Below are 243,793 nucleotides of genomic sequence, written 5' to 3' on the forward strand. Positions count from 1 at the left end.
ACAGCTTCATTGATTTTAATGGGTCCATTATGCTGATGGATAGTCAGTGAGCTTGCTGTGAACTGCAGGCCTCAAACAGTCGCATGTACACTATGTTATGTGATGTAAACTCACATTGTGGTATTGCCGTATTATTCACTTTCTGTGTATAATGTATTTAAATTTTGTTTTTCGTGCTGCTAAGAGAGCCAATGTGAAGTGGGGACTTTCATGATTTTACTGATGTGTAAATCAGCATTCAAATAATTCAAAAAGTACTTGTTTTGAAGGCTACATAAAGAATATACATGCAAAACCTAATGTGCGTGTGTGTGTGTGTGTGTGTGTGTTGGCACATATACGGGCAGCTACCGTTCATTATCACCTGCTTTAAGCAGCATGAGTATATGTGTGTGTGATGTTAGGTAATTTGAGAGTATGTGGAGTGTCTGTGATTTGTCTCTGAGCTCAGTTTACTCTGCGCTAATCGATACCATTGTGCCCCCGCTCTCTGCATAACAATACAGTCCCGTTCCCTAATCATGAAACACTTCCACATCTCCTCCTACCAGTGTAAAAATATAAGCCATCATCACGCTCAAGATGTTTGCCATTTTCCCGTCCGCTCGCCGTTCCTGCAAATTCCGCGTTCAACCTCCCCGACTGCGCGAGGGCTTCCAATCACCGGCCTCACACTTCTATTCAAACCACACCTGCATAATTGCCACATCTGACCTTTTCCAACCTGTCTCACAATTGAGCCGCGGTATAAATAGCAGCTCATTTCATGCTGCTGAGGGATAAAACAAAGCTTGATTTTCATACCCACTTCATCTCACCAACTACGCGAGCCGAGCCGCCAGGGCCGTTTCCTGTAATAATGCCGAGATCGCAGCGATTGCTTTACCGATAAAGAGTCACTGGATGCCTACTTCGCATGTAAATACAACCTTGTTGTCGTTTTGTTGTCAAACTGCTTCTTTGCAGTTGCCGAATCAATTCAATTGGTATAATTCGATTCTCACCAACCCCTGTGAATTGGTAATGGCTCTCTGGATGACTAACTTCGATTACTGGTAGCCTTTCGCTAAGTAGGGCATAGGGAAAAAAAGTTTGATATTAAAAGCGGCTCATAAAGGCTTAATCCGTAATTATCCCTAAAGCTTTTCTCTGTCTAGGAGTCGCTGTGCCTTGTATTGATTCGCCTGAGGTGTGTGCAAGCATTAGAAGAGAGCAAACAAACAATGCACACGTGCATAAGAACATGCAAAGCGCACGAGTCGCATTCAAGAGAGATCTTCTTCTTGACACATACAAAAAACATGACCTCAATGTGTTGCGGATTACGATTTTGTGTTCTTGAGGTACGATTACGGGTGCTTGCGCTCTTGATCTCATTACAACAGATTTACGGGCTGTTTTTATAAGCTTAATAATTCATCACATCAGATTTGATCATTCCGAGGAAGATCGTTCCTTTGAGAAGGGCTTTTCACACGTGTGACGGCATGATATAAATCTGCTCGACTTTTTCTGCCATGGGGAGACAAAGGACAGACATACAGACACGAGAGGGTCGTTTTTAACACTCCACAGACAGCCGTAAAAAGAAAATCAACACAAAGAAAGTGTCTTTTCATCCGAGGCTGAATATGTGATGAAATTAATCTCACACGATCACCGAGAAGAGCAAATATGAGTATTCTTGAAAGTCTCTTCTAAAGTAAAAGACTGTGGGTGGTTGGATGGATGGTGGAGGGTGTTAATAGAGAATTAATGAGAGAAGAACATACAGTATTATAGGATGAACATAGAGGTACACTGAGGAAAGTGTCTGGATTAGATGAAAGTTGGGGAGGGTAAGTGTAGGAGGGATTCTCCTGTTAGTACAGTAATGGGATGGGGATCCCCATGGAAACTCGAGCCCGCACACAGATAACCACACACATACACACAACATCTTAGATGATGCAGTTAATGGACCAACTGGAGCTCAGAGGTCATCAAACCATTTTATAAGGCAAATATTAATACGTAAACAGTAATACATATGAGCATGTGTGGGTTCTGTATAAACATATTGTAGGCTATAAAAAGTTTAAGGTCCAGTTGGAAGTTAAGTCCAGGTGAACAGGAAGTAACAGTCGACTTCCGTGTTGTGACCACAGATCTATGTAAATACTGGATTGCTCATGACGCCACAAATTGTGAAGCCACCGCGTCGCCACCCTGCTGAAAAAAAACAATAAAGCCATTAAAGAAATTTCTCATGGTTTCCACTAAATATTGGTATGCCCAAACATTCTATTAAATCAATGGACGTTGTCAGATTTTAATGATAAAACATTCCCTTCACTAGTCTCCGTTTTTATATCTGAAGTCGCCCTGTACATTATTACAACGCAAACGTCCTAAGCATGTAAGTAGTTACTGAAAGTTGTACATTTTGCTTTTTAAACAGTAAGTTACTATACATTCATCTTCATTACAGTATCAGATCAGCGGACGGACCACAGCATATTTAGTATTAATGACAAACGTGCTCATTCTGAAATCTAAATAAATGTGCAGGCAATAATTTGCTCGTTTTGTAATTATGTTATCTTTACAAGTTACTTAAACTTATTAGCTGTGTCCCAATTCAAGGGCTGTGACCTATAAGCATGCGATCTTAAAAGGTGAGCACTCGGAAGCCTCAGAAGTTCGCGAAGAGAACTGAAATGAGACGGTCTATTAATTTAAAAATATTAATTTATTTTAGAAAATATTCCAAGTTGATATAGATTAAACTATTCAACATTGTTTATTTTAGAATATCCAGCTGTTATATTCAGCCGTTACAGGTGTACAATGAATCTTGGGATTGCCTCGGCTGTTAAGGATACATTCGTTCTATTGTGGAGAAATAAGGACGCATTTTGAGGCTTAATTTTAAGCATCTTTTCAATTGGGATGGCCTTACTAGTCTCAAGTCGGGCTGCTGTGACGCAATCGGTCTTAAAATACGTCCTTAGAAGGTTGCAGCCTTTAAATTGTATGGAGGACCACAAGAGTCATGCAAAATGTAATAAAGAACTTCAATATTTAATAACTACCTGGACAATAAAAATAGCAATTAATACATTTGTTTAAAAATTCATTAATTAATCTATAAATAAATAGACAAAGTTACAAAAAATCATATGTAACATTTTGTTAGGCAATAAAAAGTGAGATTATAAAAATAATGTAGAAATGAAATATTAATCCATTAATAAATAGTTCAAATTAATATAACAATTTACAAAAACAACATAAAAGACTCAATAAGTTCATCATTTTAAATTGCATTTATAAATTCTTAATTAAATAATGAAATTTCAAAATGTATTTTAAAAAGCGATTTAAAAAGAGAAATAAATAACTGGATTTATAAATTGAACTACAAATACTGGTTTAAATTAGGCATTTAAAAGGGCATTTCCGTTTAACATTTCTGTTTTCATTTCCCGATAGTTCTCCTTATTCTTTTCGCTATTCGATTTGCTTTTCGATTTAGCTTCTCTATTTAGCTTTTCCATGACTCTTTGGGTCCTCATCCGAGATCTATAAATCTGCACATGATGTACAATCAGAGCCAATCAGCGAGCTTGTTACATCCACCTGGCCATAGCTAATTTGCATTTCTCATTTGACCATTTGCAAGGACCCAAAGAACTCACCTAGCAATGCCCTAGCAACCACATGGCAACACACTAACAACCACTATAGCTATGTCCCAATTTGAAGGCTTAAAAAACACATTATTTCCCACATACGGTACATTTTTGTAGCTCCAGATTTCCCTCTGTTCCTGAAACGCACGGATTTGAAAAGCTCTGTGTCCCTGATTGGCCAGCTAATCTGTAAGTTGTGATTGGCCTGAATACCTCTGACATCAGCTGGAAATGTGACGCTTCTTGAAAGATTAACTCACAATGCAACGCTAACAGAAGTTAACTTACAGGCTGTGAGTCCGAAGCGGGAGGAATTATGATAATGTCGGTCTTGTCCACATCACCAATCCCAGGAAGTAAACTGTTGCCTATAATCTGTGTGTTTGTTGTAGTCCAAGAAAAGAGATTTACGTTGGAAAGGATAACTCTCGTCGTCCTTCACTTTGGGGTTTGTACCTTTTGCATATGGTTAACATGTAACATGTGAATTGAACAATGTGTGCTCTTTAATAGCCTACAAAACATAACTTATAGAACATTAACTGCTAAAAACATTATTCTGCTAAATACACAGTGTTATTTAATAAATGTTTATTTTAAAATATCCAACCGTTATATTCAGCTGTTACAGGCGTGCAATGAATCTCAGGATGGCCTAGCTGTGAAGGATCCATTTGTTTATACGTTTTATAATAAGGTCGTATTTTTAGGCTTCATTTTAGGAGTTGCCATCCACCGAAGGTCACAGCCTTCGATTTGGGACAAAGCTTATGAATACCAGCTGTACAGTACGTCAACCCTTTGGCCACCATTCACAGCCCTCCAACATCTCAAATTTTCTTCCAAAAACAATGTTGCATTTGTTATGGAATATTTATGTGATTATGCAAGCACACAAAGCATTAAGGCAAAATATGTGACTTCCGGGCTAAAAGTCTTAAAATCTAATAATGAGATCAGGAGCATCAAAGTTTGATTTTTAATCACTGGTTTCAATCTTTGACATGATCTCACTCAGTCAATATTAAAGATATCAAAATTATATTTTCACAGAATGTGCTTTTCATTATGTAGGATGATGTTATTTAGAATATATATATATATATATATATATATATATATATATATATATATATATATATATATATATATATATATATATATATATATATATATATATATATAGATAGATAGATAGATAGATAGATAGATTGTTTCAGATAAAAACTACTGTATATACTTTTACCAACATAGCTATAAATTAATAGTATGTACATTATTTCCATCTTAAACTCTTCAAGGTCTCGGATTATGCACTGAAGCGTTGCATAATGCTGATGCCGATAGATTTGAATAAGAAATACTTGTTGGTACTTATTTTCATGTCAGAGCAGTTCAACTGCATAGTTTAATAACACGCTGCATCTCACTGAAAATAGTTTTGTCATAAGAGGTTACATTAACATAAGCTGAGTTAACGTCTCAAACATACATGCATCTATTTATCAATTTCTGAGGTTTGTTACCACCACATTAGTATAAGAACAATGTCGGTGCTCTCGAATTGTGTTGGCCAATCATTACATGTTCATGTTTATTTAACTGAATTACCTTTCTGACCTCAACTCTGTAAAATGAAGCTCGGCACAGCCGGCAGTATGAGGAAACCCAACACTTATCACAGCAACAAGTTCTCACCGCAAGACTTTTCGAGACTGTCGCGTTTTCCAGGTGTCTCCTCTGGGCAGATGGGCTGTACTGCTGCCAGTTATAGATAAGTAATTACTCAACATCTGCCACTGTGATAGAGCCTCAAATTATACCGTGGTACCCAGCGGGTGGCTGTAGGTACGAGCTGTGGGTGTTCAACGCGGCAGGGCGGACAGGGACCGTGCTTCCAGGTGTTCTCTATGCTGAATGTCTCAAGGAGAAGATGAAGAAAATTTGGGGAGATCAACAGTTTAGCAACAATGCAAGAAACCCAGCATGGCCGGTGCAGTTTGGGACGATAAATATGATAAATGATCACAAAAATGATAAATATGGTACATTGGTTTAGTTGGCGAGAGTTTCGAGTTTTGTTTTTAAAGACTCCTAAATATAGAATAGTCATATAGCTCTTATAGTCTGCCTCTCCCTCGGTCGCTCTTGCTCTCGCTCTCTCTCATCTATATTCATGTTTTTCATATCGGAAAGGTCTGTGCATCTCGAGCAACACTGTGAAAAGCTCTCTTGCTGCAATTACTGATTAATTACAGGGAATTAAAGCAATTAAAGCTTTTGAAATATACAATTAACCATCACATTTCCTCTTACAAGCCTGAGATTAAAATGCATTCATATCTCGCTCTACTATAGCATTAGTTTCAGGTTCGGCTGACTTGGGCTGGTCAAAGAACTTTAAGCGGCTCTTGTGAAACAATAGAAATGATGGTAACACTTTGTAATATTATCATAAAGTGTTATTGAAATGGAAATACAGATATGCAGTTTATGAGACATGCATGAAAAAATCAAGTACAAAAAGGGTACCGCTGGGATGTTACCATTTGAAGTGGTGCTAATATGCACCCTTTAGGTGTACTTTTCAAAATGGTACACCCCATTAAAACCTTTATTTCTTGAAGTGTATGCTTTGCTGAAATACACCGAATAATTCAGATCTGATTTACTGGTTGGCACAGGTTGCAAAAAGAAACTTAAAGAAAAAAGTTAAATCAATTTAAGTTTTTCCCGCAAAATGCGAATATGCTAACGCTCTCCTTTCACAAGTAAACAAATAAACATAACAATAGTTTGTGTTGTCAAATCACGATTCAGCTTGTCCTCAAACCTCAACATAAGACAGCCATACTTTTGACAGATGAGATACAAAGACTGTAAGATTGTGGCTGCTCTCCCAGGTACAACGGCGATGGTGTGACTGAATCAAAAACAAAGAAAGGAATTTTAAGATTTGAGAAAGTGAGGTCTTATGGGGCGCCGTCTCCGCAAACCTCTCCAACGCTGAGCCAAGCGGGGCACGTTGCCTAGAGTCTTGCCTACGGACATCAGCATGGGCATGCAGACATACGCACACGCTGCTGTTTTTTGCTTTTCTTCAATCTGTTTTATTTACTAGCATGGTGCATATTTGCATAACAACAACAACAACAAGGTGTCTCGAAAGATTTCCTTTAAACTTTGAATGTGTCTCTGCACGCTCGGCTGCACTTAACTTTTGGTGCCAAGTCATTTGGAAGTGAATTCTTCGTGTCAGGGGTGGAGAAATGGTTTAAAAAGTGTTTGGGAGTGGAAATAACTTTTCATAAATTATAATGGGTGCTGTGCCACATAATAGGTTGTACAGTACTGTGCAAAAGTCTTAGGCCACCACCACATTTGTTTTATTTCTTCTTTATGCTTTCCACCAGACATGCAAAAACACTCGTTTATAACCATAATATTTAATAAAAAAGAAATGCAATGCACAATGTACTCTCAATATAACAATAAATCTTAGACAAGACGTCCGACTAAGAAAATAGTCTGTTTGATGCCAGACTTTTGACCTCTTTTTTGCATTTATGTATCATCCTGCGAGTTCCCCTCGATTAATGACTGTAGTTTCTGCTTTCTCATTCTGAATGGTAATATTTCTTGAATTTGTTTTGTGATGGTCCTCTAAAATATGATGATATGCTGCTTGGAATCCTTTTCATTTATTATTTGTCTGTTTTCGTGATAGTTGGTAACATTTGGAAAATCCGGGCATGGATTAAAAAAAGATCATGAAACAACCTAGACACGCTGTCACCTATTGTCACAGGAGGAGGCACTGACAGTAATACTCCTTTCCTGATTTAACTGTTGTTTGCATTATTGCGTGGCAGCAATTTTACTTAAATTATCTTTATTTTAGGCTGTTTATATTGCCGTTTGATGATCATTAATCATGGGGGGGGATACATTTAATTCAATACAAAAGAATTCACCAGAGGCAGAAGTATAAAGACCAGAGGTGGGATAATCCCCACCATCCCCTTAAATGGCACCCTGATAATAATACATTTTGGGGGGGGGCATTTTTTTTAAAATTCAAACAGAACAAAACAGGAAATATGTACACAAAATTAAAAAATCAGGACAAAATGTCTTCTTCAGGTAAAAGATTGTATTTAATGTGAATCTAAAGACATCTTGAGCTTTTTGAGGAGACTGAAGTCCTGAATTTATTTGATTAAAATTAGAAATTAGGATTTAACTTTATTAAGTTTTAAGAGATCCTGCAGGTTCCTGCTATTGCTGAAGTGTAATGTGAGCTCACACCAAATGACCATTTAGCTTATATTTATACTATGTTTTTAATACTGCATATACATTTCCTGTATTTTCTGGTTATAAAATAAACATAAAAACTTATCTTGTGGTGGCATAATGCTGGCTTAAGAGTTTTGCACATTTAACAAGTTTATATCATAATGTAGTGCATAAAAGAGATCAATGTAAGCATATTTCATTGCTGTTTGTGAAGGTGGGCTTTATTCCGGTCTGTTTTGATGAGGTTGGAAATAATAGTGGATTTGGGGAGTGGATGAACGGCAGAAGTACTGACACAGCATTGAGGTAAGCAGATGATTATATACCCTTTCACTGTGATTGACAGGCTCAGATGAAAACTGCTCGCAAACTTTTCATTACTAAGGCTTCATTATATAGAACGTATATGATGGAAAGTGACATGACATGTCAAGCAGTGACAGCAATGTGTGATGTTTTCCAAAACTACTATAAACTATATTTAAATACACTCTTAAAAATAGGTGCCACAGAAGAACCATTAAATGGTTCCATAAGGTACATTTAATATAAAAAATGTATTATATATACAGATACCACCTTTAGTTTTAAAGTTACTATGATATTGAAATTAAAAACTTAAATTTTTTATGGAATATTTTTTTGTAAACGACTTATCTGTGCATTTCATTATTATTTTTTATTCATGTGCACTCATAATCTTTAATCAAAAAAGTTAACCTCCTCCCTTATTTAAACTACCGTATAGCTGCATCTGAAACAGCATACTTTACTACAACATAAAGCAGGCAAGAAACAGTATGTGACAAAAGAAATATGTCCAAATCTACAGTTCTCATAAAAGAACAGGCAAAAAGTACCCGGATGACCTTCAACTTCCGGCTGGATTCCCATATTTTTAAATACAATTTTAAATATTTCAAAATATACAAAAAATGTATTTGTTCCGCCTGAGTTCAGTTTAGCCACTAGCCAGACCATTAAACAAACAGAGACCAGAAGTTTAGTTCCTCCTAGACAACACGTGTGTGTCTGATGAAACCGTCTATATAGAACGTACTTATTATAAGCTCATTAAGTACTTGAAGAGTTTCGTTGCAAAACGAGATAACTCCGTTTTTTTAATTGTTCAGAAATCTTGTTTTTTGGTTGTGCATTCCAATTAATTTCAATTGGACTGCAGTTGGTTTGTTTTGATTTAAACCTTCATAACTTAAAAAATACAGCTAAGTAGCACCATAAAACAAAATAATAACATGATAACATAATAATAAACATGTTTTGACAAAAATGTTAAAAAATGGATTTATCTCGTTTTGCAACGAAACTCTACATTTACTGATTAAAATACCTACTTAAAGGCACACAGCAGAACATTTTGGCCAGTACGGGGCGCCAGACATGTATTTTTCATGTCTAGCACCCCTAGAGGCCACAAGCGCCGCAGCACTGTCGCAAAGGAAAAGAAGACAACTCTTTAGGTTTTTGATTCAAGAAGTTAGATGAAATATACAATCACCTTCAAGAGAACGAACATTAAGAAATAAAAGAAGATAGAAGTCAAAGAGAGAGAGAGAGGAAAAAATAAAACACACAAAGTCCGCCTGTGCCTTCCAGCATGTCATATGAATATAATTTCATGGGCTTTATTTTTTCAAACGCCAAAAGATTACATAGCTCACTTTTACAAACCAGTTGTAACGGTGGTTGCTTGGTTAAAGTTTATATATAAAAAAAAGAGGAATCGAACCCAGGTCGCTGTGTCGTAGGTTTGTGACATTACTTACTAGTCCAAAACCATGACAGCCAAGTCAGCATCGGTCAGGAACCCCTCCTCCTCCTTTAGTTCACGCAAGCGAGCAAATGGTTGCCCAATATTGATCCTCATCCTTCCTTTTATTCTGTCACTCTCCCGTTTGCTCTTTCTGGTCTCCTCCAACAAAACCTTAGCTTTCGTTTTCTTAGTTGCTGCTTCGGCCATGACAAAAACATCAGGAAAATAAATAGTTGGGCTCTCACGTCCGAATTTGAGGAAGTGGAGGAAGTGACGTATGCCGTAAAGCAGATTTTTGTAGTTCTTTTAATGTGCTCGGGTTACTACCCGAAACCCCAAGTTTAAAAGTACGAGTAAAAGCGATACAGACCATGTCAGGCTATGTAATTCAACCTATTTTAAGTCGATGTACCATCACAAGAGTCTTGAAAATATATTATGAAGGTTGAAAAACTACAAAGTGTCACTTTAAGACAGTACACTGTAAAAAAATGCTTTTTGGTTTTGCATGTGAATTCAGCCTACTATTTTATGTTTTCACAACCCAGTCTCACCCCATGGCGTCAATATTTGACGACACTTGACCATGCGTCAATATGTTTTGACGAACTGGGGACTTCAATACTATTAAGTCCGTTGCATTCTCTTTCCTATTTTCTTACCATTTTCGCGTCGGTTTAGGGTTAGATTTACATAATGACATCCCTACCCAAACCTAACTCTAACCCCAACGCCAGGTGACAACTGTTTAATTTCGCGTACGTAATAGTATTGAAGTCCCCAGTTCGTCAAAAAATGACGCGAAAGGTATACCCTCCGCGTCAACATATTGACGCATGGTCAAGTGTCGTCAAATATTGACGCCATGGGGTGAGACTGTGTTGGTTTTCATCTGTGATAAGTTGCGTAACCTATAAAACAAGCTGTTTGTAATTTCAGATGCAGCCTACATCTCTTTACTTCCTGACACGAGGAGTGCAGTGAGGGCGAGGCTATCGGAGACTTGTTTCTGGCCGGGAAAAGATTATGGCAATTAGCAACTTGGCCCAACTTCCAAAGGTCCAATCAGTTCTCGATGGACAAAAACAAGTCCCACCCTACATTTTTTTTCTTATTTCAGAAGCCGTTTCACTCGTATATACATCACAATACGGAAAAGACAATTCAGTTTCATTGTGACTTTAAGAGTGTAATTTGTGCAGAAACTGTCGAGTATACTATAAAAGTCGAAGTGATTAAAACGGATTAAAGCACAACAAATGGTTACCTGTAACTGCATTAAAAAGAACTTAAAATTTAAACATACTGTATTTATTTATTTATAAAATGTACCTTAAATGCCTTAAAATTTAAATCACTGAAACAATTTCCCAGTTGTAAATGTATTGTGCTGTGAAATGTGTTGCTTCTGCTTCTGTCAGTGTAGCTGTTGTTTCTCTTGTGTTGTCGAACAAATTCTGCCTCTTTCCCATTCTGGAGCCTCGGGAGCGAATCCCTGCAAGAGAAGCTTACGCTGTGTTACCAGTGTCATGAATCTTTCATAAAACTGTCACAGGAAAGATGGAGCGCTCGATGTAGCCATAATTCCCAGCGCCGACACGGTCCCAGCAGAAACTCTGTTATTGAAGCAGGTGAATGCTCACAGTCTGTTGTGTTAATTGAGATTGGCTGTAATAACATTTTACATCAAGTCACTATAAGAGCGTTGACAATTTTAGTGTCAGGTTAATATTGAAAAACTACTTGCTATATCCTTTTTATTTTTTGCTGCTTTTCCTTCTCCCACCATTTTTGAGTCTTTCTCTGTATTTTCCTTAAATGTGATGAATTATCCATCCCTCTTTTTAGGAAGTTCAGTCTGCCTCGCTGAAATGAGAGAGATTGCCTGCTTTTGCTTGCTTAGATGAATGATCAAATATTCATATCCATGCAAAGTTAGCTTATGCTGTTCTATATTTTTACTCTGGAACATTTCTCTGCACTTTATTGTTTTTCTTATTCATGAAGAGAACAGCAAGTGTCCTTATATCAGCATTATGAGTCAATTTAAAGGCCCTGCTTGGGATTTAACTCGACAAAGCTTAACATTTTCCCCTCACACACACACAAACACACACATGATCTCTCTCTGCAATCAATACAAGGACAATCCAGGGACCTTTTACGACGTACGGTTGCGGTTCATCCGGCTTTGTAAATGTCAAAACTGAAGGGTCTTAAGTGAATGTGTATTTTACACTAAATAAAGAATGAAACGCAGACTGACTCGTATGTAAATATTTTTAAATATGTGGTATAATCAGTCACATGATTTTAAAAGTTAATGTTATCAAAGCTCCATAGAAAGGAAAGTATCAAATTTTATATTTTTAATCCAAAATTCAGGATGCAATTACAATAGAAAGTCAATAAAGCCTCACCTGTTGGTAGAGAAACTTGTTTCTCATTTTAATATTGTGTTTTTCAATACTGTACTATTGGCTCTCCCCAAGGCTCCCCTTTTGTTTATTATGTACACAAATGATTATCGGAGAATGTATAAAAATATACAAACTACTCTGTGATTGTAAGTCTTCTCAATGAACAAGATCATGGGCATTGCCCATTTGTGGAGGACCGCCTTAAATGAGCGTTGCACCTAATGATTTGGCACCTTAACACATGTAACATGTCAAACATTCTGATGCTGTTCACCGCAGGGACTATTTTTTCTAGTGGAAGGAAGGCTTTTAGTCATTTTAATTCATGAAAGTTGCATTTTTCCGCGTGGTAACCGCTTTATAAAAACAATAAGGTACTCGAGGCTAGTGCTGTATTGTTAATAAGCCACAGCTGAAGGGGTTGCAGGCACAGTTATTTCACGAAACTGCACACCCTCTCGTATCTTATCGTACCTTATTGCATAGACAGACATCCTCTTTCAGGCAGATTCATAACATCTTCTGAATGATGGTAAAAATTTGGAAGTTGTTACAGTCACTTTTTTATTTTGTGAAGCTCGACAATCTTTTGCTCCACATCAGAACTTTATTCTTTTGCAGTGGCGGCTCGTGACTTCTCTTCGGAGGAAACTTGTGAAAACAATCGTCATGGGTGTGGATCAATATGTGTTTCATGTAAACCTTTGTGCATCACGTGTCCTGTCAAAACAAGTGCCTGCTACAGATACTTTGTAAGGGTTTATGATAAAAGAGACGCTCGTGTTTGCTAGATACTTGCTTAATCTCACGTGTAATCAGACTTTAGTGCTAAGTACAGTAAGTGTCTTGCGAGATGTGAGCATCTCTTTTATCAAGAGCCTTTTTGACGCGTATGCAGCAAGCACGTATTGCACGCGATGCACATAGGTTCCCAATGACGCACCAAACAGATATTTTGACATGACGAGCAACACACATGACACCTCAAACACATATTTCCAGCCGCCACTGTTATTTTAGCTCTTTAGTAATAAAAATAAAGTTTAGTAATGGATGATTAAGAGAATTTAGCCTTTGTTTTACTTCATATTTATACTCCTGCATTCTTAGAATGGATGTGTTAAAAACAACGCAATCAGTGTTAGTTTAGGGACAACAAACTAAATGCGTTGTCCCAGAATACACCCTTCTCTGTGTTATTATTGGAACAACACATTTTGTGTTACTTTTTGTGTGTTAATTTAACACAAAGGACTCTATCGTACACCCGGCGCAATGCACGACGCAAGTGTCTTTTGCTGGTTTCAACCCCGGCGCATTTATCATTTTCACATTTAGCGGCACGTTGTTTAAATGGCAAATGCATTTGCCCCAATTTTGCGCCCATGGGCATTTTGGTCTGAAAACGATGTGTGTTCATGCGCATTGTTGTGCGTTGCTATTTTGAGGCAACAAAAATAGACTACGCCATTGACCAACAAAAACCTGGTCTATATGCTGGTGCAATATTGTTTTTGTTATTTAATGAGCGCATTAGTAAAATGCGGCTGTAAACGGGACGACAACGTGCGTTTGCTTATCACATGGATGCGCAGCAGCACATAAACGTTTTAAAATATCAACAATTAAAGGATTAAAATGTAAAAGATTATTATTGAGTCTCTTGGACATAAATGAGGACCGATGATGAGACATTAGAAGGCATAGAGCAGCTTCACCTGTAGCCTGTTAAATAATATAATTTTTTGCTTTAAACAAATGCAAATATTGCATATGGTACATGGACTGCATTTATATAGCGCTTTCACAGACCAATCCAAAGCACTTTATAAGTTTTGCCTCACATTTACATACCGACGTTTGTAAATTCTTTATCTCCTGTTACAAATAAAGTATTTTTAGAGTACCTTTTCTTGCATATTTGTAAATTATTTTTTGAGATAACACTGGTCATGTAGGCTATCCATTCATTTACAGAAAAAATAAAAGCCTGCTAATTTTACTTCCATTACTGAAAGAAACGACTTACAAAGGTTGTAAAACCAAAAAAAGAACAATTTCAATACAAATGAAAACAACGAATTTTTTTATATCAATCTTAAACTTTTTTTTACAAATTCCACCAGCTAAATAGGAAACCAGCATGGTGCGAGCTTTTAAAGGGGATGAGAGTCGAGACTCTCATTGGTTTATTGCACGTTACGCCCAAAACACACCCATTACTCATTACGAGAATAGGAACAAACCTTTCCGGCCATGCGCTTGCCGCACAAACCATTTTTCCCATTGTTAAATTAGCAAAAGTGGCATCGAACACGCCCGTTTAGACTGTGCCCCGTGCACTTTAGACAATGCGCTTAGATCATTAAAATAGGGCCCTCTATCAACAAAAAATTATGCATAATGTGTTAAAAGCATAACACTAAAAATGTAAAATTAACACATCCTTTAGTACAGGGGTTTTCAAACCTGTCCTGGAGGACCACTAGTACTGCACAATTTGCATGTCTCTCTCATTAGACACACCTGGTTTAAATCTTCAGCTCATTAGTAGAGACTGCAAGACCTGAACTGGGTGTGTAAGGTAACTGAATGAGGTGTGCCACAAAAGGGAAACATGCAAAATGTGCAGTAGTAGTGGTCCTCCAGGACAGGTTTGAAAATCCCTGCTTTAGTAGAGTGTGTAAAACAAAAAAACATGGCTGGACAATTACATGTTTAGAAGCAAACTGGTGTGCTCTGCTTTGCTACATTATTAAGAAAAATATACATTTATTCAATACATTTAGATCTACATTGCATCAAAAATTTTGTTTTCCTTATATTTAATTTTTTCTTTAACACCATACAGATACAATGTAAGAGATGTGTTGTGCAGTGTAGTCAGACTCATTCATTATATTGGGATGTTGTGCAAGATTAAACTGACCTTGTGTGTTCCAGTGACAGGGAATGTTCTTTGCTTACTTTCTTTATACAGTCTATTCCCATTATGGATAACCATTTAGTTTATATGCTAAGTGAACCAGTGTAAAGTCTTCATTTACTAATGCGTAAAAGCATTTATAAATAAAAAAAATGCAATACTTGTGATAAGTTGGCATAACTCAACAACAAGTTGAAATTGTTTAACTTAATTTGTTAAGTAACATAAAAATATATGTTGATTTGAAAAAAATGCTTTACTTTTTACAGTGTATGGTCGGAAACCATATATAAATGGTTTCATTAATACCATTAAAAGCAATAAAACATTCATAGCTGTTTCTCGATAAGTGTGTTTATCTGAACTACAGAGAGCAAGAAAAGAAAAACAGCATGGCATTGGAGATAAACGGATAACTTTAAATTCTTTGTAGATATTTGGTTTAGGATCAGCATGTCACAGTCAGTAGCCTTTTTTTGCCCGCCCCTATAAAACTTTCTGGCTATACCCCTGCAGAGTAAAACATTTCATAAAGAGATTTTCCTCACACTTTTAATTGTTCAACGTCAGTGAAATGTTATATATGAAGAGTTTGTTTCCAAAACTTGATAAACGCCTTTTTTAATGAGTTACTGCCAAAATCAGTATTGTATTAGGTCAGTATTTAAAAGTAAATTCTTAATTTTATGCAAAATCCGATATCCGCCGTGTTATTCTGTCATCTTTTCTCCGTTTTTTCCAAACCGCGACAAACGCCACTCTTCATTTTACAAAAAGTGCAATAAATCCACTCAACAAATCACAGCGCACTATTCCACGCATTGTAAACAACAATGGCGGCACATTGAATACAGACATAATCCTAGTTTTCCTCATCTACTTTGAAATTGTGATCAACAAACAAACAAAAACACAATAATACTTTTGATGGCATTGATAAACCTGTGGTGGGTTTTCTGTGGTGGGGAAGAAATGTAAGCCATCAAAATCGAATAATTTATGCGAGAGGCACTCGGGCAAAGAAAACATTTTGGCTGTTACTTGTTCTCCCGACAGCATCAAGCTTCTGTCATGCTAACACATTGATCCCAGGGGATCTTATGAAAAACTTTCCATTATTTTACTTAAAGTCAACGAAAATCGAGCAGGACCAAAACATTTTACAACTGATCGCTGTGAAAAAAAGTTCAGCGACGACGTCCCAAGTATAACAGTAGCAATGACAGCGTTCTTAATATGACAAAGTAAGTGTTTTGCTTAATGCCATTAATGTTTATTTTCTAGTCAACTAAATTAATATTACATGGCAAAGATAAATGCACATTTATATATTGATTCAATAGATTTATAGCATTTTGAAAAAAAAAATTTTTTTATGTTATTATAACCTAAAGATGCTATGTGAAAGTTTGTAACAGAAAATAGTGGATTTCATCTTGTCACTTTCTTTGTATATAAAACTTTTTGTATATATACTTCTTTGTATATTTTTACCCAAATTAGTCAAAATGGATTTATTGCGTTTTGAAACCAAACTCTTCATTTGTGCTAGTTTTTTAAATAATCAAAAGGATAAACAATGCAGATTTATTTCACAAACTTATCTGTTTATATTTACTAAGGGTGCCAATCACTAACCAGGCCTGTATAACTGATTGACCTCCTATGGTTATGATTTGTTTATCTTAATTTTATAGGTTAGTTTGAAAATACTTTAAATAAAAGCGTAAATGCACAATACTTTTTGGGGTGGTAACACTTTATTTTACGGTGTCTCTGTTACACATTACATGCAATAATAGCATAATAGTACTATAGTAAATTATGCATAATTATTACAAGCAACTAACCCTAAACTAAACCGAACCCTGATCCAAACCACAACCCTAAGTACATGTTAATCATTATGACTCCGTACTTAAATGTATAACTACACTATAACAGTGACACTGTAAAATAAAGTGTAGCCATATTTTGCTTACAAAGACTTAATAACATGCTTCAATTTAAAGATGTAAGAAAGAAACAGCTCATGTAAAGGCATCTCAGAATTATTTGTGCATTTTCTTCACTTTCCACTTCTTCCCTATGGAACACTTTAGCAGATAATGACGAAACACTGTCTGCTACAGCTCCAGTAATGACATCTAATGTGTTGAGCCGGGATAATGTGCATTACAAGTTGCATTTGCGTTGAGTTTAGAAAATGCCTCCACGCTTTAATACTGCAGCGAGAATCCATTATGGTAATGCGGCACCTGAGGGAAGCAATAGGAGAGATCAGTCTTCAAGTGCTTATTACCAAAGATGACTGTGTTTAATGAAAGCCTCCCTGGCTGTGCACGAAGGTAAAGCTTTTTCCCTCTCTCCTTTTTCCATTTGGCCTTTAAAGAAATAGTTCACCCAAAAATGAACAATTCTGTCATCTTTTACTCGCCTCGTGTCATTACAAACCTTTAAGATTTGTAATCTTTTGCATGTGGAAAACAAAATGGGAACGTTTGAAGAATATCCTAGCAGCTCGTGACTGGGGCATTCAAGTTTTAAAAATGGCAAAAGTATCATAAAGTGATCCATAAAGTGGCCTTTATGTTACCAGATTGGTTTTTGTGATCTGCACACAAACATTTAAATTGTTATGCAGTGATATGAAGTTAAATTCAGCCCTCATTTACTTATTTGGAAAAGATGGACCAGGATATTCTTCAAAAAATGCACATTATATATACAGGGGTACAGGTGAAGAAATGACATCCTATTTGATGACCTGTCCCTTTAAATCCCAACTCTTCCAAACTAGATCCTCTTTCTGCCACCCATCGCCATTCAACAGCTTTCCTCTGCTTGTTCTCCCCCTGTCCTCCTCTCATCTCTCACCATCTCTCTCTTTACCTCCTCTCTCTCATTTGTCTACAGCGAGCAGTGACAGCTTATGTAACACAGCTCCAAACTTAGCTTCCTATTTGAACGGCACGTTACGCTTCTGTTTTTTCCTCTATTACATGACTCATTTTAGCTATTACCCTTTGACAACGAGAACAAGATGAGGGAATGGCTGATCTGCTGGAAGAGAGTAAGATGGAGAATAAGAGAAAAAGAAAATAAGGATTTAATTATTTAATCGCTGCAGAGTGAGTCTGATTCAAATGAGACTTCTGGCAGTATTCATAGGCCACAGGTACATAATGGGTCCTTCACTTATGGGACACTGCCAACATTATGAGCAACATGATGCAAATAGATAAAAGAGAGCACTTTGATCTTTTCTCTGTTCTTGATTTACTGTAAGCATCTATGAGATCACTTCCATCCGATACATCACATTAATTTTTCTGTTCATTCAGTTTTAACGAGTTAACATTAACAGAAATCTCTTTCAGTCAGATTACTATCAAGACATCTCATTTCTTTCTGAAGAATTTGGACACAATCCACGATGGAGTTAGGTGATGAAACATCAGGAGGACAGCTGTAGTTTACAACTTGTGTGTGTGGTATACAAGCCTGATCACACGAGAATTCATAGATATTTTACAAGATAGCTAATGAAGATAATCGTGCAAAAACATACGATTATCATAAAAAAAATAACAAAACCCCAACTCCAACGTCACAGGGGTCAAGGAAAATCATACAAAAATGCAAAAATGATAAAAAGAATATATCACTTCGTAAAATACATATGAATTACAGGTACTTACTGTACTAATTTCTTGACAAAAATACATTTTGAATGTCCTCATTTGTAAAATAAAGCTACATAAATAAAGTCAACAATGTTGTTTGAATTTGAAGTGGCCATTTTTCCTGATCCCATTTTTTAACTGTAGTGAGTGTGTAAGGTTGCTGTTAAAGTTTAAAGGTGCAGTGTGTAATTTTTAGAAGGATCTCTTAACAGAAATGCAAAATAATATACAAAACTATATGATCAGGGGTGTATAAAGACCTTTCATAATGAACCGTTATGTTTTTATTACCTTAGAATGAGACGTTTTTATCTACATACACAGAGGGTAGTCGCCATTTTGTGCCGCCATGTTTTTAACAGAAGGTCTTAGCGGACAAACTTTTTACTAAGTTATCTTTAATGTTGATATGTCTGTCCTGTGGCGGCTACCGTAGCTTCTCTATGCATTTCAAAAGCGAAGGGTGAGCTGTAAACTGAGTTGTTGGTTGCAATTTGCAACCTCACCACTAGATGCCACTAAAATTTACACGTTGCACCTTTAAATAATGCCTCCAAAATTATAAAGCTCAAAGTTCAATGTCAAGCGATACATTTTCTTTAAAGTCAAAATGAATTTAAAATGAAAAACTCTCCAAGTAGTCTGAAATTCAGTGCTTTTGCGCTATTTCTCTATCAGATCGGAAGTAACGAGTAACTAACTGAGTAGTTTTTTCATCTAATACTTTTTTTACTATTACTCAAGTAAATAATCTGATTTGATACTTTTACTTTTACTTGAGTACATTTTTGTATAAGTACTTGTACTTTTACTTGAGTACATGCCTCTGGCATTCCAAATAAACTGTTACATGTTAAAAAAATCCTCTGCCTTGTATCACATGCTCTCTGATCTCTGTGATGTCTTTTGTTTCAGCAACAATTGCAGCCATTTCAAGCGAAAGTAATTGAAGACATGCTTTTTTATAAAGTCATCACACAAGCACAAACATTAGTAAATCGCATTGCGTGAATTATTAAAATACTCTCTTTCCAAAAATTTGCCGTTAACAGTGTTTACACTGAAATCAAGTGGTGTGACAAAACTAGATCATCCCATAAATCTATTATAATGCTGTCTTATGTGATGGGGCATTGTAAAGGGGTGACAGCTGATAATGGTCAAAATGTTGTCATTTTCAGTTCTGACCCATCTCATCCTAAACACTCCTTTGATGCAACTTTGGTTCTGTGGCAAAGAAATTAAGCATCTGAGCTTTTTCAATATCAATGTGGGCTTTGTTTGTTGTTGGCTGCACTACAAAATTAGGGGCCAGAGTTACTAATAGCTTGCGCCAGTGCAAACCAATATTTTGGTGTTAAATAATGCCTGTTGGGATTTACTAAGACACGCAGTGGATAATTAGTGCCGAAAAGGTGTGCTCTAATTATTTTTGCGCCTGACCTTATTGCATATGCATTTCTACAAGGAAAAAATCTTTGCTGCCTTAAATTGTTTTGTTGAATCAACTCAGATTTACAAGTCATGCCAACTTACTATTATTATCTTGACAAGAGATGAGTTGCTACAAATGAAGTTAAATGAAGTTGACTATACAACCCATCTGTTAGTCAAGATAAATAATAATAGATTTTTTTAGAGTGCACTGTTAAAAATGTCTGTAGAAATTACAGTATTTCTGGCAACAGTTTGCTAGTAACTTACTGTACATTTAAAGTTATGTTATTTACTAGAAACAGTTTGTTCAATGAAATTTAACTCTTTCTCCACCATTGACAAGTTATCTCGTCAACTAAGAGAAAACATTTGCAAGAAAAAACATGTTCCTGATGAGTTTTTTATGGTTGTAATGGTTATCTCTAACCCAATTTATAAAAAAACTGAAGCAAAAAATATTTAATAATTTTACACTGCATGTTTTGATAATCATTCTGAATCTGACCTCTAACAAAATTCCTTCAAAAATGCAATTATTTCAGCTTTTTGCTAACACTTTTGTATTTGTAAAATACTCATATTTAAGAGTTTATAAACACAGAAAAAATTAAGATAGGATTTTTCACCATTTTGTTTCTTTGTTTGTTATTGTTTGTTTGAAAGCCAAAGTTTGTTCTTTCATTTGATTCATTTGTATGTTTATATATTTTTAGAAATAAATGGTCCTGGAAGGCATTTTGTAAAACTTTTGTGAAAATCACAAAGAAAAAGGCTGGTGGGGATTTAAAAAGTTAAAAATTAACAAAACTTTATCTTTACAAGAAAAAAATATAAAAGTAAAGCATTATGCAAACTGTTTCTGTGACCCAAAAACAGGAAAAAAAATGAGAAAGGTTGATGAGGATTTCTGGTTCTCAGAATGCTTTGCATGAGGCTGTTTTTTATAAGACAAAAACTTGTTAAATATAAATTTTTCTTTGAACAAACTGTTGCCAATAAATTATATAAATATATATCTACAGTAAGTTACTGGCAAACTGCTGCATAACTACAGATCATTTTTTACAGTATACGCTAAAGTGGAGGGCATTGTCTTTTCATACAGTGAAATTCCCATGAGAATTCCCCACTTTAATTTTTGTAATCCTTGGGGCAGACAACAAACTCTAAGAGAAAGCAAAGTCATATGAAATTAAATAAAAATTGTATCCCTGTGATTTAATTTTTCTTTTTTCATATCATAAAAGTCAAAGGTTTGTTTCTTTTTACAATGAGCTTTGTGTTACAGTGTAATGAGGATAATTTTGGCTTTCAAAAAAAATGCTTTAAGGCAAGAATTTCTCAATCCGACACAACCTAAAATACAGCTACAGTAGTTGTGCTGGAGTCTGAGTGAACTGCCAGGAACAAACATTAGAGAAAAAATACAACTTTGTCTTCTTCCGCTCCTAATTGCATTTTTTTACCGTACACAACTCTCCACCTCTCTTTTCGTTGCTCATCTCGCTCATTTCTGCAACAGATTCTGTCTGCTCCAGCATGCGACCACAACCACTAAACTTCTGATAAAATCAATGTTTAATTCACATTGCTCGAGGCCATTGACAGAAAGTGGAAGCCTTTCATCTACAAAGGGATACGCAGACGCTGCTCACGCGTGAGGAATCTCAGAGAATTAACGCAATCGTCACAAGTTGTCCTATTTATTTTTCTGAGCATACTCTTCATGACACTAAGAAGACTTGAGGATCTTTAAAAGATGTGAGGGATGGGCTTTCACCACTTTTTTAGTAACTTGAACATTTTAAATATAATGCTTGTTTATGGTGGCCATAATGTTTGAGGGGTGGAAAGGGTCAACTATTATGGTTGTTCCCAGTTGTTTCCAATATTCAGGAAAAATACATCAAAAATCGTATTATATAACAGCTTAAATCTTTTATTTTGCTCTTCAGGTTGAAATATAATACGCATTGTACGAGGTGGGTCATTTGTATTGTACAAAAACATTTGATTATTAGTAGCCTAAAAGTATTCATGAAACCACACCCCTAACTCCACCCCTAGACCCAACATCACTAGGGTAAAAGCAGATCATACTAAAACCTTGAATGAGATACGAATTAGCCACCTGAGGTAGTTACGAAATGCCATGAGATTGTGTTGGTTGCACATCAAAATTTATTTTGGTTGCCCACCATCATTGACTTGAAATATACATTCATAAACATCACAGTAATGCCACCTGAAATCCACCTGCTTCCGCTTTAATTCATGAGATCAAATGGGCCACCTACAAAGCCATGTCCATGCTGTGAGCCGCTACGGCTCACTTCATCTGCCAGACGCTAATTCTAATTTCTTAACCTTTTTAAAAATAGCTTATTTATGTAATCCCCCACCACCAGCCATGAAAAGATGAAAAATTCTGCTTGCTTTCGAAAAAGCATAAATAATTTGCATTTTGTTAGTGCAGAGATAGCTTATTAAACAAAGCGGGAGCTTAGCAAAGGGAGCGTTTGAAGTGTTTGTGAATAATCCATCTGAATGTGTGCTTGCCCTGCAGCGGTGAAGACAGGGCCAGAACCGTCATACCGTACAGAGAGAGTGACACGTGACTCACTCCTAAACCTTACTGATACATGATCTTCAACAGCAGCACATCAACAATCTGCCATGTGCTAAACCGCTTTGCTGTAGTCTAAAAAAATTATATATAGATATCCGAAGGCAATGATTTAACATCCGGTCCATACTGAAGTAGGTTTTTTTTAAAGTTCACATAACACACGCTATTTCTGCATTTCTGATGTTAATCTGGAGTACCTATAGAGTAGTATTACATCCTTTATATCTCCGGAGAGTCTTTAGTTTAATCAGATTTATAAAAGAAAAATTAGCTGACCGAATAACGTAAGAAAAAATGAAGAAGGAGGAGTTACTACCGCGGGTGGAGCGAGTACGAGTCATGCAACACTATACAACACTGTTTAACTTATGATTCACTACATGTTCGTGTCATTTATATAATATGCACGCGCCTATTTCCAACATAAGACAGAAGTCTTACTTATCGCGTGCAACTCGTCATGACCCGGTTGGGAAAATCCAGCTCATTAAACACACACGCAAAACTCCGCTGCTACCCCGGATAATAAACTATATCCATTGTTTCCATAAGGCTGACTTCTTGTCCTTACAGCCAAAAACACACTTCTTCTTTCGTGCCATTGTTGAGTTTTAAAATGAAACAAAGCTGTGTTGCGTGATGTGATGTTTGCAAGTTCTAGCGTCTCCCGCTGATTGACGGGTGGGCGGGGTTTTCCGGGGAAAGTGCCCATATAAAGAAGTGATACATATAGAAACCCCTGAAACTTCAGCTGGACCCGTAATCGAAAAAAACGTTCCGAAACTTGTACGAACCCTGGCAAAGTGCATTCGGCACAGAAATACTCTGTTTTGACACCTACGTTTAGCATGAGGAAACAACTCTATGGGTTCTATTTTACACCCGGCACAATGCGCGACACAAGTGTCTTTTGCTAGTTTCCACACTGCGCAATTATAATTTTCACGTTTAGCGCCACGTTGTTTAAATAGCAAATGCATTTGCGCCTCCTTTTGCGCCCATGGGCTTTCTGGTCTGAAAACAAGGTGTGTTCAGGTGCATTGTTGGCACGTTGTTATTTTGAGGCAACTAAAATAGACTACGCCATTGACCAACTAAAACCTGGTCTAAAGTCTAAAGTCAATGGCGCAATATGTTTTTTGTTATTTAAAGTGCGCATTAGTAATATGCGCCTATAAACGGAACAACAACACAGGTTTGCTTATCACATACATGAATGTGCAGCAGCACAAAAACGCTTTTAAATATGAAAGATTAAAGAATTGAATGTAAAAGATTATTATTGAGTCTCTTGGACATAAATGAGGACCGATTATGAGACGTTAGAAGGCGCAAAGAGCAGCTTCACCTGTAGCCTGGTAAGTAAATAAATGCTTTGCTTTAAACAAATGCATCTGTTTTTTAATGCTACCTCACAGATTTATTGTATATGATGACTCTGTACCTGTGGATATGGTGAGATGAGAAACATTTTTAAGTAATGCTTAAAAAAACTCATGCCACTGTCCAAGTGCCGAAACGTGCGCAGAGCCGTCTGTAAATTCTTTATGTCCTGTTTGTTACAAATAAAGTATTTTTTAGAGTACAAACTTTTTCTTACATACTTGTAAATTATTTTTTGATGATATTGGATAGCCATACATTTAAAGCAATTAAAAGCTTGCTTTTTTACTTCCATGACTAAAAGAAAACTGTTTTAAAAGTTTTAATAAAAAAATAACTATTTCAATACAAGTGAAAAACAACACAATTATATAACATTAATCTTAAACTGAGGATCTTCTTCCTCCGCTTAGTTTTTCAGTTTACAAAGTCCGTCATCTAAATAGGGATTAGACATAGCCAGCACAACTGCCTTTTAAAGGGGATGAGAGCTGAGACTCTCATTGGTTTATTGCACGTTACCCCCAAAATACTCCCATTAATCATTAAAAAAATAGGACCAACCCTTTTTGACCATGCACTCGGTGCACAAACCATTTTTCCTGTCGTTAAATTAGCAAAAGTGGATTAGGACATGCCTGTTCAGACGTTGCGCTGTGTTACACTCGAAAAATGCTGAGTTATTTTTAACCCAGCGTTGGGTCAAAAAGGGATGAACACAACCCACTGAGTTGTAATCTTTGCAGAGTTAATAGTGTTAACCCATTGCTGAGTCAAATATAAACATTTTCTGGGTTATTTAACCCAGCGACTGACCCAATGCACTTTTTAGAGTGTATATAAATTATAATATATAATATTATTACAAACATTGAATTTTTATTGAATTCATGAGATGAATTTATGATTTATGAATATAATATATATCACCAATATATGATTTATATATATCTAACCTTCCCCTGAGGAAGTGTTCAAGAGGATTTTTTTAAGTTAAGACATCACATTTAGAGAATTAACTAAGTTATCAGTCTTTTTGATCACATTTAGTCAGTACTAGCCTTTATTTTAAATACAAAATCAGGTTTTTGCATCAAGCTGGTTTCAATCGACAGGTTAAAGCAAGGGGCGGGCTGATTGCCGTATTCTCGCTCCTGAGGTGATTATAGGGCCTGACTCTCATGCTCAAATGAATGTGGACTCAATTATGTTTCCCTTTTTGTCCTCTGTTGCCAATAGATTCCTCCCCCCAACCCCTATGGTGCTGTTTCCTCATCTGAATCAATCATTTTTAATTTATCGGGGGGATTTATGTCACAATGGCTGATGAGAGTTTCAATAAGGCAGGAGGAGGAAAAAAGACAGAGATGAGAGAAAAAAGCCCATGCAAATCTCTTGGATGATGCGATTAACGTTGGAAACCAAATCAAGGCTGACTTGAATAGACACAGAACACAAAATCATATTAGCTCGTATTCGATGTGCATGGCTTTACATTCAGTACTGCATCCTCTCTCTCTCACTTCTGTTTGTCTTTTCAATGTTAGTGACCTGAAAATGTTTTTCCACATCACCTATTCGCTGAATATTCCTGGCTCTTCGTGTCCTACGCTTTTTGAGGTTTAAAGGAATAGTTCACACAAAAACATGAAAAATCTTTCATAGTTTATGCACCCTGCACACAATATGATTTTATTTATTGAGTGAAAATAAAATCATTTGTTTGTGGCGTTGGCAGGGCGAGTAATAACCAACCGTGCCAACGTAAAAATCTTTATTGTTCACTCTGTGATAGCTTCTAAAGAATCTGAACAGTATTTGTGTGTGAGATACAGGACACAGTTAACATGGCCAGGTCCTCGGCGTGAGGTTCCCTAGCACAGATGGCCATCTCTGTAGGGCAGGGCAGGGAACGGGGACTCCCCCCTCGGCCCCCTCTGCCCCAGAAGGTCGTAGTGCCCGAACAGTCAGGGATGTCTCAGTCAGTTGCGTGCATCACTTGTCGCTAATGTGAAAATATGTAAACATGCCCATAAATGGACTTTCCAGTGCCATTAGCTAATCTAAAAATGTATAAAGGAAAATTGCAGTTTGAACAGAGGTCAGGAATGAACCCAGGACACTGATAGTACAACAGGACACCCTTGAGTAAGATTCTGCTTCCAGACAATAACAAACAATTTCCGATACAGACGTAACTTCTTCATGAGTCAATCAAATGTTCAGACGTTTATTTACGTTCATTTAGGCCACAAAAACAGTGTGTGCCAATCTCATGACTGTTGGCCACTGGGCTGTGCAGTCTGGTAGCAGTAGGGGTGATATTCCAGCCTTCCAGAATCTTCTCAGGGAAGCCAGATCAGTAGAGAGACGCAGATGGTAGGGGTTGTTCCTGCTCCGTAAGGTTTGGATGCAGTCTTGAAGAAGGATTATACTTCTGCTGTTCCAGGTAGGGCTCGACCAGATTCAGGTCAGATGAGGTAAACAAGGAGACTTCTGAAGGTCTGAGAGTGACCTGAGCAATCTGTCACTTTAAGTCTTTAAGAACTGCCAACAAATGTCTGAGCATGAGGTTTAGCTGGCGGCATTACCGATGAAATTATGTTTAGTCGTCGCAATAAACCAACAGGACCATCTACAGCACTGCCAACGGCGACGTCCAACACCAATGAGTCATTGGTAAAAACCAATGAGCTTTCCACCGCTTTCACACCTGGAGATTTCAAAGAAACCAACAACATTTTTTTATTTTAAAAGAGAGATTTTCAGTTGTAGTGAAAATGATATTTTTTGACAGATTCAATTGTTTTTGGATGTCTTAAGATCTTGTTTAGCTCTTATGAAAATTACCAAGGTTTACTAAAAATAAAAACATGGTTACAGGTACTTTACATATCTAAAAATAAAGGTCCTACACGGTGCCATACACGCGTCTTAAAAATGCTGGGTTATTTTTAACCCAGCGTTGAGTCAAAAAGGGATAAACCCTGCCGTTGGGTTCATTTAACCCAGAAAATGTTTATATTTGAGCCAACAATGGGTTAAAACAAACCAAGATATTGGCTTGAACCAACCCAGCATAGATAAAATTACCACCCAACAGGCTAAACTCCAGGTGGTCTCCCATCCAAGTACTGACCAGGCTCAGCCAGGCTTAGCTTCAGTGGGCAAGCTGTCTTGGGCTACAGGTGATATGGCTGCTGGTTACTATACATTATAATAAACCCATGGTTACTACACTTTTACTATAATAAAAGCTATGCTTTTACTGTAATAAAACCATGGTCACTACACTTTTACTGCAATAAAACAATGATTCATACACTTTTACTGTAATAAAACCATGGTTACCACACTTTTACTGTAATAAAACCATGGTTAATATACTTTTACTGTAATAAAACCATGGCTAATACACTTTTACAGTAATAAAACCATGGCTAATACACTTTTACTGTAATAAAACCATGGTTAATACACTTTTATGTAATAAAACTGTGGTTACTAAACTTGTACTGTAATAAAACCATGGCTATTGGCTACCACACTTGTAGTGTAATAAAACCATGGTTAATATATTTACCTATAATACAACAATGGTTACTACACTTTTACTGTAATAAAACCATGGTTACCACACTTTTACTGTAATAAAACCATGGTTAATATACTTTTACTGTAATAAAACCATGGATAATACACTTTTACTGTAATAAAACCATGGCTAATACACTTTTACTGTAATAAAACCATGGTTAATACACTTTTACTGTAATAAAACAATGGTCACTACACTTTTACTGTAATAAAACCATGGCTACCACACTTGTAGTGTAATAAAACCATGGTTAATCTATTTTACTGTAATACAACAATGGTTACAACACATTTACTTTAATAAAACCATGGTCACTACACTTTTACTGTAATAAAACAATGGTTAATACACTTTTATTGTAATAAAACCATAGTTACCAGACTTTTACTGTAATCAAATCATGGTTAATACACTTTTACTGTAATAAAACTATGGTCACTACACTTTTACTGTAATAAAACCATGGTTACTACACTTGTACTATATTAAAACCTTGGTTACACTTGTACTGTAATAAAACCATGGATAATACACTTTTACTGTAATAAAGCCATGGTTACTTCCCATGTACTATATTAAAACCATGATTAGAGACTTGTACAGCACTTGTACTGTAGTAAAACCATGGTTAATACAATTTTACTGTAATAACACCATGGCTAATACACTTGTCCTGTAAAAAAAAACATGATTACTAAACTTTTACTGTAATAAAACTATGGTTATTTTCATGTAATATGTAATATATCACTCTATGTGACCATTAGACCATTAAACAAAAACCTCTATAACCAACCAAGACAGTGTTGATGCGGTTCCTGCAGGAACTATCTTACAAAACACAAAACTCTAGATAATTCAACAGCTATTTTTCTTTTCCCACTGCAATGTTTTGTAGTCTGGTAGATGTGATCTTAGGTTAAGTTGCTCCTGTCCAGCTCAGTATGTTATTCTCTGTGTGGAAGGCTTCAAGTCTTTACTCCAGCAGTGTTAGAGTCCCAATAGGGAATTTGAGCTGTGTTTAACATCAACTCTGACCTCTGGTTGAGCATCATTGTTTTTCAGTGCCGTGTTGATTAATGAGACCTTCAGGCAGGTGGTTCAGTCGATAATGATGTTCATGTCATGACACTCATTTACTGAGAATGAGTCTCATGCAGCAATCTCTAAACAATCAAAATGAGTTGCTTTATTTATAAGTTAAACTCATCTATTACTGCTGCCAGAAGAAAATGTTTGGTGAATATACAACCCTGAACTTTCTTGAAGCAAGCGTAATGTATTGAGAGCAGTGGTCAGTCAAGGTCACAGGTACATAGGTCAACACCCACATCTTCCCTACTAGTCGCTGGACCATGAAAGTCACCTATGAGTAGGTATCAAAGTGATGTTTGATCCACAAACATGACCGGAGAACTGAGCTAAAGGTGACGGTGAGTCAGAATCGGTTGTTTAGAAACTATTTCTGAGAGCTCTTGAAACACACACTGGGTCATAACAGCAAAATCTTGTGTAAGCATGTGAATTAAACACATGCAGGAAAATGATCTCAACCTCTGCTGAAGAGTGTGGGATGATGCTTTCTTGTTTGACACACAAACAACAGCTTGAAAACTTCATACACTTGCTTTCAAAGACAAAAAACTGATGTAGGATATACTGTACACATCTAAAGAGATTTTTATTGCTAAACTGTTTTTCTAAAAGTGACATTTTGGATTGAAACCACTGAATCGTGTTTTGTCTGTGTGATTTAATGTTTTAAGCTTTCTCTGAGTTATCAAACAACGTAAAGGAATACTCATTTTCAATATTAAAATATGTTATTACCTTAACTAAAAATTGTTGATACATCCCTCTATCATCTGTGTGCATGCACGTAAGCGCTGGAGCGCGCTGCGACGCTTCGATAGCATTTAGCTTAGCCCCATTCATTCAATGGTACCGAAGTTAGAAGTGACCAAACACATCAACGTTTTTCCTATTAAAGACGAGTAGTTATACGAGCAAGTTTGGTGGTACAAAATAAAACATAGCGCTTTTCTGGGCGGATTTGAAGGGGGAACTATGTTTTATGGCGTAGTGGCGCTTTTGGGAGTACTTCGACTCGCCTGAAAAGTCCGTTCCCCTTCTCACTCTCATAATGGGAGAGGGAGGGTGTTACTGCGCCGAGTTGAAGTACTCCCAAAAGTGCTATTGCGTCATGGATTGTGGTTCCTCTTTTGAATCCGCTTAGAGGGGCGCTGCGTTTTGTTTTGTGCCACCAAACTTGCTCGTATAACTACTCGTCTTAAATAGGAAAAACGTTGATGTGTTTGGTCACTTCTAACTTTATCTCTAAATGGTACCATTGAATGAATGGGGCTAAGCTAAATGCTATCGAAGCGTCACAGCGCGCTCCAGTGCTTACGTGCATGCACACAGATGATAGAGGGATGTATTAATTCTTAGTTAAGGTAATAACATATTTTAATATTGAAAATGAGTAGACTATTCCTTTAAGAAGATACAAAGACATAAACACTCATAATTGTATTTTTAGGTAAATTTCTGACAAGTATGCTCATGAGCAGAAAGCACAGCTATTGCCTCGGGTTCACATCCAAAGGTCAGAGGTCTAACATTTCCATTCTGTCCATCACTATCAGCACACAGGTTTTACAAGGATGGGACTCAAATGTGTCACATGTCATCAAGGAATGTTGGTGAGATCCATTAGAGACTCACGTCAGGTTACATAAAACATACGAATACTTCAGACTGATACCTACAACACATCCTGCATTTCCAGGAATAAAACACCTTTATTTATTGCTTTATGAATTACTTTTTATAGGCAAATGGAGCTTCAGCATCAAACTTACGTTTTTGCACTACACCGTACACATTTGCTGATTTGTCCAGTCATACTGTATAAAGAATATTTGCAGCACAAACTGAATGAATGCCAAATAAGCCCATATTTCAATCCCTGTTTTGATTATTAATGCATTAACCTGATGACAGCCGCATTGTAATTTAAATCAACAGCCGCACCACACAACAATTTCCTCAAATGCAGGCAAATAAAAAGAAAACGTGTGAATGAGAGAGAGAGAGTTTTGATGTAGCGAACGATGTCAACCTCAGACACACCATTGTGTGTCTACAAATAAGCCTTGGTACCAGAAACACTCAAGACTGTATTATCATTGTTATTAACATGTTCGGCACAAAGCGGATCTTATTTCTGCCCAGGTTTTCCCGCACACACAGACACACACACACAGCTCCAATTAGGAGGGAGTGTTGTATAGCGGCAGTGTCGAGGGATTCAGCTTTCTTCTGCGCTGTCAGGTCCCATCAGAAAGGAGGCTCATTAGTGTCAGGTTCAGCTCTGCCACTGACTTTCCCTTCTCTCTCTTGCTCTCTGTCACTCTCTCTCTCTCTCTCTCTCTCTCTTTATCTCTCTCTCTCTCTCTCTCTCTCTCTCTCTCTCTCTCTCGACCATTTCTTCCTTTTTTGCCAAACATTTCAAATGAGCCTCCCGTACACCTTCATATCTATATAATCAGAGCTTGATCTTGTATTTCAGTCCTTGTGAAGGGTCTCACAGACGTACACTTATCCACCGGCCACACGAAAAGAGGTGACGGCATATCCTAATCGCACAAATGGGTGCAAACATGGGTCCCAGGTCATGTTTCTTTTGAAATGATCACATGTTAAAGATGGGTAAATCTCAGGAAACCTGTCGGGAACATGTCTGGGTCACATTTCACCCCGGAATCAAACAGAATGAAATAAGAACTTGCAGCATACTTTGCAAAAGTTTTCAAGACTATTAAAACTAAGTGAATCGTATAAAAATATATGATTGTTTTTTTATGGATTGTCTGTGCGAGACATGAATAGGCTAAGCAGTATTGTTACTTAGTGTTCAGTTGACAGACTTGAGCTCCCTTTGGAAAAAAGGGTGCTCCAGAAGGCTAGACAGGTCATGAGTTATCCTGACCATGTTCTCAGTCAGGAATTTTGTCTAATGCCCTCAGGACGATGCTACCTGATATGCAAATTATTTTATTCCTTCTGCTATTAGATTTTTAAATAATGATTCTTAATTTTTTTCTTCTTTGTATATATGTATGTATACGTATATGTTGTGTATATAGATATACTGTTGACAGCGGCAACTGGGTGCCAGCCATCCCAAACCTTTGTATTACTATTTATTTAGTATTTATTTATACTATTGTCTATTTATTATTATGATCTTGAGCATTGGTTGCTGCTTAGTCAGTATTGTGGCTGGTGTATTTGAAGACTTTGGTTCCAAAACGCGATAAACGCCATTTTTAAAAAAAATGAGTTACTGCCAAAATCAGTATTATATCAGGTCAGTGTTTAAAAGTAAATAATTAATTTTACGCAAAATTCAATATCCGCCGTGTTATTCTGTCATCTTTTCTCCCTTTTTTCCCAAAATGCGATAAACGCCACTCCTCCTTTTTACAGAACGCAATAAATCCATTCCAGAAATTACAGCCCACCGTTCACGCAATGTAAACAAACAATGGCGGTGCGTTGAGTACATGGAGTCCTAGTTTTCCTCATCTACTTTGTACTTCGTGATCAACAAACAAAACAAAATAATACTTTAATGGCATTGATAAAGCTGTGGTTGTTTTCTGTGACGGGAAAGATTGTCATCAACATCTAATAATTTACGCGCAGCACTCGGGAGAATGGTGCTTATACCCCGACAGCATCAAGCTTCTCATGCAAACACATTATTGACCCCAGGGGATCTTATGAATAACTTTACATTATTTTACTCAAAGTCAACGAAAATCGAGCAGGACCAAAACATTTTACAGCTGATCGCTGTGAAAAATGCTAAGCGACGACGTCAAGTATAACTGCTGCAATGAAAGTGATCTTAATATGACAAAGTTAGTAAGTGTTTTTATTAATGACATTAATGTTTATTTTTTTAGTCAGTGTGTACAACTGTTCAACTAAATGAATATAAAATGGCAAAGATGAATGCACATTTTGTACATTAAATTAATAGATTTCTAGCATTTTGAAACAAAAACTGTCATGGATTTATTGCATTTTGTGGAAAAAAAATAATTCGTTTTTATAATAATTCTTTGAAAATCAAGTTATGGATTTGAATTTTTTTATGTTTTTATAACCTAAAGATGCTATGGGAAAGCTTGTAACAGAAAATAGTGGTTTTCATCTTGTCACTTTCTTGGTATAGAAAACACGTTTTTACCGAAATTTGTCAAAATGGATTTATTGCGTTTTGGAACCAAACTCTTCATTTGTTGCTTTGTTGTTTTGGTTTTATGCCCATCTACCGTATGCAAAATGATGTCACTGACAGTGTTTCTCTGTTTTTGCGTATGCTTAATTAAGTGTTGTCTTGTCTTGTTGACACGACTGGTAGGCTAGAAACTGAATTGCACTTCAGGGATAAATAAAGTTGTTTGAAGTTAAAAATAACAAAACTCCACCCCTAACCCCAATGTCAGAGGGCCAAAAGCAAATCATGCAAAAATGTATGAATGCGGTCGTATGAATTAATACGAATTAGCCATATTGTAATATACGTAAGAATTGACATGAGATGTTGGGTAAAACATAAGATTAAAGGGATAGTTCACCTAAAAATAAAAATGATGTCATCATTTTCTCATCCTCATGTATGCATTTCTTTTCTGATGAACACAAAAGAAGATATATTGATAAATATGATGGAATTCAATGGGTACTAGGGATGGGACGATTACCGGTTTCACGATTAACCACGATAAAATGTCCTGATGGTTAGTATTACTGTTTAAAATTTGATTATCATTACAACCGTGTTTAATTACAATCCTGTCCAGCCAGAATCAGTTTGATGCAGGCACGCACATGCAACACAGTTTTTTTGCACAAGAAGGCATTTAAGGGATAATGTATTGTATTCATTCACTGTAAACTTATTAGACAGATTTATTTATTTTTTTACCACAGACATAATTTCAGGGGCATGAAATATTAAATTGTGATTTAATAAAAAATAAAAGTTGTTCAAATATTTTCAGTATCAGTTCCTTTTGAACATTTCCATCTCATTTTAACAAAACCATGATAATATTGATAACCGTGATAACTTTGGTCACTATAATCATGATATGAAATTTTCATAGCGTCCCATCCCTAATGGGTACCGTCAACTGTGTGCTTACCATTTAATATATTTTTTATCATTTATCAAAATATCTTCTTTTGTGTTCATCAATATAAAAGACATTTTGGTAATACTTTATATGAAGCCCATGCTTATAGACGGTTTCAGCAGTAACAACATAAACAAGCAGCTGTCGTGGTCCGCACGTAACTTCCGGTAAACTCCGCTAAGAATAAATAACAACAAAGTTCTTTAAACGTAGTTTATTTATATAAAAAGCACAAAAAACACCACATAGATTACCTAGGAAACCAAAACATTTGTTATTTTCGACGAGGCATTTGTTCAAGAGATCAGTTTAGCAACTAGTCAGACCATTAAAAAAAGGAAACCGGAAGTAGGGTTCGGATCCAGACGTGTATCACGTGCGTCCGATGAAACCGTCTATAATGAATTATAACCCCCATTAATTATTTATAGACAGTTATTACTATTCTATAAATATATTTATAAAGACACAACAACACCTAACCTAATTATAAGAACAGTATAGTTACGTTTATAATATTTTTATTATTACTTATAAGGGATGCAATTGCATTTCAATGTGCATGCTCATAATCAACTATACACTGATTTATAAGTAATAACTACTCAGACTTATACTTTCATGATGGTATTTATAAAGGTGCAGCTTGCATTGCTATAATGTCATTATATTATCGTTACGATTTCATGCAGATTTAGTTCTATTTCAAATAACGGATTTGATTTATATTGTTATAACCATGTTATAAGTTACTTATTATGACTCACAATACAGTTATTAACCTCTATAAATGCATTATTAATGGCTTTAAGTAAAGTGAACGCATAGGATACAGCTTTCCTAATGCAAATGTTAGGAAATCAAGAAAATGTTATCTAAAATAGCCATGCTGTGAGTTACTTATTACGAATCATGAAATCATTAAGATGTTATTCATTATCTATTTTCAATAGTTTATTTGCAAATTTAAAAATAATGCCTACAATAAAGTAATGAAAAAAATCCTATACAAACAGTTGCGATTTACATACTAGTAAAACAGTTATTGGCCAATGTTTGCATTAAAGGTCATGAATGGGAATTTTGACTTCTTTTTGAATTTTGAAATCTATATCTCCTCAGTCAGCATATTGCATATTGTGGTTTGATGTATTTATAATACTTAAAAAATGATGTTGCTGTGTTTTACTAGCATGTAAATCACATCTGTTTGTAAATTATTTTTTCATTACTTTATTATAGGCATTATTTTAAAATTGCAGATAAACTATTGAAAATGGATAATAAATAACATTTGAGTTCACTTTCCTCATAACAGTCAATAATGCATTTATAGAGTTATATTATATTATAAGTAACTTACAGCATGGCTATTTTAGATAACATCTTGATTTCCTAACATTTGGATTAGGAAAACTGTATCTTTATGCGTTCACTTTACTTAAAGCCATCAATAATGCATTTATAAAGATTAATAAGTAACTTATAACATGGTCATAACAATATAAATCAAATCAGTTATTTGAAATACTGTAGAAGTGAATCTGCATGATTAAGTAAGTAGTAACTATAATATTATGACATTATAGCAATTCAGGCTGCATTTTTATAAATACCATTATGTAAGTATACGACTGAGTAGTTATAAATCAGTGTATAGTGGATTATGAGCATGCTCATTGAAATGCAAATGCATCAATTTAATAATAAACATATTATAAATGTAACTATACTGTTCTTATAATGGGGAATATGTGTTGTTGTGTCTTTTTAAATATATTTATAGAAAAGTAATAACTGCCTGAAAATAATTATAAAGGGGGTTATAATTCATTATAAGAATGGGCTTCATAGAAAGTGTTACAGAAATGTTTATACAGATTTACAACAATTTTGGATGAACTATCCCTTTAACTCACACCATGGGCGAGGCTAGCCCCTTTTTAGGGGTGCTTCAGCACCCCTAAAAAGGAGCTCAGCACCCCTAAAACTTGGGGCAAGAAATTTAATTATTCTAAAATGTTCGTTCGTCTTTGACCAGGTTAAATAATGTCCAAAACATACTCCGTAGTTTGTGGTTTAAAATATATAATAAGGTAGAAAATGAAAACCTCCCCGCTTAGCAAATGGTGTCATCCTGTTCTACTTCTCTGTACCTGCATGCTTAGCCCGTCCGTCATTCAGCGTGAAACACACGCAGAGTGAGGATCAGATAGTGTTGTGATGCAACTTTTTTGTTCAAATCTTACAAAATGTTTACGTTATGTTTATAATGAGCGAGTACACCACGAATCAATCTTTCAAGTCGTGTTTTTGTCTTATAATGAATCACCATGGTACACGTATAATAAGTGTTTATTTTCGGATTATTTAAGTCCGGCGGGTACCCGCGCGCTGCGGAGTAGCACAGTACCTGGGTGACTCGTCCATAGACTTAAACGGAGAGAAGTAGCGCCGGTTACAATGTTCTTCCGCAAGACGCATGCAGTGCGTCACAGTGGGTAGTTGCATACGTGTGTCTCCGTTGTTAAAGTTTATTGTATGATTTATCGTTAATTTGAGAATTATTTTAACAATCGGGAGTCATGTAAACATGACATCACGTGCGTCTTTTCTGGTCAGTCGTCATGAAAACATGGCGTTTGGAACAGAGTGAAAACAAACTACATATCACTATACCACCAGTAGGCTACCGGTAAGTTATGTGTGAAATCACTAACTGTCTGACTATCAAACTAGACAATAAATATTTTTTTTAGTTTGTCACATGTAGACTAATATGAAGGTGATAACGTCTTTAACCCTTAGTGCAGGAGTCACAAGTGTTTTGTTTTAGACATATAGTAAAGGTAATGGTTCAATTAAAGGACTGTTAAAAGAAAAGCTGCAAATTAACAAACTATTAATAAACCTACCATATGTTGTAGGCATAAAAGTTATAAATTAGGAGATTTGTCATTTCGACAAAGGCAAACAATACACTGTATATTCACATAAAGCCATACCCACACTGCTGGTGTAGCCCACCTTTTGTCCTGAGACTTTAATATGGCATTAATGGCAAAAATGTGCTAGCTCACCATTAATTAGAAATAAAAAGGTTGGCAAAAAATGCATCTGAAAACTCACCAGATTGATGCTTTAAAATATGTAATTTTAAAAAAATTCTAAGGGGGAGCATGCTCCCGGACCCTAGGGGTAATATTCTTCTCATCTTTTTCACCCCTGACCCATTTTCATGCCTGAAAGGTCTCCAAAAAATCTTTATTTTGGAGTTAGTTGAACCAATGTTAAAATGAAAGCTATTTTACAATATACATATTATTGGTTTCTGTAGGAAAAAAGAGCGGGTGGTGGCAGCGGAGCTCATTGGGTGCTCAGCACCCCTAAAGCTCTACCCCTAGAATCGCCTCTGACTCACACGTTGCTTTCTTGGTGTGAAACCTGCAAGGCATCCTCAAACAAATCCTTCATTTTGAAGTATCAGATTTTACAATCGAATGAGAAATTATTATAAACAAAATTTCAACTTGACAGTCACGGTGTCACAGTGCGGGATATCTCTTTTGTTTATAACTTGACAGTCATAAAATTTGAAATTATAATAAAAATTATTATTACTTTAGTGATCTGTAGCTCAATTGGTAAGGCATTGCAAAGATCTCAAGTTTGATTCCCAGAGACCACACATACATGCAAGTCACTTTGGATAAAAACATTGTGCACATGAATACATTTTGAAAAATCATTGGATCTCTTGAAATCCAAAGATAAAAATATGAAATGGGCCTAATGCTAAATCTACATAAATGTGGGATAGAGAGTTGGACATCATGCATATATAGTATAACTAGCCGTATATATGTCCAGATTCAGTATTTTAAAAGAGAAAGTGCTGGCATGAGGCATTAGAGAGTATTTTTACTCTCGTCAGCAGCGGAGGTGCAGGAGGAGACTGGCAGTAAGAGTAGAAGGAAAACACCACTAATGGTCTCAATATGTCAACAGGTTTTCACCATGAACTTCATCTGCAGTCACACACACACACACACACACACACACACATAACACTGCCCAACCATCTTTAAGAACAAGATGAATTTACACTCAATACAATGGTGGACAATTAATCCTAATCTGTTTATTTTTCAAACTCTGTTATGTCTACAGCGCTTTTAAATGAGTCTATTATTGCTGTATACACTGCACGCTTGTCAATTGTGTATGTGGTATAAACAAGGTCGGAGCTGTACTCAGAACCTGTCTTCTAGATTTCAGTCCTGGCGTAGCCTAGAAAAGCAACCCTGATTTCTTTCCCTCCAGAGAGCTGTTAAAAGGCTATGAGAGAGATTATCGAGGTGTTACACTTAAAGCAAAGCTACTTATCTTAATAACACCGTCGCACGTGAAGCCGCACACAAAAATAAGTAGCGTGCCGAAAATAAGTGGTGGACTTGTAAAAACGAACACAGCATATATTTCAAAACTTATCCGAGCAGGGAAAAGATAAAAACTGAAGTTTTGTTTATCTCATCTTCCCCACAATCTAACCCCCATAATCTTCATCTTTCTCACCCCCTATCCTATTTCTATTAAACCCTTTAATTAAGAAAACAAGCATCTCCGGATGCCATGTTGAGGGAAGATCGAAAACTCCTCTTTACCAGCACCATCTCCTTCCCAGTTTTCCAACATTTCTTTCTTATGCCCTGAGCCCCCTTCATTCACTCGCTGTCTGCACACTCGCACTATCAAAGGCATGATAATTAGTCACAGAGGTTCATCTGAATACTATCAAACTCCTTTATTTATTTATTTTAATTAATCGTGCATTATAATTATATCATGCTCTGTAGTATGCATGCACGCGTGCAACTTTGAGATCTGGAAATGCGGCACAGATAAAAGCTCACAAGTGTCAAAAAGCAAGCAAACTTTTTCTTGCCTCTTCCCTCCTCTACTTTCTCTCTCTCCTCTTCCCTTCTCCGCGGCGTGCATCTTTTCATGCCATTTGTAGCGACCTAATGAGGACATTTCTGTCAAAAAAATCAATCAAAGGCACGGCTGCGAGCGTGTTCATAAGTCACAGGTTTTGGAGGTGCGTCTTTTCCGTCGGATGAATGGTAATATAAAAAAATAAAATAAATACAGAGTGTGTTTAATTCTGGGGGGGTAGCGATGTGGGAGAAGTTAAAAGATGACGTGCCGGGAGAAAAAAAGGAGGCTATAGCTGGCTGGATTTTTTGATGGTTTAAAGCGAACATGCATAACACCTTCAAAATTGTAAAGAGAAAAGTGTGAGTCATTTTTTTGCTTTTCTTGTCTTTTTAGTGCCGTTTCTTTTTTAGCTCCATTAAAAGGGTTTAAGACAAAACTGTTTGCGCATGTAAGTGCGTGAGCTTGTAAGTAAATATAAGAGTATAAGAGAGTAGCGGGCAGACCTCCAGCATACCCAGAATGCCTCACTCCACGCACATTTAAAAACTTATCTCCCTCAAACAAAGATGGATGCGTCTCAGCGCTTATTAAACCATGCTTTGTAAGCCGCGGCATGTCTTGTTTTGAACCGCAAATCTCTTTACGTTACAGATTGACAGAGCAAACGAGGTAGAAAAACATGCAAGGAAAGAAGAAAAATTCTCATTTAACTTCAGCATCGTACAGATGATTACTTGTTTTAATGTGCATGCTTTGTATGGCAGAATCCCGGTCTGCCTCACATGTAGGGCTTAGCGTTGTGTTTTCTCCTGATCTCGTAATTATTTAGCAGGCTTGTCCTTCTCTGATCAAACAATGGCATGATAAAATGTTCTCGCACAAGCCGAAAGTGGCTTAAAAATCTCGCTCGTTCTCGGATGAAATCCGGCCCTGACAGGTGGCCAATTGTTAGCGCTCTCTGAATGTGGAAAAACGGTTTGGGGCTCCAGCACATCCGCATTATGAAAACGATGCTGAGGAAATTGAAAAGACACTTTACAAGTCCCTCGGGGCACAGCTAACATAATATCAACATAATGTTGATATTTAATTCATTAAATTAAAGCAATAAAACAGCGGATGTTGCATAAGGTGCAAGATCACGCAGTTTGAGCTCAGATTAGAAATTAGGAGTACTTTATCATAAAGTGAGATGAAATATATTGAGGTGTAAATGCGCTGAACTAAATCATTTGAGTAAATGAATAAATAATTACAGTAAATTAGTACACAAGAGTCTATAAAGAAAGATTTAATTAGGCGACATTAATTGTAATGTGAAGACAAAGCAATTTCTCATTCAATCAAACACAGTTCGTGATCTGAACACGTTTAACACTTAAAATACTGTGTAAAGTAAATCTAAATAATTAAAATAACCCATTTTTTTCTCCAGCACAGTTGTTCAGGGTGGTTTATTTTAATGCTAATGCGGCTGCTACTGTAGGTAGGTGGCATATTGCGGATTGGTTGTTATGGAAAACTGCTGCATAGATAAAAGTGGTCGTAAATGGTTAATAGCATTTTGCTCTGTGGTTGCTAGAGTGCTATGTGGTGGTCAGGGCACTGGTATGTGGTTTCAAAGAGATGTCCTACGTGGTTTTTACCAAATTATGTAAGATCTTCAAATGAAAAATCTCTGTGATACTCTTGTCCTTAGATATGGTCAGTGCCCCTCCTTTACATTTACTTATAGACGGTTTCATCGGACGCACGTGCGTTGTCGTGGTTACGCGTCACGGTGGAACTTAACTTCTGGTCTCTTTTTTTTAATGGTCTGACTAGTGCTAAAATGAACTCGGGAACAAATACCTTGTCAAAATTAACAAATGTTTTGGTTTCCCAGAGACAAGGTGAGATGATTATTGGACAGCGCTATGTGAAGGGAGGTTATATTGGCAGCTGATCTGAAGTTAAAGGATTAGTCAATTTTCTTAAAAGAAAAATCCAGATAATTTACTCACCACCATGTCATCCAAAATGTCGATGTCCCTCTCTGTCCAGTCAAGAAGAAATTATGTTTTTTGAGGAAAACATTACAGGATTTTTCTCATTCTAATGGACTTTAATAGAGCCCAACATTTAATACTTAACTCAACACTTAACAGTTTTTTTCAACAGAGGACTATAAACAATCCCAAACGATGCATAAGTGTCTTATCTAGCAAAACGATTGTCATTTTTGACAAGAAAAAAAAATGCTCTTCTAAACCACAACTTTTCATCTAGGTCTGGTCCTGCGCGACCTAACGTAAATGCGTAGTGATGTAGGGATGTCACGTGTTGCATATATAAAACGCACATTTGTGGACCATTTTTTTTTTAAAAACTGCCACAAAGACATTAATTAGTATCAGTTGACATACAACAACGTAGGAACGGTCCTCTTTCAACACATGTAAACACTGGGGCGGAGTTTCGCGTTCGTCCTCTGTGACCTCTTGACGTCATGACGTATTGCGTGGGGTCAGCTGGCGCATCATGACCAGATCTACACGAGAAGTTGTGCTTTAAACGTGTATAGTTGTTATTTTTCTTGTCAAAAATGACAATCGTTTTGCTAGATAAGACCCTTATGCCCCGTTTGGGATTGTTTATAGTCCTTTGAAACTCCGTTGAAAAAAACTGGTATGTGTTGAGTTAAGTATTAAATGTTGGGCTCTATTAAAGTCCATTAAAATTAGAAAAATCCTGCAATGTTTTCCTCAAAAAACATAATTTCTTCTCTACTGAACAAAGAGAGACATCAACATTTTGGATGACATGGTGGTGAGTAAATTATCTGGATTTTTCTTTTAAGAAAATGGACTAATCCTTTAAGCTTGTTTACATTATATAGTACACATTTTACACACACAGTAATGTTAGCTTAGTGTAGTTTTTTTACAAAGGTAATCTGCATGTTGTTTATTTTTTTATCAGAAATAAAGTACTCTAAACAGTCCTTCCAGAAAAGCGATTTTTTTTGTGATTGTTGCGGGCAAAAATCCTTGATCTTGCAGCACGTTTTCTTAAAAAATGCGATGAAATATTGTATGCGGGGTGTTTTTGCAATTTTATGCAGTGAAATTGCAGGAACTTGCAAAAACTGTTTGCAGGTATTGCAGCTTTTCATTGATGTTCACTTTGCGTAATTACGTCACTTCATAACATTACCATGACAACAGGGGACATGGCTGCTCATGTGTGAAGTAAACAACCTTTTTCACCTTTCTGCTAAGGTATATATGACTTTTTGCTACGAAAATGCGGGGATTATGAAATCATGCAAGCCCCGCATATTTTGCGGCAGAAATCTGCAATTAATGTGGCGAAAGTGCATAGTATTTAAAAAATGCGGCCCCCGCATAAATATGCGGACTTTGGCGGATTATGCACTGAATCATGCGATCGCATAATCACATTTTTTTCTGGAGGGACTGTCTAAAAGGACTCTGTTGTTATTGATTCTTTGCGGAGTTTACCGGAAGTTACGTTTGTTCCATGAAAGCCGTTTTATGCCCGCGGCCAGCGTGTATTTTTTTTTTAAAAAAGCTGAGCTCGTCAATGTCACTTCTCACACGGCCATCCAATCACAATGGAGGAGAGGGGGGACAAATATCGTAGATCGACTGATAAACAAAGCAGAAGTAAAAAACAGCTGGCATTCGTCGTCTGCCAGGCGTTTTCCGCCGCATTTAAAAGCTTTGGTGTGCACAACCCCTTACTGTTAAAACCGTGTATACATCGAGGCTGTTGAATGCTTTATTCTGATTGGTTAAGAAATGTTCGATGGGTGTCGATTATTTTTCTGTAAAACGCACACCTGACCTGTCAAATGTTTTAAAATAACCACCTGAGCAATGTTTGTGGTAATTGTGGTATAAATGGAATAATTGACTCTAGTCCTTTGAATTATTTGAAAATAATGCACATCCATGGTATAACGGCATTCCCACTTTGGGTATGCATTATTTTTCGAAAAATCAACGGCCCATTGTTAATTATTCCTTACATATGCATTTGGCAAACACTTTTATCCAAAGTGACTTGCTAATGCAATGCTTTACCAATTGATCCATACACTTGATCCAAAAATAGCCTACCTTAACAAAGTACACAAAGTATACAAAAATGGTCCCTAGCTGTCACTAGGGCACTATAAAGGGTAACATTTAGGTACAGATATGTATACATATTTTTGGAAGGGTACCGCTCCAGTGACAGTTAGGAACCATTTTTCTGACAGTGTACACAAACAGCAGTGATCGAATCACACATAGGATTAGATTTTTTTTATTTGAATGACTCATAATAATGTATTTGAGATTAAAAAACGACATTGTAATAAATCTGTTTGCTTTTGTCCGTCTGCCTTCCCTCATTATGCATCGAGGCTGATGTTTGCTTAAACATATCTCCACAGCAGCGCTCTCGAACCCTCCGGGTCAATGACCTAATCTTAATAACCGTAATTGCTGAGCTTGGAAAGCAGCTGAGCTATTAATTCTAGTGTGGACCACTGGAGAATCAAGGGCCGCTTCCAGAAACGACACGTTCAGAGACACACGCACACACGCGAGCATATTCATGTCAAAGCCGAGGGTTAACAAACCCATCAGAGTGCCAGTTTAACTACAAGACAGACCATGTTGTCATATATACGTTTGTTTTCCACGAACCCCCTCCTGGCGACTGGGGCTTTTCGGATAATTAGTAAGATATTGCATCCCCTCCCTCTTCCTCCCCACGGTCTTCTTTACTCTGTTAACAGGTCGTACGCAGAGGAGTCCCTGGCACACGGGAGAGAATCAATCGATCCCTGTGCGAGAAGATTGATCCAGGCACAATCCCGCTGCCTTTAATGAAGCTGTCTGCCGGGGAATACTGCTCTCAAACCATTACCCAGAAGCCCTTGCACCACAGGAGGCCCATATCAGACCACGGATACAATGAGAATTACAATGTCAGCGAGGAAGGGGTGCACCAGCATATCATACATTAACACTCTCGCAAACTACAGCACGGTGCACAGACATCGGAGATGACCCGAAATCAATACAGTCAAACTAAAAATAGGCAAAAGGAAAATGTCAGCTGTCATTCGGATACTTAAGACCAATTTCTGGCACTGTGCTGAGAAACGATCCGTACGGAGAAACTATTCGTCAAAGCGGCGTGAAAACAAGACTTGCTATCCGTCACTGCGAAAGATAAAAGACTGCCGCGATTATCTTCTGAAGGATGAAATGATGAGTTACAAGTTCTTGCCATGTGGATGCCACAGACGCCTGACACAATCATTCCTGTTCCAGCATTTGCTCTGGCGGAGATTACAGCGCTACTGGAAGCTTTTAACATCTAAAACATGAAGAAACACACCGGTTTCAGTGTCGTTCAGATACTTAAAGCAATACTCCAGCCAAATATCAAAGTTACCCGATGATTTACTTACCCTCAAGCAATCCGAGATACATACATCATCCTTAAGATTAACACATTTGAAGTTATTTTAGTAAATGTCCTTGCATTTCCAAGCTCATAATGGTAAAAAAACAGGGATCAGGGAACAACTTATGACTTTAACCACCAACCCACCCCCCCCCCAAAAAAAGTGCATTCATCCTTCACAGAGAAATCCACATGGCTTTAAGGGGTTAATAAAGGTCTTCTGCAGGTAATCAAAGCGATTTTGTAATAAAAATATCCAGATTTCAAACTTTACAAACTAAAATAACTAACTTTCCAGTAACAACGCCATCTTGAACTCACACAAGAATTTTAACGTAGTGTTGATTGCCATGGGTACGTTGCGCCAGTGGCAAGGCTACATAAGGGCCAGGGGGCACTGGCCCACTCAGATTGACAGCTGGCCCACTCATTCAGAAGAGAGACAAAATATTTTCATGGAAAAGCACCATGCATAAATTATAATATTCACTCAAATACGCATCATTCAGAAATAATGAACTATGTATATAGAGAGTTTATCATTTGTTAACTTTCAAACCATTTTAAACAATTTGACCGCAATAAGTTAAAGTGAGCTGTTTTCTGTGCCGCAGACTCAAATGGACACACAATTTATAAGCACATTTTTTTCAAAATACCAGTCTTGGCTAGCCTGACGTTGTCATACTCAATTCTAGTCAGAATTTGAGTCTAATACCGCTCCATTAAGCTATGATTATGAGGCGTGTCTCAACGAAAAATGCATCTGCACTCAATTGGATAGAAGTACGACCAATCAGAGCAACGGAGTGTGTGGCGTATGTTGAAATTACGTCTTTTGCAGCCTGACCAAACTGCTAGTTATTTCGCTACAATGACACTAACATTGTGATTATACTAAGTCTGAGTTAGCAAACGTACATCAACACCTACTATGTTTACAACATTTCATTTATATCACATTAAGTATTTACTAAGTCATACAGTAAGACTATATCTTACCATTTGTACGTTAGGTGAACTTCATCCACGACGATACCCATTACGTTGGCTTGAAAATATTGGAGCCTAGCATGTCCCTCCACTTATTCAGCAGTCACGATTCCGGGCTTCCGAAAAGAAGCTGGCAACGACCGCTAATTATATCCATCTCGTCATGCACGCCGAGTTGCATCGCTGTGATACCAATTTCAGTTGCGACCAACTTTTGCCGAATCCCGTAGGGAGGACGGCAAAAACATCAACAAATGCCTTGCTCGCGTTTCTCTGTTCCTCTCTTAAAATCAATGCTCTGTCGATATCTTGTAGAACAGACTCAATGTCAGAATCCACACATCTGAATTCTTCAGCGGCAGCCATTTCGTTAAACAGATTAAACACATGCGCTCTTTGGTGACGTGGTTCATTACGTTACTGTTGATCATCTGTCCATCATCGTATAAAGCCCGCCATGACAATTTGATTGGTTCGACCAGCTTTGGGTCTAGCATAGTAGCTCCTCAACGCAGAAACCCCAGACCGATCTTCCCGTTCTCAAAATGATGTGGGCGGGGCTAAGATCGGCTGGCACCCAGGCTAAGTCTTGGCAAGTATTCTCATAAAAACAGTCAATTATGTCTTAAATTTAACACAGAGTTCAGAAAGAAATCAGATGTTTGTGTCAGTATATGCATCCATACACTGCACGATTATTGGCTGTCCCAGATGAAAGATTGCCATCGTGAAACTATCGTCGCGATTTCTGTGATTGTGGCTCTCCATCGGTGGTCCTATGTCGTACAGTGAGAGAGGTTCAAAGACGGACGTTTTCCTGGTCTTGCGTCCAAAGATAGCCTACGATAGTTTTCTGACAGTGTCAGAAATTCGGCACGATCACCGCAAAGTGTGTTTGCTGCTACGACCTGCGCGCCGGTATTTGTTTACCAGCGCATGCTGGTGACGAAGCTTCCGTGTCATCATCGTACAGTCTATATGCCTCTCGTACCCGAGTTTAAACGATACATGTCACACCGTGTGATAAGGTAATGATCTTATAAGAGGACAAAAATCGTGCAGTGTATCCCGGGCTTTAGACTGGCAGTACCTATAAAAAAATCTGCTTATGTTTGTGTCAATAAGGTAATCAAACAACAGAAGACAAAAGGAAAATCACTTCTAGCTTAACCCCCCCCCCCCCCCTTTTTTTTGGCAATCCGTATTTCTGTTATTATCCACCAGTTGGTGCTCTAACCCAATTTATAAAACCCAGAAGCAACCCTTATTGTGCCTTCACACCGCCACCGGCGAGAGCGTCAAAGTAGCCGGAGTTATTCATTTTCGTGTAGAGCCGGTGCGCAAGCTCTGTCGGGCAGCGGCACTGCGCATCATGTACGGTGTGAGCTTCGAGGAGAGTTGAAATCAGCTCAACTCTATGGTAATGAGCTATGATGCGGTTTGGCGGCAACCAATCGGAAGGCGGAAGCGTACAGCGGCAACCAACAGGTAGACGGAAACCTCCCCTTGAGAGGATTCCAGATAAGGCATTCGAGCATCAGAGTGTCCACTACACTTTTTCTATAGCGTTGTAAGGTGTGAAAGCACAGTTAGGGCAAACAGTAAGAACTCTGTATATGTATTGATGATCGCACTGAATTTGATTTCTAACAAAAGTCCTTTACAAAAAATTTAATTATCTCAGCTTTTTGCTCAAAATTTGGTATTTTTGAACCTATCCAAATTTGAGAGGTGATCAAAAGAGAACAAATAAAAATAGGATGATTTGTTCTCTTTATATTTGATATATTGTATGTTTATATATATTTAAAGAAGAACATTTTCTAGAAAGCATTAAACACTTGTGAAAATCATAAAAAATGCTGGCGCTGGCTGCCAATTTTTTTTAAACGCTGGTGGGGAAATGAAGAAGGAGAATGAAGAAGACAGTGTTATTATTCATTTGATTCTATTTCTGCTCCTAAATACTACTGTTATACTTTATTTGTAACTTTGTTCTTTTCTATTTTCATATGCTTACAATTTTTTTTTTTCTGCTGATCCAAGAAAGTTTCTGGCCTCGCTATTGCATTGCACAGAAGCTAGTTACAGTATTGTAGTTTATAAAGTTTGAAATATGGATATTTTTCTTACAAAATCGCATCGATTACCCAAAGAGATTTATTAACCCCATGGGGCCATGTGATTTACTTTTGTGAAGGATGGATGCACTCTTTGGGGTTTAAAGTCAGAAGTTGTTTCCTGATCCCTGTTTTCTACCATTATTAACATGGAAGAGCAAAGACGTTTACTAAAATAACTCCAAATGTGTTCGAAAGATGGTGGACATATGTATCTGCTAGAGGGTGAGTAAATCATGGGCTAATTTTGAAATTTGGCTTTGATCGTTTTACTTTAAAGGACAAGTTCGGTATTTTACACTTAAAGCCCTGTTTTCAGGTTGTTGTTGATGAAATAGAAGGGTTTTGACTGAAATTTCGACATATGCGTCTGGCCCGAGAATTCGCGGGTGTTTGTTGTATCACCTCCCACCTCTACAATGGCTGTATAGGTGCACTGGAACAATCCTTCCTAAAATGCATGAAACTTTCGTTTACAAAGACGTGAAACTCACTGTGTGGTCAGGGGTGTTCACTGATATGCTCACACAAAAATCGCGGCAAAAGATGCTTTCCAACAGCTGTTTTAGCATTCGTTGTAAACTTGTGGACCTGTTTTTTCAAACGCCTCACACCCTTCTTGCGCTGAAAGCTTAAATAATAGACACGCCAGCCCAGTTGGTGGCGATAATCCGCCTTTGCCAATTGCAAGAATACAAACAAAGTTCCCGGTGTGGAGTAATACCGTACCTCACAGCACATCTAATACAAGTCAATGGAGTTGGACAAAAACTAAAATAAAACCTGTTGGAAAGCATCTTTTGCAGCGATTTTTGTGTGAGCATATCAGTGAACACCCCTGACCACTCGGTGAGTTTCACGTCTTTGAAGTTTCATGCATTTTAGGAAGGATTGTTCCAGTGCACCTATAAACCCATTGTAGAGGTGGGAGGTGATACAAGAAACACCCGAAAATTCTCGGGCCAGCATCATATGTCCAAATTTCAGTCAAAGCCGTTCTATTTCATCATAAACAAAACAGGGCTTTAAATGTAAAATACCGAACTTGTCCTTTAAGTGGTGCAGTGCTGAGGAACTCAAACATGATTTTAATATTTTGGGGCATTTTTAGGGGCAGTTTCCCAGACAGGGTTTAGATAAGTCCAGGACTAGGCCTTAATTGTATTAGGACATTTAAGTAGTTTTTACAAACATACCTTACAAAAAACAATTCTGGTGTGGATCTTGAGACAATACAATGGCACTGATATATGTTAAGTTCTGTCAGTACAAGTTGTTGACCAACAATAAAAGCTGCATTTCAAATCAATTACAGCACATGTACGCAAATGTTAGTAGGCCAAATGCTTAAAAATGCTGGGTTATTTTCAACTCTCCTACATTGACATCCATGCAAATAAAACCACCTCTGGTCTTCTTCCCTTCTTTTTATGCTAACCTTGAAGGGTTGTCCCTAAAGCAGTTTTGTTAAAGTGTCGTAACATTAGTTGAGCAACATGCAAATGTCATAAATCAGTTGTGATTGACACGATTTATATGAAAAACATAAAATAACCACATAATAAATTGCCACCAATTGGTTATGTAATTGCGTGTGTAAACAGATGCCACTAGGATATTGATATTTTGTTACAATATTTAATTGCAATGAAATTCATACACAAGTGTAGCTTAAATGTCCATATGCTTTTTGGAGCCAGTTGTACGACTTGATGTACTCGGATACTAAGCTGATACACAATTTGGAAAAGTATATATCTGAATCATTGTGCTATGTAACCCCCCAGTTTCTCTGTGAGCCCATTTATTAGACATGTCAGTATATAATGGTGCTCTTTAGTCCTTAAGTACATAGAGTCTGTTCACAGACTGGAGCATTTGACATCTTAATGACAGTAATTTCCTCATCTGTTATCCTGCTTGCTTTAGCCTGAAGTCATTCAGACACCCGATACTGACTTTCGCCTGACTCCCCGCTAGTGGACATCTGTCACTCTGACCTGCGTCACAACACATTTCATCTAACTGTCAAAGCGTGCTTGACGCAGGGCGACGCGGGCAGATTGGCATTAACGCCCGTATCTCGTTCATGACAAGCTTTACAAATTTACAGACACATTGACCTATTCTTTTAAGTTTAGCATCAATGTCAGCACACGGTGGGATCGCCTGACAACGACACGTTTCTGTCAAGAGTCATATTGAGACGACATTGAAACGATAGCTCTCCTTTGGTTTCAGATTTCCATCTGTGACCCTCGGACATGAGGCTTTAACCCTTTGAGCGGGAAGATGCCGCAGCTGGAGGCGGAAAACGCAGGCGTGTCAGAATGAGAGGGAAGACGGGCGGCCGGAGCTCGGGCTCCAGCGGTTGCCATAGAGACAGATGAGGAGCGAAAGCAAAGCAACGGCACTAAAATAAGAAATGGCCACAGGTAATCAGCAGCACGTTGTCGCAATAATGTTGACATCTTGCTCATAACTAGTGACTGAGGCAAGAGCAGAAAAAGCTGTGTCTTATTTTATAATGACAGGGATGGAGAGTCAAATTAGTGTCTGGCCTGGGAGGTTTGAACCAGTGAGATGGTTTTACATTTGGTTTCAAATGATGCATAGTTAGTTTAATTAAACCATTTCAAACTACCTCTAACAATAAAGTTATCATGGTAACCATAGTTTGTGACAAAAATATCTTAGTTATAATATCTAAGTCATGTTACTGTAATGACCATAACTAAAAAAAATAAAAATATATATTCTTTGTTATGATGTACTGTAACAGAATAACTGTAGTAAATATAGTATTTTTGGTAAATTATAAATAGCACAGTGGACTTATTATTATGTTATTATAACAAACTGAGATACGGTCTTCCTGAAGCTCAACTGGTAGAGCATTGCAGGGAAAGCACAAAGACTGTAAGGTTTGATTCCTAGCACACAATCTATATTGTTCATGTTATTCTTCATTGCTTATTTCTGTACTGTTTATGTCCCTACTGTCTGTGCAAGAATGTATTTCTGTAATGCTGCTTTACGATAATGCAAAATTGCAACAAGTGCAATAGAAATAAGTCTGAGCAGAACTTAAAGGGGTGGTTTCCCGGACAGGGATTAGTTTAAACCAGGACTAGACCTTAGTTAAATTAGGATATTTAAGTAATTTTTAAAAGCATAATTTATAAACAAATATTACTGGTGTGCATCTTCAGACACAACACTCGCACTGATATATTTTGTTGTATGACAGAGCAAGTTGTTTTCGGGCAAGACAACACTAACATTTAAGTTAGTCTGGGACTAGGCTTAGGCCCTGTCTGAGAAACCGCCCTAAAGTGTCTGCCAAATGCATGAAAATGTAAATGTACGTAGGAAATTTAGGAAAATAGCAATTAAAAACTAGACTGTAAAAATTATTATATTTTTATTAATTTTATTTTGTATGCGATTAATCTAAATTCAACTTTGCCCAGCACTTATCCTAACCCAAACCCCAAATGTACAAAATAACAAAAAATAAAATCATATATTAAGTAAAAATTTAATATGTACATTCATAAAAGTACACAATGTAAAAAGTAAAAACGTTAAATCAATTTTTTAAAAAAAATACTAAAATTAGTAACACTGTTTTAACTTAAAATTTCACTTTAGGTTGATCCAACTTTTAAATTTTTTCATTGCAGTACACAACATACTGTATGGAGGACCACAAGAGTCATGCAAAATGTAATAAAGAACATTAATATTTAAAAACTACCTGGGCTGCGTTCCCCGAAACCTTCTTAGCTCTACGTCGTTCTTAAGCAGTGTTGGGCAAGTTACTTTCAAAGTGTAATACATTATATATTACAAATTACTGTCATTTGAAAGTAATTAGTTACATTACAATATTACTGTCTCTGAACTGTAATGAGTTACACTACTTTTGCATTACTTTTGAGTTACTTTTATCAAAAGAACAGAAGTATGACTAGGCATTATAAAATGTTAAATGTAGTTTGTTGCTGCTTATAAATCTAGAAGTTATGTGTTGGCCCTCGAGCTTTGAATAGGCAAAGTGAAGATTTATGGCAAAATACAGTAACAATCACTGTCAGAATCAAAAACATAGACAAATGATCTGGTAAAAGTCTGGTAAATTATGGTACACATACCAAACACAATAGAGCTAGAGCCCACTATAATGCAACCTATAGCCTAATAACATGGCAAGACACGCAACCTCTTTTCATTTCTATTCTTAAGTGATCACTTTTAATTCAGATTCACAGCACAAACCTGGCATGCACTGGATTGACACAACTTATCAAAAAGTGCTATTGGAGGATCAGGCCTCAAGGAATACAGCTCATTTCAGTACAATATAAGGATTACATGTAGGCTAACATATAATTGCTTAATAAAACACAGACAAACAGAGGAACACTGCTTTTGCCAAACAATGAATATAGGCTCCCATACAAAGGCTGGTAAAACTTTAAACAGTGATGTTTAAATGTACTAAATTATATTTAGATAACCATGTTTAAGTCTTCACTAATGTTATGTTGTAGTTTAGGTTGCTGTTTGTAATAAAACTGTAGATAGCATAGGAATAGCCTAGCACTGTAATCATAGCAAAGCTTACCTTGTCATTGCTGGTGTGATATGGATTTTACTGGCAACATTTCTAAAAGTCTCTTTACTTCTGAGGTTCAAGCAGCACAGGAGACCGATAGAAACTTTCTGTTGCTTTTACTTAGTGCTCTTATTCGCAAAGTATGCGTGTGCGGCGCTACCGGACCTGATTGCGACCACTTTAGTCAATGCTTACGGCCGCGGGCTTCCACGTGTCTATATTTGACGCGCACCGCGTCCAAATCGCATTTCAAATACAAAGTTAAAGTAAAAATTAACATGTTGCATACAGCACGTGGAAACAGACATACAATGCGTCCCAAACCGCCTACTTCCATACTATATAGTAGGCAAAGAGTACGAGAAGTAGTGCTTTTCGCCCACTATATAGTATAGAAGTATGCGGTTTGGGACGCAGCCATAACTATTACACGCAGCTTTTTCATGTGTGGATGCTGGTCGCGCGCATTGGTCAAAAATAAAAAAATTAAAATAACACAATCTAATTTTGAAATGCATTGTTGTAACGCGCTCGTTACTAAGACTGTAACGAGTAAAATATTACCAAAATTGTATTAGTAATGTGTTATATTACTGCGTTACAGCAAAAACTAATATATTACTGTAATATATTATATTTTGTAATGCGTTACTCCCAACACTGTTCTTAAGTTGTACCTTAAGCTGTACCTTATCGTTAATACGTGTTTCCCGAAACGTTCTTAGTTACGTATCACTTCTGTAAGTCGTTCGTTCGGAAGGTTGGTCTGGAGCCCTCTTAGCTATACCTTATCCCACTTGACTCCGCTAGGGGCCATGACTGTGATAAAAGCTTGTGTATATTTGCAGTCTATATAACTAAATATCTGTTAAAAAAAGTTGAAGTACACTCCGTGTTAAATTAAGCATTTTTTATTTAAAGAATAAAACATTCACATAATTAGACATTATTACACTGATGGTTGTTAGATTTTTAATATTTTTCCAAAGGAACATCAGCTTCAAACTATTATTACAGGCTAAAGAAACTATTAAAAAACATTTTGGGTGAAGGAGTTTGTGAAACTATGGCAGGTAGCTATACAGCGAATCTTACTTAGTGCATTTCAAATCCGTTAAATCTTTAGTTTACCGGCTATTTTAGCTGCAATAAAACAAATCAAGTAAAATCGCATGCCACGGGAGCACATTCATCACAAAATCATAATTGTTGATTTTCCTAAATATTATTATTGATGTTAGGTCGACTTTGCATCGAAGTTTTTAATGTTAGGCAGTTGCATGCCATATTCTTTATAAACATTCAAAAGAAACTCCACTTGATTATTGCTTGTATAAGGTCAACAAATTTCAACATTAAAACTAATCAAAGCTAAAATCTAAAGCAATCATAATATATATTTATATATCACATATTTTATGTTATATTTAAGGTAAACAGACAGGCGCGGCTCCAGAAATGCGTCCATTAAGCATTATCCGCATTGTAAACGCGCTGTTGCGCATCCACTGTCCAAGCACATAAACGCGTGAACTAATGAACAACAATTTGTTTTTATATATTTTAAGTGTAATGCCAAGCCAGGTGACTTGCACGACCCACCGTATTCCCCTGTGCAACGCATTTATTGGGAAATTATCCTTTAAAGTGAATGAATAATGGATGCATTGGAGCAGTTTATGCATTATACGTTTGGACATGAAGTTGCGAGTTTTGCATGGGTTTGATATAAAATAAAATATACAAGGTTTATATTTAGTTGTTTGCAATTTGAAATATTTTTACCAGATATTCCTAATAAATGTAACTTATACTATTTCTGAAATGTTTCTTTAATAAATAACACCGCTCTCTCATAACGCAGCGAAGTACCTATTACATAAAGTGAACAATTGATTGTCGAGCAATCGATATCAAACTAATCAACACCATCGCCATGGACAGCACCTGGTAACGTCGTAGGTAAGAAAGTATACCTTAAGAAACCCGCTAAGGTACAGTTCGGGAAACACGCCTAGAAAAGGTAAACCTGTAGTTAAGGTTTAACTTAAGAGTCTTCGTAGCGCGCTAAGAGAGAACGTTGTCGGGAAACGCAGCACTGGACAATAAATATAGCAATTAATAGATTTGTTTAAAAATTCATTAATTAATCTATTAATAAAGATTATTTGGGTCCTTGCAAATGGTCAAATGAGAAATGCAAATTAGCTATGGCCAGGTGGATGTACACGCTCGCTGATTGGCTCTGATTGTATGTCATGCGCAGATTTATAGATCTCGGATGAGGACCCAAAGAGTCATGGAAAAGCTAAATGGAGGCTAAAACGAAAAGCAAATTAAATAGCGAAAAGAATAAGGAGAACCATCGGGAAAATGAAAACAGAAATGTTAAACAGAAATGCCCTTTTAAATGCCTAATTTAAACCTGTATTTGTAGTTCAATTTATAAATCCAGTTATTTATTTATCTTTTTAAAATTGCTTTTTGAAATACATTTTGAAATTCCATTATTTAATTAAGAATTTGTAAATGCAATTTAAAATGATAAACTTATTGAGTGTTTTATGTTGTTTTTGTAAATTGTTATATTAATTTGAACTATTTGTTTAATGGATTAATATTTCATTTGTACATTATTTTTATAATCTCACTTTTTATTGCCTAACAAAATGTTACATGATTTTTTGTAACTTTGTCTATTTATTTATAGATTAATTAATGACTTTTTAAACAAATCTATTAATTGCTATTTTTATTGTTCAAGGCCCGGTTCCCCAAAACGTTCTTATCGCTAAGTAGTTCTTAACCTATTCCTTAACTTCTCTCTTAACTCTATGGCACGATTCCCAAAACGTTCGTACGCTAAGTATATCTTCTGTAAGTCACACTTTCGTAAGGTTGGTCTGGGCTGCGTTTCCCGATAACGTTCTCCCTTAGCGCGCTACGAAGACTCTTAAGTTAAACCTTAACTACAGGTTTACCTTTTCTAGGCGCGTTTCCCGAACTGTACCTTAGCGGGTTTCTTAAGGTATACTTTCTTACGTACGACGTTCCCAGGTGCTGTCCATGGCGATGGTGCTGAATAGGTTGATATCGATTGCTCGACAATCAATTGTTCACTTTATGTAATAGGTACTTCGCTGCGTTATCAGAGAGCGGTGTTATTTATTAAAGAAACATTTCAGAAATAGTTCAAGTTACATTTATTAGGTATATCTGGTAAAAATATTTCAAATTGCAAACAACTAAATATAACCTTGTATATTTTATTTTATATCAAACCCGTGCAAAACTCGCAACTTCATGTCCAAAAGTATAATGCATAAACTGCTCCAATGCATCCATTATTCCTTCACTTTAAAGGATAATTTATATTAGGGGTTCCCAATAAATGCATTGCACAGGGAAATAAGGTGGGTCGTGCAAGTCACCTGGCTTGGCATTACACTTAAAATATAGAAAAACAAATTGTTGTTCATTAGTTCACGCGTTTATGTGCTTGGACACTGCGCAAGCAGCACGTTTACAATGCGGATAACGCTTAATGGACGCATTTCTGGAGCCGCGCCTGTCTGTTTACCTTAAATATAACATACAATATATATTATATGATATATAAATATATAGTATGATTGTTTTAGGTTTAAGCTTTGATTAGTTTTAATGTGGAAAATTTGTTGACCTTATACAAGCAATTATCAAGTGGAGCATTTTCTTTTTAATGTTTATAAAGAATATGGCATGCAGTTGCCTCAAAGTTATAAAACATTAAAAAAACTTCAATGCAAAGTCGAATTAACATCAATAATAATATTTAGGAAAATCAACAATTATGATTTCGTGATGAATGTGCTCCCGTGGCATGCAATTTTTTAACTTGATTTGTTTTATTTGCAGCTAAAATAGCCGGTAAAGTAAAGATTTAACGGATATGAAATGCTCAACTGAAATAGTAAGATTCGCTGTGTAGCTGCCTGCCATAGTTTCACCAACTCCTCCACCCAAAATCTTTTTTTAATAGTTTCTTTAGCCTGTAATAATAGTTCACAGCTGATGTTCCTTTGGAAAAAAATATAAAAAATCTAACAACCATCAGTGTAATAATGTCTAATTATGTGAATGTTTTATTCTTTAAATAAATAAAAAAATGCCTAATTTAACACGGAGTGTACTTCAACTTTTTTTTATAGATATTTAGTTATATAGACTGCAATCTACACAAGCTTTTATCACAGTCATGGCCCCTAGCGGAGTCAAGTGGGATAAGGTATAGCTAAGATTGCTCCAGACCAACCTTCCGAACGAACGACTTACAGAAGAGATACGTAACTAAGAACGTTTCGGGAAACACGTATTAACGATAAGGTACAGCTTAAGGTACAACTTAAGAACGACGTAGAGCTAAGAAGGTTTCGGGGAACGCAGCCCTGGGCTGCGTTCTCCGAAACTACCTTAAGGCTACGTCGTTCTTAAGTTGTACCTTAAAGGGATACTTCACCGATTTAGCATTCAGCTTTGTATCTGTAGAAACCTGGCAGTATTACTGAATGACCATGTTTCCCTCCATCATTTCCCCCTGAGAGGAGAGATATCTGCATTTTGGTTCTGCAAAAAAGTCCTCCGACGATGCAAAAATCGTCATATTACATCATCGGAGGACTTTTCCGCAGAACCAAAATGCAGACATCCCCTCTCCCAGGGGGAAACGAGGGAGGGAAACATGGTCATTCAGTAATACTGCCGGGTTTCTACAGATACAAAGCTGAATGCTAAATCGGTGAAGTATCCCTTTAAGCTGTACCTTATCGTTAATATGTGTTTCCCGAAACGTTCTTAGTTACGTATCACTTCTGTAAGTCGTTCGTTCGGAAGGTTGGTCTGGAGCACTCTTAGCTATACCTTATCCCACATGACTCCACTAGGGGCCATCACTTTCATAAAAGCTTACATTGCAGTCTGTATAACTAAATATTTGTAAAAAAAAAAGTTGCAATACACTCCGTGTTTAAGTAGGCAAATATTTTTATATTTAAAGAATAAAACATTCACATAATTAGACATCACTGATGGTTGTTAGATTTGTAATTATGTTTTCCAAAGGAACATCAGCTGCGAACTATTAAATGCTACAGGCTTAAGAAACTATTTAAAAAATATATTTTGAGTGATGGAGTTGGTGAAACTGGCAGCTATACAGCAAATCATTTGTGCATTTCATATCCGTTAAATCTTAGTCTACCGGCAAGTATTTTAGCTGCATAAATAAATTGGGTAAAATAAAAAATAAAAAACTAATTAAGATTGTTAATGTTAATTCGACTTTGCATCAAAGTTTTTTAATGTTTTATAACTTTGAGGCAACTGCATGCCATATTCTTTATAAACATTTAAAATAAACTGCGCACTTGCTTGTATAGTCTCCTAAGGTCAACACAATTTCCACATTAAAACTAATCAAAGTTAAAATCTAAAGTAATCATAATATATATATTTATTTATTATATAATAATAAATAATAGGTATACCTTTCCTACGTGTGTTCTCCGCAATATATATATATATATATATATATATATATATATATATATATATATATATATATATATATATATATATATATATATATATATATATATATATATATATATATATATATATATATATCTGATGACTCTAGACAGACAGGCTCCAGAAATGCGTCCATTAAGCTTTATCCGCATTGTAACGACGCTGCTTGCGCATACACTGTCCAAGCACAATAAACGCGTGAACTAATGAACAACAACAGTTTGTTTTTATATATTTTAAGTGTAATGCACAACCAAGTACTTGCATGACCCACTTTATTCCCCTGTGCAACGCACTTATTGGGAACCCCTAATATGAATTATCATTTCAAGTGAATGCATAGCCGATGAATTGGAGCAGTTTAAACATGATATGCTTGGAAATAAAGTTGCGGGTTTTGCACAGGTTTGATATAAAATATACAAGGTTGAATTTAGTTGTTTGCAATTTGAAATATTTTTTACAGATATTCCTAATAAATTTAACTTGAACTATTTCTAAAATGTTTCTTTAATAAACAACACCGCTATCTCATAACGCAGCGAAACCTATTACATAAAGTGAATAACTGATTGTCGAGCAATTGATATCAACCTATTCAGCACCTCCACCATGGACAGCACCCGCTAAGGTCGAACTTAAGAAGGTTTACCTTAAGCAACATCCTAAGGTATAGTTCAGAGAACACACATAGGAAAGGTATACCTGTAGTTAAGGTGTACCTTTTGAGTCTTCGTAGCGCGTTAAGAGACAACGTTATCGGAGAACGCACCCCTGGACCATTCGTAAGCTCTCTTAGCGTTGTTTGAGCGCAAAACGCTATTGCCGCAGTCTTTAGAAATCAGCGCAGCGCAGTACAAGTCAAACTATGGTATGCTGACAATGATTTTATGTTATGGACATTTTAAGACTTATAATAAAATATGTTTGCAATGGATACAGGACTATTTATGCAGTTAACTTTATTTGGTATCAGAACTAATGAATCAAAGACGGCGCCGGTGTTTGTTCCCCATTGAAGTCTGTTCCCTCTATGTTTATAGCGTTTTCATCACGTTACATTTATAATTTATTTAGAAAGATTAAAGATTTCAATTGGTTATACTAAAAAGGAATGTATTCTATTATACAATTTATTAAATGTTTCATATTTGACAGTTTTATGTCTTTTAACATAGCCTGTTTTTTTCTTTTCTTTTTTTCTGTACTGTTTGTTTTAAAACTGTTATGTTTCCAAACATAATAAATATATATTATACATATAATATAATTCATACTGTAAAAATAATTGACTAACAATCAAGACCAGTCAAGATACATTACATAAATGCACACATATACATCTCAGTAGCCATTACAACTTTCAATCTAAACAAAGAATAAATGTATAATGTGATAAAAATGCTATAAAAACACTACACTACATGGAAACATGAGGGAACAGACTTCGACACAACATCGGCCGCGAAGCCGTTTAGTCCATGCCAATTTTTTTATTCGGCAACACTTAAACCCTTTTGACATTTTGCCTGACGTGGCTAAATAAAAAAATCGCCTTCCAAGACAACTCATTATGGAGCTGCTAGATCTTCTCAGCCCATATTCTCTATCTAACTAGGTGGCTTTTATTGAAAACATTAATGGTAAGCAATACCGCATTAAACAGAAATACTGCACCTGCTTGCCAGTCAATTCTGATTGTTAAGTACCTTAATATTCGTATAAAAGTGTGTTACATATTTTTTTAAAGTCAAAACCCATGTCAAGAAGCGGCACAAGTGGCACAACGGGATAAGGAGGGTGGATAAATAGCGAGGGATACCGGGTTCGTCTACCCGTATTACTGACAATTTGATCATTTAATTAATAGTCTATATTTTACAGATAACTTAAACTATGTTAAAATAAATGTTACTGGAATAATTTGAGTAATGTTCCATTTGTATATAACGTGTTGTCTTTCTTAACGTCGTAATGCAACTTCGCGTGAAGTGGAAAATCGATCCCTGAGTGATCGATCGCAAATAATTCAGCACCTTCACTTGGGACAGCGCCATTGTACGTCGAACTTAGAGGCAGTGTGTTAAGAAGCTTCCTAAGAGACACTTCGGGGAACACACTTAGGAACATCAACAACTTTGGTAAGATATATCTTTTTGAGTCTTCTTAGCACGCTAAGAGTGAACGTTATCGGGGAACCGGGCCCAGGTAGTTATTAAATATTGAAGTTCTTTATTACATTTTGCATGACTCTTGTAGTCCTCCATATAACTGTAGGCTACTATCATTTTAAAAATGTAGAAATATTTTGCCACAATGTTATTCAATACTTACGGTATATATACAGTACTGTTTTAATGTTCATCCATATTTCTTTTTTAACTCTTTTTTTAAGATACAAACAGAAAATACAGGAAATATGTACACAAAATTAAAAACAAAACTAAATGTCTTCTTCAGGCATCAGTCAGTATTTAGTGTGACCTCTCTTGACACGAAAAACATCTTGAGCTTTTTTGAAGAGACTGAAGTCCTGAAGTCATTCGATTAGAAATTAGGATTAAATTTCATTTAGGTTTAAGAGATCCTGCAGCTGCCTGCTATTGCTCAAGTGGAAGGGGAGTTTACCCTAAATACTTGACACTTCATCTTATACTTGTATACTGTTTTTAATACTACATACACATTTCCTGTATTTTCTAGTTGTATTCTAATAAAGACACTGACAAATAAGTATATATGATCACTACAATTGCATAACACATCTTATGGTAGCATGGAAAATACTTTTGCACAGTACTGTATATATATATATATATATTAAGGTATTAAAGAATAACCATCTGAAATCATCACCATCATAGTTATACCATAGCTTTTTATTTATGTTTTTTGGCAAAGAGAGGAAAATATAGGCACAAGTGGTTGCTATGGCAAACAAAACTTTCATTATGAGCAGCAAAGCTGACGAGAGAGAGAGAGAGAGAGATAAAATTAAGGAAAAGAAAGAGAGAGAGATGGATGGGGACATGTATAATATTGAGTGATGCAGTCAGGTGCACAATAAACACATCTCTCAGGAGAGAGCGCTTCAGTCAACAGCTCTTATGAGCCTCTCAAGGCATCTCTGTTTTACTGCTATAGTGTGAGCAATAACACATACGCACCCTTTTTAATCCAAAATATATATCACGTCTATTTCTGACCCTAATAGCGCACAGAGCGTAATATCAGTTTACGCTGTCAGCCAAATGTTTAAGGATGACACTTTATCCAGGAACAACCGTCTCAGATTAATCCCGAAACCTCATTTACATGGACAAACAGTGAAGTTACAAAAGAGAGCGATTTCAGATCACTTATTTATAGCTTCAACCTTTGAGCTGTGAGAGTGTGTTTGTGTTTGTGTAGATATTTGATCATGTCTGAATGGTGAAGAGTAGGCGGCTGCCTGAGGGTTTTGGTCTCTCTCTTTCTCTCTCTCTCTCTTTATTTTCCTCCACTGCTCCATCATCCCAGAGCAGCGGTTAAGCCCGTATTATCCCGCCTTACCCGGGCTTACATTATCATTATCATCCCTGTGTACCAACACTATTGTTACCACAGGGCTGCACTCCAACATGTTAAAGGGAGGCTTAAAATCTCTTAAAGAGCCAACACATTAACACTATTTCATATTTCTCAACAGTTCCTGCACTCATATCTTGGTCATCTTAAACTTGGTTGTTCCTGTATGATTATTCAGTGTGTTTTATGCATCTGCATGTGGTTTGTGGTACTTTTTTAAATGCTAATCCTGGGTAACTGATTTGGAGATATGTGATACTTCAAATCATCTGGACAATACTTAATAAATAAATAAAGTACCACAAAGTTAAAACTTACATTGAAAAGACCTAATACACAAATAGGGACCATGAATGTCATACAGTGCCCTCCGTAAGTATTGGGACAATAAAGACAACTTGGGAACTACCCAGAAAATCACATAGCAAGATATACCGGTCAATAATCTGTATCGGCAGATTAAAGCAAATTTTACATATCAGACATCGACCAATTGTGAAAAGCTTAAAAACAGACAATAATCAGAGCAGATTATATCCGGGCAAACAAAAGGGGCTAAAAAACGCATCAGAACTCGTACTGTGTGATAATTAGGATTGCTTGATTTCTAGGATTTTACAAAATATTTTGAAACAAGGCTTAAAAAGCAAAACTATGTGGAATTGGTAGATTCAAAGTAATCGAATATCCATATTAGTTTTGTATTGGTGCATCCCTAATAAAAATCTGACCTACACTGCAAAAAATTATTTTCAAGAAGAAAAAAATTGTATTTTTGTCTTGTTTTTAGTAAAAATATCTAAAAATTCGCAAATTAAGATGCTTTTTCTTGATGAGCAAAATGACCCAAGAAAATAAGTTTAGTTTTTAGACCAAAAATATCAAATTTAAGTGATTTTGTACATAAAACAAGCAAAAAAAATCTGCCAATGGGGGTAAGCAAATTTGAATTTTTCTTGAATTGAGTGTTTTAAAAAAAATCTTTTTTTACTGAAAACAAGACAAAATACTAAGAATTTTTTTTCTTGAAAATAATTTTTTGCAGTTTATAGCGTCCACCCATAACACTCCATCATAAACTTAGTTTCTGTAATGCTAATGCAGATATATGGATATGCCGTTTTATGATACCACCCACTTTAAGGCAGTTTTATAGACGCACTTTACGAACGCTCTTATATGAGCAGATGAAATAGCGTTTTATGGTCCATTTTAAATGTTTAAACTATTTGAGTTTTCTCATCTTTATCTCTAGTCTCCCTCTTCAGATTCATCTCCCACTTCAGCAACAGCAGTGATGTTGTTATTAAACAGTGAGGACTGTAGTAAAGACCAATAACAATCGCTATTTTATTGCTCCTGTTTGAAATGTGGGACTTTATTTACTAGAGCAGCTATATTCTTCCAATCACACTCGCTAGATGACATCTCTGACTAAAGCCTAAAGGTACATTCACATAATAAGCGACTTTGACGCTGTGTGTCGCTCGTCTCTTTCAAAAGAGGCGTTTCTAAACTCCACTGCTTCATTCTCATTGGTAGTCACTCCCAAAAGTCGTTCATAATTTGCATAAAGTTACATTTCTCAACTTTGTTGCGCGACTGGACACACCCCATCCGGTCGCCAACGGTCACTGCCGCTCGTGTCGCCGGAAGTCGCCAAGCTTCCATTGAAATAAATGATATTGTGTCGCTCAGCTACTGCTAGTCGCTGCTAATCTGAATGCAGCTTAAGTTATGCAACAGACCCATAAACTCCCAAAGACCTAGTTAAGGTTGTGCTCATTAAAGTTGTGTGCAGGTTTTCACATATACTTCGCACTATTCAACTTCGCCCCTCTTTTTTCTTACCGTCACAAGCAGAAATGCCTTTGAAAAAATGCAACGCAGATATTTTGACCAGACGGGAGGGGTTTTAGTGGACCAATCACAGCACTTGTGGTCCGCGTAGTACGGACGTGTTGGTAAAATTTTGGAGAGGTGGGTGTCAGGCTACGCATAGCCTATACGGCATATTTCTTACACATGACTATAAATTACACTAACAGTGTTAAAAACTACACTGTTAAAAATTCCTTGTTGCACTTAAATTTTTAAGTTTAATCAACTTGAATTTACAATTTGTAAATTACTAAAAGAGCTTATAGCTTATTATTAGCTTAAGTTTAACTTTATTTTCGAGACTGTCCTCCAAAAATAACAACCTCATAGGTTGTTTGTGCAAGCACCTTATTACGATGTAAAGGGGGATTCATGTCCTCTAGTGGCAGTAGCTTATACAACCTTTTGTTACGTTTTAAGGTTTTTGCCTTATACATCAGATTAGAAACATTTAATTTGATAAATTTATACATGTAGAAACAGTTTCATAAACATTTATGGTTTTAAAGATATTTTGGATCATCTAACCCCACCCTCACCCCTTACCCTAAACCCAACCACTTCTCAACCATATAAAACACAACACACAAGTAAAAGTACAGTCAGGTATTTATTGCATGAAACAGTATAAAAATATTACAAACTATTCACGTTGCCAACCTTTCGAACTGAAGCCATCCGATTACTTTATATGAAGATATCTTTGATCAAAACACACAGTCAGATCTCATTCAAATAAAACCAGCATGACGTAGTCGCTCACAAGATCCAATAGCGCTTCACATTCTTAGCTAATGTAATGATGCAATCGGTCACGAGACACACGAGAGCCAATGCCTTTTCACAATCATAGAGGACGTAGCATTGCTTTTTCTGGCGGCAGTTTTTGAATCAGTGTACACCGGATCTGATATTTTCAGTGGATTGTCATCACTTTTGCATCTTCAAATAAATCGATCGTTTGACCTCGGTACACTTGGAATATTTTAATTACATTTTTAAAAAGGTGTGACTGTTTTGTATGCTGTGTTTATATCATATAATAAATAAATGGGTACTGTATTTGCCCTAAATGCATGAATAGCGTAATGTGTAATAAAATACAATTAATCCTGGCAGTTTAAATTGAAAATCTTATCCCAGTACATGTCATTATAGCAAAATTATACCCCAAAATATCATTTTATACCCTAATATATTAAAGACACACTATGCAGTTATTTTACCTTAATATAACAGCTTCAAAATTATTTCGGTGGTAAACAAAGTCATAGTAAGGCGAATCATCCTCCTGTTGAAGCTCGGGGAGGACGCCGCTACCAAAACCAGCAATGCAAGCTTGAGAGAACCGCCCGTGACAAATCTCGCGAGAATCACGACTTGCTTTGCGGCAACGACGTCACACACGTTAGGCTTGATCGACTTCGTGTGGCGCTAAAAGAACCGACCGCCGAATGACGTTAAGGTGCCGTCTCGGATCATTCTCGCAGTACTTTGACGTCATCTGGCTGTCGGTTCTTGCAGCGCTGCATGAAGTCGATCAAGCCTATAACAACAACTGCACGTGCGAATTTGAGACGTGAGGATAAACGATTTAAAAGTTAAGAAAGCGCGTTCGGAAGCGAGTAGGAAAAGGAAATGAGAATCTGACCACGTTAGGAACCGGACAAGAGTCCCACTCAGTCAGGTTTATACTCGTTGGCGTGAGCTAAAATACAGCACTGTATGGGATGCTGATCTGGCAATGTTGTTGATGGACTAGTAAGTAAATCTCTCATTTGTAAACTTGTTTGCGGTCTATGTTGTATGTTGTTGCACTTGCTTGTAGTATGTCATGCGATTATCATGACAACAGTTGTCACTATCTCACATAATTATCAGGACATAAATAAGCCTAGAGGTTGTAAATAGTGTAAACATGCACAATTTGCAAACTATTATGATAAATAGCAATAATCATGTATAGTGACATTATAACGAACAATGTTATGAGATAATGCAACGTACACAATTAACTTTGTCATGGCATTTTGTAATGTTTACTTGTGATTTAGCTGCAATCATGTAAAAACGTTATAAGCTAGCAAATGCGGTACTTTTATTATTATATGCACTCTACACTTGGAATAAACTTCTTATTATCCTATTACCATCATCTGTAGTTTAGTAGATGCAGTAGCCTAATATTTGTATGAAATTGTGAAACATTACCTGGTCATTATCTTTGGAGTACTAGAGTGGGAAATTACGACAGTTGCAAGTATTCTCCAGCGACTCTAGGGGTCGCTGTTTGACAAAAACGCCGAAATGCAGCTTTAGAGCGGCTTTAAGTTTCACCTGCTGCCAGTAGAGGCGCTAATTTAGTAAATGCATCTATAGGTCGTATTTGGTGAAATGGACAAACGACCGAAGTATGTGTTGTTAAATAGGTTGTTATTTTTAGAATAGTTTTTTATATTTATAGCAACTCCTCACTAGTTAAGAAAGTTTAAATTAATTGTATATTCAAGTTGATTAAACTTAAAAAATGAAGTGCAACAAGGAATGTTTGCAGTGTACCATTAAAAATGTATGCCTCATCTGAGCCGGCTTTGTATTTTGCTGAGGAAAGGTTTGCAGCGTTGCTCAGAGTGGCCAAGAATCCTCATATTAATATAGTCAGCGTGCAGGTGGAGGCAAAGCAATTCTCCTGCCATTTACAGCTTATATGATTTTCACCACAGAGAGGCAAGCACAAAGCACTGAGGTTAAAGAGTCTGTTGATATATATATATATATATATAAATAAATATATATAATACATCTGCACTTAACTTGAGCTTTTTACACTCTTTCCAGCAAAAAATTTTTCTTTGCAGCGGCTTATTCTGGGAATCTATTGACTGTGATGTCATTTCTATATCAGGTTACAGAGGGCAACAGAGAAAAACATATGTTGTGTATGAAGCTTAAATAAAACGAAAAGGTGAATAAGAGTGAGGTAGAGAAAGTGCATTGAACGTATTCAGTTTTTTGCTTTGCTTTTTGTGGGTCAGGATATGATCCGGACTGGATTTTATCTTACAGTAACTGTACTGTACATATCACAGCACGTGTACAACCCACCAGATATTTCTTTGACACTATGAAATGGTTTAAAGATAAATGTTTGCTGCACTTTTACGTATTTACTCCCGGGGTATAAGACATGCGGAGAAGTGGTAGGTGCAGAGGTTTTGCTTGAATTGAGAGTTGGAGGGGACTTTCTCTTGACAACAGGCTGGGGAAATGGAAACCTCCGTGAGCGGCCATCCCAACCCACCCCCTCAGCAGCACATCTCCGGATCTGCAACGGGAGAGCCAACAACCTCCTACGCCAGACACACACATACACAAACTAGCGCGACTCCTTTCAAAGCGAAGGCTTTTGGCTCAGCTTTAAAGATCGATACTTTCTAACCTTCTTTTCATTTATTTTAAAAACAGCATGTGCCCTTTTCTTCCTGTGTAGGCATATGTAGCAAAAGACCTCCATTAAAAGTCTTTCCGACAGAATTGTTCCACTCAGAAGGATATAACTTGGATACGAAGTGTTGGTTATTATTATCTGGTTAGGTCAGCTTTGAGTCAAACTTTCTTTGCTTACACATTAATACAGTTTGCAGCACATTTCTCTCTTCACTTGGAAGTCATTTCACGTGTCATTTCAAAGCCAGGTGCAAACCGCCTCTCAAGGACGTCATGGACAGTGTCTCCATGTATTGAAGATACTTCAGGCATCATCACAAGTCTAAATCTTTCATGTTTAAAAGTCTCCTGATCGCTATGCAAGTGTGCTGTGATGATTCATTCTGTAATCTCGCTGTGCATATCAGAGATATTGACTGCAGGAGAAAAGCTTTCAGACTCGATGGAGATTCGTTTTCCGATGGTGTTAAGAGGAGCGTACGGCTCATATTTGCACTGGTCTCTCCGCCGCGAGCTATGAGATTTCAAAGACTACAAGAATGAGATGAAAAGGAGACAGAAATATGAAACTGGCATTGATCCGAAAAAGCCCAATAGGCGGAGGAGAAAATTGTTCGGGGAATGGCTGAATTTTCCAGTCTCCACCTTCGTGTAATTTGCCAGGATCAATGTATTAGATACAAAGGTTAGGGCAAAATCATAAACTTGCTTGGCCAAAAGCATACATTTCTTAAACCTAACATGTTTGTGTCACTGCTATGAAACCCCAGATTTGAGGAGCTCATAAATGTTCATCCTGTCCATCCTATTCTCCAAACCTTTTTCAGAAAGGCTTCCTATTTTAGCATCTCAAGCCACAGGTGGGATATATACCCTTGTTAGATGCCGCATTTCACACACTTTATAAACACAATAGATCATTCGATCAAGCTTGCATGTGAATGCTTGAGTCTTACATTCATTTCCGGTGCCAATTACAGAACCAAAAAGGAAGAAAGAAATATGAGGTCGCACAGGACCGTGATCCAGAGCATCATTACAGATCTGAAGACTACAGCCATACAAACAATTCCATGAGTGATGTTGCTCCGTCGTCCATGACAACACTGAGTGGGACGAGTTTTAGCCTTCAGGCTCTCCACGGCAACCGGCGGCACAATTAAAAAAGCAAACAACCGCAAAATGAAACCACCCACCACCCATCTCACCTCCAGCCGCTAGTCAACTGTGCACGCTGTTCTTTAACAAACAACATACACAACGGAGAAGCACACAGCAGAGGACAAACATCTATTATTTATACAGTACTACAATACAACGTGACACATGGAGGTAGCACTGAAAGTTACAAGAGTTTTGGGATGTGCACATAAGGTGAAGCTGAATTTCACACTCCTGTCCCAATGGGAAAGCGAATTACTTGACAGTAAACTTATAAATGACGTATATTCAACAGTTGCCCTATAGATTTCCAGTTTGCATTAATGTACACACATTTTCCAGTGGTCATTGGGGGCATGAAACTATCCTATTTATTGGTTTCTCAAATTTTTCTGTTTTTTTTTTACTATTTTCGCTTGGGTTTAGGGTTAGATTTTTAGATTTGCTTAATGAGGTTATTTAATATACAGGTTTTTGTCTATATTTAAGCCATGGTCGCTTGGTGTTGGGGTTAGAATTGGGGTTTGAGTTAGGATGTCATTTTTTATATAACAAAAAGTTGTTCTAACCCTAAACCCAAGCGAAAATGGTAAAAAAATGCAAAAAAATGAGAAAACAATAAATAAAACGACAAAAAAGATGCGCCGTTTAAAGGTGCAGTGTGTACATTTTAGCGGCATCTAGTGGTGAGGTTGCGAATTGCAACCTACTGCTCAGTCCACTGCTCACCTCTTGCTTTTGAAACACATAGAGAAGCTACGGTAGCCGCCACCGGACAAACATGTCATCGTTAGAAACAACTTAGTAAAAAAGTTTGTCTGTTTAGGGCTTCTGTAGAAACATGGCTGCACAAAATGGCGGCTTCTATGTGAGGGGACCCTTTGTGCATGTAGATAAAACCAGTGGTGTAGTGGTGTCTGGAGAAGTGGATATACTCTTAATTTATGCCCCCAGTAGAAGTGGGTATACTCTTAATGTATGCCCCCAGTAGAAGTGGGTATACCCCCAGCCATCAAATAAAGAGGTGCGTATACTCCGTATACCTGCGTATACCCTGCACTACACCACTGGATAAAACGTCTCATTCTAAGGCAATAAACACATAACGGTTCATTATGAAAGGTCTTTATACACCCCTGATAATTTAGTTTTATATATTATTTTGCATTTCTAACAAGAGATCCTTCTAAAAATTACGCACTGCACCTTTAAGTGAATGGGAAGGACTGGAGTATCATTAGCACGCCAAATTGGAATTTGGCGTATGTATTGCACCATTTTCAAACTTTGTGCTATTTATACGCACCTCCGTGAAACTGGGTTGAACTATCGATAGAGCTTAACATACAATATTTTCTTTTAACTCTTTCCCTGCCATTGACGAGTTATCTCATCTATTAGGAGAAAGCATTTGCATGAAAAAAACTTGTCACTCTTACCCAATTTATAAAAAAACTGAAGCAAAAAATTATTTATTAATTTTACACTCCGTGTATGTTTTGATAATCGTTCTGAATCTGATATCTAACAAAATTCCTTCACAAAATGCAAATATTTCAGCTTTTTGCTAAAAACAAATATTTTTGAAGAAAAATACCCATATTTAAGAGTTTATAAGCAGAGAAAAAATTATAGATAGGATGAAAGTTTTTTCCAGTTTTGTTTGTTTGTTTATTGTTTGTTTTTAAGCAGAGGGTCTGTTCTTTCATTTGATATATTTGTATGTTTATATATCTTTAGAATAAAAGTTTCCTACCGAGCCCCTTAGGTGACATTGGAGTAAAAAAAATCTAAAGTTTAGTTTCATGTGCTCACGCGCAACTTTCATGTGCTCACGCAAAACCTTCATGTGCAGAATTTTTTTTTAAGTTTAGTTTCTGCACATGAAAGTTTCACGTGAGCACATGAAAGTTTCACGTGAGCACATGAAACTAAACTTTATTTAATTTTTGCTCCATGTCCCCTTAGGGGGTCCATAGTTTTCTAGAAGGCATTTTGTGAAACCTTTGTGAAAATGCTGGGGGGCCAACTTTTCAAAAAAAGCTGGTGGGGAATGAGTTAATAAACCCCATATACCTTTTACATAACTAATAGCATAACGTATTAGTGTTTTTTTATCGATGCACATACAGTATGTTGTTTCAGAGGGCACATTGTTTTGTTGTCTATCCAGAACAAATGCACATGCCATTTAGGAAAATATAACTCGGGGGGGAAAGCATTAGCGTCAGATTATTGATGTAATATTTATGAAGTAATATCAGGAGAGTCCTGTTCCATTATTTAGAGCGATGAAGGCAGCGTGGAGAAGGGAAAAATACTGCGGGTGTTAAAAGACTTGTGTGCTTGCTGCAGGTGGGTGGAAAAAGGGCTTCCCCGGTATTAGTGACGCACAGCTTACATAAACATCAGCACACGTCCTCGCTTTCCTAGTGTCCATATTGCGGCCGACTCATGTTGTTTGAACTTTAACAAAGACCCTTTATGCAACGCACCGACGTGAACAAACATGACATATTACCCCGATAAGCACAGTAACCCTGCCTGTCTACACAACTTCTGCAAGGATACAATCTGCATGCATTGTTTGTTTCCATTGCCAAGTATTTATGTTGTCAGTGTACTGTAGTTCATGACAAGTAACTGACATCTTTCAAATAGCAAGGATAGCACAACCAGCTCCCTAACCTCTCCGAATCCCTCTCGGTTACATGACTTGGTGCCGAGGAACTCTGCATCGCTATTACCCGTGTTTACACAGATGTGAATTTGTATATTTATAAAGTTTTGGATTCAGTACCATCATGACATCGCTGGAGGGGAGATGAGTATTGCCGCTGTATTCTAGTGACACCACAACACCTCGCACAACAATGTGCCACGGGGACTTTTCTCTCTCTCTCTCTCTTTCTCTCACTCTCCCACGTCTGTTTTTCTATGTTTACTTTCTCTCCTCTTCATTGTTTCCTGTTTCCCTCTATCTCTCGCTTTCTCTTTTATTTCTTGAGCGTAACCCTCTCCCTCTTTCCTCAGCTTGCCCACAGACCTGCTGCTGTCAGTTTGGTAAAGCGTGGCCTCAATGAGCCATGGTGACTCACTGAGTATGTGTGTGTGTGTGTTCATCAATCTAGTATGGAGAAACAAAATCTCCCTCCTGCCCTGCGAGATCTTCCAGGCGACTGTCAGAACCCTCCTGTGTCATTCATGCCCCCTTAAGCAAACGCACGCATGTCTCTTTAGACATGTTTGCGTGAGCATGTTCCTGTGCGCGAACTGTATATCTTGAGAGACGATCTTTTCTTCAAGTCTATATTTATGGATGTGCGTGTGCACCGACTCTGGCTTACTTTACTGACATGCTTTCTTACTCATCACTCAGTTCTCACTTCAGCTGTGGATGAGAAATCGCAGCCACTGCGGCCACATGCAAAGTTTTGGGAGTGCATTTATTTGCCGGAGTGAAAGTTATGTTCCGTGTGTGTAATTGACAATCATACATTAGTAATCTTTTGCCGTTTTGTTTCATTAATGGATAATTTTTGCAGCGATTAACGCATAAATGGTTTTATGAGCAATCTTTTCAACAGTTTGCATGACAATGGTGTACTAACACTTTAGAAAGAATTTGTTCTGCTGTTTCTTGTTTAATTGGGGTTTAGTCTTGTAAATCTCTTATTCTCATTTTAAGAAAACATAATTCAATCATGTGCAACCAGAAAGATTTGTTGGTTAGTAAGTTACCTGGTTAACTTACAATTTTGAGTTAAATTAACTTAAAAATATTAGTTTGCTAATGTACACTCACCTAAAGGATTATTAGGAACACCATACTAATATTGTGATTGACCCCATTTCGCCTTCAGAACTGCCGTTAATTCTACGTGGCATTAATTCAACAAGGTGCTGAAAGCATTCTTTAGAAATGTTGGCCCATATTGATAGGATAGCATCTTGCTATCCTATCAATATGGACACAAAGCTCCCGTTCCACCACATCCCAAAGATGCTCTATTGGGTTGAGATCTGGTGACTGTGGGGGCCATTTTAGTACAGTGAACTCATTGTCATGTTCAAGAAACCAATTTGAAATTATTTGAGCTTTGTGACATGATGCATTATCCTGCTGGAAGTAGCTATCAGAGGATGGGTACATGGTGGTCATAAAGGGATGGACATGGTCAGAAACAATGCTCAGGTAGGCAGTGGCATTTAAACAATACCCAATTTGCACTAAGGGGCCTATGTGCCAAGAAAACATCCCCCACATCACAGTGGTAACAAGGCATGATGGATCCATGTTCTCATTCTGTTTACGCCAAATTCTGACCATCTGAATGTCTCAACAGAAATCGAGACTCATCAGACCAGGCAACATTTTTCCAGTTTTCAACTGTGCAATTTTGCTGAGCTTGTGCAAATTTGTAGTGGAGATGAGTGGTACCCGGTGGGGTCTTCTGCTGTTGTAGCCCATCCGCCTCAAGGTTGTGCGTGGTGTGGCTTCACAAATGCTTTGCTGCATACCTCGGTTGTAACGAGTGGTTATTTGCTCTTCTATCAGCTTGAATCAGTCGGCCCATTCACCTCTGACCTCTAGCATCAACAAGGCATTTTCGCCCACAGGACTGCTACATACTGGATGTTTTTCCCTTTTCACACCATTATTTGTAAACCCTAGAAATGATTGTGCGTGAAAATCCCAGTAACTGGGCAGATTGTGAAATACTCAGATCGGCCAACAGCCATGCCACGCTTCAAAATTTGCACCTAAAAAGTTCCTATAAGTAACACAAAAGTACATGCTGGTACCAAATGTACCAAACATCTGTTCCTACACGGTATATATTAGGACCTTTATAAAGTATGCTGCCCCAGTGACAGCTTGGGACCATTTTTTTCTGACATTGTAGGAAGTCTAAGCTTTACATATTCATATTTAAAGTGCATTTGATGTTATATATAGGAAAATTCAGAAATGCCCGACTGACACACTGTCATACATCGAACAGCACTCTGGATCTAAACAAGCACTCATTAATAAAGAATGAAGCCTGTTTTAAATATAGCACTTCACTTCTGCTTCTCTTTAAAAGTGCTCGTCGAATGACTACTGAGAGTTTTCAGCACCATGGAGAGCTCCAGCATCCACAATGAGACAGCGGATTATCAGAAGTGGACTCGCTTTTATCACCTGCTTTTGTGTGCATGTGCTGTATACTTGAGTGTGTATATGCTAAATGTTTGTGAATATCTCAGCGTGTTTGCACGCGTGTTTTTCTGTGATCCGTGAGTGTTAGATGATGACAGCCCACCAGGTGTCCCCTTGGCTGGGACTTTACTATAAACATTGGTAAACAGCGAACCTGCTTTGACCTTATCCACTCCTCACCACTCCATCCATCCATCCATCCATCTCTCTATCTTCCTGTGTGCACGTTTGCTTCTCATCCATCTCCCACTGCGACTCTAATATTCATCTGCCATCATTTGTCAAAGATAAGTCCTTAATGCAGGAGAGAGGGAAGATCTGTGTGTCTTCTGATTCACGCCAGGACGAGAATCAAAATGAATAAAAGAATGAAAAAAGGTAAAAGATGAAATATGGCATGTGAGGTGACAAGTAAAAAAAATTTTGCAAAGAGGTGCTGAATAGATAATGAAACTTTAATGTAAGAAAACAAACATGACAGTCATGAAAAAACATCATGGATGGAGAAATTAAAAGAGAAATAACTGTACTGGCGAAAACACAAGGCAATCGTGGCTTATCAACCTCAACCAAATTAGATAAATTGACTCTCACCTTTGTAGAGATTCATTTGTCTGTTTACTCGAATGCTGAGAGTGCCTGGAGAGCAGGAAGGTCAAACCCTCAACCCCTGTGTTGATGCCAGCTGTCTGATAGAGCGAGACAGACAGACAGATAAAGAGAGATAGAGAAAGAAAGAGAGAGAGAGTAAGGGAGTTATAAGGGGCTGGTAAAGAAGAATGCGAAGAAGTTTAGGCTAAAGGTAAAAGATGGATGGATGAAGCGATGGATGGATCAGCGGGTCCACTTGACCCCCCGATTAGCTGAGCTCGCTTTAATTAGCGCTGAGCTAAGTGCCAGTAATTAGCCGCATTGTGTCACCTGCCAGAGGCCCTGCACCATCGCAGCACACGTTGCCATGGCTACCGGAGAACAAGAATGGATGGGCGGAGGAAAGAAAGCGACAGGAGAGGAAGAGAGAGAAAGTGCCAACATTAGACACAATCCAAACAAAACCAGCATGCAGCAGGGACATGGACGAAGATGTTTGGTTTCTATAAGCAAGTCCACAGTAATGAAATACTAAAGGTGAATATAATATTAAGAAGCACTGCGTATGGCGGTTCGAATGCTTTAAAATATTAACTGGATGAAAAAGTTGCTATACAAAAATAATGCAATTTGAATACAATCCACAATTTAGACATTTTCACAAGAAGCTATCAGTGGAGCAGAAAAAGAATTGTGTTATATTTATATCGGGCAGTTTCCCGAACAGGGTTTAGATTAATCCAGGACTAGTTGGGTGATTCTCACGAAACCATTGAAACACCAGGGCACTAATGATTTTAGCTTTAAAATGTGTAATATAGTAACATTAAAAAGCATCAGAATTAACACAATACTGTGTTCTACCTTGCACAATGTGTGATTTCAACATAAGAATTTATAATTGGAAATTTTATCTCATTTTCTGCTGAAATTCTCATTACCGCAATGTGTCCGGCTGTGTTTGAACATGCGTTATGTTGTAATTTAATCAAATGAACACAAAAATATTAAGAAAATAAATAAATGGATGTTTTGCTAGACTACTTTAGATGACAGAAAAAATATTTACTGAATATTCATGTATAATAAAAATGAAGAAAAATTAGGAAAATGATGTGTCCATGACTGATGTTCTCATCCTCCACAACACTTTTTGAGAACAGTTTACGCACACAGAATACAGAATTTTAATAAAGTTTGATTTTGAGTGACCAAACACATGCAGTTACTTCAAGATGGCTACCAGGTAAGATCATTTTTTTACAGTTAATTTGAAATATTGTCTTGTCAGAATGCTTACACGACATTTTGATTATCATTACCGCAACAGATGCTTATTAAATGTTAATTTAATTAATAGAAGCATAATACTTTGATTTTAAATGCATGTGCAGAATCTCCAAATTATGTTCTTTCAGGTTTGTCATGTCATTTTGAAAATATGTAAGTGTTGATGTTTTCTGACTGTTGCGGTAATGAGATTTTTTAGGACTAATTTTTTTAATTATGTTACAAAAAGTGTTAAATGATAAGTAAAAGTTTTTAAATTAATGTTGCCATTTACTCCAGACTTGGTTTTAAAAATATCAATGTCAGGAAAACAATGTAAATTTAATTGCTTAAATTTACTTACTTTTTCCCACCAGACATTGAAAAACAAAGTTTTTGTGAGAATCACCCAGTTATAATGAAGTACCTTACATAAAATCATTACCGGTGTGCATTTAGAGATAAAGCAATTGCAGTAATATATTTTAAGATATGTCAGTGCAAGCTGACTTCAGTTAGGACAACTCAAACAAGCATTTTAGTCTAAGACTTTTAAGCCCTGTCTGGGAAACCACTAAATTTGTTAACTTATGAGTGAATTGTAAAATGCATAACTACCCACATGCCTTCAATCACCTTGCTCTTGTTTCTCAGTTGTGCACGTGTGCAACTTAACTTTCAAAAGACCAACTGTAATATTTGAGTCATATTCTCTCTATTAACAGGGCAGCGTAGGGGATCCCACAATCCTGTACAGGCGGTCGGATGATAAAATAAGATCTTCAGGAGTGGTCGATAAGTTAATTCCTTTATAAATATCATTTTTGTTAAGACTTTTTTACAGAAAAATACTGTAGTCAATAAACATGATTCAATGACGGGCCATTGAATTATAAGAAAATAATGCACACTAAGGTGGTAATGCTTGCAGGTGTGCGTTAGGGTTAGGGTTAGGTTAAACCGCAGGTGTGCATTATTTTCAAATAATTCAAAGGACCGGAGTCAATTATTCCTCTTATACCACGGTTACCACAAACATTGCTCTGGTGACTATTTTTTAAGACATTTGACAAGTTAGGTGTGCGGTTTACAGAAAAATCCCCATAGAACATTTCTCAGCCAATCAGAATGCAGCATTCAACAGACCCGTGGTATAAATACAAAAACACTGTATAGTACCGGCACCATAAAAATGTTAAACATTCAGCTCTGAATATAATAAATTACAGTTTTTTTTTCATTGACTGTACCAGACGTAGACCCAGCACTTGTCGGATTGTTATTTTTTGCTTTAATAAGATCATTGTAATAAATATTTTAATTTCATTGTGAAGTGCAACATGTGGCAGTTCTCATTCCTGGCCTCAGCATTTCTGTTACTGGGGGATGAAATAATGAGATATTTTCACAAATGAACCATGAATGTTCTGGCTCTTTCTTGATCAAACGATACCCTCTGGTGGTCATTTGTAATGGGTATCATAAATTGGCTAGAATTATATTTATTGCACTTTAAGTGGTCTCATAAAGTATTTGGACACTTTTTCTGCACGACTGTCAATGCATTACATCAGTGCATTGAACAAATAATGCATATTTAAAACAGAAACTTCATTGTCAAACTTCATGTTTTTCTTGCTAAGTGTGTTTCTGCTATTTATATTTTTTAATAATACCACTCTGCCCATAAAATTTTCCGGACCTATGAAAATGATGAGAATTCAGATTTGGACCTTTGAATGTAAACTTTGAGAACCCCTGTACTAAGACCTGGATGTCCACATACATGGACATAAATTTTTTTGTTGTTTGCACCATAATACTTAATTCTGTGTAACTGGGTGATTCTCACGAAAACTTGGTTTTAAAAATGTCAAGCATGAAAATGTAAAAATTGCTTAAATTTACTTTTTTTCCCACCAGACATTGAAAAACAAAGTCTGGAGTAAATGGAAACATTAATTAAAAAACTTTTACTTATCATTTAACACTTTTTGTAACATAATTTAAAAAACTAGTCCTAAAAAATCTCATTACCGCAACAGTCAGAAAACATCAACACTGACATATTTTCAAAATGACATGACAAACATGAAAGAACATAATTTGGAGATTCTGAACATGCATTTAAAATCAAAGTATTATGCTTCTATTAATTAAATTAACATTTAATAAGCATCTGTTGCGGTAATGATAATCAAAATGTCGTGTAAGCATTCTGACAAGACAATATTTCAAATGAACTGTAAAAAATGATCTTACCTGGTAGCCATCTTGAAGTAACTGGTCCATGTGCTTGGTCACTCAAAATCAAACTTTATTAAAATTCTGTATTGTATGTGTGCTAAAACTGTTCTCAAAAAGTGTTGCGGAGGATGAGAACATCAGGCATGGACACATAATTTTCCTAATTTTTCTTCATTATTATTATACATGAATATTCAGTAAATATTTTTTCTGTCATCTAAAGTAGTCTAGCAAAACATCCATTTATTTTTTTCTTAATATTTTTGTGTTAATTTGATTAAATTACAACATAACGCATGTTCAAACACAGTCGGACACATTGCGGTAATGAGAATTTCAGCAGAAAATGAGATAAAATTTACAATTATAAATTCTTATGTTGAAATCACACATTGTGCAAGGTAGAACACAGTATTGTGTTGATTCTGATGCTTTTTAATGTTACTATATTACACATTTTAAAGCTAAAATCATTAGTGCCCTGGTGTTTCAATGGTTTCGTGAGAATCACCCAACTGGAACCAGTTGTACACAAACATTGACAATTAAACTGCTTCATGTTCTAAGAAAAATATTTGGTTATTATATTTATTGGTTCTTCCTAACCCCAAAATAGCTGGTAGAAATCTGAAAAAAAGACAAACCAAAGTTTGGGTCTTAGAAGGTTAAAATGCTTTTCAGACTTTTTTTAGATATAACTACAGAAAAGTATCTCAAATAATAAAAAAAATAAATGGCCAGAACTCCAAAAACCAAACATTTTGCCAACATTTTACTGCAGTGGGTATAATGTGTCCTCCCTCCACAGCAAAGCTTCTTCTTAAAATAACTGCTTTCATTGCAACAAGCCCAGCTGATGCCGTATAACAGGGTTTCTCTGGCTGACGTCAGGACAGTTTGCGTAAACTCCACAGTCTCTAGGGAAGAGAGCGAAAAATAGAGATGGGGAGCTGGCCACCTAGCAACCCTTCGTGCCGCAACCATGGAGAGGTGGGCAGAGGAGATACGAAGACAAACACATAGAAGAGAGGAAGACCACAAGAGAAGACATGATGCAAGCGCTGGGCAAAGTTAGGGATTTCCCCCATCTGGGGTTCACACCAACCCACGCACCGGGATCACCCAATGCACCACGGGACTGCAGCAGTCAGGAGATTCGTTTACTGCTGAGCATTACGTAACCAGCTGTGGACATGCCTACACCGATTGGGTGGTGATATTTATTAGATCATGGGTCACACAAACACAACAAGATTGCAGTTAAAGAGGCACTTCAGCAGAAAGTAGACACTCACGGTAATAGCACTTAATGCAACATGAAATGTGACCCCGTCTGTGAAAACCCAGCTAAAGTCATTTTTTGTGGTTGTTTTCTACATAAAATACTTCTACATAATGTAAAGAACATTCTGTGAAAATATAACTTTGATATTTGAGTAATATCATCTCAAAGATTTAAATTAATGTCAAATCAAGTGAAATTAAACTTTTATGCTCCTGATCTCATAATCAGATTATAAGACTAAACCTGGAATTCATAGATAGGGTCACAAATATTTAACATTAAAAATAGCATTTAAGGTTTAAGACAAGGAATGCATTAATACAACACAACACTACACTATATTTTTAGACCACATTGTATTTTGAAAAATAGGTTGTGATCTTGCATCCCAAAGAATGTTGAATGTACTCTTGCATCCAACATGGCAAGTAAAGTTAAATAGCAGTATGTGAGTGTCTATGAGACAATTATCATTACTTGAAATGTGACTGACACGAAGCGTTATTCATTATTTCGCTTTCATTCTGCGTCATTGTTCATTTGCACAGTTAAACTGGTTTGATTTGGTAAAGATAATGAGAGGTCTCATTGCAGAGATGTGAGATACATCACATCAATCAACATTCATTACAGTTGGATCAAACTCTTGCTCGGTCTCATTTTCTCTCTATTATTATGAGCTTATTAACTCCTTCAGTTAACAAACTGATATTATTGGATTACTTCCTCCATCTAGTGGCACAATAGGGGATTTGTCTGTGATCCTTATTCTTGCTATTAAAGGGATAATTCACCCAAAAATTACTCTGTTGAACACACAAAAAAGATATTTTAATAGATGATGGTAAGCACAGTTGACAGATAGTACCCACTGACTTCAACAGTAAAAGAAAAATACTATGGTAGTCAATGGGTGCCATCAACTGTGTGCTTATCATCGTTTATTAACCCTTGTGCCTTGTTCCAATTCGCTACCCTTTCGTGTTGTTGGCGGCCAAGGAGGGCCACTAAATTAAACGGCTGTAAAATGTATCAGATTAATATTTTTTTCAAAAATTTTTGCATAAATCTGTTAATCAACCTCAGTTCTGATCAAAACTACCAAATATACAAGCTTAATGTACAAGCCAGAATATAAGCTCAGTTTTTTTGCACAGGCCTACTAAAGGGTTAATGGTGCGTGATCAACAGTTAAAATGACACATTTTTCCTCTTTGCAAAAGGTAAAACCACAAAAAATCAAGAATGGATGACAATAAGGTGTAATGGCTCTGCAATCAAAAAATGTTGTTATAATGGAAGTCAATGGGGAAAAAATGTCCACAAACAATAAATGAGGGAGAAAAAAATAAAATCTGATGCTGCACAAAAACTAAAAATGCATCAATGCCAATGTTTTGACTAATCTTTGGCATGCCCAAGACTGTGAAAAAGGTAAAAAAAAAAATCCAGTCCACAATCACTTTTTATATTGAAAATCAGTGATTTTGTGTGTTTTTTTTCTCAAATCAGTGGCATCACTTATGTGCTTGGCAATGAAAGAGTTAAAATCATGGAATTTTTGTAAACATTTGGTAGTTTTGATCAGTACTGAGGTTGATTAACAGATTTGTGAAAAAAAAATGGGGAAAAAAAGAATCCATTTTTACTGCAGTTTAATTTAGTGGCCTTTTTGGCCACTAACAACACGTAAGGGTAGTAAATTTGCCCATGGTATATTGTTACGTTTTTGAAAAATTTCAAAGCATTTTCTTAAAATGTGTGTGAATATAAGATTTGTCACCAAAAATCATTCCATTTGCTGAAACAGAGAAAGTTGTGGCCAAATTAAGACTAAAAAATAACAAAAATGGCCAAAAAATGGCCCCAACAACACATAAGAGTTAAAATATATTTTTGGGGCGTTTTCCCAGACAAGGTTTAGGTAAATCCAGGACTAGGCCTTAGGTAATTTAAGAGGTTTTAACAATCATACCTTACAAAACACTCTACAGACATGCATCTTAAGACAAAACAATGTCACTGATGTATGTTAAAATTAAACAGGACAAAGTGTTTTTGAATTAAAGCATCTTAAAGATGCATTATAGTCTGGGACTAGGATAACCACCCCTTTGTGTTTAACATATAAGAAAACTTGCACAGGTAAACAACCCTGATTTTGTTTTAACCCAAATAAATAAGTACACTTATCCTAACCCCAGAAATATTTTCTCCATTACTCAAGTGTTTTAGTTTAATGCACGATGTGTATTAGAAATTATCAATTTATTTTTTAGCTTATTTAAATCGCTGTATTTTAAAATTTTTACCCATCATGCATTGCAGCATGTATAAATTAACCGTTACTGTTATATGAGTGTTGTTTTGTTGTCGGTTGTCTTCATTTCTACTACTGCAGTTGTTTGTATTATATTGTTGCTTATTATATTTGTGGTAAAGTTAAAAGCAAGTTAACTAATTCCCCGCCAGTCATTTTTTGAAAAATTGCCCGCCAGCATTTTTGTGATTTTCACAAGTTTCACAAAATGACTTTCAGGAAAATTTTATTATATAAATATCTAAACATACAAATGAAGAGTTTCGTTGCAAAACGAGATAACCACCATTTTTTTTAATTGTTCAGAAATCTCATTTTTTGGTTGTGCATTCCAATTAATTTCAATTCAACTGCAGTTGGTTTGTTTTGATTTTAACCTTCATAACTTAAAAAATACAGCTAAGTAGCACCATAAAACAAAATAATAACATGATAACATAATAATAAACATGTTTTGACAAAAATGTAAAAAAATGGATTTATCTCGTTTTGCCACGAAACTCTTCAAATATATAAAATGAAAGAACGGACCCTCTGCTTTCAAACAATCAAACAAAAGGCAAAAATAACGTTTCATCCTACCTATATATTTTTTTTCTCTGCTTATAAACTCTTAAATATGGGTGTTTTTTTTCAAAAACACAAATTTTTTAGAACAAGGCTGAAATAATTGCATTTTTGTAAAGGAGTTTTGTTAGAGATCAGATTCAGAACGATTATCTAAACATACATAGTTTAAAATTAGTCAATAATTTTTTGCTTCAGTTTTTTATAAATTGGGTATTACAGATTAACATAAAACCTCATCAGGAACCCCTTTTTACGCAAATGTTTTCTTTTAATTGACGTGATAACTCGTCAATTGCAGGGAAAGAGTTAAAGATCATTTCACTTTATGAAATTTGATTACTGTCACATTATTGAGACTTGAGTGTTATTTGCCTTTAAAAACCAGAATAAAAACACGTTGCAAAGCAGATGTCTCTTAACCTCACAGATTTCATAAAACTGTTCAAATAAGACATGTGAAAAAGTTTTCATATTGTTAACTGACCATTTGTAGAAATGGAAGTGTTTTGTTAATCTAACAAGAATATATTGCTGAAACAAAAAAATTGACATTCAGTGAACAATTTTTTTATTTGCATTTTAAGTACATTTAAAGTTATCTGTTACAGGCATAATTGACATTTTTAGTTTTTAAGTTGAGTCAACTTGATCGCTTAGTTTGCTCTACGAGTCAAAACTGTTTTGATCAGCAAAACAATAAATGAATAAAATAAACATCAAATGACAACAAATGATCCATTAAGGAAGTTGTAATTGCATTTTATTGAATAATAATTTAGTACACACTTAGCAGCAATCTCTTTTTTCATTCTTTTAATATATTTAGAGTATTGGCACAAACAATATATTGATGTTGACTATTCTCTCAGTTTAAAACTGCATATGAAATAAAACCAATTTCCAACAAACTACAAAAACGCAACTGTATTTCTGTTAACTACTTCCCCTCAGTGCAGGGTTTTGAATTTAAAACACAAATTATTGTCATGTTTGATTATGCAAATAAGAATTGTTAAAACAGAATCAATCAAAGGGAAGAGAAAAGAGTGAAGCTGACTTGTCATTTTGTGTGTGTGGGTTGGCGAGTGTCAATCACTATCCAATTTAATTAAAAGACAAATCTACAAACAGAGTTTTTCTTTAAATGAAAAGAAATGACACAAGAGAATAAGACACAGAAAATGTCAAGTACTTGACAATCAGCACTGATAATGATGAATGTCACTACAGATCTGCCTTACTGGATGTCATTTCTAAAGTGAGCTTACACACAAACTATCTGCCAGGTAAAATCTACATGTGTGAGTTTTGTTCTTTCTCTTTCCTTTAAGACCAAATCTTCACACCTCTCCAAAACACAAAAGGCGAGAGAACAGACAAACTATCATAAATTAAAACTCCACCAATATGCACAAAACAAAGCACTTTTTACAACAAAATTTCATCTTTCTATATACATCCTCTCCTACATAAGAGACAAATTAAATGTAAACATTAAGAAATAAATATGTATAACTTAGTCTATATAAGGCAGACATTTTGTACACTCATAGCACGGCTACTCCTTTCTTGTACAACAGCGCCCCCAAGCAGTACTCAGCCGTATTGCATTCAAAATACTTTGCGCCAAAAGACACACAATCGGTACCAAACCCCAAATCTTTCTGTCATAAACAAGCAGTGTTGGGAGACATCAGCCCACATCTAGTTTAAAGGAATAGTCTACTCATTTTCAACACTAAAACATGTTACTACCCCAACCAAGAACAGTTGACACATCCCTCCATCACCCGTGCGCGCGCACGCAAGCGCCGGAGCGCGCCGCGACGCCTCGACAGCACCCAGCCCAGCCCCATTCATTCAACCGCACCAATCAGAGACAAAGTTAGAAGTGACCAAACAATGTTTTTCCCATTTAAGACGAGCAGCCACACGAGCAAGTTTGGTGGTACAAAACAAAACGTAGCACTTCTCTAAGCGGATCCAAAAGAGGAACCACACTTCACGGCGCAATAGCACTTTTGGGAGCACCTCGACTCGGCGCAGTAACACCCTCCCTCTCCCATTATGAGAGTGAGAAGGGGAGCGGACTTTTCAGGCAAGTCAAAGTACTCCCAAAAGTGCTATTACGCCATAAAATATAGTTCCTCTTTTAAATCCGCCCAGAAAAGCGCCACGTTTCACCCTGCACCACCAAACCTGCCCGCACAACCACTCGTCTTAAATAGGAAAAACGTTGATGTGTTTGGTCACTTCCAACTCCACCTCTAAATGGCACCATTGAATGAATGGGGCCAAGCCAAATGCCATCGAAGCGTCGCAGCGCGCCCCAGCGCCCACGTGCACGCACACAGACGACAGAGGGATGCATCAACAACTCCCAGCCAAGGCAACAACACATTTCAATACTGAAAATGAGTAGACTATTCCTTTAAGGGCAAAATGTGAAGGGGTCAATACTGCTATTAAAATTAAGAAATAAAAATATCCCAAACTGCATTATAACAGAAAAATAACACTTAAAGGTAACTTTAAAAAATGTACCACAGCTCAAAATTTCAGGGGTTGATGCCTTGAAAATAAGTTTAAATTATTGTGTCATAAAAAATGTCACCACCTTCCATATCTAACTCTCAGTTTCTTAAACTGCAACTTATCAGTTTGTTGTAATGTACTGAAGCGCTATGAAATATAGTGGTCTGATCACGAGATGATGTTAAGTCCAAAAAGCAAGACCTTATTCTTTACTGTCGCACACGTGACTCTTGTTTCATCTTTAGATCTTCAACTTACAACTGACTCTGCAATCTAATATTGTGACAGCTTTTGTAACCTCCAAAATGTGCAAAGGTACACTGTCAGAAACAATGCTCAAACATGGTCCTTATATATACCATTTATGTACAGATATGTATACATATATGGACTCTTTAGGTGCAAATTTCCAAAGGGGTACCATTTATTGACCATATATTTCTGACAGCGTAACATCATGTTAAAAGCCTCTAACACATTTTATCATATTTAGGAACACAGACATCAAAAACGACTATTAAGTCGAGTACCACCGGCTCTAGCTGACAAAAGCACGATTAACATCAAAAGCCTTTCGAGAGTCTTGAGATCTGACTTTCCCAGACATAAATATACAAGCCACAGGCTACTGATGTATCACAACCGAGACTAAAGACAAAGCTGTGCTCGCAGCTCTGAGTAACCCTAGTATTATCCTATGTAAAGTGTAGCTTACCTGCCTATTTCTTGTTATTTAATAGCCTAATTCTCTGTTCCCATTTCTTGTTGTGTATGCCCTACATGATAAAAAAGGAAACTGGCCTCTATAATGGAGAACTGAGTGTTTATGCATTATGTGCAGGCACTGCTTTTGGTTTCATGCTTTATAGAGATGGCCACTTATATTAAGGCCCACAGATCAGAACAAGACCCAGTCTTTCTCTTTTACACACACGTATAAGTGTGCATGCTTACAGTAGATAAATGAATTAGGGCTTTTGGAGCAGTGAAACCGAGAACGTGTGAAATAAACCTAGATAGAAAACAGCTTTAAGTGATGTACCTCGTGTTTCTACAAAAGCAAGAAGCAGGGTTTGGTTGTTAGTATGGAAAGCATGTGTAGGTGTTATTCTGGTAAGTAGGATCTCTATTGTGATTCAGCATTGTTGTTGGCCGTGGTTGTAATTTTCTTCTTTGGCTGTTTCTTCACTGTCTTGGTGGTCTGCTGAGCATGAGAAGAGGATGTGGAGGTAAAGAAAAACAGGAGAAAAGAAAGAGAAAGCATTATAGCTTTAACAATCATCTTCTCAAGCCACTTAAAGCAAATTGCAAAACGTGATGACTTTTGTACGCACTATTTTTTGAACACTAGTGCATAGACGTGATAACACAAATAGATATGTAACAAGCTATTTAAAGGTGCAATGTAGGATTTTTAAAAGGATCTCTTGACAAAAATGCAATATAATCTACATAACTATATTATCAGTGGTGTATAAAGACCTTACATAATGAACTGTATTGTTTAATGGGACGTTTTTATCTACATAAACCCTAAACGTACAAACTGCTCTACAGAGCGTGTTTCATCGTCTCAGACGATGAGTGTTTGTCCTGTGGTGGGTACCGTAGCTTCACTATGCATTTTGAAAGAGAGGGATGAGCGGAAAACTAAGCCGTTCATTGCAATTTACAGTCTCACCCCTAGATGTCACGACACACTGGTCCTTCAAGACATAATGGGTCTCATTCACTAATAATTGCCAAAGTTTTTCGTATTTATACGCACACTTGAACTTTTCACAGAAACGTTCCACCTAATTGTTCTATGTTAGTGAATTTGGAGTGTTCTACATGAGCAGCCGCTTGGTTGGTAATTTGCATAAAACACGCCCAAACCAGCTCCATATAAGGGCTTTCCGCAGTGCAGGTCCACAGAAAATTTTAGAGCAGTTTGTCATAGAAGCAAAAGAGCTTGAAAAGAAATCCATGATCATATTTATTATCGGTAAAGTTCCGTTTTGCTTTGCATTTTTTATTTTGGAGGTTTTGCAGTTGCTGGAGGAAGCCAGTGCTGTCCACCAACCAGAGTAACATTAAAGAAGTATTAGATGTGTTAACAAATATGACATTTAATTAATATTACAGAGACGCGCATCTGTATCTAAAATAAAACAGACAGGAGATCAGTGATTGACGTTTGGACCTCTCATTACATTTACATGAAGTTTACATTAGGCATTAAGCAGACTTTCAAATAGAAATTTAAAAAGTGAGGAAGGAAAGCATGAAGATTTATCATTGCGTGCATCAATATATGGGTAGAAAAAAAGTAGGCTATAATAATGTATAATATATTGTATATAATAATAATAATAATAATGTATAATAATATATAAAATACAAAAAAATAATATAAAATATAATCATGTTAATTTTATATATCAGGATTATTATAAACATTATAATCATAGCTTATATTTAATTATAGCGTACATGATTATTGCGTAAAAATGGTTTAAGGTTTTCTTGAATTTTTGCGTACATTTAGAAGAAATTTTGATACGGGAGTTTTTGTTGAATCACGATTTGTTTGTGAAAACATCCGTACGCGCATCATGCATGCATAATAAATAAGATCCATTGTGAGCATAATAAATCAGTTTCAGAAATACAGTATGTCAGCTAGAACAAGTATTGTCAAAAGTACCAGGACTTAAAATAAAAATGTTTTCGGTAACAGATTTATAAGTACAGGTACAGCTGTAAATAAACACCAACTGTGATGTACCTAGTAAAAAAAGAAGAAAAAAAAGAGGAGGATATAGGAGAAAAAAAGAAATTAGAGGATTGGGAATAATGGTATATGTTTTGTTTATTCAAAACATTTTATGTTAATACCGCATCTTAAAGATACATTTTATACCAGCCGATACAGCTTCAACTATCACGACAAACCCACACGTTGCGAATAATAGAGCTTCATGAGTAAACACAAAAGTACAGAGTGTATGAACACATTGTTTACTCTCTCTCATACTTTCTCAAGTCAGGGATAATGTACAGGCAGCAGGTTGTTATCGCAGAAATAAGCCCAGACAATGTGATCAGGTCTAACACTGAAAAGGCTTATTTCGCAATAACAACCAGCTGCCTGTACATTGTCCCGCTTATTACATGGCTATTTACCTCATAAGGCAAGGAACATATTTAATTTGCTAATTTTTAAGGAATGCAGACCTTCTGCAATGAAAACCTGTTTAATTTCTTCATTTTAAGAAAAGACAAGGCGTTAAAATGTCACAAACTCGCTATTTGGTTTAATCATTTGTAAATATAATGCCATACATGTTATCACAATACATTTATATTTAATTTTGTGTGTAATTTTAAACTGTACCAGTCAAAATGATTTGCAGCATCAGGGTTACCGTGTGTTATTAGTTTTAAGCAGTTGTTATCTGGGAATAACAAGACAAATAAGACCAAATGAAGCAGTGTACTCTGTACCTCTGTCTTGGCAGCTGCTGGTTTCTTGGCAGCTCTGACGCTTGGCGTGCGTTTGGGGGCTTTATCTGCTACATCCTCATCTGAATGCTCAGTCCTGTTATCTGACAGGTCATCGGAGCGAGAGCTGTGCTGTGATTCGCTTTCAGCCGGTACAGGCGCGACTCGAACTAAAAAAATAAAAAAAACAATGAATCATATAGCTGAGGGGTCGTATTTTCTTCACCCATGTTGCCAGCATTTCACCGCCTCAGAATTATAAGACTCTATCTGCATTCTGAACAGTTTTCAGATATTGAGCTTCAAAGTTTTTGCATCCATATAGACCCCTTCACGGTTCACGTCACAGGCTGTTCCCACTGCGCATGTCGGGGTCAGAAAAGCCATTACAGCAGATTGAGTTGAGTATTATTCGGTATCGTCAAAAATGCCTACTTACGTCGTGGGCTGTGAAAATCGCACCAGGTCTTCCGTTAATTCATGCAGAATCTCAAAAAAAAAAAAAAATACAACATCTGCGGCTGCAAGCAATTAACGTGCAGACTGGAACAATGCAAATATCAAAGAGGCTTGTGTTTGTAGTGCTCACTTCATTTGAGGTAAGTCATCATTTTTCAGCCCTGTTAGATTAAATTATAAAGCCTCGATTGTATGAACAAGTTTGACCCCATGCTGCGTGCGCACCCGATAGTCATTCAATGTTTACAAACCTTGAAGGGGTCTATAGCAAAACTGACATGGGGAACAAATCTCTTTCAGACATGAGTTATGGTTAAATATACAAAGTCAAAATTCTCTCCAATTTGTAAATGTTTTTTTTTTTTTTTTGAAAGAGGTCAACTGCAAATAGAACCTTCTAACTCTAAAAAAAACACTTTCTGCTTGAAATTATACAGTTATATTGTACAAAACATTAATTAAATCAATCATTTAAATCAGTTTACTTAAAGGGATACTTCACCGATTTAGCATTCAGCTTTGTATCTGTAGAAACCCGGCAGTATTACTGAATGACCATGTTTCCCCCCATCATTTCCCCCTGAGAGGAGAGATATCTGCATTTTGGTTCTGCAAAAAAGTCCTCCGATGATGCAAAAATCGTCATATTACATCATCGGAGGACTTTTTTGCAGAACCAAAATGCAGATATCTCTCCTCTCAGGGGGAAATGAGGGAGGGAAACATGGTCATTCAGTAATACTGCCGGGTTTCTACAGATACAAAGCTGAATGCTAAATCGGTGAAGTATCCCTTTAAAAATGTACAATATTAAGCTCTAAAGATCAAATACTAATACTAATTTTATGTTTGAAAACCTCCAACAACAAAAAAGCATTTCGGCAAAGCGGTTTCACAAAGTTTCATTAATACACTGTAAAAAGTGAAAAGTTGGATTAACTTAGAAAATTACTTCAATTGGTTACGTCTAAAAAAAGTATAATTGAAAAATACAGTGAAAAATTTAAGTTGAAATTTTTTAACATTTTGGTGTTACCAATTGTAGTAATTTTTCAGTTTTAAACTTTTCACTTTTAACGGTGTACAAGTACACAGGATGGATCAAGGTTTAAAATATAACCTCCCTAGTACAACAATTACTTTACTGGAAAAAAGCAAATGGACTAAAAATCACAAAACTCTTTACTGCTCGCCTCTTAGGGGGCGTGTACACCAAAGCGTTTATACGCACAACCGGCGCAACGTCATGGAATGTCTCTAAACAGGTTCACGCCCACTTTTGGGGGAAAACAAACTAGACTTCCCATAGACTTCCATACAAAATACCAAAACAAAGCAACGTTCTTACACCCGTTTTTAAATTGTTGATGTATCTTTGGCGCTCTATGGTGGGCAGGGTGGACATTTAATTACTCGACATGTTTAATCTGAGTGATTTCTTAAGTTATTTACGCCTGTCGGCTGTGTACGAACGTTGCACTGTTCCGCTATTTTGTATGGAAGTCTATGGGAAGCCTAGGTAGATTTCCCCCAAAAACGGATTGCGACAAAATTGACAGTCAAGTTCCCGGATGTGCCGGTAGCATGTTAAATGCTTTGGTGCACACATGCCCCCTTAATGTAAAGCCCTGGGTAAGCGCCTTCCACATGACGTCATTTTCGTCATCAGGAGGGTCCGCGGCCGTCCCCATGCACTGTCTGAGACGGCACAGACAGTGCACGTACAGTGCGCGCACAACAGCGCATGCGTGTGAAAATACTGAGACAGAACACTCCACTAAACATTATACAAAGAAAATAGACAGCATTTGCACAAACACTATCGTTTTTTCTTTAATTTTTACTTTTTCAAGAACAGAAACTAGAGCATTTGTCACCATAATGTTTGATTCCTGTTCTTTGTTTTCTTGTTGTTTGTTCTAAACTGTGCGTGCAATGGTGGATCAGTTACTTTTCTTCACTTATCCTAAATGTTTTAATGTAAGTTACTGTAAATGTCACCAAATCAGTGCTGCCCTGACAGCCTGGTACAGTAATAATTTGAATAAAGAATCATTTGTATTGCATACATGTCGAATGTGGCCAACCGCGCGTAGCCGCGATGAGTATACTTTGAAAGCTGCGCTGACGTGTGCGAGAACCGGATACGGACAAAAGTTGGTGTAAGAAGGCCAATGTAGGAAGTTAGCGCTGGTGGCTAAAAGCTAGTACTGCGGTCTACTGTGAGCTAAAATAAAACAAATTAATTAAAAAACTAAAATTGGCTGATGTTTGGGCTGCTGTCTTTGTCAAGATCATCAGTATAATAGTTAATTGTGAGATTTTTATTAACATTGCGATGCGTAACATTGTTTAGTCCAAGTTTCTGATCTCTGTCCTGTGGTCACTGGGCAGACCATTCCGGTGACATCATAAAGAAAGCTGATCCTCCTGATTGGTCCTCTTGTGTGCATTTAAAGTGCTGATTGGCTTACACAGATAGAACCTTAGAAAAACAAGTTCAAGTTCGACTTTGTTAGGGATGCACCGAATCCAGATTTTTTAGGTTCGGCCGAATCCCGAATCCACCGTTTAAGATTCGGCCGAATCCGAAACCGAATACCGAATCCTACTCGCATCCTTATTCCAACACAGTAAAACACATTAATGAAGTAAAAAACATCCACAGCAGTGTATTTTTCATTTTATTTAATTTTAACTGTACATTATGCCAGGATGACAAGTTGGAAAAACTATTTTGACAATTACCATAAGCCTATGCATAATGAAAGCGATGCGTTGCGACACGCTCGTTTTTCCAATAAGCAAGCAGCTCCGCGCTGAAAACTATATTTAACTTTGAGTGAGAAGCTCCGCTCGTCAATGTCAGTCTTCACACGGCCGTCCAATTACAGTGGAGGAGGGGCGGGACATTACCACAGCAACCAACCGGCTCACAGCTGAAGCATCACAGCTACCAAGCGCTCGGCTGAAAAACAGCTGTCATTTGGGGTCCTCAAGGCGTTTTCAGCGGTGTTTAAAAGTTTTGGTGTGTCCAGCTGACCGAAAGAAAAAGCTCATCTCCACGTCAGCACCCGATGTACGTAATCAACGGCTGCGTGACGTTGACCAGCGTAGCGCAAGCCTAGGGTTCGGTTCGGTGGAAAAAAAATCTAGGATTCGGCCGAACCCGAACCCCGCCAAAAAGCCCAGTATTCGGCCGAATCCGAAACCGAATCCTGGATTCGGTGCATCCCTAGACTTTGTAGATAAAACCTTTTTGTTTTCTAAATAAAAAAACATCACATAATGTAAATAAGTTTTTACAGAATAAGAATATGCGAGTATAGAAATTTTGACAAAAATGTCAGATAGAAGCTTATTATAATTCTAAGGCGGCAATTTGTCTGATTTACTGCTTATACAAGCACCTAATGTGATTTGAACCTTAAAGGAATATTCCATTTTCTTAAAAGAAAAATCCAGATAATTTACTCACCATCATGTCATCCAGAATGTTGGTGTCTTTCTTTGTTCGGTCGAGAGGAGGTTGTGTTTTTTGGGGAAAGCATTGCAGGATTTTTCTCGTTTTGATGGACTTTAGTGGACACCAACAATTAATACTTAACTCAACACATAACAGTTTTTTTCAACGGAGTTTCAAAGGACTATAAACGATCCCAAACGAGGCATAAGTGTCTTATCTAGCGAAACGCTTGTCATTTTTGACAATAAAAATAACAAATATACACTTTTAAACCACAACTTTTCGTCTAGGTCTGGTCCAGCGTGACCTAACGTAAATGCGTAGTGATGTAGGGAGGTCACGTGTTACATATATAAAACGCACATTTGCGGACCATTTTAAGCAATAAACTGACACAAAGACATTAATTACTATCAGTTGACATACAACAACGTAGGAACAGTAATCTTTCACCACAGTTGTAAACACTGGGGCGGAGTTTCGCGTTCGTCTTCTGTGACCTCTTGACGTGATGACGTATTGTGTCGGGTCACGCTAGCGCATGACGACCGGATCTAAACGAGAAGTTGTGCTTTAAAAGTGGATATTTGTTCTTTTTATTGTCAAAAATGACAATCGCTCCGCCAGACAAGACCCCCATGCCTCGTTTGGGATTGTTTATAGTCCTTTAAAACTCCGTTGAAAAAACTGTTAAGTGTTAATTGTTGGTGTCTATTAAGGTCCATTAAAATGAGAAAAATCCTGCAATGTTTTCCTCAAAAAACATAATTTCTTCTCGACTGAACAAAGAAAGACATCAACATTTTGGATGACATGATGGTGAGTAAATTATCTGGATTTTTCTTTTAAGAAAATGGAATATTCCTTTAAAGTTTAAGAACTGAAGTAAGAGAGGATTTGTGGAGGTTTCCTCCTCTTTCTGGCATTTAAAGCTGCCAGATCCATTCAAACCCCCATTCAAAGTCCGGAACACAAAGACTTCCTTAGTCCGGCCATTTGCTTGTCCATTCACAATGTAGATGTGCTCCTCTGAAATTCAATGAACCCACTCTGTGGGCTAACAGAATCATTGCACGTCTCATTATTATAATTTGTGGAATTTAAATGATTTCACCATAAATTTCATTCTGTCGTTTCGGACCTCAAGCTCTGATCTTCCTACCGGTGTTCACCTTTTCTCTTCAGCCAATCATCTTCGTCATTTTTTTCTGTAGGCGTCAACCTTCAGGGACTTACAACATCACTGCATGTGAAGAGGTTAAATGCTGAAGGCATAAATTATCCCAACCTCAATTCAGTGGGCGACTGAATCACATGCACGTCACAGAACGGCTAAAGATATGTCAAGATAAATTCTGAATATGAATCTGTATGTGTAGTTTTTTTGTGTGGATGTGTAAGGACATCACTGCATGTCTTTACCTGTACGTGTGGCTGTTTTAGCACGTGGCAGCGTGGCGGCGGGATGCATGTCGTCTGTGCCATCCAGCTGAAGCTCGTCTTCATTTTGGATGAGGGTCAGATCCTGCATGCTAAAACTGCGCAGTTTCTCTGATAACACACCCTGACCCTGCAAAATCCCAAAAAAAGTCATAACCATCCGTTACTTATGACTGTAAAAACATATATTACATTTAAAAACTTCTGCTTTTAAACGTAACCCCATAAACAAACACACAAACTCATTTCACCTTAGTGGCAGCTGTGACTGCAGCAGTGGCTGCGATGTTGAGGCCTCTCTTCCCGAACCGCATCATGGTATCATAGCTTCGGTCTTTAGCCTGGGTTATGTACTCATCGATTTCCTGTAATACACACACATTAAGCAATAAGTCAATTACTCTGCCAGTGGTTTATTACAAACGATCAAGAAGGTTGATTTGTACCTTCTCTTTATTGGAAAGGGTGGGGTGCACAAACTTGCGGTACAGCACGCTGGAGCCCTTTGTGTACGGGGACAACAGCCAAATGACAAAGGCAATCTTCAGCTCAAAATAAAATGGGAACCTGGGGAAAAAGAAATAAAATTAGACAGAATAAGAACACCATAATACTGTAAACAATAATCATATTGTGTTTGCTGTTATTTTTTATGTTTCTAGCTGTTCAAGGCATATATAAATGCATGACCTCGACTTATAAATAAGCGTTTACTGACCAGGAGAGAAGCATATCTGTGATCGTCTCTGCCGTCGTAAAAAGTGCAAACACTATCCAGTACATCATCCATTTCACCTGAGGACAGAAACCCACAGACCACTCATGACATCAGCAGGTCACATGCTTTTACTGAATATGGACTTGTGCATTATGCACGACTGCTTCATTAAAGAAAACGGTAATGTTATCTTAATATGCTACTGTCTCCATCTGTACATACAGCTTATCTTGTCATTATAAAAAATTATTATGGCCAGCTAAAACAACATTTAAATGTTTGTTTACAAATCCAAAAACACATAAATGCAGGTTCATAAAACATGCATTTTCTAAAAGTTTCCAAATGAATGAATGTCAGAAGGCCATATTTAAGCAAGGAAAAAAGAGCTATTGGTTGCTTTTTGCAATTTCACAGGTAAGGTTAAGTTACTCCTTGGCACTTTGAATGAATAAGACACAAAGTAAACATTAGATCAACTATTTCCTATCACAATTTAAAAAGTAGCTTGTAAATGTTTGGGACCATTTTAGACCACTAAAACTTCTTATTTTCTGAATGGAAAATGTTGACTGCATTCAACCCCGGTACCCAAGGAATTGTAAAAATTAGAGATGCATCGATATTACATTTTACCATTGAAACCGATAGCCGAGTCATATCTGCCTATACCAACGCCAGTACAGACAGTTTGGTGGTTATAGTAACCTGCATTAACTAAATTCTGAAGAAAACATTTTCTGAATGTTATTTATACATATAATGAACATTAATATTGAACTAGTAAACTAGTGATTTTTTAAACACAAAGTTCAAATTTATAGCATTTTCCTGTTCTCTTTTGATTGAGAGGATATCTCATGATAGTCATGACTATTGGCTGTTTTTAAACTATCGATACCCGATAGTGTGGAAAACTGCTTTTATCAACCATTTCAGATTATCTCTACGAAATAAGTACATGCAATAAACTATAGCTGGGCACCTACCATAAAATATTATCATCTGCAACCCTGTTGTTTACTACAGAAGAGGATTAGGGCCACTGGTGAAAAAAATATTTGAATTCTGACTTTGATCTCAGAATTCTGAGATTAAAGTCAGAATTCTGAATGCTGAGATTAAAGTCAGAATTCTGAATGCTGAGATTAAAGTCAGAATTCTGAATGCTGAGATTAAAGTCAGAATTCTGAATGCTGAGATTAAAGTCAGAATTCTGAATGCTGAGATTAAAGTCAGAATTCTGAATGCTGAGATTAAAGTCAGAATTCTGAATGCTGAGATTAAAGTCAGAATTCTGAATGCTGAGATTAAAGTCAGAATTCTGAATGCTGAGATTAAAGTCAGAATTCTGAATGCTGAGATTAAAGTCAGAATTCTGAATGCTGAGATTAAAGTCAGAATTCTGAATGCTGAGATTAAAGTCAGAATTCTGAATGCTGAGATTAAAGTCAGAATTCTGAATGCTGAGATTAAAGTCAGAATTCTGAATGCTGAGATTAAAGTCAGAATTCTGAATGCTGAGATTAAAGTCAGAATTCTGAATGCTGAGATTAAAGTCAGAATTCTGAATGCTGAGATTAAAGTCAGAATTCTGAATGCTGAGATTAAAGTCAGAATTCTGAATGCTGAGATTAAAGTCAGAATTCTGAATGCTGAGATTAAAGTCAGAATTCTGAATGCTGAGATTAAAGTCAGAATTCTGAATGCTGAGATTAAAGTCAGAATTCTGAATGCTGAGATTAAAGTCAGAATTCTGAATGCTGAGATTAAAGTCAGAATTCTGAATGCTGAGATTAAAGTCAGAATTCTGAATGCTGAGATTAAAGTCAGAATTCTGAATGCTGAGATTAAAGTCAGAGTTCTGAATTCTGAGATTAAAGTCAGAATTCTGAATTCTGAGATTAAAGTCATAATTCTGAATTCTGAGATTGAAGTCATAATTCTGAATTCTGAGATTAAAGTCATAATTCTGAATTCTGAGATTAAAGTCAGAATTCTGAATTCTGAGATTAAGGTCAGAATTCTGAATTCTGAGATTAAAGTCAGAGTTCTGAATTCTGAGATTAAAGTCAGAATTCTGAATTCTGAGATTAAAGTCAGAATTCTGAATTCTGAGATTAAAGTCAGAGTTCTGAGATTAAAGTCAGAATTCTGAGATTAAAGTCAGAATTCTGAGATTAAAGTCAGAATTCTGAGATTAAAGTCAGAATTCTGAGATTAAAGTCAGAATTCTGAGATTAAAGTCAGAATTCAATTTTTTTTTTTCACCAGTGGCCCTAATCCTCTTCCGTAGTTTGCAACCCTTTACACATTCTGATGCATTTCCAAGACATATTAATATGGCCAATAACAAATGTGCAACATCCAATTTAATATTTAAAGGTGCAATGTGTAAATTTAGGAAGATCTATTGACAGAAATGGAATATAATTATGTTTTCAGTGGTGTTTAAAGACCTTACATAATAAACGCATGTTTTAATTACATGAGACGTGTTTATCTACATACACTGTGGGTCTCCTACATAACGTCACCTTCATGTTTCTACAGTAGCCCTAAATGGACAAACTGTTCTATAGAGCATATTTTGTCACTATGTGGTCTCAGACAATAACGTGTTCATCCTGTGGCGGCTACTATAGCTTTACTATGCGTTTCGAAAAGGATGGTGACCTTTGGACTGAGCCGTTGGTTGCAATTCAAAGTCTCACCACTAGAACCACCTCTAAAACTACCTGACTGCACCTTTAATTTGACAGACAGAGATGGACATAACATTTTATGAAGATAGTACAAGTACAAGTTCGGTATTTTACACTTAAAGCCCTGTTTTCAGATTGTTTATGATGAAATAGAACGGTTTTGACTGAAATTTGGACATATGATGCTGGCCCGAGAATTTTCGGTTTCTGTTATATCAGCCCCCACCTCTACAAAGGGTTTATAGGTGCACTGGAACAATCCTTCCTAAAATGCATTAAACTTTTGTTTACAAAGACGTGAAACTCACCGAGTGGTCAGGGGTGTTCACTGATATGCTCACACAAAAATCGCTGCAAAAGATGCTTTCCAACAGGTGTTTTAGCATTCGTTGTAAACTTGTGGACCTATTTTTCCAAACGCCTCACACCCGTATATTCTTCCGCTTAGAGCTTGAATAATAGACACTCCAGCTCAGTTGGTGGCGCTAATCCACCTTTGCAAATTGCAAGAATACAAACAACGTTCCCGCCAGTGGAGTAATACCGTACCTCACAGCACATCTAATACAAGTCAATGGAGTTGGACAAAAAACTACGATAAAACAGCTGTTGGAAAGCATCTTTTGCAGCGATTTTTGTGTGAGCATATCAGTTAACACCCCTGACCACTCGGTGAGTTTCATGTCTTTGTAACACGAGTTTAAACGTGAGCAGGAGAAATAACGAGTTTAAACTGACACAAACTAATATTATTTTGTTGTAAGTAAACATGCTGCACACAGTGTTTTGTACATGTATATGCAAGAGCTTTCTCTGATATTTCAGCACAATTGATGAAATAAAATCACACAACTTTCACGCTCACAAAATGAAACTAATGAAAGACGCGGAGATCAGCTGCTTTGGTTTTATCAATGAAAGCCTAAAGATAGCGCTGTACACTGTGTGCTCCTGCTAGAACTCAGAAAAGATTGTGCTCGGTACATCACATTCGATAAATGGGGGGAGAGTAGGCGGTCTCGTGTGGCAGTTCGAACCACATTCGACCACATGTGCGTTTATACCACAAAAGCAATCCGATCAAAAGGGTTTTCAGCTACCTCTGAATGTGGTCGACAGTGGACAAGCTCAAAACGTTTTGAACACCGTTTACACCTGTCTTTAGTGTCGTCCACTTGAGATCCGATCGACGAAAACACATGTTAAAGGAATAGTCTACTCATTTTCAACACCAAAATATGTTACCACCTTAACCAAGAACTGCCGACACATCCCTCCATCATCTGTGCGCGTGCACGCAAGCGCCGGAGCACGTTGCGACGCTTCGATGGCATTTAGCTGAATCCCATTCATTCAATGGTACCATTTAGAGATAAAGTTAGAAGTGACCAAACACATCAACGTTTTTCCTATTTAAGACGAGTAGTTATACGAGCAAGTTTGGTGGCACAAAATAAAACTTAGCGCTTTTCTAAGCGGATTTAAAAGAGGAACTATATTGTATGGCGTAATAGCACTTTTGGGAGTACTTCGACTCGCCTGAAAAGTCCGATCCCCTTCTCACTCTCATAATGGGAGAGGGAGGGTGTTACTGCGCCGAGTCCAAGTACTCCCAAAAGTGCTATTACACCGTAAATTATAGTTCCTCTTTTGGATCCGCTTGGAGGAGCGCTGCGTTTTATTTTGTACCACCAAACTTGCTCGTATAACTACTCGTCTTAAATAGGGAAAACGTTGATGTGTTTGGTCACTTCTGGCTTTGTCTCTGATTGGTGCCGTTGAGTGGATGGGGCTGGGCTGGATGCTGTCGGGGCGTCGCGGCGCGCTCCGGCGCTTGCGTGCGCGCGCACAGATGGTGGAGGGATGTGTCAACAATTCTTTGTTAAGGTGGTAACATATTTTAATGTTGAAAATGAGTAGACTATTCCTTTAATACTAGATGTAAACTAGATGTGAAATGCCCTTAATCAACGCGTTTTCAATTTCAAATAATTTCTCATGCATCTATGTTACTAGAAACCTGAACGACTAGCAATAAAACCTTGAACATTTCATGCCCATCAACTATCCTAATTAAAATAACAGGTTGATGAAAGCCATACTAGATTACTTACATACTCCTTGACGTTTTTCGTCTTCACAGCTTTATATGAGGAATAGGCTGGGTAGAGGGTCCCAAAGGCGAGGCTGCGAGAAAGAAAGATCATTAGTAAATACTAAACTAGACTGTAAAGCTCCTTAACATTAAACTAAGGAATATTTAATATAATCTAATATGTCACATGCACCACTACCTATGCTATATCTAACATTACCTTAATAAAAGTGTAAGGGATCTCAGGTTTCGGAAGGAGAACAAAACTGCAATCGTTCCCCGTACGGGCCACCAATTGTTCTCCTTCCGAAACCTGAGATCCCTTACAAAAGTACAGTACACAAGTATGAACATTGTTCATAAGAAACATTGATGCAATAATTGTATTATCATGCATTAATGGGTAGGCAAAATTTAACCTAAAAAGTCTGACTAAAAGAAATAATTATAAATGTATATTATAAAAGACACCAATACAATACAATTTTACTTATATAGCACAGTTTAAAAAAACAATCACAGTTGACCAAAGTGCTGTACAAACAACTATACAAATAAAACAACAAAATTACAATAAATTAATCAATAAATAAAACACAGGGTGTAAAAGCATAGGCAAAGTTACTAAAAGTAAAATCTTAAAACAACTGGTTAAGGGACATTAAACGCAAAGAAATTAAATATGTCTTAAAAATAGACAAGGTTGTGGCAGTTCTAATGAAACGGGAACTTACACCAATACATTAGTAGGGCCCTATAATTTCCGCGATCACGGAATCGCGGACGGAATCGCGGAATTGGCAGATTAACACGGAATCTAGTATTAACGCGGAATTTCGCGGAATTTTACATATTTTGAATAAAATTATGTTTTTGTGTGGGAGACGAGCGTATGACTAAAATATTAAGAACTGTATTTTAGAGAAAAGCAAAGCCATATAACTCTTTCCAGTCACCATTATAGCCCCATTGCAAACACAAACATATTTTGTGATGCTACACTGAAGGCAAACACATCTGAGAGCCATTAAAAGTAAATTATTTATGATACGGAGACGAGACGAATCTACAAACGAAGGGCCAAGATTAGAAACATACACTATGCATGTGCACCACACACAGAGACACGTGCTCATGTACACACACAAAATTTTGTGCTGATGTGATAAGATTCCAAACATTCTGCAATGGATCCAACGGAGGGTGTCAGGGTACAGGACAGACCACACCTACATGTACTGCAGTCAGCAGCTGGATGTATGAATCTAAATCTGTGCCGTTTACACTCACGGGCTAAAAACATGCTTAAATCTATGGTCCATGTGCATATATTTTGCCTCAAGTAAATGTGCATGCACGTGCAGACTGGCATGTCAGTAATGCACAATGAACCGTGAGGAGAAGAGAGCGGGGCAGTATGGCGCGTGGCAGACCACATGCCCTCTATCCCATTTCATACAGCCTGACTTCTATAATGCATCTGCCCACCACAGTTAAAGCTACACAAGAGCATTCCATAAGATACAGAAAACCACATTAATGATCAGTGTAACGTAAACGTATGGTTTAATGCTGTACAATACACACCCATGCACACTTCAAACATGATCTTTGTGATCAACTGCCAGCATTTTTTGTAGATCATCATGGTGTAAGTGCCTGCAATATTCAGTTCATGAGGAAGTTGGTAACCTGAGCTTACAGGCTCAAAGTAATTCTGTAAAACTCAAAGTCATCTAATTAGGTAAACCCCACTTAAGGGCCTACATGAGACCCCAAAAACAAATGTGGGAGTCAAATGTTACACAGGCTACTGTCTTTCTTTCCATTACATAATATAACCAGCAGAGAAACATCAGCTGGACAGGTGGGCCTTATTACAGAAAAAACATCAGATACCGGTTTTGAAAGACGACCAGTTTGTGATGTTAAAATGTAGCATCTGGAAATATTACGTTGGCATCAGTATACGAGAGAGACCATGTGATGGATGTCGTAACATGAATATTGTCTGTATGCCTAAAATATTCTGATGCTTTTTAATACCAAATTATTACAGTTGAAACTTATATGAGTGGTAAATTAAGTTAAATAACATTTAACATGCGTGCATCGTTTTGCTCCAGGTAAAAAACACGTTACACAAATGGTGAATCCCCATCTGCATGAGGTCATCGCTTTTGTTTTATCAATTCACGCTTTTAACTGATCTGCGTAGCCAAATGTGTTTATGTCCCTCTAAATGCAAGTACAACAGAATTTCATTTTAAGATAAATCAAGAACATCGTGTATTTTCAATGGAAAGCGTCATGTATCCGCACCAACACAAAACAAACGCGCGCGCACACACGCGGTTCATGTACTGTACACTCACACCACCATCCGCGAGATAATCCACGACACCATCTTGATCTCTGTGGCGGGTTTTTTCTTATTTTAGCCAATTATTCACCAGCTCCATTCCGACCACACGACTGATGCTGCATTAAAAGGAATCCCAGCCGATCCCGAGCGTCTGTGTGTCTCTATGATGATGATGATGATGTAGAGCCGCCGCATATGCGCGCAGTCACCGCGCGTGTCTTAAAGGGACAGCGACATCTTTACTCCTGCTCACCGTTATGACATCAAAGTTGTGGAAAGCGCTTTAAAACATTTTTAATTTTTTTTAAATACTTATCCCATTGATCAAACAGTAAAATTGCATACTAATGGGGTTTTCGTTATGGATTTTGATGTCGTCACGTTAGTACTTTCTCTTTGCGCCTGTAATATTTCTGTTAATGTTTCTTGTTTGTAAAAGGAAGTAACCCCCCCCCCCAAAAAAAACTACTCTTGCTAAACATGATGAACATTTGCCCACTGACAAAGAAATGTAGGTTTATTTGAACAGTAAGAGACAGAATAACAACAAAAACAATGCCAGAAAAACATAAGTTATGAAATTAATTTCCTTTTTAATAAGTGAAATAAGTATTTGACCCCTTCACAAAACATGACTTAGTACATGGTGGCAAACCATCACAGACGTCACACGATTGTTTGCCACCAGGTTTGCACAAATCTAAGGAGGGATTTTGTCCCACTGGCACGAATGCAAAACTTGTCAAAACATTGTCATGTGTGTGGCTCGTCATGTCAAAATTTGTGTTCCGTGCGTCATGTGAACCTATGTGCATTGAGCGTCAAGTCAAAATATGTGCCTGCTACAAACCCTTTGTAAGGGTCTATGATAAAAGAGACGCTCATGTTTGCTAAATACTCACTTAATCTCATATGTGCCATATTTTCCAGACTTTAGGGCTTTTCACACCTGAAATTGTTAACCCTGGGTTATTCTAAACCCAGGGTTAACGGAATCCTGGGTTATTTTTTTCATGTTTCACACTGTTCAAACTTAACCAGGGGTTAAGAGATAACCCTGGGTATTCATAATTGGACGTTTCACACTGTGCATTCCTAAACCCTGGGTCAGGAGTCTCCAACCCAGTTTCAACACACCTGTCTGTAATTATCAAGCCTTGATTAGCTACACTGTAAAAAATTGCTGTTAAAAAACGGAGAATTTTGGACAGTAATTTACCGTTTTTCATAAACACAGTTGAATACTGTAAATGAAAATGAATTTGACGTGCAAACTAATAACAGCAAGCTGCTGTTCAGTCTTACGGAATAATACAGTATTTTTTTTGTCTGGTCAGGCACGTCAGACACGTGACTAACTCATCTGCAACGAGGCACATTAACAGTCAAATAGATTTAATTACGCTGTTTTTCGGCACTTTATTATTTGAGAAGGAAGCGGAATTAAAAGAGGATCGAATTTCACTCTGACTGTGACCCTGCCAGCACCGAGACAGACGCGAATTCGCTTGTTTTTTACTCTTCGCCTGTATATCAAGGTAAGCACAAACTGAACAAAGTCTATGTTTCTAAGTGAAATAACCGCCAAATTGTTATATATATGCTTATTTTTGAACCATTACTAAAAACGATGTATTAGATTTTTACATATTTTGGGCTGCCCTTACGAAAGTTAAGCATGGTTTTATTGGTAAAAGTATGTTTTGGTGTACTGGATACTATCAGCAAAATGGTTTTACTACACGGTTTAAGTATGTTTTTTGTGGTTATGGTTTTACTATAGTAACCATGTTTTTTGGTTTTAACAGTAGTAAAACCATGGTTCATTTTCGTAAGGGATGATCATTAAACGAAATCAACAGCTACATTAGTTAGCATCTTTATTTGTATTACACTTATGTTAATTTGCAATCTAATCAAATGTCTGACTGACTTGTGATTATATATTGATATTTTTTTTAAATCTACATGACGGATTGGGCTCTGTTTCACCATTTGCTTAAGGGTTTATTGAAATGAATTTGACGTGCAAACTAATAACAGCAAGCTGCTGTTCAGTCTTACGGAATAATACAGTATTTTTTTTTTTGTCTGGTCAGGCACGTCAGATGACACGTGACTAACTCATCTGCAACGAGGCACATTAACAGTCAAATAGATTTAATTACACTGTTTTTCGGCACTTTATTATTTGAGAAGGAAGCGGAATTAAAAGAGGATCGAATTTCACTCTGACTGTGACCCTGCCAGGACCGAGACAGACGCGAATTCGCGTGTTTTTTACTCTTCGCCTGTGTACAGTATATCAAGGTAAGCACAAACTGAACAAAGTCTATGTTTCTAAGTGAAATAACCGCCAAATTGTTATATATATGCTTATTTTTGAACCATTACTAAAAACGATGTATTAGAATTTTACATATTTTGGGCTGCCCTTACGAAAGTTAAGCATGGTTTTATTGTGGTAAAAGTATAGCATGTTTTGGTGTATTGAATACTATCAGCAAAACCATGGTTTTACTACACGGTTTAAGTATGTTTTTTTGTGGTTATGGTTTTACTATAGTAACCATGTTTTTTGGTTTTAACAGTAGTAAAACCATGGTTCATTTTCGTAAGGGATGATCATTAAACGAATTAACAACAGCTACATTAGTTAGCATCTTTATTTGTATTTAACTTATGTTAATTTGCAAACTAATCAAATGTCTGACTGACTTGTGATTATATATAGATATTTTTTAAATCTACATGAGGGATTGGGCTCTGTTTCACCATTTGTTTAAGGGTTGATTGAAATGTGCAGGTTTATTTTCTTAAGGGATGATCATTAAATGAATTAACAACAGCTACATTAGTTAGCATCTTTATTTGTATTTAACTTATGTTAATTTGCAAACTAATCAAATGTCTGACTGACTTGTGATTATATATCCGAGGGTGAAGATGCGGAGCTGACTCTCATCCGGCTGCTGATGGCCTACTTTGATGAGAAAACAGAGGGACTGATACTCCGTGCTGATGTAAGTTTTGTTTGTTATTATTCAGTTTGTTTTACTTAAGTAAGATTATTTGATGCCTGCTATGACTGTACACACAATTTCATTTTTAATTTCCATACCATTGTTCATGTTCTACAGATGTCTGCCACTGCGGCAGATGTTGAGCAAACCCTGACCCTCCCTGCTAGTCCAAGGCTGATACTGCTGGGTAAGTGTCACAGTAAGGTATGGAGTATAGAACCATAAAACAGTATAGAAAATTCTGTCAAATTCATCTCTTTCTGAAATTAATCTCATCAGCTTTTCCAAGTAATGGATTTGCAGCAGTATAATATCTGATAGTGTTTTTGGACATTAACTATAATTGTTGTCTGCATCAGTTGCTGGTGATGAAATCACACTTGGAGGTTGGATGATCGAAAACAACATAATCTGTGAAGGCATCCAGCAAAGCTTCATCAGAGGGCTGGCTGCAGTTTTCGCCACCTACTATGTTTTCAACTTGCAATACCAAGAGGAAGCTGCAAGGACACTGGAGTTTGTCCAAAGGTAAATCCTCTGCTAGCTGTTCAAGAATGTCACATTGCGTTAAATAAGTGTCTCTTTCTTGTTTGTAAATTGACTTTGATTGCAGTAGTTCTTTTACATAGTAAGTTGAAGTTTAAGCTAGCATGTGCATACCCAGCTAACAAAAAAAAAGTTCTTAGAACGCTACCTGAAAGTTCCCAACGCCCCCAAAAACGTTGTGCCAACATAAAGTGTCAGGTTTTCTTGACATTCTAAGAACGTTTCTTGTTTGGTAAAAGATAGAAAAACATTGCATTTTATTATTTAAAAAACTTTTATAAAATATTATTTCTAAATGTTCTCTAAAAATATTGCTGTAGAAAACAAAATTCACTTATTAAGTTTAGATGTTGATGTTTCATTAAAAGTCACCATATTGGTGATCATTGTTTGTTTTAGTTGGACTCATGACCCTTGACTTTTTACTTACTAGTCTTTCCCTGGTTGCATTTCTTTGTGTTTATAAAGCACATTTGTTATGTAAAGTTAGTGCAATTCTCTAGTGGTTGGTACTTAAGAGTAAAGATCATCGTTTAATTAAATGATTTACTCATCAATTTTCTTTTCTGTCAATAATGTTTATGAGATACAGCACTCACACAACATGTTTGCCATAAAGGATTCTTAGGAATTTTGGACGAAAATTAACTGCTGTATATTTGGGACATACAAACATGAAGAATCAGAGTATGAATCACAAACATGATGACAATTAAATGAAAACCTTCATGCTGCGAATGCATGCTGGGTATCAAAAATCACAAATCTCACCCAGGACTCCCAGCATGCACTGCAGCATGGATAAATAATGAAATTTGACCATTTTCTTTGTCACCCTGGTTGAGATTCATACTCTGATTCTTGATGTTTGTACGTCACAAATACACAGTGGTTAATTTTTGTCCAAAGTTTCTCAAACTCCTTAATGGCAAACTGATGTAAAAGTGCTGGATTTCATATACATTATTGTCAGAAAATAAACTTTTATGAGTAAATCGATTAACTAGATGATGATCTTTACCATTGTGCACCAACCACCCGCAGAATTGCCCAATTAACAACAAATGTGTTTTATAAGCACAAAGTAAACACTACCAGGGAAAAGCTAGCATGATAAGAGTCAAGGGTCAGTGAATAATTCAGAAATATTTTTTAATAACAGTTTTAAAATAATAAAATGCAATGTTTCTTTTTTAAACATTGTGTCAACATTAAAAAAGGACATTGTCATATCGTTTGAAAATGGTAGAATGTAACATTCCTCTAACATTCAGACAACCAAGGAACGTTCTAATGCTGCGTTTACACCAACCGCATTTCACGCATCAAAATCGCGTCTACCGCGCCTAGTTTGCTGCTTGAACAGTTTGAATGCATTCACGCGTGTAGAGCGAAGTAGACTGTTTGCAGGATGGCTGAGGTTGATTGTGCATTTATCGAGAGAGTTACCGGTTTGTATTTGGTAACCTTACTATAGGGGGAAAATAAAAGACACGGGTCGATAAACGTCACGTGACTCAAAAGTGAAATGTGTATTTACAACTTACCAGGTTGCCCAATGTCCTCACTGACACTCTTCCAAGCGAAGTCCTTTTTATTCCTGTCTCTATAGAAATAAGAACTTGTGTCGTATAGCTCCAGGTGACTGCTCACGGACAATATCAAGCCTTCATGCTCAATGAGCGACTCCGGGTGGGGCTGCCGCCACAGCAGCAAGCAGGCTCCTGATTGGTTAGCGCGGCACGAAAATCCGACAAAGTTCAAATTTTTCAACTCGGGAGTCAGCCGCAAATTTGCGTCAAACGCAAAATGCACAAAAAGCACCATGCGTGCATACCGCGCCATACGCTCAATTTGAGCCAACTAGAGGAGCGAATGAGGCGGAATTGTGTCTACTGCGCCGCGCCAAACGCCTCATCTGCGCCGTGAGACCTCCAGACGCGCATCAGTTCACATTGACTTAACATTGAAATCACTCATGCTTCACACCGCGACTGGTGTAAACGCAGCATTAGAATGTCAAAAAAAACTGACACTTTATGTTGGCGGACTGTTTTTGGGAATGTTGGAAACTTTAAGGGAACATTCTTAGAATTAAGAATTACTTTGCTCTGTTAGCAGGGTATTTGGGTTTAGGCCAAATTTATTATCATACTGCATGTTTTTCGAATAAAGTAATTCTCTCTCATTACCTCTCTCATCTGTATGTTACTTTAATTTTACCAGAAAGGAATGGACAATACCGTGAGCTCTCTTGAAGTTTCATAAAAATGTACAATGTCCCATCAGCTGTATTTGTTAGATACCATCACTGATGTTTCTAAAGCTTCAACAAAACAAATAAGAAAATACAGTCTGCATGTTTCTGTTACTGGCAGTTGTTCCTGTTAAACTTAAACAATTATACTGTCATACCAGCCATGTGTAAATCTTCATACCACAGCACAGGCACTCTGAACAGTATAATCAATTAGCATGGTTAGTTGATTTGTGAGACTTGTGTCCCTTTTGAACCCATTTAAGGACAGCATTGAAATAAAAATTATGCAGATACTGCATAATGGCAATAACCTAGAATATTTATACTGTGAATGCAGTGGGTTTTATTTGTCTTCATTGCAATTAATCTTTACTTATCCCATTGTACTTTGTAGACGCTTAATTGGTGTGAACCCTGAGAGGGGAACTAAAGCCAGCCAGGTGAAGTTGTCCAAGAAAACAGGAAAGCTGGTCACGAAAAAGGCAGCAACTGTGAATCCCCATGTGGCCACCCTGATCAAAAACCTCATGGACTTTGAGTGGGGTTTTATTTAATTTTTTTATAGTTATTTTATTTGAAGGTGATGACACAGCATTGTGTTCAGCAACCAGAACTGTACTGTGTTCAGCAACCAGATGTTTAAGAAAAGTCACAGCATTGTGTTCAGCAACCAGATGTTTAAGAAAAGCACAGCATTGTGTTCAGCAACCAGATGTTTAAGAAAAGTCACAGCATTGTGTTCAGCAACCAGATGTTTAAGAAAAGTCACAGCATTGTGTTCAGCAACCAGATGTTTAAGAAAAGTCACAGCATTGTGTTCAGCAACCAGATGTTTAAGAAAAGTCAAAACATTGTGTTCAGCAACCAGATGTTTAAGAAAAGTCACAGCATTGTGTTCAGCAACCAGATGTTTAAGAAAAGTCACAGCATTGTGTTCAGCAACCAGATGTTTAAGAAAAGTCAAAACATTGTGTTCAGCAACCAGATGTTCCTGTGCAGTCACAGTGTATTTTGAAATGCTGTGATATTTATGTGACATGTTTTATTCAGCCCAGTCTCATTGTTGAGGCAGAAGAAGAATGCACTGAATTTTATTATATTTAATAAAAAGAGTGTTTTATTGTCATCCTTGGTTTGAGACATTTTTTGAAAGCAATTTTAAGTGTTTATTTTAAAATTCTAGCAGTGTTACAATGTAAAGATCACATTCTACAGTATAGTTTATATTACAAAACAGTTTATTAAAATTACAGCAGGAACACTAAAATAACAGTATAATGCAACCAAACATCTGACAGTAGTATACTGTGCAGCTCTCTATTTTTACAGCACAGTCCCGTAATATTTCTACAGTAAAAAACTGTTGTTGTAAATAACAGTAGGTAATCTGTAAAATTACAACTATATGCTGGCAAATCTAGCTGCCAGTATATTACTGTAATTTAACAGTGAAATTTTTTACAGTGTACTTCAGCTGTGTTTAATTAGAGTCATAACATTCTAACCCTGCTTCGTTTCACACTGCATGCGTTTGGCACCACAATGCGGGGTTAACACCACAAATGCGGTGCTAACCCTGCTCCAGAGCAGGGTTTCATAACCCTGGGTAAAAAGCGGTGCTAACACCGCTTTCAAATTACAGGTGTGAAACGCTCCTTAACCCAGGGTTAAAAGCGGGGTTTAGAATGAAGATAACCCAGGGTTAAGCGCAGTGTGAAAACCCCTTTTAAGTCGCTCCGGAGTTTAAGTCACATCAGTCAATAATGTGTTTTGAAGAGGAAAATACATATATAAATTGCACTGGACTATAAGTCGTGTTTTTTAGAAAATTATTTCATAAAATCCAAGCCGAAGAACAGACATTTTATCTGAAAAGGCAAGTTTTTCAACTAAACAATAGCACAGAAGAGCAGGCTGAATAGGTGTCCGTACATGTGAAGGTACCATAAAAACACGATACACAATAGCATAAAGAACATACTTGGGAGGCTGAATAGGCTCAATTAACACGACAAGCCAAATTACGTTCAAAAAGATCCTGAAATCATTCAACATCGCTAAATCCATTGAATTACATAAATACAGGAAAAGCACAGAGTGGACTCTCACGGCTGAAGACGGTAATGGTTTCTCTTGGTTCATATTAATTTTGAAATTTCGCACTTGACTAGAAGTTTCAGGATCCACCAAACTATGAAAAAAGTGCAACTTACAATCCAGAAAATACAGTAATCGGAGTTTAGTGTTAAGTGTCTTGTGAGACGTCAGTGTCTCTTTTATCATGAATCCTTTCGACGTATATGCAGCAAGCACGTATTTTGACATGACATGTGATGCACATAGGTTCCCATGACGAGCCCAACACATATTTTGACATGACGAGCAACACACGACATGCCAACCACATATTTTGTTCTGAGGAGGCACCGGCCACTGATTCTTTATCACTGTAGTAAAAAGGAACCAGGGAAGAACTTTATTAACCCACTGGAGCGGTGTGGTTACGTCTGTGAAGGATCGATGTACTTTTTTGGGTTTCAAAGGACTTCTGAGGGTATGTGATTTTGTAAAAAAAATATCCATATTTACAACCTCATAAACTATAATAACTAGCTTCTGGTAAGATACCTATTCTCACCAGATTGTAGCATAGCGGACGATACGCAAGATCCGGTGAGAACAGACCCTCTCTTGTCTTATATAGAAAAAGTCCTTTATTAACCCCATGGAGCCGTGTGGATTATTTCTGTGAAGGATGGATTCATTTTTTTGGGCTTCAAAGTCAGAAGTTGTTCCCTGATCCTTGTTTACTACCATTATAAAGCTTGGAAGAGCAAGGCCTTTTTAATATACCATTTGTGTCCGTCTAAAAGAAGATGTCATATGTGAGTAAATCATGAGGTAATTTTCATTTTTCGAGTATCACTTATCACAGGTTTAGATTGTAAAATTTTTATTTTATTTAAAGTCACCATTATAGTGATCAGTGTTTGCTTTTGGTCTGGGACATACTGGATGATTTTCAAATCTTAACCTATTTTAAATCCATGGAGGAGCAGTAAAACTAACTTTATTTCACGTACTGAAATCAAAACCAAAATTATACAAATTGAAATGCATAGTAAAAATTTTACTCATTTAATGAGACCAAAAGTAAAGTACAGAAAACCTTATAAGGACCCAAGATTAATAGAATGATATAATGCAGATAATTCATAGTAAATTAATATATTATACTGGATAAATGTGGCTGTATGGTCAAACTCAAATGTTGAGCACTAATCTTAATACTAATACATTTACTCCGATTACCTTAAAATGTTTATTCAAGTTTATTAGGTTAAAAAAAGAATGAGTGATTCCAAACTTTTGAACGGCAGTATATTAATAATTAATTGTGTTGTTTTGTGTATTTAGTGGTTATAAGAGAGGGCGAAGATAACAAATTTAGTATATGTACCTCGGTTAAATGACAATGTTTTTTCTGTAGTTTAAGTAACATATTAGGTCATCGTGAAAATGATTTGTTGTGTGTACGGTCTTTTAAACAAGTAAAAATGAAATCATAACATAATTCTTAGGTTTGGAGCAATTAAAAGAAACCAGACAAAAAATCTACACATTTTGTTGCAACAGGAACAAACTTATATAAACTGCTCATGGACATACTTCTGTCCTCACTGGTACACATATTTTTTTATCTTATTAAAGGTGTTAAAAGAAAAAAATTAACCTGTACAAATTAATAACGCGTGCATATAAAATGAATGTAAAAATGTGTTATGGAGAAGTAAATATTCACAGAAATAATATCATCCTGAAGAAAAAGCAACAGAGATGCATGTGATGTAAAACACTGTTATTGCACTCCTGAGATGGACCAGACCTTTAGTCACCTCTCAGATATCACCCAAGATGTTTCTCAAAGATCCTTAAATCATTTTACCAAACATTTCTTAAAGCCTGTAAACTGCAAACATTTCCAAGAGGAAACTTTAAAGGGACACTCCACTTTTTTTGAAAATATGCTTATTTTCCAGCTCCCCTTAAATATTTGAATTTTACGGTTTTGGAATCATTCAGCTGATCTCTGGGTCTGGCTGTACAACTTTTAGCATAGCTTAGCATAATCCATTGAATCTGATTAGAACATTAGCATCATGCTAAACAATAACAAAAGAGTTTGGATATTTTTCCTATTTAAAACTTGACTCTTCTGTCGTTACGTCGTGTAATAAGACTGACAGAAAATTAAAAGTTGCAATTTTCTAGGCAGATATGTCTAGGAAATATACTCTCATTCTGGCATAATAATCAAGGACTTTGCCACCGTAATATGGCTGCAGCAGGCGCAATGATATTACGCAGTGTCCGAAAATAGTCCCCTTGGTTACTTTCAGTAGCAGGGAGGGGACTATTTTCGGGCACTGCGTAAATCTAGGGCAGCTGGAAAATGAGCCTATTTTCAAAAAAATTGGAGTGTCCCTTTAACATGGTGGTAATTTGACTGAACAATTCAATGTAAACGGTGTATATTTCAAAAGTTTCTTTTATTGCAGTGTCATCATGAATCACAAAACATCTTATAAAATAAAATGGTAAGCATTAAACAGATTGCTAAAAAACATATAATAGGGCCGAATCATTTTTTTGTAAACTTTTATTTTGTGGTGAAAGTAATACACACTGCTAAGATCAATATATATATTGGTACATATCAGTGAGCAGGAGCTCTGCAGAACTGAAATAGTTGATTTTTCAATGATTACTCCTCAAAGCCAGTCTAACGCTTCTTGTCAGAGAAATATTAGCTAATGACATATAAAAAGCAAACAAGAATGACGTTTTCATCTCAAAAAAAAAAAAAAAAATCAACAAACTAAAAAAAATACAAAACTTTGGTCTATTTCCCTTCCGTGCTCCTGTCCACCTCTATTGGAAAAGGTGGCGGGAATCTTTTAGTTAATTTTTTGTCCGTTTACCCTCTTCTCAACCCAAAAGCTCTCCTTCATTGAAGAGCACAATAAAAGTATGTACTCTAAGAAACCCAGTGCTCACTTTTTCACAGAAGTTACACAGAAGGCCATTTTAAAAGACGCATGTCAGTTTATATCATCAGCTTTCTGCACAGTCCAACAAACTTTCGACGCCGAGAAAAAAACTGACTTTTTAAATACAGAGAAAAAGACTGAAAAAACTAAACAACGGTTTCGTAACACTGATGAAGCTGCATCTTCATCCTAATGAAGCACCAACAGACGTTCCCATTATAAACAGCTTGTTTTGTGATCTCACTGGCCTTATCCAAACCCAGACGTCCCAACCAAGACATCACTTCTCTGTGATTTCTCCATCATCAGTTCAAGAGCGGCCTAACTTGGGCTCGTGGGATTTAAGCGTTCCCACTGAATCCTTCACGGCATGGTAGATGATGTTTTTCACCTGTAAGCAATAACCATTTATATCAAATTAAATCAAAGTTGAAAGAAAAAAACCTAATAAAAAAAGTTAGGCAGACAACCTAAAGTAATACCTGTAACTTGTCCTCATGGTTTGTGTGAGTTGTGGACAAATGGCGAAACTCTTGCGTCAGTCTAAAACAGTGTTTCACGTGCTCGGGAGAAACAAAGTCCTCCGCAACCTTGATACAGCTGTACAGGTTGTGCACCTGAAAAACAAAGTTGAGGAAATGTTGTTTTTGTGTATGATTTTGAAACAAACTCAATTTGCATAACCTCAATCCTAACCTGATGTGGCGCTCCAGCTGGGATAAAAACAGCATCTCCCAAAAACTGAACAATGGACCATCCCTGGACCCCATAGTCTTCATACAGCCTGTGACGCAGAGCTTGGTCCAAGTACCAGCTCTGATCGTGAATAGGGTCATGGTCTGGTGGGTTCTCCTGACCTTGCTCCTCCCCAACCTGCGATTGGTCAGCAAAATAAACATTAAACTCGGTGGTAATCAATAAAGTTATCAATAGAAAAGGAACTGTCTTCCAACCTTTCGTAGGAGCTCACGGATTTTCTCTGCATCTTTAGCGGCATAGATGTGCCAGAGAGCTCCAGGTTTCTCCTTTATCTCATAGACTCTTCTCTTAGTCATATCATCAACATCACCTTCTTCTATGGTCTGCATCACCTCTGCAGTAATAACAACTAGGTCAGTACACACACAGCTACTAGAAGTTGTGTGAAGAATATGCATTGACAAAACTAGACCAAAACTTCTCCACATAACTTTCTTTAATATTGACAAAACGCACATAACTGGAACAGAAAAGTTGACAAATGCCAATATCATGTGTTTATAAAATATTGTAAAAAAGAAATGACAATATGAAGGTCCATCACCTAGACTGAGAAAAATGAAAAGAAAATTGAAATATTTCTTCCTAAAAAAAGCAATTAGGGCTGCGACGTGTTATATAATACTTCATCTTTCGAAGATGAAGATGACTTGGTCATCAAGAGGTTTTAATGAGAGACACAAAAATCTGAATTTTTTTAAAGGTGCCAAAGAATGCATTGAAATAATCTGTTAAATTGTTTTCTGATATCTACAACATAGAAGGTTTGTGGCTTTATTAAATGCAAAAATGATCCAGAGACGTTTTACATGTCCATTTACAACCCTAGGATCTGCCCTTAAAATGAAATGGTCTATTATTACCTTATTTGAAAGGGTCATGAATAATAATGTTGAGCTCTGCTCTGATTGGCTGTTTCTCAGAGCGGCTCATTTCAGTAGCTCTGTGCGTGTATAAACAGGCCTTATGTTTGAGCCTGTATCACACGAAGATAGAGATGTTGAAGAATAATCAATTGTTTGGAGATTGTTAATGGACGTTACTTAGTAAGTTTATGTTTTTTCAGTATGGACGTATAAAACGTAACTGTAATGTCAATAGTAGAAGTTCAGCCTAAACACCAGCATATAGCATTAACTCGGCAGTCACAAGTTTGTTTTTAGCATTGTAACAACATTATACTAAATTTAATGTGTAATTTAATGTTGTGGCATACATCTCGACTGTAATGTCACAGTCAGTGTTATGTTGAGATTGGTCGGTTATCTTTTGCATGCACGAGGTTTACACAAGGAGGAGAGCTCTCATTATTCATCTATGCCTAGGTAAATACAATTTTACATTCTACAGCACCTTTAATATTTAGCAGAATGTCAATGCAATGAATTTAAAACCACACACAGTGGTTCCTAGTGCCCATGTACGTCCACTGTTAAAGGACAAGTTCGGTATTTTACACTTAAAGCCCTGATTGTTTATAGTGAAATAGAACGGCTCTGACCGAAATCCCGACACATGATGCTGGCCCGAGAATTTTTGGGTGTTTCCTGCATCACCTCCCACCTCCACAATGAGAGCACAGGTGCACTGGAACAATCCCTCCTAAAATGCAGGCCGCTGGTAGGCAGTAACCACGCGTGTAACCACAGTAGCAGCGCGAACGTCAAAGAAGAAGAAGCTTTGCAAGTTAAGCCACAAACGGAGAAGAAACGGCAACTTGTTGTGTATAATTTGAGAAGACCAGCAATGATGGATGTAAATAAACATTGACTTTTGTTGCAGTTTGAGCTAAATCACTCTTCAACTTGGCCCATCTTTGTTTTCACTGTCGCAAACAGAAATACCTACGACGCAGTTTTTTTACCTGACGGGAGGGGTTCTGGTGGACCAATCACAGCACTTGCGGTCCGCGTAGAACTGACGCGCTGTTAAAAATTTTGCGAGGTGCGCGTCAGGCTATGCAGAGCTACGCACCGGTTACAGATAGTAGCTACTGCGTAGAACCTACGCCAACTATAAATCGCCCTTTACTCCGCGCGGGGAACTTTCTTTGTATTCTTGCAATTGGCAATGGTGGATTATCGCCACCAACTGGGCTGGAGTGTCTATTATTCAAGCTCTCAACGGAAGAATATACGGGTGTGAGGCGTTTGGAAAAATAGGTCCACAAGTTTACAGCGAATGCTAAAACACCTGTTGGAAAGAATCTCTTGCAGCGATTTTTGTGTGAGCATATCAGTGAACACCCCTGACCACTCGGTAAGTTTCACGTCTTTGTAAACGAAAGTTTAATGCATTTAAGGAAGGATTGTTCCCGTGCACCTACACACCCACTGCAGAGGTGGGAGGCGAAACAACAAACACCCGAAAACTCTCAGGGCAGCCGCACACGTCGAAATTTCAGCCAAAACTGCTCCACCTCATCAACAACAATCTGAAAACAGGGCTTTAAGTGTAAAATACCAAACCTGTCCCCCAAAAAGCAATTTGGACAATCTGCTAAATTGTTTATGTTGTGTTCCTAATAAGAAAGAAGAATGGCACTAGTAAAAAATAAGTGCAAGTACATTTTGGGTGAACTGTGCCTTGAATAAAACGTGAAAATGCCATTAAAGGCGGGGTGCGTGATCTCTTAAAGCCAATGTTGATATCTGAAATCACCTAAACAAACACACCCCTACCCCAATAGAATCTGGACCTTCTTTTTATAGACCCGTCCCACACATATACGCAAACCAGGCAATGATGTCAGTTAGTAGACACGCCCCTTACTGCTGATTGGCTAAAAGTGTGTTTTGGTAGTCGGCCCGACTCCCTTTTCCAAAGTGTTTTTCAAAAATCATGCACAATCAATACATAGTTTTTCCCTTTTAACAGCATAAAGGTCACATCAAGAGATTTATTTGTTGTTTGGTAATGATTATTTTAACATATACACAATGCCACAGTTTATTTAATACAAATGTAAATAGGGCTGCACGATTATGACAAAATGAATTATTACTACTTTCCCCTAACAGAATTTACATTCATAAACTTCCTCTGCATGTCAAATTATTTATGTTGGCTACACAATGAGAACTGATCATGAACTCATTGCATTTTTTACATTATTTAATATAGACAACACAACAATACTAGACTGCTCCCATGCGATTATAATAATTCAAATTGTCAGTTCAAATGGAAAGAGTTCCCTGAAGCACGCACAGTAACATATCTTTGACAAGCTGACAACATTCCCCATAAATCAGCTACTCGTTGTCTTCTCTTAGCTCAACAAGGCCTTGCACACATTTTTGTATTCATGGGGGAGGAGTTAATTCAAATGTTAGGGTTTGTGATGTCACAAACCCAGGAAGAACTTTATTGTAGTCCAAACAGACCATTTTGTTGTAGTTATAAATATGCGATTATCTAACTCTTCAGTGAACTTTGCAACTTTGCAGATCTTTTATGCTTAAAGGGATAGTTCAGCCAAAAATGAAATTACTCCATAATTTACACAACCTCAAGCAATCAGAGTTACGCATGTCCATCCTTTTCATACGAACACATATTCAGATATTTTTAAAAATGTCCTAGCTCTTCCAATCTTTATAAAAAATGAATAAGGGGTCCGCTCCTTTAAGTCCAAAGATTGTGCATCAGTCTTTCACAAAAGTAATTCACACACCTCTATGGGGATAAATAAAGGCCTTCTGCAGGTAATCAATGCGATTTGCAAGAGAAATATCCATATTTAAAACTTTACAAACGAAAATAACTAGCTTCTGATAATGCCACCATCTTGGACTCCTCTGCATTCAGGAGAGAGTATCAGTGTGGTGTACGCACTTTTCGTAGTTACGTATGATGACTATGGAGAGTTGCCTTGCTCCCCGTTCTGAAATGGATGGACATGTATCTCGGATGGCTTGAGGGTGAGTAAATCATGGGGTAATTTTCATTTTTGGCCACAAACATCAACAATGCACAGTAACTGAAGCTGAAAAAGTGGAAACAAATAATATGACCCCTTTAAAACACTGACGTGCCAATGCATTTAATCTCTTAACGGACTGTGACTGGTTACAATCCTTCACTGGTAAAGAATGAAGTGCATTGAAATGTTGATGTCATTTGTGCAGGCCTAAGTGTGCTAACTGTGACAGCTATAATCACAAACCCATTTATTCGATTAATTGTGCAGCCCTAAATGTAAGGTAGTAAGAGATGGGTTAAAGCAATGGGAGTAAAGACCAAGAAAGAAGAAAAGTTGGAGGTGCATGCCTGACAGGTGAGATAAATTAAAAAATACACAGACCTTTGAATCCAGCGTGGTCTGCTTCTGTGAATGAGAAATTATGCCACAATCAAAAGTAGTAAGACCCCAAGTGTAGAGGTTATTCAACAGGCCTTGACTGGATCCAGCCCAATGGCCTTCAAGCTACTGCGATGTTAAGACGTTTACTACAATTTGCAATTTAAAGCCAAGTAAATATAATATTTAGGCGGATACATCATCTACGGTACATTTAGAGAATAAATTCCAAGTTTAATTCAAGCAGACAAGGCTGTGATGGATACAGACTTATCAATATGTTGTACTGTTGTTAGTCTGAGTACAGCTTGAGAAAAATTTTACCATGGAAAGTGTTACTATTGAATGCGATGTACTTCTATCCCTCACAGCTTTGCTTTAAAGGAGCAGTATTTGATATTGACATCTAGAGGTTGAACTTGGTATAGCAGTCTAAAGTCAAAATATTGGAGCTTTTGCGCCTCATTCGCGCGTGAAGCTCACGCGAAAGGCGCGAATTGAGCGTTGTGCACGGTACGCGCGAATGGTGCTTTTGTGCATTTTGCGGTTCACGCAAATTTGCGGCTGACGCCAGAGTTGAAAAATTTGAACTTTGGCGGAATTTCGCGCCGTGTTAACCAATCAGAAGCCTGCCTGCTGCTGTGGTGGCAGCCCCGCCCGGAGTCACTCACTGAAGCAGTCACTCGGAGCTACATGACACAAGTTGTTATTTCTATAGAGGAGACAGGAATAAAAAGGACCTCGCTTGGAAGAGTGTCAGTAAGGACTTTGGGCAACCTGGTAAGTTGTAATACACACTTCACTTTTGAGTCACGTGACGTTTATCGACGTTTATTTTCCTCAGCATTAGACTAAATACTCAAATTGGTTGTCAGACACCTACATTATAGAACTGCACGATTCTGTATAAAATGAGAACCACAATTCTTTTGCTTAAAAAAAGGATCACGATTCTCAAGAACTTTTTTATTTTAAAGACTTACAACCCCTGAACATTAGGTTAAAGTTAATTTTTACATGTGTGCAGAATTCTGCTTCTGAAAGTTTCAGAGAAGTTTATATAATCTTTAAATTCAGTTAATGTTAACTGTAGATTGATTATGTATTTTATTTAAAGAACCTTAAAAATATACATTTTAAGTAGCCTAAATAAAAAAAAAAACGAATTCGTTTTGGTGCAGATTGCTGCCACATGGATTGACATTAACTTTATGGTAATGAGCTATGACACGGTTCGACGGCAACCAATCGGAAGGCGTAAACCTCCGCTTGAGAGGATTCCAGAGAATGCATTCCATCGTCAGAACACAGGGCAGCCAGTGCGTTTTTGGACGCTTTTATAATTTTGTATTTGGACGCAGCCAATGTTTCCTCCCTGTGCTGAAAACCCGTTCGAAAGGGATAAGATCCGGAATAAGATCCTCTTTTTGGTACTAAAACAACGTCAAGGACGTACCTGTGCATTGCTGTGCCTCACTCATTCTCTTTAGTTTCCGTTTCTTTATTTCTAACTTCTCGGCGAAAGCATCTGCTGTACAGGTGGAGCGAACACGAGCACATCTGGCTTGCGCAATAATAAATGAGATGTCATCGCGGCCGCTGTTAGTGAGAGCGAGAACTGCAGAGACTGCGTCTTTCCTCCTTAAAATTATAATTACCTAAATCGTAGAAAAGCTGGATTAAGATCGTTTGGGGGGGTCGAATCGAGATCACAATCTTTTAACGATTAATCATGCAGCTCTACTACATTAGCGCAACTGACAATGGAAAGCATTGATTTTTATCTGCTCATTTTTACGTTTGCAATGCATGGACTTTTTGGGAAGGATGGATCGCAGATCGTTTGATTGCTTTTATGGCTACAATATGCTGTGATTGTCACCAACTGGCAACCGAGCTGTTAAAATACACTAATGGGTAAACAGGAAGTAGGCGGGATCACAGAGACCAAAACAAAAACAAACATTTTGACAGAACATGCATTTCAAAGCATAATAACTGGTGTTTCAGAGAAACAGACGTGAACATGGCATGTTTCCTAAATATCTACAAACATATTATAGTACTTTAATTTTTTGATACAGTCATAAACCTACATACTGCTCCTTTAAATATGGTGTCTGCTTGAAGATCTATGAGTGTCATTGTGGCTCTTGTCAATTAGTTCTCAAGGCATGAGGCTTTTATAGACTATTTTGAACACTTATAATTGTAACAGTTAAGGGGTCTAAATACTTTTGCTAGGCACTCTGTTATATGCAACCAGCAGTGGACCCAAAGTATCCATATAGATTAGATTAACTAGTTGTAGGTCTATAAGAAGCTTTTGAGGCATGCTTGATAACATACAGACATTGGGAGAACAGTGTGGATTCTGAGTTTATCAAAGCTATAATAAAATGGTGAGGGTACAGGACCAAACAACAGGTCTAAGAGACCAGAAACTGATTTAAAATCACTGTGTAAATGAAACAAGTCCCTTTCATTAAACAATAATGTTTGGCTAATGTAAAGAAGCTCAGGGGATGCACTGACATTTCGGAAAATGCCATTATCAGTTTTCGGCCGAAAGAAATAAACAGATGAAAATATAAACCGAAAATCAGTGGCGTTCCACAGTTCCCATCAGTGCTCGGCACGCAGATTACACAGGGATACTCAAAAATGTGTGCAGCACTTCATTCGTCATAGATAGTTGCGGCCGGTGACTTATTTTTCGAGGGCGCACAACGCAAAGTGTTTATATACAAAAATATATATGTATCTCTGTCAAGGGTTTTTCTCCTCCTAGGAGTTTTCCAACAAGGTTTTTCTCCTAGGGGGGGTTCCATCCCCAGGAGAGTCAGCCAACATTGGCTTAACTTACTGTATACGTTACATTATTACTACGCTTGCTTGTACGGTTTATTCTTAGCCGCTGTATTCTACTTATATTATCGATTATTCTGTGTTTTCCCCTACATCCGTTCATGTAAAGCTGCTTTGAAACAATTATTTAATTAATTGTGAAAAGCGCTACATAAATAAAATTGAATTGAATTGAAAGCTCGTCAAAACATCAGAGAAGTCACCGGCTGCCACTGGTCGTAAAGGTGAACATGGTTTTACAGACAGTTTCAGTATCCAATAATTAAACACACCTGAACCTGCAAATCTTTAAGATGACCTGTGCAAGGGAACACTTGGCCGTAACGAACACTGAAGGCTAATACTTACCACTTTCTTGGTCATCATCACCCTCTGGGACGCCAACATACACCATGACATTGACTGCATCGGACACGTCAAGATGCAGGTTAGTGGTGCCAACCTTCCTGTCTTCTGTGGAAATCAGTCCTGAATGAAAAAAAAAAAAAAAAACAGTAAGTAACAGATCAACTGTCAGGAAATATCAATAAAAAATGAGTACTGACAGGACATCAAATCAAAAGGCCTTACCATATGCATTATACATTTTAGGTCCGAGATCCGGACGAACAAAGAAGTTTGGAAGACGAGATGCCAAGTTAAGGCGTCCATCTCTTTTTGTGTATTCCGGTAGAGGAAGGTTATCCATAAGATCATCAAATCTGCAGAGGACAGTACGCTGAAGTTTCACAAATGTCAAACACCTAAATGCTAAAGAATTTGAAAAGACTATTAAACTTACCGAGTAGGCATCATGTCTCTGAAATCTTCTCCAGGAGGCCAATCTTTAAGTTTCAGTACCATAGGCTGGCCATCTCCACCTTTCAATCGTTCTAAAAAAAATAAATAAAATCAACTGGTTATGGCACAAAAAAAAAAAAAACAACAGTATAGCATGCCAGCTTTCTTAAGGGGCAGTACTCACTGGAAATAACCTTGAAGCCATCCCAGAAGTCCCGGACCTTGACATCAGAGATGATGGCGCAGTTTCTACAGTTGACCAGGTCCACATCCTGGTCTCCAAACTCTTCACTAAAGCCTTCAGGATTCCACAACTCACTCTTAAGTTTCTTGTGTATGCCTGAGACCAGCACAGGCTAAACAAAAGAAAAACTTTCATTAGCCACGTCTCCACAGTCAGGCCTAAAGAGAGCAAGCTAAAGGAAATTAAACCAAAGTCCTTCCATTTAACAGCACCGCTCACCTGTCCTTGTTTCCAGCACTCTCTGAAGATCTTCCAGTTATTACCGTTGCTGGGGTCTTGCAGGCATAGCAGGCGTCCGTCACATAGCCACGTGTGGGAATTGTGTGGGTCTAAAACACTCAGACCCATCATCCCATCTCTGCGAAGAACGCTCCCCGACTCTCCGCCTTCTGTCGACCCTGTTGCACGCCGACCTTCTGCCTTCTTTGTCTCCACCACTGATGCAATGATGTGATCCAAGAAGTTCGGAAGCCCTCCCTTCATTTTATCAGCCTGCAAGGCAGCGACAGATTGATAAATTCTTGTTAATGCAGAAGGACTCAAAATTAAAAATATTTACTGTGAAGTAAAAACTCTTTACAATAAGGTTGTATTTTTGTTAAAGGACATGCCCACATTTTGGGAACTCAGCTTATTCACTGTATCCCCCAGAGTTAGATAAGTCCATACATACCTTTTTCATCTCCGTGCGTGCTGTAACTCTGTCTGACACAGCCCCCGCTAGCTTAGCTTAGCACAAAGACTGGAAGTGAATGGCTTCAGCTAGCATACTGCTCCCAATAAGTTACAAAATAACGCGGACATTTTCCTATTTATGTGTTGTGATTTGTATAGTCACATTGTGTATAAATAACAAGGTCATATGAGACACAGCCATCTTTTACCTGTAGTATACTGGGAACTATATTCTCAGAAGGCGAAGCACTGCTACTTGGGAGGAGCGATTTGCACAACTCTGACCGAACTCTCTGCTCCTCACCAGGGGCTTTTCGGGTGCCACAAGCAAATCACTCCACCCAAGTAGCAGTGCTCCGTCTTCGAATATAGTTCCCAGTATGTATACTGTTTAAAGATAGCTGTGTCTCATATCACCTTGTTATTTGTACATGGTGTGACTATACAAATCATAACACATAAATAGGAAAATGTTTGCGTTATTTTGTCACTTTTTTGGGAGCAGTTTGCTAGCTGGAGCTATTCACTTCCAGTCTTTGTGCTAAGCTAAGCTAGCGGAGGCTGTGTCAGACAGAGTTACAGCACGCACGGAGATGAAAAAGGTGTGTATGGACTTATCTAACTCATTATATACGGTGAATAACCTAAATTCCCAAAATGTGGGCCCGTTCCTTTAACATTAGTTATATTTTGGGGTTCTAGAATGCTTGATTCTGATTGGCCAATCACCTAAAAATAAAAATAAAGGCTCATCTTGACAGGTGCAGTTTAATACTAACAAAAAATTCACTATGCATAATTGACAAATACGAGAATGATTTACAAAACGATTAAACCAAATGCATGTTTGTCTTGGTTTGAACTTGAAGCCGTCGGGAAAGGGTTTTTCCTTGCAGAAGGTTTGCATTTCTTACAAATTAGCTAAAAAAAAATTATATATAAATAAATATATATTCAATATTGTGTGTCTATACATTTACTTCTGTGGCAAGTAGCTGTGAAATAAGCAGGATAATATACAGCCAGCCACCTGTTGTCACATAAATCCATTCAGTCCTGATTAAACATTATTTGAAGCGCTAGCTAACATAAACTAACAATGAGCAAAACTTCTACATCATTTGTTACATTAATATTTATGATTTGTTTTTTTTAAATCAAAGCCTATAACAGTTAAAATCATATTATAAAGCATTGCCGATGTAAAAAAGATGTATGCATGAAAGATGTCACATACACTTGCTGTGGAGAATACTGAAGGGAAAGGGACTCCACCCTCGGTGGGAACCTGTGGAAGTTTTCCAGGACTAGAGTTCAGCAGATCTCGGAGGCTAGTACCCTCTGCTTTCGGTTGGGAAGGGACAGAGCCCAGCAACAGACTATTGAAGAGCTTGGGGCTCGACCCCGAGGGTTTGGAGAGGGTGCTGAAGGAGTCCAGACCAAATGGAGCACGGGAGTCACGACCCATCATGGAGCGCAGAGACTCTGAGATAAGACAAGTGTTACTTCATTAAAGAGCATTATTAACATTGTTTAAGAGTTGGATTCCTCATGCTACACATAGGCAAAGTGTCAAAAATGCAGTTGGACATGTAGGGGGTATTTCTGTGCCGAATGCAGTTTTTTTTAACATGAGAGATTCATATGTAACAATCTTGCTTTATTACTTTTTATGAGCGATTTCAGAACAAAAAGTACAGTGGAAGTCCTTATATGGGCACTAATCCTGGAATAGCACACGCACACACCAACCAGGAGCTGACACAAAATTAACTTCACCAGTAAAGTGTGTTGTTGTTGTTTGTAAGTGAAATTTAAGCTTGTTCCACTTCCTATGTAAAAGTATGTCCCATCCGTTTACAACATAAAGGCTCTGAACTTGGTCTCACCTTTGGGCTCCTTTTGTGTGGCCAGGTCAGCCAACCAGTGAAGGGCTGAGGAATTGCCTCGGACATCTTTTGTGCCTGGTGTCTGGGCGGTAGTGGAAATAGTTGTGCTGTTGTTTGCAACACTAGTGCTTGATGTTGTGTCAGTGCTGCAGCCCTCTTCAACAGGTTCGGTTTTAACCACTACACCCGTCACAGACTCCCCATTGGGGCGGGTTGTGGCTGAAGTGGATGTGGCACCGTTTCCCGTACTGTGAGCTGCACCTGACTGAAAACGTAAAAGTAAAAAAAATTATAAAGTAAAGAGTAAAGTTAAAAGCGTTAAGAAAAAGTAGTAAAGCAATACGAAAATCTTAAAAGCGAACCGAACAAAATGTTCAATTTAAATCTCAATGTTTTTGACAAAGTATCATATGACTATAACTAGTTATAAAACACGCAAGTTTAAATTGCTGACATGCCGCCATACCGATTTGTAGTTCAGTAAATAAGCTCAAAATACTGATGATGCTCTCACACAAACATAACTGATTTAAATTATCTATTTAGATGCTATTTACTGCTTTGGAGCTTTAAAAAAAGAAGATAACATTAACATTACAGATTTTTTTAATAAAATGATTAATTTGTGTCTAACTGAAGAAAGTCATGTACATCTGTAATGGCATGAAAATAAGTAAACTCATAGAAAATGCTTATATTTGGTATAGTTCTGCTTTAAATCTAATGTTAGACAAAGCCGGCAACTTGCCTGTGAAAGGCCATTTGGAGCACTTGGCCGTACGAAAGGCTTGCTGTGTCGACTCGTGCAGGGGCAGTTAGCTTTGATACCCCACTTTCCTCTGGCTGCGTGTACCATGTCACCTATGCTGTATAAGGCTTAAGGAGAGGAAAACAAATGCACAATGTTTATGACCTTGTTGTTCCAGTAACTTTTCTCCATACATGTAATTTGTAATATAAATACGTTTCTTAACCTGTGCCAGGTATAATTTGAGTTGGCATGAGGTTCTGTGGTTCGTGAGGTTGGCCTTTCGCACATTTTAGCCATGAAAACACTTCTTCGTCAGGTTCATCACCTTCTGAAAGAGCAGAACTATTAATCAAACACATGTAATACAAGATACAAGCAGATACTAAACTAAATCAAAATGATAAGTTTGATAAAATCAATACGCTTATGGTAAAACCTTTATTTCTATGTCCTACCTTCAATTGGCCTGTTCTTGCGCAGCCGATAGCAGTCGAGGCAAACACCAAAACCGCACTTGCGACAGACCCAGTGGATGTTAAAGAGTGTTGTTTCACAAACGTCACACATTTCTCTTACACCCCTGACAGCTCGCTTCCATGCCACTTTTTCTGCAAGATCAAAAGTGTTTTTAGACTAAGACGGCTTAAATTTTTGCATTTAGGGGCTGCAACTGAAGCGCCCCCCTTAAAACATCAGGAACACGTGAGTATTTGTGGAACAAATCACTGCAGTTTTTGTGATATCAATGTCACCAATTAAAAATACTAAACATCATAATATTTCACAGAACAAAAACTATAAACATTTGTTGTAGATGCAATATTTAATTTTTTTAAGTCCCCCTGTAGTTAATAAATTCATCTTTGAGCATCAATATAGCATTCATAGTGAAGTTTTTTTTCCAATGATTATAATTGATTTAAGCCTAAAGAATAAATCCCTCATTTATAGTGCTTTTCCATTGGATAAGTACAGCCTGGAATGGCTTGGTACAGCTAAATTTGGGGGTTTGCCACAGTGTATCTAGTACGTGACTTTTTCTAGTACCACTTCGGCTGAAGTTTTAAGCAAGCGATACGTAAACGGGACGTGTAAACACTCCAGATTACTGACTGGTAGGGCTGTCACGATTATGAAATTTGGCTGACGAGTAATTTTCTAATAAATTGTGACCGTTATTACAATTAATTGCCTGTTTTAGTGTTTTGACGATTATGACGATTAATTGTCTGTTTTATCACACTGTTGTGATTATTTAAATGAAATATTTTGCAAGGTTTACCTGGCAGTAAACATTAATACACACACTTAAAAGTAATTATTTTACGAATATATATTTCAAAAACTGAAAATTCCTGTTAAGAAATAAACACAATAAAGTGTAATAAATAACTGAAAATAACATTGCAATCAAAATAAACTGAGTATACCAGAACAGGCCTTAAATAATAGTCAATCCTACTAAGGTCATATTAGTACTGGACCACATGTCTGTAGTGGTTCCAAAAAAATCAATTACTGCAGCTCCCCCTTGTGTTTTTTAGAGAGATGTGCAATCATTGTGGTGATCTGAAATCAATCGCGATGAAACGATAATTTAATCATTGTGACAGCCCTACTGACTGGTCAGAGAATCGTCACAACCAGGGTCATCGCTAAATGCAAGATTAGCTTTACACTTGTGCGCTATCAAACAAAATAAAGGGATTTGGTCACCTATGCTTTATTGTACGAGTTCCCAAACTCCCTTTTGGCGATGAAAAACATCCACATGCCAAAAAATCAAACACACTGTGTTGTGCATTTGCTTGCATCGCATTTTCTATGTCACGGCAGTAGATGCGTCATAACTATAATGATAAGTCTATAATCCCAGGCATTTCCGTGAGCCGAGCAGAGCCGCATGGTCGTACCACAGAATGAAAAAAGCACTTTTAATGTACATGTAACCATAAAACTGCAAATTAGTCCCAGTTACCACTCATTGCACCAGCTCGGACCATAGATAAATATGTACATAGATGCCTCATTTGGCAATTCAGCAAAATCAAGTCAGCAAAATCAATTTTAGAAAACTTATCAGAATCTTTAAGTATTATTTATTGTCAGCTCAGGTTATCTAATGTTAATGTATAGTACTTTATTGCATAGGGTTACTTAAATATGTTTAGTTAGTGCAGATGTAGTATGTTTAGTTAGGTGACATTTCAAGTCACCGATCATTTGCAGGTGGGGCAAAAAGTTAGTTTTAGGCCCTGTTTTACCACTTCACTCATTCACCAGTAAAAAGACAAAGACAAACATCAAAAACAAAATAGATACATTTTGCGAATTTATTGTCTTACGAATAATGTAATAATTAAAATAAATTAAAATAATTTTGGTTTTGCCATAATGGAAATACTTACGATGAGGCTCTACCATCATCATGGCCTCTTTTTCTGACATGACCAGCTGGCAAAACTGGTCACCTACGTTGGCCAAAATGTATTTGGAGGTGTCCAGGTCAAGTCCAATCGCTGTTGTAGAGGGAAGCCAAATCCCCATTGCCATGCTATCACTCTGCTGTGGACTTAGAAAGCCCTCTACACGAAGGACTCCCTTTTTAGTGAAAGCAAGTCTGTAAGGATGGAAGAGAAAGAAGAAGTGCGTCAATGTGATATTCCTGGACACAATGGAAAATAAACATTGTTGAAGTCATACTAGTTACTTACCTGCGAAAGTGGAAGAATCGGCAGGCCACATTGGGATCGTCATCATCCGAGTCCTGTTCACGGGACTTCCTGTAGCGCTCAAGGCGGCACTCACGGCATTTGTGCAGGTGGGGTGCCACATTAATGCAAGTGCCGTCCTGCAAAAAGGACTCGCCAGTCTGCTTCAAGCGCCGAACCTTACTCTGATCCTTCAACACTGACTGTCCCTCTAAATATAACAAACATGTAAAGAAGGCAAGATCAGATTCAAGTTCCAGACTCAATCCTAAATGATTAATATACAGAACTTCCGACTTTTTTGATACCTTTAAAAGGTTTGCTCCGCGGACGACTCTTAGGTGCAGCCTTGGTCTTTTTCTTCTCCTCAGCCGCTGAATGAACCCCAGTCTTTTGGCCTTGCGCCGGATTTTCCTCCGCTTCACTCAAGTCAGAGAGGTCACTGTTGCTACTGGACTCTGAGTCTTTTTTGGAGGACTGCCCGCGTTCTCCATGGGAAAACTTCTGTGATGTTTGGTCAAGGGTCGTGGGTACACCTTGATCTTCAGCACTGTCATGGGTTCCCTTGCTAACATCTGAACCCTCTTTGTTTGGTTTGGATGTCTGCTGGCCGTCCTGGGCCACCAATGTCATAGATGCAGGAGTGGTCATAGGAGGAGGAGTGGCAAACTGGGGAGTTAAGATTCCCTTAGGGGGTTCTGCCATAGTAAATAAATTTGATTTGGCGTCATTACCAGGAGGGTTTTGACTGGTGCTGCCTGATGGAGGAATAGCAGATGTGGAAGGGGCAGATGATGACAACGTGCTAAAAGGGCTGTGCGAAACAGCTCCGCCATAAGCAAGAAATGGGTTTGTCTCCTTTGAGGACTGCAAGAACAGGTTCTCATGAGATTCTGAACCCTTGTTGCCAGCAAGCACACCAAAACCTCTAACTGGGCTACTAGAACTATTAACATTTTTCATCCCACTATTGCCAGTGCCAATTCCACTGGTTCCCAAAGAGGATTTCAGGACCTCTGCAGAATTTGAAACCAGGCCACCACTTATGACTGTTGGAAACGTGGCTGGAAGTTTGCCATGTGCCTCACTCACCACTCCAAAAGACTTGTTCGCTAGAAGTCCATTGCCTGCTGGCTTGATATCAGGCGCTTTAGACGGCTCTTTCAGTGGTGCCAGGCCACTAGCAGGTGCCGAACCAAACAGTCCAACAGACGCAGAAGCCACAACTGACTTTTTAAAACCCTCAGAGGGAGCGTTTTGCTTGAACAGAGTGGGCGGTTCCTTGGCTAGACACTCAGACAGCGATGTGAAGGCTTTTGACTGACCTTGACTGACGTTCTGGTTCTGAGACATGAACTGGAAGAACAGGTTCTGTGAGGGATCCGAATCGTGTCTTGGGGGTTCTTTCGCAGGTGCGAAAGAAAATCCGAAAGGCTTGTCCTCCTGGGAAGAGCCATTTGTCTGTGCAGGGATATCTCCAAACACTCCCACGCTTGACTGTTTACCAAATCCTGCAGATAAGGTGGTCTTGTGTGTCTGAAATAAAAATAATCAAACCAAATCAATGTGTCACATTCACTTAACCGAACAATGGCACATTTATTATCGAGTTCATCATACCTGGCTCGCCTCTGGAGTTGTTCCCCACATAATAGGCTTCTGGGTTGCATCTACAGGACCAGAAAGAGTCACGCTCGAAGCATTGTCCTGGGAAGGTGACGAGATGGTCACAGGACCTGGAGACACCAGGGCAGCAGTTTTAGGATACCCCGAAAGAACACTGTCCTCCCTCTCGGGTGCTGGGAGAGTGGGGGACGATTTGGGGGCAGGAGCCCCGGGCACCAAGCTGGGCATTTGGCCCAAAGAAGGAAAAGTGTTTGAAAAAGGTGAAGGGGCAGGTTTCAAAGGAGGTGGTGTTGGAGTGGATGCAGGAAGCACGGTCGATACTGAAGATACTATCCTTTCTTGGCTTGGGACAGTGCCATTCTCCTTGACAAAGCCTGCAGTCCTTATGTGGTCCTGCTGAGAGGAATTGATGCTGTTAGAAGAACCTTGGCTTGGCAACGCTACTGGATTACAGGAGCTCGTCACCCTCCCACCTACTCCACCCCCTCCGTCTTTTCCCTCCACTACTCCCGCTCCCAGCGTCTCTACGCATGTTACCATAGCCTCCGCATCCTTGTTGGAACCATTCCCATTCTGGCTGTCTGAGGCGCCTTCCCCAGCTCCCTTGAAACGTTTGAGAGTCACATCTTCGTCTCCTTGTGATGCTGTTCGACGCCTACGACTGCCTTCACCTTTCCCACCATCACCCTCCTTTTTGCGGCGATCTTGGGTCTGAAAGAAATACGACCCTGTCTGTGAAATCGAGGCTAAAGTCTCAGCCTAATTATAAGGTAAGTTAGATTTTAATCTTTGACATGACTTTTGACAGAATGTTCTTTAACGGCAACAGTGTTTATCCTGAGGAACAATTACCATCCAAAAAGTACCCGATCAAAGGTTTGCATACCTCATCTAACTGCTCCACAGCAATCATCACATGAATAACCCTAGGATCGACCACCTGTGTCTCCTCACCCTGATAAAAACAAAATATCACGATTGACACATCATATCATATCATATCGCGAATGTAGTATAGTGCTTGGGTTTTACACAGACCTGGTCCATGGTTATCTCCATAATATGTGAAACTGGATCATGCTGAGATACAAATCCAAGGGACCAGGGCTCCTCAAACTCTGGCTGATAAACCTGCACCCTCCGCCCCTGTATGGTGTAAGATCCTTTCCAAGAAATAAAAGAAGCTCATATATTAGGACAGTGCATTTCTTTAAGGCTAGTAGGTTTACTTAAGTCATTGACTATTTATAGAGGGATATACTGACCTTTGCGAAGGATTTCCTGCAACTCAGAGTCACTGTGCCAGCTGCTGATGGCAGCATGAAGTGCTGGCTGCTCCTGTAGCAGAGCATGCCTCAAATCTTTATCAGCCTGGAAAACAAAAGATAACATGCCCTTAATTTAGACAGCTGCGGATTCTAATCTAACTGAGAAAGGATTTTGACAAAGCATCTTTGATAATCCTATGATGGGCACTGACCTCAAAAGTGTGCAGTGAATTCCCATTGGGGAGAAACACCAAAGTTCTTGTTCCAAAGAACTCCAGAGGAACCAGGGATCCCAAACCCAGACGATCAACCAAGGGTTTGAACATCTGAATATCAAGCCAAACAAAATAGACATTCAGGAAACAATGAATCAGTCGAAGAGAGTCACATAAGCATCAATAAACATACAAATATCACTTCCTATTTCTCATGGCCGTGTCATGTCAAAGGGAAAGTTCAAGTACACGGAAATAAGTAAATTATTTACTTTTCATATAAAAATCTTAACATATTACTTATTTTAAGTCATTTACTACAGCATTTATATCACATGCAATATCAAAATGCATTGGGAAATGCTTATTAGCTTTCCCATATGCATGTTTATTATAGGCTTCATTCCAAATCTATATGGTGCCATGACAAATTAATACATTTTACAGACCAGACAAATATTCACCACGAACAACATCACATCAAAAAATGTATTTACCCTTGCATATGAATTGCAATCTAAAAAAGGTGTGAATTCCTGTGTGTGATATACTGTGCTTCATTACAAATAAATACGTGAGTGTAAAAGTACCGTATGTGTGGTGTAAAACAGTTAAAGACATCAACAACCACCTTTTAGTAGTTTAATAAACTAGGAGTAGGCAACTGCCGGTTACCGGTTTCAAGGTATACCAAGGTTTTAAACAGCCAAGGTTCTGTGATATCACTTCGAAGGTATGAGCTGTGTTTGTACAAAATTCATTAAATCACTAAGTCATGTGATTGATTTGATGTTTACATTTAATATACATTACGAAAATAGTTTATATTTTTTGAAAGCATATTATAATATAAAGGCTTTATTTTTACCTGGCATTTGAAAATAACACATTTTAGTTTTGCAATGGCAATACCGCAACACCTTGAAACCGTGGGATTTTTGCTAAAGGTTATCATACCGCTAGAATCTTATACCGGCCCATGCCTAACTGGGAGTGGGCGATAAACCCAAAGTTACACCCCATGTTACGTTGCTGTGTGCGTGGTCACGAAAATTTAACATTTGTACACGTATTTAACCACCGCAGTTTAAAAAAAGTGACTTTAAGCCACTGAAACACAAGCAACAGCTAAATGCACGCAATGTTTCTATGTGAGAGATGCTGCTCACTGAGCTTAAGAGGATAGATAGATAGATAGATAGATAGATAGATAGATAGATAGATAGATAGATAGATAGATAGATAGATAGATAGATAGATAGATAGATAGATAGATAGATAGATAGATAGATAGATAGATAGATAGATAGATAGATAGATAGATAGATAGATACTGACTGTTTATCTTCAGTGAGCTTGAGTTTTGCTTGTTTTTTTTGTCTACTTTTTTATGCTTGTATAAGTAATTTTGTGAGAATTATGAAACTTCTATGGCATTAAAGATTTTAATAACACAAAAACCTCATTAAAAGACTTGTGATACATTATCATGACATAAAATGAATCCTATCGTGATATATGATTTTGGTCATATCATCATCATCATTATTATTCGGATGCGAACAAAGCGGGTTTGGTAATTTCGCCCACCCCTACAGTGGCCTTACATTTAGAGTATCACTAAAATAGACAGTGATATAGATTTCAGACCTCATGCAATATTTTGATAAACATAACTTCACATCCAAGACACCAATTTAGTGCACATCGGATTATTGCATCTGAACTCACCAAAGCCGGCCATTGTGTATGAGCCGCTGCTCCTCCAGCAGCAGCAGCAGGAGCAGCGAGTGAAGCGTCACTGCGGTTTGCCCAGACAATGGAATTCTCCATCAGAACAGCTCGTACCTCATCCCCATACACCTGCACCCAAGAGCGCCTCCTCCATGGGCACTCCTCAAACTCCACAAACACCTGCAACAAAGAAGAAACAAAAGGCAACTTTGCGTTAGACTGCAAGAAAACATTTGGAAGTTCTTATGTAAATCAAGGAGGACCTTTTATGTAAGGAATAACTGACGACGGGCCGTTGAATTATAAGAAAATAATGCACACACAAGGTGACAATGCGTCACACCGTGAGTGTGCATTATTTTCTTTTAATTCAATTTCTATATTCCTCTTATAGCACGGTCACCACATACATTGCTCTGGTGCCTATTTTTAAGATATTTGTCAGGTTATGTCTGCCGTTAACAGAAAAATAATCAACACCCATGGATCATTTCTCAGCCAATCAGAATAAAGCATTGAACAGACCTGTGGTATAATTAATGACAATCAACATCTGTCACACAATATGGTGTGTACTACTTTATTGTCAATTTAAATATCACATTTCTGTGTTATTCAAGATCTATAGATTAAAACACCTTTTAAAAATTTTGTGAAGAATAATAGAATTAGAAAAGCTAACATTTCAACACTAGTAATAACATTTCTTGATGCTTTATGTATACTCATAAATAAGTACTTTACCAATTTGCATGACAGCTTTTTGATAAAAAGAAATAAGCAATTTATATATTACTGTTTAATTACACTATTCCCATAAATAATCTGGCATATTTGATTAATCTATTTATTTGATGTATGTATATTAGCACAGGTTACATCATTATCTCCTCAAATGATTTACGCTTTCATTGTGTTTGGGCCGTGTAATGCATCTACAAACGTGCTTAAACATAACGAATTGCCTAACTAAATAACATTTTGACCAAATGCCCAAAATGTACCACATCTAATGATACATGTGATGAACTACACTGAAGTCAGTGTAGGCATGAAGCTTGATAGGTACGAGTTCTCTTTTGTAGCTAGCTAACGTTATTTAGCTAACGAAGTTAGCATCCACCAACACATTTGCTATCTATTTAAACGTCTATTATTGAATGCAGCCACGACAAAACCCCATAAGTTGTCGTTTAAATGTATTAAACAGCTTAATACATCCGTGTTTATGGTGTTGTGTTTGGTTCGTTTGACGGTCTGTTGTTGTTGTTGTGGTATCGGTCTCACCTCCACCCCAGGGCTCGCCAGCCCGATCACACTGACCGCCCGTACGGTGCCGCGGATCCAAGCTGCCCGCTCCACCTCACTGCCCGACGCTGCTACCGTCGCTGCTCCTGCTGCTGCAGCCGCGGAGCCGTCTTCATTGAACAGCAGCAGCAGGCGCTTCCCGATCAAACCAAGCGAGTCGCCCATATTACAACCACCATGAAGAGAGCGACTTTGCTCGGCTAAAATCCGCGATCAGTACCGTCCGCGCTGAATTAACGGTTTGCTTTAGTCACATATGACCGACTGCGCCCTCCGCATGTGGGATTTGCATCGGCAAACAAACTAAATCAAAAGTTTGATCGGGGATGTGAGGTGTTATTGTTCGATATGAAGCACCTTTTCTTCATCCGCCATTTAGCTGTGCAATAATCAAACGCACCCCTCGTACTACTGCGGGACTGCGCTTCACTACTGCCCGAGAAACAGAGCAGCGCCCCCCGCTGGACACTGTATGATTCTCCCGCAGTGAATGCAGGGTCTGGAGGTCCGTCTGACAGTGAGGTGGATACATTATTTTATGGTTTTCTCGAGTCAGCTGTGCTCAAAACCCAGTGAAAATAAATAGAAAATAAAATTAACATTAAAATGTTTATTTTTTTCGCTCTTAGACTCATGGGGGTCAAAAAAGTGTCATGCAAGTTACATGCATGGGTTTTCTGACAACCCATACTGATAATTTGAATTGTTGTCTATTCTTCAAATACAATATTTACTCCTAAATCAAATTATCAGTATGGATTGTCAGAATACCCATGCAAATGTAACTGTTTCCACACTTTTCCAAGTAAAGTCAATTCATTGAATTTTCAAAGCATATGCAAATACAATTAGTTGATTTTACTTGGAAAAGTGTGGAAACAGATTCCCTTAAAACCTTTAAGTAGAGCAGTCCATTCATTTTGGTTGGCAAAACGAAAACAGGCAGCTGCAAAGGCCACTGAATCCATCTACCGGCATGTTGTTTAATTATTTTGTCACCAGATGGCAGAATTCTACCCCAATGCATGATACATTGTAGATCCAAAAATACAAAGATTTTACTAGGGATCAGTGTTATTTTCAGATAAAGTTTCTATTAATTCATATGTCTTGTCAGAAACATTTAGGTAACGGTACAAGTATATATGAAGTTTTTCTTCAGATTTGCAATCCATGCTAATTTTAAGTAAATGGTTCATTTCTACTTTTCGGTGCCATTTCAGGGTAGTAATTTTCCCATATATATATTTTTTTTAATTTGCATGATTTTATAATTTCAGCTGAAAGTGGGTTTATTAAACTGTAAGACAAATATATTGTTCCAGCTCAGGATATTATGATTTAATCATTTTAACCAGATTTTTCACATGTGACATAGGCCAAAAGTCCCCTCTGTTACAGGACATTCTCATCTGTTTTAATAAGTGCTTATAAATAGTTACTGTAATATTTACATTTTCTAAGGGCTAAAATATCCCTCAGTTTGCCATGCAAATGTATTTATAAGAGAAGCATTAGTAAACAAGAATTATCTAAAAGAAAGTCATTATGTTTTACAGGAAATTACATTTTTGTCACATTTAATTTAGTTTTAAATGCAATTAATTCCCATTTTTATGTGACTTCATTTTGTCTTTTAATTCCCACAAGTAAATAACCACAAATACAATATTTGTTGATTTTATTTAATTAATATAAAAAATTGCACAGGTAACAGGTTGGACAGAGGAGAAACAAGGTGGACACATTGTAACAGGATGGACATCACACCAGTGAGTGAACAACAGAACATTTCATTAAAGAAAGGCAACTCATTTACTTCACCCTCACTCCACCTGCCATTATAAACTGTACTGAAACCATGCATGCAAATTGTTAAACTAATCTTCTTTGAATGTATAAAATAAAAAATAAAACAGTAACAGGGTGGACGTTAACAGGAGTGACATTTTATGCTAAACTCGGCCATTACAACTCATCTGGTAAACAACAGGCTTACACATATTGACCATAAAGGACAATTTTTAACATGTTTATTAACAATATTTCTCAAAATTACAAAAAAATATTGTTTCCTCTATAAATTAGTATAACGGTGGGAGGTGGTATGCTTTACCACATCAGTGAACTATTCTAATTGTTAAAAAAAACAGTTGATTAAAGAGTGATACCTACCTTGCTTCTTGTAGATGATTTCCCTCTAAAATTGTAAGCTTCTTCTTGAGAGTCATTTGACTTGAGGAGCAACCAGGGGGTGTTTTCATGGGAATTTTCATAAGAGTAACAGGGGGGACATTTATCTTAGGGACACAACGTTATTTAAATATTTTAATAATTAATAATCAATGAATAATGTATTAAAATATATATATAATATTTAAATATATTTATTTAATTAGTTATATTTGTAACTAAAATAAAGCATACATGACTGGGGACATGGTAGTTCAGCCTACTTGCCCTGAATAATGAGTAATTATTTTAAATTTCATTTAATTCTGTACATGTCATTGTGTTATATGGTGGAGGGGAGTTTATCATATAAGACAAGCTTGAATTAGTATAATTGCATATTTAAATTAAACATACAGTAGTACTATGTCTTGGGGACACAAATGGCACCTTTATGCTATTCAAAGTTTACCACTATAACTGGTGAAACACAGCATTTACATGCATTTTTAAATATTCAGTTTCTTGCATCATTTCATTTGTCATTCATCTGTATAGCTTTTCCTCAAATCAGACAACGTAGTGATAGAATCTAGGAAACTATATAATTGCGCATTGCATTCTGGGTAGTGGCTGCTTTGTTAGGTCATGCTCATCAATACATAAGTACACAGGGACAATAAGGAAAAAACAATCACGCAGACAACGATCAAGTGCATTACTTGATATGGAAAAAGCTCAACAAATAAGCAAAGTGTGCAAAACTGCACATGCGTCCTCCGAAGGTTGCATGTGTCGGCCGCACATGTCATCTTGTGTCACTTCAGGAAAAAACAAAACCTGTTCTTAACATGGATGAGTTTCTTTGTTTTGTTGAATACAAAGAAAATATTTGATCATAGATGATAAGCTCACAGTTGAAAAAATAATAAGTTGAATTTAGTTTTCTACAAACGTTTTTTTACAGCCACTAGCCAAAATAAACAAACATAGACCGGAAGTTAAGTTTTGTCCAGCTCGCGTAACTGCCATATGGCTCTGGGTACACAGTAGTTAAAGACATATAGTTATACAGTGGGACCAATAATTTATTGGATAAATACTCTTATAAATGATTGCTATTATTAAAAACTTTGTTATGTAAATATGGGTATATGTTTCAGTAGCAATACTGTATTTATTTATTATTATTGCCTTTTAGAAATTAATTAGATTAAAATATTGAATAAATAATAAAACATGATTTCTGTAATAGCTGCCTGAAAGCAGTTTGAACCGGGACGTTGTAAAAATCCTCCACTAGATGGCGACATTTCAAAATACATTCACAGTTTTTAAAAGGTTTTTGCTTGGGGTTTTAAAAATGTGTGGCTTTCAAGAAAGAAAATATAGCAATAGTTTTGCAGTTCTGCTTGATCAGAAAAAATATCAAAACTAAATACCATAAAACACGAAATGTGTAAATTTAGTTCAGCTACTTCAGGAGAAGCACAGCACTTACAAGAGTATGTAATGAAATATATAAATGAGTATGATTAAAAAATGAAATATATTACAATCATGTTTTTGCTAAATGTCAGCTAGAATTGTGATTTCTAGATAAGTAGATAATGTTTAAAAGTTTCTGTCCTCATCCATAATATGAGCACATTATTTTTAAATTAACCATGTGCCATACTATTATAATAACCTCTTTATTTAGTATATCATCTGCACTGGTAAATATAAACGTGACAGGATTAAAAAAACAGTGTGAAATAAGACACAACTAAATATGGCATCACGAGTTACACAAACATTTGGGCTATAAGATCATGTCTGAGACCCATTGAGAGAGCTGCTGTGTTCATAGCTATTTTGTAACTGTTGTCTGTCACAGTAATTATTACAAGGTAATGTTTGTTAATATTATTAATAAAAGTTATTGTAAAAAAAAGTGACAGAGAGAGATAAGTCCACATTTTAATAGGAGAAACACAAACTCATATATACACAACATAATAACGGTCCTTTATGTGATAAATGAAATATGCCAGTTAATGTGTTTTGAACACTTGCTCAGATAGTGATACTGGATGTTGGTTTATCAGCTCTTTTAACATAATAAATCTGTCTTTTATCAAATTCGACCACAAAAGCTGAGACGTAGTGTCGGTCATTATCAGACTACTAATGGACTAACAGTTCAACTTCAACCTGGATTTCACAGACAGGGTCACATATTGGCAATAGTGGGCGATTATGTCAAAATACATTGAGGTTACTGCAAATACAGCACTCATAAAGTCTCAATACAAGCCATTCTTTTCCAGTGAGGATGCCGGACGTCCACTTGTGCGGCTCTCCATCATTCTGCAGCAGTGCCTCAGTAATGGCATGAGGCTCAACTGGGCAGCGTCAAAATGTCTGTGCCAGCATGTGGACTGGCATCACTGAATCGCCAGGCAGTTGTGCAGCGTGCACTCCTCTTGTTCCTCCAGCTCAGGGCACGGCGTACCGCTGTTGGCGGGTTTCAGCAGGATGTACCTGGTGCGATGACGCAGCCCGCCGCGAGAGCATGGACCAGAACATAAACCCCAGGATGACCACATCGATACCTCGCAGTCCAGCGGCGTTTCTGGAAGGCACGCAGAAGGGATTAAAAGTGTTGCCTGGAAGCAATCATTTAAATGAATATGTTTGTTTGGTTGCATGGTTATGCACAGCTAATTAAAACAAACGGGCCTGTGGCGTGCTCAGTCTCGATGACTGAGAGGGTGGTCATGTATCCTAAATAATAAAAGCGGCATGCGTATTTTACAGTAGGCCTGAGAATGCAACCGTGAGAGTCCAAATGTTACACATGATTCTAGCAAAATGTAATGGAAATTTTAATGCTGAAGATACGTGAGAAATTAAAAGCCGATGGGCATTAGTAAGTGGATAAACACGCAACTTTTCACTGAAGCAAATAAAAGTGTTTACCACATGTGGTGCGCATTAGGCTTCTCATCAAGTTTTATATAAAACCGATAAAAAAATAACACGGTGCAACACGTGAACACATGGCTATGGTAAACCAAAACAGCTGGAGGAGGCGAATGCATCGTCACACAGGTTTTACTGATTTTCTTGCCAAATAAACAGCCTTTTCTGCACCAAATAAAATTTTTGCAACAGAATAACCGCTATAAGATGCCATTTAAAGACATAAAATGGTGTGACAACTAGCCCCAGTGTTCCTTTAAAAAGCAAGAAGTCAAACAGGAACGTGCATGTGTATGCAAACCTACCTGAGAATCGCTGAGGTTTGGTTAGGTCGGGTAGAATGTGATTAGAGACCCGGTTCTGTTGACGGATAGGTGAGCGGGCCTGCCGCTTCAACCAAATGGTGGCCAGGGGCGGGAGCTCGGTAAGCCGAGGGTAATAAAAGGAATTTGCTGGGTGGTTTGGGTTTTGGGAGGTGATCTGCATGTGAATACAACAAGTCAGTGTTAATTATTTTTTTTCTAGGATCAGTAAGCTAAATCCTCCATTGCGTTCAAAAATGTGTTGGTTCAACTTAAAAAAGTAAGTTACCTGGTTTGTTTAAGTTAATTCAACTAAAATAACAAATTTTTTGCATGTTTGTCACAATTTAATGTTTCAGATCATGAAACAAATTTAAATATTAACCAAAGATAACACAAAGTAAACACAACGTGCATTTTTTAAATGAAGTTTTTTTATTATGACGGGGAAACTAAATCTAAACCCACATGGCCCTGTGTGGAAAAAGTGCTTGGAACCATGAATTCTGAGGACTACCAAAAAATCATAAAGGACAATGTCTGGCCATCTGTTTGTGACCTCAAGCTGAAGCGAACTTGGGTTTTGCAGCAGGACAATGATCCAAAACACACCAGAAAGTCCACCTCTGAATGGCTCAAGAATAACAAAATGAAGACTTTGAAGTGGCCCAGTCAAAGTCCTGACCTCAATCCTATTGAGATGCTGTGGCATGACATTAAAAAGGCGGTTCATGCTCGAAAACTCATCTATGTGGCTGAATTATGCAAATTTTGCAAAGATGAGTGGGACATATTCCTCCACAGCGCTGTAACAAACTCATTGCAAGTTATCGCAAATGCTTGATTGCAGTTGTAGGTTTAGGGGATTTTGTTTTCCCTTTATAATAAAAACCTTCATTTAAAGGTGCAGTGTGTAATTTTTAGAAGGATATCTTGACAGAAATGCAATATAATATACAAAACAACATTATCATGGGTGTATTAAGACCTTTTTATAATGAATCGTTATGTTTTTATTACCTTAGAATGAGATGTTTTTATCTACATGCACGAGGGTCCCCTTACGTGGAAGTCGCCATTTTGTGCCACCATGTTTCTACAGAAGCCCTGAACGGGCAAACTTTTTTGTCTCAGACGATGACATGTTTTTTTCTGGTAGCGGCTACCATAGCTTCTCTATGCGTTTCAAAAGCGAGGGGTGAGCACTGGGCTGAGCCGTTAGTTGCAATTCGCAACCTCACCACTAGATGCCGCTAAAATTTACACACTGCACCTTTAAAGCGTAACTAAACCCCTGGTCAGAGCCTGACTCCACCCACTGGCAATATTTAAAAAATGCAAGAAAAGTGGGCAGATCCCAACGGAGATAGAGGGGACGAACTAAGCTCGTAACAAGCATGTGGTGAGATCGTAACAAGGGCGTGGTGAGCTTGAACCTGCTTACGTCACGAGTTACTTTTTGGACCCAACATCCAATAGGAAAATTCAACTGCAGTAGCCACCGTTCAACCTGAAGAGGGCAGCACTCAGATGTTTTTACACCATATATTGTAGCATTGAAACACGTTATACCCAAATGTCAAAAAAAAGTTACTAAAATCAATGAACAGCACTGATAAAGCATCATTCTTACAGATCATTAACTAAAAAAAGTTGATTTAGGGTTTAGTTACTGTTTAAAAACTGCATGTTGTGTTTACTTGTGTTCTCTTTGATTCATATTTAAATTTGTTTCATGATCTGAAACATTAAGATGTGACAAACATGCAAAAACATAAAAAATCAGGAAGGGGCCCACACTTTTCACACCACTGTATTAGTTAACTCATAAAAAGTTGTAAATAATAATTTTATGCAACCAGGTAACCAACACTATCTCATGAAAATTCGTACGCTCTCAGAAATAAAGGTACAAAAGTTGTCACTGGGACAGTACCCTTTCAAAAAGGTACACATTTGTACCCAAAGAGTGCATATTAGTACTTTGAACTGCCAAAATGTACCTTTAAAGGTACATATTTGTACCTAAATGGTACATATTAGGACCTTTTTTAAAGGGTACTGCCCCAGTGACAGCATCGTACCTTTATTTTTGATGGTATACATATTTTACAAATTGGCTAATTAATATTAATTCATATAATGACATTTGTAAGTTTTGTTAAGATTTGCCTTGACCCCTGTGACATTGGGGTTAGGTGCAGGGTTAGGGGTGGGGTTGGGGGTTCGGTTTCATTTTTTATGAGAATCGTACGATTTTGCACGATTAACTTCATATGAATTGATACGAATTAGCCAACTCGTAAAATATGTAAGATTTCTCTTGAGATCAGGCTGAAGTAACTTACTTTTTTAAGTCAAATTTTTTCTACAGTGTTACACAGTGCAGTATTATTTGTATTGCACAATGAGTTCTCAAAAGCGACTGAATCGTGGGAAAACACAATCACCATGGTGATATTCTCTGGGGGTGTCGTCGGAAAGTTCGGAGAGGAGAACGTGAAGCCGCTATCCGTGCCGGCATCGAACGGGTGCAGGTCGAAGGTCAATTCCTGTTTCCATTGCCCACCCTCACACAGGTTCAAACTGTCCACCCCTACGAACCAATCCGGGCTGGGTATCACTTTCACTATGAGAGACAGCTGTGAGAGAAAGACAAAACGTTCGGTCATTTACATGTTAAAAACATACATACGCAACTTTTTTTACGTTTGGTACCAACATGTTTTTCTCAGCATGCAGCGCTAACATAATTGGCTTCATAAGTCACAAATGAAACCTTTCTTTGTAGCCATTTCCAGTATTTTCCACTCCTTCCTGTGTATGTTAGGTTAAACCATCTGGATTTTTTGTGCTTTAAACGGTGATGAATGTTTCCTTTTTGGCGATGACCTCATTCAGGAAGAGCCCTTCGGTCAGAGCAGTATGAGGGAATAGCCACACACAGTCATACGGGGAGAAATGAAGAACAGAGTGACATTGGCTATTTCAGGACGTAGACGAGGCTGATATCCAGCCAAAATGGCCCTGAACGAAATCATTCGTCAGACAACCACTCAGATGTTTGCAGATGAATTCATATAAGGGAAATAGATTTGCTAATTTATTTCACATTAAAGATAATGGGTTTTTAAGGGGTTGCAATGCAGTTGCTGAGTGTTTTCTTTCAAATGTGAATCAAACTATGAGCAATAGAAATAGTGATGCATGTTTTAGTTTAGTATAGTTTTACCTTCAAAGCAATGTGATTTAATAAAGTGATATTTTACGTTATCTTCTGAAAAAGTTCCACAAAAGAGAGAGACGAGAGATAAATTCATATTCATGTTAGACATTCAGTCATATTCATAACCAAATTTGAGCCACATGGCCATATACACTATTATAGAGGTGCTTCATGATGCCGTTGAACCATTTTGTTATTTTATGGTTTCTTTAGAACCTTCAAAAGTTTCTTTGTGATAAATAAATGCTCTTTAGACTATATGAAAGAAATGAAACTTTGACTGAATGGCTCTTGGTGGAACCAAATATGGTTCTTCTATGGCATCGCTGTGAATTTTTAAAGTGCACCTTTTGATAAATCAAATCAAGTAAGGGACTGAGTAATTGTTATGAAATCTGTTGATCATTTTAAATGTGTATTACTTACAATAGCCTGCAAGGTTAGGATGAGCTTTGAAAGCAGAACATCTTCAGTTTGCAATCATACATCCATATTTGGGTAACAGTTTTAGGTAAGTTGTGCGTAAAAAACACACACATCTAATCCAGGCTGGATTTACTCATCTGTCTCTCACGTCTCTCTTACGTTCTCATTCTGTGGCTTTTCCAAGAATCCCTCCTGCTATATCAATTTCACTGGCATCGCAGGCGAGCGCTGCCTCATCCCTCCGCTGTCTCTAACAGAGCAGATGCCCTCTTACGGGCATAAAGTCACACCGGCACAAAATTCTCACCATTGCAAGCCAAACCAGTCCCATCGTTTTGCTAAAAGAGCGTGTCAAAGGAAAAATAATACCCAGCTCATCTGTTCCTCTGCCTGTCTGCATGTGCTGCTGGAGCACGCTGTGGTCTCTTGCAAGCCGCAGAGCTCCTGCTGTCTGGTTCCTTTTAAATGCATAAGAACCTTGAGTCATTTTGAGGGGCATTTCGCTGTTTTTGATTTACTTATTTCCTGCTGATTTCTGTGTGTGTGGGAATCGGAAATGTGACTCCATGTTTTTTTCTCATTTTTTCATTTTCTACGTTTTTCAACAATCAGACACTGAAATTTTGGTGTCTGCAGGTCAAAGAAAAACACTGTCTGTCCTCTCAACATTACAGATGTATAACTATCCATTAATATTACTAGTACTGAATTATATCATTTCCACAGGACCCTGAACAACAAAAGAAGTCATAAGGGTCATTTATTTGAAACTGGGATTTATACATTTGATAAATAAGCTTTCCATTTGATTTGTTAGGATATGGGACAATATTTGGCCGAGATACAACCATTTGAAAATCAGGAAAATGAGGACGCAAAAAATATATAGAAAATGCCTTCAAAGTTGTCCATTTGAAGTCCTTAGCAACACACATTAATAATGATTAAAAAAATATATATATTTACAGTAGGAAATGTAGAAAAAATCCTAATGATTTATGGCATTAAAAAAATTTATTGTTGGCTATTGCTACAAATATACCAGGGTCACATACTGTATGTTTTTTTTACAATGAAAAAAGACAAAAATAAAGTAAGAAGTGGTAAACTTGCCACTATAAAATATATGGGAATTGTTGATCAATTTTATCGTCCCTTATTACATATTTGTTACCAAGTAATAGCACAAATCTTTAACACAATCTCTACATATTTTACAAGGTGGTTAATTCGTATAAATTTATAAAAAATTGTACGTTGATTTGCTTTCAGTCCTGTAAATTGAGTTTAGGGGTGGGATTAGTGGGTAATATATATATTTTTTTCTTCAAATAATCATATGTTTTTGTACGTTTCATTTTGCTCATATTCATAAGAATTAGCCAACTTGTAAAAGTATGTATGAATTTTCCTGATATCAGGTTGCAAGCCACAATATTTTAAAAATGATTCATGTCTTTACCTCACAGGTTAATAAGGCACAGTTCACCCCAACATTTTCTCACCCTTACATCACTCCAAACCTGCATGACATCCTGAACGTTACAAGGCTGAATAGCAAATCGTTTTAAAACTAGTTCGTACAACTTTTATGCTATATTCCATGTCGTCTGATGTCATACGTTATATACATTCAAAAATAAAGGTCCCTAAAGATTCTTTTTCCAGCTGTATGGTTCCATAAAAAACCTTTAACATCCATAAAACCTTTCTGTTACACAAGATTCTTTGTTGTGGATAAAGTTCTACTACACTGTAAAAAAATTACACAGGACAAAATTTGTACCCCTTCTGTCACCTGGCACTAAAGTGAGCATTTTATGAGACATTTTTTAAGATCTAAAATAAACCTTCAGTGTCCCCAGAGTGCGTATGTAAAGTTTTAGCTCAAAAACCCCATAGATAATTTATTACAGCATGTTAGAATTGCCACCTTATAGGTGTGAGCAGAAGTGTGCCGTTTTGGGGTGTGTCCTTTTAAATGCAAATGAGCTGATGAAATGCAAACACTGATTACCATAATAGTGGTTTGTTGCAGGTGCGTAGCCACGGGGGGGGCCTGGGTGGGCCTTGGCCCCCTCATTTACATGTCTGCCCCCTCAGATTTCCATTTGCTTAAAATAAAATAAATAAATTAAGAAAATGTTGATTTCTTAGTCTGATTGATAGATTGACCAATCAAAATGCTGCACTGTAAAATGCAGCTGTTTTCAAACTTGATTGGATCAGCTTATGTCACGTGTCGCTGTGCGTCACTTACGCTATCATGAGAGTTCATTAATATTCGGTGACAATGGCAGCTGGTGCGTAAAGTACAATATTACGCTTTTTCAAAAAAGCACACAGAAAGATGATTGAGAAGGAGAAAATGTGCCATCTACATCATCTGAGTCTACTTCATGTTCTGCTGAAACGGTGAAGTAAATATGCTGTTTTAAATGTGTACTGTACAGGTGTTAAGCTGTTTTATTTATAGGTGTTAAGCTATATATATATATATATATATATATATATATATATATATATATATATATATATAGAGAGAGAGAGAGAGAGAGAGAGAGAGAGAGAGAGAGAGAGAGAGAGAGAGTTGCCCCCTCATTTTAAGATGGGAGCCAATAAAATTGTAGCTATGCCTCTGGTTTGTTGAAATCGAAACTCAATTGTGTTGTCGATTATTTTCTCTCTCTCTCTCTCTCTCTCTCTCTCTCTCTCTCTCTCTCTCTCTCTCTCTCTTCCTACCTGCACTAAATGGTGGTGCTTTGGTTGGATAGTGCAGAATAGGGGGCTGTATTATTCTAAGAAGACCACCTTTCTACATCACATAGGGAGCAAAATCTGTATGATCTTTTTTTCACATGTTTGCAGAAAATGGTTTACCAAAACTAAGTTACTGGGTTGTTCTTTTTCACGTCTTCTAGGTTGATAGAAGCACTGGGGACCCACTTATAGCACTTAAAGGGGTGGTTCAATGGTATTTCATGCATTCTGATTTATTAACACAGTTATAGAGTTGTTTCCTCATGCTAAACGTAGGCAAAGTGTCGAAAAAGCAGTTGGACGTGTGATGGAGTATTTCTGTGCCAAATGCACTTCGCCAGGGTTTGTACAAGTTTCAGAAAGTTTTTTTCAAATACGGGTCCAGCTGACGTATCAGGGGTAAGCCATATATGTCATTTCTTTTTATGGGCACTTCCCCCGGAAAACTGTGCAGACACCTCAATCAGCGGGCGAGTGAGAACCGAGGACGCTAGAACAGGCATCACTTCACACATCACTTTACGCAACAGCTATGTTTTATATTAAGACTCAACAATGGCATGAACGAAGAAGTGTGTTTTTGGATGTAAGCAGAAGTAAGCCAGGCTTACGGAAACGATGGATATAATTTGTTTATCCGGGGTAGCAGCAGAGTTTGTGTTTGTTTGATGCGCTGGATTTCGTTGAAAAGTCCCAACCGGGTCATGAGCTGCATGCGGTAAGACAGACTTCTGTGTTATGTTGGAAATCGGCACGTAAGTACATATAATATAAACAACATGAACATGTAGTGAATCATAAGGTTTTTTTGTATACAGTGTTGCATGACTCGTGACTTGCTCCTCCCATAGCCAATAATCCTGCGTTCAGACCAGCCGCGGTAAAGGCGTAAAGCGCAAGTGATTTCAATGTTAAGTCAATGTGAAGACGCGTTGACACGCGTCTGGAGGTCTCGCGGCGCGAATGAGGCGTTAAGTGCAGCGCTGTAGAAGCGATTCCGCCTCATTCGTGCATCTAGTTCACACAAATGGTACGAATTGAGTGCTAATTAAAAAAAAATTATTTGACTAAAAAGGTCTTTGGGAATATGGTTCTTCTACCTATTGAGAACCTTTTCTTTCTAAAAGTATAGCGTTGTGTGGGAATCTTCATTCACTGATGATCATTCGCTCCTATAAACTAGTCCACACACAAAGACAATTTGGCATCTCCAATTCACCTAACCGGCATGTTTTGGGAGGAGTGTGCGAGGAAACCAAAGTACAACCCATCCCGACACAGGGAGAACAAGCAAACTCTACACAGAAAGATCTCTGGACCTATTCGAGGTTTAAACCAGGGACCTTCTTGCGGTGAGGCAACCCACTGAGCCACTGTGCTACCCACCCATTAAATATGTAAAGATTATTTAAATTAATAACTTTCATGTTTGGCTAAGGTGTTCCTGTATGGTAAACAGCTTGTTCAAATCCCTGACACTAAGTATGAGTACTTAGCAAGCACCTCCATTAATAACAAGTGAAGACATTCTCACAGTTCTCACATACACCCAAATGGGAGCTTGCAGTCTCGTGCCAAGGCCACATTCATACCCTCACACTCGTACCTCAGTACCCTGCACATCTATAAACAGCAGAGACTGCAGACATGTTGTGGTTAAATGGCAGCATGCATTGATGGCAGGCGCATCTCAGAGTGGTTGCCGTTTTTTAACAAGTCTCCTTTATATACTAGACGTTGTGTATAAAGATACATTATGTAGGTCACCAGCAACACCAGTGCTGCCTTTAGACCCATAACCATCTGACTCATGGGTATTAACAAATATTCCAAGATAAATATTCCAGAGCCAACGAAAGGAAAAGTTCCCCTATCTGCAAAGATCTGGTGGGTGCAGCACAGAAGCCGGAAGGGAGGGAATGAGGGTTGCGGTCGTGAGGTCTGGAACTCTGGATGTGGTTTTGGAAACCTGCTCTGGTTCGGTCTTTTACTGTATAGTATATGTATAGAGGGACCGGGGCTAATTGTCACACTTGAATTTTGTTTATGTGTTGTGTTTTTATCTGTAGCACTTTTGACTTTGACATTTATGATGAAGCCCTGTGTGTGACAACTAGCCCCAATCTCCCCAAGATAGGCCTGCATTATTAAAGATAAATGGCTGATACGTCTTTTGAATAGTTATGCCTTATGCATTTACTGTAGGTGGCCCAATGCAACGCAAAAATCTTAAAACTAAAAGAAATCATAAAACCAAACTGATATCAATTTAAATGTGGAAGATGATATTTGCTTGTATACCACAATTTTATTTGTTAATCCTATCCAGTTGCCTTTAAATCTGCTTTTTAATTCATTTAGACTTGCATCATCTTTAAAAGCTTTTGTGTTCAAGAAAGTCATATAAACTGAAACGTTTTTTGTTTTGCTCTCCCGTCTTCCGTAAAATGAGTTTAACCATGGTTCTCATTTTTCCGAACTCATTTGATTTATTAGACACGGTGTGCAAAATGTGTTTTAGATCTAGTTTTTCATCAACATGCTCAAATATAATCATGTAGCAGTTGCAAAGCATTTGTTTTTCATTTGATTAAAATAACTGCGAATGTCTAGCAGTGATCCTGCCCATCTTACCAGAGGACTCCTGGGCATGAAAAGGACCTCTGTGGAGCTGTGCCCGATGCCAGATGGGATTCCAGCGGTGCGATACATGGAGCCCACTACTCGCTTCTTTCTCGCCTCCTTTGCAGCCTTCACCAGGTCCACTGTCAGACCCAGCTCTGCGAAACTCTTCATGCCATCACTTGCTGTCGCCCCCTCCTGCCAGAGCCGATACTGCTCATTATGGGTTACAGCTGTGCAGAAGGACATTGAGTGATGAGTGCATTTCGTTCAGTGATTTTGCATTAGACTGTTAAACATTACCACCCCAATGACTTAATGAAATGAAAATCTGCAACACACGAATACAATTTTGCTTTATTCTGTGATTGCTCAACATAGTTTGCACTGGGTGCTAGGGCTGCTCGATTATAGGCAAAATCATATTCATATATGCATATAAAAGGTGCATTTATTTAACCTTTTTATTAAGTGAGTGTTGCAATAGGCTATATGTGTCAAAGCAGTGGTGCTTACAAACACATCAGTCCAGCAGCACACAATAACTGTTTTACATTGATTATCTTGTTTCTGTAATTGTTTGAATCAAAAATTGAAATCAAAAAGCCCTACTGGGTGCTGCAACTAACCTGAGAACTTGAACAATAGTTTGACAATCATGTAATGCAGAGGTCTTTAAACTGGGGTCCGGGGACCCCCAAAAGGTTCCAAAGGGTCCCAAAAAAAAATTCAAGAAAAAAAGACAAAGTAAAAATGTAAAAAAAAAACGTCTGCTCTATTGTGTAGCCAATTATTTAAGTTTGTAAATAATTTGCTGTGCTTAATATTATAATTATTATTTATCTAACACTGTTTAAATGTTTCTTTATAAAATAGATGTATGTAGTTTCATGTGGGTTTCATTATATTATAAATTTGGAAAAAAACTGATGTAATGAACTGTATTTTGGTCATCTGGCTAGGATTGGAGAATGCACGAATGAATCACTCTTCAATAGGTACAAAAGTGTTTAAATCAGTTTGGAAGTCAGTTTAACTTTTCAAACATTTCAAAAGCAAAAAAATGTAAGCCAAAACATGTAACCTAAAATATCACTCACTAAACGTCAAATTTTTCTAAGAATTAAGGTATAGCGAGAATGCGCTCGCGGTACTCTGACATCATAATCCAATTGTCTGCGCAGCGCCTCTTACGGCGCATTCACACAGGGCGTAAGGGGGCGTGCACACCAACGCTTTTACGCCCGCGGCCGGTGCATGTTTTCATTGTTTCCAATGGAAACTCTGTGTTTTTCAAATAAGCCAGCAGCTAGCGGGTTTTTTTCCGCGCTGAAAACCGGCGTTCGGCGGTTTTTCCGCGCTCAGCGTCGAGAGTTGAAAGAGATTCAACTTTGGGAGAAAAGCTCCGCTCGTCAATGTCAGTTCTCACACAGGCGCCCAATCAGTGGAGGAGGGGCGGGACATTACCACAGCAACCAACCGGCTCGCAGCTGAAGTATCACAGCTACCAAAGCGCTCAGCTGAAGAAAGCTGGCACTCAGCTGAAAAACAGCTGGTATTCGGCGTCCTCAAGGCGTTTTCAGCCGCGTTTAAAAGTTTTGGTGTGTCCAGCCCCTAAGGGTTAACACTTAAAGGAAGGCTTCTCTGAAGCGTGGCCAACAGGCAATCACAGTGGCCGCTACACATGCTTTTCAAGCGGAAACACGTGCGTCAGCCAAATCAGATTGCCTTATGCAAATAACCTAGGCAGAGCCAGCCAATTACGTTTATGGAAGACCGGAGCATGTGTAGCGGCCACTGTGATTGGCTGTTGGCCACGCTTCAGACAAGCCTTCCGTTAAGCGTTAACTTGTGTGAATGTACCGTTACTGTCTAATAAAAACGGCAACAAAATGCAAATATGATGGGCAAAAATTAGGTAGTGTGCACACCAAAGCATTTTCAATTTAAGAGTTTTGATGCAAAACGAGATAACCACCGTTTTTTTAATTGTTCAGAAATCTCGTTTTTTTGGTTGTGCATTCCAATTAATTTCAATGCAACTGCAGTTGGTTTGTTTTGATTTAAACCTTCATAACTTAAAAAATACAGCTAAGTAGCACCATAAAACAAAATAATAACATGATAACATAATAATAAACATGTTTTGACAAAAATGTAAAAAAAATGTATTTATCTCGTTTTGCAACGAAACTCTTCATTTGTTTCCAATGGAAGCGGAGCGCTTTTCAAAAACGGCAGCAGCTGGCAAGTTTTGTCCGCACTGAGCTCCGGCGCTCAGAAGTTTTCTACGTTCAGCGCTGAGCTCCAAGAGTTGAAAAATGTTCAACTATGTGTAAAACGATCAGCTCATGACTGTCACTTCTTACTCGGCTGTTCAATCACATTGAAGGAGGGGCATGACAAATATTAAAACAACCAACCGGCACATCGTTCAACAACTGATTAACAAAGCAGAAGTATCATAGCAACCAAAGCGCATAGCTAAAAAAAGCTGTCAAACGCCTATTGTCAGCATCCGCTTGCCGTTTTCAGTTGCATTTAAATGCGTTGGTGTACACGCCCTCTTACGGCAGAAGTTGAACATTTATTCACTTTTCAAGCAGCAACGCGTGCGTCAGCCAATCAGATTACCTTATGCAAATGACCTAGGCAGAGTCAGCCAATTACGTTTATGGAAGACCGGAGCATGTGTTGTGGCCACTGTGATTAGCTGTTTGCCATGCTTCCATCAAGCGTTAATGCTTCCTTCCCGTGTGAATGTACCGTTCGGTGTATCGCTCACACCAACACGTTTATGGCTGTTGCCTTTTTATATGATTTCTATGGGCAGTGAGCTTTATGCACGCTGTTTATGGCGCCGAACGCCTTGCGTTTTTGGTGCCTGCCACGCGTTTTTAAAGGAGTGCTTAGAGCGGAAAAGTGTCCGACATCATTTGCGTTTTTCCATTGTCCAATTGATTTAGAGGAGAGGCGGGCGTTACGTTGTGGTGATGAAGTTTACAGTAATTTGGAACAACCGGACTGCACTCACTCCTCACACCCTCTCCTGTGCACCTCTCAACCTCGATCAAGGTCAGAGCAAGTGCTCTCTTTTTAAGGTTTCTGCTAATATGATCACAGCAAAAGAGCACTTGCGCTTCAATATTTAATTGATAGGACAGCTGCCTCAGTGGTTGCCTAGCAATATAAAAAGTTGCATCACACTGCTCTTTATTTAAAGTGACCAAAAAAGGCAGTGCAGCACACTTTGCGTTTCCAAGCATTTAAGACGCGTTTGGTGTGGTTGGTCCCCCAGACTTGTTCGACTTTAACAGCACATCAAAAACTGACAGGCATTTGACGTAGGCTAAAAGTACAGTGAGAGCGAGTCGAAATTAGACTTCTCTGTATGATTTCTTGAATCACTCTTGAGGTAACTTGACGTCATCCTCCTGTCGGTTCTTGCAGCTCAGCATGAAGTCAAATGCACCTATTACAAATTCACGATGGAGCTTAGCGTTTCAATGAGGATGGTTTACATAGAGTCTGTATGCAATACTGTACACAAACACATGAGGAGGATGAGGTGAAATAGGAATGGCCAGGTGTAGGCATGTATCAACCTAGCTAGCATGAATTTACAACAAACAATATTATTTTTACAGCATTTATTAATCATTAGTTTTAGCTGATATAACCACGATTTTTCATTGTCTGTTTAACTGTCAAACGCGAAGCGTGCAATCGCATCGCGTTACTTGCTCTAGATTACTCGCGGGATTTAACTTCGTGTCATGCAAATTTTTCGCTCGAGTTGAATATTTTCAACTTGGGCGAAGACACATTTGAGGCGAATAGCACGTGTTTTCACGGCAAACGCGCCGCCCATATCGCGTCATTTGCATCGTACCATATGAGGACACGTCTGATCGCGTCTTTGCATTGACTTTGTATGTAATCTACTCGCGCAAATCGTTGAACTCGCATCTGGTTTAAACCCACAGTAAGTGTATGGGCATTAATGTTGATAAAGTTTAAAATGTTAAGGTTAATGTTAATTAACATTACAAGTACTGAGACTAAATGCTGTAGAAATATTATTTATTGTCAGTTTAGGTAACTAATGTAGTAAAAAATTTACATTATTGTAAAGTTTATTGCATAGTGTTACCTAAAGAGTACTAAAGTGTTACCTAGAGTTAATGTAGATGTAGTGATATAAGGCTGGTAAATTTTCTCAAGCCACTGGCAAAAAGTTTAAGGCCTTGCCTGTAACTAAATCCTACCATTTAACAGTGAGAAAAAAGGTCAACCGCAGCATATGTAGCACTGAGTACTTTAGTAAAGTGCCGTGGTCAGGTTTCCATTCATATATCGAGAAATCTTGCAGGCATCCCTACATTTGGCTCATGTCCCTTTTTAATGTAAATCTGTGATTTTTAGGTCATTTGGTTGTCTCGATACAAAAAAACAGCACAACTTTCCACAACAAGCCATGTTGTGAATATTTCAGGTCCAAAGCACAAACAAGTTTACCGGATAAGGACTGGAATGTGAACAGACCCGTAACCCTGAGTATGACCGATAGTGATGCTTGCCACAACACTACAAATACCACAAATTAAACACAAACATGCCTAGAATCAAAACACATATAATCATTAAATCTTGATATGACAACAGAGGAAAGAGCTGAAATGATGTCTTTGACATGCTTTCAGCTTCTTTTTAATGTCCTACTGCTTTTTACATAGTTACAAACCATTTTGGTCTGGCACTGGGGAATGAAAGAGATACAAGTGAGAATGACAGGAAGGCAGGCAGCTTGTTTGGCGCGTTGACACGTCTCGTCTCTCCACGCTACATGTCTGACCGCCTTGGCACAAATGTGGACAAAAAAATCTAAGAGACCCGACCTCAGCCAGCTGAGCCACAAACCACAACGGCCTCCCTCCTTTTTCTCGATCTCCAACTTTCTCCCTAATTTTCTCATCCTTCATCTGGTATGTACGCATTCGCAATCTTTCGATTTGATACAAAAATGTGCGGTTTTCAACGTAATTGTGATACAGTAGTGATAAATGGACAAAGAGAGGGAGGCAAAGCCATCCAGGAGGCACATGAAACCACACAGTCATCATCTCGTCGCTCCAAACCACAGCCTGAACTTTCACGATCTCTGGGTTGTAAATGTTTTGGCTGAACTCGTCCGCGTCTGCTGCTCGTCTCGGCTGGTGATGACTGCTAGACCGGTGACACCCAGAGAGCACATTCTCAGAAAGTGCGAGCACACGGCGATCACATTAAAGCGGTCATCGTCTGTCTGCGTGTATCATGTATTTATGGAAGAGGCATAAAAGCAAAGGGGCGAACCTGCAGGGCAACCCCTGTCATCTGGCAATGGTTAGTCTCTTCCAAATCATCTCTTTGTCTCTGCTTTACTCATTAGGCTGCCTCGCTCCCATATGGGACAGTGCTGGGTGTCGCAGGTGATGTGCGTAAGTTTGGAGGGTTACAGGCCAGCTGTGAGTATTTAGTGTCCTGACATATGGTAAGGTGAGGATCAACGCAGAAGTCCGAATGTCCTCATCCTTTAAAACAACTCAGGGGTTATTTTCTACCATTTCAACCCTTTTTCAACCATATTTAGACCACTTTTGGATCCTTCTCTTTGGCATCATATAAAACCATTATTTTAATAAGCGCAGTTTGTTCTGGATGGATAAACAAACTGTGATTTACTGCTTCGAGTGTCAGTCGGAAGTTCTTCCTGTCTAAATGAGTGACTAGAAGGAGCTGCAATGTCTAGCAAACATCACTTCTTTCTAATTAAAAGTCTGTGACTCACAATCTACATTTACGTCTGAGCTCTCAAAGTTTATAGCCTCACACCTCCGAGTCTTACCCATTAATTTGGACCACTGTGCAGGCGGTCGGAATAAGGGATACTGTTTCGGGAACGTCTGTGGACTCCAGTGGCCAGTGAACACCAGGATGTAAGAGGCGGGGCTTCGGGCGGTGCACGCCGTCCCATTGGTCAGGTCCACCGGGGCAGCACAGGACAGAGTGAACCTGAGGACCACGAAAAGCAGCTGCTGCAGCCAACCAGGAGCAAGGATCTCTGATGACATCATCTGTGTGAGGAAAATAGCCAGTTAGTACGGTACATTGCTTATTGAAGAAAACGTACAGTTTGTTACCGTTTTTATTGTTAGTATTAGCGAATACAGGCCATGTGCAAAGGCTCATGGAGCAAATATGTCTAGAAAAAGGAAATTACGTAACTTTGGATCCTAAACCAAGACACTTTAATCCTCTTTTCGGCAGACAAAAGCTCGCTCTGAATCAGAGCTCAAAGACAGACACTCTGACTGTAATAAACTGATGTAAAAATTTATGATCCACATGAAAAATAGCTTAAGGAAACATTTTACTGTCCTTTCAAGAGAAAAGGACACTGAGAAGTACTTTAATAATAGAATTAAAGCAATAGCTCATTGAAGAATATATATAAAGTCTGTCTTTATTCATTTTGTTCAAAGCCAATATGTCTTTCTTCTGCGCACTTAAACAAAAATTGTTGCCTTAAAGTTGTAAGTTTGAATCAAACTGGCCTGGCTTGTTACTTTCAATTTTGACTAGCGATGAGTTGATATAACTTATAAAAACAAGCTGAAACTACTTAATAAATTAATTTGGTAAGTTAATGTGAAAACACACTGTAAAAAATGCAGTTAAGTTAAGTTAAAACAACTTGGATTTGCAAGTCAATTCAACCTACTACTGTATTTAAAGTTTTGACATGTGAATAGTTGATATAACTTATGAAAACAAAAAAAAGTTTAACTTAATTTTTTAAGTAGCACAAAAATATATGCATTTTTACAGTGTTTGAAGAGTCCAGATGCAAAACCCTCTATGTGTATGTGCGCCTGAGATCAGACTCTTATGTTTAGGTTCAGTAATTTCAGTAATTGAAATGCCATATTTTCACAAATGTCACTTTGGTCATTTCATTGGTATTTAACCAATTTGACTGTCTTTCGCTGCAAAACCCTCTAATACCTTGTTTACACTGTCAGTCCATATGCAATTTTGGTGCATATCCGATTTGACAGACTCACCGTCCATATTGTGTATCACAACTGTTCAGAGGTGCGTTTCCCGAAAGCAACTATGGTCGCAAGTTCTGTCGTTACCAATAGAGTTCAGTAGTAACAACGGCCATAGTTAGCTTACGATGCTTTTGGGAAACGCACCCCAGATCCGATCTGTGCATCCTGTAGTGTTCTGCCGTTTCCATGGCAATGACGTCGCACTGGCATGACAATCTGCCTCGACGTCTGAAGTTGTAGAAACTATATTCCCCAATACATGGACTTCCAAAACACCCCTATCATTTCAGAAATGGACTGTTCCAAAGTTCGTGTTGGGGTTGCGTTTACTTGACAGCATGATGTAACAAAAAAGCTACACGAATGCAATCAGAGTGGTCAGACTAAATTGGATTTCTGAAAATGCGATTTCAAACCACCACAAAAACACGGATTTCATGCAGTTTTGGGCATTCTCACGTTGTAAATGTGATTGGATTCCAATTGGATATGCACCAAAATCAGATTTGGACTGACAGTGTGAACAAGGTCTAAGTGCATGCAAGCTTTTTTGGCAAAAACCCAGTAGCACCTCACTGCAGAACACATTATATTTAGGGGTTATATTCAGATGCAAGGGTGGATCTCTCCCCACTTTTTTTAACCACAAGTCTTTTGACAGAAAAACAAACTTTACTTAAATGTGACTACACTCTAAAAATGGCTGGGTAATTTTTGACCCATAATGGGTAAATATTGGACAGAACACATGCTGGGTTAAAAATTGACCCAATGCTGGGTTATTTTAACCCAACTGCTGGATTATTATATCCCAAGGTTGCATAACAACAACCCAACATTGGGTAAAAGTACCCAGATGACCTACTACTTTCCGCAAGATCCCAAAGTGTTCATTTGATGGATTTGCTATTTCATCAGCCCCCGGGAGAGGAGTTATCCAACGAAGAAGAAGACAGAGGGGCGTTGTTTTATTCAAAAATGTCCAAAAGGCTCTATTTAAATTAAACAGCTATCCCTTGTGGTTAAATTGTGCTTGTTTAACGTCATTCCAGTTAACGAATAACTTGTTGTTATGATGACATATGTCACGTGAGGAATCAACATGGCGGATGTAGTATGTCCTAATTCATTCATACTTCCCATATTCATACTATATAGTACATACTGTTTTAACTGTCGATGATTGAGTACTTTATCTTATTTAGTAAGTCTTCTTACGTGTAGCTTAAAGGCGGAGTGCACAATGTTTGAAAGCCAATGTTGATATTTGAAATCACCTAAACAAACACGCCCCTATCCCAATAGAATCTGGACCTTCTTTTAAAAGACCCGCCCCACACATACGCAACCCGGCAAGGATGTCGGTTAGTTGACACGCTCCTTACTGCTGATTGGTTATAAGTGTGTTTTGGTAGTCGGCCCGTCTCCTTTTCCAAAGCGTTTTTCAAACATTGTGCACTCCGCCTTTAATACCTATGAATGAATACAGTATAAATAGAAATTAATAAACTTCATCTTGTTTCAACGCGTCTTTGCTTACAGCTATATGGAAACAGGTTTTCCTTGCAGAAGGTTTACTTTTCTCACTCAGCAAATAAAAGATATCAAATAAAAAATGTTGCCTATATATTTACTTGTATATGCAATAGCTGTGTAATAAGTGGATAATAAGCAGGTGCAAAATCACTAAAGAACTAGAAACCTTGCAAATGATGAAAGTCAGAATTTTAAATGTAAAAATAAAAAACTGAAGCACACCTTAGGGGGCGCTGTGATGCATGTGGCTGCCACAAGGCGTTTCCCACTTTCACCCTATCTCTCTCCAGTCACTCTTTACTGTCCTTTTTGAATAAAGAAATATATATTCGACAAACCTCCTTTAACCCGGTAAAAAACTCAAGTCGTTCATCCAATTCGTCTTTCATGCACTTAGAGGACTTTGCTAAAAAATCTAGGTGGTGTTTAGCTGATTCTGCCAAAAGACTTCTTTTATTTCTGAATGGTCTGAGGCCGGAACCGAAAGTATTTGATGAACTTATCATATGTGCCAAGAGCATTTATTTAATATTATATCCCATTTTTGAAGAAGGTGGCGTTAAGCGGCTTTTGCATCTGTGCTCCTCATATGTTGATATGACCTATTTGAATTCCACATTTTTGGATTGTAGGACTTAAAAGAAGATATATAAAGAATGTTATCACTCCTCCGCTTATCAAAAGATCTCCTGAGGTCTTTAAAGACAAAAGTCAGCCAAAATATTTCCCATCGTCAAAGCGATTTCATAATACTGTAGACTAACTGTGCATCTTAAATGAGTTGAAGGTATGTGTGATTGCATCTGCTTATTTATGAATAGATCAGGGACTCCTGCTGTCATATCTCTACCCTGTGTAAATCAACCCCTGTTTTCTCTCACCCAGGCTTACGACTGATCCCCTTCTAAATTAAAATAACACAACTCCAGCGATCCCCGACTGGGTTATTTTAATCCCGTGCGTGATTGTGTGTTAAGTACGACCAGCTTAGACCCGGCAGAAGGCTTTCAGCATGACTGCATGAGATTCTGGGATCTGCGCCGTCTGCCACCATCTCATAAAGAGGCAAAGCGACAAAGGGCATGAGTTCATCGCCACAGGCTCAGACTATTGCTTATGCCCGTCCGCTGGATCCCTATAGTTTATAACAAGGCACGATCAAATGACAGGCTTTGCAGATCAAAGACGCAAACTCAGCGCCTACCCTCTTCTGGTATTTTTATGCTTGTCCGGTAAAATCTGAACTCATTTATGGGGGATTTGGTTGGACATATGTATAATATATATAATTTATATGCAACACAGTCTAACCTAAACCTACATTAATATATATAGAAAGTGAGTGTAACGAGAGAAAGCAGGGTATGGGGTTATGCTCATAATGAACAGGATTGAGTCATCCACAATGACCTCATGTCTAATAGACCGCAGGTTTCACGGGACATAAATAAAAATCTTATGGGCAAGCACGCAGAGGTCCTCCTGTGTGGTTAGCATTTCATTCCGTACTTGGATTCTCTGACAGTCGACGGATCCGATTTCGGCATCATTTGGAAAATCTGAATTGTCATTCGACGGTGGAATGCGAGGACCAGACACACATTACTGTTTGTCCTCTAAACAAACAGATCTGTTTTTCGTGGGAGTCTGACCAAAGCATCGCCGAGACAATGCCACATCTGTGTGTCCGGCATACTCAGCATTTCCACGCGTCATCCGCTGACAATTAAAACTTTCCAAATATTTTGATTATCAGTGGAGGGTGACATCTCGCATGGGTCCCAAACATTCCCAGAAACACATTTTCCTTATTATCTCTTTTTCTCTCTCAGGGGCCTGCACCGTAAAACAAATAAAACCTTCACCATTAACAAAGTCCGTAGTTGTTTGGGACGAATGTGCGCACTTGCCAATGGGTGCAGATGCTGCCCCACGTTGACCTACAGCAAACCTCGGTCTGTTTGCACAATAGGCGCACATATACTCAAACATCCCACAGCGAATATCGGCTCCCAGCAGGACCGAGACACAATAAAACCGGGGAGACGGATAGGTGCCAAAGAAAAGAGCTTGCGGCTTCTTGCCACTTAAGGGAAAAAACAGCTTAAGCGTACAGGGAGAGCAATTACATAGCCGCACCCAGCAAGGCTTGCGTGCACTTCAGAAAGAGGTCAAAAATCTTGCCTCAGTCGCATGCAGACACCAAACCGTGAGGCTTTAAAGCAACAGAAATGAATGAGATGGGAAAGAAGAGAGGGTTTAGAGCGGCACATGTGCTGAATCACTTAAGCACAAGGCCATTCGTTTTCATAGACATCAGACCTGCCGAAAAAGACTATGGGTAGGTTAGTAGTATTATAGCAAAATTGTTACCCATATGCCCATCTTATCTTAACCTTTGCCATAGCGGCCAGGTATGTGTGCAAGAGATGCATTCATAGTGAATAGTGCAATGTATGCAGAAGTGATTCCTCTTACCTGGCTGTTGGACTGCAGGACCGGCTTTGCGGAGATGTGCACTAGAGATCCAGACACCTCTCTTTCTTTTGCTCTTTCCCCTCCTCTCTTTCACTTTCTCTCCTCCCCTGCCATTCTTCACCCCCACCCCTCCGTGTATGGGCTGTTGGGTACACACACACACTTTCTCTCTCTTTAGTGTAACAGTATTGCTCTCTTTTAACTCTCTTTGTCTTTTCCTCTCCTCTGAGAGCACACAAAGGCCCCTGTGTTGCGTATGAGGTCGATGTATTCATATATATGAATAACTCGGCTGTAAGCTTTAATCTAGCTGTGGATTCCTCTTTGCATTTTGCTCGCCAATTTTTAGAAACTTCAAAGGTGAGGTGTGTGATATTTTTGACGGTAAAATCCTTTCTCGTATACAACAGCCAAATTTGATTCAGTCATGAACAGCGGTTCCATACGTTTGAATCAAGTTGACTGAAGCTGCAGTCCGTAACTTGTATTCAGTTATTGAGTAAATCAGTGTTCAATACGCAATATCCTTAGAGTCAGTTCATGCCAAAACAACAGGACTTTTAAACATCTGTAGGGATTAAATACTGGACCAGAGATTACTTTTTCAGGTAACGTGATTTATGTTGAAACATTTGGGTTTTTCTAACGTGGCAGAAGATTTTGGTTCCAACACACAATAAATCCATTTTGACTAATTTGGGTAAAAATGTGTTTTCTATACCAAGAAAGTGACAAGATGAAAAGCACTTTTTTCTGTAACAAACTTTCACATAGCATTTTTAGGTTATAATAATATCGCAAATTGCAATAAATCTATTAAATTAATATATAAATGTGCATTCATCTTTGCATTGTAATATACATTTAGTTGACCAGTGGTATACACTGATAAAAAAAAACATTAATGGCATTAATAAAAACACTTATTAAGAAGTCATATTAAGAAGACTGGCATTGTTGCTGTCATGCTTGTGACGTCGTTGCTGAACTTTTTTGACAGCGATCAGCTGTAAAATGTTTTGGTCCTGCTTTTGTTGGCTTCGCGTAAAATAATGAAAAGTTTTTCATAAAATCCCCTGGAGTCAATGTGTTAGCATGACAGAAGCTTGATGCTGTCGGAAGAACAAGCAACTGTAAACTTCTCTCGCCACAACGTAAGGCCCGCCTCTCCCCTCATTCGATTGGACAATAGAAGACGCGAATGACGTCAGGCGCTCCTCCGCTCTCAGCGCTCTTTCAAAAACGCGTGCGCGGCAGGCGGCAGAAAACCGCAAGGCGCTCGGCGCGCATAAACAGCGCGCAAACGCGCCCTGCCCATAGAATATCATTCAAAAAAGGCGCCTGCAACTGCCATAAACGCTTTTGGTGTGACTGAGCCCTTAACGTGCTATGGAAAGATGATACTTTACGTTTATGAACTGCTATTTACCAGTGTGTATGTTCATGTTTGTTGTCGTACTTTAAGGAAAAACATTCACGTGAGTAAATTGCTTGACCGCTCATTATTAGGAGGCTCCTGTTGACTGCTAGCTCTGCTAGCTGGTAGGTAACACCAAACCATAACGGTATTTTTAACACTGAGTGTTAACGCATTGTATTATTATTGTCAATGACACATCGTATAGCAGGGGTCACCAACGTAGTAGCCCGCACAGATTCTGTGAGGTGCCCTCCAAAGCACATTCTATTAATAGTCTCAACTGTATTATTAATTAATTACATATGTTATTATATTAGCTTGGCTTGGTGTACGTATGTTAAAATTTTAAACAATACTAAAACATATAAACAAGTCAAATAAAATAAACAAGTAAAACAAAAAAGTTTTAAGTACATTATATCAAAAAGTAGCCCTCCAGATTGTTTTATCCATTGTGGTAGCCCTTGCTCATAAAAAGGTTGGAGACCCCTGTCGTATAGGCTACAAAAACTATCCACTGACATTAGCAAAAAACTTTTAGTAGTGCACAGTGCTTATCATTCACGACTCTTTTCTTGCTCTCTGCCAGGTCAAAGGTTAGAATTAATTTAAGACAGAAATGTTAGCTCTATTAACTGCCTCGTCCTTAAAAACCCTGTACTATTCATGATCTAGAAAATATATAACATATTATTTACCGTTTGGGTTTTGATGTAGGACTCCATCTTTCATTTCCCTACAGTACGATAACAAAAGTACTTGATTCTGACTAGAATTGAGTATGACAACGTCAGGCTACAAAATACCGGTAAACTCGGAGAGAAAGCGGAAGTTACCTGTGGCGCCCGGCCTGCGAGCTCCGTCCGTTTCGTATTTGTAAACGGCGGGTTATGACTTAATATCCACGGTCCGTATTTTGTTGTTTTCACATCTGTGGCAAACGGTCGCGAAGTTGCTCGTGACCAAACAACATTGCGTTAGGCGGCGTCAAACGGAACCTGCGCGTTTGCACATTAGGCTTCACAGATGGTGTGCTAGGGACGTCGGCAATTTGGCAATTAGATGGTAAGCTGTTTTAAACAACTTTGGTGAAGAAATGTGGATGTTAACTTCAGGTGTGCTCGACTTTTATGCAACATGTGTGTGGAAACGTCCGTAAACAGTCTGGGGGAAACCGCGTCACCTGTATAAAAAACTTTCTGATTGGCCCGCCCGATCTGTCAGCGCGGTCTGACGTCATCTAAATGCCGGTAATGCTATATTTTTCGTTCACACACAGCGCTTACCGGCAAATTACCGTTAATCTTACAACCTGTCTTACTGGTAAATTGGGAGAAAAGATGACAGATGCATTTTGGAACCCTTATATTACTTGTTTTGATGACATTTTGTCTGATATATGAATTTTAGGATGTACTAAAACTGTCATGTTGTTGATATATAGACGGTTTCAGCAGCAACAACATAAACAAATGGCTTTTGTAGCCCAAACTTATCTTCCGGTAGACTTCCCAACATGATCTCATGAGATCACGTGTGTATTTTTAAGTAAAGTGTGGTTGCACCACAAGTACATTTAATTATTTTTTCATACACACTGAACCGTATAATACTGACGTGTTGACAGGACTAATATGTAAATTATTTATGTATTAACAGTTTTACAAACTTACAAATTTGTCGTATTTCTATTCATAATTATAAAAAATAGCAGGCATTGGGTTTTCTTACTGATATTTATGATTCATATTTTCTACATTTATTTAATAAATTTTACTCCTTTACATAATGAAATGTTCATGCCTTTTAGAGAATTACACAATATTAGACAAGACTGCACATTAAAACTTTAAAGGTGCAGTGTGTAAATTTTAGCGGCATCTAGTGGTGAGGTTGTGAATTGCAACCAACGGCTCAGTCCACTGCTCACCTCTCGCTTTTGAAACACATAAAGAAGCTACTGTAGCCACCACCGGACAAACATGTCATCGTCGGAGACAGCTTAGTAAAAAAAGTTTGTCCGTTAAGGGCTTCTGTAGAAACATGGCGGCCCAAAATGGCGACTTCCTTATAAGGGGACCCTCTGTGTATGTAGATAAAAACATCTCATTATAGGGTAACAAACACATAACAGTTTATATACACCCCTGATAATATAGTTTTGTATATTATTTTGCATTTCTGTCAAGGGATCCTTCTAAAAATTACACACTGTACCTTTAAATGAACAACATTTCTGTAATAATTGAACCATTTTGTAATGTTTAGTTCATTTCCCATGTAACACAAAAAGGATTTTCTCCTATGCAACAAAAATTATACCAAAACACTTCATAAATTCACAAAAGGTGTTTTTTTATTTATTCGCTGTAATCCACATCTTAAAAATTCATACGATTCTGAGAAACAGATTCAAACTCAACCCTTTATCCACCGATCTTGATCCCAGTTCTCATCATTGACCGTAAACATCAAATCTCTAGTTTGTTATGAATTTAAATTCAAATATTGCGCCTCAAGAAGCTTTACGACACATTGCTTTACTGCAGTGATATCAAACTCGTATTGGCTCTTGTGTCACAGATTTGCGGCATTGCTGTTTTTCAGTTTCAGTTTAACATGATGCAGTCGTGTTTGAACGAGAAACCTGCTAATAGCGTTCAATCAAAATGGATTGTTTAAATAAAATTAACAGAATCTAATTTTTTTTTAATATTTCTTTGGTTGAATTCCCAAATAAATCATGTGGCCCTCTCACAAACATTTCTTTGTTTGAGCAGTCCAGCAACATTGCTTTATTGCTGGCATAAAGTGAAGTACGTTTACATCTTTTCATTTAGCAGACGCTTTTATCCAAAGCAACTAGAAATGAGAGAGCATTTAACATTTAGTCTGAGAAGCCAAGTATAAGTATAGTCTACAAAGCTATGTTTACAAGCAGGAATAGAGTTGTGGTGGGAAAAATGAACAGCATAAAGGGTTTAGTACTTTTAAAACGGTTAGGTTACCAATCAAGCTTTTAAGCTCATTTATGTGCTTATAAAAGTTAAAAAACAAGATGTTTAGCATGAATATAAAGTAGAAACGACCCAACTTCTTGTTTTGAAAGGAAACACCACACAGTGAAGTATACTGCACTTGTCATGAGATTTCACGGGGTCACAACCCATTATATCCCTGTAGTGCCAGACATTTCTAGGAAAAGAGGGTCGGACTGTGAAATATGAGCTTTTCATACCAGTACTGCGGAGCCAGACTTGAATGCTTCGACTAAATCCTAAGGGCCCATCCTCGAATATCTACGATATTCTGGTCCGTAGATATAGTTTAGTAAACCTATGGGGTATTTTAAAGCCCATTTTATTGTCCAGTCCACCAGGTGAACGTCATAAATCCAGTCGTAAAGTAACAGTAAACCTCTCTTATAGGTATCATTATGCCCATTGCAAACAAACAGGACATGGCAAGCGCAGGACAAATTAATTCCCACAGATTAAGATGTATGGTTAGTGGCTTATAATGTGAGCATTAGTCATGATGCTTGCCTTAAAAAGCACCAACAGAGGTTTCAGTTGATTTTTTTAGCAGGCACCAAGACATTTACAAGAAAAGTCAGATCACATACTCCATGAAGGCGGAGGTCATCATCACTAACACTGAGACAAAGCACCTCATCAAAGTCGAGGTTAGGTTGGCGATTAGTTTGCATTGACGCAGATGGGTTTGGATAGATCAACATAAATGGACCGATCGGTTTCTCTCTGTATCAGTGTTAAGTACACTTTGAGTATGCTGACCCCAACATGAACCTGACTTGGACAAAAGCCTTTGATAAATCTGCCAATAGGCAGCAAGGAGAAATAAGAGGAGAGGAAGAATGGCCAAATATACAAATGAGCCAGAAATGTGCGAGGATGAGGATGCATTTAACATTTGCACCTAGTAATTGTTCAGAACAATCTGTCACTATTTATTCATCCTCAACCGATACGCTGTAATTTCTTTGTGGAAAACAAATGTGATTTTTATTATATGTCAAGAATCATTACAATGACCGGTTCAAAAGAAGGGCAGATATTATAAAACAAAACTTTTTATGTCCTGTTGCTGATTTTTCCTGAAACCAGTCAAAAAATTCAAGCACAAACTAATATTTCATACTATTCTTATGCTGGTTGTGCATGTCGTACAGACTATTTTTAAGGTGTTTGACAGCCCCTGGTCAAACGTTCCCATTTTGGCATTCCATGGAAAAAATAACGGCATATGGGTTTGACAACGTTTCAGTAAAAATTTAATCATTCATTTTTCTATTTTAGGGGAAACGTTACTTTAACATGCAATGCTTCGGTCTCTATTTGCCAATACCTCTGATTACACAAAGAAATACTTTAGTAACGTGTCAAATCCATTTATTTATTGTCATGTTTATTCCATTTCAGATCGTTGTGGTTTTGAAAACATAGCAGTGTAGGAGATCCTGATCCAAAATTTTTGATTGATTTCGGGACAATGACGTAATCTGAATGATCTCATGCGCTCTGTCCTCTCAGCGCAATAAAACTATTTACGTTTCAAGTCTTTCTCGGTTCTTCAGGTGTGACTGACTCATTTTCCCCATCGTTCCTCTTCTGACAACTTATCCACACGACACATCAAGCCGTTTTGTGGGATTGAGTGCAGACGCGTTGAAGCGACGTCAAATAAACTGACAGCAAGCAGTGGTGTAAACTCTTATATAACATCTGTAAAACAACATTTACATGGGGACAGAGTACAGCATAAGCAGTCATTCTCCGTTGACTGACTCCTGTAAACAGTGGGATCTGGTTTTACGTCTCAGTCTGAGGAATACTGTTTTAGACATAATACTAGTCAGATTCTCGTCTGAGGCTTTATAGTAGTCAAATGTTACAAGCATTATGAAGAGCTATAGTCCACCTGTTTTAAAATACACACCTACTCACTTAAGAATAGGATGGTTCTTTTAGGTAAACAACATTACAATATATTTAAAGAAATATGTAACGTTACACTGTAAAACAATTGCTGTAGTTATTCAACTGGTTGCCAGTAACTTACTGTAGATTTAAATGTATGTTATTTACTGATAAACTGTTTGTTCAAAGTTAATTGAACATTAAACATTAACAAGTCTTTATCTTCTTTACAGAATAAAACTAAAAATAACAGCCTCATGCAAAGCATTCTGGGAACCAGAAATCATCATCAACCTTTGTTCGTTTTTTTGCGTCAGATTTTGTTTCCCAGAATGTTTTGCTTGATGCTGTTATTTTAGTTTTACTCTGTAAAGACAAAGACTTGTAAATGTTAATGTTCATTTAATTTTGAACAAAATTTTGCCGGTAAATAACATATAGACAAACATAAACATAAATCTATGGTAAGTTACCGGCAACAGTAAAAAAATTCCGTAGAAATTACAATGTTATTGCAGCTGGGTTGCCGGTAATTTACCGTAGATTTAAATTTATGTTATTTACTGGCAAGAGTTTGTTCAAAGTTAAATAAATTTGAAATATTAACAAGTCTTTATCTTTACAGAATAAAACTATAAAATAACAGCCTCATGCAAAGCATTCTGGGAACCAGAAATCATCATCGACCTTTTTCTGTTTTTTTGCTCCAGATTTTGTTTCCCAGAATGTTTTGCTTGATGCTGTTTTTCTAGATTTACTCTGCAAAGATAAAGACTTGTAAATGTTTAATGTTCATTTAACTTTGAACAAAATGTTGCCAGTAAAAAACATAACTGTAAATCTACGGTAAGTTACCGGCAACCCAGCTTCAGTTTCTACAGAATTTTTTTACAGTGCAGGTGCAAGTAACACTGTAATTTCCACTGAATTTTTTTAACAGTGTACAATTAAACCTACAATTAAATCTACACTGAAAAACATTCCGTAGAAATTTGCAGCTGGGTTGCCGGTAACTTACCGTAGATGTAAATTTACCGCAAGCTGCAATACCATTGTAATATCTACGTTTTCTTTTTACAGTGTTCAGTAAGCTGCCAATAACACTGTCAACACAGTTTATTTTTTTCCACAAAAAAATAAATAAATAATCAGGGACTCTCTACAATTGTAAACTTTTTATAAAATCATCCATCAATATGAGCTCGTGTCAGTGGTGTTTACTATTGCTAATTAAATATTTATATATGATACTGACCAAATGTTATGTAATTTATGTTATGTTGTTAATAAAATGAATAACACTCATATATATAATTTAAACTATTAGTAATTATAGTAAAATTTATATATAAAATTATAGATGTTACAATATAATATTGTAATAAAATTAAAGTTAAATACAGTATAATAATATACATTGTTTTCATGAATATGGTATTGTTTTTGTATACTTTAAATTGGATTACTGTAAATTAAAATACAGCGACTTTTTGAAAATTTTCAGTAGAAATTACAGTATTACTGGCAGCTGGTTGCCAGTAACTTACTGTAGATTTTACATTTATGTTATTTACTGGCAACAGTTAAAAGTTAAGAAGTTAAATGAACATGAAACATTTTGAGTCTTTATCTTCTACAATAAGTTACAGGCAACCAGTTGCATAATTACAGCTATTTTTTTTACAGTGCAGTAACTTACTGTAAAAATACAGGGAAATAGATTATTAGATTATTCAGGGTACTGAATAATCTATCTACCCTGAAAACCTTAATAACTTCACTGAACCTTTGATTGCTTAAACTCATTCCCTCAATGTAATTGAGTAATAGGTCGCCCCAGTAAATAGACTAAATTCTTTACAGAAGTACACAACAAACATACACTTGATTTTGTTTAATCAGATTTACAAGTCATTATAACTTACTATTATTTATCTTGACTAGAAATGAGTTGCTACAATTTATAAAATGAAGTTGACTTGTTTTAACTATTTTTTTTAAGTCACAACAACTCATATCTAGTCAAGATAAATAATAGTAAGTTAAAATGACGTGTAAATCAGAGTTGATTAAAAAAAACAATTAAAGGGATCATATCATGAAAATCAGACTTTCTCCATGTTTAAGTGCTATAATTGGGTCCCCAGTGCTTCTATCAACCTAGAAAATGTGAAAAAGATCAGCCCAGTAACTTAGTTTCAGTAAACCATTCTCTGCAAGCATGTGAAAAAATAGGTCATTAAAATTTGGCTCCCCTTGTGATGTCAGAAGGGGATAATACCGCTCTTTAATCTCCACTATCCAAACACAGCACTGCTATTTAGTGCAGAGAGAAAAAAATATTTGACAGCACAATTGAGTTTCAATTTCAACAAACCACCATCATGTGATCAGTGTCAAATTGGCAATTTTAACATGCTTTAATAAATCTGTATGCTATTTTAAGCTAAAACTTCACATACGTACTCTGGGGACAACAAAGATTTATTTGACATCTTAAACTCTTTTGAAATGTCCCCTTTAAAGGCGAGGGGGCAAGATTTCTGAAAAACAATTTGGAAAAGGGAGTCGGGCCGACTACCAAAACACACTTGTAGCCAATCAGCAGTAAAGGGCGTGTCTACTAACCAACATCGTTGCCTTGGTTGCATATGTGTGGGGCAGGTCTATCAAAAGAAGGTCCAGATTCTATTGGGGTGGGGCGTGTTTGTTTAGGTGATTTCAAATGTCAACTTTGAATTTCAGAGATCATGCACCCCGCCTTTAAGGCAGCAATGAATTTTTTACAGTGCATGTATCTGCATTACAGTGGAAAGAAATACAATATATTCAACAGGCATAATTACCAAGGCTTTCAGTAAAGATGAGGCCTGGGAAATGTTAATGAGCAACCATTGAGAAATGCAATTCGAACTGGCCTTTAAAACTATATTTTTCTGACCTCCACAAAACAATATAAAATGCAGAAACCCAAGTTTGTTAATATGTTTTCTCGTAAAGACTTCAAACTGTATATGGTTATCCAGAATTTATAGGGAAAAAAAATCTGACCACGTTACACCCTACGTTATGTAATTTGCGTAATAATCTGATAAAGGCGATTTCAAAACAAGCTCAAGTTATTGCACAACCTGTAAGTAAAACAATGGTGAATTACTAAAGTGAAAATCTTGTTTTTCTCCAGTTTGTTTGCTTACACACTGTCACGGCAGTTCACTGAAAGGATAAGCCTTGAATAACCAAACATTACAAAAGTGAATCGATAATATCAAGCAAACTTTATATAAAACCATCTATTTTTCCAATCTTATTTTGAGCTGGGGTTTCCTTTATTTACAAGACATAAAGATTGTTTATAACCAAGCTTAAGGGCAACCCTATACTCTTAAACGGAAGGAGTCTATATAAACATTCAAATCACAAAGACAAGTGATACAAAGCAAAACAACGTCCAAATTGTCATCTACCTTTTGACAAAAGTATGATTTTCTGCTATGAACTGGCATCAGCGTAGCTCATTTGTGTAAGTGAAGTTTCTCACAGGGTCATTTGGAAACAATTAGAGCTAGCAGACGGGTTCGGGGGGGAACCTCATTAACTGATGTGGTAACCCATCACCACTGAAGACATTAGCTGATAAACAACCATCATGAAGACATCCAGTGGAGAGATTGGAAAAGACAAACAAACACAATGCTTATTTGGGTTGTTAAGAAAAATTGCACACATCTATACTTCACCTATAAAAGACCCCGAACTGTGCATAACAGAAAAAAATACACTTTATAAACCGGGTTCCCACTCAAATTCCCTGATGATCACAGACTAAAAAGCTGAATTTCCATGTCAGGGATGCCATTAGCCTGGATAATGTGGTGTACACCGTGAGTTTATAAAAATGTAGCGTAAATGTGTAAAATTAATGACAGTGGTAATAAACAGCTATTTAACCATAAAAATGACCCCCAAGCCACTTTTCTTTAGTTAAAAAAATGGTTCCCTTCTTCTCAGTGGAATAAGATTTTGTGACTTTTCTAGATCATCTGTCAATATTCATATAAAAAAATTACCAAAAGAGGTCCTTGGACCTTAATTGAAAATGAATAGGAAAAAAATATTTATATTTTTTATTTGTCAAAAAAATCAATGCATCCAGAATAAATCTGAAAATTTCAACACGGAAAAAAGGCCTGGTTCTAGAGGACAAATGCAATATAGAAAAGACATGCTCAATCAATCATAAAGACACAGTAACACTTACACACACAGAAAGACAGTGTCATACGCACACTTACATTGTCAAATTTCTGTGGCATTTTGTAAAAACAGACATTTCAAAATGCATCAAAAAATACAAAAAAAAAATAATTCTCCCATTTGAAATATTTATTTTTAAAGTCCTTTCTAATGTTTATATAAACATAAATTCACAAAATGTATCACTAAAGTAGTGATGTGAGCGGTTGGCCACATACAGTAAAATTAATGGGTCTCTATGGGCATCTGCTGGTCAGAATGATTTATTTCCTAAACTGTAATTCTTTTTTGTTTTTTTCTAAACAGCAAATGGCCAAATTCAACACATAACATCTAGATCAATACCTAAAAACAATTTAAATCAAATTTAGATAATTTATCTGAATTTTTCATAAAAATTGATATTTTTCAGGCAAGCTAATGTTGTAGTTGAGGAATTAAGTGGTAAACAGGTACAAAAATACGTATAGATGGGAAGTAAACAAAAAAATATTATTTGTATCATTAAGAATGTATATTTTTTGTAATCACTCTATTAATCTCTGTTGTCATTTTTACCCTAACGTATACAGGAAAATAGGGGCTTATAAGGGTTAACAATTATAAGTCCCTTGGGGTCAATATAACCCCCAAGCCACTTTTCTTTAGTTAAAAAATGGTTCCCTTCATCTCAGTGAAATAAGATTTTGTGACTTTTCTAGATTATCTGTCAATATTTATATAAAAAAACTGGGCTTGATTCAGTCGTTCTGAAAATATGTAAAAAAAAAATGTATCTAAAGAGGCCCTTGGGGGTCAAAATGACCCCAATTGAAAATGAATGGGAAATGCAAAAAATCTTTTTTTTCTTTTTTTGTCAAAAAATTCAATGCAACCAGAATAAATCTGAACATTTCAACACAGAAAAAGGCCTGGTACTAGAGCACAAATGCAATATAGGAAAGACATGCTCAATCACACACGCACACAGACACACAAACACAGTAACACTTACACACACACAGACAAAGACACACAGAAAGACAAAGTCTCATACACACACATAGTAAAACTTCTATGGCATTTTGTAAAAACAGACATTTCAAAAAGCATCAAAAACAACAAAAATAACCCTCTACTACTTAAAATATTTATTTTTAATGTCCTTTCTAATGTTTATATATATAAATACATTCACAAAACTTTTCACTAAAGTACTGATTTTGAGCAGTTGGCCACATCCAGTAAAATAAATGGGTCTCTATGGGCATCTGCTGGTCGAAATGATTTATTTACTAAACTGTAATTATTTTGTTTTTCTTCTAAACACCAGATGGCCAAATTCAACACATAACATCTATATCTAAAAACAATTAAAATCAAATTTAGATAATTTATGTGAATTTCTCATAAAAATTTATATTTTATATGGTGTAGTTGAGGAATTGAGTGGTAAACAGGTACAAAAGTACTTAATATCTCCCAAAACACAGCATTAATGTATAGATAGGAAGTAAACAAAAAATGATATATTTTTGATATCATTAAAACTTTTTTTGTAATTAATCTTTCCATTTCTGGGGTAATTTTTACCCCAACGGAACTCTAACGTATACAGTAAATCTGGGCTTATGAGGGTTAAATACGTTAATAAGCGGAATACATTTTGATAAATGGAAACAAAAATCCCTGACATTCCATGACTTGGACAAAAAAAATCCCTGACTTTTAATGTCAGGAAAACATGATATTCCAGAAATTCCATGACCCAGTGGGAACCCTGTATACACTTGCTTCAGGGAAAAATTAGACGAGGCATAAACAGGACATCATCTTATGAGCTAAAACCTGCCAACAAGAGTCAAAAGGAAATTAAATTGACCCAATTTACTGGACCACATTTAATGAATCATACACAGTCAGACCAGGAAAGTTTTAGGGAATTCACATTCTGATCTGGCTTTGTTCCTGTAACACCTACTTGTCACTTTCCAATCGATTCCTAATGAATAAAATACACATTATAGATGAAAATCGGTTGCAAATGTTATTTCACAATCATTTCAACTTCAGCTAAAGAAAGAAGGACCAAGGGTTTAATCTTTAGGATTTTATTAAAATACCTTGTGGAATTAACCACCAGAGGTTACCATCACAAACATGATTGTTTTCTAATAAAAAAGTAAACAAAAACAAAAGTAAAGCTTAAGAGCCTAGTTACATGATTTTTTTTTCTCTTTTTTACTTTTTTGCAGTCTGGTGATGAGGGAAAAAGAGGGGAAATCAATTTATAACAAAAAGGTATAAGAGAAAGGAATAAAAAGTTCACATGTTGTAAAAATACATTTCCCAACTTCAACGTTACACACGCAGTTCTATTAAAACATTCATTCTTCTGTTGTTAGCCGACAAATACGCACCAAGCGAGAAAAAGCAATAGGAGGAAGAAAGACGCTCACTGTTGAAAGATGGACTGAGCTCTGGAGATCTACATCATCATCTTCATTCATACGGAGGAAGATTATGACAGACTGTTGAAGGATGCGTGTGTGTATTTGAACCCTGAGAGAGAAACTGACTGCTCCAGGTCTTTATCTTTCCTCTCCAGACTCCATTAAGCCGCAGAGCTTCATCCCACCGCAAGGATCGGCGTGTCCTGAAAGGACCTTTATAATAGCGCCCGAGCATTTCACACCTTAAAGTGAAAGCCATTTGTGTTCTCCAGAAATATGCGTTGAGCACACAGAGCGACATATGGCTAAAGTAAACAGCTTCCTCTCTCTTACATGTGTGTGTGTTTGCTGGGGTTTGTGCAGGAAACTGAAAAATATCCACCAAGCCCACCACAATCTACGACATAAGGCAGCGAGGGGACCGCACGACTACAACCTAAAGATTCAAAACAACAGAGTACGAAATATTGACGAGACTCGTCTTGAAATGTTTCAATACAACATGTCGAACACTGAATGACACAAACTATTCATTTCTTGGTTATAACACAGTGCACATCTTGATATCAAAGCTGAACGCTGATGCTGACGGCAAAGAAACACCACAATAATGCTAGATGAAACTTTAAAAAATAAAAAAACGTAGCTAAGATCCATTTACATAGCAGTGTTAATGGGGATAAAGGGCATCACTTCAGTCTAGGAAAGTTGCATGTCACTCAAAAATCAAACACCAAAATATGACCAATAAGGAACTTGGGGAGGGGCCTAAAAGGTACATGTACTCTCATCATGCATTACTCCAACCGGGGATACTAACCACCACCAAATCAGATCTGGTATGTTTGTAGGCAGCAAAATATTCATTAAAATGTACCAATTCAGACCCCTTCTCCATTTATTCGCATCTCAAAGACGTGAAACTGTGCTCATTTTTACAAAAATTACAAAATCACGGATTAAGGATGTTCTATAAAGCTAAAGCCTGAGATTCAAACCATCTAAATGAATATAAACTGATGCACTGAATAAGCAGACACACACGGACGCACACACACCCCTTCAGAAATAAGAACCTACGGTCTAAAAAAGCTGTACATTGAAAGAAAGATATGAGCATACATTCAATATCTGTTACTGAGGTACTAGAAAGGCCTCTCTTCACAACGAACGGTTTCCCGAGACACTTTTTCTCAAGCTTGGGGATGCCTACCTTCTTTGGAGAGCAACCTAGCTTACATTCTTTCCACCTTATCTTGTGTGCTAAGAGTTACCTAATGGTCCAAAAGCACAAACGAAAGTTTCGCTGAAACCATGAGAAGGTGCCCATCATGTCACGCTGAACTGCCACATCATCCATCCTGAGTATCTGGAAGTGTGTAGACTAGGATGGATGGAGCACCGGCCTCTTGATATCCTGCTGACCTAAGTGGGAGACTGTATGGGAAACGACTACTCGGCTAAAAGCACGAGTGAGGAGATCGGTTGCGAGCTGGCTATTAACCTGAGGAGAAAGCGAGCCACTGCCTCCTGCTGGCCGAACGACATCACTGCGCCGCAGCTTGGCCTTGAAACCAACAGATTAAGCACTGTACGTGTTTGTGAGTGGAAAGAGCTAGCGAGATTTAAGTGCCTCGTAAGAGAAGATATCAGAGAGGAAGGGCAGGGCTGGCGTGCCGCACAGTGATTTCACGGGAAATGGAGGGGCGAGAATGGAGATATTGTGAAGGGTGGGCAAGGTGCCTCGAAAAGAGGCTTAATCGAAAAAAGGAGGTGCGAGGAGGAAGTACAGCGAGATATATATCTGGGAGAGAGGGAGGATATGGAAAACAAGGCAAATATTCTTTACATGGCCAAGAATACAAAAGGTGGCAATATTATCAGCTCAGTCAGGCAGAAGCCAACACACACATATACACACACACACACAAAGCAAAAAGGGCATCTTTTTGAGAGTTTAAGGTGTGCCACCAATTCGTTTTGTCAAAAATAGCAGTGCAGAAAATAAAGATATGTCTTTTAATACCAGCAATGTAACACACTGAATATGGCTTTATTGGAAACTTTAATTTATGATGTTTATGTGAACGAGTGAGATTGCAACCTAATATCGTGTATATGAACTACACAAATTTAAAATGCTATACGTATGTGACTTAAACAACACCGGAGGCCTCTTGATTAAGTTTTGAGCACAAAATCAGCCAAACCTGGCGGTGAAGCTCTCTCGCTTCCTGCGAACATCTTTCTGGATGGACATTTCTAGAAGATCCCCTCCACATGAAGAGAGAGAGAGAGACAGGGTAACACAAAACATCTGAGCTCATCCCACCTTAGCCACGGGCCAATCTTCAGCCTCGATCTCCATTATAAGCTGTGAAATAAACACTGATGGCTGTTGAAACCAAATTTAATAAAAAGACGTAGCCAACCGCTGCTTTGTTTGTTTTGACGATCAAACTTTCAAGCTAAGAAAGGACAGGTCGAGAAGGTTTACTTGAAGGAGGATGGAGGGCCGAGTGTTGGAGGATTAAGGAAAGAAAAGAAAGTCCATGCGTTTATTACCACGCTGTTAAAACATGACAAACACTACTCAGAAATAAACTCCAACTAGTCCAGAGTAGACACAAAACAAAGGAATTGGGATTTTTGTAGCTTAGAGAAGAGTGTGTGTCAACCCAATTATTGAGTCCTTGAGAGAAGTTATTGCTTACTGCCAAAGTGGAAAAACAAAGTATACAGCGAGTGAAATGAGGGGTAAGTTTGAGGGTTTCGATTGGGTCACTCCTGGGTTTGTACACATGTTCTGTTGTTGTTGTTGTTGGACTGGGGTGACCCGAGGTCACGTCAAAAGCAGGGGTGACCGCCTTGGCCGACCCTTGGGTTAGGTGAAAGGGTAAAATGGAATGTGTTGGTATGCTATTGGTCAGAAGGGATGTCTCTGTCAGCCTCTGCCTTGGAGGGTTGCCCAGGCGATGGGGTATGAGGTGGGTGCGAGACAGGGGCGATGGCGTGGGCCAGAGGCAGAGATCCAGCCACGATGCCCTCCACTCCTGCCCCGGCTCCAGGCAGGCCTCCTGTCGCTACACCAATCAGCCCTGCAGGAAACCTGTAAAGAGAGCAAGATACTTAAACTGAGAAAAACACAAAGACAGAGTCTACTGTGAAGAAGTGTATTCACCTATAGGCTGCTCCGTTCAGCTCAGGGTGCACAGTGGCAGCTTCCATAGACGGCCACTGGGATGCTGCCATCAGATACTCCTTATTCACACAATTCTTCAGACTGTCAGGGATACGACCTGCATGTACAAACATACACGATGTTACGAGGATTGTCAAATTGAATTCACGTTGCAGAAGTATGAATGTAAGCTGGCGCTTGGGTCCCACGGAGAAGTACAATGAGCCCTCATACATACTGGTGGATTAACTATTGCATTACATAAAAATTATTTAGACAATTTAGAGCAGCACAAACCTTACACTGAGTGGTGTTTAATAGATTTGTTAAATGATTATTCCATTTTCTTAAAAGAAAAATCCAGATAATTTACTCACCACAATGTCATCCAAAATGTTGATGTCTTTCTTTGTTCAGTCGAGAAGAAATTTTGTTTTTTGAGGAAAACATTGCAGGATTTTTCTCATTTTAATGGACTTTAATAGACACCAACAATTAATAATTAACTCAACACTTAACAGTTTTTTTCAACGGAGTTTCAAAGGACTATAAACAATCCCAAACGAGGTATAAGGGTCTTATCTAGCAAAACGATTGTCATTTTTGACAAGAAAAATAACAAATATACACTTTTAAAGCACAACTTCTCGTTTAGATCCGGTCGTCATGCGCTAGCGTGACCCGACACAATACGTCATCACGCCAAGAGGTCACAGAGGACGAACGCGAAACTACACCCCAATGTTTACAAGTGTGTTGAAAGAGGACCGTTCCTACGTTGTTGAATGTCAGCTGATACTAATTAATGTCTTTGTGTCAGTTTGTTTACAATGGTCCGCAAATGTGCGTTTTATATATGTAACACGTAACCTCCCTACGTCACTACGCATTTGCGTTAGGTCGCGCTGGACCGGACCTAGACGAAAAGTTGTGCTTTAAGTGTATATTTGTTATTTTTCTTGTCAAAAATGAAAATCGTTTTGCTAGATAAGACCCTTATGCCTCGTTTGGGATCGTTTATAGTCCTTTGAAGCTCCGTTTAAAAAACTGTTAAGTGTTGAGTTGGGTGTTAGATGTTGGGCTCTATTAAAGTCCATTAAAATGAGAAAAATCCTGCAATGTTTTCCTCAAAAAACATAATTTCTTCTCGACTGAACAAAGAATGGATGACATTGTGGTGAGAAAATAATCTGGATTTTTCTTTTAAGAAAATGGAATATTCCTTTAAGCACTGTCTATCAATGTTTGCAACGTTATGCAGAAAGGTTGTAATGCATTCACCGATGATGATGATGATGACACTGATAATGAACACCTGGTCTTTTCTGACCTGTAATGGCTCTGCGCACCTCCCTCGCTGCCTCCTCTCTGGCCTCAATAGAGGCCTGCTCACTGTACCAGGATGTGTGTGGGGTACAAATAAGATTTGGGGCATCCTTCAGCGGGCCCTGAGAAAAACTGGCCCAAAAAAACAAAAATTATGTTATTAACAAAAACATGCCAAGGCACAAAGCCTTTCACACAGCCTAAGGGGTTGTGTACACCAAAACTTTTAAACGCGGCTGAAACGCCTGGACAACGCCGAGTGCCAGCTTTCTTCAGCTAAGCGCTTTGGTAGCTCTGATACGTCAGCTGTGAGACGGTTGGTTGCTGTGATACTTGTCCCGCCCCACCTCCACTGTGATTGGACGGCCTCGTGAGAACCGACATTGACGAGCGGAGCTTTACATTCAATGAACATTTTTCAACTCTCGCCGTGGAAAAACGGCCGAGCGCTGGTTTTCAGCGGGGAAGAAAACCGCTAGCTGCTGGCTTATTTGAAAAACGCCGAGCTTCCATTGGAAACAATTGAAAACATGCGCCGGCTGCGAGCGTAAAAGTGTTGGTGTGCATGCCCCCTAACTGCTGAATGTGCATAATAAAAATTCCTACTTTCACCAAGCTACCAACTTCAGAAAATGATCATAGACAACAAAAGCGGACCCAAAATAGGAAATCTGTTCCTCGTACCTAAAGGGCTCTGTCTCATGGACGTCCAGGGCCGCTCCCCGTATTCTTCCTTCTTTCAGAGCCTGGGCGAGAGCTTTCTCATCCACCAGTCCTCCACGAGCAGTGTTCACCAGGAACGCCCCCTGACGCATCTAATCAACACAATTATTGATATTATAGACAGCAATATTCAATCTGCTCTATTTTGGGAAAAGCATGTGGACATGTACATGTCTGCAAAGTGTTAATCTTGGGAGTTTAGACACATTTCTTTTGTGCCAATTCAACCAAACTACATGAACCATAACCTAGACCAAATTTTTTTTAGACCTCGCATGATTAGAAAACTCTGAAGCCAACATAATATATCAACACAGAAAGCTCGAGTGTGCAACTGAATAAAATTTTCTGATAGTCCAGATTTAACAGTGGTATGCACTGTATTTCTGTACCTGTTTGATGGTAAAGTCATTGATGAGGTGATGGTTATGTTCATTCAGACTGCAGTGTAACGACACACAGTCAGAGTGGATGAGAAGGTCCTGTAGTGTTGCCATGCGCTGAAGCCCTAGTGACCGCTCCACGCCATCCGGCAGGTACGGGTCATAGAAAATCACTCCAAACCCGAAGGCTTTTGCCCTCAAAGCAACGGCCTGGCCCACACGTCCTAAAAAAAAACGATAAGAAACAGACCTTAGTCTTCTAATAACACGTTTTGACCACTTTGCTAATCTTAAACTGCTGTAAGCAAACAATAACGTACAAGAAGCTGTATTGTGAATAAGTCACAGATAAAGGGCATGAAGGGAAGCCCCTTTATGGTGCGTTCACACCAGATGCAAATGATGCATTAAGTGCAAGTGATTTACATGTTAAGTCAATGCAAATATGCGGTAGACATCTGGTGGCGTGAATGAAGCGATTCGCCCATTAACCAATCAGGAGCTTGCTCTAGTAGTGACGTGATTACAACGTAGCGAACAATTCGTGGCTGAATTTTAAGCAAGTTACATCAAAACGTTTAAGCACCCAACTGTGTGCGTATAGAGCTATATATATATAAATGCGCTTTATTCGCGTCTAGTGTGAACGCACAGTTAGCCGTACATAATACAGCACTAGCCTCGAGTGCCATATTGCTTTTAAATAAATGGCTGAAACGCAATACAATTATTTATGCAAAAAAAATAAAAAATGCATCAACACAACGTTCATGACCTAAAATCAGTAAAAGCCTTAATTCCACAATACCTCAAAATTGAGTGCTACATACAAAAAATCATTATCAATGTGCCAAACTGATCAAGGACTTACCAAGCCCAATGATGCCCAGCGTCTCTCCTCGAATACGGGCAGCACCCCCAGCCACCTCTCTGATTTGCTCCACACTGGAGGCGCGGGTGCCCTCACGGAGGGCCTGATGCATCCAAGTGACGCGCCGGTACAGATTCAGAATGAGACACATGGCGGTGTCTGCCGTTTCCTCCACAGAGGCGGCAGGAACGTTACACACAGCAATACCTGATCATGATAGAGGTAAACCAATTAAACGGTCAATTCTGAAACCTCGTTAATCAAGAACAATTACAAAAGGAAGAAAACTGGTCATAAACTCACCCAGCTCTGCCGCAGCTTTAACGTCAACATTGTCGAACCCGCTGCCGATCCTCACGATGACCCGAAGGCCTTTGAATTTGTCCAGGTCGTCTCGTGAGAGTGTAATGGTGTGGTATAGTAAAGCACCAACAGCCTCATTTAGAACCTACAGAAGCACAGGAGAGCAAAAAAAATATATTTGGCTGAATGTGTAATGTGAAGATAATAAAAACAGGAAAGACATGACCGGTGACACTACCTTTTCGTGAATCTCTTGGGTGGACTGAGCGTCACAGAAGGCTACGGTGGCCACGTCCTTCAGGATGGGCATCTCCACAGTGCAGTCCCGTCCATCCAGCAGTGCCACAAGAGGACGAGGGTGCATGGGCCCATTGAGGATGGGTGGTCGAATGCCTTCAAAACACCAAACATCACCGTTTAACCCTGAATCCAGAGAAAAAGGTTTGGTGTCAAAGCTGTCAATCACGCCGCATATCTTCCGCCTGTGAAGCATCTCGCCGGTCTCGTAAAGTTTCATCGAAGCTCAGCACTGGATATAGCCGAATAAACATGACAATGACTTTCCTTCGAGGTAAACGTTTCCCCCGGACGCCAGACTAACATCTATGAGTTACTTAATTACGGTAGGACTGTGCAAACAAAGTATCTGTCTAGCATTGGTGATATTTACGCTGGGGATTTCCCCACCACTTTGTGAAAGCATTTAGTTAAAATGTTCTGAAAAATCAAGCGATGCTTAAGACTGGTTTTGTGGTCCAGGGTCACATATGTTGCGTTGTATGCTGATGGTGTGTTTTCTTGTACATATGTAATGAAATTCATTGTAATCATTTATTAAACGCGCTGCTGTTTTCTACGTTGTGGTGCTTTGGCATTGTTCGGTTGAGCTGGTGTTGCAGGGACTTTGTCAGTGTATTGATTTTGTCCCTTCATAGCTTGCAAGAGACATTTAATACACTTATAATTAATATTAAATAAAGTAAGCGTATTTAACTAAGATGTAGGCTATTTAATAAACTGAGCGTATTCATCTGTCAATACGAAACGCGACTTGGCCATTCTAATTAATGATCGGAAGAACGCGTATCGATCACAGTTACTGTAAAATATGCACGCATGTCCATTTAAACTCAATTTTGGTCAAATGTGGATTATATCATTACACTGCCAAGAATATGGTTACATGTTAATATGCCGTACCAAGTATGACAACGCTACATTCAACTGCTTTTGAAATACAGTGTTTTTTTCACTTCCTGAAAAGTAACCGTTTTGGACATACGCGAGTTTCATCGGGCAGCGACGATATGCTTACTTGTGTCTTGTGTTTGGTTTATATTCCCCCTTAGCGGAGCTTCAGAAACAAGCCAAATTTTCAGTGACATGCTCAATCATGATCTATTGAGTCCTACAGGCAATACTGCAGCAACTGTAACATGTTTGTGACATGATGTCATTGGGCAGGGTATTGCTTTATGAGCATTAAGTCCATTGATTTAACACACCCGATTTAAATCATTAGCTTTAAAACAAAGAGCTCCATGAACAAAACTGGTGTATCAGATGAAGAGAAACATTCAAAACTTGAGATCTTTGGGTCCACAGGATTGTGTAAACCACTGCTCGGCGCATCATAAACCATAAGGGAAATGGCTTACACTAGACTTAACTTTAAGACAGCCTGGTGAAAGGAAAACAAAGCATATAGACATGCTTCCAGATCAAATTTTAGCATCCTACACTCTCAGAAAAAAGTACAAAAGCTGCAACTGAGACAGTACCTTTTCAAAAAGTACACTTTTGTACTTCAAAGAGTGTATATTAGTACCTTAAAAAGATACAAATTGGTACCAATACATTTCTGTACCTAAACAATACATAATTTAAGGGTACCGTCCCAGCGACAGAGTATTCAGTCAGCATGTTGAAATGCATGCACAATTAGAGCAAACATTTCAATGACATTAAACTCATTCACAAAAAGTCACTCAAAGATTATTCTTTAAGACTTAAACACACTTGGTGTTTTAATGTGTGTAATTAAATGCCAATAGTACCCATGCATTGATATATTTCAACTTCAGCATGCAATTATAAAAATATTTATACCCCTGGGAGATTCAAGCACCTGGACTTGATCAGAACAAGTTTGTCTATGTATCGACCAATTTATATGAGGCTTGCATTCTAAGTCCTTAAGATATCAAACTAATCATGGTTTCCCCAATGCTTTTTAGTCTGGCAATAAATTTCAGGGAATTCACAAAAGTCGAGGGCTGCCACTATTGAATATTTTGGTAATGGAGTAAACTAAAGTTTTAATTAACAATTAAATGCACAATAAAAACTGACTTAAGTGAGCAATACAGGCCTATAAACCTGTACAATGCAATTTATGTCTCGCATGATAATAGAAAAATCAGTCTGTGAATTTGTTTATGATGAATTAATGACTTAATTTTATCTCAGCCTATGAAGAATTAATCTGTTGTTATATTTGGGGCATTTTCACTTTACCACTAATTTTAACTTCACCATTTTTAATGGTGAGCATTTAGTTAGCCAATTAGTGAATCTGAACACATAAATACCATGAAATAAAATGACTTATTTCATGAAATGGATTTTAACCATGACAGACATTAAACTAACACAATCAGTTTTATTTTATTCTTTTTCTTAAACTAAAATCTCAAGACATCAACAGCAGAAGAATTTAACTATGAATAGGAAGAGCATTGTTTTAGGTTTTAACCCTTAACTGTCCAGATGGTGGCAGTGTCACAGATGGCAATAGAGATGACCTGCAACAGGATCAGTTCAAAATGGGTATGTGTGTGTGGTTCAGGTGTACCCTATGTTATGGGGACAAACTGAAAAATATTTTTTCTTACCCAAACAAAAAAAAGATTCTTGTGTGTGTTGTTGTTTTTGTTAAGTAAATGCACCTTAATTTAAGATTTTTTTTAGGCATTTTGGCTGTAAATTAGAACAAATTATTATTTAATGTTGAAATACAAATAAACAATAATCCAAAAAAAATTATTCTTGCAAATTATGTTATTACTCAGCGCCTGATACTTTTAAAACATAGAAACGCCCCTGCCTGTATCTCAGCTTTAAACTGTTAGGAAAAAATGGTCAAAGTATGTACCCCAGCTGTGACTGGGGCAGTACCCCTTAAAAAAGGTCCCAATATGTAACATTAGGTACACATATGTATGCATTCGGGCCTCTTTAGGTACAAAGTGATATTTTTCAAAGGGGTACCACCACAATGAAACCTGGGGTACATATTTTGACCTTTTTTCCTTGCAGTGTATATAGAGATTAAATAAGCTCAAACTATGAATTGTTTTCTCACATGAAGACATTGTTTGACATTAGAGGACATGTATAAACCCACAAGAGTCCTGTGGATTGATGTAGTTTTTTGAGCTTCATAAACTTAAGCATAATTGAACAGCATTACAAAGCTAGAGAGACAGGATATTATTTCATACACTGAAAAAAATGTTATGTTGAATTTACTTAATTTTATTATGACAAGAAGATGCACACAATTAATTTATCTAACTCCAGATATATTTTTTTAAGTTGAGTGTACTTATAATTTATCAAGTGAGTGTAGTTTAATTATATTCATAATTATTTTGAGTAGAATTTGCTCAATTTTTTATGTTCAGTACACTAAAATTAATTATGTGCAAACAAATCAATTTAATGGTTTAATTTCTACATACTAAAATTAAGATAATCCAATCCTTTTTTAAATCTCTTATTCTTTTTAACTTTTCACATTTAACGGCCACATTATGTTGAGCAAGTAAGAAGAGACTCAATAGATCTCAGTACTGGCATAAGCACAGTTATTGCTTACATCATGATTTTCATCGTGTCACCTATTGTCTATACACAAGCACCACTCTTCTGAAGGATGGTAACGACAAAACTCAAAACAGAAACTATTCTAAATCTCAAAGATAATTTAACCTGAAACACTAACAAGTCTTTCTTTTTTGTTAAAAGCACAAAAAATACGTTTTATGTCAAATTTTACTCTCCAAATGCAGTCCCATGCAAAGCATGCTGGGAAGTACAAGCCCACTGCCTAGTTAGTTATAATTACTTAAATAATTCAAGTAGTATCAACACAAAGTTTCCTTCTTACAAATTTGGGTGGATTTTACATGATAAAATTAAGTGAAATTTACTTAATAATTTGTTAATTTAGAATTACTTAAATTTGTTTGTGTTATTTTTACTTTTTAGATTTTTAGATAGAATTTAATAATTTCTTTTAAGTTAAATGTACTAAGGCACAGAATCATTTTTTTCAGTGTATAATAAAAAAGAAAGGAACTAAGTCATATACACCTAAAATGGCATGAGGGTGAGTAAAATATGGGCTAATTTTCATTTTGAGGTAACTACAGTTTTAGATATTTAACGGACTTGAATAAGGTGCCAAAAAACAATATTAAAATAAGAAGCAGTCTAATCTAAGATGGACAGACCCCAATAGATTCAATCAAAAAGTACAACAATGTCCATATGATGCTGAACTATTGCAAATTCAGGAGAGGTGGCACAACATCTTGCATTGAAAAGCATTGGTGCCCTCTAATCCATAAAATAATATTGTGACTTTTGCTTTAACACAAGAGCAAATAGCTCCCAAATATCCCAATGTTCCTCCCCCATCTGTTAAATGAAAGTGTGAGTAGGGGACAGGGGAGATGAGGAAAGGGGGTAGGGAGTCTTCACATGACTCATAATGACCTACATTCAGTAGACTGGAAGCTAAATCATCTTTGTCTCCTCAATCTGATAAAACCATCACTAACTACTACAAATCTAATATATGTAAAATACAAAAAGCAGCTCTTAATACTGCAAAACTAATAAGTAGTGAACTGCCAAATATTATTTGCAGTTGCTTGCTTGCAAATATTGGACAAGATTTCTGCACAACTACAACAACAGCAAAACTACAACACTGACATTAGGGACGGTCACTAAAGTGGACTAGTCGGTAACATGTCAGATTAGAAGGGTAAACCTGTATTTAGATTTGCTGACAGTGTGCGTCTTTAAATGCACATAATGGTCTGTCAGGATGCACGCAAGACGGATCGCATCATCTTGCGCAGGCACACACTTGGTGCAGCTTCCAAACCATAATCAGGCACGAACACATATGCAGTACAAATGATTTATCATACACATTATTACTTTACCAGACCGTCAAGGCAGTACTGATTCATGTCATTTACAGGACATTCACAAATTAAGGATAAAAAAGTGACAAAATGTCTGTAGAAACGTGTCGACACGCACCGTGCTTTATCAAATTTTTTTTTCTTTTAACTGATAATATTATTTGGTCAGATTTTTACCTTCAATTAACAGTTAACCGGTCAATATGAACATCCCTAAAGCATGCGTGTAAAATACGTAGTGTTGCACATAGGGATGCACCGGTTGACCAGCCAGAGATCGTTTTTTTGTATTGTTTCGGCCGATTTTTCTGGAAGTGTACCCGCGTGCACAGACTACATTTTTATCATTGGCAAACATGTCTTTTGTGTAAAAGCATTTCGAAATCTGTGCACAGGACATTAAGATTGCAAGCTGCAATGTCTGTACAGGACAAGTTATTCGCGGAGAAAGGGCTCTCAAGTCTCACGCATTCACTGTGAGATACACGCATTTCAGTCAGTTTACACACTTAGACCTTGTATTTCTAAGAGACTGATAACTTTTCCTGCTATATACAATTAATGGACAAGGCGCAGGGAAGTTATCTGTCGAGTTTAGCTGTCTCAAGTTTTTCTCGCACTCCTCTGATGTCAGTCACTTGGATGCGTGGCGCGTTCACGCACAGAGTGAAAGTTAGAAGAGCAAGATCCAATAAACGCGGTAAATAACGCAGGTTTCTTGAATATAGCCAAATACGTGTTAAATTATGCTTGATTTATTAAAAAAACTGTATTTCATTATTATCGCCATGTAGTACTGAACATGTAACCTTATCTCTCTCTTAAACACAGCTTAAAATACACGCTGATGGCAAGTGCTGCAATCCTACTGTATATAATACAGATTTCAGTTTAATTTTGACACATTTGTATTTTTTAATGTGTAGAGCAATTTATTTAATTTGGATACATTTGTCTGTCTTTTATCAGACTTACCAATTGTTATAATTTATATTTGTGCTGGTCAGTTATGAATAATAGGTAACATTGAACTGCTAGCAAAAACTTGAGAATTTGGTGGGGCAGAGGGGCCTCTCCCCTAACAGATGTTATCTCACTCCAAACTTTTAAATAAAACCTGAGAGCCCTGCATTCACCACAACAAACTTGGTCAGACATTTAAGTTCATCACCTGATAGAACACAATAAGTATCAAAAGTCTGTTGATAATGCAAAACAGGCAAAACATTCAACCCTCACTCAACCATCCATGTCATGGTCTCATTTAACCACTTATGTTTGTATTAAATGTAGCCTACTGCACAGTTACTGCTGTTTTCTATTTTAGATGGTTACAGTTATTGTTTTCAATAGGCAAACCAAGTTTAGCCTGTTAAATACCAAATAAACATATTGTTTATGTATACTTTCATTCTTTCTTGTTTGTTGCTTGATAAGAAAAAAAATCATTTGCGGAAATTTGCGGAAACTACATCCCTAGTTGCACATGCCTACTCAGTGTGTATAACATGCACATTTACAGCCCAGAAATGAACACCGATGACAAAAAAGTTAAAATACCAGCCAGTGGAAAATTAATTTGTAATACAAATACAGAACAATAATTGTCTAATGACAAAAGCCACAAGCCAAATGTTAAGGTTAGATCAACTGGTCTGACAAACCAAATTATTATGGCTGTGCAAGTAACAGCTGAGAGACATAGGTTATGTGAACTTCTAGGTTCAGACAATAACTACACATCTAACATTCCCTGATAGACTAGTGATGTGAGACTAAAGGGGATCGCACACCGGCCGCGCAGCTCAGCGCCGCGCCGTTCTAAAAAAATGTAACACATTGTTTTCTATGAGTGTACGCACACCGGCGCCGCCAGGTGGCGCCTGTCCGCGCCGCCCAGCTGTGACTCAGGAAGTTGTTCAAATCCCTGTCGCGCCACACAGCGCCACTCACACAGTTTAACATTACATAACATCATATGTGTCCCAAATCATTAACAAGTAACATTGGCTGCTAACGTATATTTTACATTTTGAAATAGACGTTATCTGACGAAGCTCGCGCTATTTAATGTGCACTTCCGGTTTACAATACCTCCGAGTTCTCCTAGGCGCGACGCGACGCGGCGCTGCGCGGCGCCGAGCTGCGCGGCCGGTGTGCGATCCCCTTAAGGCCGGGCTGACACTGCAGGATTTTTTAATATGAAACTGGGCTGCAGCAACACATAAGGAGAATCTTGATGGATTCTTTTCTCTCAAATCTGAAACATGTTCACAATACAAGATATTATATAAGCCCTTTTCACACACAGACTGCAGAAAATACAAGACAAATACATCCAGGATTTGCTCGGGATCGTTTGATTTTGGTTCATTCACACTGCCAATGATTTTCCAGAATCTGTCCATGCATTCACACACATGCCGTAAAGATCCCATGAAGACACGTGATGTATTTAAGGTCCTGCACTTGTTATTTTTTTCCACAGTGTCTGAAGTTTGCTTATTGTCTGTGATTTCGTGTTTGTGTTCACACAGAAGGCTCTCTTTTGCCAATTTAAGAAAAATTTTTGAGATCAAAGTGCTGTGTGAATGGGGCTTAAGATTAACATGTCAGAGGAAGCGCTTCATGTGACCTCACAGAGAAGCGAATGTAAATTAATAATGTAATGTAAACGCAAGGGATGCACCGATATGATATCTGGGATCGGTATCGGGGCCAATCCGGGACCTTTTTTTGCTGGATCAGATATCGGACTAACAGAATCGATTCAATTCCGATACTGTGCGTTTCCTGTGGTTGTTCCTGACAAGCGATTAAAAGGACAGAGTATTATAAAATCACCATAAACTTTATGCACTGTATTCAAATGCTGCATCCGAAACCGCCTACTTCCATACTATATAGTAGGTGAAAAGCAGTAGGCGAGGCGAGTAGTATGTCCGAAAACGTGTATTCTAAAAACAGTATGCGAAAAGTACCCGGATGACCGACTACTTCCGGTTAGATTTCAAAGCGTGCATACAATGGACACTTCACTATCCCATGATGCCGAAGGAGCGGAGTTATGCAACGAAGAAGAAAGGTGAAAGCAGCGATGCGGCCGTTTTCATGCTGGTATGACATGACGTGGTGACGACGTATGTCACAAGATGTATCAACATGGCAGATGTAGTATGTCCGAATCGCATTCATACTACTAGGATTCATACTATACAGTACCTACTACTTACTACTAAGCAAGTACTTTCTCATTCAGTACCTACTAAACAATATTCAGTTTCGGCCACAGCCAATGTCAACACTCGATAGCTTCATGTGAAGGAACAAATGCACATTTAAAGATATTTAAGTTCACAGAAAAACTGTACTCGCAACTGGATTAATGCACTGGTGAAGCGGACGGATAAAACGCGTCATTCACACAAGTACACACACAATAATTGCAGACTATTTTAAAGATCTGATTTTATAAAGTCTCAATAAGCCGTTGGATGGATGCAATTTACATTGTGCTGAGCACACAATGCATCTATTCTCTGTGTTTTTAACGGTTATGAACTTTCCACTGTGAAGCGAGGATTCCTAAGAGAGGATGCTTCAAGCGCCCAGGAAGCACATAATCGTAGCGTACAGGATGATTTAGGTGCATTAATTCTGCGCCCAGGATGTGCATAAGGTCCAGTCAAGCACATGATTTCCAAAATACCCATCTGCTAGGGGTGTGACGAGACACTTAATCCACGAGACGAGACACGAGATTGGGTTCACGAGAACGAGACGAGACGATATTTTTAAACTTTTTAAGAAACCCTCGATGATAAAATAAATGAATAAGAAACTGAAATCATGTTAATTTTAAATGTTTTAACTAATCAAGGACTGGCCCTAACAATTATTTTACTAACTGATAATGAAGTAATTTGTTATTTTTGGGTAATAAAAATAGACCCAAGTGAGCAGTAGCCTTTAAAATTACATAATAACGAAGATGCAATAATAATTGGTTCAAATAAAGTATTAAAACCAAGTTACATTAAACAACATTACTTTAACAAACACATTACATTTGTGGTCTATAAATAAAAAGCATTATGTATATATTATAACAAATGCCTGCAGGGGGAGATAGTTGACTTGTCTCGCGGACGCTATCTTCACTTTCACTTAGACGGAGAGAAACGCTTATTTTTTAGCCAAACAATGTTTAAATTCATTTGAATATTTAATATACGTCCATTTCTTTACAATAGAAATGAACATGCAGACATTAAATCATGTAAACTCTGTGATGGTTTAATCTGTGCTGAGACTTCACATCTGACAGTGATCAACAGACAAACACAACACGTCTCAGACTTCATACGAGCTCCCAAACGAACATTATTGGAAACCCAAACAAAAAAGCAAATGCAGTAAAAGACAGAATATAATGCATGCACTGTAAGAGGCTAATTACACCAACCACGCTTTAAATGCCTGGAAACGCAAGGCGCGACGCACTGCCTTTTTTAAAAAAGAGCAGTGCGAGTCGACGCGGCTTTTAATATTGCTAGGCAACCACCTAGTCAGCTGTCTTGTCAATCAAATTTTGAAGCGTGCGCTCTTTTGCTGTTAACTGTCACATTAGCAGAAACTTTAAAAAGATGACGCTTGCTCTGACCTTGTTTGAGGGTGACAGGTGCACAAACACACAGGAGAGAGTGAACGAGTGGAGTCCGGTTCTTCAAAGCAACTGTAAACTTCCCTCACCACAACGTAAGGCCCGCAGCTCCCCTCATTCGAGTGGACAATGGAAAGACGCGAATGACGTCGGGCGCTTCTCCGCTCTCGGCGTTCCTTCAAAGGCGCGTGCTGCGGCCGCCGGCAAAAACCGCAAGGCGCTCAGCGCGCATAAACAGCGTGCAAACGCTCCATGCCCATAGAATATCATTTAAAAAAGGCGCCTGCAACTGCCATAAACGCTTTTGGTGTAACTGGCCCCTAAAAGAGTCAAACAGAAAGCTGTATCCTCCGGAGGTCGCATATGCAGGCTGCATACGTCATTAAGGTTTATTTCAGATCATTAACTGAGCATTACATTCGCAAGTCATGAGCATATTACAACAATTTGCGATTAACTAAATTATTAGTAAACTTTATAATTGTTAGTAGTCTCTAATAAGACAGTCTTTATGAAGTAAATGCAGTTTAAAAATGCGACCTCCGAAGGATGCAGTCTTTTATTTGAGAAACGGACAGAATTTCACCTACACAAGAAATCTCGCGAGACATATTTAATCTCGCGAGATCTCGTCGCACCCCTACCATCTGCACAATAAAGCTTTTTATACTGTGACAGTTTTGCACAATTAGGGAAAACATATTTAGCATATTTATTTGATCAAACGTGTCTATTATATGTTCTTCTAAACACTGTCATGATTAATAATTACAAATGTTCTTTTAACTTGTAAATCATTTTAAGTTTATTGATTTTTAAATGTAAAAATTATACTAGATGTACACATTTTTAATTTTTTGTGTGTACCTGGTTATTGCTACATTAAAGATAGAAATACCAGTACATTTTTGACCTTGTGGGGACATTTTAAGGTTTCCATGAGGAAACAAGCTTATAAATCAAACAGAATGCTTATTGAAAATCTGAAGCAGGAGAAGGGTAGATTTCTGTGAGTGTTGGAATTAGGATTTGGGGAAGGGAATATACAGTTTGTACAGAATAAAAACCATTATGTCTATGGAATGTCCCCACAAAACATGGAAACCAGAATGTGTGCGTGCAATTTTAAATTGTTCAAGAAAAATACAAAGGTATTGGTATCGTCTGATACTCAGAATTCTGTTATCGGATCGAAAATGGAAAGTGTGGTATCAGTGCATCTCTAGTACATGCAGCTATTTTTGCGTTCTGTCATATACCCCAGTTATTCATTAACAAGTGTGAAAGTATTAACAACCATCCTAAAAATCTAATTTCTGAAGTCATCTAGGCAGTCACAATTTCTTATGAGCAGTTCAGCTGGTGTAAGATTTGATCTGTAAACACCACACATTACATGATGATAATCTGAGCCAAACGTCAGACCCAAGATCCTGAAAACAATTCTCTTTTGGATTCTAGGGAAGGTAAATTTGGGACCCACAGTGGGAGCCTGGCTTAAGAGAGAGCACATTTAGTTTTCCAATTTACACAGATTTGTCCAATAAAGGTTATAGTTAGACTTGGATATCAGACTAGATTATTCAGTCAGTGTAACCCAATATTGCTTAGTTACTATAATATATCCAACTAAACAGAGACTAAATGGTCTTAACCTGTCAGTACAGATTTAAGAGTTTCTCTCATTTACAAAGACATTGTTGTGAGGACATGAAGCACGCCACATTTCCTCGAAAAAATGCATAATAAACAGCCTTAGGGCCGGTTTCCCAGACAAGGTTTACCTTAGACCCAGATTAAAATGCATGTTTGAGCTCCCTTAATTTAAAAACACCTTGCACTGAAATATCTTAACATAAAAAAAAAAAAGTGTTTTGTCTCAAGATGCACACCAGTATTGTTTCTATGTAAGATTTGTTTGCAAAATCTACTTAAATGTCCTAATATAACTAAGGCCTGAATTAATCCAAGCCCTGTCCGGGGAACCGTCCCTTAGTGATAAAAAAAAAAAATCACACACAGCATTGCTGCGTTCATTGCACATAATATGTGTGCAAGCACTTCAGTACACTCACTTTTCTAGCTCAAATAAAACAACTGACTGCTAAAAATGAGATGTGGTATGTTCACTCATAATGACAAGTTTTTAAATAAAAAAAGTCAAATAAAAGCTGACCTGTCAGACAATGAGGAACTAATAAATGTTACAGCCATCACAGAACAACTACAGGAAGCAAATGCATAAAGTTTGCACATTGGTATCTACACATGCTGGGTTGTTTCTGTCCCATTTACTAATTAATTTAACACAAGAGGTTGGGTTCGACCCAACGCAGGGTTGAAAATAACCAAGCATTTTTTAAGAGTGTGCAATGTGTGCAAAACCTTATTCACACACAGTACTTTAGTCCCAAAAAATATCTGTAAAATTAGCAGGTAGGCTTCTGTGTGAACGCAAACACGTCCCATAAATGTTCTGGGATCGTTCCCGGAAAGAGTACATTGGCCTAAGATACCCGAAAAGCCCTCTGTGGGAATGGAGGCAGAAACAATCCGCAAGGGGCATGCCATAGTGAGGACGCACGTGTTATGGCAACATGAAGTTATGATTCAGCTCTTTAAAACGAAGGATTTACATGCAGATTAACATTCATGACAAGAAATGTCAGCACACTGGACTGAAGCAGAGATCATAGAGCTCGTCACTATCCGCATTGAAGCTGAGATCATTCAGCATCATAAAAAAATAGTGCGTCATATGAGCTTATATTAAACAAAATGCACACACACGTGCAATTGCAACAATATCATTCAGCTCTTTAAAACTGAGGTTTTACTTTTAAATGCACATTAACATTCACAATGAGAAATGCAAACTGCAAACTGGACTGAAGCAGAGATCAGCGAGCTCATCAAATATCCACTCTAAAGCGGAGATCATTCATCAGCATCCTAAAACAGTGCATTACACGCTCATTTAGTCTTATCATAAACCAAAATGCCAGCGATTCATTTCTGGAAAGAGAAGTAACGAATAAGCAAACTTCAGACGCTGTGGATAAAACCTACCAAGTGCAGGATTTTAAATACATGTCTTTACTGTATATTGGCGGTGTGAATGAACCAAAAAAATCAAATGATCCCAGCCAAATCCCAGATGCATTTTCCGTGTTGTCTGTGTGAAAAGGGCTTAAGAGAACAAGATTCTTGAGATTAAAACACAAAATGGATGCAAGATGGGAAATTAAATGATGAGACAATGCATTTTGCCTTACATTAGATAATGTACTCATTTGCTTATGTGAATAATCTAGTTACAATTTTCAACACATTTCAAACAAAGTCTAACTCAGACCGAGCTAAAAACAATTATGCAAAGCACCAAGAAATTAAAACAAGCAAAAATTGCAATATTAACTATAACTGTAACTATACACTAAATAAATATCTTAATGATACCGTGTCTGTGAAAAAACATCTACTAGAGTCATTTTTTTGAGATTTGCCTCTATATAAAATCATCCTACATAATGTAAAGACCTCACCATTTAGTGTAAATATAACCTTGATATCTTTAATATTGATCGAGTAAGGTCATGTCAAATATTAAAATCAAATGGTTGAAATCAAACATTGATGCTTATCTCAGAATTTGATTAAGACTTTAGTCTGGTTTTCACAGACAGGGTCACAAATATTGATATCTCCTCCTTATCAGTCCCGACTCTCTTTTCACGATGGCTTTGATGTTTCCCGTCACCAAATCGTAATCTTTTTAAAAGAAGAGAGCAAATCTCCTTCGAACAACCGTGTAAAATTTTAAAACCCACCGCCCCCCTTCTATCACTGACAGGTGTTACTGCATTGGCGGCTAATATGGGGGGGTGGGGTAAGACACCTCCATGATGTCCAATAACACACAGCTCATGTTATCGCAGCGCATACGTGGTTATTGATTAAGGAGTTTGACATGATGGAGCCTTAAAGACAAATATTTGCACTCGTTTGCCTCCATATCAACGCTTCGTGGCAACACACACACATTGTTCACGCTGTAGTCAGAGCAGCAAAAAAAATCAGTTCACTGCGCTCCTGTAGGCGAACAATGCAAACACTTATTGCTGTAGGGTCGTATCGAGAACGGCACTGGGAGCACAGATGCCGTGTGTTGAGCCCGCGCCAGCCAACATGAGAAAGCGAGAGAGGGCCACAACACAAGCATGGCCATGCAAACAATGCCATTCATTCAACGTTCATTTCTCCTCCGTTTCACCCCCTCCCTCGTTCCTCATTTCACCCCCCCCCACACACATGGTCCTCACACACATACACACACATTGAAGGAGAGGGGGGAAGGGTGGGTGGATGATAATACAGCTGCACCACACCCTGCCTCCTGCCTGGCCAACACACACACACACGCTCTTGCACAAGCTGCAAGGACACAAGCTAGACGCGCCAAAAAGGAAAATTTACGGCTGCTCCGGACACCACACCCATTCACGTTACTTCCACTACATCTAATGAGAGCCTAACACCAAACACCAAATGAGACGCAGGTAACGCATCCAAACCTTGCATCATGAAATCCACGCGCCTTGTCTTCTCTCCCCTCCTCTTCTATCGCCTTCTCTCCACCCTTTACAATCAGTGTCAGGCTGTTTTCGCCTGGCAGACACCCATCTACCATGTCATCCTCGCTTGGCCCCTCCCCCACAGCACTGGTCCAATCAGAGGTCTGGGCTTTGAGCGCCATCCAACCAGCACAAACCTCTATGGAATTGACAAGCGGCACTAAAGGCAGTTGTTGTTTTTTAAAGAGACAGCGTCTTTTTTTCAGTACACATCTACTATCTTAACCCTGAAGGAACGCCCCCCACACACCGACCGCCCTCTGTGGACTCTCACTTTTTCCCGTCACATAGATATCAGTGCTATCTGCAGCTGTGGTCGCATAACTAAATTTGGTTTAAAGGCTGGGAAAGTTATCAGCAAGATCTTTTGCAGTCAAGCCTATTTTTGTACTTTATAAAGATTATAGACACATTTCCGATGCCACAAGTAATTAGCATAGGATGTAACGTGAACAAAGCGAACAGACTTGCTTAATGAAAACATTTCACGTCAAAGGACCAGAGTCGTCACGCAATAACACTCATTTTTTTTATAAAATAATAATTTATGTAAAGTGCATAGTGGTCTAAAACACTTTTCAATGTAACACCAGACAAACATTTCATCACTGGAGACAATTTAATAAAAAAGTTTGTCCATTATGAGCTTCTGTAGAAACATGGCGGGACAAAATGGCGACTTCCATGTAGGGGGACCCTCGGTGTATGTAGATAAAAACGTCTCATTCTAAGGCAATAAACACATAACGGTTAATTATGAAAGGTCTTATACACCCCTGATAATATAGTTTTGTATATTATATTGCATTTCTGTTAAGAGATCCTTCTAAAAATTACACACTGCACCTTTAAGTATAAAGGTAAATATAAAGATAGTTAAAGAGTTAAGCATAAAACACGGTTGAGTACACATTCAATAAATAATAGCTTCTAATAAATTACTGCTTTTAGTTTAAGATACTTACAAAATGCACTAAAAAGACTAAGTCTTCCCCGGCCATCGACCACTTCTCGTAAATTTCCCTGCCAATGACGAGTTTTTACGGCAATACATATGTCCACTATTATCCACTAGGTGGCAGTCTTACCAAACTTATAAAACAGTGAATCATCCACTGATCCAAAAACAGTAAAAACTCGAATGTTTTGATCATCGCTCTGAATCTGATCTCTAACAGAAGTCCTTTATAAAAATGCAATAATCTCAGCTTTTTGCACAAAATATGATATTTTTAAAGAAACCTACCCATATTTGAGAGGTGATAAAAAATAAACATAGGATGAAACGGTTTTTATTTGAAAGCAGAGGGTTGATTCTTTTACTTTAAAAAAATATTGTATGTTTATAGACCGTTTCATCGGGCGCACGTGCGGTGACGCGATAAGCGTCTGGTCCGAAATTTACTTCCGGTACTTCTGTTTGTTTAATGGTCTGACTAGTTTTGACTAGACTACTTTTGTTTGTTATATAAATAAACTACTTTAAAAGTACTTTGTTATTATTTATTCTTCGCAGAGTTTCCCTGAAGTTATGTGATGACAACGAAAGCTGCATGTTTATGTTGAATTTATGTGAAACCGTCTATATATTTAAAGAACAATTTTCTGAAAGGCATTAAACTGTGTCGTATGGACAAAGTTTTAGATTGATGCAGATATCAGAGAGACTGGCAAGACAAAGAAAGCACTGCTTTTCCCAGAAAGAAAGCAAAACATTTTAAAAACAAGTTTTTTAAATTAAAATTTGACCATTTTCTTCGAAATCTTGCAGCCCAAGTTGAATGGTTTATATAGGGCATCACAAATCAGAAAGGGCAACACTGTTTACTCCAGTTATGCAATTGTAATGCACAGGAAAGATAACAGAATGACATAAACCACTCAGTCTCTCTATAGACACTTGGTCAAAACATAAAACCATCGAATAATTGTTGCAAATTTGATGAAGACAAGCTGCAAACTAAATGCAAGTAAAACTCCACATCACATTTGAACTTAATTTATGTAAAAATCATAAAAAATCCTGGCGCTGGCTGGCAACTTTTTTTTAAACAGGGGGAAAGAGTTAATATTTTTATTTGGCAAAAATAAAAAATTAAAAAATATTTAGAAATTAACCTAAGCTATCTTGCTATCTCTACTAAATGATAAAGCCGCTGAAATTAACTTCTGTAAGTATTGTATAATGATACAGATGGTAGCTATCAGATGTTTTAGGCCATAGCTGTACAACAATGCATATTTGTGTGCACGGCTGAAATGCTCCAATGACCAATCAGCATCTAGGACTGGAATTAACCAATAACTAATTGAGTTTATTGTATTAAACAAGCAAGCTTTATAAATGAATTACTAATAAAGATGACTGTTGAGTTGCAGACATGACTTTATTTAACAGTGGGTAATAAAGCTTCCAAAATATGTATCAACCTTGACATTTATAACAAAATAATTACTTGGCACAAATTACAGGGCATGCCAACGCAGGTAAAAACTTAAACAAATGCAGTAGGACAGCTCCCACTTTTTTAATAACACGTAATTTCAAATAACTTTGACACACAATTGTGTGTTCATCGTGCTTGTATTGTGATGTAAAGCAAAATAAATTTTGCCCATTTCAAGACAAAGCATTGTTTCAGTATACTTGTATATCCCTTTCCAATTCATTTATATCTGCGACATCTACATATTATAGAAACACAAGTGGCCTGTTTGATGTTGATAATTACACCTCACTTCCTTTGAGCATTTGCCAAAAGTATTAAAGGCACTGAAATATATGTTCTGCTGATGGATAAACACATAACCACTTCATTTTGACATGCACATCTTTAAAAAGGTACAATTTTCAAGTATAATAATAATAATAATAATAATATCTAAATCAAGGGTGCTTTTTAAGCCACACATTATCACTGGATTTTAATAACAGACACCCTCTGAATAGACAAGGAGGAGCAAGAAGAGAGAACAGAGCTCTGACTCTCTGATCTTTTAAATTGTTTAAAAACCAATCATATCACCAGCTTATTACTCTCCGTTTGTTGTAGGGATGCAAGATATATTTGCATATTGCAATAGTCTGCAATAACAATGAAAAAAAAGTTACGTATAGTCAAAGTTTTAGATTGATGCAGATATCAGAGACTGGCAAGACAAAAAGTGCTGCTTTTCCCAGAAATAATGCAAAATATTTTTTTAAATAAATTAAATTATAATTGTACACATTTTCTTTAAAATTGTGCAGCCCTAGTTGGATGGTTTATATCGGACATCACAAATCAGAAAGGGCAACACTGTTTGCTCTAGTTATGCAATTGTAATGCACAGGAAAGATAACAGAACAACATAAACCACTCAGTCTCTCTATAGACACTTGGCCAAAACATAAAACCGTCAAATATTTTTTGCAAATTTGATGAAGAAAAGCTGCAAACTAACTTCTTTTTCAAAGTAAAACAACATCACATTGGAACTTATGAATTTGATAATGGATCGAAGACTGCACATGACGTCAATATAAAATCAGAATTGACCACATTTAAGTTTCACACATTTCAGGTTATGTAGTTAGTTTGTGACTACCACATGTCATCCTAACTTGCTTTGTTAGTTATTGTAACACGGTGCTCAAGTTTCAAACAACAGGTGTTGGTTCTGTTTTGGATAAAAACACAGTTCCACCCTACATTTCTTGGTATTTTTGGTTTCACTTGAAAATACAGATTGCAAATATCGCTCCCACTTGAATTAAAACACATTTCTGAGTTGTTAAACAGTCAATAGCAATAAGTTTAAAAGTATCATTATTCTCACCTTCACAAATGCGGTCGAGTCTCTGCCGCTTGACTTTGTGTTTGTCCATTAGAGCCATTGACTGGCAGTTCTTCAGTAGGAGCAGCTACAGCCACAACACGATGAGAGATGGTGTTAACAGCACAAGCGTTCTGTTTAGAAAGCACCCAGATCTCCAAAATACCTGCAACCATTATTTTCACAGGTTAACATTCTGAGATATTTACAAAGTAATTTCACCAAAAAAAGTCTACAAAGTCTTTCTGTAGCTCACTTAGTATTGTAGCATTTCCATTACCATTTAAAGGAGCATTTCACCCGTGGAAACATTCATCTTTATTAAAAGTGGATCATATTTATAGTCGAAATGTAACATAAATTTAGAATTTGGTGCCTGTTTGACCGAGAAAAGGAGTGTTTGTAGTCTCACCCCCTCTGCAAAGATAGAGGACTTCCTTCTTTCAATGATGCAAAATGATGATTTTTACATCATTGAAAGGAGGAAGTGCAACACTGAAATCCATATTTCTCCCGTCACAGGGGAAACAGAAGGAATGATGCATGACCATTCAAAAACATGACTGGGTTTCTAACTATACAAAGCTTAATGCAAATGGGTGAAGTGTCCCTTTAAACTGCGCAAATTGACAGTAAATTGAAAATACAGCCAATGGATTTTGCAAAAACTCCCATATTTCGCAAAAAAAAGGTTTTGTTTGCAAAAATGCAATGGAAAGTTTATTCGCATTTTTGGTCACCAGATGCAAGACACATAATTATGCGGTATATGTACTAAAACATCCCAGAAACACCTCACTATGTGTCTGCTCCCAAGTATATTTAATGCGTTCCTTGGCATTAAATGTTTGGATAATACTCTAACGTGTCCTTCCGTTAAAAATAATGCCTAGTGCGGTGGATGTGATATTAGTGAACCTACCAACATCAGTCGACGTGATGTTTGGAATGACTTATCGAGAGAGGAAAACTACATTTCGCAATAGTCTTTAGCCGACATTTATAAAACAACGCTAAAGTTTTGCGCAAATATGCAATGGAAACGCAGCTTGTGTTAGTATCACAAAGGTCTTGGGTTTCATCTCAGTGTTAAAATGGAAGTTGCTTTGGAAAAAAACATCGGCAAAGGGCTTCCTGGCTATAAAATCACATTTTATTAACTTATTGTAAAACACACAATAAATAAAGTTACCGCAGGTATGTCATTCATTATGAAAATCCATGGGCGCATCATTAAAACCTTTCACAATGTTTGGTTTAATAGCTTCTGTACATAACTTTGAATGGCTAACCCAATGATCTACAAAGTGAGCTACAGAAACCTTATATTGATAGTGCTGCTCATCATCAAACTATTTCAAATATTTTGATCTCAAGAAATGAAATAACGCACCTGAAATAAAAGATGAAGGACTACTCGTCTGACGTCACTGCTACTTTATTAATGACAACTAAAGAGGACATAAAGTTTGATTAAAATTAGTTAAAATACGCTAGTATATGTATTAATATAAAAACGGACTTAGTACGTTTCCAAAACAATCTCACACAACAGATATGTAAAACAATTCACACAAATATTTGGCAGCTGAGGCGTTTAAAACGGATTGCTGGTGACTCAGACAATTCACCTAACTGTCGTTTCATACTCACCAGTATTTTACAGACTTTTTAGTCAAAAAAAAATATACAAGATCTAAATACAGTCGTGAAACACAGTGTGTAAATATTCAATTAAGTTATATATGATATCAGAAACATCAGTGTTATGAAGTCACCGTGTTTTGAGCGCACACATGAGGAAACCGCACCACCACAGAATGACTTCAACTTTATTTAAGTTATGTAGACTTTCCCATCTTACTTTTTAACAAATAAACACACGTTGACTACGTGTAGAGTAGTCAGGGCTACGATAAACGATATATATTAATATAATCAGACGCTTTAGAAATCTTGCGAGGCGTCGTATCGTCGTGTGTCGAGCACTCTTTGGTCATTATAATGGAAGCGTAACTCCAGACTTGTGCGCGCGGACAAACCGCGATCTCGCGCTCAAACTTGAATATAAAGCCACCGTGCAGCTCCGTCGATTATAACGGATCGTTGTGGGTTTTGTCGCGTCGCTCGTTCGCAGCGCAGACGCGTTGTAATGTAACTTCTTCAGTTATCGCTGCGCTAGCTAATTAGCACATTCAGTGTCCACACACAATGCAACTGACTACAGAGTTAGCCCCCCCAAAAAACAGTTAAAATACACAAAGAGAAAAACTTGAATGATTCCTTTGTAATTATTTGTGATTTTAATCGTTCTTATCATCAGCTTCGCTACAGTTTGCGTTATTAAAGACATTGAGAAAAGCGCCCTGACTGTGGTTGCTAACCGAGCTACCAAACATTAAACACACACGCACACACATACACTGAGTGTGTGAGTGAGATACACAGTCACAATATGACACTGCAGGCTCAAAGCACACAAAAGTATGAGTTTGGTGCGATTAATGTTTAAATGACAGTCCGAAAGCCCAGTAAAGCGGCCCCACTCACCCGAGAAACGCGTCTCTTGAGGTTGATGCACGGGTCAGTGTGGTCACGGTAGGTGAATCAACTCTTCCCCGCTATCACTCGCCATGAAATCTGCACAGAAAAGGAAGTCGAGGCCGCACAAACAACGTGCCGTGGAAAGAGCGAGTATTCACTCCAAAGACATGAGGACTAAACAGAGGAGCGCCGCCTGCAGGTCAGCCTGATTGCATACTCTATAGATGCCCATATAAGGTGCGTTCGACTTCATGCGGCGCTGCGCAGACAGATCAGGATATGACATCAAAGTACTGCGAGATCAGTTCGAAAGTTGTGATGTCATACTTTGGTAGGTCTGCGCAGCGCGGCATGAAGTCTATATTAGGGTTATGTCTATTTAGGGCAGGAGTGGGAAACCCTGGGTCCCTGAGGGCCACTGTCCTGCAGAGTTTAGTTCCAACCCGAACCAAACACACCTTAATTTCATTTCCAAGTAATCCTCAAGACTTGAATTAGGTGTGTTTTATTGGGGTTGGAACTAAACTCTGCAGAACAGTGGCCGTCCAGGACCAGGGTTCCCCACACTTGATTTAGGGTTATGTTTGATTTTTTTTTAAATACATAAATCTATATAGGGACGAGACTGCCTATGCCGAGTCCGAGTCAAGACCGAGTCTTTAAAGGGTCGAGACCGAGTCTTTGAGGAGTCGAGATCGAGTCGAGAGAGACCAAGACCATAAAAACATGTCAGTTTTCATATTCAAAAGTATTTCATACTTTTTTAATCCTAGTTAGGACATGCAGAGCAAATCAAAATTTTCTAGTGGTATGTCTATATTAGTAGGCTTAGCTACTTTATAACATTTTCCAATAGTTCCCAATTTTATGCAGTATCTTTGCATTGCACCATGGGATGTCATTTTCAAATAATGCCCGTCAACATTGCATTTTATTATTATTGTTGTTATGTGTTTATATGAACATAAAAAATGCGTTGGTCTCGAGAACTCGGTCTGAATTTACGAGTCCTCCTCCTTCCACTGTGGTCCGAGACCAGAGCCGTTTCTCAATACCAAGTACGCCAAACTCGGACTTGTGTCCTTCGTAGTTCGAACTTGCAAGTTCAGACTCGGAAGAAGGAACTCCTGACGCGAAATGCATTCTGGGAAACTTCGCTGTCATAAGTCCACACAAGTCTCCTCTGATGCATCCTCGATAAAATGGGCGGATCAAGAACACATCCGGGGATTTTATGTGAACTTGGGCTGTTTCTCAATTCCAAGAACGCAAAGAAAGGACTTGCGTCCTCGTGGAGATCGATCTTGCCAGGCGATCTTGGAAGAACGAACTCGGAAGTTTTGCCGCAATGACTTCTGGGGCGTAAAGTGATTTCAGCAAATCTGCACTCGATGCATCCTCGATATCAAGAACACATCTGGGTATTTTCATGCGTCCTCTGTCCTTGCGTTCTTGAGAATTGTGCTGAGTCCCAATTCGCCTACTTATACTACGACCTAAAAGTATGTACTGTTTTTGTGAGGAAAATGTACGTACTTTTGAGTGTGTAGCAAAAGAGTATGCACGTTCTGGGATGTACTTCGATGACGTCATGCAACGTGAACAACAACGTGGTTGCCTGGTTATGATGTTCATGTGCAACAATGTGTGTAACGAAAGCTACTTATTTTAAAGTCAAAATAGTTCAAGTTTATAGTATAACTATTGTTTAACGTATTTTATGCTTATTTTATACTTATGTATGCAAATCAAAAATACCGCGATGAAAATGAACCATGCTTTTACTATAGTAAAAGTTTAGTAACCATATTTCTTAATAAAGTTAACATTTGTACAGCCACAGTATTACTACAAATAAGTCAGTGTGGTTAAACTATTAGTGTAGTAAAAGGTGTTTATTTTCATAAGGGTTTATAGTAAGGTATAAATCTAAGACAGAAACATAAAAAGAAATACATAAAAAAGACACATGCATGACACAGTACTACAGCCATGGTACTTTATTTTCACAACATCAACCGAATATTACGAGACAATGAAAGATAACTTTAATTAGGGTTAAACATTTGAATTCTTACACTTAAAAGCTGAGGGCCGCTGCTGCGTCTGGCTGCCATAATTACATCACCACAAAGCTCCTCCCTCCCGCACGCAATGGGTTGTGGGCAATATTAGCCGTTAGAGTGTGGATCGATCTGCACTTCGAAATCTAACCGGAAATAGTAGACCATCCGGGTATCTTTGGGATACTCATTTCAACATACTACGTTTTGGGACGTACTAATTCTAGTTTCGAATACTATTTAGGACGGATAGTATGCGAATTGGGACTCAGCAATGGAATGAACTTCGACCGTTAATGATGACGTAGAGCGAGGACACGAGGACGCAAGATCGCTGAAGAACGCATATTGAGAAATAGGCCCTGTCCCAAATGGTGCACTTCATGTGGACTTTTGGTCTTGTGGCCTTAAATTCCGCGTTCTCGCTTAGTCTACGAGTCCGTAGGGTGTCCCATCTGTCATTTTTTACGCTTTGAAGTGTGCTCATCAGCGCCTCCTTTGCCCCCTTGATGCGGTCTTCAGCGAAGCCTGCACTGCAGCAGGCTTCGCGCACTTTGCCAACCCAGAAGTCCTTGCGAAAGGGCAATCAGACCAATCAGGCGACGGAAGGGAGGAGTTCACACTGACGGGCAACTTCTCTACCTATTTCCGGTATGATGCTCGAGTCTGTCCCAAAATACAACTCCGGTGCACCCACGTGGACTCGCATCAAGGGTCCCTAAAGTCTGGACTACGTGATGTCATCAAAGTGTGGACTCTGAGGAGGACCACAAGTCCGGAGTGTGCCATTTGGGACAGGGCCACAGCCTTGGGCTTGATGCGAACTTTGAATTGGAACAATACTTGGGCCGCAACTGATGACGTTTCACAAGTCCACAAGAACGCAAGGACAGACAAGAACGCATATTGAGAAACGGCTAGAGTCTTTGGTCTCGGACTCGAGTATTACATCACTAAATATATGAGAGTAAAATCGAGTGTCCTGTGTATTTCATATTGACTGTTTCTTATACTAAAGCCCTTAATATTATGATAAACAAAAATACAGTTTAACTTTTCCCCAGAATGAAAGAGTATGATCTACAACAAAAGCCCTAGCTTTTCAATTTTTCTCATGTTATTCTATTTACTTTTTTATTATTTTCATTTAATTTGTTCCATTGTAAGGTATCATAATGTAAAGGTGTATTGTTGTTGCCATGTTTGTACATGACAAATTGCTGAATAAATAAATAAATAGATCGAAATAAATAAATAAATAAAAATTAGGGTCAATATATTCTGCACACGTTACGCTACATGTCATTCAAAATGACATTTAAATTGTAACTTACAAATTAGTTTCTATTAAATTAGTATTCCTACTAATAATTTTCCTTTTTTGTTAGTTTGTTTATTAGATTTTTCCCAGAAAATCAGACATCTGTATTCTTCCCACTTTAAAATTTAAATAAGATTTTGTCCTGTCTCACATCAGACTATTCAACGTATGACATCATAATGTTGACATCATCAAGTAAATATAATACAAACCACACCACAGATGTTGCATCTGTGTTGGTCACAAATAAACAAAGATGTTCAAATATAAAAAGCATATTTACCAGTGTAAATGTGTTTATTTTATTATTGCATAACCCTGAGATTTTATAATTTTAATGTTTATAAACAAAAACAGGTTAACACGCATTTTTTGTCTGCATCTGTTAACAGATCAAGCTTACCTATGGTCATGCCTCTCAGGAAATGATTGTCTTTATCTGACTGTTTTAAATTTCTTTCATTAAAACATCGAGATCATTGAGTCAATGGCAGATTTGCACATCATTCTTTCTTTCACATGCAGGCAGACACAGATGAGTTAGTTTCAGTGTGTCGATTTGAAGGTTACTAGGGTGTTCAGAATGTGCTACAGTCTCAAATCAAAAGATCAACCCAAGCCTCAATGATATCCTGGACCTTAAAGTTGCAACCTAAAGGGATAGCTCACCCAAAAATTTCAACTCTGTAATAATTTTCTGACTCTCATGCTGCAACAAACCTGCATACACTTCTTTATTCTGATGAGCAATGTTTGTAACCAAACCGATCACGAGCCCCACTAACTTCCATAGTAGGAAAAAGAATACTATGAAAGTCAATGGGGCTCATGAACGGTTTGGTTACAAACATTTAATAAAATATCTTCCTTTGTGTTAATCAGAACAAAGACATTTATAAAAGTATGTTACAACATAAAAGTGAGTAAATGATGACAGAATTTTATTTTTTGGGTGAACTATCCTTTTAACACTTTAAACCCTAATGCTAAATATATGCAATTGTGCTGCATGCCTTAGTAAGCACCCATAATTGCTTATTTATTTTATATTCTCCTACATATAACAGGTGTTTACAGGTGCACAAAATAAATGAAACATTGCAGATTAACTCTTTAGTACCCAAATCACACTTACCTTAAAGGTGCTTGTGTATGTAAGGGTAAGGATGGCTTCTACATATTTGTTAGTGGTTTTCATGCATACAAAAATTAAAAAGACCCTCATTGTTGTGAAACACTTTGTTTGAGCAACATTTAATAGTTATACTTTCATGTTATTATCATTCACCATAAGTAAACGTATTTTAGGCAATAATATATTCAATACTTTACCTTTATGCATTAACATAGTTATCAATATTCATAGTTTATATTCACATTTTCATTATACAATGAGATTTTAAAGACCTTTTATCACTCAAAAAAAAACAAACATTGGAACTGAGAGGATATCATTCACAATTTCATGCTTTGCTCTTTGTTTCAAAATCTCGTTACATTTATTTTTTCTCTCGTCTCGTCTATTTTTTCTCACACACACACACTCTGTCCGATTCCTCTTTATCCCATCTTTATTATTTTTGGAAAAGAAATAAAGAGCAATGAATCTTGAAGAATAATAATTTAAAATTGCAGAAAAAACACAATCAATAAATATTCCTTTAAACCCAGTTCTAGCATTGCTACAGTTACTTCTCTGTGAGAGACAGCTGCAGTATCCTTTCCAGCTCTTCCTCTTCTTCCCTCCTCGTCCTTTTGGGAACAAATAGAGAAATGTTATTGGCTAGAGCGAACAGAGAAAGATCTGTTGTAAAACATGTCTTCCAGTGTCAGAAAAGCCGCAGATATTTACTGTACACTGGTACACTGTGACTTTTATAGTGAATAAAAGTCTTGTAGTGAATTCTTTTATGTATTTTTTATCTGTTGTTTAACATTATATAAAGAGCTCAGATTCAAAACCCTTTAAATGCATCTGACACCTTTTTAAAAATCTGACATAATGACATAAGAGTAAGTAAATAATAACAAAATTAAATTGTTTTGGTGAGCAGCACTCTAGGTTTCAGAAAAGCTGTGTCGATTCATTTGTCATTTCTGGTTGTTTTTTAGTCTTACCTATCTAACTCTTCCTGCTCTCGGCATGAAAGCTCCATAGCGATGCGTAGCTGTTCGTCAAAACTGCTGGCCACAGCAAACGCTCCTGGCGCCCGAGGCTCGGCCAATGAGCTGTAACATGGAGGGGAGTTGAGGTTGGGATCGGGTGGGGATGGTTGTCCGGGATCTGACTCCCCACTGTCACCTCCAGCCAATGACAAAGATAAAGATTCCTGAATCGCCCTGTCAGAAACAGAGATATAGAGAGATTAACCGATCGGATTTAAAACTGCGAAGCAATATGCAGCAGAGCATTAGCAACCTCACACACAGACCTCTCAAGCTGAGAGTCTTCCTCATAAAGCGGAGGCTGAGAAACTGGACGAGTGTTAGTGAGAGCCTCCCATATGGTTACCTACAGTGAGGAAGAGGATAGAGAACATGAGCCAGTGTTTGGAAAGCAGAGATTTTTAGTATTGATTGTGCAGGGATTTAACCACCACCGATATTGTAAGGGACCCATCACCCTAAACATTTAGTGGTGGATATTCAGATTAGTATTTCTTGCTGGCTAAGTAATCAATTATTACATTTCGTTCCTCACAAAAACAAATATTGTAATATGTGTATTGTAATATGTGTCATAAGTCACACGGTATATTTGTAGCAATAGCCAAAAATACATTGTATGATTCAAAATTATTGTTTTTTATGCCAAAAAATTATTAGGATATTAAGCGAAGATTATGTTTCATGTAGATATTTTGTAAATTTCTTACTGTAAATATATTAAAAATGTATTTATTATTAGTAATATGTGTTGATATGGACTTTATTGGGACAACTTTAAAAGGCGATTTCCTCAATATTTAGATTTTTGGGAAAATTGGAATCCAGATTTGCCAAATATTGTCCAATCAAAAAAAAAAAAAAAAACATACACCAATTAAAATCTTATTTATTCAGCTTTTAGATTATGTATAAATCTTGAGACTGGTTTTGTGGTCCAGGGTCACACATATGAAGTTAAAGCGACACCATATTGTTTTTCAACCATCATAATAAATTTTCAAGATCCTTGTGATAGTACATCGACTTTAAATAGGTTGAATGACATGTCTACCATATGCCTGACGGGGTCTGTATCGTATCGCTTTTACTCGTACTTTAAAACTTAGGGTTTCGGGTAGTAACCAGAGCACAAAAAACTACAAAATTCGACTGCTTTATGGCATACGTCACTTCCTCGACACAATTTTTTTTAAACGTGAATTTAGCTGGAGGCTACTTAAGGAGTGTAGAGAGCAACTTCTATTATGTGATTCTGTGGCACCGTGTTAGTGTCAGGTACCTATGACACGGGTGACCCGGGTTCAAATCCCCTTTAAGGCAATTTTTTATATAAACTCACGATCTTGATTCATACATAAATGCGATCTTCTTTATAAATGAGGCGATTATCTTGCATATAGTTCCCTGTATTCAGATGCTGCATTCACGTGTTCACGTATTTACCTTTCTTTTACTGTCTATATTTACATTACAATCCAGGATGATAGCAGTCAAACTTGCTCAAACTCACACAGTGTAAAACCAAACCCTATTCAATACATGTCTAGCGCCCCCTAGTGGCCAAAAAGGTCCGTGGTGTGCCTTTAAATAAAAAATAAAAGATTTGTGGATTTTTTTAGACATGTTGAAGTGAAGACAAATTAAGGTTAATTAGTTGATTGTTAAATGTATAAATTGCTGGTGGAGACACAAAATTACTCCATACACTGAAAGACAAAAGACAAAACATATGTATGATCCTCTTTCAGAATAAAAAAATTATTAAAAAGGGAATTTTCTGTGTAAATCTTAAGGAGATCTTGGTTACAGCATAGAAAAACAAAAGCTGGTTGAATAAATGATGTAGGATGTTATATGTTATCGGTGGCAGTAAGTTTGTGTAAATTATTCATCTAATAGCCTACTATATCCAGACTTCTGGCATGAATTCTGGTCCATTCTGAAGTCTATTCTACTAAAAACAGCAAAAGACCATGTGACCAATCACTGTCTGTTTACCTTCTTAAGTGCGATACATTGATTAAAAAATTTAAGACAAAATTTACAAGACAAAAATATTGTATTGTAAATATTGTAATACTTGTACTATAGACTTGTACTATAGGTTGTGTGAACACAAACACCCTACAATGAACATAATCCAATCACTCCAAAGCCGTCATGAGCTTAGTCAGATAGCGTCTACTTCAAAATGCAAAATAAACGTTAGCAGCCAATGTTAATCGCTAATGATTTGAAACAAATATGGGGCTCTATCATACACCCGGCGCAATGCAGTGCAATGCGCGACAAAAGTGTCTTTTGCTAGTTTCAACCCGGAGTTTCACGTTTAGCGCCACGTTGTTTAAATAGCAAATGCATTTGCACCCAATTTTGCGCCCATGGGCGTTATGGGCTGAAAACGAGGTGTGTTCAGGCGCATTGTTGGCGCGGTGCTATTTTGAGGCAACTAAAATAGACTACGCAATAATATTTTTTTTATTTAATGAGCGCGTTAGTAATATGCACCTACAGTATAAACGGGACGAAAATGTGGGTTTGCTTATCACATACATGAATGCACAGCAGCACAAAAACGCTTTTAAATATGAAAATTTTAAGGATTAAAATGTAAAAGATTATTATTGAGTCTCTTGGACATAAATGAGGACCGATTATGAGACGTTAGAAGGCGCAAAGATCTGCTTCACCTGTAGCCTGATAAGTAAATAAATGCTTTGCTTTAAACAAATGCATCTATTTTTAAATGCTTTTTTAAATGCTACCCCACGGATTTATTGTATATGATGACTCTGTACCTGTGGATATGGTGAGATGAGAAACATAACTATGCTTTTTTTTTAATTATTTCATGAGATTACAATGATTATGTAGGATATACATTTACAGCAATTAAAAGCCTTCTATTTTTACTTCTATGACTGAAAGAAAACGGCTTTTAAAGGTTTTAATAAAAAAAAAACGATTTCAATAAAAATGAACCCAATTTTTCTAATAAAATGAAAATGTCACCTGGTCGCTTTCTGTTCCAGCATCCAGCAGGCTCTGTTGTATGGCAAACTGGAGTAAATTATCATCTTCATCTCTCATTGGTTCACTGCGACCTGGACCAAGTTGGGTATATTCTGGTGGAGGCTCAAACACAGACGGGTCCACCTCACACTGCAGGAGCGGCGGTGCCTGATCTAAAAGCAGTAGAGGAAAGAGTAAACCACCTGCTTGGCTCTATACATCGTTGAACAAATGAGCTCCATATTACCAGACTCTGGAGCTTCTTGTGGAGACGGCGGAGATTGTACAGTAACAGAACTGACTGGTTCATCACAGCCACAAAGATTGCTGAAGGTCACGCGGGCGTTTAACACGTGAAACAGAGGAATTTCTAAGAAGGACAATAGTTTAAATGATGAAAGCTTAAATATTCAAAATATAATAAGTTTATTCGATCTATATGATGTGTCTTTTCACCTATCTTTACTGGAAAGCCAGGCGGTAGACGCAAAGTGATGAAATCACGCAGTTTGGCAAAGTGGGCATTAGATATCGCCATGAGGTCAATGATGGGTGTAACTTGCTCGGCCAATGAAAGAGGATGAGCTTCACTTAACCACAGATTGGCCTTAAACCTAAAAGAGACAAATAAAATAACTGTTTAAATTATGATCAGATCATGGCATTCAAGGGTTTCCGAAGAAAATGTACCTCTGCACTTTACTGGTAAGTTCAATAGGCCGGCCAATATCTCTGCCATTCAGATTGAAGTCTGCATCAAAGTACTCTTCGGCTGTGATAGCTGTTGGATTATGAGGACTGGCACACTGAGACACCTGACTCTAGAAACACAATAAACAAACTGATCTGTGTTCTTACCAATTTATCAACAATTATTTCTGTAAGGAGAGTTATAAATGGTGCCCCATAAGCACACAAATAAACAAAATCTGAATTATTAAAGAGTTTCTTTATTATTGAAGTTTATTAAATAATGAAGATAAATAAATAAATAAAGTTTATTAAATTAAATTTTTTCTAGTTTATGACTGCACTTTAAAATAAGGTTACATTTATTTACATTAGTTTATGCAGTAGCTATCAACTAACAATAAAACATATATATTTTATAATGTTGATTAATGCAAATACATTATCTCATTCTTGTTCATGTTAGTTCATTGAGAATTAACTAATAGATACAAAGAAATTTAAAGTACATGTAAATATTAAAATCAAATTGACTACAATAACCAATACTTCAACAGCATTAATAATTAATCTTGGTTAATGTTAATGTAACTTACACTTTATTCAAAGTATACATATTTATCAGTATGCATGCTCCATGGAAATCAAACCCAAAACCTTTGTGCTGCTATCCTGATGCTCTACCACTGATCTATAACGGGACTTGCAGTCAGCATTATGTCTCATGAGTATATCATACTCACCCCAGTACTGGAGATGTGCTGCTCAGCAATACCCAAAAAAGACTGAAGAGGTGTTCTGGATCCTGGAAAAGCAGAGGACAACAGCAATGTAATAGTGAGAAATGTAAAAGCCAAATGCATACGAGTTTATTCACTTCTAATGTCTCTACAGATGTGTTTATGTACCTTTGCTCTTGCACTTGTCCTGATCAGAAAGGTGTTCAGTCCGAGAACGTGTTACTAACTCCACATTACTGGCACTGTAAACCTACAGACACAAATCACATAGACAACAAAGAAATATAATAAATACTAATACTTTAGTATTTTCTCCATATTGGGCAATTTCATGCAAATGTCAACCTTATTATGAAAAGTAAAGTTTTTAATCAGATTGATATCTCTCAGATGCCAATATTTGGTGGATTAAATACCCATGCAAAGTCTCTGTTAAAGGGGACATTTCACAAAGATGTCAAATAAATCTATGGTGTCCTCAGAGTACATATATGAAGTTTTAGCTCAAAATACCATATAGATAATTTATTATAACATGTTGTCACTTTGTAGGTTTCAGCAAAAATGTGGGTTTTTTGGGGTGTGCCCTTTTAAATGCAAATGAGCTGATCTCTGCTGTAAATGGCAGTGCTGTGGTTGGATATGGCAGATTAAGGGGTGGTATTACCTCCTTCTGACATCACAAGGGGAGCCACATTTCAATTACCTAAAGAATGGTTTACCAAAACTATGTAACTGGGTTGTTCTTTTTCACTTTTTCTAGGTTGATAGAAGCACCAGGGACCCAATTTAAGCACTTAAACATAAAAAAGTCAGATTGTATCACCAGCATTTTTTATGATTTTTACAAAAGTTTAATGCCTTCCAGAAAAGTTTATTTTTTAAATAAACAAACATACAATATATCAAATAAATGAACAGACCCTCGGCTTAAAAAAAGTTTCATTCTATCTTCATTTGTTCTCTTTGTATCACCTCTCAAATATGGGGAGGTTTCTTCAAAAGTACCAAATTTATAGATATAGAGATAATTGCATTTTTGTAACAGGCTTTTGTTGGAGATCAGATATAGAGCTATGATCAAAACATACACAGAGTTTTTACTGTTTTTAAATCAGTGTATGCTTTAGTGATTTATAAGTTGGGTAAGAGCCCCACCTATTGGATAATTGCGGAAAAATGGATTGCCGGAAAAACTCGTCATTGGCAGGGAAGCAATTCCTCTTAATTGACGAGTTATCTCATCAATGGCGGGGAAAGAGTTAAAGTTTTTTATTTCCATAGTTACGTGCGAATTTCACAATTTGGAACTCAGAATTCTGGTTTGTGCCTTTTAATTCACAGAATTTCTAACAAAGTATGTTGTCTCCCAAAAAACGCGTGTCCTTCATTGTCAATCCATAACGCATGCATGCAAAACAATGTTTTCCTCGACTAAAATAGAAAACATGAGTATAGCCTGATCTTTGGACTCTTATCATCAGGGGTTTAGGAAAATATAAACAGATGTTTCAATATATTGCTAATAAATAGGGCTGTCACGGTTATGAAATTTGGCTGACGGTTAATTGTCTAATAAATTGTGCTGATTATGACGGTTAATTATCTGTATTAGGGGTTTAACGATTATGGCAAATAATTTTTTGTTTTATTGCTTTGACATTCCCATACATTTTTTTGTTCATTAAATAATTTTCACACATTGTTGTAATTATTGAATTAAATCTTTTGCTAGGTTTACCTGGCAGTAAATATTAATACACAAAGTAATCTGATACTGTCTCGTTTATACAGGTGCTGCAGCTCCCTCTTGTGTTTTTTAGAGGGATGTGCAATCATTGCGGTGATCTGAAATAATTGCGATGAGGTCAAACAATCGCGATGAGACGATTATTAAATCATTGTGACAGCCCTACTAATAAATGCATTTTCTGAGAATTTATATTTCAAGTTTTCACTGCAAATGTGCTCATATGTCAGAATCTTAAAGGGACAGTTCACCCAAATATAAAAATTTGTCATCATTTTCTCATCCTCATGTTTGAATTTCTTTTTCTAATGAACACAAAATAAGATATTTTGATAAAATGATGGAAAGCAAGCACACAGGTGATTGTAACCATTAACTTAACCATAGGCGGAAATACTAATATAATAGAATTCAATGAGTGCCGTCAACTGTGTGCTTACCATCATTTATCAAAATATCTTCTTTTGTGTTCATCAGAAAAAGAAATTCTTCAGATTTATACAAGATTAGAACATAAGGATGAGAATTACATTTTTGGATGAACTATCCATTTAAGACACTTATTTACTGAAATCTTACTATATCTAAACTGTTCAATATTTTGTTAATAATTTGCAAATATGCAACGGCACAAACGATCAATGTGTCACCAAGTGCAAATCAATCAGGTTGTTAAGTGATGACGTAAGAATACCATTTCCAGCTCCAAGCCACCACATTAAACAGCCATTTATGAGCACTATTTATTCATAGCACACATTTAAGTGAAAATTGAATAAACTAATGTGTAAACTGCAGTCTCAGGCTCCCAGAATCAAAGACAGCAATATATTAATAATTCATAAAAAAAATCCACGTCCATTAATACACGTGAGTGTATTATAGCCATGATTTTTTGTTATTTCTCTGTGTCATCTGTGAGCGGTTGTTCCCAGAAGCGGTGCATGACGTCAGACTTAACAACCGGATAACAATAAGTGATAAAAGCTTTGTTATAATAATATGACCTCACTCATTGCCAACATCTTTTCATCCTCTGGGAAACAGAACTCAAATGGCAGCAGACTCACCTTTGCTTCATATCCACTGACAACCTCAGTCTTCTCTGAGCGCCATCCCCAAATCCCAGACTTATTTCTACAGCCAGAGAGAACAGGGAATTAAAATGTGCTTCCATACAGACCTACAGAGTAATTAATAATGAATCCCTGAGAAAGGCTTTTCTGCTGGCCTGTCTGTGATAATTACTGGATCGGTCATGAGACTGGATGTGGTCAGCAGAATCAGACGTTGGTTTAGTACCGAGTCTGTGCAATGTTGAATGCATGCGGTAATGTAGTCCCATACCTCTCAAATGCAATGTTTCGTGTATTCAGATGAGTGGACACTATAGGAGACGTGATCCTCTGGGCCGTGTTCTCCTGCGAGGGCAGCATGGCGGCGAGGAGCGAGGGAGTGTCGCGTGGGGACAGGGACAGTGGTTCTGTATACACCACCTGTTTCTCGTGGTCTACCTCCATCACCATGGCCCCGCTCTCTGTAAAGCGGACCCCTCTTAGCATCACTTTCATTTAAGTAGTTTGTATGTATGTGTGTGGGTGGCAGGACTCACCTCCACCTTTAAAAATGTAGCTGCGACGCCCCTTAAGCCAGGTCATATGCTCAAAACCGAGTAAAGTGGTGTCGACCCTTAAACACGAGCCACTTTTCCATACACGATATACGTCACTTGGACAAACCTTAGATACTAGAGGCACTAAGCAATGGAGAGAAAGAGAGAAAGAGAGAGAGAACGAGAGAGAGAAAAACAATTCATTTTCAGGAGCTGTCCAAGCGTGTGGTGCTGAAATGGTTAAAGCATCAATCCAGGTTGTCAAGAGTGAGATAACAGTGGTGCTATTAAATCTACCAATGAATTTTGGTCTAAAACTTACCCCAACTAGTAAATTCCCATTTCATCTCCACATAGAAATCACGTGCCTGCAAGAAAAGGCCACTTACTGAAAACCTTTCTGAATAAATGGCATAAGTAAATGAAAAGGAAGAATGTAATTGTCTGTAAACTACACGAGAGGCTATGGATCCACCCAAACATTAAATGCATCCATTGTTACCACAAAAACAATGATGGCTTAAAACAAGAGCATGGTGTATCGATGCATGTGCCCTTCTGGATCACCTGTCTTAGTTTGCTTAGTAGCTCAGGAATACCAGCCAATCTCTCTGTGGCTCTTTTGAAGTCTCTGTACTGAAGGACCAGCTGCACTAGCTCAGGATCTCCAGTGCTGACGGCCTCCTGCAAAACTATACACAGAAATCTGCCATCAACACCTGCATCTACATGACATGATAAAGATGTATATAACTTTGAATGTTTATGAAGTACACTACCTGACAAAAGTCTTGTCGCTTGTGTACAAATTGACCTAAAGTGCCACTAAAATATATTTCTAATCAAGATTTTTTTCAAGAAATGGCTCATTTTAATCCCAACAGCTTTTGTAATAATGTTTCAGTGCAAAATGAAACTGTCAAAAAGTATTCTAATATTCATAGCTTGGTAAACACCATTGAGTCAATTTTTGCAAAAACAAAAGTGTTGTTGCCTTGACATATGAGCTTCATCTGTGACTAATAATGGATTAATTCAGGTGTGTATAAAAAGACCCCTAGTACACTAGACCTTCACATCAACTGCAACTAGACCTCTGCAAACATGCCTAAAATTCACCCTGAGACTAAAGTTTTCATTATCAAGAGGCTGAAGACCAGATCCACTGCTGATGTGGCAGACACCTTCAACGTGTCTTAGAGTCAAGTACAGAGGATAAAAAAAGATTTGAAGAGACTGGAGACGTTTTTGACAAGCCCAGGTCAGGCAGACCCCACAAGACAACTGCTCGAGAGGACCGTTTGTTGGCTCGAAAATCCAAGGCCAGAGCGTTTTCCACTGCAGCAGAGCTCCACGAGACCTGGTCACCTGAAGTCCGAAATGGCTTCCATGGTCGAATCAGTGCCCAGAAGCCAGCACTAAACAAAAGACAATTGAAAAACCGTGTGGCATTTGCCAAGTCCCACAGCCTGCTAAAAGGATGAACGCTGTAAAAGCAGAAGGTGGATTTTCAGCTGAATCTTCTGTTGAATTACACCACAGTCACCTCAAATATTGCAGGAGACCTACTGGAGGCCGCATGGATCCGAGATTCACCCAAAAAACAGTGAAGTTTGGTGATGGAAAAATCATGGTCTGGTTACATCCAGTATGGGAGTGTGCAAGAGATCTGCAGGGTGGAACATCAATAGTCTAAAATACCAAGAAATCTTAGCTACCTCTTATATTCCCAACCATAAAAGAGGCCAAATTCTGCAGCGGGATGGTGCTCCATCGCATACTTCCATCTCCACATCAAAGTTCCTCAAGACGAAGAAGATTAAGATGCTCCAGGATTGGCCAGCCCGGTCACCAGACATAAACATCATTGAGCATATGTGGGGTAGGATGAAAGAGGAAGCATGGAAGACGAAACCAAAGAATATTGCTACCCAGTCTCCTGAGGATGCGCACAAATAGCACGAAGTGCAAAAATCGCGCAACACATACGCCAAACTCCACCCCGGCACATGATACGCCAGTCCCTCCCATTCACTTAAACGGTGCATCTTTTTTTGTCGTTTTATTTATTGGTTTCTCAAATTTTTTTGGTTTTTTAAATCATTTTCGCTTGGGTTTAGGGTTAGATTTCAGATTTTCTTAAGGAGGTTATTTAATATACAGGTTTCTCCATGTTTTTGTCCATATTTAAGCCATGGTCTCTTGGATTTGGGTTTAGAGTTGGGTTTTGTGTTAGGATGTTTTTTTTTTATATAACAAAAAGTTGTTCTAACCCTAAACCCAAGCGAAAATGGTAAAAAAAAGCAAAAAAATTGAGAAACCAATAAATAAAACAACAAAAAAAGATGCACCGCCCAACTGAATGGGAAGGACCTGCGCATCATATGCATGCCAAAGTGGAATTTGGCGTATGTATTGCATGATTTTTACACTTCGTGCTATTTATACGCATCTTCAGGAGACTGGGCTGAATATTGATGAACTCTGGAAGGCATGCAAGACTGCTTTCTTTGCTATTCCTGATGACTACATCAATACATTGTATGAATCCTTGCCAAACCGCGTGGATGCAGTCCTTCAAGTTCATGAGTGTCATACAAGATATTAAATTTGGATCTCACAGTACCACTACTGAATTTGCTGACATATTTTTGTATTTGCAGTAAATTTGTTCAATTTCTGTATAGGCGACAAAACTTTTGTCTTGCCAAAATTTGACCTCTCTGTCTTGATTAAATGATAAATGTAATTTATTTCTGTGCATTAAACATAATTTGGGAGGGTTTTAGCTTTTCATAAGAGCTATTTCTAACACCAATTGATTAATTAAAAGTCAGGTTAATAGCAGGTGTTTCTACAAATTAGATAAGTGACAAGACTTTTGTCAGGGAGTGTAGTTTGTACAAAAAAAAGACAATTTTTCAGCATTTACTTACTCGCATGTTCTCTGTGTGTATGCTTATAGTCCATATGATTTTATTTTTTAGTTAAACACAACTGGTAGATGTTTTTATAACATGAGGTTCAGGTAGTCGAGAAAAAAGAACCACAAATGCGTAATCAGGGTAATCCTTGCGACCTGTGTGCCAGCCAAGACATTCGTTTCGAAGCCACTGAATTTGGACATACTACTCACATTGTTTAAAACTTTTCGCCTACTATATAGTATGGAAGTAGTTTGGAAGCAGCCTTTGGTGGGGGCGGAGTTAACGGACGCTTCAAGCCATCTAGCTGACGTCATCAGAGAACGATCACCACAAGAGGACGTAAGTACATTTTCAGATTTTCATTGAAGTTTATAGACGGGGCGTTTCTCAGTTTCAAAGATACTTCCTTGGCAGGAATGGTCTTTTCAAGTCACTTCCTTCAGAGGCTAGGCGAGGCTAGTACACGTAAATGGAACAGGCTAGCAAGTGCATGTCATTGCGTCATTACGTCAGTAAAAAGGTGCTGCGCGCATAGGATTGTGGGTGATTTGAGAGCGCGAAGGATACACATATGCATCCTTTCCTGTATATGGGATATTTTTCGAACGAAGGACTCAGTCTCAGTTGAAATTCCGAGGATCCTCGACATTGGAACAGTCCTTCGACGGATGTCGATGACGTAGTGTCCTCGAAATTCTGGCTTCCGAGGATCTTTCCTTGACATAGAGAAACGCCCCCGGTCTCATGGACGCTCTGGTCCGAACTTTACATCCGGTTTCAGTTTTTTTAATGGTCTGACTAGTTGCTAAACTGAACTCTTGAACAAATACCTTGCCGTTGAAAAAAAAAACACATTTTTGGTTTCCTAGGAAATCTACGTGTTGTTTACTTTGCTTGTTATATAAATAAACTACTTTAAAAGGACTTTGTTGTTATTTATTCTTAGCGGAGTTTACCGGAAGTTACGTGTCGACCCCGAAAGCCGCTTGTTTATGTTGTTACTGCTGAAATCGTCTATAAGGGCACATTATTTTTTTTATAATTACACGGATAAATTGTTTATAATAAACACTACAATGTTACATTAAAAAAATGTCAGTTTTGTTTCATTGGGACTTTAAAAAGTTTCCGTTCATTTTAGAAGCTCGACCTCCCATCCTAACCACTTAACTGTATTAAAAACCACATTATGACTCATTTTCTCTTCAGCAGAAGAAATAACGTGATGTGTGAGTACAATGAGTGAGTAAATAAGTAAAAAAATGTAATTATGATCCAAGTGATTCAGTAAAATACTTGTCCAGCCTTGTGATCCGCAGTGTGTGGGATCTGCGTTGTGTCTCAACAACACGCGCGTGGACTCCAGGTGCCCGAGACACACTGACAGCTCGAGCGGCGTGCGCGCGCGCGGGTCCAGCAGCTCCACATCATGCTAATATAACACGTAAACAAACACACACTGCTTTATAAAAGTAAACCCACAGAGTTTAAAAGAAGCGATACATCATTTTAAAACACAATTTACCTGCTTTTTCAAAAGCTCTCGGTCCAGTTCTTGGTATTGATTGTTCCACACCAGATAGTGCAAAGGAAACGCCTCTGCAGCCATTTCAGCGATGTTAAATTCAAGTTTTCAGCTCGTATATCAAGTTGTATGCTGTTAATTTGTATTTTTATTTTTTCAAGTTGTGTTCTGAGAAATGTTGTGTTCCAAGCGATCAGATATTCAACCGCTGATTTCATTTCATTTTACAGAGCAGTCGAGATGTGTCGTTTAATCTTTTCAATAAAATCATTCCCTCAGGATACCAGAGGTCTCATTTGCACCATGCACCGACCCGATTCGTGCTGTAATGTTTTGCTGTAAATCCCCTCCGTTTGCTAAAAACATCCACTGACAGGCAATCCAACAGCTGCTTAGCTAGCGAAGCTAAGTCAATATCTGCACGTTTTTATATTTTCTCATTTAAGGTTAAAATAGACATACAAATAAAAAACTGTGTGAAATTAAACTCCGTTCCGTTAAACGAAGTAAAACCGAGAGTCCTGATGAGTTAGCGGTTTATGTAGTAAAGCATCTTTCAGTTAGCAGATAGCTTTCCATCCTCCTCCTCCTCCTCATCAGGCTAGTGCTGGTGGAGACCGCTGCCACATGATGTTTTCACTAGAAAAATGTCATATCAGATAGACAAAAGGAGTGCTTTTCATCATAGCAGGGTTAAGTGATAGTAAAACGCATATTTTCCAGTATAGACAGCACCCACAGGCCTAATTCCCATCCATGTCCATGTGAATAACGCATTGGATTCAGGCTTGGCTGTGCTGATGCTCTTCACTATGGAGGCTGAATGTATAAACTCATCCCAGATCAGACAGCATCATGAGCAGAATGTATAAACCTATCAGACAGGGCTAAGCTTACTAACTCTATTACAAAGGAGTCACTTTATAAAAAAGACTGAACTCATAGACAGCATCATATTCCTGTGATGCTTAATTTATGAACTTGTCACAAAACATCACATGCTGTTTATCCAAGATCAGACATCATATTGTGTGCTGAGTTTTTGAAACTTAAGACATCAAAACTTGAATGTACCAAATTATAAATGGTTCAGAATTATTACAGTAAGATGACAGTTTAAAAAAAGAATACTTTAATTGGTAATGCATAAAAATGTTACGTTTTCTCAACTTAAATTTTATTTTTGTGTTGAAAATGTGTGTTACCAATTAAAGTAAGTTTTTTTTAGAGTAGCTTTCACTTTTTAAAGTGCGGAGTTTATATGATGTGAACTTCTAAGATTTCAGAACATCATAATTTGAGATGAAGTAAAAAGCAAAATTATTAGATGATGTCATCTTAAGTGACCGGAAATTTGTATTGGTGCATCCCTACACTGTAAAAATTCCTCGCTGCTCTTAAATCTTTAAATTTAATCAACTTGAAATAATTCATTTCAACTTTCATGACTAGTGGGGAGTTGCTATAAATTATACAAATAAAGTTGAAATAACTTAATTTTTTATTATTTGAAGAGTTTCGTTGCAAAACGAGAATTCCGTTTTTATTATTTTTGTCAAAACATGTTTATTATTATGTTATCATGTTATTATTTTGTTTAATGGTGCTACTTAGCTGTATTTTTTTAAGTTATGAAGGTTTAAATCAAAACAAACCAACTGCAGTTGAATTGATATTAATTGGAATGCACAACCAAAAAATTTGATTTCTGAACAAATAAAAAGGCGGAGTTATCTCGTTTTGCAACGAAACTCTTCATTTATAGCAATTCCTTACTAGTCAAGAATTTTTATTTCAACTTTCAAGTTGATTAAACTTAAACATGCAACATGCAAAGTGCAACAAGGATTTTTTTTACAGTGTAGTTGTAGTTGTAGTAGTTGTAGTAGTAGTAGTAGTAGTAGTAGTGGTTGGTTGAAGATATGCTTTGGTTTAGGACAGAAATATCCTTGTACATTCAAATCCAATTACTTTTCTTAGCACGCATCCCAATTTACATACTTTGCCCTAAAAATATGTAGTGATTTTGTTATGGAAACGTATAGACATGTGAAAGAGATGGGCCATGCTAAATGTAATTTTACCTACTATGCAGAAGTGTTGGTATGCAAATTGGGATGCAGGGTTAGTGAAGATTGTGTAGCTACACATAATACTAAACCAGATCATATAAAAGGGATAGTTCACCCAAAAATGAAAATTCTGTCATCATTTAATGTTGTTACAAACCTGTATAAATGTCTTTGTACTGAAGAACATGAAGGAAGATATTTTGAGAAATGTTTGTAACCAAACCGTTCATAAGCCCCATTCACTTCCATAGTATTCTTTTTTCCTACTATGGAAGTAAATGGGGCTCATGATCTGTTTGGTTACAAACATTTTAGGTAAAAAGCAATTTTTTACAGGTTTGTAACAACATGAGAGGCAGAAAATGACAGAATTTTCATTTTTTGGTGAACTATCCCTTTAAAAGTCATCACACAAACTCATATGTATGTGACACCCCAAATAAAGACCACAGTCAACAAAACAAATGACGAGCTCAGATGCAAAAGCCACTAAACTCCACCTCGCAAAAACGATCATGATATTACCCGAATGCTCTCGGCACGTGTTATATGTTCATAAAATACTTTCGAATACTTAAAATCCCCCTAATCCCAGTTTCAGGTTATTTAGAAATGGCGGTTTGTCGGCAGAATCAGTCAAACACCATGACGATTTTTCAGCAAAGTCCTCTAAGTGCATGGAAGAAGAATTAGACATATACGTTAAGGTATTTACCAAGTTTATAGAATATATTAGGATATTAAGCAAATTTTTGAGAACTTTCCCTTTATTCAGAAAGGACAATGACTGGTGGATTTTTTTAGAAGTGGAGATTTTTGAATGTACGCAGTGCAGTTAAAAACAGATTAATTAAATACCAATGATATTACTAAAGTGACATTTGTGAAAATGAGGCATTTCATTTACCAATTACCTTTTCATTGGCATTAAAGTGAAATTACTGAACTTAAACATAAGCGCCTGATACAAAATGCTCATTTACAAGAAAACATGTCAGATGCACAAAGTGTTCTGCATCCGAACTCCTCATTAATGTTCATTACAAGATGGTCACAAGCCAATATTAAACAAACCAAATCCGATTCAAAAGAATAAGCTCACATTTTTATTAGTTTTTTTTTTTAGTTTCTTGGAAAAAACACAAAGTGGAAAAAGGTTGCGAAAATAATTGTAATGCTACAGACTGTTCTGGCTTACAGGAGAGGAATACATTTACACGAGGATGCGTCTATATTCATATATATATCTATCTATATTCTTTCAGGTATTAAGGAGGGGAACAAAAAGGTATTCCTCTTAATAAAGTTTAAAGTAAGGGGATGAATAAAATTAAATGCAAGACTCCCAACACTACCTGAATTGAGTCCAAGTGATGGGATCTGGAGAATGGATTAGAGTATTGGACAAGAGTAGGAGCAAAGTGTTTTTTTTAAAGGCAGACAACAGACTGCTCTGAAAAAGAAAACAAACTGTAGAGCAATAGCACCTGTTGATCTCTTAATAGAAGAGCCCGTGGCATGACAGGCCTGAGATCTGATTGCCAACTGCAGTGTATTTGTGTGTACATAAAAGAAATGGAAACAGCCAACTACAAAAAAGAAAGGATATCAATCACCCAGATCTATTTATACACAAGCCCCGCCCTGGATGCTTTGAGCTCCTACCTTCTATGTTTCTATACATTAAACTCTGCAGAGAACCCCTCTACAGACAGAGCCCACATCACACACACATTAGGACCCTGTGCATTCTCTCTCAGACGCACATCGCACAAATATTCACAAAGTCTCTTTCTCCCTGAGGAGGGCGGGTTTATGATATCCTCTGGATGAGCTTATCATCTGATAGGCAGTAGAGGGCGGTGACGGACAGCTCAGAGATAAAGCTTTCGCACGCCTTCCGCGAGACCCCTTTGCAGTCACGGAGGTCCAACACAGAAAGACAGGACAAACGCCGCAGGTACACCAAACATCGGTCTGTCAGGCGACTGCAACCTGAACAAGACATTATACAGGGATTTCATTGTATGGTTTAACATGTTTCAGCACAATATACCGGTGATTAAATATTTGCATGTACATTTGGTGTCCAAATTTATTTTACCTGCTTTTTCAACAAAAACAAAAAAAAAATTTTAAAAACACATTTTCCATGTACCGTACATTTTTGTAGCTCCAGATTTCCCTATCTTCCTGAAATGCATGGATTTTGTACAAAACTGTCCCTGATTGGCCAGCTAATCTGTACGTTGTGATTGGTCTGAAAACCTCTGACGTCAGTGGGAAATGTGACGCTTCTTACCATGTTTGAAAGATTCGCTCACAATGCAATGCTGACAGGAGTTAACTTACAGGCTGTGAGTCCAAAGCATGAGGAATTATGATAATGTCATCTTGTCTACATCACCAATCCGAGGAAGTAAACGGTTGCCTATCCGTGTGTTTGTTGTAGTCCAAGAAAAAATGTTTACGTTGGAGACGATAACTCGCGTAATCGTTTCCTTTGGGGTTTGTACCTTTTGCATATCGTTAACATGTACTAATACACACTTACACACCAAAGGTAATGTAAAATTGTGAATCCGATAATTGGTGCTCTTTAAACTGCAATTCAACGACTGGCCACTAGAGAGGAAGTCAATCATAGACTGTAAAAAAAGATGGACATATTGTCTGTGACGTCACCCATTGGTTTGTGAAGATCGTTTTTGAAGCTTAAAGTAGGCGTTGACTGCCGTTGCCATCTTGGCGTCATCGCAAATTACTTGTGGATACCCGAAAATGGGTAAAGAGGCGAGATGTGGGTGAAGCTGAGATGTCTGGTTGCTGAAACCACGCCCGCCTAGCTCGATTCTAGTGACCGCAGTGGCAGTTCACCCGTCACTCAAGTGACAACGCCCTTAATTATGCAGAACTTTAAAGCTTTATATAATTTAAATAGAGTAGTTAAAAAATGTTTACCCCCCTCACAGTTGTCATGAAGGGCAAAATTAGCTATATAGAACAAAACACTTTTTGTACCAGGCTGTAAACATATTATTTAATACTGTAAAGTTGGGCATTTTAACATGGGAGTCTATGGGAATTGACTCCCTTTTGGAGCCTGCCTCTAGTGGCCAGTCGATAAATTGCAGTTTAAGTCACTTCCGTGTTGGCTTCATCAAAGAGATCGGAAGGTTGCCCCTCGGAGTCAATCCAATAGATCCCCTTATATTCAAATGCCCAACTTTACAGCAGAAAAAAATATGTTTACAGCCTGGTACCAAAAGTGGTTCTGGTCTATATAGCAAACTTTTCCCGTTCGTGACAAATGTGAGGTTTTTGTAAGTCATACGTTTGAATAATAAGCAGCCATCTGTTATGCATAATTAAGGGCGTGGTCACCTGAGTGACAGGCGGACTGCCGCCGCCGCCACCACCGTCGAGCTAGGCGGGTGTGGCCCCAGCAACCGTGCACCCCAGCTCCACCCACCCTCCACCACCTTGCCCATTTTTGGCTATCTGGCAGTGACAAGCAGGCTGTACTGCCAAGATGGCGATGACCGGCTCCGCCCACTGTTATGTCCTTTAACATCTTGTGATCCATGACAATAGCGGCGTTTCCATTACAGATACAGAAAAAAATATCGGTGAACACAGCAGCCACGTATCGGCCGACGCACATTAAACTCCGGAAAAAAAAAATCGACCCGATACATCGGCCGGCCAATATAACGGTCTCTCTCTAATCCAAACATTAAATGCCAAGGACATTTCATTATAGTTTGAGCGGCAAAGCATTAGGTGTTTCTGGGAATTCTTTTTATATACCGCACCATCTTCGATTATGTGTTGTGTACAGGTGATCAGGTGACCTTAAAAAGTGCAAATAAACCATTTCAGTTTTGCGAAATACACCTTTCTGAATTGCCTGAAAAGCCACCTCATGCAGCTGTAAAAACTAACAGTATATGGGAGTTTTCACGAATTTGGCGCGTTTCCATTGGCCATACTTTCAATTCGCAATGTCAATTTGATGGGTAATGGAAACGCAGCTACTAAGTACCAAATTATCATAAAAATTCAAAACAACCATTTGAAAAAGCTCAAAATTACTTTAGACACCAAATGTACCTACAATTATTTAAAGGCGGGGTGCATGATCTCTGAAAGTCAATGTTGACATTTGAAATCAACTAAAAAAAACAAATCTGGACTTTCTTTGATAGACCCGCCCCACACATACGCAACCCAGGCAACGATGTCAGTTAGTAGACACGCCCCTTACTGCTGATTGGCTGAAGTGTGTTCCAAGTGTTTTTCAAAAATCACACACCCCGCCTTTAATCACCCATATTTTTACATAGTATTCTGTACAGCCCTTGGTCAACCTTTTGTTGCTTCGAAATAAACATGACAAACATGAGTTCTTGCCAACCAAGTGTCTTCGTGTACATTTACCTGCCAAGTTGAGGTGTGTAAGTGTATTGCGTGTGGAGGACCCCACAGCACTGAGGAGGTTGAGAGCACCATCTGTGATGGGACAATGTGACAGCTCCAGACGAGTAAGCAGAGGCATATGTCTGATGATCAGCCTGAGCGTGGCTTCAGTCAGCTCTAAACCACACAACCACAAGCACTGCATGTTCTTTAGCTGGGAACGGTTATCGCTGCCTGCAGAAACGGATATAAAAGTTTCAAATACTAAACAAGAGGGAGACATGTATATAGTTTTTTAGGAATAAAAAGCATGGAAAGATTGTTATTGGCACTGTGCTAATAAGTCTTGCTAGGTGTGCATTTTGTTTTTAAATTGGGTACCAGTCAGTAATCTTTTCTGAGACCTCTTCATGTTATATCGTATGCAAGATCTGTGCTAGGGCATTCCCAATCTTTTAAATGGTATGCAAAGGTATGGCAAAATATTTATGTTAGATCTGTAGTGTACATCGGTGCATGGCTTTGTACTAATATGAAAGAGAACAGCTATGCAAGCATAGACAAATTCTTTGCTGGACTGTAACCTGCTTTGCATAATGAAAAGATCTTTGCACAGTAAAAAAAAAAAAAATCAAACCATCACAAATTGCCTTTTGTCTGACAACACTCAAACTTTTGCTTTCAAGTTTGCATTACAGCAAAGAAGGCAAAGTACGCAAATTTCATAATCTTGAAAAATGCATATATGATGTATGCTGTGAATGGAAGTTTGCATGTTTTAAACAACATGTCAGAAAGGGAAACTACACCAGGTTACTTTTGTTCAATCAACAACAAAAACCTTTGCTGTAAATCATAGTCATTGAAGCCTTATACTAGACACAGTACATGACATGTTTGTGTTTTACCTGGTGGGTTCAGCAGCTCCCTGAATTGTGGGTCTTTGATCCCATCAGCCCAACGTAGGTCTAAAGAGCGAAGTAAAGGACAGCTTGGAGAGCTCAGTGCTGAGATCGATGTCCAGTTACATCCTGACAGCACCAGATCCTTAAGCCCTGTGATAGATCCACCAAGCAAGTCATATCATATACGGTCCTGTTTGGTCAAATATTTACATTGAGAATATGAGAATATGCACCTGGCAGTCGGTTGATGAGCCAGGAGAGTTGTTTTTTAGAGATGCTGGCCCAGGAGAGGTCCAGCGTGACAGGCTGCCGTTTGATGATGCCTGTGAGGGCCTGCGGACTTATTGAACGACATCGGCTCAAACTGATCCGTGTCCATAATCGCTTGTCACATCCCCTATACAAAACCAACACAGAATATGAATTAAAGGAGACGTATGAGACTTTTTTAAGATGTAAAATAAGTCTTTGGTGTCCCCAGAGTGCAAATGTGAAGTTTTAGCTTAAAATACCCCATAGATAATTTATTATAGCATGTTAAAATTGCCAATTTGTAGGTGTGAACAAAAAAGTGCCGTTTGGGGGTGTGCCCTTTAAAATCCAAATGAGCTGCTCAAAAACTGATCGCCATGATGGTGGTTTGTTGATATTGAAACTAAGTTGTGCTGTCAATTATTTCTCTCTCTCTGTGCACTAAATGGCATGGTTGGATATAGATCCCCTAAAAGATCCCCTTTTGACATCACAAGAGGAGGCAAATTTCAATGAGCTATTTTTTCATATGCTTGCAGAGAATGGTTTACCAAAACTAAGTTACTGGGTTGACCTTTTTCACATTTTCTAGGTTGATAGAAGCACTGAGAACTCAATTATAGCACTTAAACATGGAAAAAAAGTCAGATTTTCATGATATGTCCCATTTAACACACTTCGTGAGCACTGTCGGCAAGCTTGAATTTAAGCAACAACTTTTCTGGGCATCACAAACCTAGAAAATGAGATACCAAAAGTAAAACTGTCACACATTTTAAGTCTACATGTACCTTTGTCTTTTAATAGATATTTAGCAAAACAATCAATTCTACTCCAATCAATTTTAAGTATCATGCAGAAAGATACTTATTAAAGGTGCAAATCCGACGGTTAATTACAATGCGATACAATATACATTTTCTCCATCTGCGATGCAATATTTGCTGATGCATCAAATGCTTCGATGTAATTACGCAGAGTTTCCCGCAGCACTTTTCAGTTCGGGCGGCCCACCTAAGCTGGGAAACCCTACCACCTTAACTAGGTCGCCCCAAAAAATTTTGCTGCACAAAAGGCCTTCAAGTGCATCTCGGAGAATAGCGTGGACTAGTGCTGCAACGACGCATCGATTACGTCGACATCGATTACGTCGACATCGATTACGTCGACATGCGTAAAATGCGTCGACGCGTCACGCTGTTTACATTCATCTCGCGTAATGGCGGCTTCTGCTCCAGACAGTGTTTTCCATACATTGATTTGTTTGTGTGCACCACAAAATAAACAATGGCCGCAACATTAACATTTTTATTTTCATTTAAAACGGTGTCATTTATGAGCGCTCGGTGGTGCCTCTCTTGTGCGCGCGCGCGCGCTCCCTCTCTCTCTCTCTCTGTGTGAAGCCCCTAGACAGCGCTTCTCATACATGACACTGAGTGAAAGAATTAAAAGTTGGCTGTGTTTTCCATGCGGATTCCTCTGTGTACTTGCATTTTCATGTAAACGTCAGATGTTACTGGCATAGAAGAAGACTGATTCGAGTTTATCATGAAAGGTTAGCAGTGTTTTCCCACACACACTGGTTCTCTATGTGCAAGCTCTCTCTCTCCTATGCCCGCGCATGCCTTCTGTAGTAACTCTGTGTAATGGCAATTTGCGCCGAATTGTCTGCGATGTCGCGTTTATAAATCAAGATTTTAGTAACATAGTAGTTAAAGTAACAGCTGGTTGGATTAAACACAAGGTTATTGGGTCATGTTTAGTCACTATTTTAATAGTCTTTGGGGTGGTTTCCTGGACAGAGATTAGCTTAAGCCAGGACTAGACCTTAGTTTAAATAGGAAATATAATTAGTTTTAACAAACATGCCTTACTAAAAACATTACTTGTGTGCATTTTGAGGCCAAACTAAGGGCACTGATGTATTTTAAGATATGTCAGTGCAAGATGTTTTCAGTTTGGACAGCTCTTATATTTATTTTAGTCTAGGACTCGTCTAATCCCTGTCTGGGAACCGCCTCTATATGTCTGACAACAGAACAGATAATATGTGAAAATAGCATTCAGTTCTGTTAAAATACAATAAAACAAACAATGACTGTCAGATCAGACAGAGAGTAGAAAAACAGATTATCCAACAGATTAAAAAGCTAATCAAAAAAAGAACACGATATTAATAATAAAAAAATAGTCGTTAGAGTAGTCGACTAATCGGAAAAATAATCGCTAGATTAGTCGACAGAAGAAATAGTCGTTAGTTGCAGCTCTAGCGTGGACACGCTTCACACTGCGAGTGGGCACGCACACCACATGGCCGAAATTAGAGAAAGACATGGTCCGTCACTGTCTGGAGGATAAATAGCCAGATGAAAAACATATAGGGGCAGTTTACTGGACCAGGATTAGCTTAAGTCAGGTCTAGGCCTTAGTTTAATTAGGAAAAATAACTAGTTTTAACAAACATGCCTTACTAAAAACATTACTTGAGTGCATTTTGAGGCTAAACAAGGAGCCCTGATGTATTTTAAGATATGTAAGTGCAAGTTGTTTTCAGTTTGGAGAGCTCTTAAAAGTGTTTAAGTCTAGGACTAGTCTAATCCCTGTCCTGGAAACCGCCCCTTAATTCATTAATAATATAGTATTTGTTTATTTTCTGTCATAGTTTCTTCAAAATTGAGTTTTATTTGAGCGTTTTAAATAAAAATATTTTCATCATGACGCGTACGCCCCTCCCCTTTGTTTGCCATGCCCCCGGCCCCGCCCACCCACACAACCCTACCACCTTAACTAACACATTTTCTGTGGGAAACCCTGTTATGATTCAATTAATTTATCGACATTTTTATATTACGTGCCTAGATTTTTACCTACAAATGCAACCAAAATATGGCAAGTCAAAGTCTTTCAGTATTTTGTGCCGAAATGTGCAATAGTGACAATCGGTGAGGTAAAAAACTATTAAATAAAAAAAACAAAGTAATATAAAAAAAATAAAGCTGTTAAACTTAAGCATTTGATCTGTCACACAACTTCAGATCTAACAGTCAAACAAGCGCTGCAGTGGTCTCTTTTGAGAGATTTTTTTAAATCAACATGTTCAGGAGAGAGGACACTACATTTTGCTGTTACAACCACTTTGTTGCTTCATTGCATTCACTTGCTGACACTAGCAGGCGAAAATAAACAAAAATGCGAGTTTGGCGTCAAAATAAAGGTACCTCATATCGATTTTTTTATGTGTGGCATCTATTTTATTTCTAACGATTCTTACACCGCTAATATTTATGTTGTCTAATAGGGCTGCATGATAAATCGCATGCGATACTTATGCGCATCTCGTCAGTAAAGTAGGGCCCTATAATTTCCGAGATCACGGAATCGCGGACGGAATCGCGGAATTGGCAAATTAACACGGAATCTAGTATAAACGCGGAATTTCGCGGAATTTGACATATTTTGAATAAAATTATGTTTTTGTGTGGGAGACGAACGTATGTCTGGGGGAAATGCAGACCGGAAGAAGTAAATCTGGGCGATACGCCCCCTCCCGTCGTTTCAGACCTCCTCCAAAACACTGAATCCATGGCGAAGCGGCTCTCCACGACTCTGCTTTCGTCAGCGAAAAAATTAAGAAATTCGACGCTAAGCACTTAGTTCCGAGCAGGTCTCACATCACTTTTATGTGACCGGAGAACTGTTAGTTTGGAAGTTTAGTCAACACTCTGTTCACGGTGAGCGCAAAGATACATGCACTCTCTCATCCACGTCTGTCTCACTGTACCTCTCACGCATCTGTCCGAAGTGCAAACACAAATCCTCATGTATTTGTTCAGTTTTATGCATTTCAAGCGAGCTGAGGCAAACTAACTATCCCTCGCATTTAAAATATAATCATCTGCATCATGGCGCCGCTCTCTGTCTCTCTTTTGCTCGCACGTGCAAAGAGCTGCGTGCTCATGCTGTTTTAAGTCAGATCACTATCCTGTGTATGTTTGTAAAGTTATATGCATTTCAAGCGATTGTGTATGAAATATGGATTGCGTTCCGCTGGATTGATGTGTTTAAGGCACTTCTGAAGGCACCACTGCTTTAACACCTTGTTGTAGCCTCCTGCAACAACACTAAAAAAAAACAATGCATTGAATTGAGTTGTGTGTGCGCGCGGGTGTGTATGTGCTTGTGTAAATGCATCTTTTATAGTCATTAAGTAATCCTGTTATCCAGTTTTTCCCCCAAATCATTTACATTTTAATCATTAACATTAAAAGGCACACTCTTTTTATGACTAAAATAAAAGTAAAGGGTAAAAAATATAATTGCCAAAAATTAAAATGGATAAAACGGAATTTGCAAAAATTAAAACGGAGAAAACGGAATTTGGGAAAAAATAAAACGGATTTTATAGGGCCCTAGTAAAGCCGGTTCGTTGATTAGTAGTAAATCGCCATCAGCTGCTTTTAGATGGAGCAGCATTTACTACAAAAAGGTGTAGTTTACTTACAAGTTGGGCCATACGTCCGCGATAATTAACGCAAAATTACCCTGATTGTCAGTGAACATCCAGCAGTGATTGTCCTGGGGTTTGTGTAGTAAATGAGTGCGTTTACCATGCACAGTCTTACGCCGATTATGCTTAATAAACTGATAACACGTGGGGTCATGTAAAGCGTAAAACGGGTTTCTTTATTCGGGGAAAGCCCAACAGCGTAAGCAAAAACCGATCGACACAGGTAGTTTTTTGCTCATTACCCCGATTTCGCGTGGCATGTAAACACCTTAACCGGTTAATGTCTCCGCGTGTGAAAGATAAGCAGCTGATGGCGATTTACTACTAATCAAGAAACCGGCTTTACTGACGAGATGTGTATGACAATCACATGCGATTTATCTTGCAGCCCTATCGTCCATGAAGATACTGCCATGTAGTTTGTATCAAGCAAGAAATTTCATGAAGTTTAATTTTCGAATGTAGGCCGAACATAAAAAGAAACCTAACAAATTCTTTAAAAAATAAGCAAAAATATGATCTGTGATAACTGTGCACTCACCATTTGTACCAGCTCTTGCAAACGGCCATGCACACGCACAACTCTGCCCGAGACAAGTAGCGAAACACAGACACCCACACCTCTCTCTCCCAGCCAGGCTCATTCCCTCCATTCTGCTCACGGGAGACCTGTAACGTGTAACTTGAACAGGAGTTGGAAGACTTTTCCTTTTCCGATCGTGTCTTTTTCCCAATTCTCTCATGAGTAAGGTGGTGAGAGGAATTTTTAAAGTTTGATCTTAGACTATGAGCCAAATGTTGGTGTTTGGACGTGCTCCTTGTCAAAGTGCGTGGTGAATGAGGACTGGTCGAGCGAGCTGCACCATTCCGCAATGGGGGACGCAGCAGGGTTTTGGGGTCTAGCGGAAGGCTTCTCGGGGATAGGTTGGCTTCCAGTTTAGGTACAATGGTGCTGGGGTCACGCCTACCTCTGGATGGTTGCAAAGTGACCGTGACGCATGACCCATGGCCTCTGGTGTCATCGGTTAGTACCACAGAAGTGTCTGACCGAGTTGGCTCTCCGCTCTCACTGTTGCCCTCGCTCTCTCCGTTTTGATGTCCATCGCCGTTCTCCTCTTCACCTGCTTTTCCACCACGTCTATGGGGACGGTTCTCTTTACCATCACACTGTCCGTTCTCCTTCCTCTCCTCTTGTTCTTCATCCACAGAATCATCCCGTTCTACGTCTACATCCATCTCCATCCTTTCTCGCAGACCTCCACCTCGGCCACCACCTCGGAGTCGCACTCCTCTTCCACGACACGACACGCCTCTGCCGCGGGTAGCGCTTCTGGTGGTTGTCGGCCTGACCACGACCCCTCTCTCCAGACTCCGCTGACGCAGGAGCTTTGAAGAAAGAGAGACAGACGAACGCGTCTGAGAAACAGAAACAGAGAGGACAGATGCAGAAAGACAGCACAGCCGAGAGCGACAGAGAAGAGAAGCAATGAGATACTTTGCAATGTGCGAAGCGGATTACAGATGCACGGCGATGTGCGAGCAGATGTTACGGGCTAAAAAAAAACTCACCGACTGGAGGATTTTGTTTCTTTCCAATTTTATCTGCAACAAAAAACAATGTAGCAATGAGCCTTATAAATTCAATGACTAGAAGGAAAACAGCTAAGGTCGAAAGGTTTGCAGATGCTACGATTATTATACGAGTTGAAGCACTGCTTTAAGCTTGTTGCACTTTGGAATAGGGTGACCATACGCGCTATTTTCCTAGGATGTGTCCAGGCCAGGAATTTGGGTGCATCTTCCAGAAGTCGTATTTGTTGACAGACTACGTCATCGAGGTTCTCACGTTTCAGTTAAAAACATACAATCATTGTAGTTTCATTCCTATCTTGAAATGTAACTTTTTCTGAAATAGAAACTGAAATAATAAATCTCGATGATGTATGGACAAATACAACTTCTGGAAGAAGCACCTGAAATCTTGGCTTGGACGCACCCCGGGAAAATGGCATGTATGGTCACCCTAACTTTTGAGTTGAATCTTAAACAACATTACATATGTAGATTATCCGTGTCTGCATGTGCATATCCTCACCCTTTTCCTGAGTTGTAACTCCAATGCTCCGGCTCTTTTCCTGTTCTGCTGGTGTTGCAGCAGAAGTCTTTGAGAAGGGGGCGGAAGGCGCCTTGAGCGGGTCAGAGGCAGAGAGTAGGGAGAGAGGGGCGGTCTTCCTCTACGCCTCATACGCAAGCCCCCCACTCCAATCCCCTCTCTGTATGCTTGCTTGGCTGGAGGCTCTGATGAGACACTTCCGTTGGACACGCTGCTATCTGACTCATCATCACTACTACTGGAAGACTAGAGAAAACATAAAAATACATTATTTAGAACACTAAATAGTAGTTTATCAGATTCAAACTTAAGACCAGCCCAGCAGCAACACAGCTTAAAGCCACAGTTAAATTGACGTGACCAGCTCCTTAATTTACACAAAAACATGTTGGGGTGGTTCCATTTGAGAGGCGTACTCACACCATCCAAAGGTACCCAAAAAAGTCTGGTTCGTTTGACTAGTGTGAGTGCTCCGCACCGTGCCCGGTTTGGTTCATTGTGGCCTGGCACATTCGCAGAGATAGGCTTAAGCCTGGACTATAGTCTGTTTTTCATGCGTATGCGAACGTACGCACACAGTCAAACATACATACAAAGGTGAACATTAGTATAGTTTATTTGACTCGTATTAGGGCTGGACAATAATTCAATATCAATATATCTCGCGGTATAATATTTTTCAATAACGGTGATATGGTTTCTAAACGCATTTCTAATATTTCGATATACATTACGGCATCCCGTGGCCGTTCACGTCACGCGTAAAAACACATGTTAAATGCGAGTCTAGGCGCAACTTCCCTATAAAACGCATGGCGTCTTTTGTAGTTAAGCAACCAAATATATCACTATCTAGCTTGCTAAGCAATTACAAGCAAAATAATACAAATCTGTAACACTTTTAAACCCATTTGGCAGAAAAAATTTGATTAATCAATAAGCATACCTTGATTTCTTTGCCCTGGACACATTTTGGACATTCCCAACAACTTGGAAGGTCCTTATTGATAATACCCTCCCCTGGCACCTACAATATACACACATACAGCATTAAAAAACATCAAAACAACAGCTGAACAAAAAAAGGCATGTATGACACACACATGTACCTCTATACATTCTGGATGAGTGATCTGAGCACATTCAGAACATTCCATAAGGTTTTGGAAAGACTCCGAGTCTTCAGAATCCTGACAGCCTTCCTTGCATATGGCACATACTGCAGTAAGAGGCAGCGCCGGCTAGGAAAAGAACATAAGTGTAAGAAACGCAAAAAGGCACCGTTTACACCTAAATACACATAAACTGGCACTGCTGTAAACACTCACAGCAAGACACTGCCGGAGTACACAGCTCTTCTTGAGCCGGCCTGGTCCTCCGAACTTCCTCATGTCCCTACAGTAGTTGCAGTTGCCACACTCTTTGCGCTGACAGGCCTGGCAGCGTTTGCACCGCACGCGCCGACGCCTCAGAGCTGAGATGGAGGAAGACGGCTTCACGGGCCGAGGAACGGGCGGCAGGATGGAAGCAGAACCGGGAGTGCGTGGCCGGTACAGCGGAGTTGGGGGAGGAGAGGGCGGCTGATACCATGAGGGCTGCAGAGAGGAGTGCACATGTTTTCAAGTCTAGTCTAGTGTGCAGATCATGTATTTAGTACAGATAATGGTCACACAGAACATGTCAATACCTACCCTTTTGGGCCATTTGACAATTGGTTCTCCAGTGTAAGACAATTTGGGGTTATCATTGGCATGTTCCTGTAGCAATTTCTGCAATGAGAAAGAAAAATGAATGCTTGCCATTGCTAGCACTACTTAAGTCATACAACAACATTTTTATGGTCACATGGTGTTTGTACCCGCATGTCACTAAGCAGTGCTGGGGCGTTTCTGATGCCTGCTGGGACACATTTCTTGTGCGCTGGCAGGTCCTCCAACTTCTCCAGTAACTGGCAAAGTCCCTCCAACTCTAAGGGTGTCAGGTGAACCTTAACTCCTGGACGGGTAGCAGGTGCCTCTTCCTCATCAGACTCTTCTTTGACATTTTCCTCATGATCACTAGATTCTCTTATAAAATCCTCTCGCGTCAGGCCTGTGAACCACACAACAGAAGTGATGATGTTATTTTAGTGTATATACAGATACATAGCTATGTATAAACAGGGTGCTGATGTGCACTGACCGATGCCCAGCGAGTGCTTCTGGAACTCAGGCGTGAGGTGAGAAGTGTTGGTCAGACAGTACAAGTAACGCTCCAGCACATACCAGCACATCTCATAGTAGAAAGGGTAACGGAACTTAGATGGGACCTGCAATCGATAACCAACAACAGAAATGTGTCAAATATGTTCAACTATTTAACTGCAGCAAAATATCAAAGTGTGCACGAGTGCGACTGCTCTTACCCGTGTGCGGTCCTCAATGTTGTAAATGTTGAGCTGCATGGGAATGTTAAAGCTGTGCAGAAAATTACCCCCGAACACCATAGTGTCCATCGGGGTGTACACGGCATGGATCCACCCTACATGAACAGATACAAAGCTTACGTCACAGAAGATTATGAGACTTGGGAAAAGGACAACCATAGAATGTATCGTAATAAAAAAAATAGTTAATACTTGACTCTTTTATCCAAATATGTGCATGTCACAAATACTGGTCATGGGTAGGAGGTACCCATGTTTGGTGCTAGAATCTGGCTACTGCTCTTGCGTATATATCTATACCTGAAGGGATCATAAATGTGTAGCCTTGCTTCAGTTCAATCCGTTGACATGCCGAGACTTTATCGCCGAGAAAGATGTCACCCTGTTTCCCTGACAACACCCAGTTCTCATAGAGCTCCAGGTTCTGAGGTGTGGGCGGGATCAACCAGAACACCTGAGATCATTTGATGAAACAAAGACAGATGATTACTGAACACCAAAAGAACAGATAAAAGTTCACAAGATTAAAAAGCAGTGTAGGTGAATTGATGTTAAGTTTTCTAAATGTATTCTTATAAATATATGTCATCTGTGAAAGGCATAGGACCACAAAAATTTTGAACGAATCATTGCACTCAGACCGAACGCAATGATTGGATGAATGCAATTTTTGCTGCTTTTCTTTTAATGTGTTTTTGCATACCACTGCGAACAGCATTAACCATTTTTTTTCTGCTGAACTGACAACAAATGGCACATGCACAGTAGCCACAAACTAAACGTTTTTGTTTGCATAATATATGTGTACTATGTATAATAATTATGTATATATAAATACAAACACATATGTATAATTTTAACAAAAAATATATTTATATAATAAATATTTATATATAATATAAATTATATGTAAATATAAACATGTATATAAACATGCAAATTTTTCTTAATGATATATGTGCGTGCGTGTATTTATACATAATTATTACACACACAGTACACCCACATATATTATGTAAACAAAAACTTTTATTCTGCAAATGATTTGTCGCGACTAATCGTGAGGCAGCACTAAACACCTTAATAAAAAACAAAAGCTTTGATGCATCATAGAAATTTGCATCTTCTAGATTTATTTTTGGATTGTCATTTTTGTACCAAATCCGAAAAAAATTAACAGTAATACAATGCTAAATAAAGTCCACGACTTAACACGCAATGTATGAAACCTTGCATAATCTGTATCACATACTACAAAGAAATAACTTTAAGTATGTTAGGACATAGAGACTGTGATTGGATTAAAATGGTCTATGCTGTGTCAGCAGCACAGTGTGTCTCCATAGCATTGTACCTTAAAGGGACACTTCACCCATCTGCATTAATCTTTGTATAGTTAGAACCCAAGTCATGTTTTTGAATGGTCATGCATAATTTCCTCAGTTGGCACTGATGCAGGAGAAATACAAATTTCAGTGTTGCACTTCCTTTTTTCAATTACGTAAAAATCATAATTTTGCATCATTGAAAGAAGGAAGTGCTATATCTTTGTTGAGGAGTGAAACTACAAACTCCCCTTTTCTCGGTCAAATAGGCACCAAATTCAAAATGTATGTTACATTTCCACTACAAATATGACACACGTTCAATAAAGATTAATGTTTCTATGGGTGAAATGCTCCTTTAAAGACAGCACTCACCTTTCCTCCCTTGAGGATGTGATACCAGACTGATGTGCCACCAAAGTCTATGTGGAAGTCTGTAAAGCATCCCTCGACACTCATTAGACAATACCTGAAACAACACACACCACTGTTCCTGACAACCCGCATACAGCACGTTCATATTTTCTTAACATTTATGCAAATATAATCTTTTTAAGAAAACAAAAGACTTACTTCTGTACTTTAGGGTACTGCATGTCTGTGATTACATTAGTAGCATCTCTCTGTCGTTCTTTAAGGTGTCTTGGCCACATGTTGTCCACCCAATCAATCATGTCAACCTAATAGAAAAGCAAGCTAAAATATAAACAGACATTTCGAGACACAAAAAAAAAACAATTTTTCGGTTTGTGTGTGTATGTACCGAGGTGGGTCTCTTGACCAGATTCTCAAGTTTTGTATGACTGAACTCGAGGCTGATAACATTATACAGCTTTTCCCTCTCCGATGGTGGCGTCTCGTAGTATCTCCTCCACTGGCCCATGGACATCTCAATGCCTTTCTGAGTGGTCACATCCATCACGTCAACCATCCTGCGACTGCCTATCAAAGCAAACACATGGGGCGAGGACATTGGCAATTATCTGTAGATCACGGAATTTGAAAGGAGGCATAGTATGATAGAGGAAAAAAGTAAAACTTACCCACAAACAATTTCACATCACTGACACTGAAGTCTGGATCAGGCATCCTACAAGTTACAGACGATATGAAAATGGGTCCGGATAAGATTATTGCAGTTTGGTGAAGGAACAAACAGTGATAAAACATCATGATGAAATGAGCCGTACTTGATTCCAAGACCATCTGGCTTCTTAAAGATAATGGGGTCTCGAAGTCCCTCCCGTTGGATGTACTCCAAGGTGAATTCTGCCAAGAATACAATACACAGAGAACTTAATACATACAATATACTGCATGTCAGTTAATAAAAACAAAAAACTGTATAGTTCTTTCCCCCAAATAAGATAACATGAATAAGAAAAATATACAAATATTAACTAGCTACATATCTTAATGCTGGAACTAAACAGCAAGTTTAACACAAACCTTCCCCTTCCATAATTCTGACCAGATCCGAGTTGTATCGATCACATTTAAGTTTCTCTTCCACATCAAAAGCCCTCTTGCCCTCGATTTCGTCATCTGAAAAGTCATCCTGGTACCGTCGCCTTGTGCCTGCCCGCTAAAGGTAAAGCAGTTGAGGAAAAAGGATATTAGGCAAGATATGACTTTAAATGCATAACCTGTTTATATAGTGGAAAAACCAGGGTTAGATCTGTTTGTAAGCAGACTTTCTTTAGGGACAATGACAACAGCAATGAAAGTTTTAAAACTAAAGCATCCCACTTAAGTCTAAAGGTCCAAATTTCCTAAATCCTTTTAGGGAATTGTTTATACATGAAGTTTTCTTGTAACTTTGCAGAATTGTGGGTGTATAACTTAACACAAACATAGAGCATCCCTAAACAAACAGTTTTAAAGGAAAAGTCTACCCTTTTGCCATATTAAACTATGTTATTACCTCAACCTAGACGAATTAATACATACCTATCTTTTTTTGCGTGCGCGTCGTGAATGTGTTAGCATTTAGCCAAGCCCCATTCATTCCTATGGTACCAATTAGGGATTGGCATGATTAATCGACGATCGATAATCGATCGTTAAGAATTTCGTCGATGAGGTTAATTTGTTATTGATTAATCTAATACTTTTTTATCTAATGCAGGTTGCGTTGCCTAGCATAGTGTGTGTCTTGAAGCAATTAAATTGATTTCACTGTGTGGCAGCAATTCAACATTTTACCACCAGGGTGCAATATTTGACACCATACTCCGTTATCTGTGACCTTCCGTTTTGATTTCAAAAGAATAATCATGAAGAGGTCATGATTTTTTGGAACAAATGAGGTCTCTGTTTAAGAATGTGGCTCGCAGCTGCAGGTTCAGCTGCTTTAGAGCACCGCATATTGGAAAACACGCTGTATTTTTGTATTCAACATTTTTGAATTATAAAAGTTAAATTATTATTTTTTATTATAAAAACATTAATGATTAATCGATAGTCGATCGTTAATTCTCCCGACAATCGACTAAAAAATGTTAATCGAATGCCCATCCCTAGTACCAATAAAAAGTTTTATTTTGTGGCAACATATTTACTAGGGCTGTGTATTGCCAACAATTTTCCGATACGATACGTATCCCGATACAAGGGCCTCGATACGATGCGCATCACGATACAAGACTATTTTGAATTAGAATTTACTAACATTATAATTATTATCTGTTTATTGTACATTGCATTAGCAGTGTTTTAACAGTTGTGGTTTGCCATTCATTTATTAGCTTCTGGGGTAACTCATAGAAATACTTAAAATCCCAGAGTTAGTACTTGTGTTTTTTTAAAGCAGTTTTACAAAGATGGTGCCTTACTCTAGGCATTATATTTGTCTGTCATTATTCTATATCTATGAATATATCTATAAACATGCAGTCAGACTTAATACTATTTAATAGAAATCAGATTATTAATGTGACAGCTATAGTTTGAAGTAGCTCTGTAGCTCTTCTCTAGACGTACACTTTTCACATGCAAATCTTTGTTGAGTTTCTTCTCAAATACGTTAGTAGTGTTTTGTAAGAGAGTGGCTTATAAAGCCCTTTGCAGTAGTATAGTCCAAGATATCTGCACTTTCATAATGAACTCATTGATTTAAAATATGCGCGTGCGAGAGAGAGAGAGAGCGCGAGATTTTTTTAAACGATTAATCTAGCGATTATTTTTTCGATGCATCGATTAATCTAACAATTCATTTTATAAGTCCGATTTGACTTCGATTCGATTCTCGATTATCTCCCCATTAATTAACTAATAGCAATTTATACATGTTGATTCACATATCTGAATGTAAACATTTCAATATATATGTTCATTGCTCTTAAAATGTCAAAATAAAAAAGACTATACAAGTGCAAAATAATGCATTCTTAGTCAGAGGTAGCATTCTGTAAAGCATTTGCAGCTCATACTGTGCAGTTTAGTAACAGTATAAAAATCTCAAGTTCAAATTACTTTATTTTACATGCATTTATGAGCAAAACCTCTTTAATGTGCCTTTTGATGGTCAGTGTAACTTTTATAACTTGATTTGTTTAATTCACATTGTTTTCGTGCTGTTCCAGTGCATTTAATGACAGATATAAACACAATTATAGACTTAAGAAGCAGATATATTATTAAATCTCTTTCTCTTAAGTTTGTTAAGATAGATTAGGACTCATTTACTGCTGGACAGAGAGTGAATATGGTAAAATTACACTTTTTCGCGTCAATCCACGAGCATTTAAACCATAAACAAAGCACTTTCACATAATTGAGCATGAGCAGCGCAGCAGAACCCACGCAGAAACGATTGCAGCACTGTTGCTACAGAGCCGCGAGCTCGCGCTGCTCATGCGGCGGGGTGCATGCTTGTTAACATGGGCGCTGAAAAAAAACACGCGCCGCACGTACTGCTCACACTTGCTGTGTGAAACCGGCGTGGATTGAAAGAAAGAACCTTTCAGTCAAATATTCTTTAAAAAAAAGATATATATACATATATATACTAGGGCTGTCAATAGATTAAAATATTTAATCGCGATTAATCGCATGATTTCATGAGTTAACTCGCGATTGATCGCAAATTAATCACACATTTTTATCTGTTCTATATTTACCTAAATGTAGCACTTCTTAAGTTTTTAATGCTCTAATCAGCATGGATTTGGATAATATATATGCTATATGCAAATGTATGTCTACAACAGCCTGTTTACATTTTCAACAGAACCAGCAGCCATAGTTTTAGAAATGTTTTGCCTTTAGAAGACCTTGTTCTTTCTCCATTTCTGTTTGCTGCTGCATCATTTGTGACCTGTGCTGGCAAATTGAGTTGGGATGAGCACATTTTCAAAAATGTGTCATTTATATTTTAACATTCTTTATTAAAAAACTTCAAAACAATTGGAAAAATTGTTGGAATCTGACAAAGCATGACAGAACTATACCTGTTAACGCAGAGAAAAAACAATATCAATATATGTTTTTCTTTTATTGTTTAATTTTGACATTGAGACAGACCACTTTAAGACTGTAGGATAATGCAAGGGTTTAATATAATGACACAACAGATACTTTTCCTTAACAGTTAACCAAACATTCACTTCAGATATAACAGATTATAGGTCATACCTGCGTGAATTCTTGTCAAAACAGATATTTTTAAACCTGTAATTTTGTTTTAGATGTCTATATATATCAGGGTCACGCACTCGCGCGTTTGTGTGCATGCGCTTCAGACGTCTGCGTCAGACATCGCTTTTGAGCCTTGTCACTCTTAATAACTCTTTTAACATCAATCAGATCCCGAACTTTATCTCTCTTAATAATTATTTTAACATCAAGAAAGTCCTGCGGTCTATTTCTATAATTTCTGAATGCTTTTTAAAACGAAACTAAAAAGTGAAAGAAGACGCATCTTTGCTTTATATGGATTTGGGACGGTACACCTCACAGAAAACGTGCAGATAAAGAAAACTGCACGTGCAGAAAACGTGCATTTTAGATGTTTAATGACCATTTAGAGCATTGGATTCGCTAGACGACAGCTTAATGTTCTTATTTTTATGAAAAACTCCGACTCATCTAGACAGCACCGGTCACTTGCTGCGTCTCAATTCATCCAGCTGTGGGTCAAACAGAAATTGCGTATTGGTTAATCGCGCGTTAATAAAATGAGTGCCGTTAAAATGAATTTGCGTTAACGCGTTATTAAAGCGTTTATTTTGACAGCCCTAATATATACGCATAGAGAAGCTACTGTAGCCACCACAGGACAAACATGTTATCATTGGAGACAACTTAGTAAAAAAGTTTGGGCTTCTGTAGAAACATGGCGGCACAAAATGCCTTTTCTTGTGTGGCGGCTCGTCAGTGGAACATGCTGCCTACAGAGCTGATAAGAAGCACAAACTTTTATATGTTTTCTCGCCTGGCTAAGAAATGGCTTTTATCAAATCAAAACTGTACTCACATGTAATGGATGTCCTGCATGTGAAGTCTTGACTTTTTATTGGACCAATTTAAATTTTGTACTCATGTATGTATAACAACAGCCTGCCCAGGGACTACGGGTGCAAATTAGCTCTTGAGCTATAACCTGATACTATGCATCTTTCCTTTTAAGGTTAATGTTTAATGTATGTTGTTCCTGTTTCTTTAAATAAATAAAATTCAAAATTCAAATTCAAAATGCCGACTTCAATGTAAGGGGACCCTCGTGTATGTAGATAAAAACGTCTCATTCTAAGGTAATAAACACATAACGGTTCATTATGAAATGTCTTTATAAACCCCTGATAATATAGTTTTGAATAATATTTTGCATTTCTGTCAAGAGATCCTTCTAAAAATTACACACTGCACCTTTAAAGGTTCTTGACAGAACCATTTAGCCAAAAACTGTTCTTTTATGGCATCGTGAAGCACCTTTATTTTTAAAAGTCATCGCAAATCAAACTCGTTTAGTCCATCTTTGCATAGACAAACAAATAACGTATAAAACACAGTTAATAGCCTCTTTGTTGATAACCACACACCTGCAAAATATGTAGCCTTGGAATAAAATGCAGTATAGAGGCATGCTATGTTACAGTTTTAGCGGGGGTGAATGGATGCCCATTCAAAGTAAATATGAAAAGTTAACCTATTTTACTGCTGCTGTCACACGGCCTGCCTAAGAGCAGTGTGCAAATACACAAGAATGAGGTTTTGACAGACATCCAATGGGTGTGTAACATCGACATTCCCATCGGATGGGATGTCAAACAGAGCTCAGTTGTCGGGGTATGATGTGATTACAGGTCACCTAAACTTTCTAAACATTTCACCAGATGCCACTTTGGTTTGTAAAAAATATGGTATGCAACCAAGAGACTTACCAGGCGTTTGCTATAGCGGGAGGTCTCCTCTTCCATGCCCTAAAAATGATGAAGGGATGCATTAGTAGGGCATCTCACCGTGGTGTAATAAACGACCATCAGGTGCATTGACTAGCTTCACTAATGAAGAATAATCTATAACACGTTTAATGCAACACAGTCAGCTGAAACATGGTTTATTTAAGCAGCATTCACTAAAAAGTCACTTTTTATTGGGAGACACGCCATATCTATTAAGGTTGGCTTTTTTGTTACTGCAACAAGTTACAGATCCAACAAAACGAACAGTATTTAAGAACAAACAATGACTACATCCTACATAGATGTAATTTGAGTATAATGCAATAAAGGCAAGACGGCTTTCGTTGTGACTAGATAAGTTAGGCAATCCACAAAGTAACGTATTGTGACCATCATTGAAACCAGCACTAAACTCAAATCACACAACAGAGCCCGTTCAAATACTCCTAACTTCCCATTTCTGAGACGATGAATAAAAAGAAACAAAACACCAAGTCGGCTTTTCAACCCGAAATATACTACCTTCACAAATATAACGTTAAATAAACCCTGAGGTATAACTGACAGACAACTGACATTTATTGCAGTTAAGACTCCTCTGGTCTGATGCAACTAGCCGGAACGAAAGCTGTACTATTTATGTTTGAGAACCAAGAATGTTTACAAAAATGAACTCAAACACAAGGCTGTTTTAATGACAAGTCGTTGTTTTAACTCGTTTGTTAATAAAAATCCATTTGTTGGGCATAAATTACCAAATTCAAGCCCATGATATTCGATGCTAACCAGCTAATACGCTAGCATTTCCATTGACAACCCGCGCTAGCATGTTAGCCTGCTAGAAACAAAACAAAAAGACCTTTAAACAATACCTAGTCTTCAACTTTCGCTTTTTGTTGAGAGTATGGTGTCGCTGTGTGGAAACTGACTTAGGAATTCCAGCGGAACTGCAAATTCATCATGTACAATTGTGTCGCTCCTTTCTTGATATTCTTATTTTTGTACGATAAAGTTAAATCAATCCGCTATCATCCGCCATTTTCAGATTGTCACGAAACACACACACACCACATTCTCTACTCCTACGACACGCCCCGGAATACACAGCCAATTAATGAGCTGTAATGCAAATGAGCTAAGCGATGATTGGGTCAAAGCGATGCCTTTCAAAGGGAATTTTTCATTGTCCACGCCTCTCGATCGTTCATTATGATACGGGAGCCAATAAATGTTCGGATTGTTGCTTGTAACAGTCAGTTTATTCGCTGCGAAGTAAAATTCGGGTCTTTATAACCAACAGCCTATTACCGCACAGAGATTTTTTTTATTGAAATATGAACCTATCAACGGACAGGAATTAACTCAGAAAACTCTTTATTGGCGAAGGCGTTGCGATTCACAATGCGCCGATTTGTCTCGTACAAAAGCCAAAGAGCCACCTGCCATCGTGCTAAAAAAATAAACTGATGTGTACACTATCCGGAGTTTCAAATTAATGTAAAATATATGTCGAGTAGTAAATAAAAAAATGTACATGTAAATATGAGATTTTTTTATTTCTAAATTTTACCCTTTTGTCAGTCATGCATTTAGCGCCACCTACTTGACAAAGTGGATACAAACCCTGTCTTTCCTTGCTGCACCAATATTTCAATTTACTCTAAGAGGAAAAAAGTCAAAATAGAAATCATTGGAGTCGAATAGAAAAGGCCCAACAAAAATGTTTTAAAAAGCCACAATTTAAATAAGGCCAATATTTATAGAAAATAGATAAATATATAATAACTACAAACTACTACAAAAAAGTTTTTATTTATTTATTTATTTTCATTTATATAGGGGTTTAACAAACGACAACTATCCCAGATGTCCCCAAAAGAAATGGTGTCAGATTTATCTAAAAAAAAAAAAAAAAACAGAAAAAAAACGTGTAGCTCTTGGCGTCTCTTATCGTTGTCATATGTTTTTTTCTGTTTTGTTTTCATAGCGTTGTTGTCATGGTATTTATGGAATTTAGAATCATGACGTCACTCGTATGCTATAAAGCGCGACCACCACCGCAGTTTCTCAGCACTTGTTTTCAGGTGCAGGTTGGAGCGAAAGGTCAACATACGATCAACTCCTCGGATTGCTTGTTAAAAAGGGGAGGTAGGTCTAGATTCATATTTACTATTTTTAATATTTCTTACTGTTTTTATTTATTTAATAGTTTGCCGTAGTGTTTCAATGCCCTAATAGCACTGTTAAATAGCTATATTTATAGCAGTATTGTGCATAATTCAAGACACATCAACTACAGGGTTGTTTCAGGGTTTTTCTGTTGCAATTGCTGTATGATTTATTTTATAAAACGCTGGGTTATCGTCATTAATGCTTATTATATTAAGCTGTAAAAACAAATATATGGTATACAAAATTAACCATGGTATAGTAAAGGTGTAATAACGTTTGGCCATGTGATTTTATTATACGGTAATTACAAATATTATGTAAACTGCTTTATTTAAACATTATGTTTTGTAAACTATTGTTGCTGTCGTATGAAAGTGGTAATATCATGGTTACTATGGTTTAACTAAAATTAATATGATTTTTTTCCCAAAATAAAATCCAGCTAAGACCAGCATAAGCTGGTAGCTGGTTTTAGCTGGTTTGAGGTGGCAGTAGCTGGTTTAAACTGGTCCTCC

General features: G+C 37.7%; 6 protein-coding genes across 14 annotated transcripts; all 6 read right to left on the reverse strand.

Annotated features, from left to right (window-relative positions):
- Window positions 1–82,037: 82,037 nt before the first annotated feature.
- Window positions 82,038–100,768, reverse strand: reep2 (receptor accessory protein 2). Of its 2 annotated transcripts, none has more exons than XM_055178146.2 (8): window positions 100,574–100,768; window positions 98,218–98,290; window positions 93,399–93,475; window positions 93,127–93,247; window positions 92,932–93,045; window positions 92,663–92,810; window positions 87,319–87,485; window positions 82,038–85,030 (listed from the first exon to the last, which is right to left on the reverse strand). In XM_055178146.2, exons 1-8 carry the CDS (start codon window positions 100,603–100,605, stop codon window positions 84,956–84,958), a joined length of 807 nt encoding a protein of 268 aa, XP_055034121.2. In that variant the 5' UTR covers window positions 100,606–100,768; the 3' UTR covers window positions 82,038–84,955. The 2 variants fall into 2 exon arrangements, with proteins under 2 accessions (XP_055034121.2, XP_055034120.2); XM_055178145.2 differs by having other exon boundaries at window positions 82,038–85,033; window positions 100,574–100,765.
- A 10,155-nt stretch (window positions 100,769–110,923) lies between these two features.
- kdm3b (lysine (K)-specific demethylase 3B) lies at window positions 110,924–133,017 on the reverse strand. 5 transcript variants are annotated; one of them, XM_073854111.1, is made up of 26 exons: window positions 132,554–133,016; window positions 131,264–131,446; window positions 129,530–129,643; window positions 129,315–129,420; window positions 129,088–129,212; window positions 128,936–129,004; window positions 128,587–128,760; window positions 128,044–128,442; window positions 126,732–127,959; window positions 126,427–126,634; window positions 126,121–126,332; window positions 124,168–124,320; window positions 123,936–124,040; window positions 123,710–123,837; window positions 122,962–123,226; window positions 122,310–122,557; window positions 120,617–120,889; window positions 120,338–120,509; window positions 120,155–120,245; window positions 119,944–120,074; window positions 119,722–119,841; window positions 116,509–116,532; window positions 112,397–112,536; window positions 112,140–112,316; window positions 111,926–112,060; window positions 110,924–111,834 (listed from the first exon to the last, which is right to left on the reverse strand). In XM_073854111.1, exons 1-26 carry the CDS (start codon window positions 132,737–132,739, stop codon window positions 111,754–111,756), a joined length of 5,247 nt encoding a protein of 1,748 aa, XP_073710212.1. In that variant the 5' UTR covers window positions 132,740–133,016; the 3' UTR covers window positions 110,924–111,753. The 5 variants fall into 5 exon arrangements, with proteins under 5 accessions (XP_073710212.1, XP_073710211.1, XP_073710209.1 ...); XM_073854110.1 differs by having other exon boundaries at window positions 128,044–128,445; XM_073854108.1 differs by having other exon boundaries at window positions 128,053–128,760; window positions 132,554–133,017.
- A 3,677-nt stretch (window positions 133,018–136,694) lies between these two features.
- On the reverse strand, window positions 136,695–158,297 carry spon2a (spondin 2a, extracellular matrix protein). The gene is made up of 6 exons (XM_055178949.2): window positions 158,161–158,297; window positions 152,937–153,165; window positions 147,062–147,282; window positions 140,466–140,657; window positions 138,019–138,193; window positions 136,695–137,363 (listed from the first exon to the last, which is right to left on the reverse strand). The coding sequence occupies exons 2-6, from the start codon at window positions 153,163–153,165 to the stop codon at window positions 137,176–137,178; spliced, it is 1,005 nt and encodes a 334-aa protein (XP_055034924.2). The 5' UTR covers window positions 158,161–158,297; the 3' UTR covers window positions 136,695–137,175.
- Window positions 158,298–170,851: 12,554 nt separating this feature from the next.
- On the reverse strand, window positions 170,852–199,052 carry ctbp1l (C-terminal binding protein 1-like). 3 transcript variants are annotated; one of them, XM_055178290.2, is made up of 11 exons: window positions 198,882–199,052; window positions 197,725–197,782; window positions 196,335–196,497; window positions 178,235–178,389; window positions 177,997–178,141; window positions 177,694–177,900; window positions 176,832–177,046; window positions 176,401–176,531; window positions 175,721–175,848; window positions 174,391–174,508; window positions 170,852–174,318 (listed from the first exon to the last, which is right to left on the reverse strand). In XM_055178290.2, the coding sequence occupies exons 3-11, from the start codon at window positions 196,390–196,392 to the stop codon at window positions 174,129–174,131; spliced, it is 1,347 nt and encodes a 448-aa protein (XP_055034265.1). In that variant the 5' UTR covers window positions 196,393–196,497; window positions 197,725–197,782; window positions 198,882–199,052; the 3' UTR covers window positions 170,852–174,128. The 3 variants fall into 3 exon arrangements, with proteins under 3 accessions (XP_055034265.1, XP_055034266.1, XP_055034267.1); XM_055178291.2 differs by lacking the exon at window positions 197,725–197,782; XM_055178292.2 differs by lacking the exons at window positions 196,335–196,497; window positions 197,725–197,782; window positions 198,882–199,052 and adding an exon at window positions 192,456–192,595.
- A 4,442-nt stretch (window positions 199,053–203,494) lies between these two features.
- On the reverse strand, window positions 203,495–217,626 carry ankrd13d (ankyrin repeat domain 13 family, member D). 2 transcript variants are annotated; one of them, XM_055178289.2, is made up of 16 exons: window positions 216,685–217,626; window positions 216,456–216,591; window positions 212,800–212,924; window positions 212,555–212,600; window positions 212,233–212,367; window positions 211,968–212,157; window positions 211,691–211,757; window positions 209,039–209,120; window positions 208,874–208,935; window positions 208,131–208,261; window positions 207,897–208,054; window positions 207,688–207,810; window positions 207,441–207,613; window positions 204,692–204,771; window positions 204,378–204,599; window positions 203,495–204,011 (listed from the first exon to the last, which is right to left on the reverse strand). In XM_055178289.2, exons 1-16 carry the CDS (start codon window positions 216,766–216,768, stop codon window positions 203,948–203,950), a joined length of 1,878 nt encoding a protein of 625 aa, XP_055034264.2. In that variant the 5' UTR covers window positions 216,769–217,626; the 3' UTR covers window positions 203,495–203,947. The 2 variants fall into 2 exon arrangements, with proteins under 2 accessions (XP_055034264.2, XP_055034263.2); XM_055178288.2 differs by having other exon boundaries at window positions 212,233–212,376; window positions 216,685–217,625.
- Window positions 217,627–219,839: 2,213 nt separating this feature from the next.
- kdm2ab (lysine (K)-specific demethylase 2Ab) lies at window positions 219,840–242,215 on the reverse strand. The gene is made up of 23 exons (XM_055178287.2): window positions 241,979–242,215; window positions 241,086–241,124; window positions 236,152–236,287; window positions 235,893–235,971; window positions 235,746–235,792; window positions 235,466–235,644; window positions 235,276–235,382; window positions 235,078–235,171; window positions 233,678–233,831; window positions 233,357–233,472; window positions 233,134–233,260; window positions 232,811–233,043; window positions 232,644–232,721; window positions 232,281–232,547; window positions 232,062–232,193; window positions 231,899–231,979; window positions 230,935–231,198; window positions 230,409–230,441; window positions 229,381–230,255; window positions 224,314–224,477; window positions 224,084–224,230; window positions 223,197–223,409; window positions 219,840–220,751 (listed from the first exon to the last, which is right to left on the reverse strand). The coding sequence occupies exons 2-23, from the start codon at window positions 241,119–241,121 to the stop codon at window positions 220,570–220,572; spliced, it is 3,744 nt and encodes a 1,247-aa protein (XP_055034262.2). The 5' UTR covers window positions 241,122–241,124; window positions 241,979–242,215; the 3' UTR covers window positions 219,840–220,569.
- Between the last annotated feature and the right edge of the window lie 1,578 nt (window positions 242,216–243,793).

Source organism: Misgurnus anguillicaudatus, chromosome 16 (assembly GCF_027580225.2).
Source record: "Misgurnus anguillicaudatus chromosome 16, ASM2758022v2, whole genome shotgun sequence".
Taxonomy (NCBI): domain Eukaryota; kingdom Metazoa; phylum Chordata; class Actinopteri; order Cypriniformes; family Cobitidae; genus Misgurnus; species Misgurnus anguillicaudatus.

Coding starts and splice junctions, on each gene's coding strand:
- ankrd13d (XM_055178288.2), bottom strand. CDS start 216,768: ATGGCTGCAGAGGCGTTTCCTTTGCACTATCTGGTGTGGAACAATCAA. Junction 212,377..212,554: donor ATGGGAATTTACTAGTTGGG/GTAAGTTTTAGA, acceptor TCCATTGCTTAG/TGCCTCTAGTATCTAAGGTT. Junction 204,600..204,691: donor GAAGACTCTCAGCTTGAGAG/GTCTGTGTGTGA, acceptor TGTTTCTGACAG/GGCGATTCAGGAATCTTTAT.
- spon2a (XM_055178949.2), bottom strand. CDS start 153,165: ATGATGTCATCAGAGATCCTTGCTCCTGGTTGGCTGCAGCAGCTGCTT. Junction 147,283..152,936: donor ACAGTGGTCCAAATTAATGG/GTAAGACTCGGA, acceptor CCTTCTGCACAG/CTGTAACCCATAATGAGCAG. Junction 140,658..147,061: donor TCATGCCCAGGAGTCCTCTG/GTAAGATGGGCA, acceptor TTTCTCTCACAG/CTGTCTCTCATAGTGAAAGT.
- ctbp1l (XM_055178291.2), bottom strand. CDS start 196,392: ATGGCTCTAATGGACAAACACAAAGTCAAGCGGCAGAGACTCGACCGC. Junction 178,390..196,334: donor ACTCGACCGCATTTGTGAAG/GTGAGAATAATG, acceptor GGTGTTTTGAAG/GCATTCGACCACCCATCCTC. Junction 177,901..177,996: donor TAAAGCTGCGGCAGAGCTGG/GTGAGTTTATGA, acceptor TATCATGATCAG/GTATTGCTGTGTGTAACGTT.
- kdm3b (XM_073854107.1), bottom strand. CDS start 132,739: ATGGGCGACTCGCTTGGTTTGATCGGGAAGCGCCTGCTGCTGCTGTTC. Junction 119,842..119,943: donor TAAAATGTATAATGCATATG/GTAAGGCCTTTT, acceptor TTTTTCATTCAG/GACTGATTTCCACAGAAGAC. Junction 112,317..112,396: donor TCCGTGAGCTCCTACGAAAG/GTTGGAAGACAG, acceptor GACCAATCGCAG/GTTGGGGAGGAGCAAGGTCA.
- kdm2ab (XM_055178287.2), bottom strand. CDS start 241,121: ATGGAAGAGGAGACCTCCCGCTATAGCAAACGCCTG. Junction 233,044..233,133: donor GAAGCACTCGCTGGGCATCG/GTCAGTGCACAT, acceptor TGTGGTTCACAG/GCCTGACGCGAGAGGATTTT. Junction 232,194..232,280: donor TACTCCGGCAGTGTCTTGCT/GTGAGTGTTTAC, acceptor TTCTTTTCCTAG/CCGGCGCTGCCTCTTACTGC.
- reep2 (XM_055178145.2), bottom strand. CDS start 100,605: ATGGTGTCGTGGATTATCTCGCGGATGGTGGT. Junction 98,291..100,573: donor ATTATCTCGCGGATGGTGGT/GTGAGTGTACAG, acceptor TCTTTCTCGCAG/CCTCGCCTTTGGGACCCTCT. Junction 93,248..93,398: donor ACAGATATGCTTCTCTCCTG/GTCAGTAAACGC, acceptor CTTTTTCCCCAG/GTTCCCATTTTATTTTGAGC.